Here is a 288,358-nt window from a genome sequence, read left to right on the forward strand (position 1 = left end):
TAATTACTGTTGCTTTGTAGTTAATTTTTAAAATCAGGAAATGTGAGTCCTGCTTTGTTCTTCTCTTGCAAGTTTGTTTTGGCTATTCTAAGTCCCCATAAATTTCATATGAAATTTATAATCAGTTTGTCATCTTGTACAAAGAAGTCAGCTAGAATTCTGATAAAAATTGTGTTGAATATGTAGTTCAGTTTGGGGAGTATTACCAATTCAACAGTGTTAAATCTTACAATTCATGAACTTGGGCCATGTTTTTCCATTTATTTCAATCTTCTTTAATTTCTTTCAACAATGTTTGTAGTCTTCAGAGTACGCTTCTTGAGTCAATTTTGGTATTTTGTATCTTTCTAGGAATTTGTTAATATCATCCAAGTTATCTAATTTATTACCTACGGTTGTTCATAGTATTGCTTTTTAACTCTTTTATTTCTGTAAAGTCAGTGGTAATATCCCCATTTTTGTACTAATTCTAGTAATTTAAGTATTCTCTGTTTTCCTCTTGTTCTAGCTATCCAAACATTTGGCAGTTTTGTAGATCTTTTTGAAGAACCAGCTTTTAGTTTTATTGATTTTTCTGTATTGTTTTTGTATTCTCTATTTCATTAGTTTCTGCCATAATCTTTATTTATTTCCTCCCTTCTGCTTGCTTTATTTTTGCTCTTTTCCAGTGCCATAAGCAGGAAGGCTAGTTTATTGATTTGTAATATTTATTATTTCCTTATATAGGCATTTAGAAATATGCATTTCCCTCTAAGCACTGCTTTAGCTGCATCTCAAAAGTTTTGTTGTGCTGTGTTTTCATTGTCTTTCATCTCAGTGTATTTTGTAATTTTTCCTTTTGATTTCATTTTTGGCCAGTTGGTTATTTATGAGAGTGTTATTTGATTTCCACATTTTTGTAATTTCCCCCCCAATACTTTTCTGCTATTGAGTTCTAATTTCATTCCATTGTGGTCAGAGAACATATTTTGTATTGTTTCCACCTTTTAGAACATATTGAGGTTTGTGGCCTCAATAAGTTCTAAAGGATATGGTCTATCCTGGAGAATGTTCTGTGTACACTTGAGAATAATGTATATTCTGTTGTTACACTGAATGTTCTATAGATGTCTACATATGTTATATATTATATAGATGTCTACATCTATATATGTTTACAGTTTTGTTCAAATTTTCTGTTTCTTTCTTTTTTTTGTCTAACTGTTCTATCCAGCATTAATAGTGGAGTATTGAAGTATTCAATTATTATTGCTGAATTGCCGTTTACTTCCTTCATTGCTATTAGTTTTGCTTTGTGTATTTTGATGTTCTGTCATTAGTTGCATACAAACACACATACTCTAATGAGGACTGTGTATCATGAACCAACATATAACATGAATCCAATTCTGTTTAAAATATTTCTTTTAAAAAAGTGTCAATGAAACACTTTTTCTTTAATTTTAAGATGTAATCAATTATAAGATTTATTAGTGAAAAGGAACATAAAATAGTAAATGTTTATGTTGATTTTATAAGTGGTAAAATTTCTTAAAATGAGTCAAAATCATGGTAATATATGTAACAAATAGAATTAATTAGACCTTTAATTAACAAGATTACACATTCTTCAGCAGTAATAGATGTTGGAGAATTTCCTTTGACTGAGTTGTGTTTGGTGGGGATGGGATTGGGACATCTTTATCAAGAAATGGTCCAAGCCCAGCTTGCCTCTCAACCCTCTTAAAATCTCATGTAAACAATGGTGGCAGGTGGTTCATTTGCTTGTTAATCTTTGGGGTTAATTGGGGATAATGAAGCAATTTGGTCTCTGCCAGTCAGAAATAGTTAGCAGCTACCTACCCCATTGTGATGAATCACCCTGGGTATATTCCAGCTTTGGCACCATCTGTCTTTTCAGACAAATGTGAATAAATATCTGAAGTCCAGGTTCTTTAAAATATGCAAGTTAGATATTTTAAAATTAAACAAAATCAACCTACTAGTAATTTCACAGCTTAAATATAGCTTATCTGTTCTATTGCATTTTAGAATCAAGGCTGGTAGGAAAATATTCCATACACAACTGTAAAACAAATAAAACAATCCCTCTATTTGAAACGGTTAACTTCTCACTTAACTTTACACCATTTTGGATGATGTTTTATTTCTGTCTGAAATGCATATGGTTTGGGCTGATTGTTTTTGGCATAAACAATCACAAAACTAAGATGGTTGCCAATGGGTAAGGGCCAAACCTCTTTGAGCCAGTCATCTTTTTTGACAGAGATTACACAGAATGACTTAGCCCTCTCAGTTAGGAGTAATTGGAGTCAAGTCATGCTTACAGAAGATTCCCTCTTTGTTTTTCGTGCTGCCTTTTAACCCAGTTTAGAAGGGACATTACTCTGCTACCAATAAATGCCAAAAATTTTTGAAAATAAGCAAAAGGCTGAACTGTGAGCTTGTACATGTGCTTAAGCACTTAACATGGTGCATGAAGTTAAGGAAATATATAATCAAATAAGCATTCAAAGAAGTGAGAGATCGTATATTTGAATGACCAAATGCATTGCTTTGCTCAAAACAAATAAATATTATTAAACGAAGGGAATTTCAATTCCTTTTACATTCTAACTCTAGTATAATTAACCAGGTATGGTGGTGTATGCCTATAGTCACCTGTATAGACAGTTTCATCACTATGATTATTTCTTTATGACTCTTGTTCTAAATTATATTCCCAAACTGTGGTACCATGGGGTGCTTGCTAATAATTCTAATAAATGGTTTCATGGTCAGATCGGTTTGAGAAATTCTGGATTTAAGAGAATTAAAGGTTTCAAAAGTTTTGTGTATAACTGGAAGATTTTTTGGGGCCTTTTATACATCTATGACAATTGTGAGTCCTGGAGTGATAGAGAGTGCAGTATTTTTCTAATCCATTTGATTACGGAACCTTTCTAGTGTTCCAAGAGAACCACTTTGGGAAACACTGCTGTGGTTTATAAATGCAAGTTAAAATGTCTCACTTAAAAAAAAAACATTATTTTAAGTTCAGGGCTACATGTGCAGGTTTGTTACGTAGGTAAACTTGTGTCATGAGGGTTTGTTGTACAGATTATTTCATCACCCAGGTATTAAGGCTAATACCCATTAGTTATTTTTCCTTATCCTCTCCCTCTTACCACCCTCCACTATCTGATAGGCCCTAGTGTGTGTTGTTCCCCTCTGCGTCTATGTGTTCTCATCATTTCGCTTCCACTTATAAGTGAGAACACATGGTATTTGGTTTTCTGTTCCTGTGTTAGGAAAATAATGGCCTCCAGCTCCATCCATATCCCTGCAAAGAACATGGTATCATTCTTTTTTATAGCTGCATAGTATTCCATGATGTATATGTACCACATTTTCTTTATCTAGTCTACAATTGATGGACACTTGGTTGACTCCATGTCTTTGCTATTGTGAATAGCGCAGTGATGAACATACATGCTGTGTCTTTATGGTAGAACAATTTATATTCCTTTGAGTATATACACAATAATTGGATTTCTGGGTCAAATGGTACTTCTGTTTTAAGTTCTTTCCAAAATCACCACACTGCTTTCACAATGGTTGAACTAATTTACATTTCTACCAGCACTTTCTAAGTATTCCCTTTTCTCTGCAACCTTGCCAGCGTCTCTTATCTTCTGACTTTTTTTTTTGTGACACCTATTCTGGCTGGTGTAAGATGGTATCTCATTGTGGTTTTGATTTGCATTTCTCTACTGATCAGTGATATTGAGCTTTTTATCATATGCTTGTTGGCCCCTTGTATGTGTTCTTTTGCGAAGTGTCCGTTCATGTCCTTTGCCCAGCTTTTAATGGGGTTGCTTGTATTTTTCTTGTAAATTTGTTTAAGTTCCTCATAGATGCTGGATATTAGACTTTTGTCAGTTGTATAGTTTGCAAATATTTTCTCCCATTCTGTAGGTTGTGTGCTTACCCTTTTGATAGTTTCTCTTGCTGTACAGAAGCTGTTTAGTTTAATTAGATTCCGTTTGGCAGTTTTTGCTTTTGTTGCAATTGCTTTTGTTGTCTTTGTCATGAAATCTTTGCTTGTGCCTATGTTCTGAATGGTATTGCCCAGGTTGTCTTCCAGGGTTTTTATAGTTTTGAGTTTTACATTTAAGTCTATATTCCATCTTGAGTTAATTTTTGTGTATGGTGTAAGGAAGGGGTCCACTTTCAGTCTTCTGCAAATGGCTAGCCAGTTCTCCCAGCACCATTTGTTGAACAGGGAATCTTTTCCTCATTGCTTGTTTTTGTCAGCATTGTGGAAGATCAGATAGCTGTAGATGTGTAGTCTTATTTCTAGGTTCCCCATTCTGTTCCATTGGTTCATGTGTCTATTCTTGTACCAATATCACTCTGTTTTGGTTACTGTTGCCCCTTAGAATACTTTGAAGCTGGGTAGCATGATGCCTCCAGCTTTGTTCTTTTTGCTTAGGATTGCCTTGGCTATTTGGGCTCTTTTTTGGTTTCATATTAATTTTAAAATAGTTTTTTCTGTTCTGTGAAGAATGTCAATGGTAGTTTAATGGGAATAGCATCGAATCTATAAATTGCTTTGGAAAGTATGGCTAATTTAACAATATTGATTATTCCTAGCCATGTGTATGGAATGTTTTTCCATTTGTATATGTCATCTCTGATTTATTTGAGCAGTGGTTTGTAGTTCTCCATGTAGGTGTCTTTCACCTTCATAGTTAGCTGCAATCCTAGGTATTTTTTTCTTTTTGTGGCAATTGTGAATGGGAGTTTGTTAGTGATTTGGCTCTCGGCTTGTCTGTTGTTGGTTTATAAGAATGCTAGTGATTTTTGCACATTGATTTTGTATCCTGAGACTTTACTGAAGTTGCTTGTCAGCTTAAGAAGCTTCTAGGCTGGGATGATGGGGTTTTCTAGATATAGGATCTTGTCATCTGCAACGAGGGATAGTTTGACTTCTTTGTTTCCTGTTTGAACGTGCTTTATTTCTCTCTCTTGCCTGAGTGCCCTGGCCAGAACTTCCAATACTATGTTGAATAGGAGTAGTGAGAGAGGGCATCCTTGTCTTGTGCCAGTTTTCAAGGGAAATGCTTCCAGCTTTTGCCCATTCAGTGTGATGTTGTGTCCCACTTTCAAGACTTACTTTTTCTTTATGTTTTTTGGATAGAAATAACATTAAATTATCTCTTATAAAGGGACACAGATTCAAACTTTTCCAGCCTCCCTCTCCTCCTCTTTCTCTGTTTGGGATATTCATAGTGAACAGTGGTTTACCAAATTGTGCTTTAGAGACTTTTGCTCTAAAGATAAGGTCTCTCTGAGGATCAGCCTCTAAACTTAGGAGAGTTCTGCAAATTGGCTGAATCCCTAGCATACGGCCATATAGACCTAAGTATTACTTGGGAATCAAGTCTCTCAGAGGGATTCCTCTCAAGACAAAAGGATAGTGGTACAAAGGCTTTCTAAGTGAGTATTTTTTGTATATTTTAAAGCCTACCCTAAACACCCAATTCTGTATTGATGCCTGGAAGAGTGCCACAATGATTGGGAAACTATGGGCTCAGCTTCAATAATCTATAGCCTTGACTAATCTCTGAACCATTAAAAAGAAAAAAAAGTTACTTGGATAAGATGGCTGTCTTTAGTTCACAATGATCATTTAATCTATTCTAGAGAAAACGGAAATAACTTCAGGAGTTGGAAGACCATGTGTTCTAAAACACTGAGGTGTAGAATTTTAGTAAACATAGGTGTATTAATTTGCTAAGGCTTCCATAAAAAAGAACCACAGACTTGGTTGCTTGAACAACAAATATTCATTTTCTTATAGTTCTGGAGGCTAGAAGTCAGTCTGAGATCAAGGTGTCACTAGGGTCGATTTCTGCTGAGGTCTCTCTCTTAGTTTATGGATGGCCATCTTCTCCCTGTTTTCCTGTCTGAGGGTCTATATCCTAATCTCTTGCAAGAACCAGTAGTCATCTCAAACTAAAGCCCAGCCTAGTGACCTCATTTAACTTTAGCTACCTCTTTAAAGACTTTATCTCCAAATACAGTCACATTCTGAGGTAATGGGGTTGAGGGATTCAGCATATACATTTGGGGGAGAGATAATTAGCTCATAACAGTGGATGACCCTTAGCCAGAAGTCTTCTGAGTTTATTCTATTAGGCCAAGCAGGAACCTTTTAGAGACAAGCAAATGTCAAAAATGTCATGACCCGTGTATAATGCCTCACTTTGCTTTTTTTTTTTTTTTTATTGATTTCTCTAGATTTTTCAAACCTGACGTTTCATTAAAAAAAGGAAACTATCATCTCTGCTATAAGGTGCTTTAAAACCAGTCAGGTCTAGGGGTTGTTTATATACATATCTTGGTGTTTCTTAACAACTTCTAGGTCACAGCATGTTTGGGAAATGGAAATACTGATCCTTCAGACTGTGGTCAGTGTACCACATGCTTATAGTTCCCCTTGGTTCTATTGTGTCTTGAGGATACACTATTAGCTGAACATATCCATAACTTTTGTTCAGAAAAACCATGGGCCAAGGAACATAGACTTAACTAGAAATGACTTACCTGAAACTGAGGAATGTGGGGGAAATCAGACCCAGGTCATGGAGTAATAGAATTTTGACCTGGAATGGACCTTAGATGCCACATTTCAGTCATTCACAAACTTCTTTAAGATTTTTTTGCCTTATCAGTGAAATTCAATATTAACAATAGATAATTATTAATTATCTCATGGTTCTCTTTATATTGACTTACTTTATAAAGCCTTTAAATGTAGCCCCATCTAAATAAAAAAAATTTTGAATTAGAATTCAAGTATGTTGGACACATCGCCTGACCCCTATAAATGTATAGATTCTTCCACACTTGCTCTCTTCCGTCATACAGCAGTGGATGGTGAGGATGCAAAGACTTTGAGGCCATAGGGGATGGTGGAGGCACTAACTGGAAAAAACCGAATGACTGCGAAGGAATGTGATATGAGCAAGAAATAAATCTTGCATTCAGCTGAGATATTGGTGCTGTTTATTACAACAGATAGCCTGTCATGACTAATCGAGTCAACTTTGCAAGACTTTAGATATTTCAACCTCTTTGAAGGCTTTCCTTGCATATAAATTGTAGAAGTGTCTTTTCATTATTTATCCCCAAATAGTTTTTGCTTACGTCAGTGTTTTTTATAAAGCCACTAAAATTATATTTTCAGTACATCTAGATTAAAAGTAATATGAAAATCAGTATATTACTTAATCTCATCAATCCTTTGCATACTATATTAAATATCCCATCTAATATTTTAATTTATTTCTGTTTTTCAGAAATTCAACACTTGCATGGGAAAAAGGCAAGTGTAGCTATATAGAGTACAAGCTGCAATTGCTCTTGACCTTGCTCTGATTAGGAATCCTAGGACTCTACCTTTGGATGAATTATCATCATTTTTAGGCACTCAGAGTAAATCGTTAGTACACAGAAAATAGAAAAGAATTATTTATCACCAAGTATTAAGGCCAAGTTGCAATGGCCATCACAGGCAAAAAGTAAAATTTAAATTTATTCATACAACCTATGTAACATAGAGGTTTAATTAACTTGAAAAACAAGGTCCCTTTTATTTTTTTTAGCAGTTTAAAAAAATGGTTATTAAATTTTATTTGCTTTATTTGGCTTGCAGTTTGACAGGGCTATTTTTGCGGGTGAGGGCATAAGGAGGTGGTTGTATTTGTTTCCAGGCTCCATTAGCAGATAAATACCAGTTATAGTCATTCTGGGGGTGGGGATAGGGTTGGCAATAGTAAATAAGAACCAATGTAAACAATCTAGGTTTTAAAGCAAATACAGTGATGGAATATTAAAGATGAAATGGAATCAATTTGTTCAATAATATTATTGAGTGCCAGTGGGGTAGCAGCCACCTCGATAGGTTGTATACTGTGACTCAAGGGTGTGGACCAGAAACTAGCACAGCCCCTCCTTTCATGGGCTCACAGACAGTGCGTAGAAACACAAACACAGAGACAATAGACAATTCACTCAATGCCTGTGTGTATTCTAGCATGTCCCGCCAAGCCTGCACAAAAGCATCCTCTCAAGACCCATAGAAAAACTTCCTTCCTGCTGTTATCCCTGCCTTTCCTTATTCTTTACCACTTCAGGATGACCTTACCCTGGGGACTTGACTTTGTTCCCAGAGCTGTATTTCACTCCTCCACTGGGCTTCGGGAACTCAGTGACTTGCTTAACAGCTGAAAATTATCTTACCAGTCTGGTGATCATAACTGGCTAATCCTGAATACTATTAGATTTGCCTTAAATAACTCCCAAATGTCAGTTATAAATGCAAAATATTTTGAAGTGCATTTTGGCAGAGGAATCTATGTAATACCTTAAGAAGTTTAATCAAATAAAAAAGGTAAAAGTTTAAGCAACCAAATAACAAAACCATACTTTTTTATAAAAAGAAAAATTTAATATTAAAATAATACCCCAAAACCCTCATAAAAGGTCCAACCAGGGTATCAGGAAGTTATAGAGATAGAAACAGAGATTGTAGCAGCGGAATTACATACATTAGATTAATTGGTCAATAATAAGCAAGTAAACTCTAGATTTAATAAACTCTTTTGAGAATATTAAATATAGAGAGGTTTTCCAATAGATGTCACCATTGGGTTATAAGTCATTCTAATTTTATAAGCCTCTAGGAAATTTAACTCCGTAACTCTCAATTGGTTCTATTAGAAGACTCTCATCGGCTGGGCGCAGTGGTTCACGCCTGTAATCCCAGCAGTTTCGGGGGCTGAGGCCGGTGGATTGCTTGAGGTCAGGAGTTCAAGGCCAACCTGACCAACATAGTGAAATCCTGTTTCTACTAAAAATACAGAAATTAGCCGGGTGTGGTGGCAGGCGCCTGTAATCCCAGCTACTCGGGAGGCTGAGGCAGGAGAATCACTTGAACCTGGGAGGCAGAGGTTGCAGTGAGCTGAGATTGTGCCATTGCACTCCAGCCTGAGCGACAGAGCAAGACTCCGTCTCAAAAAAAAAGACTCTTATCTTGGCTTCAAATAGTTTATGCTGTAATTGTTATTCTAGTATTTAGTATTTTCAATTTTTAGTGCAAATAATTATTAATTATATTTTAAAATGATCTTCTGAGATTGCCCTGAAAAGAATATAATTTTAACATCATCAATGTATTACAAATATAACTTAAGAATAGAAAAAAACACAGAATAGAGTAGTATTCATCATTAGACACCAAGACCTATATATCTCCGCAGAAATTTGTAATATAAATTACATCAAATTTGGCCCTGAAATTAATTTTATTTTTAAATATAATTAACTTTTATGTATGCACTTGGACTACGTCTTTAAGTAATGTGAACAAATCTCAGAGTTCCTTGGGATTGGTCACTATTTGAAGAACAAAAATAAACCATTAGAGATATCCTATCCTGACTCTGTGTCTGAGGGTTGGATTTTATCATTTGAAAAAATGCTTCAGTTCTACCAAGGATTCAGTCTTATTCAGTGTAACGCATGAAATAAAAAGCAAAATTAATCACTTGCTGTCTCTACTAACTCACTAGACATGCTTAAGTGTGAGTTTTATTTGTCTTTCTTTTCAATTATTAATCAATGTCATGAGGTAGATCAATATACCAAGAGCTTCTAAATACAATATATAAGCCTTAAGGATCAATAGTGATACCATTCATATAAGGGAAAAAATTGAATTTATGGCCACACTGAAATTTAGATCACATGTTTCTACTTCTTTTATTTATTTTTTGTTTTCAGTTTTTCTGAATTCAAGGTTATATGTTTATTATACAATATATAAAAAAGAAATAATAAAATAAAAATTATTCGTAGCCCTACTACCACCCAAATGTGATCATTGCTAAGATTTTGAAATGTTTCTTTCTATATATTTTTAAATAAAATTGTAATCGTGTATGTGTGTAAATTAGGATCTTGTGGTTTAACTTTGTCTTTTTAGGCATTTTTCTGTATTATTTTACAGGTTTCATACATATATATGTAACTGGTACATACCATCTACTCTTGGTAGTTTCTTTTTTTTATTAAAATAGTTCTTCAATGATTATGTATGAAATTTCCCATTTTCATGTTTCAGAGATAGAGATAGGTCAAATCACATGAATATTTTTGTGACTCTTGGAAAATATTCTCAATTTTATTTTACAAGAAGATTGGACCAAATTAAATTCCCACCCAAATGGATGAGAGAAACTAGTTCCTCAGGTTATCTCTAGTATTGGAAATTACCTGACTTTCTTGTTGCTAATTTGGGAGGCTAAAAATATCTCATTTCAATCTGCCTATATCTGATAATTGATGATACTACTTTTAAAGGATCTTAAAAATGCTTAGAACTGGCCAATGTACAGAATGTGTTTCTATTGCTAAAATAAATTTTTAACCTTTTATTTTTAATTCTCAAAATCTAATCTATATTGTCACCATTGGGCTCACTCACAGAAGGATGTACACAGTTAAAAATTTGGGAATGGCTCAGTTTGGAAACATAGGACAAATGTTAAATTTATGGCACAAAAGTGTCTAATTGCTTTGCATAATAGAAGGTAATAAACAGAAAATTTTGTCCCTTTCATAACACTTTGTATTTCCATTCTACTAATCATTTTTAATAAATTTTGTCTATTCTTATTAATTTTGTTAAGAAGATGATGATATTCAGAAGCTACACATAAGGACACATTTGGAGTTTTTGATTAATCATAATCCAAAAGCACAACAAAATTAAATATTCTCCTTCCTGAAATAAATATTTAATTTCCTTCCTGGCATAGATACTGTTTCTGGCAGTGCTTTGGCTGTCAACAGAAAATACATTTTATTGTATTTATATAAAGGCTTTTGGACACTATAGAAATGGAATTTTCATTTGAAAATTAAAATTTTTTAAAAATTATACTTTAAGTTCTAGGGTACATGTGCACAACATGCAGGTTTGTTACATAGGTATACATGTGCCATGTTGGTTTGCTGCACCCATCATTTACATTAGGTATTTCTCCTAATGCTATCCCTCCCCCAGCCCCCCACCTGCAACAGGCCCCAGTGTGTGATGTTCCCCACCCTGTGTCCAAGTGTTTTCATTGTTCAATTCCCACCTATGAGTGAGAACATGCGATGTTTGGTTTTCTGTCCTTGTGATAGTTTGCTGAGAATGATGGTTTCCAGCTTCCTCCATGTCCCTGCAAAGGACATGAACTCATCCTTTTTTATGGCTGCATAGTATTCTGTGGTGTATAATATGTGCCACATTTTCTTAATCCAGTCTATTACTGATGGACATTGGGTTGGTCCCAAGTCTTTGCTATTGTGAATAGTGCCGCAATAAACATGTGCCATGTGTCTTTATAGTAGCATGATTTATAATCCTTTGGGTATATACCCAGTAATGGGATGGCTGGGTCAAATGGTATTTCTAGTTCTAGATCCTTGAGGAATCACCACACTGTATTCCACAATGGTTGAACTAGTTTACACTCCCACCAACAGTGTAAAAGCGTTCCTATTTCTCCATATCCTCTCCAGCATCTGTTGTTTCCTGACTTTTTAATGATTGCCATTCTAACTGGCGTGAGATGGTATCTCATTGTGGTTTTTATTTGCATTTCTCTGATGACCAGTGATGATGAGCAGAAAATTTAATTTAATGTCAAATTTCTGTTAAGGTTAAAAGAAGCAATAGCCTACAAAAATCCCATTTGTAACTTAAAGGGACCACAAGGTTGTACAGAAAAGCTTCGGCAGGATGTAGCTCAATTCAGTGGGTTATTTTATAAGAGCAAAACTGTTAAAATTTTACTCGATATTCAACCTGAACATTTTGATGTATATTGTAATTTCCAATATTAAAATGCTTCATCTATTATGTGCTTTTCTTTAATCTCTTTTGAGACAGTTACAGAATATACTAGAAAGCCTTCTATCATCTATTGTCTGTTTACTCTAAATATTCCCTGAGAATTTTAGTATTTGGGGTTTTTATCATTTGTCAATGACGTATGATACTGTGATTAGTTGATGTAAATATTCTTTGATCTTCTAATTTAGTCAAGGCTTGTCAAAATGGTAAGGAGAACTGAAGAGGCTCTTACCAGCCAAAGTGCCACTCCTCTCAGCCAGTCAGAAGGGCTTCTCTTACCTGGCCATATTTCCTCCATTAGTGTCACTGCTTTGGGTGGAACAACAAAGTAAGGATGCTAATGCCCTGGTAGGATAAATGTATTGGTTATCTGGGAATGGAGGAGAGAGCTGAGAAAGTCCTCTCCTTTCCTCCATTCAGCATTGCCAGATCATGTCTTAGGCGAACTCTCTTTTAAACAATTTAGAGTGTTTCTGGTAGCATATAAACATTTTTTACTGTTTGATTTTTTAAAATCTAAAACATTTTTGTGCAATTTTTTGTTTGCTTATTTTGATGTGGGAGAGGGCATTGAGATTGATTTTTAAATGATACAGAGCCCAAACTGGAAATTTGTTTTTGCTATTTACCAGCTATGGTATCTTTGGACAAAACATTTATTTCCATGGAGCTGTTATAATCTCCTTTGTAAAATGGAAAAAATAATGTTCACTCCACCTACTTGATAGAATTTTTGTGGTCATCAAATAATATGCTGTGAATAAAAATACTCCATAGGCTGCAATATTTTCTTTTCACGGGTGACTCTGTTGAATCTACATTGAAATAGGTTTATCAGAGTTCAAAGTAGAAAAAAAATAATTTGTTATAACTGATATTTTAAAACTTGCTTTTTTGAAGAGGGTTGCAAAATACCTTTTTGATATTTTGTGGGTTTTTCTTTACAAAAATATGTTTATTTTGAAAAATAATAGACATAAGCAAAAATTTTATTAAAAATAGTTCAAAAAATTGTTCATAGCCCTGGCATTCAGAAATAACAATAATCTGTGATTATCCACAAAATGGTACTTGGGGGAGGGGCATATGAAATCAATCCTTTCCATGATGCTGGCCTGGAAGCATGGCAGAAGGTTTTTTGAATTTCATTAAGTGACTTCTAGGATCTCTGTTTTTGAAGACAGCAAAAAATATCTACAAAATTTTATTCTAGACATTACCAATCCTTTCTTTAGTCCTTGTATTTGGTATCATTACTCTGTCCTTGTGGGAATAAGCCTTAGCTGCCTATGCTTTATAAAAGAAAATTCCAATTAATCACTATAACTGCATCCAGCTCTCCAGCTGGCTCATTGCCAACTCTCTGCCACTTAGCTGAGGCTGAATTAGACTAATAGTTTTGTGCACTGAACAGTGAGACTTTCAGCTTCTTATGATGATTCATGTGTTACAGCTGCAGTCCACGCTCGTTAACAATATCTGACTTTTCACTGAACTACAGAGCTTCCTTTCCTCACAGTTTATCTTTTGATAAGATTTTAACTTTCTGTTTTCTGGATGGGGATTTGAAAGTTAATAAAATTCATAGACTTCAAGAAGTCATTATTCAGAATAGATTCGATTGCTAGAAAATTAATTATTTTAAATTTTTACCAATATTCACATTTACGAAATATATACTTCCTCTGAGAAAATACTTTTTCATGTTTTCAGATAAATTATTTGTACCTAAATTTTTTTTATTTGGAATTAAAACTTCCCAAATGTGTCCTATTCTGAAAGTTTTGTTGTAAATAAGCCATAGTTTACTTTTATGATTTTAGGAGTATTTATGAGTATTATTTCATCTTGCATTTACCCAGTAGGCTCTGTTATGTGAGCACGTTATGAGAGGAAATGACAATTTGTTCAAATCAAAAGGTTAAGAAACTAAATATATATTCTTATCAATATCCCTGAAGTATTTTATTTTAAAATGTTCAAAAGTAAAAAGAATAAGCTTATATTATCAAAACATAATACATTAATTAAAATTATGGTGTATCAAATATACCATCAAACAAAAGTTTTTAATATTTATCTGGTATAAATATATTAAAACAGACTTAAATTTATAACAAAAAGAAATATAGTTAAACATAGAAGAAATAATAAATGCATTGTATTAGCTTTAAAGAAATATATCGTGTTTGCGTAAATATTTTCAAAAATCATGTCCATATTTTTTAACAAACAATTTTGACTTCAATCAATAGTGTACTTCCCTTGGTCCTAGTGGTTTTGGATGTGGTTCTTGAGTATAGTCTTCTCTAATATGGCGGATAAATCAATCTGACCTTCTTTTCAACATTCACAATTCAATGAGGAGAGTATAGTTTTTCCAGTCTGCAGTTGACTTCTTTATTCATTTGTTAAGATTATGGTTAGTCTTTGTGGTGGATCCTGTGGCTTGGTTCCCTTAAACATGTATTCCAACCTCTTTCTTCTGGGACATCTAGTACTGTAATGCTTGGAGATTAAAAAGAAAAAGTAAAGCATTTCTCAGATGTCCTTGTGGCTAAGATTTCAATTGTGATTTGGGGTCCTCCAATCTGGTACTTTGATGGTCAACTTGAATTTTGAACTAAGTTAATTAGAATAGAGACCATAATTCTGCTTTTCAGGTGGTGACACAGGCAGCATAGACCTGAGCCACCAATTTCCTGATTTTCAGCAACTTTCTTCATTGGTAGGTGCAATGTCCCTGGGTGGTAGCAGTAGTGAGACAATTTCTGGGGCTCAACACTTCTTAGATATTCTGCCTGAAGCTTAATCTGCCTTACTTTTCAGATCATCCGACAGTTTTTAAGCCGCAGGAATAGCTAGTGATATGTTCTATTCTATATTACAGGTTTCTGTGGTCTTAAATGAAACTCTAATCAATAAAGAACCTACCTCAATTATAAATTATTCAAGGGCATTTTGATTACCCATTCCTGATGAAGGAACCCATAGATTTTCCATAATAGTTTGATTTGTCATTTAATCCATGATTTAAGTGAACATTAATAGCAAATAAAACAGCTTTTTGAATAGATTCTGAGAGAGAGAAATATTGAGAATACAAGCGGAAATGTGTTTTATCTTCTAATACTCTTTTTATAGAGAATGATAACTTTAGTGATATAATCAAGGTAAATGTACACATTAATATAATCATACATCTGTATGTACTATTTGAGTAGTTAGTGATACCAAAATTCAAAAGTAATACGTTTGAGAAAGGTATGATAGTGAATTTACATTACTCTCTCATTGCCTTCATCTGGCTGGTATATAATTTATGACAATGTTCAGGCACCAATTCCTTAATAATACCTTCTCTTCATCTCCCATGCATGGTTCTGTAACCACTAAAAATATACACATGCACACACACACACAAATACACACACACACACACACACACACTGTTTCTATTTACCACTTCCATACTAGTTGTATTAGTACTTTGGTCAAAATATGTGACAATTGTTTAGTCTATTTTCTGTTCTTGATTATGAGGTTGATGAGAGTGGTAACAAGTGTGTTTTTATTAACCTTTGAATTGGTAGTATCTGGAATATTTTAAATGCTTTAAAATGCATTGGTTAACCGAAAAATGAGAAGTAGGAGAAAGGAGAATGAGAAGACAGCATAGTGAAATATACAGACTACTGGAGGAGAGGTCTGGACACCCATCACTGCAGTTATCTGCAAATCTACCTACTACAAAGCAAACTTCCCTTTCTGTCAGTGACTTAAAACAACAATTGATTATTTTTCAGAATTCTGTGGGTTGACAGGCCATTCTGTTTCCTGTATTGTTGGTTAGGTCTCTGGGGGAGCTGGAAGATCCACAATGGCTTCACTCACATGGTTGAGAGTTGGTGCTGGCTTTTATCTGAGTAAAAGATAATGGTAGACATTGAAGTTCTCTTAAGGCTCTGCCTTGGAGTTATACAATCTCAATTCCATTGCACTTTATCGATCAAACATTGCCTTCTGATCAGCCCAGATTCAAGGGGAAGGCAAAAAAAGTATCACTTCTTGAAGGTCTAATAGCAAAGTAACATTGCAAAAGAGTGATGGAAGATACTGTTCTGGCCGTCTTTGAAAACATTCTCTTCTATACATACCCCTACATTTTTTCTGTCTCTCTTTAGAAGTGAAACAATCTTCCCAGGTCTGTAGATCTGTTTCCTCATCTTTATAATAATAGTACTTGACTTAGTATATTCAATTTTAGCTGTAGGATTATATGAGATAGCAGTGTTTCTGTTCAAAAGGTTAATATTGAAATTTGAGCCAGTTTTGATCATGTCTTATTTCAACTAGAAATTTATCAGACTTTTCTTCTCTGGGCTTCTGTGAGCTTCAAGTTGCATTGTAGACTACTCAAAGTGTCTTCATCAGATCACCAGTATTAATATATCATGGGAGCTTTTTTTTTCCTTTTTTTTTTTTTTTTTTTTTAACAAATACAAATTAACGGGCTTCACTCCAAAACTACTGAATCAGAATCTGTGGCTATAACGTCCAGGAACCTCGATTTCAACCTCCTGTCTAAAAACTTCTGACATCTGTTAAAGATTGGGAAGCACTGGTATAGAATACATTAGAGGAAGTAAAACAGCAAGCAGCAATGTACAGCAATGCAAACCTGCCTACTGGCCAAAAGTCGAGGATGGTAATACAATTAAATATTCCAAATTCTAATCTTGGCCAATCACACTGGAATTCTATCATTACATATGCATTCATTGTATTTAAATCTGAGAATCCAGTGTTAAAAAACAACCCCATAAGGAGAAAAAAGACAATAGGCCGTTAAAATTACAGCAGAGATGAGTTTAGTTTATTGTCTTTTTTCAAACCACTTAGCAAAACCCAAAGAAACTGAATACCACACAATAAAATCTTATTTTGAATAAAACGCCTGCTATGAAGGAAAGATTGATCCGTGTTATTTCCAGTATCCCTGAGAAAGAAGAAAGACCCATAATGGGGGTCTCTGGGAATGAGAAAAAAAGGTACTGGGTCATCATGGAGGCCCGAGAGGGGCTGAGTGGGGTAAAATATCAAATAGGTAAAGAGATGAACAAAGCAAAAATGGAGACACACCAAAGATAGAAGCTGCTCTGTCTTCACGTGGCTCTGGGCCAGACATAATGCTTGTTACCATGACGATAGATTACAAAGTTGCACATGAACAATAGAAAAGATGAAGAGAGGAAGAGATGAGAGAGGAAAAGAAAGAGAGTGTGAAGGACGGAATACGAAAAGGATGTTTAGAGCTGATTGCAATAGGTCAGAGATGAGAAGACAAAAGCAAATTGTCCTTCAAGAAACAGGACCTTCTGTCTCTAGCACTCTCTTGCAATGGTCTAAAAATAATGTGGAGGCAGGAAAAAGAGAGACTGAAAACTGAAAAATACGCATACTTCTTTCTTGAGGTATCAGTTACTAGTCCACCTCACTCCCAGCTGCAAGGAAGGCTGGGAAACATCCCTTGGGAGCTGTGTGCCCACGAAGAAAAAGAAAGGTAATTGAATTAATATGCAGCTGTCCCTAACACACAGATGCAAATAACATATGGTTAAAAATGAATTTTCTGAAGTCTACTCTCTGAGAGCAAAGACGAACAAATTTAGTAAAACTGTAGTTTATAAAAGATTGTGAATTTATCTTTAGTCGCTTTGATATAAAATACATTCATTGGCTTTCTTAGAAGCTTGCTCAATTTCAGCTTTAGTAGCTTGCTTTTCCAAGTGGAATGTTAACTGTTATTGACATGTAGGTCCATGGCTTATAAGATGTTATTTTTCCTATCATAGAAATCTAGGTAATCTTAAAAAGAGAATGCTGATGGAAGCAAAAATTATTTAACAAAATATAATTTAAGTTTGGATATAATTAAAGTTTTGAAACATGATTCTAGAAGACTGGGGAAGATTACATAGCACTTCTATGCAGATATCTAACATATTACTGAATCTTTAAGAGAATGGTGAGATCCTTAATTCAAGTGCCACCTCAGATAATTATTAGTTATTTTAACCTGGTACTCAGTATTCTGGGACTTACTTTTTATATCTGTGAGATATATCTCAACAGAAGGAGTTGAGAATTTGGAATAATTAATCCCTAGAGTCTTTTCTAACTCTAAAGGTGTAAAAGGCATAGCAAGAATAAAAGAAGGCATTAAATGTCTCATGGTCCTCCATTTAGTAGAAACTTCCTTTCTCTTAGGTTGGACTAAATCAAAACCATTTCAAATACATTGGTATCTGTAGGCTTTCCTTTGTGAGAAAGGAAACAGAGGTGTTGGAAGCATTATGAGATAACCCATTTATGCCTTGTGTTCCATTATTGGAATGCTAAGCTTGTGGGAATTATTTATATCCTACTGCTCAAGGTCATCATCAAGGTCTGATTTCTCACACACACACACACACACACAAATTTGCAACCTCCAGAATAAATGGGCTAATATGCATATCTATAAAGCTTTTAGCATAGTCCCTGATACAAAAAGAGCTCAGTAAGTTAGCTAAGTTTAGCCATTAGAAAGTCATTTCAGAACACTTCACAGCCCTCAAAATTCAAAACATTGTTTCTTATTATGCTGTTTCCTAAAAATCCCTCCAGATCACTTACCATTTGGACTACAACTTTACATATAAATATGTACCAAAGAGATAGGTTACCAGAAAAGGAAGAGAGACATCGTATGTTTAGGAAGGGAGTAAAGGATAAGCAAGGTTTTCCCATCACCCTCCTTGTTGCTTACCCTTTTCTCCCTTCCTTCTTTATCTTCTTCTTTTTGCAAATCCATGGCTATTAATTAAACCAAGGTAGTCTGCTTTCAGAGTCCAGGTTCCTAACCATTCTTCTTTGATGACTCTTTTTAGTATCTTCCAGAGTGCCTTGCACATAGGTACTCTGCAAATTTTGCCTGATGCTAAAATGCTATTTATAAGTTTTTGGGGGGCCTGGTTTTAAAACTTTTTGCAGGATTCAAGATATAGAAAGTTTAGAGATATGGCCCAGAAGAAAGGCTTAAGATGTTTCCAGTCATCCTTATCAGTATCGTAAGCAATTTTGGTACATGTGCATTGTCTGATTCCTTGAAACCAGTATTTGTTTGTTTTGATTACTGAGCAGAGCTATTGTTGAAGCTTACCTCTTATTCACCTCTATAGCCTATCAATGACCAAATCTTGACTTTTCCTTCCCAAGTAGATGGTCCAGTTCTCTCCATCTCCTGGCATTACTCTCACTCACTCCAATCCAATCCATTTTCCTCACAACAGCCAGAGTGATCAACTGAAAAGTACAAATAGATTTTGGCTGTACTGTGAAGGGTCAGTCATGATCCCAGCAGGAAACAGACTTCGGCTTAAAAAGTTCAAATATAGAGATTATAATAAAAGAATCACTTTACAGTGTGGTTGCAGTTAAGAGGACCAATAGGAGACACTGAGGAACATAAAGACAGAAGTGAAAGTTATTTGCTACTATCCTCAGGGGGAAAGGAGAAGGGGAAGAAGTTTTATTACTAGAGATCATTGAGAGCTATCCCAAGGAGGAGGGAGCACACAGCAGGAGTGGTAATTGTGGAGAGACAAACCACCGCCAGTGATACTGCCATGAAACAGGGAGGAAGTGGAGCGGAAGTACCTTGAGTTTTTGAGTTTCATCTCTCCTCCACTCTCCAATCTGTCAGTGCCTCCTGTTGGCACCTAATTGGAAACAGGAGACCAAGGAGATTGGGTAATTCACTCTGCAGGGGTCATCATGAATAACAGAGCTGAGCAGACAACATGAAGAATAGCCAGTACATCTTCAAGATCAAATCCTCAATCTGACCTGCAGGACCCTGCAGGATTTGACACTTTCCTCCCTAATCCAACCTATCCTTGGTCCCTCTGTTCCATTTCACTGAGCTTCAACCACATTTGGATTTTTCATTTTCTGGAAGGTATTGTGCTTGCTCCCAGCTCAGTGCTTTCACACAAGCTATTCTCTCTGTCTGATAAGTTCTTGTCCAGTTTTTGCCTCAATAAATTTTAAGGATTCCTTAGAATTCAGCTCAAAAGACATTGCCTCAAGGAAGTCTTACCTGACTCCTAGACTAGGTCAGATACTCATGTAAGATATTTAATTACATCTTGCTCTTCTCCTTTGTAGCACCTATTATAATTAAATATCTACTTCTTAATCAATTATGATGAGACTCTGTATTCTTGGCTATAAACATAGAGATTTTGCGTATCTTGTCACTGATTTCCATATTTTGCATATAAACATTGAAATTCAATAAACATTGTTTGGATGAACGAATGCATGAATACTTTTCCATAGTTTATGAAAAATGCAAAACTGTTGTGTATACCTTTTTAACTTACTATCAAAACTACATGTAAAATAGCATGGGAGAAAAATAATTTTGAACTGTTTTTCTCGTGTGGTATATATTTCCGTAGTGTTCTATGTATACAGGAGATTTTTAGCAAAAGATGTGACTTGTATTTAACATCTTACTCATTTCCTGGCTGTTACAAGGATAGATTGAATGATTACTTCTTGTAAAGTCACGGTATAGCATTATGCTTGCCAGGTGGGTATTTTCAAGGGCAGGGCTGTGATTAAATGTACTTTAGTTGTTCTTATTGTGACTTTCTGAATTCTTCATCATTGTGTTATGTACCTCCAGATCTAGTAGGTAGCAGAGGGCCTTTGGGGAAAAAAAGCCATTCCGATTCATCCCTTACCACCAAATATCCCCATGCCTTACCTACTCCAGAAGAATATTTGTACCTACAAATCAGATGAAGAAAGGGAGGGCTTCAAGTCTCATCCACTCCATGGCTTCCACTTCCAACACGCACACACATGCACACACACACACACTTACACCCCACACACGCTAATGATTTCTCAGTCTTTTTTCCCAGTCGTTTTTTCCCAGCCTTCTCTTTGGCTCCAGATCCACATTCCAAGTGACTTTTTCCATCCTCTCCTAAAATCACACCTGTTAAACTTCTCATATTTTTAACAGATCACCACCTATCTAGTTTCCCAAACCAAAAATGTTCGTTTCAAACTTAAATTCTCTCTCATTCTATATCTAACCAGCCATCATATCTTTTCAACTCTTAACTCCAAAATATTTCATTAACCTCACTTCAACATTTTCTCCTCATTTTTATTCCATTGGGTCAGGTCTGAAAACCCCAGTAATGCAATTTTCTGTGGTGTTTCTCTCCCTTTTTTTTTAAATCTTCAAAACTATGTGTTTTCTGGGCCACCTACGAAGATAAGATTTATATCACTTTATTGCTCAATAATATTGATTGTACCTTAAGCTTCTCTTTGTTCACTCTTTAGTTTTGTATAATAAGTTCTTTAAAGTATGAACTATCTGAACTCTTTCTAATACTCTATTTATCCAAACATATTACCCGCTATCTCATATCTTACCCCAAAACCCTATGTTTTAGGTTTTAGATGTTATCAATTATCCCTTGCTTCCTGTGACCTTGTTTCATGATGGAAGATCTAAGAAGTCCTTTGAAAACTTGCATTTCTGTCCTTATCTGCAAGGCCATTTAATGACTCATTCTTCGCATAGGCCAGACCCCATCTTACCCCATTCACCATTTGGCCTTTCAAGAAATAGTGTTAGGGAGAACTGCACTGAAAATACTTGTACTTTGATGTACTTCATTTCCAAGGGGATTTGTTCAATCATTTTTTCAATATCGTCTTGGCCTTTATTGAATACCTACTATATGCCAGACACTGAATGTAGAGATGCAGTCCTCTTCATAAAAGTACATAGTCTAGTAGAAGGAATGGATACATTAAAAAATATAGGAATTAATTATATCCTACATTCAGTCTAAGTGTATTTGTAGTTGTGAATGTCTAGCAAATGGGTAGGGCTGGCTTCTCATAAGAAAGTGAAAATGTAGACCACTTCTCATTTTTCAGCCACTTTTAAACTATTAAGTAAGGGAAATAATATTTCAGGAGTTTCTTTTGGTTAAACCCCTTACATTTTCAAAACACTTAAAAAAATTTTATATATCATGTTCATAAATAGTTTGTGAAGTTCTCAAAACAAGTCCAAAATTATAAGTGAGATCTAATGAATATGAGTTTTACAGCTTTTATTTTTCCCCTTGGTGTTTCATGCCATAAGTGCTACTGAACAATTAAAATGTTGACCAAAACAAAAGGATAAGAAGCAACAGATTTTTTCACTGGGCCACAAATAGAGGAATCTCTCCTTTATTGCTGAGACAGACTTACAAACAGTGTATATAATTAGCTATTTTGCACATTCAAGTGTGTATGCATCAGATGTTCTACTATGTTTATAAAAATACCTAGTTCAATTATGTTTTTAAAAGCTTGATTAATTCTCTTGGGGTTTATGTCTAAAAATACTGCCCAGTTCTGTCTACAACCATTTGCTTGTTATAACACAGACTAATTTTTATACTATTATTACAACTTGGACTGGCAGCTTGGGGCTAAATGTGCCCATACATATTTGTTTTCTACTAATCTTTTTTAAAATTTATTTTTTGAGATACTTTTATCAGCCAGAGCCATGATTTCAGTATGGCTCAATTAAAATCTAAATGTGCATTCTAGTTAAAAGTTGCTTATAATTTTTTGGTGTTCAGTTTGTGATTTCAAATTTACTCTTAATGGATAATCAATCCAAGGGCTGGAAGAGACTTTATAGGGTCACTTGGTTCCCCTATTGCCTGAGACATGTAAAAGCCTGATTTATCTAAGTTGACACTCTCATTTAAATTTCCCTGCAGGTAAAAAAGGCCACAGCCTTGTCTAGGTGAACTACTTAATTACTGTTATAGTCGATATGGTGTTCTTTCTTAGGTATATTCAAACTACATTAGCCCTATTGTTGCAAATTAAGCCAAATTCCTTTTCAATTTTTGGCAGATATTCACTGGGCACTACCTTTCATCAAACTGCAGGCATTTATATAGTGGTCTTCTATTTGCAAGATTAAAAAAAAGAAGGAAAACAAACAAAACCAAAACTTCAGTACCTTTTCTTACAGAATCCATTATTTTTATTTATTTTCTTGGTGCCCTTTTCATTTCTCCATAATTTAAGATGCTAAAAGAGACCAGGTGTGGTGGCTCACACCTGTAATCCCAGCATTTTGGGAAGCCAAGGTGGGCAGATCACTTGAGGTCAGGAGTTAGAGACCAGCCTGGCCAACATGGTGAAACCCTGTCTCTACTAAAAATACAAAAATTAGCTGGGCATGTGCCACCAGGCGTAACCCCAGCTACTCGGGAGGCTGAGGCAGGAGGATCACTTGAACCTGGGAGGCAGAGTTTGCAGTGAGCCAAGATTGCACCACTGCACTCCAGCCCAGGCGGCAGGGTAAGATCCTGTCTCAAAAAAAAAAAAAAAAAAGGAGATGCTAAAAGAAAATCTGAAGATGTTCCTCTTAAACAAGTCCAAGAAGTATGGATTTCTTCCTTTTAGTTCATTTGGCAAAAATTTATGGAGCACTCATTCTATTTCAAACATGTATGTTGGATGGTAAAGAAGCAATGCTGAGCAGCAGAGAGCCTCTGTCTTTTAGGAGCTGATCATACCGACAGGGCAGCAGGGAAGGATGCAGCCAATATAGAGGGTCAAGAATACTAAGTCGTTAGGGGGAACATGCAGAAAAGAGGAGCCAATGATAGCCTTAGGCCAAATCAGTGAAGCACCACCAATGGGGACTGTGTGCCATATGTGAAGAGTTTTGTGTATTCCTTGTGCAGTATAAAAATGGCTCAAAACAGATGAGAACTAAAACTTTAGTTAAACGTGTACTTGAAACACACAAACAAAACTTGGATTTGTGCTGTTAACATCATCCATAAGCAGCCTGCTGATCCAGAGAAATATTTTTCCTTTTTATGATTCCTTGCCCAACTCGTCTTCAACCTTTTGGAGACAAAAATATATACCAGGTCTTATGCCAGTAAAAATGCAAATATAGTAACTAAAATAAATTTTTTTAGGAAGTATAAGCATAACTTTGGAGAAATAATATATTTTTCCAATATTACTCTCATCAAAAGGAGATGAATGCATTTTTCCCCATGACTCTTTGCCTGTAGATATTTACATAGACACAGCATTCGTATGTACTGTTGATAGTACTGCCAAACAATACCATGTGTTCAACTTTTCACTTTGTAATATAATTAAAAATTTTGTTTCTATTTGTTTTACTGAGCTGAAAACCAAATTTCTAGCCATTGTTAATATATAAATTGTTATTGTGCTGTATGTCCTTTAGTTATAGAAGGGTGATAAGTCTTGATTTTCCTAGCATCAATCCAACTTTCATCTGTCATTCTGGCATAATTATTAATAGCTCCTAGTTTCGTGCTCAGAAGTATACCAGATTGGTTGATAAATTGCACGAATGGTCAACATATGGTAAATGTTAGACCCACTACTCTAATGAGAGGATAAGAAACAAGTTAGCATGAAGCATTAATATGAGAGCATTTAAAGCTATCTTTGAGGCCGGGAACCATGGCTCACACCTGTAATACCAGCACTTTGCGGGGCCAAGGCTGGCAGATCACTTGAGGCCAGCAGTTTGAGACCAGCCTGGCCAATATGGTGAAACCTTGTCTCTACTAAAAATACAAAAATTAGCCAGTCGTGGTGGTAGGTCTTGTAATCCCGTTACTCAGGAGGCTGAGGCAGGAGAATCGCTTGAACCCAGGAGGTAAAGGTTGCAGTGAGCTGAGATGGCACCACTGCACTCCAGCCTGGGCAACAGAGTGAGATTCTGTCTCAAAAAAAAAAAAAAAATCTTTGAAAGTTAGTGAAAATCACCCATCTATTCCTTTTTCCTGAATAGATCTGATATTTGCCCTGGCTTGGGACTTATGCCGCATTATATTTAAGTGATTTAGGTGAGGTGAAGGTGTTGTTGGAGTCTGGGCTCCTACAAACAAACCATATAAAATAATCTATAAACAGATCATCTTGATTTGGCTTCATTTTGAAAACAGAATAATGTAGAATGACAAAAAAAAAGATAATTATTTATGAAAATTTATCCTTTTATGCTGGTCATTTATTGTATTTCTTTTTACATTTCCATAAACATTTTATTTTATTTTTAAAAAACTTTTGCCAAGTGCAGTGGCTCACACCTGTAATCCCAGCACTTTGGGAGGCCAAGGTGGGCAGATCACGAGGTCAGAAGATTGAGACCATCCTGGCTAACATGGTGAAACCCCATCTCTACTAAAAAAAAAATACAAAAAATTAGCCAGGTGTGGTGGCAGGCGCCTGTAGTCCCAGCTACTCAGGAGGCTGAGGCAGGAGAATGGCGTGAACTGGGAGGCAGAGCTTGCAGTGAGCAGAGATCATGCCTGGGTGACAGAGCGAGACTCCGTCTCAAAAAAAAAAAAAAAAAAGCTTTTATTTTAGGTTCAGGTATATGTGCAGGTTTGTTATGGGAGGTTTAATGTACAGATATTTTGTCACTCGGGTAATAAGCCTAGTACCCAATATTTCTTCTGATCCTCTTCCTCATCTCACCCTCCACCCTCAAGTAGATCCCAGTTTCGGTTGTTCCCCCCATGTGTCCATGTGTTCTCATAATTTACCTTCCACTTATAACTTTTAATAATAGCAATTCTGGGCTATTATTGAGAAACAAAGTATAAGCCTAACTTTGGAGGCATATATTATGTCTCTAAATATTATGTTTCCAAAAATATATTATTTTTCTAATATTCTCATCAAAAGGAGATAAATGCATTTTCCCCATGATTTATATTGCTTTGGCTATACCCAAAGGAGTACACCAGGGGAATATAAGTCATTCTATCATAAAGGCACACAAGTATATTCATTACAGTCATTCTGGGCTATCATTAAAAAGTCCAAAAATAATAGATGCTAGCCAGGTTGTGGAGAAATGGGAACGCTTATATATTCTTGGCAGAAGTGTAAATTAGTTCAGCCATTATGGAAGGCAGTGTGGTGATTCTTCAAAGACCTAAAGACAGGAATACCATTCGACTCAGCAATCCCATTACTGGATATGTACTTAAAGGAATAGAAATCATTCTGTCATAAAGACACGTGCACATGTATGCTCAATGCAGCACTATTCACAATAGCAAAGACATAGAATCAACCTAAATGCTATCTGTGGAAGAATGGATAAAGAAAATATGGTACATGTACATTATGGAATACTATGCAGCCATGAAAAAGAATAAGATCATGTCTTTTTCAGGGACATGGATGCAGCTTTATGGGGTCACTATCCCCATAGTGATAAGCCATTATCCTTAGCAAACTAATGCAGGAACAGAAAACCAAATACCACATGTTCTCACTTATAAGTGCGAGCTAAATGCTGAGAACACATGGACACATGGAGGGAAACAATGTACTGGGGCCCATTGGAGGGTGGAGGGTAGGAGGAGGAAGAGGATCAGCAAAAAAAAAAAAAACTGATGGAAACCAAGTTTAATACCTGGGTGATGGAATAATCTGTATAATAAACCCCATGACACAAGTTTACCCATGTAACAAACCTACACATGTACCCCTGAACTTAAATAGAAATTTAAAAAAATTATAGCCATTCTGACTGGTGTGAGAGGATATCTCACTGTGGTTTTAATTTGCATTTCTCTAATGATCAGTGATATTGAACTTTTTTAATGTACTTTTTGGCCACATGTATGTCTTCTTTTGAAAAGTGTCTGTTTATGTCCTTTGCCCACTTTTTTATGTTTTTTTCTTATAAATTTGTTTAAGCTCCTTGTAATGTTGGATATTAAACATTCTCAGATGCATAGTTTGCAATTATTTTCTCTTATTCTGTAGGTTGTCTGTTTACTCTGTTGATAGTTTCTTTGGCTGTGCAGAAGCTCTTTAGTTTAATTAGATCCCATTTGTCAATTTTTGCTTTTGTTGCATGGCTTTTGGTGTCTTTATCATGAAATCTTTGCCAGTTCCTATGTCCAGAATGGTATTGCCTAGGTTGTCTTCCAGGGTTTATATAGTTTTAGGTTTTACATTTAAGTCTTTAATCTATCCTGAGCTGATTATTTTATACAGCATAAGGAAGGGGCCCAGTTTCAATCTTCTGCATAAGGCTAGCCAGTTATTTCGGTACCATTTATTGAATAAGGAGTCCTTTCCTCATTGTTTGTTTTTGTAAGCTTTGTCAAAGATGAGATAGTTGTAGGTATGTGTCCTTATTTCTGGGCTCTCTATTCTGTTCCATTGGTCTATGTGTCTATTGTTGTACCAGTGCCATGCTGTTTTGGTTACTATAGCCATGTATTATAGTTTGAAGTTGGGTAGCATGATACCTCCAGCTTTGTTCTTTTTGATTAGGTTTGGCTATTTAGGGGGTTTTTTTGTTCCATATGAATTTTAAAATAGTTTTTCTAGTTGTATGAAAAATGTCATTGGTAGCTTGATAGGAATACCAATGAATCTATAAATTTCTTTGGGCAGTATGGCCATTTTAACAGTATAGATTCTTCCTATATATGAGCATGGAATATTTTTCCATTTGTTTGTGTCATCTCTGATTTCTTTGAACAATGTTTTGTAATTCTCATTGTGGAGATCTTTTACACCCTTTGTTAGCTGTATTCTCAGGAATTTTATTCTTTTTGTGGCCATTGTAAACAGGAGTTTGTTCCTGACTTGGCTCTCTGCTTGGGTGTTTTAGTGTATAGAAATGCCAGTGGGTTTTTTTTCACATTAATTTTATATCCTGAATTTTTACCGAAATTGTTTAGCAAATTGTTTACTGAAGGAGCTTTTGGGCTGAGACTATAGGATTTTCTAGATATAAAATCATGTCAGGGGTAGTTCAACTTTCTTCCTTAATTTCCTTCTCTTGACTGATTGCTCTGGGTAGGACTTCCAATACTATGTTGAATAGGAAAGGTGAGAAAGGGTATCCTTGTCTTATTTCAGTTTTCAAAGAGAATGCTTCCAGCTTTTGCCCATTCAGCATGATGTTAGGTATGGGTTTGTCACAGATGGCTCTTATTATTTTGAGGTATGTTTCTTCAATACCTAGTTTTTTGATATTTTTTTCAACATAAAGGGTTGTTGAATTTTGTCAAAGGCCTTTAATGTATCTATTGAAATGATCCTGTGGTTGTTGTATTTGGTTCTGTTTATGTCATGAATCATGTTTATTGTTTCACATATGTTCAACCAACCTTGCATCCCAGGGATAAAGCCTAGTTGATCATGGTGGATTAGCTTTTTTATGTGCTGCTGGATTTGGTTTGCTAGTATTTTTGCATCTATGTTCATCAAGGATATTAGCCTGAAGCTTTCTTTTTCTGTTGTGTCACTGATAGCTTTTGGTAGGCCTCATAGAATGAGTTAGGGAGGAGTTCCTCCTTCTCAATGTTTTGGAATAGTTTCAGTAGGAATGGTACCAGCTCTTCTTTGTAAATCTGGTAGAGTTCGGCTGTGAATCTCTCTGGTCTAGGGCTTTTTATGTTTGGTAGGCTATTACTAATTTAATTTTGGAACTCATTTTTGGTCTGCTCAGGGATTTTGTTTCTTCCTGGTTCAGTCTTGGGAGGGTGTATTTGTGTAGGAATTTATCCATTTCTTCTAGATTTTCTAGTTTCTGTGTGTAGAGGTGTTCATAATAGTCTCTGATGGTTATTTGTATTTCTGTGGAGTCAGTGGTAATATCTCCTTTGTCGTTTCTGATTGTGTGTATTTCTATCTCTCTTTTCTCATTTATTAGTTTGATTAGTGGTATATCTATCTTATACTTTTTTTTCAAAAAAATCAGCTTCTGGCTTCATTGATTCTTTCAATAGTTTTTCATATCTCAATCACCTTCAGTTCAGCTCTGATTGTGGTTATTTCTTGTCTTCTGTTGGCTTTGGGATATGTTTGCTCTTACCTCTCTAGTTCTTTCAGTTGTGATGTTAGGTTGTTAAATTGAGATCTTTCTAACTTTTTGATGTGGATGTTTAGTGCTATGAATTTCCCTCTTAATACTGCCTTAGCCATGTCCCAGAGATTCTGGTAGGTTGTATCTTTGTTCTCATTAGGTTCAAAGAACTTCATTTGTGCCCTAATCTCATTATTTACTCAAAAGTCATTCAGGAGTAGGGTTATTTTTAAATTTCCATGTAATTGTATGATTTTGAGCAATTTTCTTTAGTTGTAAATTCCATTTTTATTGTGCTGTGGTCTGAGAGAGTGGTTGGTAAGGTTTTGGTTCTTTTGCATTTGCTGAGGATTGTTTTATGTCTGATTGTGTGGTTGATTTTAGAGTGCCATTTGCAGATGAGAAGAATGTATATTTTGTTGTTTTGGGGTTGAGAGTTCTGTAGATGTCTCTCAGATCCATTTGGTCTAGTGTTGAGTTCAGCTCCTGAATATCTTCGTTAATTTTTGGACTCTGTGATCTGTCTAATATTGTCAGTGTGGTGTTGAAGTACCCCACTATAGTTGGATGAGAGTCTAAGTCTCTTTGAAGGTCTAAGAACTTGCTTTATGAATCTGAGTGCCCCTGTGTTGGGTGCATATATATTTAGGATAGTTAGGTCTTCTTGTTGAATTGAACCCTTTACCATTAGGTAATAAATACCCTTCTTTGTCTTTTTTGACCTTTGTTGGTTTAAAGTCTGTTTTGTTTGAGATTAGGATTCCAATGTCTGTTTTTTTTCTGTTTTCCATTTACTTGGTAGATATTTCTCTATCCCTTTATTTTGGACCCATGGGTATAATTGCGTTAGAGATGAGTCTCTTGAAGACAACATACCATTGGGTTTTGCTTCTTTATCAAGGTGTCACTCTGCTCTTTAATTGGAGCATTTAGCCCATTTATATTCAAGGTTAATATTGACATGTGTGGATTTAATGCTGTCATATTAGCTGTTTATTATGCTGACTGGTCTGTGTAGTTGCTTTATAGTGTCACTGATCTGTGTGCTTAAGTTTGTGTTTGCAGTAGCTGATAACAATCTTCCCCTCCTCCTCCCATATTTAGTACTTCTTTCAGGAGCTCTAGTAAGGCATATCTGGTGGTAATGATTTCTGTCAGTTCTTACTTGTCTTTAAAGTATCTTATTTCTCCTTTGCTTATGAAGATTGGTTTGGCCAGATATGAAATTCTTGGTTGAAATTTCTTTTCTTTAAGAATGCTGAATATTGGCCTCTAATCTTTTCTGGCTTGTAGGGTTTCTGATGAGAGTTCTGCTATTAGTCTGATGGGCTTCCCTTTGTAAGTGACCTGTCCTTTCTCTAGCTGCCTTTAACATTTTTTCTTTCATTTCAACCTTGGGGAATCTGATAATTATATGTCTTGGGGATGATCTTCTTTTGAAGTCTTTTGTGAGATTCCCTGAATTTCCTGAATTTGCATGTTGTCCTTTCTAGCTCTGTTGGGGAAATTCTCATGGATGATATCCTGAAGTATGTTTTCTAAGTTGTTTCCATTCCTCTTATCTCTTTCAGGAACACCAATGAGTCATACATTCAGTTTATTTACATAATCCCATATTTCTTGGAGGTTTTGTTTTTTCCCTTTCATTATATTTTCTTTATTCTTGTCTGGCTGTCTTCCTTCAGAAAGTCTGTCTTCAAGCTCTGAAATTCTTTCCTCAGGTTGGTCTATTCTGCTGTTAATACTTATGATTGCATTATAAAACTTTTGTAGTGTGTTTCTCAGCTCTATCAGGTTGGTTGTGTTCTTTTCTGTGGAGCTATTTTGTCTGTCAGCTCCTGTATTGTTTTATTGTGATTTCTAATTCTTTAGATTGGGTTTCAATGTTCTCCTGAATCTTTATGATCTTTATTTCTATCCATATTCTGAAATTTTATTTCTGCTATTTTAGTCATCTCAGTTCAGGTCATAACTCTTGTTGGAAAGGTAGTATGGTCATTTGGAGGAAAGAAGGCACTCTGTTTTTTTGAGTTGTCAGAGTTCTAACAGTGTTTTTTCCTCATCTTTGTGGGCTGGTGGTCCTTAAATCTTTGAAGTTGTTGTTCTTTGTATGGGATTTCTATTTCTTTTATCCTATTTGATGACCTTCGGGGTTTGATTGTGGTATGAGGTGGGTTCAGTCAACTGCCTTCATTACTAGAAGACTTTAGGCGACCAAGGCTCAGCTAACGACTCCTGGACTGCATGCTCTAACTCTGGTGGACTACTATTGGGACCTGGCTTTGTTCTCTGGCTCCTCAAGGTTAGGGACCTTCTGCACTGGATGGGCTGAGGTGCTCCCAGACTTCTGGTCACAACACTTCGATGGGTGGTGCCAGTCAAAGCACTTCATAGGGCAGTGGCAGCAGGATCTGTCCTCATTCACATGTGTCAGCAGCAGTGGCAGCATGACGAGATGTATGATCATCAACTGTGGCAGGGTACTAGTGGGTGCCATGTGCCTGCCTTTGTGCAGGTGTTCACAGTAGCGGCAGAACCAGCACAGCTTGTTAGGGCAGGGGCCCACTTATTGGCAACTATATGTGCAGTCACACTGGTGGTGGCATTGGCAAGGGGGCAGGACACTGGAGGGGCAGGTCTCTGTGCACAGTCTGTGGATGTTCGGGGCAGGGGAGGGTCTGCTGCTCTCTGTGCCTAGTTTCACTCAAGTGGTAATGTTGGCACAGGAGTGAGGTGCTGGCAGGGACAGGATTGGTGAGCTCCATGGCTCCCTGGGCTCCAATGACAATGGCAGAGCAGCAGGGAGCGTTAGGGTGGGGTGCACTGATGTTGGCAGCAGTGGCATGGCAGGATACAGGCACACATGTGAGCTGGCGGGGAAGGAAGGGGAAGGTCTGCCCGCACATATAGATGCTGGCAAAGCATATTGGGCAGGTGGCCTGGGGAAGTGCCTGCAAGCAATGTGGCACAGAGGAGGCTGCAGTGTAGGGAGGGCATGGGCAGGCTGGTGCATGTCAGTGGGGGTCACTCTGCTGCAGCACTCTGATAATCAGGTGTGGTCCACTAATGCAGGAGCTAAGATGCACACCCTCAAAGGTACCTGGGGGTTGCACTGCAAGTAGGTGTGGCCAGACTGGGGCCCTAGGAGAAGCCAGCAGACCAAGGAGTGCTCAGGTCAGACTAGCACCATCTCATGGGCAAGACCTCCCTGCAGAGTCCAGGTCCTACAGTTCCCCTAGGGCTAAAGTCTCGCATGGGAGCAAGTCAAGCCTAGGGCAATGGGCATCTCTGGCCATGCTCTACTACAGATGTTTCTGCATCAAACCCTCTGGGCTCTGCACTGGCTGGAGTTGTGCCCCTACCATTTCTCTAAGCAGCTTTCCCTGCCAACTCAAGTGTCCATGGTGGTCAAGGGGTCTCCTCCTGCCAAGATTCCAGAGGGCTGTGGTGAGAGTTGATTGCTGCTTGCCTGTCCTCCTCCGCAGGAGTCATTGTGGGTTAGGAATGAGTTCCCGTGCACAGTATCCCTGTGCAGGGTTCCCAGCTTCCTTCCCCTTCAGCCCAGCTTCTGTGCCTTCCCTCCATTTGCTCTCAATGCCTTCCCTATGAAGGTCTGCTAGGAGTGCGCCAGTCTTCCCAATGTTCCAGTCCCTTGGTGGGAGACATTCCTCCTGGCTGCATCTAGTTGGCCATCTTGAAGCAGGAATCTAGTTATTTATTTCCATTTCTATATGCTCAGTGCTATACATTTCTGGATTGTCTACAGATAACTATGTCCTCTGTCAAAGTGTCAGTGCACGAACCTCTAATGTAGTCAAATAATTGTACTGTATCAACATTTTAAACACAAAAATCTTGTAAATATGAATACAGCTTTCATTCTTGAAGTTACTATCATATCTGGACAAGGCCAAAATTACTTTTGTTTTAGGTGTACATTGAGTTTTAATTGATTTATTTATATCTTTATGCAATGCACATTGGCTTATCTTAATGGCAGAAATTAGAAAGGTCAACTGGAGATGAGTTGGAATTGGTAAGGTCATTTGAGTTGGGCTGAGGAAGGGATAGTACCACATGTCTTATGTTGGAGAAGTAGCCTTATTGGAGGACCTCTTGTGAAAAATCCTGTGTTGTAGTTGCTAGGGCTGCCATAACAAAGGACAATAGACTGGGGCTTAAACAACAGGAATTTATTTTCTCACAGTTTTGGAGGCTGGAAGTCCAAGATCAAATTGTTGGCAGTGTTGTTTCTTCTGAGACTTCTTTCATTTGCTGGCAGATGGCCATCTTCACTGTGTCCTCACATGGTCTTTCTTCTGTGTGTGTGCACTCCAGGGTGTCTGTGTGTTAAATTTTCTCTTCTTATAAGGACACTAGTCAGATTGAATTAGGGCCCACATTAACAGCATCATTATAATTTAATCACATTTACAAAGCCTCTACCTCCAAGTATAGTCACATACTGAAAGATCAGGCCTTTAACATACACATTTTGGGGAAACACAATTCAGACCATAACACCCGGAAAGTAGAAATTTCATTTGCAAGAATGAGTGACACCAAATCCTTTAGCACCAAAACTGAAAGGCAGTGATGAGATAGGGTCTGAGCTACTCCAGGAAATCTCTGGGAAATTGTTTTACAGTTCAGATGGCATATATTATTGAAAAGAAAATATATTTAATTGCTTATGCTCAGAGAAGGCCTAAAGGATTATGTTATCTGAATATAGGAATAGTTCATGTTTCAATTATTTATATTTGATATGCTTTATACCTTCCCAATATACATTATTGAAATAATAAAGTAAAGGGCTAAGACTCAGAACAAATGAGTTGAAACCCCTATAAACTATTAATTATTCTGTGATCCTGAAGAAATTGAACTTACATTTTTAAATGTTAACTTATTCATTTAAAAATGATTACTGATTTTGAAGGCATGCTCCTTCTCCCACCCCTCACCCACTCCAGTAAGAAAGAATTAGGTTAATTGAATGTGTCCAATGGTTGAGTCACCTAGAAAAATGTGGAGAGAGATCTTGAGATTCAGAGACCATTATAGCAGGAGTTAACGTTACAGATAATCTTTCTAAAAATCTTCAGTTTTCCATGTGAAGAATGCTAAATCCAGGAAAACATAGCTTTATTAGAATTTAAGCTCTGGAGTCAGACCAATCTTTTTGAATCAGCCTTGACCACTTTCTATCAATATGACTTTGGGTAAATTCCTTAACCTCTCTAAGCCTTGGCTTTTTCAACTATCAGATGAGGGGACTAACAGTATCTTCCTCGTGGGGTTGCTGTGAGTTTCACATGGAATAATAATTGTAAAGCATTTAGCACTGTACCTGGCCCAAGTTAAGTGTTTACTAAATGATAGTTCTAGTAATAATTTAGTATACTATTGCCCAGGACCATGGAAATGGTATCTTTTGAAACTCTAAGATTTCTCAGTTTTAAAGGTATATATTTTGAATTTAGAAAGAAAATAATTTCTGCTTTAAAAAACTTTGTAAGTACGATTTGCTACCAACCATGCCTTCCTCTTATGCCTTCCACCAACGTTAAGCACAATTTTCTTTAGGGCAGTGAACACTGCTTTAGTTCTCAATCCTGCTTCAGCATAAGCAGGCAGTTCTGTAGCAGTTACCATTGCCCAGATTTAGAAATAAAAATTGACCTTTGATAATTTATTCAATGTAGTTATTTAACAAATTTACCACTTGAGAGTCTTGATATTTAGAACATTTTTCAGGTTCAGTAATAAGTTTAAAGCACACTAAATGAACTCCCTTTCAACTATTTCATTGGAATCATATTGTGTTTAGAACTTAAGAACTGGTAAGAAATTCCACGAAATTATCTGAGAAGTCTTCAATGTACAGATTATTTAAAAATAAATTTCATATAATGAAACTAAGAATAGGCAATTATATATGTATCAGTATAAACCAATCACACAAAAGCTTAATAAAAAGTATCATTTAGGACTGTGTTTCTCAATGTGGTGAGATAGGGTTGGGAAAAGAAGGGTGGGGAGGCCTCAGAATCTAGGGGCATAGGTGTTAAAGCATGAAAACACTGAAGTTTATTCCTCTTTGCTTTGACTTGCTTTCAATCATGGTATTTAATGTATAATCAAGTAATTCAAGAGATATTTGTTTATCAAGTGAGGGCATTGGTTATAAAGGAGTGAGAAAACCTGGTTTGGGTCAAGGGAAATTGTCATAAGTTAAGGTAGTAAAGTGAAAAAGGCTTTGTTGTTAGGCAAGCATGAAACCAAATTCTGTCTCTACGATTATCCTATGACCTTTAGAAAGGCAATTGTCAATGAGTTTCTCAGTGATAAGATGGGCAAAATATCAGTTGTCCTTCAGATAGAATTGCTGTAAGAATTAAATGTGTTAATTTACTTTAGTGCCTAGCACATAGTTGGTGTTTCTTAAATAATGAGTATTATTAAAATAGATTCTAAAATATTGATTGATTATTTGATCAGATTTGGAGTATTTAGTTTACTCAGCTGCATGCTTTTACTTTAAGAAATAAAGAAGCATTATGATCATTATCCAAATTCATTCATTCAACAAATACTAATTGAGCACTGACAAACTGCCAGGCTGTTGGGCAAAGCACCGGGAAATCCACACTAAATTAAACAAACAAAAGCTCCTGCGCTTGGGGCTGATCTTCTGCTTCACATAATGTTCATTCAAAAAAGTGAGTAAAAGTTTTTTCCCTGAAAAGAGTTTTTATTTTATTTATTTCAAGTTTTGAATTATGATTACTTATTCAAAATGTGCTCGATATGTTGCAATAAGAGGATTAGTAACTAAAACAACCAGGGTGAGTTTCTATCAAAATATGAATCCTCTCTAATGTCTCCTGACAGTAATAAGACAAAAAGTGGCATTAACATGTACATTTTACCTTCAGTGTAATCCTGAGTAGAATTGATATTCCTGGGAAGAAAAGTCTAACATACACATTGTATTTTTATTTTATATATTAGAAATAATATATAGATTTTCTTTGTGTTTTATGGCCACAAATATATATTTCATGATTCTCTATAACATTAGGTATCTTAGCTAATGCTGCTGTGTAATCTGGTCCAAGGGAGAGGTAGGCATTCATGCATCTTTTGTTTCAATAAACTGAAGGAATAAAGATAGATCTAAAAGTAGCCACCTTTCCCACCTGCCTGTTATTCATTTGCTGCAAGCTGACTTATCAGGTGAGTTAGATGTAAGTCTGCTATGTCATCAATTTCAGGGGACACATTCAAATTTTTGTGTATTAAAAGCAGTACTTTAATATTCAAAAAATCTGGTTATTTTGTAACTTTAATAGGGATAGGAGTTTAAAATCATGTCACAAGTTTTGGGATATTTTCTTTGAAGGTTTCTGTCTTAGTCTGAAATCTTTTATTTCTTGTTGTCTCCTAATAAACTTCCAGAGTATATGAATATGACAGTGTATTAGAAAATCACACACAATAATGAAAGAGGCTTTGTCCTATGTATGTGAAGATGATGTCATTAAATGTTAATGCCAAAGGATATTTTTGCAGACATTAAAATGCAATAGAGATAGCATCCCAAAACCAGGTGCAATTAATTAAGAACAGATTTGGTGATGAAGTCTTCTTGGAAGATGGCCATGGCCAGGCCATTAATCCTCACTAGTTGTACCCCATCCTAGAAGAGACAACTCCAAATTTATATAGAGGTGGTTGTATTAGTTTGTTCTCACACTACTGTAAAGCAATACCTGAGACTGGTTAATTTATTTAAAAAAAAGAGGTTTAATTGGTTCCTGGTTCTGCAGGCTGTACAGGAAGTATAGCATCTTTTGCTTCTGCGGAAGCCTCAGGATACTTACAATCATGGTGAGAAACAAAGGGAAAACAGGCACATTTTACTTGGCTGGAGCAGAAGAAGAGAGAGATGGGGAAGGTGCCACAGACTTTTAAAAAAACAAATCTCATGATAATTCACTTACTCTACAGTCCTAAGTGGGATGGTGTTAAACCATGAGAAACTGCCCCCATGATTCCATCACTTCCCACCAGGCCCCACGTCCAACATTGGGGATTACAATTCCACATGAGATTTGGGTGGGGACACAGATCCAACCCGTATTCTTCTTCTCCTGGCCCCTCCCAAATCTCATGTCCTTCTCACATTTCAAAATACAATCATGCCTTCCCAGCAGTCCCCAAAAGTCTTAACTCATTTCAAGCATTAACTGAAAAGTCCAAAGTCCAAAGTCTCATCTGAGACTAGGCTAGCCTCCTCCACCTGTAAAATAAAAAACAAGTTAGTTATTCCTAAGATACAATGGGGATACAGGCATTAGGTGAATACTCCCATTCCAAAAGGGAGAAATTGGCGAAAAGAAAGGGGCTACAGGCCCCCAGTAGGGCTGGATTTCAGACTTGCACAGGACGTGTAGATATGTATGTCTATCTCCAATCCAAGGTATATAAGGTTTATTTGTATGTAAAGTATATTTTTTATATGCGTATTTATAAATATATATACACACACACTTTATACCTTTTTCATCTTTTTACTTTCTATGTGTCTTTACATATAATTTTCCTGTAGTAATATATACATATTACTTATATATTATATTATACTATGTATAATTTTCCTGTAGTTATATATATGTATAAAAATACTTTGACATATAATAAAAGTCAAATACTTGGAGATAATAGGATTCACAAAGTTTGGAATAAGGATGTCATTTCTAAAGAAATTGCTTTTTCAGTTTAACAAACCTCTATTTAAGGGATATTCTGACTTAAACATGTAGTTCTAAAATATCATCTAAGTAAAAGTATCTTAGAGACCTTGTAAAACAAAAGTAAATTTAACATCACTTACTTATTAGATCAATACATATTCAGCATCAACATTGTAGTAAGCATTGCTTTAGATTCTAGGGATACAGCAGGAAACAAAACAGATGAAAATTGTTGTAATTGCTTTATAGTTTTATTCCATTGTTGTCTGAAAATAATCTTGATATAATTTTGGTTTTTAAAAATTTGCTGGGACTTGTTTTGTGGTCTAATATATGGTCCATCCTGGATAATGTTCTATGTGCTGACGAGAAGAATGTTTATTCTGCGGCTATTGGATAAAATGTTCTGTAAATGTGTTAGGTCCATATGGTTTAAAGTATAGTTTAAATTCAATATTTCTTTGTTAATTTTCTGTCTAAATAATCTTCCTACTGCTGCGAGTAGGGTGTTGAAGTCCCCAACTAGTAGTGTATTGGAGTCTATTTCTTCCTTTAGATCTAATATTTGCTTTATATATCTGGGTGCATCAAAGTTGGGTGCATATATATTTTGAATTATTATATCCTCTTGCTGAACTAATTGCTTTATCTTTATATGTATCCGCATATTATTTATATAATGATAAAGGGATTAATTCAGCAAGAGGATGTAACAATTCTTTGTCTCTATTTATTGTGTTTTACTTAAAGTTTCTTTTATCTGACATAAATATAGCTACTCCTGCTCACTTTTGGCTTGCATTTGCATGGAATATCCTTTTCTATCTCTTTACTTTCAGTATATATGTGTCTTTACAGATAAGTTTCCTATAGGCAGCGTATAGTTGGATCATGTTTTTTAATTCATTCAACCAGCCTATATTTTTTAAGTGGAAAGTTTAATTCATTCACATTGAAGATTGTTATTGATATGTGAGAGCTTATTACTGTATTTTTATTAATTAATTCCTAATTGTTTTGTATATTCTTTGTTCCTTTCTTTGTCTCTTATGTTTGTCATTGCGGTTTGATGGTTTCTGTAGTCTTGACATTTGTGTCCTCTTATTTATGTGTTTTCTCTACCATTGGTTTTCATAGTTTTGTGTGTTTTGTTCATGGTAGGTATCATCCTTTTGCATCTAAGTGTAGCATTCCCTTAGGCTTTGAAAGTGGGACTGGTCTAGTGGTGATAAATTCCTTCAGCTTTTGCTTGTCTGGGAAAGACTTTATTTTTCCTTCATTTATAGATAATAAGTATTCTTGGCTGATTTTTTTTGTCTTTCAGTTCTTTGAATATATCATCGTATTCTCTCCTGGCCTGAAAGGTTTCTGCTGAAAAATTTGCTTAGTCTGATGAGAGTTCCCTTACAAGTGACTAGATGCTTTTCTCTTACTGTTTTTAGAATTATCTCTTTGTCTTTGACTTTTGACAATTTGGCTATAATGTGCCTTAAAGAAGACCTTTGGTTTATATTTATTTCAGGATCTCTGAGCTTCGTGTATCTGGATGTTTAAATTTCTTGCTAAACTTGGGATTTTTTTCAGCAATTATTTTATTAGTGGACTTTTAATGTTTTTTATATTCTCTTCCCCTTCTTAAATTCCCAACATTTGAATATTTGGTTGCTTTATGGTTTCCCAAATGTCACACAGGCTTTCTTCTTTATTTTAAATTCTTTTTTTGTTTGTTTCTGACTGGGTTATTTCAAACGACCTGTCTTCAAATTTAGAAATTGTTTCTTCTGGCCAGGTGCGGTGGCTCACACCTGTAATCCCAGCACTTTGGGAGGCCAAGGTGAGTGGATCACGAGATCAAGAGATCAAGACCATCTGGGCCAACATGGTAAAACCCTGTCTCTAATAAAAATACAAAAAAATTAGCTGGGTGTGGTGGCATACGCCTGTAGTCCCAGCTACTTGGGAGGCTGAGGCAGGAGAATTGCTTGAACTGGGGAGGTGGATGTTGCAGTGAGCTGAGATCATGCCACTGCACTCCAGCCTGGCAACAGAGCAAGACTCCATCTCAAAAAAAAAAGAAAAAAAAATCTTTCTTCTGCTTGGTATGTTTTTGGAGCTCTCAGTTGTATTTTTTCTTTCATTTATTGAATTCTTTAATTCCAGGATTTCTATTTGGTTCTCTTATGATATCTGTTCCTTGTTAAACTTCTTCTGTAGATCATGAAGTGTTTTTCTTATTTATTTGCATTATCTGTATTCTCTAGTATTCCATCAAATTTCTTTAATAGAATTATTTTTAATTATTTATAAGGCCATTCATAGATTTTCTTTTTGTTGGGACCAGTTACTGGAGAATTGTGTTTCTTTGGAAACATGTTGTTTCCTTGCTTTATCATGTTTCTTGTTCCTTACATTGATATCTGCATATCTGGTGTAACTGTTGCTTCTTCTAATGTTATGTATTGGCTTTCATAGGAAAAGACATTTTCCTATAGATGTATCTATAGTGGCTGGGTAGGGTACTTTGGCTTTGATTCTGGATGAGTGCAGCAGTGTAGTCTCTGTATGATTTCTTTAGTGTAATCAGTGTCAGTGGTGTCTGTGACTTAGTGGCTTAGACTTTAGTTGTTAGTGGAGGCTGTGGCAAGGCTTCACTGGGGACAAGGACATCAGGCATGATTTTTCTCAGGTCCTTGGGAGATGTTTGCAGGCATGGTGATTAAGGGTCTAGGCAGGCAGATCCTGTTGGCCTCCGGGTGACTTGCTTGGGTGGCAATGGTGGCTGGACTGAGTGGGTGAATGGGTGGGTTCTTGGGCCCCTGTTGACATCACTGGTGGCAATAGTAATGGCGTTCCAGTCCTCAGGCCCCTGAGTGGCATGTAGGGGGTGCTAGCAGTGGCAATGGTTGGCTTGGTGGTTCAGTTCTCAGGCCCCCTGATAGTGCACACAGGTACTTGTGGCAGTGGAAATGGGTGGGGCTGGTCTTTCCTCAGATCCCTGGATGGCACACATGTTCAAAAGTGGCAGTGGGGGTGGGGTGGACCTATCGTTAGGCCCCCTGGTGGCATGCACAGGCCAGCCAGAGCAGGTTGAGTGAATCAATCCTTGGGACCCCAGACCATGCACGTGGGCACCAGTGGCACTGAGTGACACAGGCTTGTTCTTAGGCCCAGTGCCTGAGCAGGCCAGTCCCAGGCCCTCTGAAGGTACATACAGGAGTGCAACAGCCTTGCTGCTGGAGGAAGTGAGGCTGTTGTCAGCGGTAATCTCCTTCGGCAGTTAGTTCTTAGGCTGCAAGCAGAGTAAGCTTTGGCTTCTTTTGTCCTGGGGGCAGCTTTCCTAGTGTGCTGCACTGCCTGTTCCCCAGGGTATAGGACACTGCCTTGGTTAGAGTCCTTGAGACACAGCCACATTGCTGGGTGCATCTGGTGGTGCAATGCTACAGTGCTCTGAATGGATGTTGGGGGATGGAAGTGGAGCTTCAGGAATGTGGAGATTCAGGGGCTGTTGGGCTCCAGAGGCAGATATAGCTGGTGGGGACTAGGCTCTCAAAAGGGACCTGTGCTGCAGCTGCTTGGGTCTCAGGGGGTGTGTGGGACTCAGCACAAACCCCTTCTCTGGAATAATGTCACTATGTAGACTCCAGACATCTCCTGTACTAGTATCAGGGTCCATAAGGGCAAAGAAACTCTCTTGTGGCTAGGATTGCAGGGGTCCATAGTGAGAATATGAACAACTGGGGATATCTTAGTTGTCTTTTCCCTACAATAGAGAGTTTCTCCTAGCTTTGAACCAATCCCAGCCAGGCTGGCTGTTTCGCTTTCCTCTCTTTCTATGCCTCAGTTGTTCCCTGTCACTTTCCTGCTGAATTCTAGTGTTCTCTCTTAGAAGCTCTATTTGATGTATGGTTATCTACTTACCATTTTGGTCCTTCTTGTGGTTAATCAGTCATATGGAATTCCACCCTCTGCCCTTCATTTTAAAGTTTGTTACTATGTGTATAAACATTAAAAATTGCAATTTGTCTTTTTCAAATTCAATTTTTTTTTAGTTTTTTAGTGACCATCTTTATCTTTTCTTTTTTTTTCTTTTTTTTTTTTTTTTTTTTTCTGAGACAGAGTCTCCCCCTGCTGCCCAGGCTGGGGTGCAGTGGCGCGATCTCGGCTCACTGCCAGCTCCACCTCCTGCGTTCACGCCATTCTCCTGCCTCAGCCTCCCGAGTAGCTGGGACTACAGGCACCCGCCACGATGCCTGGCTAATTTTTTTGTATTTTTAGTAGAGACGGGGTTTCACCATGTTAGCCAGGATGGTCTCAATCTCCTGACCTCGTAATCCACCTGCCTCAGCCTTCCAAAGTGCTGGGATTACAGGTGTGAGCTACCACGCCCGGCTGACCATCTTTATCTTTAATATTTTTTTGCCTTTATGTTTATTTTGTCCGGTTTTAATATAGGTATTCCAGCATTCTTCGGTTTAGTATTTATCTGATATATCTTTTTCACTCTTTTCACATTTTCTTTCATTTCTTTATGATAATTGGACTCTTACAAACAAAACTTAACAGGGTTTTAAAAATATTGAATTTAATATTACAAAATTTATTTTAAATGAAGAATTATTTTAAATGTATAATGATCACTAATATATCTTATTGGTTCTATTATTTTATTATGTATTTCCTATTTGTCTAAGCTTTTCTGTTTCTCCTTAACTCTTTTCTTACTAGTTTATTGCTGTTTTTTCATTTTAATTATGAGTTTTTTTTAACCCATACAGAAATTTTATGTTTGTTTGGTTAAATTTATTGATTTTTGGAATTGCATTTGGATTTTGAATTTATAGTTGCCATTTTTCATTCTCATGACTAGTGTGTTTCAACATTTCTGAGAAATTCTTAGCCTTTATCTATTATAATTTTGCTTCATCTCAATTTCCTTTATTATTTCTTTTGGAGCCCTGACTAGACATGTCATCTTAACCTATTTTTAATTTCATAGGTTTTTTATTTTTTCTGGGCTACATTTTGGACAATTTGCTTGAATCAGTTTACTAATTTCTATCCTAGATTTTTATTTGTGTCTGCCAGTCATCTTGGCATTTAAATCCAATTCTTTAAATTTTATTCTCTACCAGAGATTTGACAGACAACAGAGATGCTGTAAATTCAGACTGTAAATCTCTATGAGGGCAATTTTGTGGTTATGAATTCTCCCTTTTCTCTCCATCCCCACCCCATCTTCCTCTATGACAAGGCTTGAGACGGGCAAATTTCCTTGCTATCTCCTCCTAGGTATCAGGTTTTGCTTCTTCATCTTTTACTGCTGGCAGAAAATCCTATTAGATTTCCCACTTTTCTGAGTAAGTGCTAAGCATTATCACCTGTTTCCTGGATATTGTGCAGTCACTGGAGGAAACTCAGGTGTTCAGGGTTGGGCAGAAACCCTCAGAGGTGACTTTGGCACTGGCTTATCTCCTAAGTTTTCTGTGGAGCAATGGGGAAGTCCCACAAATCCTTTTGTTTGTTTTTAACTGAGTGATACACTTAAAATTTAAACTATTCATATGTATTTATTCAGCACTTTAGTTGATTTTATCTAGAGAGTAGTTTAAGGTTTCTGGTGGTGTTAGAAAAGAAAGTTTTGACCTAATTTCTTATATCTGTAATTTCACTTCCTCTGCAAAGTCATTATTCCTTAGTGAGTTGTATGTTTTTAGTGGGTGGCTCTGTTGTCAACTGATATTACCATATCCTTTTGGCTATGAGTCAGCTAGCTGGGGATTAAAAGAGAATTATTTTTCCATCTGCTTGTCATCTAGGTTTTAAAGTAGATAATTTCATCTCCTGACAAAAAAAAATCTGTTTCTGTATTTTATAAGCAGAGTGTCAGCCATGTTGACATTCTGTTTCCTTTTTTGTTTATATTTATCATTTATGTTTATATTTATAACATTATATTTTATCATTTTATGTTTCATTTATATTTCTATTTATGGTTTGTTTTAAGCATTGTAAATATTTTGACAGGGAAGGTTGTCGGATCTCCTTCAATATCAGATCTGGCTTCCTGTCTACTGTTGTTTTTCTGATTGTCATTGTGTGAATACCAAGAATTGTTTTGGGGTCTTTGACACAACATAAAAATTTAGCAAATATATAGTTACCAGCCTATAGTGCTTCACCAAATCTGAATGTTGCCTTCAACAGAAGACTGTCTGTTTCTTGTTTAGGTTGATAACTCTCTTTACTGGTGCTGAATGTTGTCAACCTTGGGCAATCCAGTTGATTCAACCTTGCTTCTTCATGCAAATTTCACTTTTGCATGAGTTTCTTTACCTAATTAAGTTACAATTTTTGCCTTGATATTCTATCTTCTAAATAATTTTTTCCAAATTTGGGGGACCAAGTTTCAGAGATGAGAGAGCACTGGATCTGGCCACTATGTGAAAGAGAGATTCTGTCTGAAACCATCCCCATCCACACAGAGGCACAGATCGGATTCACTCTGATCAGTTTCTGAGATTCTGCTACTCAGTTTTTGTAGCCATATTGGTTATTATCATGGATATGTGGTAAAATCATGGAGGATGACAATGGTATTGTGTTTTGTTTTTCATTCCATTCCTTTTCTTTTCTTTTGCCTAGTTATCTTAAAACCCAAAAGACCTAGCACTTAGAAGGTCTTCAATTAAGTTTGGATTCAAGCCGCATCTCCAGTGTTGCTTCCTCTTCTTATACTGTCTGTGGGATAATTTATCCTAAATACTATTGTCTAGAGTATATACAAGTTACCTATAGTCAGCGCTTTAGGGAGAACTTTTAGTAGATGAATTCCTTATTCAAAATGAATGCTCTAGGCTTAGTTAACTAATAATGTATCATTATTAGTGAAATTGAAATGAGTGATATTTAGGTTATGATTGCTTGGAATGGTGATTCAGGATCCAACACTTTGGCCTGAATGAATACACAGGAGAAGATACCCAGTAACCAGGCTGTATGTATCAATGGAGTGGAACTTCAGGTCTGCACTCTAGTGGACCTGCAGACCCCCTGGCCTCAGAGGATCAGGATCAGACTATAGATGCTGACTTTGAGTCCCCTCTGAAGTGGGCGTTCCATACATAGGGCTGCTGGCTATGTCTTAGGTCAGAGAGAGGGACTCTGCCGCTCCAGAAAGTTCACACCTACTCTTTAGTAATACGTGTCTGCATCTGACAGAAGGTGGTCTGAAATTTGTTTTACTGCAATCTGTTTTACTGCATTTGACTTCTTGGAAGTGAGGTACAGGGCTGGAGATTATAGACCCTCTCCCACCTCTGACTATTAGAGGTTTCCAGTGTAGGACTTTATGTTTTTTAAACAGCCAGACTGACTGGTTTGCAATGCTTTAGTTTTATAGTTATGTGCTTTCCTGTCTGCTTTTCTAGGTATCCGAAATGGTCTAGGAGCCAGACTCTGGAGTACACTCTGCTGTTGGGGTATCAGGGTCTTGCTTTGACACAGCGTATTGTAAAAAAGTGAGGAGAGTCTTTTGAATTCTGTAAGTGATAATGATAATTCTTTTTTAGCAAGAAAGAATTGAAAAACAAAACAAAAGAAAACATGCATTAAACTTCCTCATTTTTCTAGGTTGTATTTCTTTTGGGTGTATCTTTCCTGGGTATTCAGTCCTTTTTTTTTGACCTATCAGTACTATTTTCAGACCAAGAGATTATTAATATAAGTTCTTATTCAAGTACAAAATGGTAACACATTTGTTTGGGGTTTTATAAAACAAAAAGCCCAGTATTTACAACTTATATGTGATTCATTGTTCTTTAGGAATTAGCTAAATGTGGATAATATTATAGCCTGTGCAGCAACTGTGTGTGTTTCATCCATAAGTCACCATATAATTAATTTTTCTACGGCGGCACCCTCTTCAATTGTCGCATATTCTTTTCCTGAAATCTTGCTGGGCTTTGTAGCACATATGTTTAAAAACCTCTTTGTTCTGAAAAAAGCCACCCATTGAGTAGGAGTGTGAATTCAAATGTTAAGGTCACCATGGAATCCCACAGTTATTCAGTTCAGTGAGATCTGTGTGACATCACACTTTTGTTTAGTATCTTAGGGGAAAAAAAAGAGGCTAATACTTGGTGCCTCCAAGTGCTAAATGAACCTTTGTTTTCTTCTAAATTCTCTCTCCCTGACCACCAACCAAGGCAAAGGAGCATTTCCCAGCATATTAAACTTATGCTATATAAGAACAGAGCTGATTAGTTCTTCTGTGGAGTGTAAACCACCGACTTTTCACCATGGATTGGTCTCTTTCTCACACATTTTTCTCTCCTTCAATGCGCTTTTTCTAGAACATATTCACTCATTAACATTCTGCCCAGCACCCCCAAATTTTTGTCCTTCTTACATGCAAAATATATTCATTCCACCTCAATGGCACCAAAAGTCCTGCTTATTTCAGTATTAACTCTAAAGTGTAAAGTCCAAAGGCTCATTGATATGGGTGAGACTTGAGGTACAATTCATCCTGAGGCAAAATTATTCCCCGCTTCTGAACCATGAAACAAGAGAGGTTATATGCTTCCAAAATACAATGGTGGGACAGGCATAGGATAGACATTCCCATTCTAAAGAGAAAAATTAGGAAAGAAGGAAGGGGTGATAGGTCCCAAGCAAGTCCAAAACTTGGCAAGGCAAATTCCAGTAAATCTTATGATTGAAGAATAATCCTATTTGGTTAGATCCCCTACCTTCTGGACCCACTGGGGCCATGAACCTGCCATTTGGACCCATGGGTTAGATATTGCACCCCTGAGGCTTTGCTGAACAAGTACAGGGCTCCGGCAGGGTAATATTCCCCTTAATGCTCTGAAAAAAGCCTATCTGACCTGTTGAAATGAAGGTAGTGGCCCTGATGATCTCTGAATTGCTTTTGGGGTCATTTTTCCCTTTTCTTGATGAATAGGGCACATTTCTAGCCAAATAGTTCTGTTGTTCCATCTTGTCAAATTTAAGAAGTCCAACAGCCTTCCTTCCTTTCATTCTGTCTTTTTCGCTTTAGTTTAAACTGGCAATGTTTTTGCTGGTATAGCCCCATCTCTGTTTTTGGTTTCTGTTGAAATGACTGGTAAAGTCCATTGGTCTCACCCCCAATTTCTTTATCAAATAGTTGTTCAACCATATCTTTAATTTTCTCTTCAGAACAAGCTTTCTGACCTTTTGCAATATGGATAGGTTAAGAAATTTTCAAACCTCCAAGTTCTGATTCCTTTCTGCTTAGCAATTCCTTTTTCAATTCATCTCTGTCTTCTTGCATTGTTCTATAAGGAGTCAGGAGGTACTAAGCTGCCTCTTCAATACTTTGCTTATAAATTACCTCAGATAAATATCTAATTTTATTGCTCACAAAGGCCACCTTCCACAAAGCATTAGAACACAGATCAGCCAACTTCTTTGATACTTTATAATAAAGATAGCCTTTCCTCCAGTTTCCTCATTTCTTTTTGAGACTTCACCAGAATCACCCTTAATATTCATATTTCAAGCATGTACCTCAGAAGTCTTCTATCCTCTGTTACCCATCTCGAAAACCACTTCCAGATGTTTAGGTAATTTTTTCTAAGCAGGACCCCATGCCTAGTACCAAAATCTGTATTAGTCAGAGTTCTCCAGAGAAACAGAACTAATAGAATTTATATCTATATCTATGTATCTATATTTATATTTATATCTATATCTGTCTCAGATATAAAGAGATTTATTATCAGTAATTGGTTCACATAATTTTAGAGACAGAGAAGCCCCAAGATCTGTAGCCAGCAAGTTTTAAGTCCAGGAATTCCAATATACAGTTTCAGTCCAAGTCTGAAGGCCTGATAACCAGGAGAGCCAATGGTATAAATTCCAGTACAATAATCAGCAGCTTCAAGACACAAGAAGAACGAATGTTTCCGTTGAAGTCTAAAGGCACCACCTACATTGAGGAGGGCAATCTGCAGTATTCAGAACAGATTCAAATGCTAATCTCATGCAGCAACACCTTCACCAACTCACCCATAATAATGAATGATCAAGTGTCTAGCACCTGTGCTCAGTCAAGTTTACACATAAGACTAACCATCACAGCACTCTTATAAAAAAGTCACTTGAGATGTGAGCGGATTGTTTATGTTCTCTCTATTCTACTTCATTTGCTCATGTGACTAATATCTTATATTTTTGTTTTACTATCATTACTATAAATTTCAGTGACTACCTATTCTTTATCTCAGAAAAAAAGGGTGAAAGTTTACTTAAAAACTCAAAAATATCAAGTAAATAAACATTCTGAAAAATTCTAGTAGCTTGCTTAATTTCAAAGTAGATTTTCCTAATAACATTGCAATATGTTTTTTTTTTGAGTTCTCAGAAGTGCCTATTACTACACAATAAGTTCTGCCTTATTTTACCAGATACATTCTTAGATTAATTTATTCAAGTTTCATAACTGTATAACTGTGTCCTAGCACAATGTCCACTTTGACCTCATAACTTTTGTGCTGGTTTTGTCCTAATTATTAAACACAGCCCATTATAGGCTTTTAAAATTAGATCTACCTAAAGTTTTAAGGATTTCTTTAGATAGTATTTTCATATTTCTCAGTGTTTAAATTCTAGTTTACCTGTAACTTGTAAGCAATCATTGTTTTCCCCCAACCATCTAGAACAGAACTATTTGTACTCAAAATACATACAAGCCAAGTTGTACAATAGCTGTGTGTGTAATAGCATGAATCCCTTTGTCTTCTAACTATCTGATATCTGATAATTCATGGTCACAGAAATACTAAAATAGAAAAGGTAGAATGATCATGGGAGTAAAGAAAAGAGGGTAAAAGGCACTCTTCTGAAATAAACGTCTGATTCTAAGAAATAGGGTACAAATTTGTAGCATATATATTCGAGTTTTTTTTTGTTTTTTGCAATTCCTTAAAGTATAAAATCTTTCCATGTCATACATTGCACTAGTAAAGTAGAAACAAAACATCAGGTGGAACCAGTGAAATGCTGGTTTCACTATAAAAGCAAAATATCTTTTCAAAAAGTATATATTTTATAATTATAGCTATATTTAAAGTTATCAAATGTACGCACAACTAAACCTGTGTGTTAAGTGGACCCCAATCACAACACTGATTATTCAAACCTCTGTGTCTTTGTTCATGTTCTCTGCTGAAAGTTTGAAGACAAAATTAGAAACTTAACTGAGCATGGCAGAAACAGCACAGGTTTGGGAAGTTGCCCAGACTAGAGTTCAAATCCTTGCCCTGATATTTACTAGATTTGGTAACAGCAACAAGTTACCTAATCTCTTTAAGCCTTCGTTTCCTTACCTGCTTGAAATCTTGTAACAAATAAATGATTTTCTATAAATAAATAAATGAAAGCCTTCACCAAATGGTGAGAATGAAAAATAGATAGTATGGCTTATACAAAACCTAAACTATATTTATGCCAAAGGTGTGCCGCCGGGCGGGTGCAATGATTATCCTTGTATCCACAGAGTTTGTATGGTAGTCAAGCTCCTTTAAAAGTTCATTTTCTTGGTTTTTAAGCTCATAGTAAATTAGACTTTTTTAAAAATCTGCTTTAATGATATGGAGGCAAATGCAATTTACCTAGAATTCTAGTCTCTTGCTAAATGTCCCTTCCTCAATATGAAGTGGGGTATATCTTAATTATATCCTAGTCTTTCAAGTGCTTGTCCAGATGAGAAAATTTGAAGATCATTTGGACCTGGATGTATTGCAGAGCTGAAAAGTTTGGAGCCAACTCTGAAGAATTCACCGTATTCACTATGGAGGTGAGGTCTTTTGACTGTCTCTTTGTGGCCCAAACAGATTTTGAGCTCAAGAGGCTTTCAGGGCATTTGCTTGATGACATGCTTTAATTACTTTTTTTTTTTTTTTTTAAGTGGGGAGTGGAGTTTTAGAAAGAGACAATCATACCTGAAGGAATTCTCTATTGTGATCCAAATAAATCATGGGAGATTTCTAAGTTTTGAATGTAAGTCAAAAGCACTAAAATATAAAATAATAATACCAAATAAAACTGTAGCTTGCACAATCTATCAGTTGTTTTCCGCTAATGGCAGAACCTAGCTAGGAGAATTTCATTAGGGTATGTTTTATAAGTGGTGCTTCTATTTTTATTTAACATAGTTTCATGAATAAGTGTATGGGGACAAAAGAGATGAATTTACATATTCAGTTGATTTTCAAGGAAAACAAAAATAATTATTCCTTTTAAATTTTCTTTATCAACTAAAATTGCATGAAAATATCAGTGATTCCAAATGATAGCAATTTAAGATTCTTGAAAATAAGCTATGGGATACACACAAACTTCTGGTATATATCTATTATATAGCAAATAATTTTCAAAATAGAGTTGGATTCTTGAAATTTTCTCATTTCACTTTGAAAAAAAGATATGATAAGAAATCATTTATTCATTTAGAGAAGGGCACATACTCTGGGTTGTTTTTCTGGTGATGCTGATAGATTTCTGCTGATCCATGCACACCCTTTTTGGTAGAAAACAAAGTATGTATATCCATATCTAAAAATATAATCAAATCTTTATTCATCCTTTATCTTCTCAGAGCACAGTGTTTCAACGTCTTCCAAGGAAATTACAAGAAGAATAAGGAATAATGTAAATGGTTGGCCATTCGATGCTTCTCTAGATACCAATAGTTTCATTATACTAGCTTAAGCACTTTAAAAAGAGAAAATCAAAGTAAAGTCTTATTTTCCACTCACTGCTTTTTTGGGGAGACAATTGTCATTTCTTAAGTATTTTTGCATTTCATGCTGAAGAGGAGATCTGATAAATCACTTATTCCCTTACAGAAGGGCACGTCCTCTGGGTGGTTTTTCCAGTCATGCGCATAGATTTCTACTGATCCATGTACCCTTTTGCCCTGTTCCCATTATGAAACAATGGCTTTTATTTGTTATGTGACTGACCAGGGATGGGGTACATTCTGCAACTACAGAACAAAATGAAGTCATTGGCCTAAACATGGACTAAACCTTTAACCCTGACCTCATTAGTAGTTTGACTAATGTGGGAAACTACCAGAAGCTTACATTTAGAATTCTCCCAAATCACATGATATGGCAGATAACATGATTTAAACATCATCATGATTAAAATGACTGTTTGTGAAATAAAACATTGGAAAACAGTCTATTATTAATTCAGTATTGATGACTTTCTACCTTTTGAAGTCCATAAATTATTTAATTAACTATTCTATTAACAACAGCAGCAGCAACAACTATAGCTAACATTTATTGAGGGTTTTTATTTGCAAGTTTTATTGGCTAAATTATGTCTCTTCTGCCAATTAATATATTGAAGTCTAAACCCCAGTAACTCAGAATGTGACTGTAATTGGAGATAGAGACCTTAAAGAGGCAAAGTTAAATGAAATCATTAGGGTGGGCTCTAATTAAATATGACTGATATCGTTATGAGAAAAGGAGGTTAAGACACAGATACACATGCACACAGGGAAGACGATGTGAGGACACCAGGAGAAGATGGCCATCTATAAGCCAGGGAGAGAAACCTCAGAAGGAACCAGAACCGTTAACACCCTGATCTCGGATTCTAGCTTCCAGAACTGAAAACATAAATTTCTGTTTTTTAAGCCACCCGGTCTGTGATATTTTATTATGGCAGCTCTAGCAAACTAATCCAGCCAGGCATGTGCCAATTGTCTTACATTCATTATCTTCCTTGCTTTTCATAATAACCTATGGAATGCATACTATCATAATCTCACCTTTGTAAATGAGGAATCATAGGTGTAGACAATTTTTAAGGGCTAGTGAATGAGAAGGCCAGAGTGAGAACCACTGCAGAGAGAAGTCAGCATCCACAGACTTAGCCATGCTGACATACCGCCCCACTGCTGCCTTCTCTCATGTACTAAAAAAATGACCCCACACCGTTAGGGAGGGACAGTTACTGTTCTAGTTCTCATTTTGCAGATGAAGAATTTGAGACTCAGAGGTGTCTAGTTTAAAATCACTCTGCTTTCAGGTAGCTGAGCCAGAATCCCAAGTGTTTGACCTCATAGTCATGCATGTTAACCGTCCAACTGTCCTGCTTTTGCATCTTTTTGTATGGAGGAAAGGAACTATCTCTTAATTTAGTTTTGGAGTTTTCGATCCTGGAATCATGCTTGAATAAAATTGAAACTTTGTTCTGCCTATTTTAATGCAGAATTTGAAATTTTGAAAAGTGTATTCATTATTACTTAGAACTATGGGGAAGTAAAAAAACTCAAAGGAAATCACAAACAGCAAAGTCACTTCCTTTTGATAAAAGTAAGAGTTTATGGCATTGACCAGTAATTTTATATTTTACTAATACAAAAGGATAAAACAAGTTTATGGTAGAACATAATGATTTTACTTGAGCTATTTGGTTAATTTGTCTTCTGCCTGTTTAGGCTCCTATTTCTTATGTCCACATAAAGGCAAAAACATTTTCTTTTAACTTACTCAATAGATGCTGTATGAAAATGACTGAATAAAGTAGGATTAGGAAAGCAACCAGAAAGCAATTTTAATTTAGCTGAAGAAACATGAAATGGGGAGTAATACTCAAATAACCTAAAAGCAATTCTGTTAGATCATTAGGTGGCCCATTTAAACTCATCACATTTATGCAGCATATCCTTAAAAGTATCATCTTTTTAAACCATTTGGTCATAATGTAAAGCCCATTATCATAAACCACAGCAATTCATGAAAATTCCAAAGCAGATGTAGAAAGATAAATATGGATGGAAATATTTCCAGTTATCTGAAATTCGCTTTTCTAGTAAATTCCATTTGTCAGAACTTATCTGCAAAGCACAAGGCTTGTAAATACCGGCCTTATTCTTCAAAAAGAAATTTCACAGTGTTTACATGTTAAAATTTTTGTGCTCATAGAACAGGTACACCAAGTCCTTGGCCAGAGCACATTTCCTCCTAGCACATCTAACACAATTATTTATTGCTTTCTTCAGCTCACCACTCATTAAAAGCAACAAATTAATAGAGAAGGCTTGTGCTGTAACTAAAAGCAAATATATTGCTAGCAACAAACAGAACTTCCACATAGGAGGAGATAGAAGTAAATCTTAAAGTATAATTTAATGTCAAACAGTAGGGATGTAGCAGTCTAGAAAGCAGTGGCTTTTGTAGACAAATAGTTCCATATATAAAATCTCCATCTACCACCCATTTATTAGCTATGTAATCCTTGGCAAGTTGTTTAAAATCTCAGAGTGTCTGTTTCATTGTTTGTAAAATGAAAATAATACAATATAACTGGTCAAATCGTTGTAGGAATTAAATGAAATTATTGTGCAAATGGCCTGGTCAATTTTTGTTTCATTCTCAGGCCCCAAATTCTCCATGAACACTCATAACTAATTGGACCCTTAAGTACTTTGGGCTCATAATAATAATTGATTCTGGATCATTATGAAAAATATTTAAGCTATGTCCAACATACTCTACTTAAGAATTTATGCCAATATATAATTCATGTTAGAAAAACATCAGAATGATTATTAAGTCATCCCTGAATGGGTTACCCAGTTCATTTTTATTTTTATTATTTTGCTCTTGGCCCCACCATCTGGGGACCTGTGCTCCACAGTGACTTCCTTCCAGGACCTATTACAGAGCAGCCCATGTCTTAAATGTTGCCAAGCCACCATCACTAGGGAAATGAAAGCTCTGGAAAGTCTACACCAGCAATTAAGTGCTCTAGCCCTGAAGTGACACATCACTTCTACTCATGAATACACCATGGTCACATGGCCTCATCCAACCACAGGGGTCAGGAGGTCCAATCCTACCATAAGCCTAATATGTGGAAGACTGGAACTATTTGGGGAACAGCCCTAGTGACTTACCTCAAAAGAGACTGATGTATAAGCCAAGTAGCCAATGTACTTATTTATAAGGAGAAAATTCAGGATGGATCAGACTGGACACTAACATTCACTTATTAAAAAATTGTTTCCTTTACCATCTAATTAAAGTAGGGAATATTTATTACTAGGGACTGCTGGAGTTGGCTTTTCAGGGAACACTCTTACTGGTGTCAGAGCTCAGAAGTTGGAAAGTTGCTTGGTAGGTGCAGGATCAGATCACAGGGAATTGGATAATTTAGGGGAATGGTTCATCCATATTTTGGTAAAGGTTAGTGAACTTTGCCCCACAACAGACAACAATTTGGAGTGTAATTCCAGATTCAAAGTCTCTCTTTTGCAGTTGTGGTGAATAATTATTGGCAAATTTTATATCCCAACTTCTGTTTTACCCTCTTCAACCTGCCTCATCTTTGTTAGACAGATTTCCCTCAAGTTCATTAATGCCTTTAATGAGGCCCAATTCAAGCCCTGATATTTCTGCTTTCATATTTTTGTTTGTTGGTTGTTTTGTTTTGGCCAAGGTATATTTTTTTGAAAAGTGGCTTCTGTATATATCTGATCTAATTCTTCATGGTTTGGTTTTATTGGCATTTTTCAAGAATTGGGAGGTGCCCCTATATGAGACAAATAGAAATATTAAATAGGTTTTTTTTATCACAGCAAATATATCACACCAAAACAGGTTTTTTTTTTTTTTTTTTTAATCCAGCATGGATTTGCTCTCTAGATCGTGGGTACTGGAAGTAATTGGTTGAAGAGGATTCTTGGGTCTGATTTGGGTTCTGATCCAGGATCAGCAGGGAAGAAAGATAAGGTTTAGCAATAAGGCCAGGGGTTCAGGAGGTGATGATGACTGCTCATGAGCCTCATCTTTGCTATGTCAGGGCTAAAGCAATAATGGGGACACATTAGTAGTGTGCAGATCACATTTGCAGATAATGGTGGTATTCTGGTGATAAAGTCTCTGCTTTAATGGAAAGGATTAATATTAATCACCAAAATTGTCAGTCCAGGAGTGGGAGAGGTAGTATTATTTTAGAGCAGAAGGGGCCTTATTGGCATCACTAGTATTATTCTAAACATTGTTATGTTCATGACTGTGATCAATAAAGGCCGAAAGAGCTGATTAAATGCATTTTCTTTAGAAAAACAAATCATATTTAACTTACCACGTTTAACCATATGCTTGTCGAAAAATGTAGAAAGTATATTCTTTGTTTTATAACTCCAGAGACAAAATCAGAGCCAAAAAGGAACTTGAGTACTTACAAGGTCAATACAAGTTGGTATGTTTCCAAAAGAGTTTTCAACATTAGTGTACAAGAAAAAAGTTTCAACATTTCATTGAGCAAAAATATACAAAGTGCTCTCTTGGGATCTGATTGTCCTTGACTAGTAAAAAGAATTCCAGGGTAGGATCATCTGCACTCATCTTTTCTGCTAACACAAGGTCTTAAGGTTTGGGATATAACATAGAACCATCAGTGGAAATGCATTACTTTTGGCCGGCCAGCTGGTACACCTTATGTAGGGCAAGCCTATACATCTGTGCTGGAAATGTCATGGAGTAGGTGCTCAGCATGCTTGGCTCACTCTCTGCTAAAATATCATGATAGAGGATTACAATAAAAGTTATCGTGTGGAAAGAACTAAGACCATATCAATACTATTTCATATATTTCTGAAAAAGTTATCAATAGTACAAGAAGAAAGCTTCAACACTTCACTGTCAAAAATATACATACTGTTAGGGATTCAATCATCTTTGGCTAGGGAAAAAAAAATCCGGAGAAGAATTATTTGTTTGCTCTGGGAGTCTCTGGTTTTCAACATTTCCAGAGTTGACTTAATGTGAGTCTGAGTGGATGCATTTCACGTCCATTACCCTGCCATGCCCTATGCTCTGGTAAATTGAGTAGGAAAACCAACCTCTCAGATCTTTTTTGCAATTGCTTATCTCCATGGGTTTATAGCAAATCACATTCTCAGTAGTTAGCATTTATGAATTGGTCTGCTTTGATTTCTGATGAGGCTGTCTGAGAAGAAGCCTAAAATTTTAGCTAAATGACAAAGTCTCAGGGTGTGTTATCTTCCCAGCTCTCTTCATTCATAATGCCTGCATCCATTGTGCTCTTGAGTCTGGAATTATCCTGGTGTGTAGTGATCTTCACTGAATCCTACTCCAATGTTGATACTTCCCAAATATAGATTTGGGAATATTCATGTAACTAAAATTTGCTAAACATCTACTTTGCGTTAGGCTCTGCCTGGAGTGTAACACAGAAATTAAAAGAAAGAGACACAGCGGATAACAGTTTGTTGGAAATGGGGAAGAAGGGGCAGCCATATAGGAAAACAATCATAATAAAACAATTTATTTAGCTACGTTCAGATTTCTGAGGAAACTTGGAAGTAAAGGGATGTTGCACAATCCTTCAATGAAGAGATCATGGGACTGCTGGATGTTGAAGATGGACAGGAGTTTGTTAGACAGAAAAGGTAAGAAGAATATTCCAGCATTTGCAAAGATGCAAATTATGTCAAAGAGCCTGGAGGGCTCAGGGAAGGCACAGTAGGTTGGGGAAGCAACTGCACATCGGAAGCAAGACTTGTCGGTTGGAAATGAGGATAGTTGAGAAGGAACAAGGGCAGAATAGGGAGATTCAAATCATGTCATGAAGGCTCTGAAGTCTGTGGTGAAGGTTTGGGACTTTATTGACAGCAAGGGGGCCACTGAAGTCCTGAAGCAGATAAATACTATGATCTGCCCTCTTCTTCAGAAACAATCCTTAGATTTATATGGAGGGTGGATGTAAGATGGGGAGAAACCTGAGCAAGGAGATGGGTTAGGAGGATATTTGAGTATCTTGTGAAAGTTGATGGAATTCTGGATTGTCTGCTCGAATATTGAATTGGCAGGGCCTGGTGAATAAGGAAGAGGAAGATGCATTCTTACATTCATTCAATAATTATTTGTAAAGCTCCTCTTCTGTGCCAGGCACTGTTTTAGATGCTGATGCTGGAAATATTGAGGCAAAAAGATAAAGTCCTTTCTCTTAACAAAGCTTGCATTCTACTGAGGAAAGGAAGAGAGAGAGAGAGAGAAAGAAAAGAAGAAGAAAGGAAGAAAGAAAAGGAAGGAAGGAAGGAAAATAAGGAAAGAGAAAGAAGAGAAAGGAAAGAGGGAGGAAGGAAGGAAGGAAAAGAAAGGAAAGAAAGAAAGAAAAAAAAGAGAAAGAAGGAAAGAAAGAGAAAGAAAGAAAGTACACTATGTGCATAGTCATATCATGTTATGTGATGGTAAGTGCTATGAAGAAAAATACAGCACATGACTTCCGAGCTTAAAGCTTCTGCTTTTGGCCCATGAAACACTGCTTGTGAGGGCCATGGTAGAAAACCAGTCTAGCAAGATAAGAGGATAAGAGGAAGAGGAGATATTGAACACCCTAGCCACTAGCTGGCATTCTCTGCCAAAGTAAAGAACATTCTAGCTGAATCTTCTTTCTCAGAAGAAATTAGAAGAACTGCCCAACCAACCCACAGAGCCATAAGAAATCATAGATCTTTGTTTCTTTCAGCCACTACATTTTGAGGAGTATTATTAGTCAGGAATAGATCTTAGAAAGAATGAAGAATAAGAGAGAGTTGTCATTCAAGAATGATTTCTGATCTCTGGTGTAAGTGATGCCTTCACATAAAAGATGCAGAACATGAGGAAGAGGAAATTCAGAATGCCCCAAGCTGGATGGGCTTGGGACACTCCAGACTGGGGCAAAGTTTAATTCTTTGAGATTAACCATGAAAGGCCAGATTTAAGAGCTTTTTTTTCCTATAAAAACTTGAAAAAGTATAGGCATCAGTGAGAAAAGCTCATTAATTTGAATGCATTTTTACTAAATTACTGTTTAATAAAAATGCATTCAGATTAACCATTAATTACTTTATATGTAATTAACTAACAATTTATTAATAAATGATTATTAATAAATATTAAGTAATAATAAATATTTAATAGCACTTAATATTTAATAATATTGTTAATTGATTACATATAAATATTAAGTATACTAAATAATTATTTAATATTGATTACTAGCAATCAATATGTAGCTATAATTGTTTATTTTTTGTTTTGTGTTGTTTTGTTTGTTCTGTAGGGAAGGAGCAGGGGAGTGACGGGAGCAAGAGGGTCCCAGAAACCAGTGGGAATGGATGGAAAGGCTGATACCAATGGAGAAGGGATGGAAACAGTGTAGCCAGTGGAGGCTGGGGAAACAACAGACTTTGCCTTTGTTAACTTTTAGGAATTTGTATAAAAGGCAGCACACTGCACAACAACGTCCTATCTTCCAATTGGCTTCGCATGATTGATAAGTAATTTTTTAAAAATATCATATTTTTATTAAGTAGTCTTTATTCTTAGCATCTATTACTCCTACACTTACTGACATTCTTTCTTTAAGGTGAGAAGAACCTGTATGGTTTTCTGGGTTACAGTTATCACAGACTGGGTCATAAACAAATGAAAACAAAAAAGTTTTGCTAAATAGTCTTAATTTTTGTTTCTTTTTCTAGAAATTTTAAGCTAGTAGTTTAATATTACTTGTAACATGGTTATAGTCATTCATGTTAGATACCAATAAGGATATTTCATTCTTTTTGGCAAAAAATTACAGAAATGGCTTATGAAAGATTAATAGATCATCCTAATGAGCTCCTATTAGCCTGGATGTTGCTGCCCCATGCTCTTGATACCCATGTTCCACCAATCTCCGTGAGATTCAGTGAAAAGAGAAGGTCACTTATACATGATGCACTTCTATCCGAATAGAAGATTTTAGTTTCAAGAAGGGAAAAAGTAAACTTGGCGTATTCATCTATTCTGTGCAAAATATACCTTACTAGGTCTGGATATTGACTTCAATGTTCAAAGTGTGCAGGTCACTACTTTAGTTTGACCATATGTCCTAAGAAACAAAATTCATGATGAATTCAAAGCTTTCATGCAGCCTCCTTCCTTCAAGCTAAGTTTATATGGAAAGTCCTCCAAAGACAGAATAATGATTTTTTAAAAAGGAAGGAAATAATGAAATAATTAAATGAAATCTACTGATTTGATTTTCAAATAGGAGAGAGGAAATGATATGACTTCAATTTTCTTTTAATTGCCTTTAACATATACCTTTAAATAATGGACCACTCAGTTGAGAAACTGTCAGTCTTTTTAGGAGAGTGACTTTGACACGTGTTGAATAAACACAGGAATGTGTACTTCCATCTTTCTCCCAAAAGGCAAATAAAATATCTTAGTGTAAAGAAGAAGCTGCAGGCTGGGTGCAGTGGCTCATGCCTGTAATCCCAGCACTTTGGGAGGCCGAGGCGGGCAGATCAAGAGGTCAGGAGATCAAGACCATCCTGGCCAACATGGTGAAACCCCATCTCTACTAAACATATAAAAATTAGCTGAGTGTGGTGGCACACACTGTAGTCCCAGCTACGCAGGAGGCTGAGGCAGGAGAATCACTTGAACCCGGGAGGCAGAGGTTGCAGTGAGCCGAGATTGCGCCATGGCACTCCAGCCTGGCAACAGAGCAAAACTCCATCTCAAAAAAAAAAAAAAAAGAAAAGAAAAGAAAAAAGAAGAAGCTGCATTACTTATTACAAATGGACATAGAAGTGTCCTCATTAGAACCTCATCAGAATCGGCCTTAGTTTGTTTATATCCATGTAAGTCTTCCTTACTAAATCATAAGCCCTTTAAAGCAGAGAGTACATTTTCCTCATCTTTATATGCTTGACATTACCCAGTGCAAGGCCATATACATGGAACAAGATCAGTAAATGCCAGCTGAAGTAGCACATTTTGCTCCTCTGGCCTTAGTTATAGCACTTGTAATAGTTGCTAGTATCGTATTAAATATGAGGATTGCTGCTTAGTGTCTAGCCCCCAATGGACTGAGAGCTTTGTTAGGGCACAGATGGTACTTGTCTTGTTCACTGCTTTATTCCCAGGAACAAGCACAGTGCTGGAGTGTGGTGTTTGCCCAGGAACTATTTCCAGCACAATTGAAAGCACAAATGAATAAAGAAACACAGCTTCAGTATACCATCCATCTCTTGGAACAGGAAGGTCACAGAGATGCTTCTCTCTGCATGAATAGTAAATCTCATCCTACAATCTTTCTTTTGCAGTGACAATATTGACTATCATATTATTCTGTTTGTAATCTGACATCTGAGTCTTAGAAAAGTTTGAGGGTCCTACTGCCCCTGGACCTTTCAAGAATGTGAAGTAGGTTGCTTAATGAAATACAGGACACTCAGATAAACAATGAATAATGTACACTATAAAGTATAATTATGTCATATTTAAATAAAAAGTTATTCTTTATCTGACATTCACATTTCAGTGAGCATCCTGCATTTTTATTTGTGAAAGCTGGCAACCTTAAAGTAATTTTCTGTGCAAGACTAAGAAGACTGTCCGCCCAGCAAAGTTATTTCCCAGTTCAGGATCCTGTCCTAGATTTCCTCTCCACATGGGATATGTTCGATGCAAAATCTGGACCAAGAGAATTTGACCTTCCCAGAGCTTCCAAGTCCCCTTCCTATAGGCTCCTCTTCTTGTAGGAGCCATGCAGAGACCTCACTTACCTCGCGTTTCCTTCATGGCTATATGTGGTCTCAGAAAAATTATATCATAAAGTCATTCCTACTGAGATATAAATGGCTGTTAAGATTAATATATTACTTCTATCAGGTAAATTTATGCTGTAAATGGAAACCGTCAAAATAAATAATAGATAATACTAACTGTGGAATTTGAGAATTTCTCTGAATTGTTATTGGAGGTGGTTTTAGGTAAAAATTGCTGTTGTGTTGTTCTCTTGAAATTAAGTATTTGGTGTTTGACTGCTATATCCTTTCATTTGTGTACATGTAAATCTGGGGTTTGGGCCCCAGAATCTTGGAGGATAGTTAAGAGAAAGGGTTACTCTAAGTGCTCAAGGCTTTTTATCCCATGACCAGAGAGGAAAAACAGAACTCTGTCTAGCTTGATATTAAAAACAATTATGGAGTACCTTTACTTTGCTAGTGTTCTTTTTGCTAAGTATTCTCATATGTCGTTCTTGGAAAAATTCTGTGGGGTGGATCATATTATGTCCAGATTTTAGATGAATCAATTGAAGTTGAGAGAATTTAAGTGACTTGCCCCAAGCCAGAAGGATTGTAAATGGCAGAGCTGTGATTCAAACCAGGGTTTTTTTTGACTTTGAGGTGATCTTTTTGTCACACCATGGTGGCCACTTATCCCACAGCCTACTTCTTGGGAATCCCCAGGTTCTCCCTTGAAGCTATAGATGTGGGCCTAGGGTGTGGCTGTTGGGTAGTAAATGCCCCATGGTTAAATGTCTTTTGTTTGCAAAGTTTTGAGAAAAAAGAGTAATGCCAGATTACTTTAGTAGTCAAGGACAGGAACATGATTCAGAATCATATGCTGTTTGGAAACTAAATTTGGTTGCAAGTTTTTCTTTTCAAGAAGTAAATTTCTCTTTATCCATGAGTAAAGTCATGGTGGATGAAAGGGATCCTGACATCACCACTGAGATTCATTTCCAAGGTTGTGTTAAGGGGCACTTAAAGGGGAAGTGAAGCAAACTTGTGATGTAAGGGAAGTTCGTCTTTGATGCCCTCTCACTTACCCTTTAAAGCAACCTCTTTCTCCTTCCTCATCTTAGCACTGTCAGGCCTGGTTAACAATCTAGAAGGAATCTGAAAAATTATTCTACTCTTGGGCTAACTTATGAATACTCAAAATGGCACATATCCCGGGGATGTGATAATTTTAATAGAGAATACATTAAAAAGGAATAAAGAGTTGAATTTCTAAATGGTACCATCCTGGATATTAGGGTGGATCAATGAGGAGGGTCTTTTTGGATAGGAAACTACTGCAACCACACTTACTAGGCAGTACCCAGAGGAGAGTGAATGTGCAGTAGAATTAGATATTTTATATTCAGAGTTGGTTCGTATTATTTAATTAGTAAGTTAAAGTCAGTACTCCATGACTTAGAGGTTGTAGAAATATGGTTAAAATAAGCAAATTTTAAAATATCAACTTAAATGCTCTATAGGATTGATAAACATTGGAATCAACATTTGGCCTGTTAAAAAGAAAGCAAGACATAATAGTCCCATTTGTAAAGTAGGAATTCAGGGATTGTGGTTTAGGAGTGTGTGTGTGTGTGTGTGTGTGTGTGTGTGTGTTTTGAGTCAGGGTCTCGCTCTGTCACCTAGGCTGGAGTGCAGTGGCGTGATCATGGCTCACTGTAGCCTCAACCTCCTGGCCTCAGGCAATCCTCCCACATCAACCTCCTTGGTAGATGGAACCACAGGTATGCACCACCATGCCTGGCTATTTTTTAAAATTTTTTTGTAGAGATGGGGGTCACTCTATGTTGCTCATGCTGATCTTGAACTCCTGGGCTCCGGCAATTCTCCTGCCTTTGCCTCCCAAAATGTTGGAATTACAGGTGTGAACTACTGTGCCTGGCCAGTGTCCTTCATCTTTATGAAATACACCACTAAGAAAAAAACAAAAAATGAATAGAATTTGCTGCAGAAATAATTAATAGGGAATTTTAATACTGGATTTATTGACGGAAAATTGTCTGGCAATACTGAGATTTGCTACTAAGGAATATCTCTTAGACTAGAATATGCTGTGATGTAGTAGAAACAGCCAAGTTTTAGAGTCAAACAGACCTGGCTCTTTTTATGACATTGTATCAATTACTTAATATCTTTAATCCTTAACTTCCTCCTTTGTAAAATGGCAAGAATGATACATAACTGAGTTATTCTAAGAATATTCTAATATCTAAATGAGATATTAGTTTAAAAATGCCTAGTAAATGAATACATAAGGAGGAGCAGAATTACAGGGAAGGGTATAGGGAATAAGGAGTTTGGTATTAGTCACATTAAGTTTAAGATGCTTATTAAAGTTTCCTAGAAAGTCAAGAGGTGATGAATAGATAAATTTAAGATCACTTAAAGGATGAGAGAAGTCTCTTGCGACTCAGCCTTTGGGCCTTCCGCATTTGGAAGCTGGGAAGATAAGGAGAAATCTTCAAAGGAGATCAGGAAGAAATGGACAGCAGAGAAGAAGAATCCGTGAAAGTTTTATGCTAGAAACCAATGGGGAAAAAGTGTTTCAAAAAGCAGGGTGAGAGCAACTATATCAAATGTTGCAAGTCAGAGGAAATGAGGACTACAAATTATTTGATTAGGCAACCTGGAAATCATTGGTGGCCTTGACAAGTTATTTCATGGAGGGGTAGAAACAAACAGGCTCCTTCTTAACCCTTGCAGGATCGAGGACAAGGTCTTGGAGGTCCTTGCATCAGATATCTAAATTTTTATAATTACGAATCAAGATAGAAAATAGCAGACATCATGTGAGCACTACACAATAAGCATAAGAAACAGGCCAAGAAAATAGCAGAAATATTGGTCCTGATGTAGTCTAGCCACGGAACCAATGCCAGTAGTCCTTGTCTCCCACCAAGCTTGACAAGAGAATAGAAAGACCAGTTCTCATTCTGTCATCATAACACTGGGAAACATGCCAGAGCCTGGCAATCTCCTGAAGGTGCTGTGTGGTTCCTCTCCTAGGAGCACATGGATTGAGAGTAGTGGGATAATACACAGGCTGCTGGGCTTTGGGGATGCCAGGCGCTTGCAGGGGTTGTTTGGGAACAGAGCTCCCTTAAGGTCCATAAAATGGAGGAAGTCATGAGACTAGTGAGGGGCCACGCTGGAGTGCAGCCTCACCCTCAGAGAGAAAGGGGATCCCCAATCTCAGATAGTTTGTTGTCTGGAGTGAGCTCCCAGTCGTCTGGGGGCAACCTTGATCCTGCACTATAAGGTGTTCTGTAATTTGCAGCTGAACGAATTCTAACAGATTCACAGGCATTCAATAAATATTCATTAAATGTCTGCATGAATATGAAACATTACCATGAGGCCGAGTGCAATGGCTCAGCATTTTGGGAGGTCAAGGCGGGCAGATCACTGGAGGCCAGGAGTTCAAGACCAGCCTGGGCAACATGGCGAAACCCCCTCTTTACTAAAAAGTACAAAAACTAGCTGGGCATGGTGGCACACACCTGTTATCCCAGCTAATTAGGAGTTTGAGGCAGGAGAATCACTTGAGCCCAGGTGGCAGAGGTTGCAGTGATCCAAGATTGCATCACTGCACTCCTGCCGGGGTGACAGAGTGAGACTCTGTCTCAAAAACAAAAAAAAGAAATATTGCCATGACATAATATGCAGCTGTTAATAATGGTGACTAACAACGGGAAACACATGGAATCCACTTAGGTGCCTATCAACAGTGGACTGGATGAAGAAAATGTGGTGCATATATACCATGGAATACTATGCAGCCATAAAAAAGAATGAAATCATGCCCTTTGCAGCAACATGGATGCAGCTGGAAGCCATTATTCCAAGTGAATTAACATGGGAACAGGAAACTGAATACTGTATGTTCTCACCTATAAGTGGAGCTAAACATTGGGTACTCATGGACATAAAGATGGCGACAGTAGGCACTGGGGCCTACTAGAGAGGGTAGGGAGGGAGGGAAGAAAGGGTTGAAAAACAAATTACTGGGTACTAGGGTTAGTACCTAGGTGACAGGATCAATTGTACTCCAAACCTCAGCATCACACAATGTACCCAGGTAACAAACCTGCACATGAACACCTGATCTAAAAATTGAAATTAATAATAGTAATAATAGTGAATCAGAGCTATAAAAATGATGTGGTATGAGTTAATACATATATGCCTGTTTAAATGCATGTATGTATATATGTATGTACATACATACATATGTACATAGAGAAATATCTGAAAGATAGTTTACAAATTAAAAACTGAAATTATATCTGGGGTTTATGATTTTTCAGATGACTTTTACTTTCTCGTTTATCTTTTTTGGTTTGATTTTTCAAATGATCATATATTATTTTTATGACCAGTAAAAAAATAGAAGTTTTAAGAAAGAAAACAAATGGCATGTAGATATTTTTACATATTATATATAATATAATTAATTATATAAATATATAACATATATAAATATGTTATATATAAATATATATTTATATAAAATAATATATTATGTATAAATATATATTTATATAAAATAATTAATATATTATATAAATATATATTTATATAAAATAATATATATTACATTCCACATATGAACATTGAAGTAATAGGTTTTTCTCTACATTTATTTATTTATTTATTTTGAGACAGAGTCTTGCTCTGTCGCTCAGGCTGGAGTGCAATGGTGTGATCTCTGCTCGCTGCAACCTCCACCTCCTGGGTTCAAGTGATTCTCCTGCCTCAGCCTCCTGAGTAGCTGGGATTACAGGTACACACCACCATGCCCGGCTAATTTTTGTATTTTTAGTAGAGACGAGATTTCACCATGTTGGTCAGGCTGGTCTTGTACTCCTGACCTCATGATCCTCCCGCCTCAGCCTCCCAAAGTGCTGGGATTACAGGTGTGAGCCACTGCACCTGACCTTTCTCTACATTTCCATGGGAGAATTTCAGAAGCACATATTTAAAATTTTATGTCCTTAACCAAACCTGAACTGTTGGTTTTATCAAAAGGCTATGTTTCTCAATCTTTTTTTCATTGTTGCTACCATAGACGTTTTTTCCCTAATTGCCATTCCTCTTCACCCCTGCCACAAAATTTTAATATTATATCTGTTTGTGTATTTTGGCCCTTTTGAGGATCACAGACTATTCTAATATCTAAGATATTTTTGTCCCCCAAGAGCTATTTTTTCCCTCTTCAGAGATGATATTGACCCTGTTGAGAACATATAACATCAGCCATGAACATTTTAGTGTCTTGCCATTAATAAGTGTGCTCAATAAAGGTGAATGTACCTCCTTTTTATCCTCCATACCTGTATTCATCCCTGTCCTTCCATTAGAATACTTTGCTTCTAGCAAACACTTGAATGTTTATTGAATAGTAAAATATTAGTTTATTCTTACTCTAAAAAACAGAGAGGTTCTGTTCCTCGTTACCACTAGCTCACTCCAAACTTCAACTTCTCCAGCCTGCAGAAAACACTTCTGCCTTTAAGTTCCCGAACAGTTATTCTAAGGCCCCTTTCTAAATTCCTGCTCAACTTTCATGTTATTTTGCGTTCTCCCTACCAGAGTTTATTTTACTAAGTGCTACAGAAAGTACTTGCTCCACAAATCCATGGAGGGTTGTGCTTGCGAGGGCCGTTTCCAATAATGGCTTTTGACTTTGTTGCTCTCTGCATCTTGCTGCCTCCTAAACCCCTTCATGCTGCTGCCCCTCCTGTCCCCAGACCTTAAGGCCAATGCTCAGCTGACATTGAGTTGTAGGTTTTTTTTGTTTTTTGTTTTTTGTTTTTGAGATGGAGTTTTCCCTCTTGTTGCCCAGGCTGGAGTGCAATGGCACGATCTCGGCTCATTGCAACCTCTGCCTCCTGGGTTCAAGCGATTCTACTGTCTCAGCGTCCCGAGTAGCTGGGATTACAGGCATATGCCGCCACGCCTGACTAATTTTTTGAAGTTTTCGTAGAGATGGGGTTTCTCCATGTTGGTCAGGCTGGTCTCGAACTCTCGACCTCAGGTGATCTGCCCGCCTCAGTCTCCCAGTGAGTTGTAGTTTTAACATAGCTTTCTCATGGCTGAAGCCACCTCAGGAATTAAAATGCAGATAAGGAGAACTTAACACTGTTTCAGTGGTCACTGTTGTAGGTCAGGCTTCTTCTGAGAGTGGCTGTGGCCCTCCTGAGGCCCTGCATGTTTCTGGGGAGCTGCTGCTTGTTGCTAAAGCAGAGTCTCCTTCAGATTTTCTCCTCTTTTCCCTCCTCTTTGGGTCACATCAGGGCCCCACACTTTTCTTCCTAATCCAAAGCAAGGAAGACATCAACACAGATGGTCAAACAAACAAATTAGAGTAAACAACTCTGTGATTGCTTTTGGGCCATGAGGCCTCAAATGAAGGCTGCTTTTTGTATCATGGTACAGATGGACTGAGGATTCAGTCTGAAACATCTGCATTAGATATTTCATTGCTACCAAGCATTGCTGAGAACAAATCTCCCTCTGCATTTCTTCTGTCCTTTGTTCATTGAACAAATATTATGGTGTTGACTATATGCCAGATACTACCAAATCCTTGGGATGCAGTGGTAAATAACAGAGACACATCCCTGTCCTCACAGAACTTACATTCTTACAGTTGATTTGTTCCTTCCAGACAAATTAGAGAGTTTGTCCCAAGAACCAAGACCAGTTTTTACTCAAAAATGCAGATATTATTTACCACCCTTTTCATAACAGCTTCTCAGCTGCACTGTTTAGGTCAAGACAACATCTCTGGCAATGGAAAATGGTGCCTTGCTATATCAGAAATGAAGACTGCTTGTCGGATAAATCTTTGCATTGTTTTAGTAATAACTTAATCTAAGCGAAGAGATTTTCCCAATCTAAGGTCACAACACAGACGGTATCAGGACTACTTGGAAGCTTAAACACACACATACACACACACACACACACACACCCCCCACATTCAACAACCCCCCACAACATGCGCATAACAGCATGCACACAAATACTCACCACCTATGCACATCACACACACACAGCACCAAGTATGCACACACACGACCAGGTTGTACAACCAAAGTTCACAGCAGGTGTTAGGGTGGGGGAAGTAGGGAATCTGTTCTTTACAAAAAATGATGGGAAATTTTAACCATCTACCAGATTTGAAAATTAATCCAGTAGAAAGATAAATTAGGGATCTGGAGGACTTGGGAATAGGGATGGTGACCGTGCTCTTCATGATAGTCTACAGGACACAGGAACAAATGCCCCCCTGAAATACCATCTCTTTGTACTTGTACTGCTGTCCTCACTCTGGCCTATGGTTCAGATAGAATTACCATTACTTTTCCAAGTACACAACCTTTCTTTTCCAGACCATGCACACATGGGCCATGATAAAAGTATGTACCCTTCTTTCACTGAAGGGCCAGAAAAAGCTTTCGTACAATGCAGCATAGGAATTCCAGAAGCTTTGATTATATATAAGTTGCATATTCATAGATTTTCTAGATTTTAACTCTCATAGACCTCTCCTTTAAATCTCTGTTTTGTATTTGTCTCCCATCTTTGGGAAAGGTCAGCTATGGCCACAAAAAGAAAATACTTCACCCCTTGATACTTTCTTTTTGTCAAGCAAATTCCAGGTATTTAGAATTTGTCTGGATTCTGACTAGGCTTGCTTGTTAATTAGGTCCAAGGTCCAGTCCCAGAAGCAGAAGAGATGGTTGGATTCAGACTCCCATTCAATCTCCAGCAAGAGCCTAAAAAGGAAGGACACATTGCCAAAACCCGGGCTTTATTTTTTGCCCCAAAGACAATATATTAAAAAGTGTAGAACTCTTGTATACATGCCTTGAATAGAATTCCTGGCCCCCAGAATAACCCTGGCATGGCTGGGCTGTGTATCATCTGATTCCTTTCTGGGCCTGGCTTATTTTAGAAATCACCTCATTATCTGTGCATGGCTCTATCTTAACCACCCTAATGATGGCACAGTTGCACTTAAGTTACTTTTCTACTTTTCTAATTTAAAATGTTGTAATTATAAAATATTTCAGCATTCAGAAAATGAAATAACAGATGCCGGTTTTCTACTAATGGTTAGAATTGAAAGATCTAACCATTCTTTCAGTTTGCACTCTGTTTTTAATGAAAAAATTATCGATATATAAAGAAATCTCTATCCCCAACCCTTTCTATTCCTTTTGTCCCTGGAATACCACCATCCCAAATGTGTTGTGCATACATAGTTTATTTTCACTATGCGTGCCATGTATCCATAAACATCACATAAATTTGTTTTGTGTTTTAAAGTTTATATAAATAATAATAAACCAAAGTTAAATTTAACTAGATCTTCATGAATTATGATGGACATATTTTTAAACATCATGTTAAATTAAAAATAAAAATATCTCCTTATTAGAAGCAGGGAAAAATGATCTTGATTTTTTGCCATCATATAGAGTACCGAACATCTGGTTAAATGGGACTAGATTATATTAATGATGCCCATTCTAAAAAAATAGATGAAGATCCACAGAAGATCAGATTGGTTTGTGCATTTTTTAAAAATTGAATGTCGTGGGGGTTGGGGAAATCTATACTCAAGACACAATATACAAAAGAAATGCACTTTTTCCTTGCTGTCAAAGGACTGATGACATGGTTAAGGCATGATTAATGCTGTGAACAACTGGGGAAACTGCCTCATAAGTTAGCAAATGTGGATTCAAATTTGGGAAATCCAATATGCACATTTGGAAAAACCCATCATCATATAGCAGTGTACAGTTGCTTCATGATCTTATTAAGTTGCAAAACACGATGGAGAATAGATTAGCACATACAGTCTCTGGGAAATTTTTATTCTATTACAGCTAGACATGTGAACATTTTGATAATATAATATGTCAACAAAATGATGTTGCAATAATGTGGAAATACCTGTATGGGGAATAAGAAAGATATGGTCAGTGGTTTGAGTTGGTTCTATTTCCTCTTTATTGTTTTCTCTGATTTTAAAATTTGTGTATATTTCTTATACAAAGTATAGAAGTTACAGAAAATCATGATGAAGAGAATCAATTGCTCACAATTCCTTATTCTAAAATAACCATTAGCATTTTTTAAATGGACATATTATAAACATTCTCCTATATAATTATTCTTCTACAACCTCATTTTCTTTCATAGTTTTAAAATTATAAAATACATGATTATTAGGCTGAACGTGTTGGCTCACAACTGTAATCCCAGCACTTTGGGAGGCCAAGGTGGGAGGATCACTTCAGGTCAGGAATTTGAGACCAGCCTGGGCAACATAGTGAGACCCCATCTCTACGAAAAAAAAGAAATAGCTGAGTGTGCTGGCACCCGCCTGTAGTCCCAGCTACTTAGGAGGCTGAGGCCGGAGGATCACTCAAGCCCAGGAGTTCAAGGTTGTAATGAGCTGTGATTGCACCACTGCACTCCAGCCTGAGCAACAGAGTAAGACCCTGTCTCTTATATATATAAATATATGTATATGGATATTTAGGTATATGATTATTACAAAAAATCAAGAAACACACATACATACATGAATTTAAAAATCTCACGTTTCCTACTACCACTTCCCATGCAAATTTCACTCCACTGTTTCAAACACTATTTGATATATATTCTTCCACATGTTTTCTGTGCAAACACTTAAAACAATGGTTATCCTATTTTACTCTTCTTTTTCTTTTTTCACAGTAATTGTGGTAGACTGTTACATTGATGATCCCCAAAAAACCATGCCTCCTGGAATGTGCACCCTTGTACAGTCTTCTCCCAAATTGTGTCTGGGTTTGGCCATCTGTCTGTCTTGCTTTGGCCAGTGAAACACTAGTAAGCTTGATGCTAGCAGGGGCTTGATAGGAATTGTTCTCTTGGTTCATTCCCTCTTGAAACCCACTATCATGCTGTAAGGAAGTTGTTCTAGCCTTCTGAATGAGGGGAATCTGTATGGAAAGGAACTGAAGTTGTTCTAGGTGGCAGCCAGCTGAGAGATGTGTTAGTGAGTCTTCCTGGATGTTCCAGCCCCATTTCAGCTGCCAGCTGAATGCAGCACTATGAGTGACCCCAGACAACAGCACAAGGAACAGAAGACCACCTCTAGTCTTTCCATGGCATGTGAAACATAATAAGAAATTGCTTTACACTTGAGTGGTTAGCTATATAGCAATCAATAACTAAAACAATATTATTGGTTCATTTGTATCCTCCTCATTCTTCTTAATTTCCACTCAGTGTTCAATTACATGAATATATACAACCTTTTATTTAACTAGTTCCTACCTGATGGACATTTTGCTTGTTTGGACCAACAGCCTTGCAATGAACATCAAAATTAACACTAAGACAAATATTTTAATATATAAATGTTCATGTATACCTCTGGATATGTTCTTAAAGTAAATTTTTAGGTATCTCTGAGTCAGAGAGTAAGCAATTTTTAGAGCTATTGGCAGATACTGCCACATTGCCCTCAAGAAGAGGAAAGATATCTTTATTTTTCGGTATGGACACACTGAAGATAAGAAGAGCTACATTTAATTACTGGTAATCAGCTTGGACTCTGGCCTGATTACCTTAGCAAATTACTTGGGTTGAGGAGGTGGAACGTAATTGTAGAGAAAAAGGCAAGCAAACTTTAAAAAACGTCTGCTGGAATGATGATTCACTTGGAACCAAACATTGTTAGAGTAGAAATTTATGTTTGGTAGTATCTGTTTTAAAAAATGGGAAGAGAGAGGGATTGTGAACTTGTACAACTCGTTTTTTAATGTCTAGTTAAGTTGAAGGTGCATATATCCTTTGATCCAGAAATTTCACTTCTAAGTGTAGCTCAGAGAAATTCTTATGTGTAGAAATAGATGAGGACATTTAGAGCAGTATTTCTTGTAATGGCAAAGCAATCCTGTTTGTAAATAGGAAAATGGGTATATATTGATACAATAGAATAATGTAGTGGAAATGTTATTATAAATCCTGATATCAAAAAAAAAAAAAAAGAAGTCAGGTGCAGTGGCTCACGCCTGTAATCTCAGCACTTTGGGAGGCCAAGGTGGTTGGATCACCTGAGGTCAGGAGTTCAAGATCAACCTGGCCAACATGACGAAACCCCGTCTCTACTAAAAATACAGAAAATTAGCTGGGCATGTTGGCTCATGTCTGTAATCCCAGCTATTCAGGAGGCTTAGGCAGGAGGAGAATCGCTTGAACATGGGAGGCAGAGGTTGCAATGAGCTGAGATCGCAACATTGCACTCCAGCCTGGGCAACAGAGTGAGGCTCCGTCTCAAAAAAAAAAAGAAAAAAAAAAGAAAAAAAGGAAAAGCAAAAAATAGGTTGTCAGAAATACCATTTGACCCAGCAATCCTATTACTGGGTATATACCCAAAGGATTATAAATCATTCTACTATAGAGACACATGCACATGTATGTTTATTGCAGCACTATTTACAATAGCAAAGACTTGGAACCAACCCAAATGCTCATCAATGATAGACTGGATAATGAAAATGTGGCACATATACACCATGGAATACTATGTAGCCATAAAAAAGAATGAGTTCATGTCCTTTGCAGGGACATGGATGAAGCTGGAAACCATCATTCTCAGCAAACTAATACAGGAACAGAAAACCACACACTGCATGTTCTCACTCATAAGTGGAAGTTGAACAATGAGAACACATGGACACAGAGGGGAACATCACACACCGGGGCCTGTCGTGGGGTGGGGGATAGGGGAGGGATAGCATTAGGAGGAATACCTAATGTAGATGACGGGTTGATGAGTGCAGCAAACCACCATGACACGTGCGTACCTATGTAACAAACCTGCACGTCCTGCACATGTATCCCAGAACTTAATAAAAAAAAAAATAGGTTGCATAAGAATTTATACTATATGAACCCATTTGCATTTAGTTTTGGAAACATGAAAAAACTATGGTATATGTTGTTTAAGAATGTATACAGATGCAGTAAAAGTATAAAAATGCATGGAAATAAGCATGAAATTTATAGTAATAGTTATTCTGTGAGAGAGTGAGTGGGCTGTGATCAAAGATCAGTTCTCAGAGACTTCCCAAATTTTTGCAAGGTGGTATTTCTTAAGTTGGGAAGTGAGTCCCTGGCTATTTGTTGTTTTTTAATACATATTTTATATCTTAAATATTCCATATATACATTTCTGTGGTGTAATATTTCTTGGTGCTGAGAAGGGGAAAATAAAGGTGGTGACTGAGGAATCCCCTGCCATGTGGAAAATCAGTTCTTTGGTATTTGGTTCCTACTGACTGGATGTGGAATCCCCAGTATTTTGGAAATATTTGGAAGATCAAGAAAGTTTTCCAGAGGATAGGGCCCTTTCTCACTTCCTTTAAAGTTTTTCCTAATGTCTTTGTATCATGACAATGCATTTATGCCTCAGTTGGAAAGATAATCCATGGTTTGTGTCTCTACCAGTTGAAGTGTCAATCCTTCACTTTCTTATGTCAAGAAATGAAAGAAGGCAGTATGGTTGAATGGATAGAACATGAAGCCAGACTATCTTAAAATCAAATCTTTGCTTCTTTTCCAGTAAGCTGTATCAACTTGGACAATGAGTAATTTACTCAATTTTTCTGATTTGTTGTGAAAGTCAAATGAGATACCCTATATAAAGTGCCTGAGACGTAAGGGCAAAGTCATATTCTGTTTTGTATCATAATCTATAATTTCTCCATCATTTTAATGATATCTGTAAGGATAGAATTGAGTGATTATATTTAAAAGCCAGATTGAAAGTCACACATTGAAACTAAACCAAGGATTTGTAGAATATTTGTTTTTTCCTGGCTAAACATTAAAATAGTGTGCTGAAGATATCATGCCACTCTTTGATCTTACTGTTGAGTGAGCTGTTACTTCTCAAGGCTAGAGACTTTTCCCTCATATATAATTGCCCAGTAGAGAGTTCTTCATTTATATTGGAACAAAAATGAGTACGTCTTGGTATGTGTGCCTGCTATTTGCAAATTAGTGGTTATGATGACAATTTTAACTACCATAATGATAGCATTTCAATCCATCAAAATTTTAGACTTTAAGTGGTCTCCAGAGACCATTTCTAAGCCTATTGCTGCTCCTATTCCTTGGCCCATCTCCATAGTTTGTCAGGACCTACTCCGGGGAGGGTGATCCCTAGGGCCTGCTTCACAAAGAGACGTGACTGATTCATTGCCAGGAACATCCTTTTCTTGCCTTCCCTCTCCTAACTGCGGGGCCCATAGAGACTCCTTTCTCAACTCATCACACTCGCTGTCAGTCCTCTTCCTCAACTAGTGATGGTCTTAAGACTTTAGGAAAGAGGCCGGGCACGGTGGCTCATGCCTGTAATCCCAGCACTTTGGGAGGCTGAGGCGGGCAGATCATGAAGTCAGGAGATCGAGCCATCCTGGCTAACCTGGTGAAACTCTGTCCCTACTAAAAATACAAAAAATTAGCTGGGCGTGGTGGTGGGTGCCTGTAGTCCCAGCTACTTGGGAGGCTGAGGCAGGAGAATGGCGTGAACCCAGGAGGCAGAGCTTGCAGTGAGCCGAGATGGCACCACTGCACTCCAGCCTGGGCGACACAGCAAGACTCCGTCTCAAAAAAAAAAAAAAAAAACTCTTTAGGAAAGAAAGTGTACTCCTCTTTGGAGGAATTTAGACTCTCCTAACCTCACCTGAGTTTCCTCAGCTTCTGCACCACAGTTTGGCCCTTGTGTCTCACCTTTCACTGCTACTGTTCTGCTTTTATCCTCATTCCAAACTAGTTTGATTTGAATTAATTGCCTCTTAATGGAAGTACTAAATAAATAGAAATTTAATGGAGCCAAAGAACTTCTTTTGTCTTGGAAAATTTGAATGGTAATTGGGTTGCATTAATTGGCTTTATACATTTGCTGGGCACTTACTCCAACTGAACTGTTGAGGCACTGAAGCATTAAAGCAAACTGAGATAAGGCAGGGAACGGAAGAGACAGTGTCAATAAACAAGACACCAATCAGTTAAACAAAATTCCATTAATTTAATTTTCTTTCCAAAAATTCTGGAAGGCTAATCCTATTTGGCTTATAAACAAAGGAAATATATGCTAACATCTCATAGCACACACTTTTTTCCATTTCCATGTCCTCTGATTAGAGTATCATTTTGATGTAGGTTTTTATTCTTGATTGTTGTTCTTTACATTTCATTTGATTAGCCAATGCTATGTCTTCCATTACTGTAAAAATTTCAGAGGAGGAAACTAATTATTTGATGAAATGAAAACAAAATGGAAAGAAAGAATGACATAGGTGGCCCATTCAACAAAGCAATGACTAAAAGTTCCACATACTTAACACACAAAAAAATTGGTTCCACATACATGCATTTTTTAAAAAATGAAGATAACTGCTTTATGCACATTAGTGAAAATACTTGTTAAATATATCTTGAGTAAATGCATGTTTTTCACAAAGTAAACTTCAATTAAGTGTTTTCTTGATAACTTGAAGGAATATTTATGAATTAAAGTTTCTCTTTGGATGTTCCTGTATGGATGCCCATATACTAAATACACTAAGATGGTTATGGTTTTAGAACTCAGATATACTTTTCATAGATCTTCTCAATTTTCTCAGCTTTCTGCATGTAACCCTGACTATATACATGCTGCCCACCTTTAAAATCCTTGTCCAATATTTATAAATGTTTCACAATTTGCAGAGACTAAAATCAGACATATAATATGTCTTATTTTTACATGAGCCTGGTATGTTGAAAGGATTCAATAAATGTTAACTGCTGAGAAAGTTGTTTATAATTATTAATAGATCTAGAGTAAAAGTTATTAGGTTAATCTTGAGTGATCTTGTACAGGAAAATATATACATTTTATCATTTTATGTGTGGGTGTTTTTGGTACCTGTTTTCCTGCTGCTTGTTTTTCTTATTGCTTACTTATTTAGTTAGTAGATGGGTGAAGGACAGGGGACATGTTTTCACAGAGAAGCATAAATTTTCCAGAGTTTGTTTTCCTAAATTATATAGGCCTCTATGACAATACTAGTTAGTAGTCCGCCCTTGCAAAACTCATTGCTATAGTGATCCACTATTAATGAGAAAAGTGTCTAGGTCAGATTAAGCAGGCTTGGGATAAATTAGATGTTGTTTCATGTGGTTTAAAGAAAAAGGACAAACTCATTGCCGACTAATGAGAGACTTATAGTTCAGGAATTAGATTTACATAATTTTATGTTTTAGGTTGTTTTTAATTGAAATTCTATTTAATTTAACATTGTATGGGGTAGAAGGTATTTAGCAGAAAATGAGAAACAGTCAAAATATCCAGCAGTAAGGAATGAGTAAATAATTTATGATACATACATATGATAGGATATTATGTAGCCATTAAAATCAGTATTAAATGAACATTTACTAAATGTAAAATGCTCGTAATGAAATAAAAAGTAAAGAAAGTAGGATAAATATTGTATAAGAACTTGTATATCAATTTAGGAAAATAACAGGTATATGCAAAGGAAAACAAAACAAAATAGTAGACAATACTTGATAGTGGTATTACTGGAAATTTTAGTGGTTTCTTTGTTCTCATTTGCATTTCCAAAATTCTCTAATATATATCTATTATATCTAATACATTTATATCTACTAATATTGTATATGAATCTAATATATATAATGTATGAGATATATACATCTATTATCATGGGGTTACTTAAAAAAATAGACAGCTATTATTCACATACTACTACTAATACTACGCCTACTATTACCACTTATAGAGAATTATTACTCTTCTTAGTACTTTGCACATGTTAACACACTCAACTCACTCAACAACCTGATGGAGACAGTCTTCCATGGGCCCCTTGCACTCTTACTCATCTTGCTGAGTATGCCATGAATACAAAGCTTTCAGCACTCTTTACCCAGGACACTTTTCAGGCTTATATTTGCAGTGATAACCTTAGGAGATGAGCTAATGTCTCCCTCTGGGACAAAGAGTAGGCTTGCTTACAGGCTGCTATAAAGCAACAATTTCCCCTGGCCCTGTATTCCTCTGCTGTAACACAACACGCTGGGTGCCGGCATCCATCTAAGCAGACCTATGGTACTACCAGGATTCAGGGAACTGACTCAGCCAAGCTGATACTCTGCCTACTGTGTTTGGTATGAGTAATATTTTGTCTCTGATCCTGGAGTCATATGTCTTTCGTCAGTATTAATGAAACTGTGGCAAGTTAATTTGTTAGTTTTCAAGTGGGGTAAAACTTAAGACCCTCACAGTTTTTGACAAAATTCCATTTCATATTCTATGGATAAGGAAAGAGAGACACAGAGATGTTAAATAACTGCTTGAAGTTACATAGCTAGTGAGTGGTGGAGTCTGTTGTGAACCTGGCAGGCAGTCTCTGGTGTCCAGGCTCTTATTACTCTAAGTACCTTAAGTAGTTCTGCCACTTGTAGCTGCTAAAACTAGGTACCTTGTGAGGTCAAAGGACTACCAGCTGCATCATGTGGTCAACAACTCTGCAAAATAGGGCTGAGGGCTTCTAGGAGTTGCCATATGATGATGCTTCTGCCATCTGCAAACACATGAGTGTGGCAAATTGTCACTGTGAGAGCCTGGGAAAACAAGTCCCTCTATTCCTAGAAGATGAACTAAATGTAAAAAAAAAAAAAAGGGGGGGTGAAAAAAAGCAGAACTATTCTCTTATCATTAGGCTTTGCATCATGCTATTGCATGCTTGCTATTTTGTAATATTTCCGTTTCCTCCTTAAAGAAAAAGAACACATTGTGTTTGGAAGTCCTGACTTGTCCACAAGCTGTGTTGGGATGGCAATCATCTTGGCTATGGAGATGGGGCTCCTTATCACTTCAAAGCAGTCACCAGGTTCAGTGTTCAGAGCTTGACCCTAAATGAATCTCTAGTTGGGCCTGGATTCAGGACTGCTATAGTATACAGCTCCTGAGGGTGCCATCCACATGCACACAGCATCAATGTTCTCTCCTAGAGTTGTATGATGTGCTATTTAGACCTTAGATACAGTTCACAGAGAGTGACATCACTAGCAATGGGCTTAAAGCAGTGCAGGTGATATCTAATTTTTAGTTAATGCCATCTTGAGTTTGAAATAAATGGATTTTGTTGGAAAGCACTTCTGAGTGAGGTTTTCTGTCAGATTTCTTTCACCCTGCCCCTGATTTTCGGAAAAAAAATCTCAGACAACACAAGCTATCTGTATCAAAATATTACAGGTTTATCCTGGTTCAGCAGGTCTGGAAAGGGATCTGAAATGCCACATTATTAACAAATCCATTGCCACTCTTCCATGGAACGTATATTGAATAACAAGATTAGCATTTCACATACTTCTCTGATGATAAGAGTCACCTGGGCCTCAAACGTTTAAAAATACTCTCAGCTCCCGCCGGGCACGGTGGCTCACGCCTGTAATCCCAGCACTTTGGGAGGCCGAGGCGGGCGTATCACAAGGTCAGGAGATTGAGACCGTCCTGGCTAACACGGTGAAACCCCATCTCTACTAAAAATACAAATAATTAGCCGGGCGAGGTGGCGGGCGCCTGTAGTCCAGATACTCAGGAGGCTGAGGCAGGAGAATGGCGGAACCCGGGAGGCAGAGCTTGCAGTGAGCAGAGATCGCACCACTGCACTCCAGCCTAGGTGACAGAGCGAGACTCCGTCTCAAAAAAACAAAACAAAACAAAACAAAACTCTCAACTCCCATCCCTAAAGCTCCTAATTATGTGGGCTGGGGATGGCCTGTGCTTTTCAAAGCAAATAACCCAGGTGATTCTTTTCATCAGGAAATTTTGGATATGCTGTTATAGACCAAATCTAGCTCTGATTTACTATTGGCAGTAGGACTTCAACATTAAACAAGCAAAAACCACAAAGAGATGCTTATAACTAGGGATGAAACTCATGTGACTGGGGCTTAAGAGACTGTTAGTTTCATGAAGGCAGGGAAAAAAGTTGTTTTGTTCATTGTGATATCGGAGGGACTTAGTGCAGTGTCTGACAAAGTGAGTACTGCTATCGTATTTTCCAGTTTCCTTTCTCTAGGATCCCCACACTCTAGCCCTGTATTAGTCAGAACTCGTGTGATTTCAAATGACAAAAACTCCTCTTATGCCAGCTTAAGCCAAACCAGGGAATTTTTTTTGGAGGGGGAGGGTGGTTAGCAAAACAGAACAGTATAGGGTTGATCTGATTCTAGGCATAGTTGGATTCAGATGTTCAAACAATATTAATCAATATTGTTTCCTTCTTTTCTTCCTCCTTGCCTCCCCTGTCTTTCCCATTTCTTCCCCTTTTCTCTCTCCCTTTCTCTCGATCTCTTTCTTCCTCTCTCTTTGCTTGCTTTCTGTTTCTTTTCCTTTTCCTTTTCCTTTTCTTTTCTCTCTCTTTCTTTCCCTCTTTCTTTCTTTTCTTCCCTTTTATCTATTTTTTCTTGTTTTTCACCTTTGATTTCCTCTGTATTTTCAGTAGGCTTTCTCTACATGGGAAAAAATGTCCAGGGGCATCTCCAGGTCTACATGGTACTTGAATCTTAAATCTCAATGGAAAAGAGAGTCTCTTTTCTGACAGTGCCAACAAAATTCTGGAGCAGAACCTACATGACCTCTTCCTATGTGTGTATATGTTTGTAGAAGGGAGTACTTTGATTACTTAAGCCTGGGATTAATTCTATCCAAATCATATGGATTGAGGAAGATTGAATGGAAAGGGAGGGGGACAGGTCATTCAAAGCTGGGGAGATGATATTGTGCAGACAAACATATGTCCAACATAGGCTCAAATCTTCATTTCCAGCCTCATTGTTTGGCCTGTTACTCGATGAAGTGATGACCTGCCCTGAGAGAGTTGCTGATCTGTGACTATTTTACATCTTCCCAATTCTATCCCTTCCCAATGTATTCTTTTGGTTTAAGGCTTGTCCCTCCACCCCTGCCAACCCCTGCCAATTCTTTGTAATCATTCGTATTATTGGTTTGTTCAAATGATCTTTCTGAAGACCTCTTTTTAATAGATTGTGGCAAAAAGCCCACATAACATAAAAATTTGCCATCTTAAGCATTTTGAAGTGTATAGTTCAGTAGTGTTAAGTATATTCACACTACTGTGCAACCAAGCTCCAAAACATTTTTGTCTTTCAAAATGGAAACTCATTAAACAGATCTCCAATTACCCCTCCCAACATTCCCTGCCAATCATCATTCCACTTTCTATTTTTATGAATTTAACTACTCTAGATATATAAGTGGAATCACACAGGATTTGGGGTTTTATGATGGTTTATTTCACTTAGCATATGTTTTCCAGGTGCATCCATGTTGTAGCATGTGGCAGAATGTCCTTCCTTTTTACAGTAGAATAATATTCCATTGTGTGTGTTTTCCACCCTTTGTTTATCCATTCAGCTGTTGATGGATGCGTGGGTTGTTTCCACGTCTTGGCTAGTTGAATAGTTTTGTTATGAAATAGGTGTTCATGAATTCTTCTTTAATTCCTCCTCCTTCTTCTGTCTCCTCCAAGGAATTAACTTCTCTCGCTTTTGTGAGAATGCTAGCTTTTCTCATGCCATCATCTCACTCCACCCATGACACTCTGCACTCCATGGCATGCTTTTAAGGTGAGGCATGTATGGGATATGAGCACCATTTGTTTGACATTTGACATATGCATTCACATTTGTTCTATGGATGGCCAACTAGTTGTAAGATACTAGAAAATAATACTACCAAAACTACATAAAAACTAGTGTCCATTTTTTTCTAGTTTATTGTTATACACTAATTTTCTTTAGAAAAAAAGAAATGAGCAATAGAAAATTATGAAGTGAGTAGTTAAACCAGATGATCTAAGGAAGACAAATGTTTAGGACCATCTGTCACAAATACTTCTCCATGTTGCATTTAAAGCAGAACATCTGATGTGTGAAATTGTGTGTGTGTGTGTTTAAAATGCTTTAAAAATTATGTTTTTTTCACATTAATTGCCATAACTAAATTTCTGAAGAAAAAAAATCATGATTTATTTATAACATTTATAGCTAACAAAGTGATTTCTAGAAGTATATTGCCAGAGAATTACAAACTCCATGCTGAAAAAGGCATAACCAACTGCATGGGGATGAATGGTTTTGCACAGTCTTACTCCAAATGAGTCTAGTTGAAAGTTTTGGCAGCCATCTGAAACTGCAAACAGGGGTAAATTCTTAAAATGTAGTTGTCTTTCCTGTTTTCAGCTGCTGATTTCAGTTTTGACATTGCTCCATTATTAAGTTTTACAAAAAGAGAGAAGCCAAAATCATATTACTTGAATTAGAGGTTAGATATTTTTGGTTTATAAAATATGTACAACGCCAGCATGCAACCTTCTGTTATAAGCATGTTAAGTATTTTTATTTTGTAACAGGATGATTCGATTAAAAGGGAAAGGATTAGTGATATGTAGAAAACTAATCCCACATCTGCTTCAATAGTTCAGGACTAAATCACGCAACATAAAATACAAGCCTTAGATAACCTAAAAGACATTCAACATTGAGGAAAGTCTTCTGTATGGTGCTATTTCACCTTTCCAACCAGGTTACTACTTTTTAGCCATAGATAATTTTCATTTGATCTTACTCTCAAAATCCATAAGGAGAATTTGTGTGTTTCTTATAAACATCGGATTATGTATAAAAGTAGATTAGTCCTACAAAGTACGAACTATTTTCTCTCAGTTAAAAAATCTGTTAAATCTGGTCTAATGTAAAGCCCCTTAGTCTAAATATCAAAAGACAATCTCTTTTCTTCTAAAACCTTCATACACCATGTGATACTTAGAATTAAGAAGCAATTTTATGGCAAATTTCCATATCTCTTGGATAAATGAAGAATTCAACTGTGGCAAACTGAGGACAATATTTGTTTCAGTTTCGTATTTTCCTGTTTCAACATGGAAGTGTAAGTTTATATCAAAACTGAAATTAAAATTCATGTTGCCTGTGTCAGCAACCTGGGACACAGAACAAAGCTTCAGATGTGTCCTCATCAGAAAGGGGTGTCTCTCTATGGAGCATGCGTTTAACATCTGCCAGAGAAAAAGAGTGTTTATGGACAATCGTTCTTGACATAAGGATTAAAATAACTTGCCTTGAGGGTAAGCTCCATGAGAACAGGGGCTTTTATAACATGCCAGGTGCTTTACCCCAAGAAACTGGAACAGTATCTGTTCACAAAGTATCTGAACACAAAGAAATATTGAATAAATGAATACATTCAGATACCCTATATTGCTCCTTGCATAGATCTCACTCTCAGGAGAACCATGACCCAGTCCTCTTGGTTTTAGTTCCTAAGTGACTCCCAGATCTATCCACAGCTCTGCATATTCACCACTACCAGTTGCAATAGCCTCTGTACTTGGTCTTGTCTCCACTCTAGTCCTCTCTATGGTAGGCAGACATCAAAGATGCCTATGTCCTAATCTCCAGAAGCTGTGAATATGTTAGATTATATGGCAAAGGGTAAATTAAAGTTGCAGATGGGATTAAGGTTGCTAATGAAGTGACCTTGAGATAGGGGAGATTATTCTGGATTATCTAGGTGGGTCCACTGTAATTTCAATTGTCTGATGTAAAAGAGGGAAGTAGAAGAGTTAGTGTTAGAGTGATATGATACAAGAAAGACTTGATTGGCCATTATTGGCTTTGAAGATGGAAGGGGACGATGAGCTAAGGAATGTGGGTAGCCTGTGGAAGCTGGAAAAGATAAGAAAATAAATTATATCCTAGAGCCTCCGGAAAGGAATGCACCTCTGTCAGCAACTGTTTCTAGCTCAGTGAGATCTGTCATGAACTTCTGAACACCAGAACTTTAAGATAATAAATTAATTTATGTGATTTAAGCCACTAAGTTTGTGTTAATTTGTTACAGCAGCCATAGAACAGTAATGTATCCTTCAAATGAATGTCATCAGCAATACTTTCCCATCCAGAACTTCCCTGTAAAACACTTGAATGATTTTGCTGTTCCTTTTAAAGTGAAGACCATATTGCTTGATAGGATCTATCTACAAGACTCTGCCTGGACTGCCCTTCCACAGCTCTACAGTCACATCTTCCAAGCTCACCTTCAATGCTTGTCTACACTCCAGCCACACCAGCCTTCATAATATCCTATGGTTCCTTCTAACACAGGGTCTGTTGCCCCTTTTCTTTTCAATTGGTTAGCTCCTGCTCTTCTTGCAACCCGCAGGTGAAAAATGATTTTTTCAAGGAGGGATCTCTGACTTTTATAACAAACAGTTTCTGATTCAAACCTGTGATAACACTGGATAATGAGCCTCTCTTGTAAACAATTATCAAAGGTGTGATTTCACATTTGTTCATGTGGTTGTTTGATTAAAATCTGCAACCTTTATGTAATTGCCCAGTGGGTTCTTCTTGCTTGCTGCACAGATAAAACCAATTCACTGAGACAGTGATATCGCAGTAGAGAAAGAGTTTAATAAACATAGAGGTAGCCAAGGAGAAGGTCAAGAGTTTATTACTCAAATCAGCCTTCCCTGGAAATTAGAGGCTAGGGATTTTATGGTTATAATTTGGAGGGCAAGGAATTAGGAAATGGGTGCTACTGATTGGTTGGGGATGAAATTATAGGTGTGTGGAAAACAGTCCTCATGCATTGAGTCTACCTCTGGGTGGTGGTCACAGGACCAGTTGTCTTGAGTCATGGGTCTGGGTGGAGTCAGTCAGTGGCCAGAATGCAAAAGTCTGAAAAACACCTCAAAAGACCAATTTTTGTGAGGTTATGTATAGGAGCAATTGGGGAAGTCACCAATCTTGTGACCTCTGGCTACATGACTCCCAAACAGCAAGGAATTATAGAAAAGGAAACTGGGGGACAATGACTGGTTGTTGTTTAACTATGCCTACATTTTAGCAGAATTCAGGCCTCTCTCATAATCCTAATCTCATGGGCTTTCATTAATTAGTTTTACAAAGGAGGAAAGGAGGGGGTTAGTTTTAGGGAGGGACTATTATCATCCTTGCTTCAAAGTTAAACTATAAACTAAATTCCTCCCGTGGTTAGCTTGGCTTCTGCTCAGGAATTAGGGAAGGGAGCTTGCCTGTGAGACTAGAAGCAAGATGGAGTCAGCCAAGCTAGACTTCTCTCACTTTTGTGAAGGTGGTCTCATGCTTAGCATGATTCCTGGCATGCAGCAGACATTCAATAAATATTTGTTGAATAACGGAATGAATGAATGTAGCTGGATCTCCAGAAGATTGAATCCCAGAGTTGTTTTGGTTTAATCCCTTACAGAATCACCCTCAGGGAGAGAGGAATTTTAATGTTATTCTCTGATCAAAGGATACGCTAGAAAATAGCTCTACGAAATCTGTTAACTGTGTTTCCTGTGGGATTTTTGGTGAGAATTTTTCCATCATGTTACTCAGTTTTCTGTTTTGAAATAACTTTGCTTTCCCAGAGAGAGTAATCTGTTTTCTTTCTTTTGTAGTGGACAATTAGGATAGCAGCGCAAATCCATAACTTTCAGGACCAAAGCACATATAACCCAGCTGCTGGAAGAATTGAGAGCTGATGACTTGTAGCTAAGGCCTCCTCCTATCCATGCCTCCATTGCCCTCTCATCAAGAGAGCCACCTGGCTCAATGTGACTCACTGCACTCCAGGAACAGCTTGCAACCAATGATGGCACAATCTGGGCAGTGGGGTGAGGGGCATAAAGGTTTTTGTTATTCCAATGGGAACAACTCTGCAGAGCCATCCCTACTTTAGTGCTACCCACCAGGGAGTCTTTATTTGCTGGCTTCACAGCCCAGCTCCTCTCTCGACCCATCTGGTTTTCCTCGCTCTCCTATAGGTGCTGTTCCCCAGAGCACTTACCAGGAAATCCCAACAATACAAATCTCTGTCTAAAAATCTCTTTCCTAGAGAACAGACTTATAACCTTCTCTTTCTCCAAAATGATAATTGAGTGATTATATCCTCCTTTTATTTTTCCTGGAATATAAGAAACGCAGCTAAAGAAGCTCAGATAGTTCCCTTGACCCCCTTCATGGGTGGGAAATGGAGTGGTTCATTTCACTCAGCCCAATCGCTGGCCACTCTTTGTGGGAGGGAGCATGTGGATGAGTGAGTGTGGGAACTGGAGTGAATGAACACTGAAACACTGAAACACTGGTCAGTCCTCTATGGAGGGAGCAGACTCTGTGTGGGCCCTGCCGCAGCGTCCAAGTGTTTTACAACCAATGCTCCTTCAGCTCTGCCGTCTGGGGATGGCCAAGTGCCAACCAGCTCAGTGGAGGGTCAGGAAAGCAGCCCCTGCCCTCTTGGCACCCGAGTTCTTGTCTGGTGTCCAGGAAGAATCAGGTCACATGAACTGTTTGAAAGCTGATGAATGTGGCCAGGCGCGGTGGCTCATGCCTGTAATCTCAGCACTTTGGGAGGCCGAGGTGGGTGGATCATGAGGTCAGGAGTTCAAGACCAGCCTGGCCAAGGTACAAAAATTAGCTGGGCACAGTGGCAGGTGCCTGTAATCCTAGCTACTCAGGAGGCTGAGGCAGGAAAATCGCTTGAACCTGGGGGGCGGAGGTTGCAGTGAGCCAAGATCGAGCTACTGCACTCCAGCCTGGGGGACAGAGTAAGACTCCGTCTAAAAAAAAAAAAAAAAAAAAAAAGTTGATGAATGTGGAACACTTTATTGAGTGGTGGATGGCTCTCGGCAGAAAGTAAGGTTGGAAAGGGAATGGGAAGGTGATCTTTCCTTGAAGCCTGGGCCCTCTCTGATGCTGCACCATCTGAAGTTAGCCATGTCTATCCATAGTCTCTGATGCTTAATTGCTTCTCTGCTCACTGCTCAGCCACTTGTATCCTCGACGCTCAGCCACTTGAGTTGCTGTGCCTGCTGAAGTCTTTTATGGACACAGGATGGGGTGGGGCAGGCTAAAACGGCAATATTTGGGCAGGAAAAACAGGGTCAGCTGTTTTCACTTAGGGCTGTGGTTCCAGGCTTGAGTGGGGTTTAGCTAGGAGCCCAGACTTTCTGTATCATTTCCCTTCTCTGAAGAGGCACATCTAACTGCCCTTAGAATATGGACAATGACAAGTCTCAGCTACTTCCTGCGGAAAGGGGGCATTATTTGGGGAAAACGACAGCCAGATTCCTCCCAGAGGTCTACCCAAGGATCCCCAGCAAAAGAAAGCCATCGTCTGAGGCTCCAGCTGCCTGCCTCTTTGGAGTTTGATGGCCTCCAGGCAAGAGAAAGAAACAAGTTTTACAAGGTGAAGTGTGCATGGGTCAGGTCAAATATGTGTATTATGCAGGGAAAGAATTGAGTGCCAAAGATTACAGAAATAAGAAGCAAAACATAATAATCATTCTGAAAACAATATTGTGCCTCGTGGTATAGAACAGAACAAAGGTGGGAACAGCAAGTGTAGGCAAGACTATAAAGAGGATATCCATGGAAAGTTTATTATTAACACTTATCTTTTGAGATTTTTAGCTTGAGGTCCCCGATCTCTTCACATTGGTACTTTGGGTGCTCTTCTGGGTTGACGGGTAACCCCGTCAGCTTCTCAGGCCTTTATTTGGGTATAATGAATCCAAGAATCTACTTTAGTGACCTTTACTGCCATAGGAGTAGAAAGTACAGTGTAAGGTCCCTCCCAGTCTATGCCAGAGAGGGAGAAAAGGAAAAAGTGTTTTTACCAGTAACAGGTGCCCTGGGTTGAACAGAGGTGGCCCTAGTTCATGGGGCTGGGCCTCCGACAGTTGTTTCAATTCCTGTTGGAAATGAGCCAAAGAGGTTATAATGTTTAATTAAGTCAGAGTTCTCTTGGTCTAGCAAGAGATCATTGGTGAGAAACGGCCGTCCATACATCATCTCAAAGGGACTCAAACCTAGCTTTGAAAGGGTGGTGAAGATAGCTTGTTGCCCATTCTGAAAGACAGGGAATTGGGGGGGTCCTTCAATTCCCTTCCTTCTTTCAGCAATAACCCAGGGTATGAGGGAGAGAGAAGGCAGGCATCCCCTTTCTCTTCTGTCTTTGTATCCCCAAGTCCCAGCAACCTTGGCGGGTGCCACACGTGCGTGCCAATGTGGCTTGCACCCATGAAGCAGGGAGGGCCTAGAGAATAGGAATTATCCACACTCACCTATGCCTCTACCTCCCCAACTATTGACAACCTTCGAGTCCCTGGGCCTCATTTATGCCTTGGAGCATGACCTCCTTCCATGAAGCAGGGGTTTAATCGGCAAGAATTAGTCCCGCCCACTTACACTGTGCCTTTTGCCTGGCTTTGGAGCCCTCAGATCTGGTTTTCCTTTCTAGGGCTTCAATCTGAAGCTTGGAATCTAGTTTGAGACAAAAAGTTATTTCAGGGGCTGCGTGGATTCATTTAGATTTAAGTCCCAGATGGGTCTTGCCAAATTTGCAGTTCTCAGCCAGCAGGGGCGCTCCTCTGTTACCTCCCAATCATAAGCAGAGTGCTGAGGTAGGAAGGGGATCCTCTCACTTGGAAAAGAAAAAAAAAAAGAAAAAGAAAAAGAAGAAGAAAAAAAAAAAACAGCTTAAAGTGCATAAGGAAGGAGACCTGGGGAAAGACCTTGCTCTATGGAAATGGGTTCCTTTAATCACTATATCCCTCACCTGATAAGGACCCCTCAGCCATGGGAGGAAAGGCTTCGCTGGCGCCGGTGTGCTAACATATCTGCAGTTTAACATTGTTAAAGAAGAGATAGGAGCAATTTGAAGCCGTGAAAGAAGAAAAGATAGAAGGATACCACAGCAAAGTCTGGGGGTCTTGGCCGATGCCTGTTAGGGTGGTCGGGGACTGAGTTCAGTCTTGGGACCTTCCAACAACACTGAGGAGTAGCCTCAGCCAGATTCCTTCGGTTCCTCAGCACCTTATTCTGGTCCTAGTCAACAGCTAGACCTCTGTGAAGGGAAACAGAGCCACAGAACCAACATTCCTTTCACCCAAAAGAGAGACGTTTCCATATGAACTCACTTGTCTGACATAACCTGGGTGAGCCAGCAGATGAGACGGGTTAGTTCCCTTGACCCCTTTGCGGGCAGCAACTGGAGTGGCTTATTACACTCAGCCTGTCGCTGGCCACTCCTTGCAGGAGGGAGTGTGTGAGTGAGCGAGTGTAGGAACCAGAGTGAACAAACGCTGGAGCTGGCTGGTCACTCCTCTCTGGAGGGAGCAGGCTCTATGCGGGCACTGCAGCAGCAGCATCCAAACGTCTTACAACCAATGCTCTTTCAGCTCTGCCATCCAGGGACAGCTAAGTGCCAACCAGCTCAGTAGAGGGTCAAGGGGGCAGCCCCTGCCCTCTAGACACCTGGGCTCTTGTCCAGCATCCAGGAAGAATCAGTCACACTCACTGTTGAAAGGTGATGAATGTGGAAGACATTATTGAGTGGTGGGTGGCTCTCAGTGGAAAGGGAGGCTGGAAAGGGGATGGGAAGGTAATCTTTCCCTGAAGCCTGGCCATCACTGGCCAGGCCCCTCTCCGAAGACACACTGTCTGAGGTTAGCCATGCCTATCTGTAGTCTCCAACACTCAGTTGCTTCTCTGCTTGCCGCTCAGCCACTTGTATTACTCTGCCAGCTGAAGTCTTTTATGAGCACAGGATAGTGGCAGGTTAGGCCAAAAAGGCAATATTTGGGCGGAAAAACAGGATTAGCTGTTTTCACTTAGGGCTGCAGTTCCAGGCTTAAGGGTGAGGTTTGGCTGGAAGCCCAGCCCTTCTGTATCAATAGCCCCCTTTTGTTTTTCCTGGAAGATAAGAAACCCAGCTAAAGAAGCTCAGATGGCTCATATGATCTACTTATTCACACATGCGGCCTAGGCTGTCTATTGGCATACCTGTTTGTCCAGATGCTCTTTTTATTTATATTGTACCATTATTTTATTGGTACCTCAAGTCTGAGGAAGAAGGCAGGATTTCAATGAAGGCAAACAAACCAAATAAATAGGAGTATAATCTGTTCAGAACACCAAAAAACCCACTAAGCCCCAGAGATTTGGGTTTACTTTGGGCATGTAGAAATTCCTTGCACTAAAGGGAGGTAGATGTGCCCTGATACTGGACATCCTGATTGTTCTTTCTCCAGTGGCCTGCCATTAGGGTATGCTTATGACTGCTTGAAGTAAAACCCAGACAGAAAAAGCGTGTGAGTGTATTTGTCTTTTTCTTTAAATTTACCTCTTGCCTAACAAGCAAGTTGGGAGGAAAAAAAAGCTAGCTATAAAATGGGAAACTCAAAAGGCAGATGGTCCATGGCTGAGTCAATCTTCCACATCTTCTCCCTCTTAGACAGTTGCCTGTAAATAACCCTCATCGTGATTTCGATTTTGCACCAATTCAAGCCGTGTATCTCGTGAGAAATGAAGCAGAATGCTGTGTTGCTCTTATAAAGTGGGTATGACTCTGTCAGTTCCTCATTTTTCAAACCCTTGTAACCAAAATTACCAGACACAAAAATAGCGTGAGGATTAGATAGAAACATTTCTTGATACTGTTCAGTTCATTTACATAAATCTCATAGGTTCACCATTTTTAACAAGGAGAAAACAAAACTTTTCGTACTGTGTTGTGGCTGGAGTAGGGGAATTATTGGGTATGCTAATATACCCAATAGACTGCTTCTTAATCCCCTATCAAAGACATTTGTATTTTTTGATCTTGTTTCCTCATTTGAAACTTAATTTCATAAAGTAAAATCAGAAACATGAACTTTCTTGATAATGGTGAGGGAAATTCTGAGATCTTTTTTCCCCCCTTACAATGCAGGTCTTCCTTGAGAGTACTAAATCCTTTGATAAGAGAACAGTTTACATAGCCTAAGGCACATTTAATCTGGTGCGTTACTCATTAACAGCAAACTATTTGCTGCCAGAAGTCCTCATATGATATTCAGTGTAGACCTCAGAGACCATGATAACCAGCACACTTACCTGGGTAATGTCTGAGTATCCTAGCAGAGAAAAGAGTTGGAGTGATTCTATAGATTGTTTCTCCATAAAATAGAACTGATCTAATAATTTAAGTTAGCAAAGAGAGCTAAATCATAAGAAAAACTTTGCTTTTTAAATCAGTTTACTCTGATAATGATCCTAAGAAATGTGGGTTCTTTTAGAAGTAAAATATTTAAAAACAAACAAACAAACTTGGGAGATTAAGATAATTACTTAGCAAAGTTAAGATGTTGTTCTGGAATGTGGCTTGCAGAAATGAATCCTGATGCAAGAACATCACCCCAGCCCCTAGGAAGGTAACAGGAAAAAGTGCTAATAAAAGTTTTGACCCAATTATATTTTTTAAAAGCCCTGTCTCATTCTCCCAGTTTGCCTATAAAATCACTAAGTAGAGAATGGAAAGCAAAAAATAAAAGATTAAAAAAACTTAGAAGAATGTTATTAGGACATGGTATAATTGCCTGCATTGCATTAGGACTGCAGTGGGTTCTGACAGTAGCGTGGTCAAACATCACCGGTTAAGGGCATAGTCCCCTACGACTGCCCTCATCACAGACACCAGCTGAAAGTTCGGGGGACCCTAGGTCATCCTCACTTCTGACCATCTGGCTCCAAATTCAGGGGTTCTCATTACCCCTTCCAGTGTGATAATTTGCTAGAATGACTCACAGAACTTAGGAAACTATTATGCTTATGATTATAGTTCTATTATAGCAAAAGACATACCAATCAGAAGCAGCCAATAGGAAAGATGCATAGGGCAAGGTCTGAGATGGTCCTAAATACAAAGCCTCAGTTGTCCTGTACACAAGGAGTCAGCTCGTGTTACCTTCCAGCACATCAATGTGTAACAATTCTTATCACCAACCAGGAAAGTTCATCCAAATTTTGGTGTCCAGAGTTTCCCCTGGGATTTCATTATGCAAGCTTGATTGATTGAATCATTGGCCATGTGGTTGAACTCAATCTCTAACCCCGCTCTCCTTCCCAGAGGACCTACTGGTATCACCTAGCTTAAAACCTCAACTCTCTAATCATGTAGTTGGTCTTTCTTTACGTCTGGCTTGACCATCACTGTGAATCATTGAGTTAGCATAAGATATCAAGAACCTACCAGGAGTTACCTCATTAGTATAAGCACAGGTGTGGTCCCAGAGGCCCACCGTGAATATCAAAGACACTCCTAACACTCTGGCAGTTTTAAGGGTTTAGAAGATAACTTCCAGTAACCACAGAGAAAAGCCAGCCAAATTCTTCATTTGACAAAAGGAAACCAAAATATAGGAGAGTTGCCTCATAAATAAAAGAACATAGAAGTTTGACATAACATTTAAGTTTTTAGAGTATTTGTGTAATTATGAATACCTAAATAATTCTGGGGCACAAATTCTGTCTGTGCTTAATGAGCAAACTTCAAGGTGAAAGTACGGATGGCATTCATTGCTCCAAATAGTAGCAAATTACATTTTGAAGAGCGTTTTTATTTCTGAGAGTTTCAAGTATCCAACATCCATTTTAATTAAACAAAGAGTGGCTTGAATTACCAGGACAGCAGAAAATTATGGAAGGTGTTAGATGGCTTCATGTGATAGAGAATATGACCATTTTTTTTGGTAAAATGTAAAAAAAAAAAAAAAATGTTTTATTTTGATTCAAAATATACCTCACTGTATAAATTAATCTAATTTTTTTAAAGTAAATCAACATTTATTTTGACTTATTTTGTGTTAATCACCATCTTGCACAAGAAATATGGTCCATTGAAGGATACTTAAAAACTAATATGTTCTAATCTATGATTAAGACAGTGATATTAATTCAGAGTTTTATATTTAAATGTTTACAATTAAATGTTTGTATAATGCTAATTTTATTTCTTTTTTTCTAACAACCTACTTTACAATATATGGAATTTTAAGGCCTGGCTGCTGAATAAGCGAATCACAGATATTGTTCACGTGGATCCAATTATGAAATAAGTACTTCTAGCTTTATATTTTAGGATTTTTCATTTTCTGCCTAAACATTTCCAAAACATTAGGTGGTGGTAATCTTATTTCATTTTCCAAAAAGATAATCACAAAAGGTATTCCTGAATTACTTTGTAAAGTCTTAGCTCTTTGAGCCCGAAAGCAAGCTTTTAAGCTTTAGTCTTAAGCAGTACCTAAGTCTAAAGGTAATCATTTTCTCAGGCATTTTTAGATTTCAGAAAGGTACTTCCATTTGGAAAACCCCCAAAACAATTTTTCCTCAAAGATATTCAGTAAGACGATTTGCAGAAGGGCATATTGATTAAAGAAAAAAAGTACTGACATGAGAATTAAATGTGGCTGGAAAAGTCACTTAAACGAAAAGCATGTAAGGGTTTCTTCCGCTTCTTTTCTTTCCTTCCTCCCTTCCTCTCTTTTCCTCTCCTCCTCCTTTCCTCTTTTGCTTATTTTCAACCATATGATGCTTAGCAAGAGAGAAGTTTTGAGTTTGCAAATAGTAGACATTTCTCCTACTTGTTATTTATAGATATTTAAAATGTTGTTATTCTTCTAACTAAAGTCATCTCCTTGTTCTGTTAAGTTTTAGCACCTTTTGGAAAAAAAAACATTCAAAAATCTTAGATCACTAGAGTGAAAAGTAATAAAGCTTTTTATTTTTGTTTGTGTTAAGTTCCAGAAGCAGGAAAATGCTTCATTATTTGGTTGGGTAATAATGAAATCCAGAATATTCTACTATTCATATTCCAAGCATGCAGCCCTGGGCAATTCAGGAAATGTGCGGGTATTGAGCCAAGCTCCTTGTAAAAGCATTTCTCATTTGGTTCTTGTCATCAAATGAAGTGGAAGCAGTAGCCAGATCAAGACCTGGGAAAGGGCCAGGGTGATGAGTGGAAAGGTCACTTGAGATCAGGGCCTTCCCTAATAATCATTGCAAAAGAAAGGACACTCTGGTATTTCTCCAGATATTATTAGCAACTTTGCTCATATCTGACCTCCACAGGCCTAGAAACAATTCTCAGCTTTTTCTTTCTCCCACTACATTCTCTGCTTTCTCAGTTAAAACATCATCTTAATTAAATATCCTCCTAGAAAGAATGTGATTAGTGAATTCACACTAGTAAGTTACAGTGACTGAGAAAAGCCAACTATCTCCTTATCCTCCCAAAGGATATTACCCCTCAGAGATGACACTTTGGTTCAAAGGAATAAAGGTTTAATAATAAAATTTTAAAAAGGCAAAAGAGATGATGGCCATTTTGGAGATGATTTGATTATAACCTAGCCAGCATGAGAAAATAATAGAAAAAGATTAGAACTAAAGGAAATAGGTGAGATATAATAAGAGATTTATAACAATCAGTAACTTCCTTAGATATAATTTATATCTAGCTAAAATAATGATGAGAGAGGGTGGGGATTTTTTTTTATTGAATAGAAAAAAGGAAAGTTTATAACACATCCAGGAATAATCTTCCAAAGCATGTACATGGCCTGTGAATAAAGCTGCAATAATATATTGAGAGGTATAAAAGAAGAGTTAAATATGCAGAGTTATATAAGATAAACTTGTACAGGAAAACTACTTTTGTTTTTAAAAAAGTCAATTCTTGCTAAATTAATTTTTTAAATCCTAACATAACTACCAATAGGACATTTTTTAAGAGGTGATTAAAATAGTGAATGCATGTAAGGTGCTTAGACTAATGCCTGGCACTTAATCATTTGTATTTCTCCTTTTGTGAATTGTTCATGTCCTTTCTTGATTTCCCTATGATGTGTTTATCCCTTTAAATTAATTTCCCCAAGGTCACATAGCTAGAAAATAAAAAAAAATCATTCTAATCTTTTCCTCATCTATCAAAGGAAGATAATAATCATATCTACTCCTAAGGTTATTTGGAGTATTAAATGAGATTATGTAGGCAAAATGCTTTACAGAATGCTTGGAACATTGTAACAATTCAATGTCATTTAATTTAAAGTATCGTTGTATTTACCACTGGTTTATAACTGTTATAAATAGTGACTGCATAGTATTATTATTTTTTTAAAGGGACAAACGTGTCATACAGAAATCAAGAAAGGGCATGAACAATTCACAAAAAAAGAAATTCAAATGATTGTCAGGCATTTATTCTAAGCACCTTACATGCATTCATTGTTTTAACCCTTACAATAACTCTATAAGGTAGGCACTACTATTATTTTCATTTTTATGAGATGAGGAAATGGATGCACAGAGAGGCTAAGACACCTGTGTATAATCACACAGTTAGTAGCATAATATTTATTTCTCAAGCTGTTTCAGTGAATATAAAAATATAATTTGAAAATTCATTTGCATATCAAAAAACCTTTTAACCTATTTTAATAATTACTTTATTATCAATAATAAAATATTAAAATGTATTTTGATGGAAATTGATTGAATTATTTCCTCTCATGCTCACCAAACTTAAGAAAAGTGTAAAAACTAAATTTTTTTGAGTGACTTGAGTCATTCTATTTTATCTAATTTCTTCTACTAAACAAACTACAAACATTTCGTGCTTGTGGAGAAGGGATCTGGGTGACTGGGGATAGGATTAGGAGGAACACTTTCAGAAACTTAAATCTTTTCAATAATGGTCTAAAATACCAAAATTACTAGTGATAAAAATAGTATTAAATGAACAAGCTTTGGAATCAGGATTATGAGTTTATTTCATAAATTACAATCAACTTTTAATTTACACAAAAAAGAAGAAAATTCCTCTGTAAAGTTCAGTTCCACTATTTAGATTAGGAGGACATTCCATTGATATGACTTTTATCCCACTCTTAATTTTCATGACTAAATCATCTATGACATAAAATATTATAAAACCAGCTACAGGTAATATGCCATTCTTTTTCCCAACAGAAGAAAACACTTAAAAATATTAAATATGTAAGAATCCTTTGCCTTTCACAGCTTCCCCTTGTTGGGTACGTGTTTCCTTCTGATAAACTACATGTTCCCAATCAAGTGACACTGATTAAATTATGATGCAAAAAATGTTGTTCTCTTTGTCATATTCCTTTATTAGAGAGCTAACAACTAATTTAATTCCATTAATAGTTAGGGTTTGGTAATGATAAACAAAAAATAAGTAAATAAGAAAACTAAAACAAAATAATAAAATGGAAAACCAGCAACCTAAAGTCAGTAAAAGAATAGGAAATTATATGTAGAAAATTCAACTACTCGGGCTGGGCACTGTGGCTCATACCTGTAATCCCAGCACTTTGGGAGGCCGAGGCTGGCGGATCACTTGAGGTCAAGAGTTCGAGACCAGCCTGGCCAACATGGTGAAACCCTGCTGCTGCCAAAATTACAAAAATTAGCCTGGTGTGGTGGTGGGCACCTGTAGTTCTAGCTACTTGGGTGGCTGAGGCAGGAGGATCACTTGAACATGGGAGGCAGAGGTTGCAGTGAGCCAAGATTGTGCCACTGCACTCCAGCCTGTGCAACAGAGTGAGACTCCATCTCAAAAAAAAGAAAAGAAAAGAAAATTAGCCTACTCAGTTAAAAAGTCTCAAGTATGGGGAGGCACTTCGTAGTTTAGACTTAGATGACACTAAGAGGTTCTAAGTGTGAGGAGCTCAACAGTAGTATCTGGAGCCTGCTGGGATCCTTACTTACCTGTGGCAGTTCTTCTCCAGGCAGAACAGCAAGGCTGAGAGTCTACACTGGAGATGGAGAAGCAGGATGTTTTAAGGTAATGACCTTGATGCAATGGTAACCTTCCAGTATACAACCAGGAGAACTATCCCAGAGGTCACAGAATAGAAAGATTCAGAGACTAAACTGAAACTGTAAAAGTTTGTGGTTAATTGAATCAATGTAAAACAGTGAGATGCAAGAAAAAAGATATGGTGTAGGTGAAGACACCAGAGAGGGTAGAAGGTTGAAAGAACCATGCTATGTGAATTCTGCATCACACAATGTTTCTAGGTCTTATCTCTGTCTCCACCTAATCAGCTCTCTCTATTGTCTGCATGATTACAAGGACCAGGGTTGATTGTGAGCAAGGGACTCAGCAGATGGACAGTGCCTGGAGTCAACACTTGCACTGTAGAAGAGACACAGGGGCAAGTCGGCTTGGTCTCAGCAGTAGCTTCCACATTAACTTACTGAGCAGCTGTGGATTCTATCTGCACATCTCAGGCAGAGGATACCTGGCCAGAATGTGTGTCACCAGTGAGTTGAGGCAATTTAAACTCTCATGCCTATTCAGTGTCCCATGAATATTATATGTGGCCTGTCTCTTAACTCATCAACATTTAACAGACCATGAATTTTTGCTGCCTTTGGTCTTTCCATCCTCACCTTTGTTTAACACACTGATGTGCTTCTTTCTTTCCCTATGTCTGACATAGTTCACAGGTCAGTAACTTGCTATCTCTGCTTAATACCTAATATAAGCTTCTGTGTCTCACAAGCTCCTTTTATACTTACATTTATATTGAGTATTTCTTAAGAGTTGTATCAATTCTATTTGGTTTTCTTGTCTTTTACAAAAGAATTGAATATTGTTAAATAACACAGCAGACACCCCTTACAAGGAGGAGGGTATGAGCAGAGAAGGAGAGCTTGGGGATGTGCAGAGGGTGGACTTCTGTGCGTTTGTGGAAATCAGTTCCACAATGTGGAATTGCCCTCTGGGAGCTGACAGGGAATGGGCAAGGTATTCCTCTTCCCTCTGGGTCCTTCCTATATTCCCTCTCAGTCCTAACATTCTGGACTGTCTCTATTGGTTTTCATGGATGATTTATAGCCAGGCACTGAAGAATACTCTCTACATAGCTGTATACTTTAAAAACAGTCCTTTCATAAACTGTATTATGCTGTTCATTCCTGTACCATTACATGTTTCCCTAGAACTAATAAATTATTTACTTTGCATCCACAAGGCTTAACTAGAAAAACATACCAAAAATCAGAGTGTCCAAGTATTGAAGAAAGGGAAATACAGACTTTCCCAGGCAGATGACTCCTAAATTGTTCAAGGTAGAATTTAGACACAGTATTTTGATTGTGAGTGGGACATAAAACTGGAATTCATCAAGTATCCTAGCCTGTAATTCCTACGACAACTCATTTGTATTTTCTGTTCATGCCATACATTTGATTCTGACCATTCAGCCCTGTAAATTCCAGCTGAACTTTAGCTAAGTTCTAATATAAGAGAGAAAAATCCCCACTATTACTTACAGTATAAGACTTTCTTCTTTGTTTTTCATCTTGGATCATGGAAATCACCAAAGTTTTACTGTTGTGTCTTAAGATTCTGATCCGAGGGGGTGGGTAAGTGCTAATCCAATATATTTGGTAATTTCTATTTTACCAGGCAGTTACTCTGTAGTATGTCTGCCACACTAAGACAAATACATTTTAAAAATAAATATTTTGCAATTTGAATTTTCTTATCCAGGTAACTTAATAATCATCTGAAGACTGTTATTAAGGTCAAAAGCTGAAGATGTCCAGATGCATAAGTAACAAAATACTTCCATGAAAACAGATGCCAGTTTCATCACAGGAAATCCTGACTGCCAAAAGCTGCACTGTTCTGAGTTACAAACTGTTTTAATCCCAAAAGTTGGTTTTAACCAAGGTGTATTTTATTCTTAATTTTTAATGGGAATCAGTTTTCTATATTTTAGATAAATTTTTCTATTTAGAGAAATTATGAGGAAGATTATGAGGAAATATTCAAAGTTTTTAAAAATTAAAGTATTTTTATGAATATTTGATAATGAAACTGGTTGTGTAAAGTGATGCAAAATAGTGCTAAATTGATGTTAATGTGTTTTTGTGAGCATATATTTTAGAATTTGTATACTGAATAGCACTTTTCCTTGAGTGAAAGGAAGCTGAGTGTTTCTGGGGTGGGAAATTACAAAGGAGTGAAGATTTCAATGCAAAGAATAAGTATATACAAGATAATATATATAGTTAAATTCAGAAACGTCAAATAGGTTTTATTTTTATATCCCATATAGTAAAAAAGCTTAGCAAAGTGGCTCATACAAGGTGCCAAGGTGCTACTGTGCATTTGTTGAATAAATAAATGTAACATTTTACCTTATTATTTTATCCATATTTTTGCAAAGAATTTTGAGTGAAACAAGAGGTTCTCTTTTTCTCTGCTGTAACACACAAGGCAAAAAAGGATCACAGTCTTCCATAGTTGTTCCAAGAACATTAAGGGAGGGAGGAGGATTATCTGTGATTATACATTACTGGAATCTCCCCAGGACTAAAGCAATTCCCTGTGTTGTTGTCCTGGGAGAAAAATACCAACTGTGATCCTCAAATATCATTCTACCCTGCCGCCTAAGTACTCTCCCCCACTGACTTTTGTCCTCACTCCAGGCCTCCGTTACCCTTACAGTTTCTCCCACTTCTTGACATGGCTAATGAAAAATGGATTGGAAGAGTGTTCATGTCCAAATGATTGGCCCGTGGAGACAGTGTTTAAGTAATTAGAGATAGCTTCATGGAGGAGGTGGAATTAAAGAGATGGGGATTTGATAGGTGAAAGAAAAAGAGCATTGCATGTCAAAGGTTAAGCAGCATAGTGAGAAACCACAGCTTAGGGGTTGTGATTGCACCTCCTGCAAAATATGGATGCATAGGTAGACTGAGGTTATACCATGGAGGGTTTTTAAAGGAGTTGGGTTGGATCAGAATTCAAAATAATCAATAAATATAAAGCACCATGTCAACAAGCTAAAAAAAGGACAAAAGCCATATGATCATGTCAATAGAGGTAGTAAAGGCATTTGACAAGATTTAGCATCCATTATGAAACAACTCTCAGCAAATTAAAAACAGAAGATAATTTCCCCAACTTGATAACAAAGGGAATATATAAAAAGCCTGGAGCTGGTAACTTAATAGTGAAAGTCTGAATAATTTCATCTTACAGTTGAAGACAATGCAAAGATGAAAGATGTCTGCTTTCATCATTCCTATTCAACATTGTACTGGAGGTCCTAGCCCCAGATGATGGCTAGGACAGATGATTTATACAATCATCCAAAACTCTACAAAAAAACTACTAAAATTAATCAGTGAGTTTAGTGAGGTCACAGGATAAAAGGTCCATGCATGAAAATCGTAATTCACTATAGTGACAATAAAAAATAAAAATTAATAAAACAGTACCATTAAAATAGCACTAAAATATCAAATACTTAGAGATAATTCTAACAAAGTATGTGTAAGATATGTACGTTGAAAGCTATGTAAAATTAGTAATAGGTTCAGGGAGTACATGTGCAGGTTTGTTACGTGGACAAATTATGTGTTGTTGGAATTTGGTATACAAATAATTTTGTCACTCAGGTAATGAGCATAGTACCTAATAGGTAGTTTTTTAAATCCCCATCCTCCTCCCACCCTCCACTCTCAAGTAGGCCCTGGTGTCTATTGTTCCTCTTTTTGTATCCATATATACTCAATGTTTAGCTCCCACTTACATAAGTGAGAACACGTGGTACTTGGTTTTCTGTTCCTGTGTTAATTTGCTTAGGATAATGGTCTTCAGCTGCACCCATGTTGCTGCAAAGGACAGGACTTCATTCTCTTTTTATGGCTGCATAGTATTTCATGGTGTATATGTACCACATTCTCTTTATCCAGTCCACCGTTGATGGGCATCTAGGCTGATTCCATGTCTTTGTTATTGTGAATAGTGCCGTGATGAACATATATGTGCATGTGTTATTATGGTAGAATGATTTATATTCCTTTGGATATATATACCCAGGAATAGGATTGCTGTGAGGAGGGTGAGGATCAAAATGGTAGTTTTTTCAGTGCTTTGAGAAATCTCCAAACTGTTTTCCACAATGGCTGAACTAATTTACTGTCCCACCAGCAGTGTATAATGGTTCCTTTTTCTCCACAATCTTGCTAGCATCTATTATTTTTTGACATTTAGTAAAAAAGTTTAGTCATCTATAAGCCATCCTGACTGGTGTGACACTGTATTTCATTGTGGTTTTGATTTGCATTTCTCTAATGATTTGTGATGTTGAGCATTTTTTTCATGTGCTTGTTGGCCACGTGTGTGTGTTCTTTTAAGAAGTGTCTGTTCATGTCCTTTGCCCATCTTTTAATGGGGTTGTTTGTTTTCTGCTTATTGATTTAAGTTCCTTATAGATTTTAGATATTAGACCGTTGTCAGGTGCACAGTTTACAAATATTTTCTCTCATTCTGTAGGTTGTCTATTTGCTCTGTTGATAGTTTGAGGGTGTATTTGTTTCTGTTCAGAAGTTCTTCAGTTTAACTAGGTCCTATTTGTCAGTTTTTGTTGCAATTGCTTTTTCCTAGGTTTCCTTCTAGAGTTTTTATAGTTTTAGTTTATACATTTAAGTCTAATCCATCTTGAGTTGATTTTTGTGTCAGGGAGAGGTCCAGTTTCAATCTTCTGCATATGACTAGCCAGTTACTCCAGCATCATTTATTGAATAGGGAGTCCTTTCCTCATTGCTTGTTATTGTCAACCTTGTCAAAGATGAGATGGTTGTAGGTGTGTGGCTCAGCAGGCTTTTAAAATAGAAACTGAAAAAAAGTATTTAAAAATGTATATGGAAAAGCATATTACCTAGAATAGCAAAAGAAATTTTGAAAAAGCAAAACAAAGTTAGATGATTCATATTACCTGATTTCAAGATTTACCATAAAACTGGAGTAATAAAGCCAATGAATTTTTGTAGAAGGGTAGACATATAGAACAATGGAATAGAAGAGAGCCTAGATATAAAAACATGCACATGTAGTTAATTGATTTTTGACAAAGGCATCAAAGTTATTTCATGAAGAAAGAATACTCTTCCTAAGAAATGATGCTGAAACAATTACACATTTGAAAAAGGAATTCAAACCATATTAAAAAACAACTCAAAATGGATCATATGTCTCAATGTAAAACCTAAATTTATAAAACCTAAATTTATAAAACTTCTGGAGAAAAATGTAGGAAAATAGCTGATGACCTTTTACTCTGCAAAGATTTCTTAAATATGACACCAAAAGCATGAGCCAAGAGAAGAAAAAATAGACAAATTGGATTTCATCAAAATATAATACTTCTCTAGAAAGATGTGATTAAGAAAATTTTTTAAAATGTCAAAAACCGGGAGAAAATATTTATAAAAACTTATCTTATGAAGGACTTAAATCCAAAATACACAAATGACTCTTTTATCTGAAGTAACAAAAAAAAAGCCTAATTTAAAATTCAGACAGAAGGTTTGAACAGATATTTTTCCAAAGAGAAGATATGAATGCTGTGTTATCTATTATTGCATAACAATTTACTACAAGGCTTGGTGTCATAAAATTACGATAAACATTTTTTATCTCACAGTTTTTGCAGCTCAGTAAAAGAGGAGCAGCTTTGCTGGTTGTTCTGATTTTCATTGATGTTGTAGTCAACATGTTGGCCAGGGCAGGAAGTCATTTGAACCTTAACTGGGGCTTGAGGATCTGCTTTCAAAATGGCTCACTTGCAGCTGTGTGCTGGCTATTGTCAGGAGGCCTGTGTGCTTTGTCGCATGGATCTCTCTATAGAGTTTTTGAACATGCTCATAACATGGCAGCTGGCTTCCAACAAGGTGGGTGAGTCAAGGAGGAAGCACCAATGGCTTTTATGACTGACCTCAGAAGTCACACACCATCATTCCTGCGTATTGTTTGTTACAAAGCCTACTAAATTTAGGAAAAAACTACATAGGACTGTGAATATCAGTATCTAGGGATCATTTGAGGGTTATTTTGGAGACCGGCTGCTGCAGATAACAAAACAGCACGTAAAAGAAGCTCAGCACCTTTAGTCATTAAGGAAGTACAAATTAAAACCACAAAGATTCAGTAGTACGCACCTACTAGGATGGTGTATTAATCCATTCTCTTGCTGCTGTAAAGGACGCCCAAGACTGGGTAATATATAAAGGAAAGAGGTTTAATTGACTCGCAGTTCTGCATGGCTGGGGAGGCCTCAGGAAACTTACAGTCATGGTGGAAGGGGAAGCAAACACATCCTTCATATGATGGCACGAAGGAGAAGTGCTGAGCAAGACGGGGAAAATCCCCTTATAAAACCACAAGATCTCATGAGAACTTACCATCATGAGAACAGCCGCATGGGGTAAGCACCCCTATGATTCAATTACCCCCCATGTGGTCCTTCCTATGACACATGGAGATTATGGGAATTACAATTCAAGATAAGATTTGGGTGGGGACACAATCAAACCATATCAGATGGCTGTTTAAAACCTGACTCTACAAATGCCTATCAAAGATGCTGAGCAACTGGAACACTCATACATTACAGCTGGGAACATGAAATGGCACAGGCACTTTACAGAACAATTTGGTGGTTTCTGATAAAGTTACCATACACTTACCATTCAACCTAATAATCCTACTCCTAGGTATTTAAATGACGGAAATATAAACACATGTCTGCACAAAGAGCTATCTGAGAATGCTTATGGAGCCTTTACTCATCATCACCAAATATTGGAAAACTGCAAATGGTCATCAACCAGTGAGTGGATAATCAAATCGCAGCACATCCATCAAGTGGAATCTTACAACTCAACAATAAAAATAACTACTTGTACATGCAAACATGGTTGAGTCAATAGCATTATGAAAAACGAAAGAAGCCATACACAAAAGAATACATATGATATAATTCCATTTATGTGACATTCTGAATAGAGAAACTATAGGGATAGAAATCAGATCAGGGGTTGCCAGGAGCTGAGAGTAGGGAAAGAGGATTGATTACAAAGGGGTATTGGAATATTGATGGAAATATTCTGTATCTTGATTGTGGTAGTGGTTTCACAACTATATAGGCACATTTGTCAATATCTATCTAACTATACTCCTAAAAAGTGAATTTTTCTATAGAGTAAATTATACTACAGTAAATCTGACTTCAAAAAAGGAAATGTAATTTATTTATTTATTTGAGAAGGAGTTTCCACTCTTGTTGCCCAGGCTGGAGTGCAATGGCACAATCTCGGCTCACCACAACATCTGCCTCCCGGGTTCAAGCGATCTTCCTGCCTCAGCTTCCCAAGTAGCTGGGATTACAGGCATGCACCACCATGCCTGGCTAATTTTCTATTTTTAGTAGAGATGGGGTTTCTCCATGTTTGTTAGGCTGGTCTCAAACTCCCGACCTCAGGTGGTACACCCGCCTTGGCCTCCCAAAGTGCTGGGATTACAGGCATGAGCCACGGTGCCCAGCCAGGAAATGTAATTTAAATATTATGCTAGCTTCCATATTTTAATGTTTCTATGAAAAGATTAGGTTTGGGTTAATATTAAGAAAAAGGCTATTTTTCTAAGGGGAATTAAAGTAAGAAAGCTCTTGGCTATTTAAGAGAAATCAGTGATATCATGGAAAGGGAGGTATGTTACGGTTCTTCAGAGAAACAGAACAAACAAGATGTGTATTTCCAGAGAAAGAGATCTATTTTAGGGAATTAGCTATGCGATTCTCGAGTCTTGGCAAGTCCAAATTTTGATGGAGGCAGCTGGCAGGCTGGAAACCCAGGAGAGTTGCAGTTTGAGTCCAAAGGCAGTCTGCTGGCAAAATAAGAACAGCCGAGGCAAATGAAGTCCAAAGGTAGTCGCTGGAGAATTCCCTGTTGCTCTGCAGGCTCAGCTTTTTGTTCTCCTCAGGCCTTCAACTTATTAGATGAGGCCTACTCACAGCATGGGGGGCACTCTGATTTGCTCAAAGTCCACAATTCAAACATAAATCTCATCCAAAAAACACCCTCACTAAAACATCCAAAATAATGCTTGACCACATATTTGGGTGCTGTGGCCCAGTCAAGTTGACACACAAAATTAAGCATCACAGGATGGAATTGGTTGACTGGAAGGGGCATAAACAACCTTCTAAATTGACAGATACGTTAAGATATAGTGGTGGTGGTTATGTGGATGTGTACATTTGTCAAAACTCCTCAAGCTGTAAACTTAAGATTGGTGTGTTATATGTTATGTGAATTCAATATAATGAAAAAATATTCAAAACTGGTCCTGGGCAGCTATGTCATCACTGATAAGATATCTCATACAATGTGTTTGTATGTGTGTGTTTGTGAGTGTGTGTGTGTGTGTGTGTGTTAAGGGTGGGAGATAAGTGATGGAGAGTTTCCCTCCTGTAACATTTTTCTCAATTTGCCTCTTCCTTATTCTTGAACCACCCACGCCGATTGTGAAACTCATTGACACATTCACCCATCAACATATTTAAGACCGCATTTACTTTCTCTTCAATTCTTTGGAAGCGTGTGCGTTTCTTCTTTTATTCTGCACTTTTTTTTTTCAAGTGATTGCTGACTAATTAGACCATTATCTCCCCATTACCAGAATAGATATAATATGTATGCTTATTCTTACTAAATGACTAGGAATCTAGGAAGAACCTTAAATTGCATATTCATCCATTATTGATAAGAAAAATTGAAAAGATGGCATATATAGCTGGTATTCTAGTCATTCAATTTTGACTCAATGAGTTTTACATAATCTTTGTTCCCAAATAGAGTTAATGTCATCAGAGGACGAGGAAATGAAACTTCAAAACTTAGTAATTGATCTTTTTTACAGTTTATTAAGGTCAAAAGGAAAACATGGTGATTGTTTTAAACACTGGAAAGCATTCTGTATTTCTATTTTTTTGAAAATAGAAGTTCTTAATCAAACAAAAGGAATCCTAGGAAATTGCTAAGTGAGAAGTAAACAATAGAGTTGGCCTTCCAGATGCTGGTGTTCCACATCAGCAGCTCCAACCAATGGCAGATTGAAAATATTTTTTAAAAACAATTAAAAATAACAATACAACAAAAAAGCACAAATAAAAAGCAATACAGTATAACAAATATGTACATAGCATTACAGTGTCTTAGGCATTATAAATAATCTAGAGATGATTTACAGTATACAGGAGGATGTGCGTAGTTTATATGCAAATACTACACCATTTTATATAAGGGGCCTTAGCATCTTTGTATTTTGGTTTCCTCAGGGGTCCTGGTACCCGTCTCCCACAGATACCAAGAGACAATTGTATTTGAAAAATTAATCTGTAGATTAAGGTAATCCACTGATTTTTTTTTTTTTTTTTTTTTTTTGAGACGGAGTCTTGCTCTTGTCACCTAGGCTGGAGTGCAATGGTGTGATCTCAGCTCACTGCAATCTCCGCCTCCTGGGTTCAAGCGATTCTCCTACCTCAGCCTCCTGAGTAGCTGAGATTACAGGCTCCTGCCACCACGCCCGGCTAATTTTTTGTATTTTTAATAGAGACGGGGTTTCACCATGTTGGCCAGGCTGGTCTCGAACTCCTGACCTCAAGTGATCCACCTGCCTCGGTCTCCCAAAGTGCTGGGATTACAGGCGTGAGCTATTGTGCCCAGCCAGTAATCTACTTTTTTCTAAAAAAAAAAGGTAATCTACTTTATGCAAAGTAATCTCATAAATTTCAACTGTATCAAAATATAAATTCTAATTTTAAGAAAACATGTTAAACAGCTTAATTGAAAATATTTTATAAAATTTTTTGGTTCTTTTCATATTCTGTGGTCAGGGGAGAGGGAGTTGTTAGTTATATCCAAAATCATTCCTGAAAAGAGTCTGATATTATTGTTTTGCTATTTGAAAGGAAAGAAAATGGTACTTACATATTCTGTTTCAAATTAAACTCTAACCTGTGGAGTGAGAATAGACACTTAATTAGAGTTAGGATGGGCATACCAAAACTAGTACTAGACATTTATTCCCTTTAGTTTTCCTGGGAGGAGATAGGACCCAGGCCACAGTCTGATGTGTTATTAGCATTAATCTACGATGAAGACTTTCTGGCACAGGCCAAGCATCAGACTTCTCTGTCTCTTAAAAGTAAGGAACACATTTCAAAGCTCCTCATGGTTCCATTGAAACCCCACCAAGCAGAAGGTTAGATGGAACATCTTCAGACTGTCCCCAAAGAGAAGTGGGGTGGAGGCTCACAGCAGAGAGGTCTCAAAAAATTTTTAAATGATCTTCGTCTCCTCTTGTCTCTTCCCTCTTTGTATCCTCCATGGCTTGAGGGGTCCAGAGTTCTATAGCAGGTTCTCAATACCATTTCCTTTGAAAATCTGAAATTGTGGGAGGGAGGGCACACCTCACCTTGGTATCTTAGTATAACAATTAGTAGGTGCCCTAGTTGAAAGTGATGTAGGTAGAGGCCCATTCTAGCATCCCATGCCCTTGTTGCCCACCTGATTACTGGATCTGGCAGGGATTAAAAGTAAATTTTCATGACAAATTTCTACCCTGCTAAGCTTTCTCAGGCCTATTAAATGCCCCATCAAAAATACATAAGAAATTGTGTTTTCTTGGAAAAAGAAAACTTTTTGGGAAACTGTAGACAAAATATTTATTCCTTGCTAACTAATATTCTAAACAGAGACCAAGCAAGTTAACAAATGAATATGGTACTGAAATAAATAAACAAAGGAGGAATTTTAATTTCCAGCTAGTATTATTCTATTATCCCTGGTAAAACCTAATAATCTTCAGAAAGAATAGAAAACACCTACTGCTTAATCTCTGTGGCTTATTAATGAACAGTTCTTAGAAGAGCACTGTGATCATAGTCCGTAAATCTTTTCTCAGTCACATTCTTTGAGGTGAGGTCCTGGAGCTAACTTTATAGCACCCTCTTACTAGTAGGCCCACCTAGACTGCTGTCTGAAATGAGAGCTAGTTACTCTCTGTAGGTAAAATAGTAAACATTTGTAAAAGAAGATGGAACCCTTCATCAAAACAATTTATTCCTAAATTATGCTTTGGCCTATTTCCACTTAGTATGTTACTAGAAAAATGGAACAGATACAGACATCATAGCTCACAGAAGCCTAACATAATAGGTGCCTAGATACTTACAGTCTAGTTGGAGTATCATGGAAAATTATGTTAGACAAAATTAAATTTTCTGGATTTAGACTTCCATTAATCCAAGTCCCCTCTGTCTCCTCCCCACAATTATCGACTGATGATCTGTCATCTTTTGTCCTGGCTTTATTTTTCCAATAATGAGACACATATATTTTTCCCCTGATGTTTCACTTATTCTTTGGGTCTGACTGACCCTTACACATATGTCTCTATGTTTTGTTTCCCTTTTGCTAGTCATTGGCACTCAAAGGGTCATTTTCCCTTTTCCAAGCTCTCATTAAAGCAGACATACTACCAGAATAAGAGCAAAATTAGTGAAATAGAGACAATTTGGATGCGTGCTTGTAGAAATATATATATATAATATATATAAGATATCTAATATGTATTAGATATCTTATATATTATATATACAATATATATCTTGTATATATTATATATTATAAATCTTATATATTATATATATAATATATATCTTGTATATATTATATATTATATATCTTATATGTAATATATAATATATATTATATAATATATATTATATATTACATATAAGATATATAATATATATAATAGATATATAAGATATATATTATATATAATATATATAAGATATATATTATATATTATATATATAATAGATATATAAGATATATTTTATATATATATATATATATAATTTTTTTTCCTGAGACAGAATCTCACTGTGTCACTCAGGCTGAAGTACAGCAGAGTGATCATAGCCCACTGAAGCTTTGATTCCCTAGGCTCAAGTGATCCTCCTGCCTCAGCCTCCCGAGTGGCTGTGATTACAGGCATTTGACGCTAGGCCTGGCTAATTAAAAGAATTTTTTTTTTTTTTTTTTTTGTAAGAGACAGTCTTGCTATGTTTCCTAGAACGTTTTCTTCCCCTCAAGATCAGATAAAGTTTTGTCTGGGGTGAGCATAATCTGTACCTTTTTGGTCATCTGATGTAGTTTTCACTCTTTGGAGGTGGTTCTCAGGCATCAGTGGGCATTAGGGTCACTTAGAGAGCATGTTAAAACAGATTGCTGGTTTCTAATAAGCTTCCGGGGGGGAGAAAAAAGCACATTGCTGGGCCACAGTCCCAGAGTTTGTGATTCAGAAGGTCTTGATGGAGACCAAAAATCTGCATTTCTAGATGATGCATTTCTAGATGATGCATTCTAGATGATGCTGATGCTCTTGGTCTGGGAACTACCCTTTGAAACTGTGAATTTATAGATTATCTTGTATTTAATGGGAAAAATGTTAATGGTAAATTAAGATTTTTTAAGTGAATAATTATCTCTCTTGACTTTAATGATGGTAGAATGAATTTTGTAATCATGACAAAGTAAAACAGCAAGAGCATGCCAAAGCCCAATAAAGAAGGAGTTTCCCTCTCACCAGTCTAGTCTGAAAATTTTTTTCAGATCTTAAGGTAACTTGTTAGAAGAAGTCAAACAGCACTGGGCCCTGAGTATGAAATAATGCACCAGCCCACATCAGTGCTAAAGGATTGCCGTGTTGAAAGACAAGGTATCACTTGTTTTTCTTGTGCAGACCACAACTGCTTCTAATTATGATGAAAAAGTTCATATATAAATAATTACATCGAAAGTGATATTGATTATCTTTCAATTAGGTTTATTTTGATAATATTTGAAAGCGTGACCATTGACATGGTTTAAAATTTCCTAGCTTTGTCTGGTCCAATATTTTGATAAAGTTAGAATTTAGTCTAAAAGACATGGATTGGCAAGACCAATGTGATTTGTGAGACCAGACTGGGAGTTTTATCCAGTTTGGATAGAAGCCTGTAGTGTCTTTTGGAGTTGGTGCTTCAACTGACTCCTTTATCACCTACATCTAGCCAGTCCCCAAGTTCTTTCAAATCTTCCTTTTAGCAATAGCTCATATTTCCTGCCTTTCTACTTTACTTCTTCATGAAAAGCCTTTATGCTCATTTCACTGACCTTTTTCTTTTTCTTTTTTTCTTCATTTTTAAATTTTATTTATTTATTTATTTATTTGGAGACAGCGTCTCACTCTGTCGCCAGGCTGGAGTGCGGTGGTGCTATTTTGGCTCACTGCAACCTCCACCTCCTGGGTTCAAGTGATTCTTCTGCCTCAGCCTCCCAAGTAGCTGGGACTACAGGTGTACACCACCAGGCCCAGCTAGTTTTTGTATTGTTAGTAGAGACAGAGTTTTGCCATTTTGCCCAGACTGGTCTCGAACTACTGAGCTCAAGTGATGATCCACCCACAAAGTGCTGGGATTACAGGAGTGAGCTACTCTGCCTGGCCTTGCTGACTTTTCTTTGTCACAATTTGAAATGTCTTCCTACTGTACATCAGATGCATCCAAACCTTCCCAACATAACAACATAAACATTTCTTTCTAACCTGGCTCCTTCTCCTCTCCATTACAAATATACAAGTCTCCCCCAGTCAAAAATAATTTAACTAGTCCTTCCTTGTTGAATATTGTTTGATATTTTGTATCATATCCGCTCATTCTTTTCTCAGTGAATATAAGGGCTCTCAGTGAATATGATCGTGGCACATTTATGGGACAATATTCACCTATTAAAACAGCTATAAATCTTGACATAGATAAATGTTTGATATGTTTTTGGAAAAAAAAATCTCTTTATACCGGACTATAGATAGTATATTTCTTTCTTAGTCACCAATATATTTATATATATATTTGTTATATATATATTTGTTTTATATGTATTTAATATATATGTAATTACATATATTGTTACATATATTATATATGTACTTTTTTCCTGAAAAATATATGGCAATGACCAACTCTGGGTGGTTGGATTAGAGTAATATTTTTTTAAATTTTAATTTCTAGGTATTTTTAACCTAGATATTACAGTAAATATGCATATCTGTATAATGCATATAAATACATTTTATAGTAAATATGCATATCTGTATAATGCATATAAATACATTTTATAGTAAATATGCATTATCTGTATAATAGCAGTTATAAAATGCATAGAAAAATAAAATGGAAATATGCCTACATATAAAAGTGATTGCCACTAGGAGGTTGGGTTTCAATTTTTTTTCTTTTGAATACTTTACTTCAAATTATTTTACTCTAGTATTAAATTGTATTTAAATTTAGTATAACATTTAATAGCATTGAATATTTAATAGTGTTAACTACTATTTACATTTAGTATTTGAGTATAAAAATTAATGCTTAAAATTATATTTAGTTTATGTAATTATATGTCAACCATGTTTAACTCCAATAATACCACTTTTCTGTGCAAAACCTTTACAGTTTGCTCTTCCCCAGTAACCAAAGCTCAAAATTCTTAGCCTGGGAATCAAGTTCTCCATAACTTAGGACCTGTAGGTTACTGCCTTTTGTTATCTAATGCTGTATCTCAATACAATTTCAATGTTCTTGGATGGAGTCCACACTCTTTCCTGCGTTTGATTATACTTTATCTTTTGTAGAATCTCCCGGTTTACCTCCCCTTTCTTCATGTCCATACTCACCTTTGTTGTAAGGCAAGGCCAAATGCTGTCTTCCATGGGCTTTCTCTTATTCTCCTGGCTCTCCTAACTCGAATCTGAGTACATTTCACATTTTGTCATCTTAAAGGATGTTGTTTCCCTGTGTAGTATTTGTACACATACATCAGCTCCTCAACTTTATTTGTTGCATATGTTTTATGGGGTGTGGGGACAAAGGTTAACTTCTGATTGTTGAACTAGTAAAATCTGTGCTCACAATACATATGATAAGTTACTTATGGAAAGTAAAGCAGATCTGGGTATGAATCCTGCAGTAAGTGCAGCCACTTTCTGGCTGCATGCTTTCATACAAGATCCTTAACCTTTCTGTGACTTATTTTCCCTATTTGAAAAATTAAGGAAAATGGTACTTTTCACTCCTGAGGATTCAGTGAGACAATTACATAAAGAAAACTTCATTGGTTACGGTAGAGATTATCTGCTATAATATCAAATGCGATGGTTTAGGTAAGATTGTTTTCCTACCAGAGATGTCTTGAGGTGAACAGTCAATGGCTAAAGGGGAAGCTCTAACAATTTCAGCACAAGGCTTCCTTTGCCAGGACTGCTGCTCTAGTTGTTCCAGACAACATAAAGGAAGAGGAAGTGAGCCCCAGGGCTGCACATATCACTTCCTCCTCCATCCCACTGGCCAACATTAAGTTATGTAGCTGCATTCAGCTACAAAGGAGTCTGGGGGTCTCAACTGTGTGCTCTGCTGCCACTCAGGAGTTAGGTTCTATTACTAAAGAAGAAAGGAAGAAATGGGTCAAATAACACTCATTAAAAAAATCAGGATTCTAAGCTTGGAAGACTGCAGTCAAACACAATTGAGATGAGTTCTCAAAACTAAAGGCCTTGTGAAACCTGCCGGTAAGTGTCCATCTGGTCTCTTTAGCACAGACCTTCTATCGAAAAGTACTGTATTAGTTTTCACACTGCTGATAAAGCCATATCCAAGACTGGGCAATTTACAAAAATAAAGAGGTTTATTGGATTTACAAGTTCCACATGACTGGGGAGACCTCACAATCATGGCAGAAGGTGAAAGACACACCTCACATGGTGGCAGACGAGAAAAGAGTTTGTGCAGGGAAACTCCCCTTTTTCAAACCTTCAAATTTCGTGAGACTTATTCACTATCACAAGAACAGCACTGGAAAGATCTGCCCCCATGATTCAATTACCTCCCACTGGGTCCCTCCCACAACATGTCGGAATTCAAGATGAGATTTGGGTGGAGACACAGCCAAACCATACCAGATGCATTACACTTTATCTTTTCCTTCAAACTATTAAAAGCTCCTTAAGAACAGGTAATCTGTCTAAATGTCTTATTTCATTTTTAATATATCTATCTGTTGGGAACAGGCCGCAAAATCTGGCCATAAACTGGCCCCAAAACTGGCCATAAACAAAATTTCTGCAGCACTGTGACATGCTCGTGATGGCCTTGATGCCCATGCTGGAAGGTTGTCAGTTAACCAGAATGAGGGCAAGGAACACCTGGCCCACCCAGGGTGGAAAACTGCTTAAAGGCTTTCTTAAACCACAAACAATAGCACGAGTGATCTGTGCCTTAAGGACATGTTCATGCTGCAGATAACTAGCCAGACCCATCCCTTTATTTCTGCCCATCCCTTTATTTCCCGTAAGGAATGCTTTTAGTAAATCTTATGACTGGCTTGCTGTCAATCAATATGTGGGTAAATCTCTGTTTGGGGCTGTCAGCTCTAAAGGCTGTGAGACCCCTGATTTCCCACTCCACACTCTGTATTTCTGTGTGAGTGTCTTTAATTCCTCTGGCACCACTGGGTTAGGGTCTCCACGACTGAGCTGATCTCAGCATCTACCACATTCTACTTTATTCTCTTCTTTAGGGTAAGGAAAATCATAGTATATGGGTATTCAATAAAATTCAATTAATTTAAGTCTGACTCTTGAGAATGTGCAATTGAAGGTTATGAATACGTCACACTTAAGGTGGTGGTAGAAGTCTCTGGCACGTAGAAAATGCCTGTTTTAACTTTTAGCTATTTTTTTCAGGTTTTTGTCGTTAGAATATTTCTTCTGTTTCTACTGCAAATAACTATCAAAAAGGAAAAGAACTAGGATGGCCTCCCCTGTTTATCATTGGCCCTACAATTTTCTAGGAGTAGTATCTTTTTGGAATTATGTAATGTCCTCTGCTAATGACAGTGTATAGATGCTATTACATTTCCTTGTGGGACAAAGTACTGTTGTCTGGAAGCTTTGAGAGTAATGTAACACACAGTAAATAAGGAAGTGTTTTTGTGTATTCTTAGATTTTTACAATTTTATTTTAAAACAGAATTTCATATCGATTAACACCTACTACTAAACAGAATGATGCATTAATTAAATGCCTTGTCCTAACTGTTATAAGCTCTGTTAGAAAAATAAACATCTCACAACAAACTACAGTGTCAGCTCTTTAATAAATACATAAAACAGAAGTTAGTAGTCAGAGTTATATGAACAGGTTCATAGTATATTATGTGAAAGTATCATATTCTCCAATATTCTGTATCATTTAAGACAATTTAAGTTACGTATAATTCAAAGCCAGAAATAATAAGAAATATGTTCAGTGATAATTTGCTTCTTTCTTAGAGCAATTTTATATTCAAATATTTAATTTAAAAATATATTCTATATTAAATTTATTTTTACAAACGCAGTATTCGTTAGGTGAAACAAAATAAGTTTTTATGTTACTGATAAGTTTAATACATTTCTAATTTTTTTCAGAAGTTCAAGAAACAATAATGAAGTAGCTAATAAATGTAAAATAGTTTAAAAGCTATGTTAAATATACACAAAATGAATTTCTATATTAATATGTGCAAATGTATATTTTCTTATAATTTAGAATTAAAGTATTTTATACTCAATATTCTTAATAAAATTTATGTACCATACTTGTCATTGTGTAGACTTATCAAAATTTCACATTTATCTGTAGGAAAATGTAAAGTTGGTAAAGATTCTTTACACAAATCACACATTTTCCATCCTTGACAATTGCAGTGTTTTTTTTAAATATTGTTGTATTAGACAATTTTAACTGAAGTAGGTTGTAGAGGCTAGAAACCTGATTAATAGAGCAGTGTTAGACAATTCTAACTGAAGTAGGTTGCAGAGGCTAGAAGAAACCTGATTAACAGAGTTAGCTTACAAAGATAAATTTTATGCAGAAAAGTATTCCAGGTACATAAAAGAGTAGTGTTATTACTCTCAGGTTTACATTAACAGCTGCCCAGATAGCTGAACAATGATTTCATATAATTCAAATAATTTAAATATGCAGTTTTATAACAGTCGTTACATAAGCTTGAAGTTAAAGTGATCAGAGCCAAGGGGGAAAAACCCACAAATGATAAAGCAGAATAAAAAGTAAGAGGACTCTAGAAGAAAGTTGTTTTTCACAGCACTGATTGGTTTTATCATATTTTTCTCCTGCCATTGATACAAGACATGTAAGATGCTGCAAAACCTAACTATGACAGTTCCATGTAATATTTTTCCAGTTAATTTTGTTTAAAAGTGAGATGATAATATAAAAGAATCTCATATAAAAGAATAAAAATATTAAAAATTTGTTAATGAAACGTAGACATACCTACCCATTCTTGTTGGTTAAGTTAGGGTTGGCTGAAATCATTCGCACTCACGTAAAGTATAAATGGGGACCTGAAAGAGCTTTTGTAAACTCAAGATATGCGGGATCTGAGCTGATAATCAGTTAGGCTCCATGTTGAGTTGTGCGTGACTCAATTGTCCTGAAATTTTGCCTTCATATGTTATCATAAATGGGCTCTCAAATCTTTATAAGAAAACAAAATTTGCCTAGATGCATAAACATTTAGGTAAATTTGGATTAGTGTAATATTTATTCAAGCATAATTTTAAACACTGCATCTGAAGTGCCAACAGTTGCAAGAAATTCACAATTTCAGAGATGTTAAATTGAAAAAGTGATGTCTTGGAATCAATGAAATATAAATATGGATATGTATAATCAGTTATACATAAAAATTTGCTATAGAGGATTATAGAAGGAAAATTATCTGAAAGAATGTTAGCTATATCTCAGCGGTCTGCATTGCATAAAATGGAGTTCTTAAGGTCCATATAAATAAGGATAATTGTAAATTAAATATTGAGTCAACATAACAGAATGCAATATGCACATGATTGAGCTCCCATGTAACTGTATTTCACTTGATACTTTTATGAAAATGTATATATTCCAAATCCTTCAAAATGAAAAGAAGCTCAAACAGTTGTGAAAATTTAGAATTCTTAGATTTTAATGGGTGTGTCTTTGTTCAGGGGCAAAGACTCGAATGAGCTTTAAGATCAATTAAAGATGCCTGGAAATGAAGAACTTCATTATACCATTAAATTCAGTTATTTTTCACTATTAGACTTATTAAGCTTGAAGCTTTAGGAAATCTCTTGGGACGAGTGAGTGGGAAAAAACAGGAGTAAGAAAAGAAAGAAAAAGCCTTTGAGTCTAATCTACTCTACCAGGTTCCAGGAAGAATATAATTCTACAGAGAAAATTCTTCATAGTCTATCATAATATATTTCAGTGTCTGATGGCTGACTGTTGTCTTACATAAGGATATCTTCAATGGATATTAAATAAATATTAAAAATATATTTCAGATTCATTCTTTGAAGGATTGCATCTCATGCATCCACAAATTTTAATGTTGAGTTTTGGAAAGTTGCCTCCAGAAACATCTACTGTGTTTAATCTTAGATTTTTTTTTTGTTATTTTAGTAAACCAAAGATAAACTGAACATTTAAGACATAATCAGATTTTTAGTGAATTTTTAAGTCTTCCAGAAAAGTCTATGACTTAATAAATATTAGCAAGTTTCCAAAAATATAACAAATGTTTATAAATACATGTGCACTGCAGTGCAACGGTGTCCCCAGAGAAATAAAATGCATAACAAAGCAAATGTTATGTTGTAGTGTATGTATGGCACATTTATAAATCATTACATACTTTAGGGCACAAAAATGCTGCAGTACTAAAAGTGTTGTTCAAGTTCTCACTTCTGTTAACAATTTAAAATTTCATTAATTGTGTTTAATATCAATGAATCTCAAAAGGCTCCTGTGGCCATATTAGTTGAAAATAGACTCTATTTACATACATTATTTAACCTAAGAGTACCCTGTGTTCCCTTACCATTTAATTAATTCTAACTAGTCAAATATTAATTCTCATCTCACAAATCATTACACAGGAAGATATCAATTATTCAAGTAAAATATAAGCCCTACAATCTTTAAAAATTAGCTTTTTAAGTAAAAACAAAAAAGATAAGCACAAGACTTTGCAAGCATAACCACAATCATTGTCTAACATTGAGTTGCCTATAAGGAAGTTTGTCCCTTCCTATGGTAACAGCCTTGGTCCACTATAAAGTTAGTGCAAACAAGTGAGGGTGTAAAAAAATATAAACCCTTGATTTTTAAGGATTTCATTTTGTTATACTCTTTTTGGATAATTCATTCCAAACAGAAATTTGTTTATTGTTCATAAACATCATAATGTTCATTTCAAAAATTGTCATCATCTTAATGGATATCTTACACTTTTTTCTTTTGGAGGGTTGTCAGGCATCCATCCATTTTCCTTTTTAAGAAGAATGTTATGTGTATTAGGCTACTAAATCCAATTTTTACATTATTTTTAGTGATCAAAGGTTTCTTATACAAGTGACTCACAGTACTGAATTATGTCAATCTCTCATTTGAGGAAGGAAATGCAGTTCCAGTTAGCATTGAAATTGCTTGGCTGTAGAGGACATCTAACAGAGCTGCTGTGTTTATTGGCTCCAGAACAACTTATTATAGGTTTTTCAGTTCTCTTTAGGGTAGAATATGAGATGGGGTTAGTCTTCATCAAAATGCAGTATCTAGTACTTTAACTCAAGTGCTGGAAGACAGCAAATCTTGGAAGTTAATTATAAAAAGATATTTCAAATAGATTCCTTTGTTGTCATGGGCAAAACTGTATATCCACACAGGACTGTTAGACTGCTAGCCAATAAAATCAGACTAAGTCCCTAGGGATAAGATAAGTGTAAAGAAATTTCCATTGGGGAAGACAGGGCTCATGGCCCGTGTATCAAGGTCTCAAGCTGAGCACTGGAGAACTCCAGGGAACACTGTCATACAAGCTATGGTGCGAAGGAATTCCCCTGTAGGTATGCCATGCTTCAGTCTCTTAAGAAGCTGATCAGCATGAAAGACTGGAAGCTGATTATGGACAATTCAGTTTGAATTATTCTTTTCTATTTTGCTTTGAACTTTCCTCATACACTTAAGACATGAGTAAATCACATTGAAAAACATTTGCCAATTGAATATTTTAAAGATTCAAGAGGTAGCATGATATTGTGCAATGAACACTGGCCTGGCAATGAGAAGATAGAAACTCCTTTCCAATGTGGCCACTTTATCACTTGAGTGTTTTTTGAGAAATTGTTTAAGTTTTCTGAGGCTCAGTTCCCTAACTCACTAAAAAGGAGAATTAGCAGCCTGGCATGGTGGCTCATGCCTGTAATCCCAACACTCTGGGAGGCCGAGGAGGGTAGATCACCTGAGGTCAGGAGTTTGAGATCAACCTGTCCAACATGGCAAAACCCCGTCTCTACTAAAAATACAAAAGTTAGCTGGGCATGGTGGTGGATGCCTGTAATCCCAGCTACTCAGGAGGCTGAGGCAGGAGAACTGCTTGAACCCGGGAGGCAGAGGTTGCAGTGAGCCCTGATTGCACCATAACACTCCAGCCTGGGTGACAAGAGTGAAACTCCATCTCAAAAAAAAAAAAAAAAAAATAGCTTATTTCTAAGATATCATCAATTCTCCAATTTTGTACTTTTATGAATTCTGGCAAGAAGGGTTGGAGTGATTCTGGGAAAGAAAATCCTTAGGCTGCCTTGAAGGGAGAAGATAATATAGCTTTTCATTTAAAAAACGCTGATATCTACTTGCAATCAAAATCTAAGAAAACATTCAAAATGTGGTACTTTGCTTGAGGCAGAATTTCTAAATATCTTGTGAATTAATGATAAGATAAATGAAATGGCCAAACAATCCCTTCAGTTTACCAGGTAAGAAGATACAAAACTCCACACCTGTGCACAATGAAGCTATTCAGGTTTTGATGATACTTTACAGTGTCCCCTATTAACATTCAGCTTTTAAAACTAGTATTCTGATAAAGTGACATTGTATTATTAGTTTTTTATGGCAGTAGTAACTTAGCACTTAATTAATCCAGTCATCTGTGACATATATAAACTTATCCTGTAAAAAAGAAAACAAAACATAAAGGCAAAGAGGAGAGAATGCTGGAATTAGTATCCATCTTGCAAAAATAAGCAAACCATAAACACACATGCATAAAACTACACACTTTAAAAAGCAATATAATCTTTTAAGATTAAGGTTTTATCTGTTCACCTCTTGAAAGAGTGAAACACGAATCATTTATTCATCTAGCTGTTCTTGTCTATTCAACCACCAACTGTTGAAGTGTTTGGCAACCTTAGAATATACTTGCCAGATTATTTTTTTCCTCACATGTCCAGTGCAGGGATTACTGTACCCTTGTAGTGACACAATGCTAAACTCTCTCACAGCATTGTTCTCTCTGGGAAGCGTAGGGATAACAGGTACCTGTAAAGTGTAATCAGTGCTCTTCAGAGGATCTACATTCTATGCTGATCTAAATAAGTTATATATTACAGTAAAGTGCTACAATGACACTAGTCTCAAACAGTAGTAAGACACATTTTTCTCTGAAAAAGTCAGCAGCTATGTGAGTCACATCATGATGAGGATGCTTGTCAGTCTTCGTTCGAGTGTACAACCAGCAATTGGCATGGCCGTGAGCAATTTGTCTCCTCCTGTGACTTTTAAAATTATAATCTTTAGGAGCAATTATTAAAAATTCCAGTTTCCCATTAAGTGTTTAAAAATCTTTTTTTAGAAGTTGCACCTGAAAGTTTCATGAGCATTTAATTTGCTGATATCCATTTTTATTTCTTCAGGCTTCTCACGTCGGTAGGTTACTGCTCTTGTGCAAACACTTTGCAGAATCAACTTATCCTTAATAGAGAAAAAATATTATTATTAACTAAGGGCCTAAATATTGTAACTAGGCAATAACATACTGTTAGCAATTCTTTTTTAGAATTCACTGACCTTTTTTGAGGCTGACACTCTGTAATCTGATGAGGACTTAATTTTGTTACTATTCCATTGTAGTATCACCTGTCTAATGATAAGGACTTTAAGCAACCCAATCAAGAATGTAACTATGAAAATGATGAAAAATATTCTCAAGTAGCTTGGGCTGGAGAAACATTCTGTAATGAAGCAAACAAATAAATGGATTAAAAATTGGAATAAGTATATCCCAAGAGTCTATCAAGTAAATAATGTTCACACCTCAATTAATAGTGCCAAAGATATTTGCAAATCTACATTTTCAAATCAGGGGATTGAAATTACCTTTGATTCAAAACAAAAAGCGCTCTAATTTTTCTTGCACGTTTACTATGAAAATATTTTCAATAGAAAACCCTCCTTTGGAAAATAGCCATGATTAAGGTATTCAATCATATTATTCCTTTGCAGCTTGATTCTTTAATTGTATTAACTGGAATATGTCCATGTCCCATAACCAAGCATAATTTTATCCAAGACAGAGGACTAGTTTTTGTGGTGTGTACTATTGATCACTAAATGGAAAATAGGATTTTAAAAAATTATTGAGCAGTTCTGGGCCTTAGGATATGTTTCTCTTGTTATGCTTGGTCTTCATTTGTTCCATGCCAGTAATGGAAAATAAAGTAAACATCTGCAGAAGCTAAAATCAAAACTACTCTAATAGGTGAATAAATATTTCTTCAGAAATTGCAGTGTAAATTTTCATTCTTATTATACATGGCTTCTCCAGGAAATAGGAGTGTCCAATTTGGGACAACATGAAAATATCATTCTTCATTTTCATTAATTTACTTTTTACTTGTCTGTTAACTACACCTATTCCATTTGCCTCTAAAAATGCACTGTATATTTTAAGAACAAATAATACTTAGGACAAATAATTAGTAGCTGGAAAAAGAAATGTTGTGTTAAGAGGAGGGACATGCTAGATCTCATTTTAGCACCAGATCTTTGGCACACCCTCATTGCCAAAGATCTGGTGCTTGAAAGTCTACAGGCTCTGTTGTTGCCAGAGGCATTACCCTAATCTAAGAGGAAGATGGTTGCACAATAGGCAAGTATTCCATGGAACTCACCAGCTGCCCCAGATTCATAAAATTACTTTGTGGTTAAAGAGGTATGTGTTACCCCCCCACCATTCTCCAGAGTTTGGGGAACTCATCCAAAGTTCCAAGGTCTCCCTGAGAGGGCCACTAGGGAGGTGACCTGCCAAGGCTTAGCATAGTGGACGACCCAACCAATCCTGGGTGATTTGGGTCTGAATTTCCAGTGAGGACTAAGTATGTTTTTGAATAAGGCCAAGCTCAGTGATAAGGGAAAGGGTTCCTCTCAAGTGAGAAGACTTAATTAAGCCTATTTTTTTTTTTTTTTTTCGTGATAAGGTACTTTGAAAGAAAGGTCAAAGGCTATCCCAGTGCTACAACTGGAATGGAAACACCAAATGCCAGTGCAGGTCTCTGTTGCTACAGGTCTCACAGAGAGAGAATCCAAAATATTCTGCTCAAAGATGGTGTCTTTTGAGGCTTCCACAGTGACTTCGGGCTTATAACATACATGCCTTTTGTCTGACAGACTGTCATTTCCTCTGATTGATTTAGGACTACTCAGTCAGCTAAGGCAGATCATCAGAGGGGGCACGTGGCTTGATCCCACTTACTGGCTTCTCGCCTGGTGGGAGCTCAGCCAGAGAGACTGAAAGAACAGCCTTTAAGTGCGACTGAGTGGATAGATAATAGAGGTGCCTAACAAATGCCCTTTCCCTCTCCTTGCACAATAGTTGTGAAGGGGAGGGGTGGCCCCTAGCTACTGACACATTTTAGAAATATTTCTAATGGGTTAGAACAGAGGGCATTTTCAGAGCTCAAATCTGCATGCATATTTAAATGCTATGAGTGGTCAAACATTCATGCCTAGCCCATGCTTCCCTTAGTTTAGGTCAGGCCGGGGCTTTTCCTAAGGAGCTTTAAGAGAATACTTTTTGTAACAACACTTAAGTCAAAGTAGTGTTTACTTAACATAATAAATGACATGTTGATAGTAAGGCCCTATTTATTAGAAAGGCACTTGGCTTTCTGGAGTGATTGCTGCAGCTCCAGCTGGCAGCACATGGGGCTCTTTTCAGAGCCAAGTTCATTATGGGATAAGATCAGTGTGGATGTGAGGGAAAAAGGAAACAAAACTCTGGAGAAAGTTTACTCTTTTGTGCAGTCTCTCTAAGAGCCGGAATTTTTCTTACAGGTTGGAGAGACTTGAAATAATAGTTGCAATAGGAATGTTTAATAAAGATATAATTTCAAGGTTAGTTGCTAATGCACGTGGAGTTCCACACCTTACCCCTTTGCAAAGTAAGGTTCTGGGTTCTAAATAACTTTTGTTTTGTTTTGCTTTTGTTTTTTTAAACAGCTTTATTAAGTATCATTGATATACAAAAACTGCACATATTAATGTACACAATATAATGAGTTTGCGATTCAGTTTTTTAAATCTCCCAGAGATGGTACCCTGTAACCACTGAGTATGCTTGCTATGGTGTGGCTGAGTGGTTAGTTTTCCCCTCTCCTCCACACAGCTGAATTCCCATGCAATGTACTTCCATGGAAAGGCATCCAAATACATTGGCTGTCAAGGCCTCAGTGAACCAGAAATATGAGTTCCCCATGTAAACTCATTTCACTAAGAGATAAAATCTGCGGAGCCATAATTTTCCTTCATAATCCAAACTTGCTTCTAGTTCTGAACTTCCTCATGTCTAATCAATATTTGCTTTCATGTTTCAGGTGAAGCCAAAAAATTCTAAGTAATGATGATCTGCTTTTACAAAATATGTAACTTCTAAAGGGCCATTCCTTCCTAGTACTTCTCACTTTGATAAAAATATAGCTTAAGGATGAATGATTATAAATGTGACATAATGAAAAGGGTATGGAACTTTTGGTTTGAAGATCTTGATCTAAGACATGTATCTTAACATTACTAGTTAAGAGATAGTAGCCCTCATACAAAATTTCCCTGAGCCTCAGTTTCCCCATCTATAACATGGAGATTATACCAATCTCAAAGAGTTGTATGACATTAAATGAGCCAGTGAACATGAAGGAAGTATCTAAGGTAGAAGATGACACAAAAACACACATTTTTTATTGTTATAAAGAATAAAGCAATGTTTCATAATTTGAAAATAAAGCCCTCAGTCCTCTTTTTTTTTTTTTTTTTTTAAATGGGGTTTCTCTCTTGTTGCCCAGGCTGCAGTGCAACAGCATGATCTCAGCTCATTGCAACCTCCGCCTCCCAGATTCAAGCGATTCTCCTGCCTATGCTCCTGAGTAGCTGGGATTACAGGTGCCCGCCACTGTGCCTGGCTAATTTTGTATTTTTAGTAGAGACGGGGTTTCACCACGTTGGCCAGGTTGGTCTCGAACTCCTGACCTCAGGTGGTCTACCTGCCTTGGCCTCCCAAAGTGCTGGGATTACAGGTGTGAGCCACCACACCTGGACCAGTCCTTTCTTTAGCATGGTTAATTATGGGTCTTTTGGGGGAACATCATCCTCTACAGACACTCTTCTGTGCTTTGATTATTAAGCTTTGGCCTACCTGAAGTTTGGTCGACATAATGCTGTTGTTCCATGAGAGCACATGAGGTTTTGCACTGATCAAGTATAGCCTGAGACAAATTGTGAGGGTGAAGGCATTGCATACAATTCCTGCAAGGGGAAACAGAAGTGAAAATATTTATTCTTTTAAAAGGTGGTAGACTATAATATTTTCCGCAAGAAAAAAAAAGACAAAGTAACAATGCAGAAACAATTCAAATTTTGATTATGTTCATTAGAACTAGCTCCATCATTACATCGAAGGATTGCATTTCCAAATGATTTAAATAAAGTACCATGCATAATTCTAAAAAACTTACTTGAGCTACTAATCTGAGAAAGTCAATGGTTTAAAATGTTGAATAAAACAAACTGGAAGTTACAGTGTTTAGATTAGAAGTCTTTGTGCAGATCCCAAATTGTTACTGAAAAATTTATTGGCACAAAACAGTAATGTCACCTTCATTTAACATATCACCTTTCATTTATATATCACTTATTTCTAGGGTGCGTCACAGACACCATTGTTCTTTATCATTAAAATATTAAAAATAAGGCCGGGCACAGTGGCTCACGCCTGTAATCCCAGCACTTTGGAGGCCGAGGTAGGTGGATCACGAGGTCAGGCGATCGAGACCATCCTGGCTAACATGGTGAAACCCCATCTCTACTAAAAATATATATAAAAAAAAAAAATTAGCTGGGCGTGGTGGCGGGTGCCTGTAGTCCCAGCTACTCGGGAGGCTGAGGCAAGAGAATGGCGTGAACCCGGGAGGCGGAGCTTGCAGTGAGCTAAGATCGTGCCACTGCACTCCAGCCGGGTGACAGAGCGAGACTCTGTCACACACTCACAAAAAAAATTAAATACAAAACATAGCAGTAACAGCTAACATTTATTCTATGATTGCCATGCATCAAGGACAAAGGTGAGTTTTTTTATATGAATCATTTGATTCTTTCACAGATATACAGCAAGGTATTATTACTATCCTCACTTTTGATATTAGGAAGCCGAGGCACAGAAAATTATAACAAGTTGTTCTAGATCACACTATTACTAAATAGTAAGCTGGGTAGCAGGCAACCTCTAATTTCAAAAAAAGCTAAGGTAGTGAGTGTCCAGATTTACTCTGATGCTTCCACAGCTATCCAGGGGTCAAAGATTTGAATACAAGTCTTCTAATTCACAGCATTTCTCATTTAATTCTTTTTTAGCATGGTGGTCGCAATGTATCCGGCAACGTTTAAGATTAAGGAAGTCAGAACAAAAAAGGACAAAAGTAGCTATTCTTTGTGTATGTTTGGAGTCAGAGAAATCATACCAATTTTCCTTGCAGGCCGTATAACAGGTGGGGCAGTGTTCACAGAAGCGGCCGATGCTCCTGGGATCGGTGCACTCACACCTTCCACACACACACGTGCCTCTTCCACTGCACACTTGGCCCTTTGAATTGACACAGTGCTGGGCTGCTGCTGAAGGGCACTGGCACCGATCTCCTTCCCAGCCACTGAAGCATTGGCATCTGCCTGCTTCACACTCTCCATGCCCTGTGAGGAAGACACCGCAGGACCTATGTTATCTGGATCACTGACTTTGTAAAGAGTTTTCAACCATGGATTCCTGTATCATCTCCATGGAAACGCACTGACAGTCCAATGAATGGAAACAACATCACTTTTTCGTTGGTCTGACACAAACAGTGCTGGATTTAGGAGGATCTGTTTTCAAAGCTGTTCTACTGTAGATAATCTTCCCATGCTAATGCACTCTGCTAACAAGCACGAAGGGAACCCCTGCTTCAGTGGCTGCCAGACTACTTGAATGTCATTGCATATTCAGTTTTACATTAAAAACACACATATCAAGAAACTGCGAAGGCTGAAGTAATGTTAACTGCCTGACTTGAAATTAGAAAAAATACAAGTATTTGATATGGCTTCCATCCCCTATTCTCTCAGTCTTCTGATGTTGCTGAAGGCCTAGGATAACTTTGCAGGACGGTGATGCAAACCTTTCTAGTGCTTCAGTACTGCTAGTGCCATGTTTAAAGATCAGGTCTCTTGAGAAGTTGAACAATTGCTTTCACATCCTCAGTGCATTATTTAGTAAGTTAGCAGAGCAGATCCTCCTCTATACTGTGAGCTGTTCTTAGATGGTAAATGAAAAAAAGGAGGAAAGATGGTGTGTGTGGTGGGGGAACATTATGCATGTGAGGTGAAGAAAACACAGTTACACATAGTTAATGGATTTTAGACAGTAAAAGTATCCAAAACTTAATAGGCCAATGTGCACTAGAAATCGTCAAAAGGGGGTACATTTCACATGATTATATAGGAATTCTGAAGCTTATCTAGCCACAAATCAACCTTCCTCTTTTCTCCCTCTCTCCCTTCCTTCCTCCTTTCCTTTCTCCTTCCTTCCCCTCCTTCCTTCCTTTTATCTCTCTCTCTTCCTTTCCTTTCTTAGCTCCCTCTCTCTCTTCTTTTATTGCTGAGCACCTCACAGGGTAATTGTTCCACAGATTCTACTGTAGGACAAGCTCAATTTGCTAAGTGTAAAACTAATGAGGTCCAGGCCAGACAAATGTCGGCCAAGCCCTCTGTGCTGTGCAGACTTATGCTGAATCCTCGCCAGCAGGCCTGTGAACATGTGTTTTTATTCCCAAAGGAGACTAGTGGAGAAAGTACATGTCAGTTACGGTCTGCACTTACACAGAAACAATTCAAAGCAGATTCTCACTGCTTGTGGGTCAGTAGTATCATACTCGTATAGAAAAGCTAGTACATTCGATATTTCACTGCAAACAGAGACTGGGACAAATACTCAAATGTATTTGAAACCCTCTTGAGAGATTGACAGCTGTGGGACGTGACTTCAGAAAATTCTTTCTCTTCACTGTAAAATAATATTTTTCCTCCCTGTAAAATACAGTAGACAACTGCTGGTTCATTCTAAAGTCATCCATAATCCATCCTACCCATGATGTCAGTTACAGTTGAATAAATGTTTGTATATTAAAATATTCTATGTATGTTATAGAATAAAAAGACAATTTTCCATTGCACATTTAGGTGATACAGGCCAAATTTTCAGCTTAGACTACATTATAACATTTATTTTTTATAGGTTTGTTACATCCCATGTGCTTATGATGACATGTTTCCATTCATCAATAATTTAACAAATATTTATTTACTAAAATGCAAATACTAAAAAGATGTTTTTCTCAATGAGTAAATTTAGCATATTGTCACAGGAAAATTATCACAGAACTCAGATGACAGGTAGTTTATTTAATTCATTTAAAAACAGTATTTTGTTTTAGTTTGCTAATGTTGATTAGATTTTCTGGAATCTAACCTGTAGGTGGCAGTAAATTGAATGGCCCAAGAGTAATCTTGGTATTTTTATTTTAATTTATTTCATGTTTAAAATTTGGTCTGTGTGTGGCCTCAGGGACGAATCTTTTAGATTACTTAGTAAGGCAGTATTTTCTTGAAGAATGCTGTCCTTTGGCAGTTTTGTTGCTGGTGGTGGCCCAAAATAAACTGGAGAGGCTTAAATTACTGCCAGCTTAGAATACCATTTATAATAATGCATTAAGGATTTTCATATGAATGAAAAGTATACTCTTATAGCTCACTCCCCATCATCCTGACAGAAATAAAATCCTCTGAGCAAGCTGGAGGGAGTGACCATTTACCAGAATGAATCAGATCCTTCTAGAAGAATACTCTGATTCTTCTAGAAAATGTGTCAGATATCATCAGCATTTCCTTTTCTGGTGTATTTCTTTCCAAGATCAAGGAAAGCATGAGAATAACAATTAATTTTAGGTTTTTATTTTGAAGCATTTCCTGTATAAGATAGGTTAAAATAGAAATGTCAAAATCACGTACTATAAATCTGTTGCCATGCCCTAATTTCATGGACTTTGAAACTTTGAATAACAAATTCAGATTCAGTTTTGCTAATTTATAAACATGTGATTTAAAGATACTTTAACATCTATGCTGGTGTAATAGTGACAAATAAAAGCTGCCTGTATATATTTATACTCACCAGCACACAGATTTCCATGGTGATATGGACAAGAAAAATCATCCTTTTCACAGTATTTTCCATACACTTTTCCAAGCTTAATTTTGTGACATGAACATTTGCCACAAACACAAACTCCTCGACCACTGCAAACAGGTTGATCCTTGTGTGACTTGCAACTCTCAGAAGAAAACTGATCTTCATCAAAATGACATTTATTCTCATCACACTGGAAACACTTGGAATCTAGAAAAGTTTCATCTACACACTTTCCTTTAGGTCCTCTGTTGTCCTCACACTGACAGCTGCAGTTTCTGTGTATATGAATTTTAGCGGTTTCATTAAAACCAATAGGTTTGATTATTGCATAGTTTTTTCCTCCTGTGAGATCACATTTTTTCATTGTAACTGTTACATTGAAAAGAACCTAAATTTAGGAGGAAAAAGGAAATATATTTACATACCTTAATTATTTTTATTACCAATATTATATCTGTTAATAGCTGAATTGATAAGAAACCATCTTAGAGAAATTAACAATATTTGTAAAATAAACACATGTAATCTCTTTCATATATATGCAACATCTCTTTTTAATGTCATTTATTTTCCAATGAATGAACTTGAGAGTTAAAGAATATAATGACTACGAATCCCTATATTGCACCATTAAATAGACTTGAGTGCAAGCCTATTTGAAGCATCTACCCCATCACTGATGATTAATTTCTTAGCAAACATGAGACAGAATAGGCCATTTTCTAAATTCAGCCATTAAAATGTGGGGTATTGAATATTTGACACTAGAGATAGATCACATAAACCAAAGTAAAGGGCTTCTGCTCTACTGGTTTAAAACCCTGAGATGAGGCCTGGCGCAGTGGCTCACACCTATAATCCTAGCACTTTGGGAGACTGAGGCGGTTGGATCACTTGAGGTCAGGAGCTCAAGATCAGCCTGGCCAACATGGTGAAACCCTATCTCTACTAAAAATTCAAAAATTAGCTGAGCATGGTGGCGCGCACCTGTAGTCTCAGCTACCTGGGAGGGAGGCTGAGGCAGGAGAATTGCTTGAACCCGGAAGACAGAGGTTGCAGTGAGCCGAGATTGCACCACTGCACTACAGCTTGAGTGACACAGCGACACTCTATCTCAAAAATAAATAAATAAATAAAAATCAAAACCCTGAGATAAGATGTTCAAATGAACAATTTTAATTTTGTTCCTATTTTCTAGGAGACCAAGTAAAGTTTTGGAGTTAAATTTTAGCTTATACAGGGTTTCAGTGGAGGAAAACCTGTGGCTTTCTCTGATGTTACTCAAAAGAAAAATGTTTAGGACTCTCATTTTCAAATCTTAAGACCTCAACACAGGTTATCTATTTGTCTCCGTGGAAGAAGATAGCCCAGAACTAAGGAGCTGTGCTGGCAGGAATTGGTCAAATGTTTTCTTTTTCTCTATTTCTTCTTTTTGCACAACACAATTGATTTAATATGTCTATTTATATTTGTTGGCTCACCTTACCATCTTTAGGTTCTTTGGTAAGTAAGAAGGTATATTTCTTTCACATTGGATTGAGATCCATTACAATTTAAAATTAATTTGTGCTGAGCTTTTTGGTTGGAATATATATCTATGATATAATAATATAAAGTATCTAAATTTGGCTTATATATACATGAAACATTAGAATTTGTTCCATAATATTAAAATCAATACAGTTGGTGTTATGCTTAAAATGCCTCTGTCTTTGAGAATACTGAAGCTTAACAGATACGTAAGTTAATGTAGCCACTGCCATCTCTAACAGTAGATCATACTCCAGGGTTTCTATAATTAAGAGGTCATATGACTATTCCTGAGAGTTAAACTATTTATACTACTCAATTGAAAATGAAGGAAAGATGGCATGTAAGCAAATGAAAAGAAAAAAAACAATGTGAAAGGTAAGAAAAACCATTCTTCCAAAATGAGATTTTGAAGGAAATAACTGTTTCTAAGACAGTAACCGTTTTCTCATAAAGTAACTTAGTGCTATATTTGCTAGTAAAAAGTTTTCTCTGTAGTTTTAACGAAAAGCCGAAGTGTATTTTGCAAACTGGTATATGATATCCTTTGAACAAAATCCACGGAGTGATCATAGAAGAAACCACAGAATTAGAAACTTGCAATAATTAATTTAAAATACACAGCTCTAAAATTCCTAAGATAGAAAAACATATTCTAACTAAAGAGAAGATTCTCTTTTATTCATTTTTAGAATCTTCCATCACTTTCAATAACTTTTTCTTTTTTTCTATAGCATGACATTACATAATTAATCATCATAGCACTTTAGAGGAAAAGGGGTTGGAAATCTTCTAGTCCAAGTCATTCATTTAAAAATGAGACAATGCCTCATGACGTAAATGATTCACTCAAAATCACTTCACCCAACAAAGAAAGACTCCCTTAAAGAGTATGTTTCTTTGTGTTACTCTCTCTGTTGTGCCAGTCCTTGGAGAATCTCTATCTCCTCTGGTGCTGTTTCCTGATACTGTTACAATCTGGATCTCTCTCCTTTACATCCCATTTTTTTTTTTTTTTTGGTAAATGATGACTCTTCCCATTTTGTATCGTTCTTAATAAATTTCCTTACCTCCTTCTAGATAATTTAGATAATTATGAGTGTATTGGGGCAATCACAAAGTGAAAGATTTTGAAATTCTTAGCCTTTATCAACTGCTCTATCATTCCCATTCTTTTCTGTGGTATGTGACTTTCAATTTTACATTTACTTTGAGAATTTGTGAATATGAAATCAAAAAGGCATTATCATTATTATAAGTATAGACACTACTTATTTGAGAATATATGATTTCCTAATTTATACCGGTCATGACACCTAAGTTTAAAGTTACTATTGATACATAATTGTTTAATATTACACACACACGCACACACATATACATATTAAAACCTGAGAGTTGGAGAGAACAGTCAACTGAGCTAAAACAAGTAGGAACTTTGAGGAGAGACAATGGAAGTTTCCTTGAAGTATAAATAAGATTCTTAGAGTCAGTAGTAAGTAAAATTTTTCAGAATGGTTTGCTTTTTCTGTAAGAAAGTATGCGAAACAACTTAGTTTATTTTAAAAGTGAAAAATGCACACCCACATACTTCATCATTGCTCGTCACATTTCTGCATCCTTCCATGCCTGGCTTTCTGGACCCATCTGGACAGATGGCGGTAATGTTCAAATAGATGCCTTGTACCTGGTTTTCCACCTGAACTTTCACTTCTGAAATGAGCTTCTGCAGAGACATTATTTTTAAATTACATATGAGAGTAGTTTCAAATGTAAGCAACAAAGCAGAGTCAAGCTTATTAAATCATTATAGATTTAATTTTAACTAGATCAAAGAGTCTGTTTCTATAAAAGGATGAATAAAAACAGTGTTTCCACATAATGACCCAATTATATTTGAAATACATAAGAAATACTGAAGGATTAGATTATCTGCATTCAAATTGTTCTATTTTTTTTTTACATATTTCCATGACTGCATTTTGAGCCCTTCAAAGATATTTATCAGTCTGTTAACAAAACAGTCATTTTTAATCCAGTAATAACTATATTTTATGATAAAGTGTAATTAAACATTGAGAACACATATATCATCACAAAGGGTAAATCTTGACACCTTAAAATGTGGAAAATGCTTCTGTCATAAAAAGCTGCTAAAGAAATATTTTTGTTTCAAACAATTGAGACTATCATGATAGCTAAAATGACTTATTGACACGGAATTGACAAGTACATTTTAGAGAGGCCATTTCTACACTGAAGGAGCAAGAATTACCTGACAGATATGGTTCTATATGGTTCTATAAGGCTCTCCAAGAATGGCCTAGAATTTTTCCCAAGTCCTTGGGACTTGTTTGTGTCAATCAAGCTTGCTGCAATCCTTAATACCAAAATAGGGCCTCTTACTGGGCAGAAAACCATTCATTCATTTATTCACCCATGTATACACTCATTCAATAAATATCTATTTAATGCCTATTGTGTGGCAGGCACACACTAATTTCTTTCATTACAATCTTCAAATTCCAAAGGATCTAGCTACCTTTAATGTATACTTCAGATCTGTGTGCATTTTATTCCGTATAACTAAGAGTCTACCACATGCAAAAATCCTTCACTTGTTAAAAAAAACAAACAAAAAAAAAGGAAAAATGAAGTATGTGCCTAAAGAAAGAGAGCGAGCAGCGGGTTATGAAAAGAAAAATAATTTCCAGTGGCCTCTAGTTCTTTACTTGAGTGATTTCTCTTCTTCAATGGTATAATCAACAAAGAAACATGTGCTTACTGACAAATAATTGATCATGGAATTCTGGCAGCATATTTTTAGAACAAGAGATTTTCCTCTAATTTCTCAAAGTAAATATTATTTACAGTAGGTAAGACTATGTCTTCCAGAGAGCTCATACACACTGCAACAATTAATTGTATAATTTTGGTAAATCAATATAAACTTCCAGTGGTATACAAGGATGTTCATATGTGGCAACCGGCAGATCAGAAGGAAATGCCTAACACAATGAGCATCCTCAGTTTACCCTTCTAAAATTCTGCTTCTCTTAAGATCTTAGTTGGCCTGGTGTGGTGGCTCACGCCTGTATTCCCAGCTCTTTGGGAGGCTGAGGTGGGTGGATTGCTTGAGGTCAGCAGTTCCAGACCAGCGTGGCTAACATGGTGAAACCCTGCGTCTACTAAAAAGACAAAAATTAGCCGGGTGTGGGTGATACGCCTGTAATCCCAGCTACTCTGGAGCTTGAGGCAGGACAATCACTTGAACCTGGGAGGTGGAGGTTGCAGTGAGTCAAGATCTCGCCACTGCACTCCAGCCTGGGCAAGAAAGAGTAAAACTCCATCTAAAAAAAAAAAAAAAAAGAAAAGAAAAAGATCTTAGCTAGTTAGGCCAATGTTTTTCAAGCCTGATGTGAAGACAAATCCTTAAAATTTTGCCCAGTTTGGGGATTCAGAAATCCAACCCCAGACATAATCTTGAGCTTCCCTTTTAGTATCTAATAGGTATAGAGGCAGATTCTATATAACTCTTCAATGGATTGTGAATTGATTCTGTTGGACTGTGAAGACAAAATGAAAGTTTAGAAGATTTTTGATAATATAAACATATATAAAATAATAACAGAATTTCAACTTAAGGAGAGTAGTTAGCCCCAGTAAGTTTTTGTTGGATTTAATATTATTTTTCCGCTGTTTACGGTTGATCAGAACTACAGTGGGCTAAGGCATTGCATACCTATGCTAGGCAAAATAACCAAATGTTGCTGTCTCCTTTGCCACTGGGGCAGTCTGACACACAGGTAAAAATCTGTAAATTTATATACTTTGTTTGAAGTAATAAATGGGTTCATACTAAAGAATTTAGAGTGGTTTCTTACAGCATAAGCTCTTGTATTATTTTGATTATTCTTGGGAACAGACTACTGATGAGAATGAATAGTAGACACATTTGATTTTCTGTAATAAGTCCCTCTTCAGTCTCACTGTTCTTCTTTTTTGTAACAGTGAGAAAGATGTAATTTAAGATACTCTTCCTTATTTTACTCAACGTACTTTTCAGACATAGAAAACTATCCTCAGTGAAAACAAGCAAGATTTAGTTTCCTTTTAGAAGATGAAAGTTTAAACAAGTTCTTCATTTTTTTTTTTTTTTTTTTTTTGAGACGGAGTCTCGCTGCCCTGTCGCCCAGGCTGGAGTGCAGTGGCGCAGTCTCGGCTCACTGCAAGCTCCGCCTTCTGGGTTCACGCCATTCTCCTGCCTCAGCCTCCCGAGTAGCTGGGACTACAGGTGCCCGCCACCATGCCCTGCTAATTTTTTTTTTTAGTAGAGACGGGGTTTCACCGTGTTAGCCAGGATGGTCTCGATCACCTGACCTCATGATCCACGTGCCTCGGCCTCCCAAAGTGCTGGGATTACAGGCATGAGCCACTGTGCCCGGCCTAAGTTCTTCATTTTATATCTTGTGTCTACTTCCTGCCTTTCTGTTTTGTGCCCAAGCTAAAGGAAGGTGCTGTCTGGAGAAAATGAGAAGAGAAACCAGAGGTTTTTCCACAATGCTTTGGCTACAATTTAACTATTAAACTCTACGTGTCAGGAAGGGAGTCAGAGAATTTGGGAAAGTGAGACTTTATAGTTGGCCCATAAATTCAAGGTAGCATAAAGCATATCTTTTGACACAATGTAAAACAATGAAAAACAGGTGGTATCGCACAGGAGGAAGCACCTGAGGCTTGAAGTAAAGGAATACCTGAATTCTGATCCCACTTTCTTCTGCTTATTAGTTGAACAACCTTTGATGAGTTTGTTTCACTTTCTTGAGTCTTGGTTTCTACTAATATACAATGTGGGTACTAACCACCTGCCTTATAGGTCAGGTGTGAGGACTAAATGAGGTCATGTATGGAAAATGAGTGGATCTTAGTGGTAAAAAAGTAGCAGTCACTATTATCACAACATCTTAACAGAGGTTGTTCTATTCAGAAATGACCCAGATTGAAAGAACAGATGTTTCTTTAAATTCTTTGCATTGAGGCATTCACTCTTCATAGGACTGATGACAGCATACAACCATCAACTCAAGAAAACAGAATATCTACTAAGGTGATTCTTTTAATCAAACTCTTTTGATAAAAATGCTAAAATAATTGTTGAACAATCAAGTGGTTGATCACAGAGACCCCAACCGAGTCCTCTTAATAATTGCTATATCCCAGATAGTTCAACTTCCCTGGCAGATTATCGCCTTACGTAACTGTGGACTTCTACTTTATCATTATGGCATAGGAAATGATGCAATTTCATGGTAATAATGTACATTCTATAGCTATGACTTGATGATTCACTAAGCATTGGCTGTAGAAGGAAATTTAGATAGCCTCTAGCCCAATCTCTGTTGATTGTCAATGAGAAAAGTGAGGCACAGAAAGCAGAAATGACTTTCCCAAAGCAAAAAGTTAGTTAGTGGTAGGGCCAGGGATGAACTTCAGATTCCTAATTCCTAATCTAATATACTTTCTACTCCTCCTCTCGAGATGACATGGCACTACCTTGTACCTTGCCACAGAAATCGAGGTAAAAATTTTATTTAAAAAATTGTATCTAATATATACATACCTGATAGGCTTCCACTACCAAATTATTGAGGTTTGCAGCCTTTGATTCTATTTCACCAGCAATGGTGCCCGGCAAGAGGGGTAGAAGATCCTATAAAACATATCAGTAGCATTTAAACAATGACAATAGTGTGTAATGGGTTAGCAACCAACAAATAGTAAATATTTTTGTAGTTATCAGTTGAGGGTGAACCATTAAATGAATGAAAACCTATAAGACACAAGAAAAATATAAGCAACCTAGTAGAGCAGCCAGAACCTATACCCATGTAGTGGTTGTGTGTGTCTGTATGTGTGCATGACTGTGTGTGCATCCAGAATCACTGTACATGATGACCTAAAAATCCAATCGAAATGCAGATGAGCATCTCCCAAGTATCTTCCATGGAATGTAAAGCTCAAGAGATTTTAAACATACAAAAGGTTTTGAGGGCAAATAAGCTTGGGAAGTTCTGCATATGGTTTCTTCTACTTAGAAACATAAAATGCACATTTGCAAATTAAAAGGTTCAGAGTAGGCCTGCAATTTGGAAATGATTTAACACTATTTAATGCAGCATTTCCCAAAACTTCTTTAGTTAGGAAAAATCATAGTCACAAGTGGAAACTTCATGGGGTACATGTTCTTGATGGATGCTGCTTATTATGGAGAAGACTGTAGGTATTTTTAGGGGGAATGAGCAAAGGCTTTAAAGGTCTACACGAATTGAAGATGAAGCAAAAATAGAAAAAAGCCAATCTGACCAAAGGGCACATATTTATAGGAAATCAGATGGTAAAAAGTTTTGAAATCCATTTATTCTTGCATTTTATTCTATTCAAAAATATCCTTAAGTTCCTGCTGGATGCCAGCCATTACTTAGACACTAACAATTTGGTATCTCAAGTCATAAGGAAAAATTTATCACTTATAGATTTTAAAAATTCATTTATTAGACTTTTATTGAGCTCCTACTTTATACACTTTGGAGATGCCAAATCACTAAGTCACATAGTTTCCACCCTTAAGGATCTCACAAGCATATAAATGACAATTTCTTCACTAAAAACTGTACATGTGAACACGTGAAAAAATAGAGATGTGCACAGACCCTAATGAGAGGGATACCTGGCCAGCACTTGAGAGCTGGGGAAGATTGCCAAGGACTATTTCCTGGAGAAGATGACTTATAAGCCATGTCTTAAAGTATGAGTAAGAGTTAATAAAGTAATGAGGGAGAAGGGCTTCCAGACATGAGAAGCGAGGGTGGCCAGCAAGAACAAAGGCACAGAGGAAAGAAACAGCCTGGCTGAATGCTTGTGCACAGGAGGATTAGAAGCATGGCTGGAGGGATAAGAAGCATCTCTGCAAGGCAAGGAACAGTGAGGCAATGAGGCCAGAAAGGCAAGCAGAGACCACATAGCCTCATGTGCCACCTTAGAGATTTGGTCCTCTAATTCAGAGGGCACCGCTGAAACCTTTTACTCAAGGGAGTACTGTGGTCACACTTGTGATTTCAATAGATCATCCTGGCAGCCAGATGGAGGATGGATTATCAGCCGTGAGGTTGTTAGAACCCAGGTGAAAGGTGACTGATAAAAAAGATCTCTAGGCAGTCAAAGAAGGTGACTACCAGGGCATGCATGGGGCTCACACCGGAGCTTCCTAGGCTTTGGAGCCAGTTGATTCTGACTTTGTGCATAATTTAATTAATAATAAACCTGGTTTTATGGTTTATCAGTTAATGGCAAATTTTTAAAGGAATAGGAAGAAACTGCTAGAGCCAATAATGCTGCCAAGAAATAATGTTAGAGAAACAGCAAAGAGGAAGCAAAAGCCGTAAAAAGCTGCATGGTATTTCAAAGTAAACTATTAAGCTTAGAGGTTAAGAGCAGAGGATTTGGGTTGTTAGAAACCCTTGGGCAAGTATTTAACCTCCCAAAATATGATTCCTCATCTTTAAAATGGGCATATTAAGATGACTGCCCTCATTTTTATGAGTTGCTAAGAGGATTAGATTAATAAATGTTTACAAACTCAATGCCTGACAATAGTTAAATACCCAATAAGTGGAAGCTGTTACGATTGCTAATAAAGTGGTTTGGGCCATTTAATTTTGGCCAGAGTCCTACTTCTGCAGATGTTAGTTTGTTGTTACCTTAAAAAGTGGTTCCATGGAATATACATTTGGGAAAACAAGGAATTAAATAAAGTTTCACTAAGTCAGACACGGAAAGAAAAATAGCACATGTTCTCACCCATAAGTGGGAGCTAAATAATGTGTATACATGATGTGGAATGACAGATAATGGAGACTTGGAAGGGTGAGGGCCTGGGAGTGGGGTGGATGATGAGAAATCACTTAATGGGTACAATGTGTGCTATTCGAGTGATAGATACCCTGAAAGCCCTGACCTCACTGCTACACAATCTACACATGTAACGAACTTGCACTTGTACTCTATACATTTACCCTAAATAAATAAATAAAGCTTCACCATAGATTTCTAAAGGAAGAAGTGTTATGATTAAAGTAGTGCTTTCAGATGATAAGGTAGGTAGGTAATAGGGAAACTGGCAGGGGGAACACCAGCTTGTGGCAAATGGAAATGTGTTCAAGTATTTATTGAAGCCAAAAAAATGTAATTTCTCTGCAGTTTTGAAAAATAAGTAGAGGGCATTGGGGACTGGCCACTGAGGGGAAATGTATAATTAGGGAGTAGATGGGAGAAGCAAAGATAGCAAAGGAGATGAAGGAGACCAAGTGAACAGAGATACACAATGAAAATTAGGGTGTCATAGCTTCATGAAAATGAGAATGAGAGAGTTTCTAGGAAGAAAGAGCCTTAAAGATTGTGAAAAGAAAGCTATAGCAGGGTTGCAGAGGAACAGTTCTATGCTGGGGGGTCCATGGCACCTCCAGTGTGACACAGTTGCTGTCTATTTTGCTTGAGGGTCTCACCTGGCCCAAAGGACTCCAGACACCACCAAGATTATTCTTATGTGTGAAGGCTTTGACTGGCTCAGACACTTCGATGGCCCCTTTTGGTCCATTATTGAATGACCTAGACCAAAGCTAGGTGTGTCAGTGCTATTTAGAATTAAGCTGATATTCTCCAACTTTAACCTATTATGAGGATATGCTCATGTACCCGAATAAGAAGAAGCACTCTAGACATGCAAGATGCAAAGATGGATTGTGAACTACTTTTTGCCTGATAAGCCTTCTCCACTATTGTTCACATTTGAGACCACCCTAAGCATCAGGCTGGACTCAAGTGTATCCAATACAATTCTCAGTTCTCAGATTTGGTTCTAGATGTTACAAACCTAAATAGAATTTATACTTAAATGCTAAGTTAAGACATTGTAAAGGATACTTTAGTAATACAATATAGAATTTATATTGTACAAAGTATAATAATTCCAGAACCCTTATCTGTGGTTCTAAAGAAATGTCTTAATTTCAATTACCAATAAAAAAATTTAATTTTCACATTTTCAGAGTTAACATACCTTATACCAATGAAATTGTTTTCCTTGAACTGCAAAGATGACATTAATGTTGTTGTCTATTAATTTCTCTGAAAGTTGGCCTAGTGAGGGATGTTCCTGTAATGAATAATAAAATAAATGAGGGAATGAAATTTCATAGCTCCATCCTATTCAAACATCTAGTATGAAGAAAATTGTATGACTTACATAAAAATGTACCTGGGAAGGACTATGGTTTTATTAGAGACATTTAAATTTTTGAAAACATAACATCAATATCCATGTATTAAAATATTTTATAGACAAAAGTCCCATAAAAACCTGTAACTTAAAAAGATGAAGAGAGCTGAATTCAACGTAACTAACAGTGAACAGCATCTCTTTAGATTAACATTGGACTCCAAGTGATGTAACTGACAGATAATTTAATATTCAGAAATAGAGACACGTTAGTGGCAATCACATTCTAAGGTGAAACTCAGTAACAAGTATTGAACTGCAAATATATATGCATGTATATGTATATGCCTATAAACATATATATACACATACACAAACATCCACATATACTATATATACACATTTGATATATAACATGATATAGTTATATTACATATATATATAACATGATATAGTAACTCTCTTTAGAAGCAGAAAACGCTCTGCTCAAGTCCTAGGTTTGTCACCTTACAACAAAAGTTCTCAGTTCCATCCTCTGTAATATGTGAATGATACCTGCCTTCCATGATTGCTGGCAAGATTAAAAAGATAATAATAGTATGTGAACTATTTAGTGCATTCTCTTGCATGCAGTAAGTGATCAAAACTAACAGCAATTCTGATTCTTATTTCAACTGCTTATACAAGGTATAGACTACAGATTTCTCAACTTATTATCATTATGCTCAATATTTTTGTTGTATGATATATTTTATACCTGCTTTACTTTGATAAATAAAATTTATGTTGTGCCAACTGGGGCACTCTTTGTGGTAATGAGAAAGTTAGAGAAGAGTAGGAAAATTGAAATAAAATTTAGTTTAGAGAACATGAGAAATCTGATGATTACATAAATTGCTATCTAGAGTTATATAGTTAGATATACTATTTGTAATATTTTTTCTATAAATACTCTTCTAGAAATTAAAATGATTGTCTCGAACAACAAGTTCATAGCTGGATATTTGTCAGAGAGATGATGTTAAAGTTCACTGGTAGTAGTCTCTCCTCATTCACTGGTGCCTAATGGCATAAGCCAAAGATTAGTATGTAACTGAGTCCAATTAGTATCATAACATTTAAGTTCAAATTACTCCATAGTTTTTGCTTCCCACTGCACTCTCCAATGTTAACTGTATTTTCTTCAAGGAAAAATCCTGTTAAACCATCTTGGTAAACATTTCTGTATTGTGACAACTATGTGAACTTGGTAAAAGGGCTAAACTAACTAGTTTCACTTATAACGTAAGTTCTAAGTAACAAATAACACTTTATTTCTCTATCATCTATAATTGTGATAGAAACAAATCAAATTTTCATGAGTTGCCTTTACACGTGATATGAAACCAACTAACGAAGAAGCTTAAAAAGTATTAACACGTGGGTCTGCATAAGAAAAGTTTTTCTCAGAGCAATTCTTAAGAATATAATTTTAAAGCAATGGAAAAAAACAAACTCCAAAAACACAAATTCTGCCAGCTAAATTCTTATTACTTGTTCCTAATAAAAGGCATAATCTTAAAATAGATTGATGACAGTTTGCATAATGCTAGTGAATAAAGAGAACAAGCAGAGGCAAGGGAAATCTAGCTGTATTGGAAATATTTTTTAATGATAACAACTACTTTTCAAGTATTTTTGCTTTGACAAGATAGTCACAGCTTGCCAAGCATTCACCCTTCTTAATTTTTAGAAACATTTGTATTTTAAGGAAAATTTAATACATGTTTTCAACCAGCTTTTACTTAACTGACATAAAATCAATATTTAAATGGCACTCTAAAATGTAAGCAGCTTTTGAAGACTTCTTAATCTCTTCCCCTTTCCAAAAACAGGAAGTCACTTTGACCAAATGTACACAAAACTTAAATCTAGAAAGTTCTAGTTTGGTCAGAAGCTTATTAAGAAGATCAGTTGTGGTCATTAGAGAAATGCAAATCAAAACCACAGTGAGATACCATATCACACCAGTTAGAATGGCGATCATTAAAAACTCAGGAAAAAACAGATACTGGAGAGGATTTGGAAAAACAGGAAGGCTTTTACACTGTTGGTGGGAGTGTAAATTAGTTCAACCATTGTGGAAGACAGTGTGGTGATTCCTCAAGGATCTAGAACCAGAAATACCATTTGACCCAGCAATCCCATTACTGGGTATATACCCAAAGGATTATAAATCATTCTACTATAAAGACACATGCATTTCAATACTGTTCACAACAGCAAAGACTTGGAACCAACCCAAATGCCCATCAATGATAGACTGGATAAAGAAAATGTGGCACATATACACCACGTAATACTATGAAGTCATAAAAAAGGGCGAGTTCTTGTCCTTTGCAGGGACATGGATAAAGCTGGAAACCATCATTCTCAGCAAACTAACACGGGAAAACAGAAAAACAAACACCGCATGTTCTCACTCATAAGTGGGAGATGAACAATGAGAAGACATGGACACAGGGAGGGGAACATCACACACCAGGGACTGTCGGGAGTTGGGGGGCTAGAGGAGGGATAACATTAGGAGAAATACCTAATGTAGATGGGTTGATGGGTGCAGCAAACCACCATGGCACGTGTATACATAGGTAACAAACCTGCACATTCTGCATATGTATCCCAGAACTTAAAGTATAATAAAAAAAAGAAAAAAAAAAGATTAGTTGAATTTTCAAGCCTAGAAAACAGATTTTTTGAGCCCTAGAGAGAAATCTCTTTTAAAAGAAAATTCCAAGTACCTCAAGGCAGATATTTTAAAATTACAAATGTATAACAGATGTTTAAATAAACCACTGTCGTCAGAAGACCTGTGGATTAATGACCATTGCCTAAGCCCCTTCCCCTTTCCTTCATGAAGCAGCCTATCTTCAAAAAAGTATTTTATCTTTTATGTCTTTTATTTCACTAGCAGGAGACACGCTCCCTCTCAGCCAACTCTCCTGTTCTGGTGACATCACTGCTCCTGAACTCCAACTCCCTCTCTGTCTAACCCATTACATATTGTTTCTGTAAACTCTGAAAATAATTAATAGAGATAACAAGCACTTCAGGGGTAAAAGGGAGAAGGAAAGCAATATGCCAAGACAGCTGCTAAGTAATTAAGGCTGTGGGAAGTAACTTATAAATGTCAGAAGGAAAGAAGAAGTAAGAAAGATTCATTGGGGGCAATTTTGGGTAAAGAGATAGCAGTGTACAGATGTATGGTAGAATTTTAATAATGTGTATATCTAGGTGGATAAAAAAAGCATTTAAGATTCTCTTGATACGAGTGAGATCCATAATATAAATTTTTATAATAGAATATACAATTTGTAGTGTGGAATATTGTAATAAGATATAAAAACCAAACAACTTAAATAAAAACCTTTTACCTGCATGATTTTTTAGAGGAAAGAGGCAAATAGCATAGAAGTAATCAGATAGCAGAGATTTATTTAGAGATGAAACTTTCAATGATGTATCAGTCAACATCTGTCCTGATAGTTAATTTTTTATCTACACAGTTGTACCATGATAACTGCATAGACCAGGGTTTCTCAAGAGTAGTGCTATTGACAGTTTGGGCTGGATATATTTTTTATTTGACAAAGGGGCTGTCCTGTGCATTGCAGGATGTTTAACAGCACCCTGGTCTCAACACAACAGGTGCCAGTAGCACCGTCTTTCCAGAGTTATGACAGTCAAAATGTCTCGGGACATGAAATTGTCCTCTGGAGGGTAAAATCACTCCAGCTGAGAACCACACCACCAGCAGGGGCTCTGAAAACAGATCATCTGGGTTTCAATTTCTGGCTCTGCGATTACTAGCTATGTGACACTCGGCAGCTGTCTGAACCTTTCTGGGATTCAGTTTCCATAGTATAAAGCAGGTATAAACACTAGTATCTACCAATCAGATGGTAGAGATTAAATAGGTTAACTTCGTAAAGGCTTCACTTACCATTCTGTAATTATTAAGACCAATGATGAGTAGCGGTTCATGTCAAACAGCTTAAAGTCTACTATGGGCACTGCTATATAAGGGTGTGTGACTCCAGACAAGATGCTGATCCCTTTAGCACCTTTTTCCCTCCTCATTTATAAAGTAGAAGTAAAGCAATATCTACATTTCACTGGAATGTTGAATGCTGTTAACTGAACATAAAGAGACAAACACCATAGGTCTGCTCAAGAAAAGACAGTTTTTAACAAATGACTGCTTAATAAGAGAGATTTGGAGGCCTTTCCTAAAGGCAAGATACGCTCTTGGATGTGCTTTCCTTGACCTATGTCACTTGCTTATCTTTCTTACCTGGCCCTGCAGATGTTTGAGTTTGTGGCTCCTGGCAAATATGACATCAGTTGTAATCACAATACTCTCATTTACTGAAGAAGGGTATGCATTGATTTTTGTAAGTTTTTCAATAATAATGGCAACAAAAAGCTTTCTGCTTAAGTATGACTTATCTACAACATCTAATTTAATGAGAATATTCCATTCTATAAAAATTTTTATCAAAGTTGAATTTTATTGTGTCACTTTTGCAAACCATAATTTTACCCCATTTGAAAGGCATTACACAAGCAGAGCCAGGCTACTTTGAGTCTAGCACAGGTGATTTCTACATGCAATTTTGCTTTCAATTAAAACAATTCCAACTAAATATTGTTTGCAGAGATCCTTTCCAGGCCACTTTTTTTGAGAATATGAGAAGCATTCAAATTAGTTCTCCTATATAATTACTATTAAAATGTTCTCAGGCCGGGTGCAGTGGCTCATGCCTGCAATCCCAACACTTTGGGAGGCCAAGGCAGGTGGATCATGAGGTCAGGAGATTGAGACCAGCCTGGCTAACACAGTGAAACCCCGTCTCAACTAAAAAATACAAAAAAAAAAAAAAAAAATTAGCCAGGTGTGGTGGCACGCGCCTGTAGTCCCAGCTACTCAGCAGGCTGAGGTGGGAGAATCGCTTGAACCTGGGAGGCGGAGGTTGCAGTGAGCCAAGATCGTGCCACTGTACTCCAGCCTGGGCGACACAGTGAGATTCTGTCTCAAAAAAAAAAAAAAAATGTTCTCATAGTGTTTACAATTTGAAGCAGATCATTCAGCAAGCTGAAATCAAGTACTTTATAGTCTTTCGATGAACCAAAAGATGGAACAATCATTTTTAAAAGCTGCACATGGACTTAAAACTTTCTAGTTGTATTCCATACCTGGCACAAAATAAGTGTTCAATGAATTTGCATTTTTATTAGTATGCGTCTGAGACAAACAAGCTGAGAAGCAGAAAAAGATTTAACATTTTCTGAAGTAGAAAAGGCCATGTCTCCATCGGGAAACAGCAAACAAAATTAACAGATCTCTTTATTAAAAGATCACAATTATCTCCTCACATGGAATTCTGTCTGATCTCAACATTAGTTATAAATGTTTTCCAGACTTTGAAAATGTCAGAAATATCCCTTTCAGAAGGAATAAATGTAATAGCGTTATGAACGTTTGTTAACTCAGGTAGCAAAGTTATGGATTACATTAGCAAAGTAGCTTCTTAAGCTCTCTTTATTCATCTGCAGTCCTGGAAAAATTAAGTATCATTCCAAGTAGTTAAGATTCATAGTAAAAAGAAAGCTTCCTAAATGGCATACTTAAAAGTCAAGTACATGTTAAAGTTGCATGAGGAGAGGCACAGTGTTGACTATTTTTGCCAGTGAGAAAGCAAAACTGTTCAGTAATGCCTAATAGGCCTTCTGCAATTCTGCCTCCATACTATAAGATGCTGATCTACTCAGCAGCTAGTCTACCCAAATGAGCCTGCAGGAAAAGGAATGAACTATGAAGCCAGCAGTAAGGGGATTCTGAGGAGGTATATGATAGGAGGGATAAAGAATCACTGGCCATAATGTGATGAGGCATATAAAAGGCTGCACAGAAAAACACCAAGCTTAAACCAGTAAATACTAGTGAATATATGGTATGCACTAGTACATACAATAGGAATGTGGTAGGATCTTGCCAATTTGAATCTCGCTATTTAAAACTGTGAGTCACATCAACATCTGAAAATCCCATTGATAAGGTTCATTGGATGACCTCCACATACTTGTTCCTTGGTCTTCTTTCATTGTTACTGAAGCCCTTCATGCTATTCTTGGCCTCCACCAAGGGGTGGGTGAACAGTTTCTGGGAGGGCTCTGACTAAGGGTGGAAATAACCCTGGAGAAGCTGGGTGGGGAGACAGGGTGAAATTCCAAACCCTCAGTATTAATAATCTACTACATCATTAATAAGTTTTGTATTAACATCTGCCATTTTAGAAAGAATGTCACATTTCAAATTGTCATTATTACTGGATAAATTATAAAACTATACTATTGCTAAAGTTTTTTTATTCTGGCACTTGATCTTGATGAAAAAGCAGTGGAAAATGTAATTTATTCAATAGTGTAACATCATTTGCCAGCAACCATATACAAATATCACAATGTGTAAATATAAATTATTTTATATTATATGTTGTTTTATAACTTATGCAAGTCAAATCATGTGGTTATACTTTCATAAGACTGCAACCAGAAAGACAAGAAATGACAACAAGAACATTATTTTTCTTTTTCTTCTGCGTTTCAGTCGACAGACTGTGGCAAAGTAAAGAATGCAGATTTTAATATAAGATTGAGACAGACTAGGGCCAGCTCTGCAATTTATTAATGTTTTAGCTGTTTATCCTCAGGCAACTTACTTAGCTTTTCTGACCCTCAGTCCTGCTGTTTGTAAAAGGAGGCTAATTATGACTACCTTATAGAGTTGTTGTAAAGATAAATTTGATGCTGTATGCAGAGTGATTGCTACAGTGCTTTCAGTTGAATACATACTCAATAAAATGGCAGTTGTTATTAGTCTAGGGTTCACATTGACCTTCAGGAAATAGCTATATGTATAAGCAACAGAACTCTCTCCCATGTAATTTAGACATAAAACGGGTTTTTAAAATCAGTTATTTCCTTTTATAAATACAAAACCCAAGAATCTTGGTTCAGATTCTTGAATCAAGAAGCTCAGATACCATTCAACATTATTGGCATCGGCTGCTGGAGATAAAGCCAAGAAGCAAAGTGTTTGATTACTTGTCTTAAACAAAATTTAAAATTCCTCCATAATGGCCAAATAGGGGAGGATAGAGGTCATTTTAAAATGCACAAATAAATATGCCTAGAGTCAAAGTCAAGGTAGCTTTCAATACAGAAGGCTCCAAAGCAGTAGCACATCTTGAATATATAAATTCATGGCCAAGGGATCAATCAAAATGCTTCAGCTTCTTTTACCTAATATGTAGGCAGTGACCCTACAAATGAAGGGAATGAGAATTTTGAGGAAGATAATCCCTTAAAACAAAGACCTGGGGTAAATAAAATAAAAGTATCCTTCTAAGGTGTTAACAAACACATTATTCCTTGGATTACTCAATATACTACAGCAGTGACATGTGGAAGGGTCATTCCTTTAAATACTGGGAACAATGACCAAGAAGGTAAAAGAAGGTCTTGATGTGGTCATCCAATTTCCTGATGTCATAAGAATCCAAGCCCTATCTAAAATTCCACTGGACTTATAACTTATTTCCATAAGGTTCTGTAACATGGTATATGTCTAAAATTATGACAGCATTTCTTTGCCTAGGAAATCCTCCCTAGATGAGCAATAGTATCCTTTTAAATACAATTATGGAGAGATGACTTCAGTGACTTGGCAAAACTTCAAAAGAATAATACAATTTGAGAATAATGTCATTGTTATTTTCTTCTTAAAAAAATAAAAACCTTCTCTTTGTCTCACAATAGAATAATTCTTCCTGTACCCTCTCCTACTCCCCAATAAATAAATTAGAACTCTACCATCTATCAAAAGAGGTTAAATAGAAGGAAGGATAGATAAGAAATGACTAAGTAGAAGTAGGTGGGTCTGTCAAAGTGAAATAAGGCTGAGTAGAAGAGAATTATGGAAAGACACTATTGGAATAACTCCAATTCTTTAATTTTTGAATTCAATCTCTAGTTACCTTTTGAAATCTTTATAGTTTGATACTACTTTCAAGAAACTAAAATGACCAAGGGTTGAACTTGTTTCATATGGTAATACAATTGCCGCTCTAGAATTTCAACAGATCTGGTAGAGTATTGCAGATGAACTGGTGATCTATTTAAAATTTACCCATGGGAACCACACACATTTCAGCATAATTTTCATGCTTCTGACACTGTGATTCCCAAACTGTGTGTGAGGTGCTTGGTGCACTGCAGCACACTCCCAAGGGTGGCAGGAAATAATTTAAATCTTCAAGAGAAATACAGTGACATTCAGCATGTATCAGGTACCAATGAAGAACTAGTTGGAGGGAGTTCATAGTTTTAAGATTACATTTGGTTCTATTCTTTTAAATGACATTAATCTTTGCCAAGCTGGTCAACTTGAAAATCAACATGGAAGAAGAAATCAGGGTAGTGATGACCAATCTGATTTCAGGATTTGAAAATTTCATAAGTTACTTACTAAAACTGAAACATGTATCTCTACACTTGATACATTTGTATTATTTTTAAGGAGATACTAAGTTGTTAAGACATAAATAGTTGAGTTATTTGGACTTAATCACTTAAAAAACAGAACTATTAGGTATTTCTTTTGACCCATGGGTGTCATGGAATAAAATCACTGAGAGACTAGGGTCTCATGAACCGAGAAAGTTGGAGAGGTTCTGTTTTAACATATGCAAGAATATATAAATAAGTGTCAACATTAGAAGTAAATGATCCTTTGGACTGTTGATTCTTCACAACTAGAATTAGATAATGCCAGGGAAGATATGGTTCTAGGTGATTATATTAAATATATGATTCAGAGCTTATACTAACCCTCAGGAAGCAAGCCAGATAGTCACTGATTTAAAAAGAGATCTTAAATAGACAAGACCTTAAATAGATAAGAGGTAAAGTACAAAATAGAGAAAGCCTGCTTTGTTTGACTCTCTTTCTCTCTTGCCTTTTTTCCCTGGTTTCTATTTAGTTTCTACCTATTGTACTGTGAGGTTTCCTCCTTAAAATGTTTGTAGATATCAACCCCGTAGAACTGGTCTATTCGTATAAAGCAAAGGTATACTTTTTTCCCCTGTCCTAGAATTACATAAAAAGTAAAATCTTGTATCATTTTTATTTTCAAAAATTATACGGTGCTTTGTCATTCATCAAAGAGTCAGCTACTAGAAATTGTCAAACTGTTTTATTCATATATTTTATTGATCAGTATTTATAGATTGCACTGTTCCATAAATTCTCATGGCTTCTCCTTGTTCTGTATCTTTCTTTTTTAGGTAATTTCCTGGTACAAAAATAGTTGAGTTGCCAATTTAAAATTGCACTTTAACCAGAAGAGTCATATCTACTAAGGGGTTACTGCTACATTACCATGGTTGTCGATTTGACGTAGACATTGTTTTTCAGATGGCAGTTGCCGTCATTGGGCACCACTATGCCTGCCAATTTGCTATCAAGAGCAAGATGAGATGTCTGATCTGTCATCACCAGCAGCAATCTTTTAGCCTCTTTTCGCCATCCAATATGACTCTTAAAAATAAACATATAATTAGACTTTGTACAATAACACAGATCTGTACTGTGGTTTTTACCTCAAGTAAACATTATGTTTGAGTTGACGAACAGTAAGTCAGGCTAGAACGATGTGCATGGGTACAACGCTGCTGCATAAATAGCTTTAACTTTTATTTGTAAATCCTCTATTTTCCCACAGCCATGTGACCACACTAGTTCCTGGCTAGAGATTTCTAGTGTTCCAGTGGAGGAAGAATAATATAGATTAAAAAGTAAGAGAGGCCAGGCACGGTGGCTCATGCCTGTAATCCCAGCACTTTGGGAGGCCGAGGCGGGCGGATCACGAGGTCAGGAGATCGAGACCATCCTGGCTAACACGGTGAAACCCTCTCTCTACTAAAAATACAAAAAAATAGCCGGGTGTGGTGGCGGACGCCTGTAGTCCCAGCTACTCGGGAGGCTGAGGCAGGAGAATGGCGTGAACCCGGGAGGCGGAGCTTGCAGTGAGCCGAGATTGCGCCACTGCACTCCAGCCTGGGTGACAGAGCGAGACTCCATCTCAAAAAAAAAAAAAAGGTAGGAGAACAAGCTGAAGTGAGGAGGGCAACAGTCTACTTCTAGTTCCTCCTTGGAGTGTGGCGCATGAGAAAAGCAGCCCTTTGGGAAAGAATTTTCACGTGCATAACCTATTCTTTCCCTTTTGTCTTTTCCTATTTAAATCCTTCCCCGAATTTAGCCCCTCTGTCCCGAACACATACCGAAATGAATCACCTTGGTGAGGAGTAAGAGATAGTAAGATATGTTTTCTTCTATACTACGTTTTCACTCCACAAATCGAAGAGAAAATAAAAATTCTAAATTCTTTGAAAGTTTTGCATCTTAGCAAACACTCGATGATGTGAAACGTCTTACTTCACAGACAGCTGCCTGAAGCATGGCGTCAAAACCTCCTTCCGGTGTATCTATGTTTCCAGAGATCTTCTGTCTATGAACTGCTTTCTCAAACTCAGTGATGTTCTCTGTCAAAGACAGCACATGGATGTATCCATGGGGAGGCATGCAGTCTAAATTGTAGTCACTGTGTGGGAAAAGAAGAAGTGTAAAGTTTATTTTGCTCTTCTTAAGCATTCTGGAATACTTAACAGTAAAATTGTACAGTTGTGTGAAAAGGGAGTACTTCTTTTGTGCCAGGGAAATTTTATACGACAAAAATCTATGCTTATAAAATTAGAGATAAATTCAATACTGATGACAATTTCTTTGCAAGTAGGAAATAAGACTATAAGCATTTGGTATTCAAAAAAATAAAGATGATTAAACGTGTTTGTTAATATAGGACAGTTAAGGGCTTTCAATATTTAATCTGCACTGTGAATTTTTGAGGTGAATATAAGAATGTGCAGTGATATCTTATCATTGAACAGCTGAGAAACACTTCTGGAAAATGCTTTTGAGGAATTTAGTTGAAATATATTACTTTTTTAAAATACTGCACTAATTTTTAAAATGATGCTTGGTGGAATTATTGATGAACAATCAATATTCATTAAAATTATTTTGAGAATCCATGATACCCAGAAAGTAAGAATGATTCCTCTGGTACATTCACCTCAAGAAGGCTTATGAAACTCCATTAATGGATGCATCAATCCTATTCTGGAACAACAGATGACAGAGCTGTTTTGGTAAATTGGAATGTGTATTGTAAAGTAATCTAAGCAATTTGTAGAAGCAAGAAAGATAAAGTCTTTTATGAAAAAAGATCCATACAGATTTATTTTTCTGAAAATTCCACAGGCTAATGGCAATATTGTGTGAGACACTTGTATTTTTAAGGTTAATTCTTTCATAGTGGGACATACGTTATTTAGAATCAGAATTCTAAAATGATAAGAAAAAAGGCTCTTTCTAAGCAGTCAAATTCTCATCTTTTGACCCACTTTCTTTGTGAGAGCTGAGATTTCTTTGTAGTCACATCATAGACAACATCATTATCCCCAGTCACAGTACAGTAATGGAGAGATAGATGACGTGTTGGCACAAACTCTTTAAAATGTGTCAAATCATAATTCAGCAATTTTGGAGCAATCAAAAAATAAAAACACAGAATTTCCAAAGAGGTATTTATGTACATGGCAGCCTAACTATTGAAGCTTCATTCAAAGTTACTAACATTAGGTAGGGTTTATTGTTTGTTTTTGGTTTTGGTTTTTTTTGGTGATAAACCGGCTAAATATTTAAAGAAATATAAAATAAAAAGCCCAATCTGCAGGTCATCTCAGAAGTTTTCAGATATGAAGAAACCTCCCCACCTCACCAAATATTTTTCTTCTTATTTTATAAGACAAAAATATAAAATTTGGTAAGTTCTTTACATTAAAAACAAAGTGAGATTTTATAAGCAAAAAATTAATTTAGCATATCCACATCAAACCCTAGATACCTGCATTGATTATGAATCCTTTCGGGGTGGATGCTAATGTATGGTGAAACTGTTTTATCAACGTATGAGCCAAATCCAAGACGAAAGTCACGGGAGAAAAATGCCATTTTTCTAGATAAATCGTTTCCAACGGAATTTAATTTTTCTATATTATTGTGCATTGATGCTGAGACATCAACAAGATAATAAAGATCCACAGGATATTTCTTCAGAGGATGAACTTTCAGCATAAAATTAGCTTCAGCTCCTAGTTCAACAGAAGAAAAACATCATGTAGTCTTCATTTTAAACTTTTCAGGATAAGCTCTTAATAAATTAGTCACATTCTAGCACCTAGCACAATCATCACAAATTTGCACATAAATTTTGGAATATGCTAGTACAATTATAATAATTATAGTATAATTATTATTCTAGTATAATTGTAAGGCAATTTGAAAACCATACCAATTTATTGGTCTCCAAATCCTACAGTTCATTTCCCACAATTCTATAGGCTGAATAGGGATAAGAACAAATGGGCCAGCTCCATATAAATGTAACAGGATATTGTACCATTATATGAACCTCCATTGCCTTAGTAGCTAGAAAAACACAGTGCAAACCAGAAAGCAGCATTCGATCTCAAGACAGTGAGGGAGCTGTACTTGTGGAATGACTTGAGGAAAACTGGGAAGGTATCTTTAAAAAAAGATGATCTCCTATTGGATAAAGGCATAAATTTATTCCTTTGGGTTAAAGTGTATTTACACAGGAGATGAGAAAACTCTGGTACTGTGTAGTACAACAAGCTATTCAAAATAATTAGTACCTCGTCACTAGTTAGTTGGTAAGATTCCTCCCATCAGTTAGCCAAGTGAAGGAATGAGACAGTGGGCTAAAAGAATGGTGCCCTGTAGTGCCACATGGAGGACCTGGGGAAGGTAGGGGTCAGCATTTGTCCAACGCACAGTAGGTGTTCAATGAACACATGCTGAGGAGGGGTCCCATGAGCGAGGCACCCTCCTTGGGCAAAACAACTGATGAGGAGAGGGGGCTGCCACAAGGACGAATGTCGGTAGTCCCCGCAGGGAACTACAATTTTATTTACTTCTCTGTCATATTACTATTTGATACAAGGACTTGGGTTGTCCCCCATAACCCTCTATAGAGTTGGTACCTCTACTTTTAATTTCAAATATATGGTGAAAAGGCATCTATTTAAAGGTAAGCAATTTATAATTTGTAAATTTTACTTTTTTAAACTATTAAGCAAATGCTTTGTAAGTCATTATTTTTCCATAAGAATACTCTGAATGGAAAACATTTTTAAAATAAACATTCATTTGTATACATAATTTACTTATTTAAAGAACCTTCTAATTTATCAAATTATATTTTGGTGTTAGTATAAAACAGCAATATTTTCTTTTCAATTATTTCACAAATCAGATGTTTTTCAGCCAAATTACCTACTGTATTCAAAATAATAAGGTTTTGCTGGTATATAATAATAATTATGGAGAAAGGGACTACTCATTCCTAATTTGCTTTTTCTGTGCAGGCAACCCCTTTAGTGTAATGCTCCTAGGTTTTGGCCCATATTTGAAAGGAAAAATAGGGCACACATGGCCCAGCCCAGTCCATTCTCTCATCCCTTGCCTTCAGAAGCTAGGCTGCCACCTGAGAGCATATCCTATATTCTGCTCTGCTTTTGGGCTTCTGTTGACAGAAAGAACTGTTCCTGTGGCAGTGTTCTGCAATTTGAGTGGAGAAATTAAATTCAGGGGAATGTTAGACACTGGTACACTGGGCCAGATAGATGAGAAGTAGAAATTCAACACTACTGGGAGGGCAGTTCATGTTCAGGCACTTGAACCTTGATGTGTGGATCAGAGTTTTTTTGTTTTTGTTTTTTACTCAGACAAAAAGTGTTGACTCTCTCTAGGTGAACTGCTGTTGATGAAAAGTGTTGCCATCTTGGTAGATTTAAAAAAGATTGTTTTTGTAAACCGGCCACATGGTATCATGGTATTTTTATTTTGGTGAATTGCTGCAGTTTATGGTGGCTCTGTCTAAAGATAAATGGCTGTTTTCAGAGGTATTGCTAGATGTAATAGATGGTCAGCATATTGTGCCAGGGACCCAGCAAAGGTATAGGTTGGTGACCTCAGCAAACAACCAGAGCCTGTACAGCATCAGCAAAGGCACAGTCCTTGGAGGTAAGCTATTCAGGGCCCTCCAACCAAATGCTAGCCACACAAGGGCCCTCAGCAGAAACCAGCTGCTCATAGCCTAGCAAGCAAATTCCGGTCTCACTGGCCTCAGCAAAGAAGAAAGGCTGTGAGAAAGCACTGCCAAATGGTTGGGGTGTGAGAGCGTGGGCTGCTGTGGCTTGATTTTGGATTCTGTGAATTCTGGCCGTAGCACGTATACCAGGGTCAGCTGAGGCCTTGGTAGAGAAGTTTCTAATAAAGAGGAAAAGAGACTATTTCCATACACAGGCCTTTTAGTAATTGCTGGCAAGAATAATAATCGATACTTTTACACTGCAAGACCCTTGAGCTTGCTGTGAGGGTCTAGCTTTAAGTAGTCATTTCAAGGTAAATAGACCTAGCTAGGCTGACCCCAAATAGTGCTCTGCTTGATAAGGAGGAAACCAAAGGGGTCAAGCTTGGATTACCATATCATGCCCATTAGTTTGAGATGTTCCTCATAATATGCTCTCAAGTTGGCTTTGGATTGTATAATTATAAATAAAGGAGAAAACTCTTGGGGGCAGGTGTCCTAGGCATCAGTATTCCACAGTAAGAGGACATAGAAATACCTTTTTGCGGCACTGTGTATATTGTGTCCCTAGTTAACAACCCCACTTAACCTTTGTACGTGATCTCATCATAGAGCCACTTATAAACTATTTTGGACGAGATGCCTGGGCATAATTTTGGAGGAGAAATGGAATAGGGTACAAAACATGGGCTTAGAGTGACCCTGGAAATGATTTAATTAATAAAGTGTTATGACCCATTTCAGGGTTTCCAGGAAAATCTCCACTTCCTATCAGTGGTTTCAGAGTTATTACCAAAGGAACTCTAGTTGGCATGGGGACGTGGCTATATGAAAAGGACAGCAGAAATGTCCTGATAGACCATGGATCCCTGCCCTGACAGGGACAGCACCCTCAGTTTCATCACGTGCTTAATGGCAATATCTATTGGTTTTCAACAAAGAGCCTGAAAATGTTAGGGAGGGGAAGGAAGGGAAGGGGAATGATTGCTTCTCACTTTTCCTCCTTCCTCCCAAGACAAGCCCCATGACAATAACCCCCTCCCACATTCACTCCTCCTCAAGCATAATATATGATTTTCAAAGCCGTTTTACCTAAAGAATTTTATTAATTTTGCACAAACCATGTTGAATACATTTCTATTAATACTTTACCACTATCTGGGCTATTCCAACTTCAGGTATTATTAAACAGTTATATGTAACTGAATTTGTTATATAAAGATTAAACTTAACCTGGCATGTGCTCTCCAGATATTTTTAGTTGTAAGGCACCATGGGTTAATATTTGTATTGACTATTAATAGACGATATGTCAGTGTTCCCTTTTTAATTTCACATTAAGTTAATTATAGCTGTTCTTGTCATTTTAGGGGGTTTGGGTGTTGAAGATAAAGGGTAATGATTACTTTAAATTTCTGGTATCTTTCTTTGCCAGTCTCAGAATGTAACCTAAGTAAGTTTCTACAACAGAAAACAAAATTCTGGTGATGCTTCAGTTGTTTTTTTGTTCGTGTACTTTGTTGCCATACTTCATTCTTTTCAATAGTTTTCTGTTTTTGGAATACAAGTAAATGTGAAGAATCTATTTGGGTGTGTGTTTATGTGAATATCTTTAAAATATCATTCAATTCTTCTCAATGCAGAGCTATCTAATTTTCCTTTTTTTTTTTTTTGGAATTCGAATCACATTATCTCACCAATTTTAGGTCTTTTTTCCTATATTAAACAATCAATTCTTACCACTAAACATAGGTAAGGCCAACTTTGAGGAAAATAGTTATAATTGACTATGATTTGGGACCGACCATAACATTTCCTTCTTTGTTTTTCCTTTATGCATGTAGAAATTTCTAACACAAGGTAGAATCAGGTTAATTTCGACACTATGTTCAAACTCATTACTTTTGACCCAGTAAAGGGTTTAAGAGTTAAGAATCTAGTAGTTTAGTTTTCACTTACTTCCCTTACCTATTATTCGTCAAGTTAAACATTTCAGTTGAACTCCTCTAGCATGCCAGAATACTGGGATATATTCCTATCCATCCTTGCCCTTCATGTGTTTTTGCCTGGATTATTTCCATAACCTCTTCATTTGTCTACCTCTATCATCTCGTTTTCCTGCCTTCATTATCTATACTACCGAGTCTATCCTTTTAAAATTCAAAATTACTTATTTTTTGTCAACAGCTCTCCACCAGATGGCCAATGCCCAATGGCTAAACACGTCAGATCGAAGTTCCTACATAATACTTACTCTTGTCTACATCTTTAGCTCTAGCAAAACAAATCTGCTTTAATTCCCCATATACACCCTACAAATGCATACTCCTATGCTCTGCTTGTGGTCCTTCCTCTGCCTGTGGTGGCGCAACCTCTTCTTCTTCATGTAATTACCAGTTAAAGACACCACTCAGTAATCTGCTCCTTCCTAAGCTGAGCTGAGGGCCCCGCCCCTGTGTTTCCACGGCAACTGGATCATACCACCATTTTAGTGTTTACCATATAATTATGAGACTCTAGACTGGACATCTTTATTATTATTATTTTTTTAGCAGCTAAGAGCTACTAAATAAGGTAACCTATGTAAAATATTTACCCTAGTATTGCCTATATAGTAAATGCGTATGTTAGTAATTATTACTTACTACTACTAGATTCTAAGCAACACTAGGGTAAGAACTGTTTCTTCATCTCTGAAGCCTCTGTAGTTGGCACATACATAGTCCCCCATAAATGTTTTATAACTAAACTATATTTGAAGCACATTTTGGTACAACATTTCAAAGGGCCCACATATTTACCACAGAAAGAAGCCAGTATCTAGAATTTATTTCCCAGTGTAGGCAGAGCTTCCACAGAGTTTCTCTAAGAGGAAAAGAGTATCATCTGGCTCCCAAATCTTCCTACCACCACTTATATTATCTCCAGGAAAGCTTTATCCTCATGCCTTTTGAGATTCTAAGAACTCAGACACTCATTTCCTTCCATTAATTTTAAAGGGAAGAAGTGAGTCTGTGACAGAATTAGAAAGAAGACATGGAGGAGAGTTGATGACCTACTTAGAGCTATTGCCAGTGATTGGTGTGAATACAAAGAATAAAAAGTGGTTAAAATGAGTTTTTAAACTACTCAAAGAATGATGTGAGCATCTCTGATGTACTGGGCACAACAAACATGACTGCACACTAGGAAAAGATAAGTAAAAAAATGTTCTGCATAAGATGAAATTTTAAAACCAAGAGAAAATGTGGAAAGCTGTAAGTGGAAGAATGATAAGCCAATTTCTATTCATTATACTTCAGCAGGGGAAGGAGAAGGGCCCCCAAATGGGACCAGTTTATAATGGCAAGGTACAGACTCCAGGACATTTCCTAATTTCTGTGGGAAATAAAGCGAGGAATGTGTGCCAGGGGGTGGAGAGAAAATGTGCAAGTTCTGTTTTGTTTTCTAAATTTTGAAATTAAGAAAGAGGTAAGGCATATCTGGAAAATCTTACTAAATCTACACTAAATTAGAAGATTCTTTTTGCACATTATTAAAGTGAACCAAGTTTGAAACATTTTCTTAAGTTAGTGAAATATAGGTTAAACTATCCTTATAATATACATTGTATTATTTCTGAATTAGAATTAGAGAATTCCCTTCTCTGTCCTATTTTCCTAAAGAGTTAATATCCAGTTTCCTTAGAGAACATCAACTAGGATCAATAGTCTATTTCTGTTATCATTTTCCATAAGATTCATAGGTGAAAATAAGAAAAAGTATATTTTAAGAAGTGAAAAGTAAAGAAAATGTCATTTTTTAATGTGATTTAAAACATCCAATTAAAATATAGTCCTACTAACATTTTTTAAGAAACCTAGTCAGTATATGATGTAATAAATACATTCATGAAAAATTCTTAACAGATGCTACATTGGAAGTCATAAATTTTTATCAGGGAAGAATAAAGTGATAAATCAAAATTAATATTAAGAGCTCAATGCATTTTCCACTTAGGTATGCGTTATATCAAGCCCTTGACTCTGATTCATCTCATGGTGAAAAGGACTTTCACATCATGGAGTATGTTTCTATATATCTGGGGTTGCCAACGTTTAGCTTTATGTATTATGCCCTAAGACAGATATGTCTTTGATGTCAAATTCATTTTTTAAGAACTTATTTTCAGTTTAATTTAATAAATATTTGCTATATATGGGGATTATAAACTAGTTCTGCCTCATGGAGCTCACAACTATGTTGGAAAGATGACTTACACACGTTAGACAATTATGCTAATTTGCACATAGAAATTCAAATAGTAATGGGAAATTTAATAAAATCAAGCTCCACAATGACTGACATAAAATTATTTCTCTTTTTTCACTCTCCTACTCCCCATGAGCTCTTCCCCACTGCGTTCACTTACCATCTCCTGTTGATGTCTCCTGTTTCTCTTCTATCTCCAAGCCCTATCTCTCCCCTGAGCTTCAGCCTCATATAGCTAAGTCTCTCTCTCTCAACTCAAGACGTCCCAGTTTAAATCAACACCACTTCATTCATACAGATTTCCCTACCACACTAAGTTGCTTGCCAGATCCTGGGAGTCCCACATGGCCTATCAATCACCAACTTCTGTGGATTCCACCTCTCCATTCTCTCTCAAGTTTACCTAGTTTTCTCCTGTGTCATTACCACTATCATTGCTTGTCTACAGCACTGAAACAATTTTCCAGCTTTTGAACTGTTCATTTATAGTCTCAGAAGGACCAAATCATCATTATATCTCTAAAAAAGAACAAGCTAAACTCATTGAAGTGTATAAATTATTTGTAACATACCAGTAGAAAAAATGCAACTTATAATTTTCAAACTTATGTATTTAAAAAAGAGCAAGACATTTAAAATAATATAGTTATATTTATTAGAGGCAAATAATATACAATAAACCTCTGAAAATTAGCATTCAATTAGAAAAATAGGCATATTTGTATGGAGACACAAATCACACACAAAAAAAGAGAGATGAAGATGATTAATAGCTTAGGAAAAATGTTCAAACTTTCTAGTTCTAGGAAAAAGGCAAAAGAAAACAGCTAATGGACTAAACAAATAGCAGACATTAAAAAGAATGAAAGCAGGCATGATTGACTAATGAAAGGCTAAACTGAACATCGAATTGTTTTTGTGAATAATGTAACAATCTACATTAAAAAGTAAATACATTGTCATATATTTGACCTAGCAGATCTACCGCCAGGAATGCATGCTAAATAAATATGCAGTTATATACAAAGATACATGCATAATAAGTTTCAGTGAAGATGTGTTTTAAAAAACTGCATTCAAATTTGATTGGGATTGATTGTCTTACATTTATTGATTCACTTGGACTTTGTTATACTTATAGACTATATAGATAACTGTCATTGTTATGATATTATATTCAGGAGCATAAAATTCTTCTCCATTTATTCATATTCTCTATTAGGTAGCACAATGGATCTTATACTTTTTTAAAAGTTTATTCCTAAACAGTTTACATTCTAGGTTGCTTTTATGAGATAATCACACAATTGATCATTTTTCTTCATTATATTTAATATTACAAAGGAAATTCACTGATTTTTGAATATTTTAAAAAACAACCTGCCAGAGTAAAATTTAAAAAAATTCAATAGTTAGTTTTACTTGATTTGCTTGGATTTTCCATAGCATGATAATTTTGCTTTATCTTTTCAAAACGTTTATAACTCTTATTTCATTTTTAAAAATGTAATCATATTTATGTATACTTTTGAGAAGGATTTTAACATATCCTAAGGGATTATTCTTCGATTTTGGTTTTGCCAGAAATGGGCACTAAATTTTATTGAATTATTTTTTATTATCTATTGAGATAACAATATGTTTTATCTCTTTTTGGCAAACTAACATCATAAAAATACATCAATTCCAAAAATCAGCTATCTTTGGTTTTCTAGCTTAAGCCTATTTGTTTGGTGATATTGTTCTTCTTATCACATACAGTTAATTTGATTTGCTAAAATTTTACTAAGAATTTGATAATAGGGTTATACTAACCTTGTAATAATTAAGTAGCTTCTAGGCATCCTCTAAAGTGATGTAAGAGTTTAGGCCGGGCTCGATGGCTCACTCCTGAAATCCCAGCACTTTGGGAAGCCGAGGCGGGTGGATCACCTGAGTTGAGGAGTTCGAGACTAGTCTGGCCAACATGGTGAAACCCTGTCTCTACTAAAAATACAAAACAAATTTGCCAGGCATGGTGGCAGGCTCCTGTAATCTCAGCTATTCAGGGGGCTGAGGCAGGAGAATCACTTGAACCCGGGAGGCAGAGGTTGCAGCGAGCTGAGATCACGCCACTGTATTCCAGCCTGGGTGACAGAGGGAGACTCTGTCTCAAAATAATAATAATAATAATAATAATGATAAAAGTAAATAAGTAAATAAATAAAGTGGTGTAAGAGTTTATATACCACAGAGATAATGTATTCCTTCAATATTTGAATGAACATGAAACACTTCTGCTCATGAAAGCATTTAGACCTAATGTTTTTAGGGAGTATTTCTTATTAAGGGAGGTAATTACAATTTTTATAATTATAAACATTTATAACTTTTTAAACTTCTTGTATATTAGGTTTCTTAGGGTTCTCTATCTTAAGTCAATTTTAGACATATTTTCCTAGAAAATTATCTCAAGACTTAAACAGTTTATTATAGATTTTTGTGCTTAATATTTCTTAAAGTCTTCTTTCTGAATTTTTTTCTATAATTATGGTTTACATAATTAGGTTATTTGATTTTTTGCCCTCTTTTCTTAATTAGATTTGACAACAATTTATCTATTTTATTAGACTTTACAGAGAACCAGCTGTCTGGTTCTCTGGATTTATACATCCATTTTATTCTTTTTTTCCTGTTTTGCATTTCATTAATTTTTGCTTTGTTTTTAAATTTAGGAACTCTTTTCTCATTTTTCTTATGAATTTTTTTGTTTATCTTCTTCTTATATCTTTGGATGCTTAGTTCATCTGGATTCATTTTCCTTTAATAATAAAAGCACTTAAAGTTGTGAATTTTTGTAACAACAACATCAGTAACAACCCGTATATTTTGAAGTGTTTGTTACTGCTATTATTGGCTTATAGGACTAGAGTTTCAATTTATTCTTGGAGATAGAATTATTTAGGAGAGGCTTCTCTGAAACTTGCTGTTATTTAATGTTTATCTATTATTTTGTATTGACTTAAAATTTTATTACACCATGCTTATAGATATTGGCATATAAGAACAGTTTTATTTTTAGAATTGTGTTTTCCTGCCTAAAGTGTAATTCATTTCTAAAAAATATTCCATGGACTTTTGAAAATATTATTTATGTATCAAATGCTATCGACTGAATTGTGTTCCGAAAAATTCATATGTTGGAGCCCTAACCTCCAATGTGGCAGTATTTGAACAGGGGGTCTCTGAGAGATATGATTAGGTTTAGATGAGATCATGAGGATGGAGCCGACATGATGGGATTAGTGCACTTCTAAGAAGAGATACTGGAGAGTTTTCACTCTCTCACTCTTGTGCATGTGTGTTCTCTCTCTTTATCACTTTCTCTCTGCCCTGTGTGGACATAGCAAGCCAGGATGAGACCTCTCACCAGGAACCATATCTACTAGCACCTTGATCTTGGACTTTCCATCCCCGAGAACCATGAGAAAATAAATTTCTGTTGTGTATGCCACCCAATCAATGTACTTTGTTATAGCAGCCAAACAGACTAAGAGACTGTTTATTATTTTTCTATTATATTATATAATTCCTATTTACTTCATGTGCAAATATTAAGGTGTGGGTTTTTCAATTCTTCTGTTTTGAAAATCCTGTTGAAGGAAAATGAAGAGTGAAGAGGCAGGAATTGAGAATTCTGAAAGATTTGCAGGAAAGATGATATTAACAACTTACTCTTAAATTCAGGTGTGAACTGGGAAGTATTTCCAGACTCATTTGAGTCAGAAAGCTGAAATATAATTGAATTACATGTGTGCTGAAAGGGGCGATGGCCTGGATTAAGATCCTGGAGAATCAGGTAGATTAACAATGGGAAAGGCCCTAGATTATAGTTTTGCTAGGGATATGGAAATGCATAAGAAATGGGGGATGTTAGAAGTAATCTCAGGCTCATATAGATCAGAAAAACTGGGATTACAAACCTAGTAGGATAATAGGAAAATAAAAAAAAAATCATTAAAGATGGTTGGGCAACTGTAACATTAAAATACAGCTTATATTCAGTGTGCACAAAGGAGCATAACAAAAATAAATAAATAAAATGCAGCTTATAATTTTCAAATCTCAAGAATTTAAAAAAGAGTAAGACATTTTTAAGAATGTAGTCATATTTATTAGAGGCAAATGATATAGGTTAAGCTTTATATATAAGTTGCTGAAAATTGGCATTCAATTAGAAATATAGGCATATTTGTATGGAGACACAAATTACACAAAAAAGAGAGATAAAGATGGTTATCAGCTTAGGGAAAATGTTCAAACTTTCTAGCAGTAAGAAAAAGGCAAAAGAAAACACAGGCAAGAGAGAGGCATGTGTAATTATAGGAATATGTAAGGGCAGAGTTTAGTGGATGTATTCAATTGGAATTAGGTGAACAAAAGCATATAATTTTTGTTTCACCCTGTCTCTCTTTTTCTAAAAAAGAATTTATTTACGACACTAAATAATTTTTTTGCAATGGAAGGTGGGAAGAGCTATAATCTTACCAATCTAATTACTTTCATTTTCGTATATTCCTTTCCAACTGTTGCTCACAATGTCCATACTGGGCTGTGTCATTATTTAATATGGGAAAGAGCACAGTTTTAATTGGAAACTGGGAATATGCCCAGGGCCAAGAAAGTAATGGATTTTGTTTTTCTGATAATCAGAGTCTGGAAGAAATAGCACAGTTCTGGAATGGGGAAGGGAATGTGTCAAGAATGGTTATTTAAAAATTAAAGACAGGACAGGACCACCCACAATGAAATGATGAAGGATTGGATACAATTGTGAACTGCGTTAAACTACATGCATCTAATTGAGTGGTGCGCATCTGTGTACCTTGATTTATCTTACTATATGTAGTTTTTACACCAGGATTCTGTAGCACTGAAGGAAAGTGAAAGTGAATAATGTCCAGTGGCCTACAACATAGGCCAAACTGTGAAATACACTGTGAAGGAAGGGGAAGTACAAAAGAGGTATAGGAGAAAAGGTGTATATTAATCTCAGGGGCCATCACAAAACTGCCCAAGGTAATTATGATAATCATGAATTGCAGCTTTGTGATTAAAAGTCTATTACAAAGTCTCTAAGAACTTTGTAATAAACTTTTAATTACAAGTTGGTTGTGATTAAATCACAAAAATATTGATTGCTTGACTGATTTAATTTTGGAAGATCCCTTCCAAAAAGGATCAATCAAGCTAACAAATAACTTATGGAGTGCTTACTACATGCCAGTGCTCTGCTAGGCATTGGAAAAAGAGAGTGGAATAAACATGTCCCCTTGCTCCTAGGGCTTGCAGTAGAGTAGAAAAACACAATTACATCACAACCTGATCCGATTATGTGAACAGAACACATAATTAGAATATAGTGTGGTCAGGTTTGCAGTGTCCGAAGACACACAGCTGGCTGCAGGCACTATAAAGACTAGAATTCTAATTTCTTGATTCTGAGTCCACTGTGGTTTCTACAAGAACAATACTGTCTGCCACATAATATTAAAAATGAGCAAATTAAAGTAAATTGCAATTTCAAGTTAAGAATCATTATAGATTTATTTGAAAATGACCAAACCTGGACGCAGCTGGATAGACACTTCTCCTGGTGTCACCTGGGTATTAATTTCATTTTCAGTGGGTATTATAACATGCACAGATGGGTATTCTATTGAATCAACTGAGCAGCCTTTGCTTATTAAATTGGAAACAATATCACAACGTTCACTTCTTGATCCATCTGAAATGAAATCCTGTTTAAAAGAAAGAAAATCACTGATATTTTTAGTGTATATCATCTCAATTACATCCAAAGAAAATGACATAGCAAATATTGCATTTTTGGTATTTTATATCATTTTAATTTCTTCTAATCCTTATGTTTTTACTTTTTCTACAAGAAAAACACAAGCAAAAATCCTACTCCAACTTTCTGCATCTAAAACCTATTTGAGAAGGAAAAGCTCAGACTGAAGTTTCTCTGGTTGGTTTTTTTCTGTTTCGGAGACAGAGTCTCCCTCCTGATCCAGGCTGGAGTATAGTGGCACGATCTCGGCTCACTGCAACCTCCATCTCCCAGGTTCTAAAAATTCTCTTGCCTCAGCCTCCCGAGTAGCTGGGACTACAGGCACACACCACCACGCCCAGCTAACTATTGTATCTTTTGTAGAGATGGGGTTCTACCATGTTGGCCAGGCTGGTCTCAAACTCCTGACCTTAGGTGATCTGCCTGCCTCGGCCTCCCAAAGTGCTAGAATTACAGGTGTGAGCCACTGCGCCTGACCTGGTTGGCTTTTTATTGGTTGTTATTTTCATCAATTTAATATAGTATTCTGGGGAGATATATATATATATATGAAAAGGTTTTTTTTCCTACTCACGCCTGGGTCTTTTTGACTTCCAAACATAGCAATTTGCACAGAAGTGAGAGCATTCTATCATATTCCCTTTGACAGTGAAACTTTTCCTATCATATATGCTGTGAAAGTATAATTATGCTCTGAGCCTATGCTCTGAACTCTCACTGTGCATGACACCCTGCATCAGACACAACAGGTAGGAGAGGAAGGGAATTCTTCAAGACATATCATGTATTTCATAGATGTTAGAGAGGAACATGGGGCATCAAACTAGATAATATTGATGATGCCGTTTCTATCCTAATTATTTTCCAATTACTTATGTAGTGTAGAAGGAAAGAGAAAGCAAAGTATATGGAATGGCAGATTAACATGCTACATAATAGTGCAAGCAAACTGGATACATCCTGTCTAAATTTTCTAGAGACCTTTTACTTTTGACTAGCCTTGAAAATTATTCAAGCCAGGTTTACTTTGTTACCATTTATCTATCCTAATCATGAGGAGAAAAAAAAAAAAAGAGCCTGCCTCTCCCTTGCCTCTCCTTCCAGCCTTGCTGGTTGAGGAATCATTGGCATCAGTCACATCCGCACCTAAAGGGTGAGGGATCTTCCAAAATTAAATAATACATTCTTCCTCTCAATGACGTCAAGTCAGCCTGCAGGGAGTGGACAGCTCCTGTTAATGGCATGGATAGTGGCTGAGTCCTAAAACTGGCTGCTTCCCCTGAGGTTATGTTATTAATACAAGCAATCCTCCTTGTTTCCTAACCCTGAATGAGTTGTTCCAGAACCTTGTCAAAGTTCTATATATAGTCCTAAATCCCATTTCTTAAGCCATGCCTCTGTGCCCAGTGCTTCCCACATTGCTTCATTTCATCCTCACAAGACCTTGAGGCGGGTTCAATTTGTATTTCCATTTTAGAGGTATGGAAATCTGAGGTTCAAAGTGATTAGGTAATATGTGCAAGTTTATAACATTAGAAACTGGTGGAACTAGGATTTGAATCCAACTCAGTGTTTCTTCAGAGCCTGCTCTTTCAATACATAAACTAGGCTGCACTGCGCTATATGGAATATTTGGGGACATGAGCACCCAAGTGAGTTTCTGACTGTTTTCCCTAAGATCCCATCTGAAGAATGTCACCAACAGTGACAGGTTTTCCTTCTCCCCTCCAGCAGCCACCTCCTTTCTCCTTGACTTAGCTCTTTCTATCAGACAACTGATTCCTCCGAATACTCAAAATCCCTCCTTCTATGGCAGGACTGACAGCTATTCCCAGAGCTGTGACTCTCCAGATTATTTTCTTCCAGTCAGAGGTGTGACAGGGAGAAGGGGTCCCTCTGAAACCTGATGTTCTATGGCTAACATGTTACATGTGGCTGACAACTGGGCTTCTGTACTATCTTTTGAAGGCTCTTCCAAACTACCCTCACTAAAGCATTCAGCAGTTGACAGCAAGTTGGCACAAACTTCAGGGCTCTAAGGATTTTCCTTAGTGAAGCAGTAAAAATCTAAAATGAAGTACTGGTTTGGGGTCAGGAAATAACAAGCCATGAAACATTCTTGACAGAGAAAAACCTGGAAGCAGACACCAAATTTGAGGTTATAGAGACGAGGAAAGGGAGATGCTAGAATAAAGTGAGTTCTTTCGGTCATTTGGCTCACAGGCAGTGATGGGATCGGACCCAGAAACTCTGAAGATGTCCTCTCTATGACATGCCTGGCTCCACGGGTTCTGATGAACCACTTTCTAGTTCATGAATGACATCTGGTTTTCTCACTGGTGGAGCCCAGAGTCCATTTGGGAAGCCTTTAGGCTATCAGTACGGAGACTTACTTTCAGACATGCCTACTGTTTCTTGAACCCCTGCTCTGCCTCTATTCTGACTTGCTTCCTAGAAGAAAGTGATATCCACCATCTGTGGCTACCTTTCAACTTTCTTTTTTCTCCAAGAAGTAATAAAGGAGGTTGGAAGGATAACAGTAGGCACAGTTGTTAAGTCAAAGGAGACAAAAGCTAGAGACTTATCTCCATGTCAAGCAAAAAGCCATTAAAGACCTATTTGTTTGTTCCAATTCCCAGGAGCTACATAAGTAAATGTAAAATTATTTAGGCAATCTCATACAAGAAGAAACCCCAAATTAGCAGATCGCTTCTTCAGTGCAATTTACTAGATACAGGCAGTTCTAACTCCAGATTACCAACAAAAGAAGAAAACACAAAACAACCCTAGAGCCAAGAAAGAAGGAATGCATTGTAATTGTTTTACTAAGAATTTTGTTATTAGGATTTGTTTCTCTTGGTAGAACAGAAAAACACTTATTTTGAACAACAGGATACATAACCTAATGCCTCAAGCTGAAGCAAGAATTCCACACCAAAGCCTACTGAACTATCAAAAGTTACTAGCTGTGGTTGCCAATTCTCTGTATAGAACAGATGGAAAACATAAAATGGTTTGCACTTCATTTCAAAATTACCGTAATTTTCCTAATAAAAAGGTTATGATTTATTTTATATTCAGCCAGACATGCTGTTTCCAAGCATAAAACCAAATAAAATTTTCCTTATGTTCAGCAGTATCTTTATTTTTCCTGATGCACCTTCAAGGCACAGAATATTAGGAAAATGAACTCATGCTATAGCTCAAGTCAACCATGAGAAAAAGAAAAAAAAAATGGCACACCTCTTGAACACACCATCCACATTCTGGACCCAGCGCAAGGCACCTGGCACAGGATGCTGCATTTGAAGATGCACATCTATTGTCTTCTGCAATGAAGGAGAAAACAGTTATAATTTACTCAAAATAGAAAGCGTATACAATTCTAGACTAAAATGAAACAAACAAATGAACAATTGAAACAAATGAAAAACTGAAACAAGAGGACCTTTTATTACAAAAATCTGACAACAAAGATATATAATTTATTGGAAAGAGTTGATCTGCTCAATGTAATTAATAGATACCTGGATAATTATGATTTAGTTATGAATTTGGGAGAAAGAAGAGTGACAAAAATCTGATTTTGGTCAGGTTTGGGGGTCTGGCTTCAATTCTGCTGTAATAGTAGAGGGCAAGGACCTTCCAAATTTTTTAGTAAGTTTAGTAAGTTTCACTGTATTTCATATTCTCCGAAGCACATAGGTGCTTTGCATTCTAGAGTTTTTCCTACAAAAATTATTGTTTATAGACATAAATCTCAACATATAAATTCACATTAAATCACAGTGAATGAATTTTCTGAGAAACAATCTTGATGGGCATATAAAGTAATTAACTTGGGAATTCTAATTGTGTTAATATTGATTATTTTGGCTTGAGGAATACCAGAACCAGACATACTGGCATGATTTAGTATTTTAGAATTAAAGTGGTTAAACTGAATGAGTTGTTTTAGTTAATTTAATTTCTCAGATTGGAGGACTTAAGATTTAAGATCATGACCAATTCACATTTCCATAGATTCCTGCACATGTCCATAATATTTTAATAACATAGTTGTGCCTAGAAATTATTTACCTTTATCCCTCTATCCACTAACTGCTGAAACAATTAAAATAAGCCTCATTAGTATAGGTTGAAACACAAACTATGATACAGAATGAGTCATACATCATTTTATCATGAGTTTTTAGTAGAATAATCGCATACTTCCTACAGTCTACTCTTTACCACGAGATGTTCTAAGGACACTGGAAGTCATGGTGTGATCTGTCCATCTCACTCAAAGTAAACAAAAGGGACATCCCGGATGTAGGTGGATCACAGACCAGATGAGGAGAGAGATATATAAGCAAACAGTATCACATAGTATAAGATGCACAGAGAGATTTCACCAAAGTGCTAGAAGAACAGGGAAAAGGTGCCTCTTACTCTGCTTTAGAGAGGGATGAGTAGGGGTGGAGGAAGAGGGCATATTTAAGGATTGCTCCCTAGAGGCAGTCACATTTAGTATCTCTCTTTGCTATCTCATTTTCTTTCTTCTAATCCATGTTTATCTCTTTAAAAAATGCATTACATATAGAAGAAAAGTATGTGTGTGTGTGCACACTCATGCACATGTGTGTATGTGCCAGTCACACATGGTCATGGACGTGGTAATTTTAAAGGGAATAGAGACCACAAAATCTCTAGCTAGCCCTATTCCAACTGTTTTCTCTTTTTTCCTTTCTCTCTCAACTTTCCCCAATATTCTGGAAATACAAGATAAAAGCAGTTCTGACCTGGAGGTAGAAGGGGATGAGAGGGGAAGGTAGTAGGAGAAGAGTAGAGAGGGAGGAACTGTGTTTACTCCTGTGTTTACAGTTAGAAGTGCTAACTGGGGTAGTATGGAGCACCCTTCCCTGTATCTCCCCAGACACTCAATGGAGTAAGCAGAAAACATCTTTCCCTAATACCTCTAATGTTCTATTATCTCCTCTATGTATCTCCTTCTATGCTTTGTCTTTCACTTTATATCAACTTTGTGTATACATTGTCCAAAACTCTTCACTTCACTAATCTTTCTAGACCTGGCCTGGAACTCAAAGAACTAAAGTTAACTCTAATATTTTGTGCTTCCTTTACCACCAGCTTGGCTACCCAAAGTATGAAAACTCCTTAGCCTAAAAATTTTCCATCTGTTGTAGGCTGCCAAACTGTAAAATCTGCTTACTACTAAAATGTTCAGAAAAGTGAGTGACCTTTTTAGTTTTGTTTCCAGAAAGAAAACCAATTTAGGTATAGACATTAACCACATTTGCAAACTGCTATGGTCTGAGTGTGTCCCCCCAAATTCATATGTTGAACCTTAGCCTCTAATGCAATAGTATTAAGAGCTGGGGCCTTTAGGAGGTGATTAGGTGATGAGGGCCCCACCCTTCTGAATGGGATTAAGGCTCCAAAGCTTTTAGCTCTCTTTGTCCTTCTGCACTTCCATCACGTAAGGACACAGCAAGAGGTCCCTCACAAGACACTGGATGCTGGCAACTTAATCCTGGACTCCCCAGCCTCCAGAACCGTAAGAAGGAAATTTCTATTGTTTATCAATTACCCAGTCACAGATATTTTGTTTTAGCAGTACAGATGAACTAAAACACAGACCTAATTTGACTTTTGCCAACTCGTAGCCTTGACTCAACTGAAACATGAAATTAAGTCTATTTCAGTTCAGACTTGACCAAGACTTTCACTCAACAGGTAAGACTTTTGTGTTGGCAGTTAAGACTGCAGTCTCAAAAAGTGGATAAAGAACATGAACAGACACTTCTCAAGAGAAGACATTCATGTGGCTAATAAACATATGAAAAAAAGCTCAACATCACGGATCATTAGAGAAATGCAAATCAAAACCACAAGGAGATACCATCTTCTGGTAGTCAGAATGGCAATTATTAAAAAGTCAAGAAACAACAGATGCTGTCAAGGTTGTGAAAAAAAAGGAACGTTTTTTCCAAGTGATTATATACAATAATATAATTGAAAAAACTCCAAAAAAAAAAAAAAGACTGCAGTTTCAAAAGTAGATCTACCATTTGATTCAGCAGTCCTACCACTGGGTATCTACTCAAAGGAAAAGAAGTCATCATATCAAAAAGACACCTGTGTGCACATGTTTATCACAGTACAATTCACAATGGCAAACATATGGAATCAATCTAAGTGCCCATCAGTGGAAGAGTGCACAAAGAAAATCTGGTATATATATATATATATATACACCATGGAATACCACTCTGCCATAAAAAAATAATAATGTCTTTTGCAGCAACTTGGATGGAATTGGAGGCCATTATCCTAAGCAAAGTAGCCCAGGAATGAAAAACCAAACAGTACATGTTACTTACAAGTGACAGCTAAGCTATAGGTACCCAAAGACACACAAAGTGGTTTAATGGACATTGGAGACTCAGAAGAAGGGTTTGGGAGAGGGCTGAGGGATGAAAAATTACCTATTTTGTACAATGTACACAATTTGGCTGATAGAAACAATAAGAGCCCAGACTTCATCACCATACAATTCATCCACGTAATCAAAAACCACTTGCACCCCTAACGCTACTCAAGTAAAAAAAAAAAATTAAAGGACTGTAGTCTCACGGAAGGGAAGCTGTGGAGTCTAGGACTCCAGTCTCTGTTTCTAACAATTGTCTGACTCTATTCTAAGTTAACCTAGTACCTAGTTTCAAGCTCAGATAAGGCTCCTACTTCCATAGTACACATGGCAAAAACAAATTCACAAGTGAAAATCTGTTTTCTTTGTATTCTGATTCTTTTCTTTAAAAAGTTCTAGTTCCCATCTCTAATCTCAAATTTCAGACACCTAACGATGATGACCCAGAGAGAGAGAAATGTTGGTCCTGTCAATACTTCCCAGGTTCCAGGGCTGACATTTCTCAGGGTCTACATAGCTACAGGAAAAAGTATCCCATAAATGGATCTGGAGGAGGTGGCCACATGGTTCTGCAGGACTACAGGAAGGTCATAAATTGAACTGCATGGGAAGAGTGTCAAACATTATTTCTGGAGAGTGTCATGGTTATAATTCACAGAAGACATGCCAGACACACTTTGGCATGCAGCATTTTAAGAATTTTCTTTCTAATTTAAAAATATGCAAGTAAGTAAAATACCAAATATACCAATATCAACAATTACAGGAATTCTTTTCACTGAATGTTCAAAGTATTATGAATGCTATTAGTCAGTGTGTGCTAGGAATTTCTTCTCTCTCCCCCCACCCCCACACACACACACACTCTCTCTCCTTCCCTCCCCTCCCACAACACACATACAAACACACCCTTCTGTGAAAGTAAAAAATCTTTACACTGCATATACAACAATGCATAACTGCTGTTTACAGACACGGACAGTTTGTCTTCAGCTTCTGGGTCTACCTAGTTCATTTCCCCTCCCATCCAACATTACAGGAAAACTACTTTCCAGCAATGGTTCCCTAGCAGCCCTCAGCAGTGCACTGACACCTCATTAGAGTTGTGCCTGAGTGGGTTTTCCCACTTTATGACTGCGGTTGCTGCTTGTTCGGCTATTTGCCTAGTGATGTTGCAATATGCACCTTATTCTTTATATTCGAACACTGCATTTTAATAAGGATTATTTTTTATTGATCCCAGTGGAAATTCTTAAGCCAATGGAAGAAGTATTATAATGTGCTAAAGCACAGATCCTCAGAGCCTCCTCTTGTGCTCATTTGTTTTAGTTCTCAGTGCCTCATAAAGCCCATGTTATTAAAAAAAAAATGTACTGCCTTAGTGCTGTCCACAATAGCAAAGACATGGAATCAACCTAGGTGCCCTTCAGTGGTGGGCTGGATAAAGAAAATGTGGTACATATACAACATGGAACACAACACAGCCATAAAGAAGAGCAAAATCATGTCCTTTGCAGCACAATGGATGTAGCTGGAGGCCATTATCCTAACCAAATTAACTCAGAAACAGAAAACTGAACAACACATATTACCACTTATAAGTGAGAGCTAAACATTGGGTACACGTGGACATAAACATGGGAATAGTACACACTGACAACTACTAGAGGGTAAAAGTAGGGAGGGGAGCAAGAGTTGAAAAACTGTCAGGTACTATGCTTAGAATCTGGGAGATGGGATCATTAGTACCCTAAACCTCAGCATCATGCAATATACCAGGTAACAAACCTGCACATGTACACTCTGTATCTAAAATAAAAGTTTAAAAAAATATACTGCTGGCTGGGCACAGTGGCTCATGCCTGTAATCCTAGCACTTTGGGAGGCTGAGGTGGGTGGATCACCTGAGGTCAGGAGTTCGAGACCAGCCTGACCAATATGGTGAAACCCTGTCTCTACTAAAAATACAAAAATTACCCAGGTGTAGTGGCACATGCCTGTAGTCCCAGCTACTTTCTTTGCCTTGCTATAGCTGTGTGAAAATTTTCAGGAAAGAGTAGGAAGAAAATAGAAATAAAAAGGGTTAGAAAATTGACATCCATTGTGACTCACAAAAAAAAAAAAAAAAAAGAAAAAAATGATGCTAATATTTTCATCATCTGGAAATCTGAGAAAAATTGGTTTGGGGACTAGTTCTTCAGAAGTATAACTGTACCAGCAGTTCTGGAGCCTCTGGGGCAGTTTTATGTCACATTGCTATCTCCCATCTAGAGAAAGTAACCAGGTAGGCCGGGAGCGGTGGCTCACACCTGTAGTCTCAGCACGTTGAGAGGCTGAGGTGGGCGGATCATGAGATCAGGAGATCGAGCCATCTGGGTAGCACAGTGAAACCCCATCTCTACTAAAGATACAAAAAATTAGCTGAGTGTGGTGGCACACACCTGTAGTCTCAACTACTCGGGAGGCTGAGGCAGGAGAATTGCTTGAACTTGGGAGGCGGAGGTTGCAGTGAGCCAAGATCATGCCATTGCACTCCAGCCTGAACAACAGAGCGAGACTCCGTCTCAAAACAAACAAAACAAAACACAAAACAACAACAACAAAAAAACCTGCCTTGACAGAAATCAGAAAAAGATTTAATTGCATATTGTCAATAAGTGTGTATATTCTAAGTAACTCTATTTCTGGATCTGTTAGCATGTGCTGTGTGTCTCATATTTTCTCATTGTTTTAACAACTGTAGACAACAGCTATGATAAGGTAGTATTGGTAAATAGTTACTGGGAAGAAACTTCCAGTGTTCCATAGCACAGCTACTTACTAAGCTAGTTACCTAAACTCTCCAAGTCTCCATCTCCTCCACTGTAACAAAGGGCTAACTATAACCATATCAAATTGCTAATGTGAGGATGAAGTAAGGTAAAGCATGCCAACAGAGTGCTCAGGGCATAGTAGGCATTCGATAAAGAAACTGTTGTAATGTCATTATAATTAATATTATCTATGATGGGTATATTATCTGTATACACACACACATATATATAGACACATACATACGTGTATGTTCATGTGTATATTAAGCTCTATGTTCAAAAAAACAGAGAAAGATGTTATGTGTCCTCAAACTTGTTGTAAATGTAACATGCTGTCTTTAAAATGGAAGTCCCTTGGGTCATAAAGATAAAGTTTTAAAAATACAGCTAATATATAAAAATGGCTATTAAGTAAAAAGTACTGCATTTATTTAATTAAAAAATGATTCCTAAAAGCCCATAAAGTTGAATATATACACATCCATCCAATCTATTCCAAATACAATTTTGGCATGACTACGAACTGGCTTACTGAAAATCTCTTAGAACACCTGCATTTTATTCAGATTTTGCAACATGACCATTGATTTAAGCTGAACAATGTTTAAATTATTTCCCAGAATTAAATGTTTATGACATATGTGAAATGACCTCTATAGCTATCTGTCATAAAGTATAATAAATATCCATCATCAATAGGATAGAGTACACAAAAGTCAGGAAAAAAACATATTCATGACACCCACTTAGGTATTCTTTGTTTTTGATGATGCCATTCATTCATATTATTTTGAAAATATTTAGTTGATAGAAGTGACGGGGGGAAAAATGGACCAGCAAACTCCCCAAAACTAAAAAGGACAGTAGAAGTTTCAGTGTTTAGAATGGGATCTTTCCATAAATCAAGTGATTGGATCAAGTAAAAGTTTTTAGAGACATTTCTAGTTTTTTTCTGTAGTAAAGTCAATAAAATTTCAACAATATTTAAAGGATGTTCATGGTTATCTGGCAAAAAGAACAATTACAACTGATAAAGACTGTAGTACTTGATATTTAGAATCAATTATTCTGGATTCTTCTGTTACTCCTAGACAAAATGATTTGTGAGAAATGCATTTTTTTTCCAGGCAATATCGCTTTCCTAATTGCATTTACTATATAAATTAAATTAAATTTGGATAACCGTATAAAGCTACTTCCTTAAAAAATAAAACAAGTAAACACTGTTGTAATTAATACATGTTCTGCTTTGATAACAGTCAAAATCAGATGAATTGAGCATGCTTAAGAGTAAAATTTAGAGTATAACTGGGTTTTCCTCCTTCTAGATATACATATCATAGTCGTGTAAATATACCTTAAAATACATTACTTGATTACTGAATCTCTTTTACAGAGAAATATAATATATGCTATTATTTAATATAAAAATTAAAACAAATAAATACATTGGCATTCTAATCACTTGCCATGACCTAGTTATTCCAAGTTTTGATTTGAGGTTTCCTAAAGGCCCCTACAAAAATAAAGGGAAGGAGTAGGTGCTTAGGCCTACTTCTTTGAAAATAGGCATAGCAAACAAAACAAAAGTCAGTTAAATGTTACCAGGGATTAAGTAAATGGGCGTGAGAGAAAAGGAGGAAACATAGAAAGCTCTCTGAAAAAGGTGGATCTGAGTAGGGAGCTTCTGAAGTGGTAGAGAAGATATATTACCGGGAAGTTAGTGCCTGAGATGATCCCTCAAAATAGGGGGAGCAAGGATCTATTTGTTGAAATAGACAAAGAAGCAGATGTCATTCAGATAATGATAACACATCTGTGGCAAAACTTTAGCTACTAAATACCACCAATGCTTATTTAAACTGTGCTGATATAGAATTAATTGAACAAAATTCATGAAATTGAAAATATTTGTAGTTGGCTCCTGAATTAGGCTTTCAGGAAATACTACACTCTTGTAGTATCGCCCAGCCTAGGCTGGCACATTTCTCTCCTTTGCCTCCACCATAGTGTTTAATTTGTTGAAAACTTGTGGCAAACAAGCATTCAGACCATGGAAATGAAAATAAGTATCTTTATGGGGCAAACTATTTTCTCTAAATAATTTTGCCTCTACTTTCACTTAGAAAAACCTACAATAGTATTTATGTTTAGTGAAAACCAGTTTGGATTCCTCTCTATCTTGCTTTCTCTGTTTGCTGTTCCAGTGATTAGGTTTGATAGTCTCGAACGTGTATTTGGAAGAGAAGGAGGTGGTACAATAATGTTCAATTCTTATATAGTAGCTCAGGAGGAAGTTGGGGGAATGAGGACATTACAAGAAAAAACAATTGTTTTAATTCCCCTGAGAAAGACCCTGGAGTAGAGATTGTTAGCAAGTGATTTACTGGGACGGGCAGTGAGGCATGGCAGCAAGCATATACGTTGGTGCAATGGGAATGTGGCCTCAACCTGACCCCTCCCATAGCTTTGAGCCCAAACGACAACACAAAGTTGTCCCACCTGGAAGCCTGGGGCCTGTTTTCTACCCCATATCAGACAGTCATTGGCTGCAGGCAGCCTGGTATGGGGAGGAGTGGGGTTGGAGTGGGTTGATGTTCCAGGCATCTCTGAGCAATGTGGCTCCTTTTGGTAGAGGGCAATTCCTTTGAGAACGTGACAACTGTGAGCCATAAACAGCAGAATGCAGAGCAGCTGGGAATGGGTGCACCAGCCCTATAAAAAGAGCAATGGTGGGGCACCAGCAATGTCTATACAATAATCTCCCCCAGAGGGTGATAAATGATTAGAGTACTGTCGCACAGATTGCTGTTTGCCTGCCTGTTCTTAACTAACAGAATCCTAAATTTGTTGAAGGTGGCATTGAGAGGAACTGAAATGCCACATTTCCCACCTTCTCTTGTAATGATGATGATTGCATAACTAATTATGATGATTTAAATGGAAGCAGAAGTTTCTGAATGGGGCTTCTGTGAAAGTTTTCAAAAAAGTTTTTTTGTTTTCCTTTTTATTCCCCTTATGCCCATCCTGCCTCTTTCTGCCTGGAACATGGATGTAATGTCCAGACCTGCAGCAGCCATATTCAGACTTGAGGGAACTTGTCTCATAGAAGCCGAGGCTAAACACAACAGGAGAAAAGGAGCCCAGGCCTCTCAGAATACCAAGGAGTCCCTGTATCTGCTCATTTACTCTCAGAACTGGGTCTGATGTGAAAAGAAATCTTACTCGAATCTTACTTAGTCCTGTTTTCAAAGACCCTCTTACTTGCAGATAAACACAATTCCTAACTGATGAATTTTCATCTGAGTTTTGAAAGATAAATAAGAGACTCTAACAGAATAAATGTAAATGTTTTAAAAGAAATGTCAAGCATAAAATTACTTTATGTGAAGTAGATCATCCATACTAAAGAGATGTATTTCTTCATGTTTGTTTGTTTGTTTTTCCTTGGAAAAGTAAGAATACTAGACTATCAGTTCCTGGGAGGAAAGGTGCTTAAATACATTTTCTTTATATACCCAGTATATGAGCCTCGTACATACAATCAATATACTAGAATACACTCAATAAATGTGTAATTAATAAATAATATTCGAAGTAGAGGTTAATTTGATAATTTAATTCCTGAGATTTTATAAGTCTTGACTACATATATTCTTAAGTAATCTTCATTTCCAAAACCTATTTATCACAAAAGGCAACGTAACTATGTTTACATAATGATACATAACTAAATGAATTCATCTTTATGTTTCCACAAACACAGATTACCGTTTTCTTACACTTGGTCTTCTGATATTGCGTAGTTCAGCTGAACTAGCTTATTTTTAAAGAAGTTTGAAGATATAATGAAATGATACTAAGTTAAAATAGTCTTTTTTTAATGCGCCATCCTCAGGTACAAGATCACCAAATTCACTTACTTTTCCTTATTGCACAGATCTAAACCAAATTTAAATTCATCACATGTTCCTTGTCCCTTGAAAGGTGAGTATCCCCTGACTGAGCAGAATTTTCTTGTAATGCCAGTTAGGAAACAGCACTAATATCTTTGGTTCTCAATAGGTAGGTTTTTTAAGGCTTTTATTATATATAATCTTTATGTTTCAGGGACAGATTTCAACTTCTCCTGTTACATAGTAATTTATGTGATTACAACAGGCCTTTATGCTAGCATAAAGATTTTTGGAGAGCAAAAGAAAAACAAACATGTTCAACCTTGGGCAGGTTAAGAAATGTTAGGGCAATGCAATGCATTCCATTAGTCTGCCCTGCCCTGTTTAGGGCAATCACAGCATGACTCAGAGCTTAAAGTGGGCTAGGATGGCATAAATCAAAACTCTAGGTCATGAGGGAATTTACAAGAAGAACCATTGTGAAGCCACTAATGACACCCATGGTGTTGAAATGGGCCATCACAAGAAGCCCAGTCAGATGGGATCATATTAGAACTTTTTATTATGATTCATTTATGCCCATCGTAATCAACTTTGCATTGAAAAAGCTGTGATTGCTGCACACATTGGGTGACTATATAATTTATGAACTACACTGAGACACTTTTTAACTTGAAAGGGGCACTGTTAATTGTACCCGTGCAAGACGTGTAAACTGAAACTCCTCAGGAAAGCTGAAGTCTAAGGTTACCCTAAACAAAGAGTATTCCGGTGTTGTTGAATGAGAAATCAAAACAATAAACAAGGCAATTCATGATGAATTTACAGGAAATGTGAAAGGAGAAAGAGAACACCATCAGTTAAAGATACACTCTCTCAACATAAAGGTAGACTTGAGGCTGGTTTTGAAGGATAGGCAAAATGCAGAAATCCAGTTAATAGCTGTTTGATTATCTTCAGATTATATCTTATGTACATCTTTACATGTATATTTGATGTGGAAGGAAGATGACCAAACATAAGGAATATTTGTCATTTGTGTTTGACACTGATTTTTCAGTCCATATTATTTCCTAGGCAAAGCAGTTTCTCTTGGCAGCCAAATGGTCACTCAACATACAAGAAGAGTAGTTCTTGAAGAGGAATAAATTCAGTTTTGCAGTTGCTCATTTAGCTGAATACTTCAATTTGTCTTCTGACACTCACCTGCTGGGAATTTTCAAGAATGGCAGAAACAGGAAGAAAGATGGGGGTCAAAACCATATCATCTATCTGTACAGCTTTTCCTACATTAGACTTGGAACTTGAAAAAGGGATCAAAGTATCAAGATTCAAGGAGGGCCCCCAGGGCCCCTCAGTGGCAAATTCTGGTTAAAGCTGCATTTGTCTAACGTGGAAAAGCAGTATTAGTCATGTGCTTTGTGTCTTGTTTTCACTGGAAATTTTCCATACATTCCAACTGTCCTGTTTATGAGGCACACTCCCTTTCTATAAAAGCCAAAATATTCACCGGCTTCCCAGTCTGTTCCTCTAAATAATGTTTTCAATCTAACACACTAGAGTTCCAGGGGCTCTTCCTATTTTCGTTTCCAACTCTTGGCAGGTATGGGTTTCCTTTCTCCAACTTAAAAAAAAAGCACTGTTATTCATGTCCAGACTTCAAATGCCATGGTTAAGGAGGTTAAAAAAATGCCGTAGGATAGTAGGAATGCATTTCCTAGACTGTATCTTTTAAACTTAAAGTCATATTGCAGGTGTGAACTTGATTACAGTAGCAAAGCAACACTCTACATTGTAAGAAATTTAGTGCTAAGTAAAAAACAAATACTGGCAAATTAAAACCCAATATGAATTTTAGGTCACTTAGGATTTGGTTTTCCTGTAATCACATTTCAAAATTCAAAAATATATTTAATATCTTTTGACTCTGCACTTGAAAATTAAATCTATACATTCAGTACAATAAAATTAGAGAAAATTTAAAAAATCAAGTATCTATTACACGATTGCACTGTGTTGGCCCTATGCGAAGCACTTTATATAAATGATCTACCTGAAGCTTCATAAAGCTCCCATGAGGAAAGTTCTGCTATGCCCATTTTATAGATGGAAAACTACAGCTTAGGGAGGCTAAGTCTCACCTAAAGTCACAGAGGTGGTAAATACAGAGACCAAGTTTGAACCCAGTTCTGATGACAGAACCTTTTCTTGTAAACACTGTCTTAGGTGGAATAGAGAATAACATAAAAAAGAAAATTATTCCGAAGTATGACTGAAAACCCTTGGCTAATTAGTACTATTATTAGTTCTTAAGTGATGACTCAGCAATAATCCCTAGTACCTCCAGAAAATTCTTTAATACAAGTAGTATGTCATTACTTTTCTTATCATCAGTGCTAAGGTAATCCTATTTTCCCGCTCTAAAGATAAGAATGTTAGATTCTCCCTAATAAGATTATTTTCCATCCTTGGAGTCAGAGACTCTCCTAAATACTTTGGTACCCTTTTCAAAATTCATTTTCTTTCTATGCACAGGGAAACTGAGTTTTAGCGTGAAAGCCCCAGCCTGAAAACCTCACTGAGTGCATAAAGCAGACTGGCTGGCACTTGTTCAGCAGAGGGGAGAGCTGTCCTTTTACAACCATGTTTCTCCAGGCTCTTGCCAGGGGACAGCTCTGAGCTGCATGCTAATTAGGCAGTAGCATAGGAAGTGGTGTTCGGAGTTGCTGTTTCCATTTGTGAATTTCTAGCTCTGTCTTGAAAGCCAAATCTGGAACAGGGGAGAAGGCAACTTGTTCTTGTCCTAACCCTGCCTATTCGCTGGCCTCGGCTTCATAAACTAACTGCTGAGGCTTTGCTTCCTCGTTGATGATGTAGGAAAAATGTTCCCCTCGTTGTGTGCTGTGTTCCTCCACTGAGCTGTGAAAACAGTTTGAAAAGTAGAGTGCAACTTACATGACATGATTGGTGGAGAACATTTGCTTTATAGCATGTACAGTTCTCTGAGTTTATGGGACTGTCTTAAGATACAATTTATAATAGGAAAGATTTATTTTAAAAGGCCACCAAAGGCTGGGCACAGTGGCTCACACCTGTAATCCCAGCACTTTGGGAGGCCGAGGCGGGCAGATCACCTGAGGTCAGGAGTTCAAGACCAGCCTGACCAATATGGCAAAACCCCATCTCTACTAAAAATACAAAAATTAGCCGGACATGGTGGCGGGCACCTGTAATTTCAGCTACTCAGGAGGCTGAGGCAGGAGAATCGCTTGAACCTGAGAGGTGGAGGTTGCAGTGAGCCGAGATCGTGCCATTGCACTCCAGCCTGGGCAACAAGAGTGAAACTCCATCTCAAAACAACAACAACAACAACTTCAATACAGGGAATTGTTTTTGTTTTTGTTTTTTAAAAAAGGGCCACCAAAATCCCTATACTTTCAATAAAACAGTTGCCAATAATGCAGACTGATTATTCCCTGTTTTATGTTTTGGCACTGTCAGCAAAGAGGCATGAGCAAATCTTTGGTGGGTGGAAGGGTTCTGTATGTTGACTGTAGTGGTACGTAGCTTCAGAGGTCTATACATCTGGCAAAACTCATCCACTGACATTTTAAATAAATACAGTTTATTGATGTAAATTATATTGATAAAGTTTATTTCCAGTTAGCACTGTAAATTAACTTAGATGGAATATTTGTTAGATAAAAGACAACCAGTGCACAATGAAGGAATATATTTCTTTCCTGCCAGTATATAGCAAAACATTAAACTATGATTTTTAGAAAAAAAGCCAGTGACATCTTATGTTTTTATTTTGTTGTTGTTGTTTAATACAGATTAGATAGTGGTTAATTAAAGTTGTTTATCCCTATACAGCATATACGGCATTTGATTTACATATCCTTTTATATTCAGATTAATTGATTTTAATGCTTTTTCATATGGATTGAACTTGCTTGTGAGATAAAAAATCTTTTCAAATTCAAAACTTATTTGTTATATTCTGCTTGCAATTTCTTGCCAACTCTTGGCAGCCTAAGAAATTGAATGGAGTAGGTAATGATACCAATGTAAGTTTAAGTATCTTAGTAATTAGTACTATTAGGTTGGTGCTAAAGTAATTGCGGTTTTGGCCATTACCGCAATTACTTTAGCACCAACCTAATATTATGATCAATAGTAATACTAATATGGCTTGAACTACACATCAATATTATACTTTATATCCTGTTCTCTAAAGTAAATCCTCTTCTATCCTCAATGCCAAATATTACTGTAAATATTTGTCTTTTCTAAAGTTCACTTTATTTGGAGACTCAGACAAAAAGGAACTCTGAATTATTATAAAATGTGTTAACAGTATCTTATAGGATAATCTTCCATAATACTTTAATATCTTATAATTTTCAATTAATATTTGTTCAGTTTAATATCATCGGTAGAAATTTGAAAAAAATATAGCACAGTAGAAGTGGTAAATTCAGAAAATTTTATATTGGTACTGTGTTATGAACTATAGTCCATATTGCCCTATAAAATTCTTATTCCATCTTCTCCATATTTCCCCAAATGGTCCAGCTATTTTTCTCCCTCATCAAAAGTTAGTTTTATGCAGAGTTCATCATTCCTTGGGGAAATGTTCAAACAGTGCTTTGCAAACATATTCTCCTTGTTCCCACTGGCTACTTATGAGATTCTCCCCAACTTCCATCTTGCAACACTTATCAATCTCTATTCTTTCAAAGATCACAGCTCTTATTTATATGCTCCCCCATCTTTGTTATCAGCACCAGAAATGGCTAAATTTGCAAAATATTCATCACCTTGCTCAAGGTTATTCTGTCTTACCCAAGTCACCCCCCACACCTCACTACCTCCACCATGGACAGAGCCATTAGGACTCTCTGGGGCCAGGAGCTAGCTGCAGCAGGAAATTCTCATGAGCTATAGAGGAGTCACTGGATAATGGAACAATAAAACAGTTCTTAGATATGAAAAACCAAAGAGAAGCAGAGTAAATAACAAATTCAAGGTGAGCCAGAGGATGAGACAGAAGGCAGGCTACTGATTCAACAACTCTAAAACATGGAGTTCAAAGTAAACAGGAGGTCAGGCACAAATGGGGTGATGCATCCTCAGCAACATCTGATTATCTGAGGCTGCCTTATTGGGCACTGCCAGAAGCCTATTAAGAATTGGGTTCCCTCCAAATTTCTTTCTCACCTCATCTAGTTCCTAGACCCTACTTTCATTAATTTCTTGTTGACTTTCCATCATATGTTTTCACTTTCACTGTTCTAATTCTTTCTCATCAAATCCATAAGAACTCATACCAAGTCCTCTCACTTAAGATATGACCCTAACTTTACCTTTATATTATCAAGAAAATCTAAATAATATTCCTTCTTTTCAAGTCAAAATTGTCTTTGTTCTCTTATTAGAAAAATATCTCTCCTCATTACCAAGATCGTTTCCTCTAGCTTTCTAGTTAATTGCTCACTCAAAGGCAAATAATATTTCTTAATTACTTTAGCAACTAGCACTTAGGAATGTTTAAATGTCCTGTCCTTCAACAGTGAGTGGGCACTCTATCACTTCTCTCATTCTCAAGCAACTCCCCTCGTTATGTCTTTGGCTATTTTCACATTGCTCTCTCAACTCTACAGCTTGATGACTCTATGAACTAACAAGATTCCAAGCCTCACTTCCTTGAACATGACCACCAAATTGGTACCTTCAGTTCCAAACTCTCACCCAAGCTTCTGTCTTGAACTTTCAACAGTCTGCTTGGCAACCCACTCAGATTCCTGCCACAACTTCAAAATCTTCGAGTCTCAAACATTATGTTCCTCTTCCTGACTTGAATGATCTATTCCATTAATTACATTATTTTCCCATCTATTCTGATTTAAATCTTTGTGGTCAACCTTGACTCCTCTCTCTACCACAGCCTCAACAACCTGTCAGTCACCAAGACTTTTTGCTTTTAATTTACTGTCTTTAGTATTTCTCACTCCCTCTTTCCATTCCCATGGATCCATCCTAGTTGAGGCCCTCCTTATTGATCATTTGCTTTAATGTAACAACGTTCTCAGAATCTCTTACAAACACCATTTACCACTAAAAATCACCACATACATTGTTGCCAGTTTCTTTTGCTGATACAGTGATCACATTACTACCCTACTAAACAATCAAATCAAAACAAAACAAAACGCCTGGAATTATTTCCACCACCTGAGTAGTAAAGTGTCTCAGTCCATTCAGGCTGCTATAACAAAATACCTTAGACTGGGTAATTTACAAATAACAGAATTTATTTCTCACAGTTTTGGAATCTGGCAAATCCAAGACAAAGGCAGCAACAGATGTGGTGGTATGGCGAGGGAGCCTTCCTCATAGGTGGCACCTTCTTGCTGTGTCTTCATATGGCAGAAGGGACAGACAAGTTCCCACAGGCCTTTTTCATAAGTGCACTAATACAATTCACCAGGGTCCTATCTTCATGACCTAGTCATTTCCCAAAGGCCCCACCTTTAATGCCATTACATTGATGATTAGATTTCAACACATGAATTTTGGAGAAGCAAAAACATTTAGACCATAGCATAAAGTTCTAACAAATCTACCTGCCATTAACTCCAAGGTGCTCTCTTTTGCTTTTCTCCTAATGTCCTTTGTCATGGTCAATGTACATGCCTCCTCTCTGCCTGTGGAGCCCCCTTCAGGTATAATCCTCAGGTGTTGTATACTTCTCAGGCAATCACTTTAATCATCTGGAGCCAAGAGTGTCTTAAGACACCCAGAGAAAGTCCACGTTGCTTTTGGCAAGAGACGGGGTGGAGTGAATGCCTCACTTCAGAACTAAGTCAGCCTTCCTCAGACCTTGTCTCTTCCTTCCCTAAGAATCAAGAGCAAATCTCAGAACCTCCCCTTGCCCCTCAACCACTGACAGTATCATCACCACTATCTACCTTGAGATCCCAAAGACTAATCTCACTTATCCCTGTTTATTGCACCAGTTTCTACAAGAAGCCCAAGACTCCCAGATTCACCCTTACTCCCCCAACACATTCTAATCTGTAGAAGGCTCTGCACAGCCCTGTTTTCTCCTTATCTCCTATTCCTTTACAACTCCAGAAACCCATCCCCTGTGCCCTCTGAAATTCATAGTCCATTTCCAGAAGGACTGCCCATATCCCAGTCCCTTATCTGAATGTTCCTTTTACCGTCTTGCTTGAACAGAAATGTGGCTCTCCCCTGAGAACTTGTCTTCCCCTGACCTCATGAGTAATGGCTGATGTTTCTCCCAGAATCCTAACAGCCTTGAGCTTGGAGATGCATAAGTGTCTTCCTGAGTCCTCACTGCTACTCACAGGCACTTCTCCCTCTCTCATCCCCTAATCATCCCACCCCCAGCTTTGACACTTGTAACTTACATTATGTCACCCACCATCCTGAACTGTTGCAGGCATTCACTGACATTTACCGACTACAGGCAGATGCTTTCTCATTTTTAGAAAATGTTGCCTCCTTGCTTGCTATAATTTTCTCCAACAATACTCCTATGTCAATTCCTGACAATTTTTGTATATACACACATCATCTTTGCAATACAAGATGCATCAGCTCCTTATTCTCTTCTCCTCTAATTATTTTGTCCTCCACCCTGATCTAGCTACTTTGCTTCCATGTTAAGAACTTTAGACCTTGTAATTACCAGTAACTGCAACTTCTCTACAATTCCAGTTTCACATATCACCCTGTCTGACCACCACCTCTTGTCTTACAAGCTGATTCATTCTGCCTGCGCTCCAGATAGCAACAATCTGCCACTACCAGTCCTTCAATCCTCCCACGCATTAAAAATTTCTCACATTGCTTCATAGCCTCTCATCTCTCTACCCTTTCTCCAGTTATCCACAAGGCTAACTCTCTTACTGTCTTGAGGGCTTGGCTCAAACACTGGTCTTTTTTCATGAGGCATACCCCATCTAATCTACTTGAAATGACAACTATGTCTTCCCCCAACCCTGCTCCACTTTTCCCCATAGCACTTACCACCTTTGAACATACTAGATAATTACATATAACCACGTTTTTTTTTATTTTGTCTGTCCTCCCCCAAAATATAAGACTTATGAGGACAAGAACTTTTGTCCTTCAGTTTCCTAATGTTTTCATACTTTGAATGGTACTTGCCACACACTTGTTGAAAAATATTTATTAAATAATTAGCACATCTTAGATTTTAGTTAAAATTATAGAATTTATTGGATTATAATGTGAATATCCTCCTAGAAAGTGATATATTATTGAGGCAGATGATATATTGTTCATATTTCTCTCCCTGAGGCCCTGGGACTTGGCTCAGATAGCACCTTCTCAGTGAGACCTTCCTAATTATCCTACTTAAGATCATACCCCCTTCTCCAGTATTCTTGACTACCCATCTGAGTTTCTTTCTCTCTGCAGAAGGTGCTAGATACTTAGTGCTGTCTGGTGTGCTATACGTTCTACTTCTTTAATTTGTCAAATGTCTGTCTCTCTCCATTAGAACGAAAGCTCCATGAGAGCAGATCTTTTTGTTTGGTTCCCTGCCATATCCCCGAGGTTTAGAGCAATACCATCACAGTGTAAGAGTTCAGTATGTATTCACTGAAGGAGAGGATGAATGGGTGTCTCCCCTACATTGCCCAAAACATCCTATGTGCTCTCTCTCTTTCTGTTTACTTCTGTGACATTCAGGTAACTTTCTCCCAACACTGTCCCTTCTCTTGGTCAACTCTGGAACTCAGCTCAGGGTGCGTCTCCCTGGGGAAGCTTTGTCCTGCTACTGCACTTGCTCCTGTGGCCATTCTGCACTGCTCCCTGCACACACACAAAGCACTATTGTTTCCTACAGGTTGTCCCTGAATTTCGCCATTGTGATGTCCTCACTCTATTCATTTAATAAATTAATACTGACACTTATGTTCTTCCTGTCTTTACACACATTTAAAAGTTTCTTCTAATAGCTAAGAACAATGCAACTAATTATATGTACTATTGGAGACACAGCCTGGATTTTCCTTTATGCTGATGCATTTTAAGACCATCTCGCAAAATACACTATGCCTAGAAAAGGTGGACCATATGTATTGTAAAATCTAAATAGCTGGAACCTTCAATTAATCAGGGCTCTAAATTTTAATTCCCTCCTAAAAAATGAGAAAAACTAAAACTAAGTATTAATCTTTAGAAAAGACTGCAATGTTCTATCTTGCATCAGAACACATTTGACATATTTCCTGTCTGAATCAGAAGCCTAAAGCTCTACAGCACTAATGGCCCAAACCACCCACCTCTGCCCCACAGCACTATCTCATATTGTATGCCCACACAGTTCCTCAGGCTCAGCCACCCCATCTCCTTGATACCTTACTTCCTCTCTGTCCCCATAGCAACTAGTCCAATGTGAAATGCACTGAGCAGGTGCTCAAGCAATGAATTCATTTATTGATTAAATGGTAATGGTGAAAATTTGCAAATGTGATCAAAGGATAACTGCAAGGCTTTTTTCAAATATCAAAGAAAATTTAAATGATGTACTCACCAAGCAAGGAAAGTGTACACACACATATTAAAAAGATGTTCAAAAGCAAGAGTCAGAATATAAGTGGCCATAGAATTTAATTAATTAAAACATCACCTTTCATAGGCACTCTAGGTGACCAGGATTTTCCTATAACTATTTTTTACCTGCTCACAGGTAGCTCTGTTAGTATTATCAAAAGCTACTTGATTAGAGGAAGAGAATGGGTCAATATTTAGTCAAAAGAGAAAGGACATTATCATCTGGGAGTGGAGAGCAGAAAACTCCGCTTCTTAAGGAATTTTGAGATTGTAATAATTTTGATGGCTTCTCCATCCCTGAATTTTTTTTGTAATTATTTAATACTTGCAATTAAGTCATGGCATTGTGCAGGGTTTCAGGGATGGGGCACCTGCTTGTATTTCTGTTGTAGAATAACAGCAAAACCTGACACAAGACAGAACTTAACAAGAGTGCTATGAAATGGAACAGGCAGGGTGCAGCAGGCAGCAGATAACAGGACGATGTCACCTCAGGGGGGAGTGGGAGGGCCAGAGAAAACTTCCTTAAGGAATTTCCTGGGCCGTTTTATTACATGATTGCATCTTTATTCTCTCTGTTTCCCAAATATACATTATCTGTTAAAAACCACACAGTATTGTTAGGTTACTACTCAGAGTCAGCCCAGGCAGCCGGATCAATAAAAACTGGCCAAACGGCAGCAAACCTGTTCAGAGACATGAAATTATCTGCCAATATCCAACATCCCATTTCTAAACTTTGATGTCTGAGCCCCTCTGTTTCCTACTTAGCTTTCCCTTGGACCTCAGATCTCTTTTGTCTTCTAACATTTAACCCCTTTCAGGTTCAACTCTGCCGTGTCTACTGAAGACCCGCAAGCTGCCTTTCAAAATATACAACCAATTTATATTTGAATGGGAAATACAGGAGTTACACACTCACCATGACTGAGGCAATAGGATGTCTCTTCACCTTGTCAGACCCACACTGCATATCCATTGATTATGCAGAGACAGCTAAGTTAATCTGTTTCTTTTGGCCTGGGAGGCTCTGCAGTATTTCTGAACAAATGACAACCAAACTCCAGACTTTGTGTGTCTAGGTTTCTGTGCTCTCACATGCAGTGTGAATATCTGTGGCCGTTGATTCCTTGGCTCCTGAACAACCTAAAGTGCCCAGATTCCCACCACCTTTCACTTTTGCACACCAATAATTCCGAAAAAAAAATGAATGAAAAATCTTTTGCCAAATGTGCCATGGGTATAGAAATTACTGGCAAAACCCTCTCAGATTCTGTAATTTCCAGCCAGTCTCCCAGTGTTTATGTGGCACCTCTTGAGATCTTTTGGACGGAAGAGTTTACTGTATATCTAGGCAACATCCAACAACCTGGTCTTGTGTAACCAACTCATTTAGACCATCCTGGGCCACTTACTGTACAGCATCCTCAGAGGCCTAGAAAGGTGAGTTTGCACTTTTAAGGATAATGTTTTTGGGAATCCAAATTCCTCCTTAGGAAATTCATGAGTAAGAGTGCCACTTAGGCTGGAGAGGTAAGCTCCAAAACATTGAGGTAATTCTATATTTCTTGGGACTTTCAGGGTATTTAGTTCCTAGATTGTCAATACAGAGCCCTAACAAAGATCCTCAAGTGGACTGACCAGTTAGTGGGTCCTCTGTCACTAGGGCAGCTTTATATTATACAACTTGGAGGCCAATTCTGGCGTCCTCTAGAGCTTGATGTTCTTTCATATCATGCTAGAAGCATCTAGTTTGTTCAAAGGGCCAAGAATACTCTGGTTCTGCATGTGGCCTTTTTTTTATTAAGATTAATCCCAAAGGAATTGATAATTACACAGTATAGGAGAAAATATCACATACCACCTGGGCAGTATCTGAGAAGTTTGCCCTGTGAGAAGGAGGAGTGTAACATCCAGTGATCGTTCTGACTGACCCAACATTTCTACCCCACCAATAGAAAGCAGTCAGAAGTAACACATCTTTTTTTTAGCTCAAACATATCCCTAAGAGGCAGAATTTGTCCAAAAAGCCCTGATGTCTGACTTTTCATAATGCCCAAAAGTCAATCTCTGCCCAGGCAAGTCTATAACCAGATAATCCAACCTCAGGCAAGTGAGTTCTGGCATCAGTGCTATGCTGAACCCCAAGTAGCCAACTGTCAGCCCCGGACAGCCCTAAAAGGGTGGGCGGGCCCAATCTCCAGCTGGCTATGCTGTCTTCAGTGGGCCACAGGCACATGCTCAAGAGCCCCCTTCCCTTCTCCCATGTGACCACAGTCCCATCAGATGTTACAAAGTATCATGTGGCCTTGGATACCTTCTTTACAAGGCATCAAACGTGCTATATCTTCTAAACTAAAGACTGGTAGTATGCCATTTAGTTCTCATATTTTCAGTATCAACCTAAGGTCAGGCTCTCTGATTATATACGTTGGCCCTCACTTTAGGGCCCTTGTTCTAGCTGGTAGTGACTGACATGCTCATCAAAAGGGACCTTTTTAACCAAAACTGAAGATGCCTGAAACTGTAACTCCCTTCTTGAATGTTTCTTTTCTTTTCTCAGTGTTGCCACTGTCTAGAAGAATTTTCTTGGAAATTGGGCCCCATCTGTCATTTCTAGAGCATTTTATTTTGCACTTTATGATCCACTTCTCTTCAATTCCCCATAAAAATCCAAACCAAATGCACAAAAAGACAATGGAGCAATACCTTGGGAGGTATGATTTGTACTAAGAAAGAGACCAGCCAGTCATTTTGCTGCCAACAATGCAGTTCTGCTACAATAGTGTCTTTGTTTCCAACTAGAACAGCCAGTTCTACAGCAAGTCCTGGCCACCCCAAAACTTCTTTGCATCCTTTGTTCTATTGCAGTCAATGAATACCTTGCATGACTAAGCCTACCCAGCCTGGCCTCTTTGCACCTCTCCAGCAGGCAATTAGAAAAGACATTCCCTATTTGATACTCCTTAATATAAATCCTGTCAATCCAGTCCTTGTAGAGTTTTGAATTTTCCTTTTAATTATTTTCTTTCTTTGACCTCATAATATTCTAATGATCCTTCACAGCATAGTGGTAATCCCTCATTCCATAAGGATGAAGCTTTTCACCCAGCCCCCTTCCCTACCGAGTACCTGTAACAGTTACTAAGAAATTATCCTAAATATATGGTCCTTACTAAAATCAGGAAAAAAAATGCTTTTACCTGGGAAGCTGTTTGTGGTTCAATTCCAAGGAAAGAACCCTGGTACCACATGTACACATGAAACAGCAGTACTTTTAACTGTGGCTTCATTTACTATGGGCAGATCTTGAAATATCAACCCACTTTATCCTAAAAGGAAGTTGAGTCCAAAACCATGGAAAACACCAAAACATTCCTGGCCCAAATCCACCACACATCTCACATACCTAATATGACATATTTGGTACAGTTCTTCAGAGCTGGAATATTTCTAGTTTTTCATCCTCCTGTCTTCATCACCAGCCCTTCTCTCCACTTCCAAACTTGGTCTCTTCCATGGGCTTTGACTTGAACTAGCCCTTGACAGCTACTCTGCTTTCTTACCCTGTACTATCACGAGACTGTGAATTTTTTGGCAATCCTCTAGAATAAACAAACTATACCAATATTTATCTGGAATAGCAACAGATTCTGTCCTTAACAAATGTAATGAATGCCTCTGTACATGTATCTACCAAATGTAAAGTTTTCAAAATTGGAGCATCAGCCAAGATACAAACCTGTAAAACTGAAATCACTAAAAAGAATTTCACAAATTTAAGTAGCTAATGGCTATGGGTTTAAATGGTCAAAATAAAAATTGCTGATCACTTAGAATCAAAAAAAAAAAAAAAAAAAAAAAAAAAAAAACAAATGTAACAGTATTTGTTGATTACAACAAAGCAAAACAACAATAAAACACCTGGCAGAGATAGCGCACGTCTAAAACCATTACAGAAGTAATGGTTGGCTTGTTGATGAGGTCAGCATGAAAGGCCACTTTATAAGACCCTATATGCTGTTTTATAAAATGAACTTTTATATTTTATTTTATTTTAGACAAAGTCTCGCTTTTTCTCTCCTAGACTGGAGTGCAGTGGCACAATCTCGGCTCTCTGCAACCTCCGCCTCCCGGGTTCAGACGATTCTCCTGCTTCAGCCACCCGAGTAGCTGGGATTACAGGTGTCTGCTACCATGCCAGGCTAATTTTTGTATTTTTAGTAGAGACGGGGTTTCACCATGTTGGCCAGGCTGGTCTCAAACTCCTGACCTCAGGTGATCCACCCACCTTGGCCTCCCAAAGTGCTGAGATTACAGGTGTGAGCCACCACGCCTGGCCTAAAATGAACTTTTAGTACTTTGGATAATAGCACTCAAAATAGAAGCATCTTTAAAAATCATCTTAAAAGTATATATCTGATAAGAACACTTTAACAATGCAATTTTAAGTTAATAATCTTATTTTTGTTTCCTAAACTAATATTAGTTAAGGACTTTTTTCAATAACTGCAGGAAGATATTTAAATATATCTGTTTAATATTAGTAGTTTCCTAGCAAGAATTGATCTTAGCACTTTTGTTAAAAGGTGGGTCTGTTTTAATTAAATCATAAAATCCCAATGGAAATCATTCTGACTTTCAATACACTTTTTTGGTGTGTAAATCAAATATTTACTTACTGCGAAAGAGGAAATAAGGTCGCATCAAGATTGACTTTAAGTCGAAAAATAGTCCTTTTACTCCATGAATATAGTATGGCACTGCTTTTTCTATATAGTCATTCACTTATAGATATTAAATATCAAATATATGCCAACTGAATAATTTGACCAAATTAGGTCATTCATGTCAGTAAAATGTTCTTTCCTAAGTTTCTTTTCTGAGATGGAGTCTCGCTCTGTTGCCAGGCTGGAGTGCAATGGCACGATCTCGGCTCACTGCAACCTCCATCTCATGGGTTCAAATGATTCTCTTGCCCCAGCCTCCTGAGTAGTTGGGACTATAGGTGTGCGCAACCACATCCAGCTAATTTTTGTATTTTTAGTAGAGACAGGGTTTCACCTTGTTGGCCAGGCTGGTCTCGAACTCCTGACCTCGTGATCTGCCCACCTCTGCCTCCGAAAGTGCTGGGATTACAGGTGTGAGCCACTGTGCCCAGCCTTCTAAGATATTTTTAAAAATAATAGAGGGAAATAAGTAAAACTAAATTAAGACTATGCATACATTTGACTCTCATAACATGATTTGCAAGAGAGTAAAATTTTGTATAATCTGTACACATCTCAAAGATTACCAAAAGGGATTTAGTTATTAAAATATAAAAACACTTTGACATGAGGTAGTCAAGACTACCAGACTACCTTATGCAATGGTCTCTGGTGCTTTCTTTGTCTCCCTCCCTCAATAATATTTATTTATTATTTATTTATCTATTTTTGAGATGCAATCTTGCTCTGTTGCCCAGGCTGGAGTGCCGTGGCATGATCTTGGCTCACTGCAACCTCCTGAGATCTAGCAATTCTTGTGCCTCAGCCTGTCAAGTAGCTGGGACTACAGGTGCGCACTGCCATGCCCCACTAATTTTTGTATTTTTAGTAAAGACGGGGTTTCATCATGTTGGCCAGGCTGGTCTTGAACTCCTGACATCAAGTGATCCTCCCACCTCAGCCTCCCAAAGTGATGGGATTACAGGTGTGAGCCACTGCAACCAGCCCCCAGTAATATTTAAACTAGTAGACAAGTCTGCCCCTAACTTTTTCAGGGCCAACAGCAAGAACACAAATAGCAGTGAGCATAACAGACTAAATATTTAACAGCCACAAACCAGGCAAAGAAACCCATAGGTAAAATAAGTTCTATCTTCCCTCCTTGATAAACATATATGCATAATGACCTGGAAGGCTAGGTCTGAATTTGGAATATTCACCTCCAGATTTCTAGTTAGGAACTGGGCAGTGTGTGAAGCGTTGCCTCTCTAGCCATTATCTTCCCCTCTTCTATCCCACCTCTAGATTTATTCTGCCGCACAGGTAGCCTGTTGTTTACCTGCATGGACACTTCAGCTTGCATGTCCAAGCTCTGTTTACTTCTCCTGCATCAGTGACCTTGGCCATCTTCACCTAGGATTTGGCACAGGGGTGACTCAGTTTACCCCCAGAAGGCAGGCCATAAAAGTAGCCTGAGGCTGTTTAGGCTAAGAATTCTGGAGATGATGTAGAGGGGGTGACAGACTTTACTTGAGCAAGCCCTGTGGACTCCCTGCCCATGGTTGAGGTCATGGCCTGAGGACAGCTAGAGCTGAACCTTCCAAGGTTCAAGGTAGGGACTCCTCTCACCTTTGAAAAGCAATCTATATGTCTATAATTATGATTCAGAATGCTGACTCAAACCACACAGATCGGAATTCTAGGACCATTATTTATTAGTTAAGAGATCTGGAAGAAGTTATTCAATGCCTCTTTAATTAGTTTGCTTACCTATACAATGGGAATAACAGTATATAACTAAGAGGGTTGTAAGCATTAAAGGATATATTATATTTTCAAATAATGTGTCCAGGAGGGTGCCTGGCCTAGAGTAAATAATACACAAAACTTAACTATTGACTTAACTATTGTTATTTTTTAACTCCAGAACTCAGTATAGTGCCTGCCATAAAGCTGTATGTGCTTTAAGAAAGTCTGAATGAATAGTGATTAAAGGAGTTAGAATAGCTTTGATTTTTTATTAATTTTTTAAGTATTTAGTTGAAAATGACTACAAATTCCAGTTTTTGTAATCTAAGTCAAAATCAGTTTTAAAGTTGATACCAAGGGTAAAGAATTAGGATTACTTTTTATATTTTATTATCAACAATATAAATCATTGTCACAGAAAGTTTGAAAATAAGACAGACTTTGAAAAATAAGATTAAAGAGTACTAAGTCTCAGCTTTTAATCTTTGCTAATGATTTGCCCAGAAGGTCAAGAGACTGCTTTCTGGTATGGGCTGGGAAAACAGAAACAAGTGTCCTTTATGGTGTAACCCACTTTTAAAAGAAAACTTTATTTCTCTAAGTTCAAATTCTAGTGAGGCTTAGACTGATTAGGGAGAATTTGCTTAGCTGCCCAATTTTAGATTGCTCACTATTATCCTCGAGTTATCCATGGGGTCATTTACTCCAGATACTTTGTGAAGACCTACTGTGTACCAAGCATTGGACACACAAAAATACAGGCAGCTTCTTCCGTCAAGGAGGTCACAGGTGGGTGTGTCCATAGCAAACCTGGGAGGAAGTTGTATGAGGAGCCTGAAGACAATGGGGAGATAGGGAAAAGTTCTGAGTAGAAAGGAACACGTGGACAAAGGTTTGAAATGATGAAGACTGCTTAGGAAGCTCATATTATGAAGCATAATTCAAGCTTTCTCTACGATGTTCAAATCCCATCTTTCCTACTTATTAGATAGGTGACATTGGGCAAGTTACTTATCTCCTCGGCTCCTGTTTATTTGTTTCAAAAACAGGGACCTCTCTCACAGTGTTATTATGAAGACTGGACAAGAAAATGGAGTTTGGTTTTGAATGCGTTAGGGTTTTTGCCTTTAGGCGTGTAGTGGAGACATGGTTCACACAATTTGCTGCACCTTCTGGAGGTCAGGATTAGAGATAAATATTCTGGAGGTGTCAGTGTGGAAATGGTATTTAAGACACAAGACTGGGCCGGGCGCGGTGGCTCACGCCTGTAATCCCAGCACTTTGGGAGGCCGAGGCGGGTGGATCATGAGGTCAGGAGATCAAGACCATCCTGGCTAACACGGTGAAACGCCCTCTCTACTAAAAATACAAAAAATTAGCCGAGCGTGGTGGTGGGCGCCTGTAGTCTCAGCTATTCGGGAGGCTGAGGCAGGAGAATGGTGTAAACCCAGGAGGCGGAGCTTGCAGTGGGCCGAGATCGCACGACTGCACTCCAGCCTGGGCGACAGAGCAAGACTCCGTCTCAAAAAAAAAAAACAAGACTGGATCAAAGAAGTTCTTAGGAGTGGGTCCTGAGCCACTCCTGCATTTGGAGGTTAAGAAATGAGGAAGAATCAACATCAGAGATGGAGAAGGAGCTTAAACCAAGAAAGTGTGGGTCCAAGAAGCCAACAAAACTGTTTCCCAGGAGGGCAAGGTCAAGTCACCAACAGATGATACATCAAGCAGGATGGAGATTAAGAATTAGCCATCAGATTTGGCAATGTGGAGGTTACCCTGATCTTAAGAGAGTGGACTGCAGAGGTGATAAAGAAAGCCTGCTCACAATGGATTCAAAGAGAAGGTGAGGAGAAGAATCGGAGACCAGGAGTTACGGACAACTCTTTCAAGGACTTATAGCAAAAGGAGAGAAAAAATAGGAGATAAAAACGTTTTGCCACATATATGGATATTGCTTTAAATGATACAGTAGATAGGAGAAAAACTAATCATGCAAGGGTGGGCCGATCCTTAAAACTGAAACTTTACAAGGTATACCTGCTGTGATTCCATTGGAATAAAACAATTAACATTTGTCTGGGGAAGCAGATTTACTCATGTTGTTTTTCTCTCTTCATATACATGCATATCAAAAAGCTATTACATATCCATACTTTTAAAATAAAAATATTTTTAATGGAACTATAATAGAACTATTGAAAAGTAAATGGTTGAAACTGTGTCTTTCCCATTCCTTGTGTCCTTCTCTTTTGCAATTGCTTCCCTTAAAAATTGTGAACAGTCTTGTTGCCCTAAGTTTCAGTTTTTAAAAAAATTTCATGCTTTAAGATTAGTTACAGTGTGTTCCTCCTCCAGTAGTATTTTTATTTACTGAAATATTTTAAAATGATATGCAAAATTTCTTTCAAAATATTTAGTTGGGAGAAGGGGATGAATTGGGTACCAGTAGGAGCAGAGATGAAAGAAGTTGGCTTTGAGTTGATGGTTAATGAAGCTGGGTGATGAGTACATAGTGGTCCCTTATACCATTCTCTCTAATTCTGTATGCATTTGAAAATTTCCATTATACCATGTTAAAAACTTTAAAAAATCACAGGGTTAATACCATGTTTAACCAAAAAGAATCCATTAAGTAGTGAGATTTCAGATAATTTGGTAACAAGAGAAGAAGTTATTTTGGGGCACAGGAATTTTCCAAAGCATATCAGCTACTTTGCTGTCAGTTTAGAGGGCAAACATGTATGATTTTTAATTGATCAGAAAGTGTCTCCATTGCTTCAAGATAGAATTAATTTGGGTGCTTATTATGCAAATAATTTAGAAGGCTGAATTTTTTGTTAATGATACCTTGGTTCTTTTAAATATCTGATCACTTTAGGTAAGCATAAAGAATTCTGGGAACACTTATGCTATGCAATGTTTTGAGGGGAAGTAATGATACGGTCACAAAATAATGTTAATCTAGTTGATTGTTGTTGAAAAGAATAAATAATTGATAGTTGAATAAACAGAAGGTGAAATTTCATTGCAATACATAGAAGGTGAAATTTGATTGCAATAATAGTTACTGCTTTTTTAAAAGAAACTGTGATATCTGAAATTTGTTACACTTATATTGCTATATAAAAATTTAGGTAATGAAAGTTCTTAATCTTTTAAAATAAGTAAATGTGGAAACAATGTTGCTACATTAACTCTTCAAATATTAACCACTAGATATACTTTATGTTTTTCTGGTTATTTATTAACCATTTTACAGTGCTATTATTTCTCTAGCTGTGGGTAATTTTCACCAGAGACAGTTAAAAAACAAACTGCAATAATTTTTTCTACATCAGAAATCTTTGGATTTGATTAATAACATCCCCTACTGCTGACTATATATTTGTTATTAAAAGTCCACCATATATTCGAGACCTATAAATTCTGCTTTAAAAATTAAACCCAAAGTTATGCTGGTCTTTTGCAGCTTCTGGTCTCTTTTGTATGGCTTTATTGCCCTCAACATTTTCCTGGTGTAAACTACTGAGCAAGGGAACAAGATTTCCTTTGTAACTGATACCTAAATTTCTATTCTGCTTTAAGCATCTAATTTGCACTGTAAAGACATATAATTTGAGACTTGTAGCTATATCACAAAAGTACAGCAGTTTATGCTGATCTCTAATTTTCTGAGTTATACTGGCTATAATTTACATTTTTTGCATGTTTTTAACTGCCATGCAAATCAGTATACATCAGAAACCTTTGTATATTGACAGAAACTGGGAAAAGGATGCCTTGTTCTGATTTCAGATAAGCATTCCCTTTTCAGGTCTGCAGGTGCAAGTAGGCCCATTCATAATATTTCCTTCAAATCAGTTTTAGACGCTGGGTAGAAATGCAATGCTTTTTCACAAGAGCCTGACTAATGTTTATAAGCACAGTTAATGGTTTTTAAAAATGTACTTTAAATAGTAAATTTTAGAGGCAAATAGGACTTTTTCCTTTGCCTATACATTAGGAACAAAATATACTGTGTTAACACAAATTTTGGTCATTTTACTAGTGTGTATGTGTGTTTACTAAATCTAGAAAAGCACTTTATTACTTATTGAAACAGGATGAAATTATGCTTAGCAGAAAATTTGCTGCAACAAATGCTTGTTTCTTCCATTTAAGAGATAACTGATAATGAATGCTACTTTTTCCTTTGCCTTTTCACTATTTTGAAATCAACAAACAAGCCAAAAAATAACCACAAGATAAAGAGATTTATTCTAATTTCTCCATTTCAGATAACTGAGCAAATCTCCCTGAAACAAATATTAGAAAACTGTATATGCAACAATTTACTAAAGATAGCTCGATGTTTCCATATATCTCTATATCTATATATATAAAACCTACTTATAAGGTTATGATTTGACTGTTTTAATTAGCTTCAGGCAAAAACTTGGCACTTTAAAGTATACGAGTAAATTTTAACCTACAAAACAATTACAACTATTAATTAAACTCTCCTTGAGCCCAAGAGGTCAGAGAAAGGCTCTAATATAATTTAAGGACTTGGTGACCAAACAGAGAAAAAGTGAAATTAAAAAACAAACAAAAAAAGAAAGTATGACAATAGTCACTGCATTAGCAAAAATAAATGTTGGGCCTATATCGAAAACCATTAAGAACTCATCCTAAACTCATGATTTGTCCTATTACTTAGTTGTATAATTTTCAACAATCCAATCTGGTACACCACCTTACATTTGATTTTGTTTCATAAATCAAAAGTCCTAAAACACCGTCTCATATGCTATTTGACTTGAACTTACCTTTGTGATTTAGAGAAGGCAGGTATTATTAATAAACCTCGTTTTACAGATGAGGACAATGCATTTCATAAAGGGTTAACCTCTCCACATCAAGGTAGCTCTGACATAAATGGTTTGCCTGGACAGAAAGCTGTCAATCCTGGTCCAGAGTTCTTTCTGCTTCTCTGTCTCAGAGATTGGTCTCAGTGAGGGATCAATTAGATAGTATTTTTTTTTTTTAAGCTGAAAGGATGGTGACTTAAAGCATTAATATCCCTCCAGTGTGGGTAATTCATTCAGATTGAGCACTAATGATAGTAGAAACTTGTATGCTGTCCTTTTCTGGACTCAAAAATTGAAGACTACTCCCATTATAACCAACTTATCTACAGCCTCGAGTTAAAGGCAAGTTAGTCGTTAGTGGACCCAAATGTTAGAAAGATAGGGAGAACATTCTGTACAGACGATGCCCTTAAGAATCTGACCAAGGCCCCTAAATGACTTCTGTAAACAGGACACCCTCTTTTCCAAAATTCCTTTCTATTAGGGCTTCCTCAACACCTAGGAGTAACACACAGTGTCTCCTCTGATAATTAGTCCTTGCTGTCGCTCCAGGGTAGAAATGCTTGACACCTGGCCTCTAGGCCATCTGTGCTGGAGGACGCTGCCCCGCACCCGCCCTCTTGAAGTTCTCTGATGACCGCAACTTACCTGGCCGGGATGCTCTGGCCGGGCAGCTCTTCGTGCCAGCCCAAGACCTTTGGGGAAGAGAAGAAAACAAAACAAAACAAAACAACTTACCACCTTGGCTCAGTCCAAGAACAAGTGAAAACACCCAGGCTGCCCAGAGGAACGAGGCGGGACCTCGCCGGTCGTTTTGCAGGCAGACAAATGCAGCGGTAAAAAAAGCCAGGGCCGAGCCGCACATAATGCAAAACAGCCCTCCCCGCGCCCGCCGCCTGGCTGCCTTCCGGACGCGCGCTCGCGCCTCCCGGGCGCACCTCGGGGCCCGCGGGCCGAGTATCGCTAGGACGTTTTCCGCAGGCCTAGCAGGCGGACCCCGCGGCTCGGAGCAAGCGGTGCAGGTAAGCGGGCCCGGGCACCGCTCGGCATCTCAGGGCCCCTGCGGCCCTCCCGGCTTGGCACGGCGGGTCCCGCGGTCTCCGCGAGAAGCACCTCCTTCGACGGCCAAGGGCCCCGGCGGCGACTGGAGAGAGGGCTCTGCAAGGGCTCCGCAGCCTGCTCCGGGACAAAGAAAAGAGCTTTTGTTTCTCTCCAGCCGGTGGGGCTTCTGCTGCATAAATCAGCTTAGCGAAGAGCCAAACACAATCAAACCCAAACAAAGCCCGAAGCTGGGGGGGGAAACCACCCTAATGTACATTCACTGGGTGATGCTGGATCTGTGGGAGGGGACGCCGGCGAGGTCGAGGGGAAAAAAGTCGATGGCGCATCAATCAGCGCAGTTTCTTCCACAGGTGGGCAGGGAGGCCAACTCCACTAGTTGCAGCTTTGCAGCCCCGTCTGCGGAGCAGCGGGCAAAGACAAGTCGGCAGCGTCCTGGCTGGCAAGGGAGGAAGCTCGGGATGCCGGCAACAGGGGGAGGCGGCTCTGGGAGCGCCCTAGAAGCACCCGCCGACACCCGCAGGCACAGAGCGAGGCATCGCCGCTCCCTGCCTGGCGGGGAGTAGGGCCTGCGGCTGCGAGCGCAGGAGGGGAGGTTCCGCGAGGTGCCGGAGCCCGGCTTCGCGGGGCGGGGGCTGCGTGCCCTTGTCCTTTTCGCCCCAGTGCGCGGCTCAGGCGTCCCGCAGTCCAGAGCCCGAGTTGCTGGCGCGCTCTGGGGTGCACACGGCTAGGATGCGAGAGAGGCGAGGCCGGCGATGGGCGGGAGAGGGGTGGTCCTGCTCTGGCCCCCCGGGGGGCTCCAGACCTGCGGGTAGCCGGGTGCACTCAAGGCAGAGAGTTGCTAGGAAACCTCCCCACGCTACCGGAGCGCCTCGCCTCGGCTGCCCGCAGGCGCGGCTGCAGCCCGGGCAGGAGCAGCAGTAACAGCTCGGAGCAGCGTGGGCGGGACATTGGTGAGGCATGAAGTCACCGCGGCCCACACTCGCTCTTTGTTTTGCTCACTCCAGCTCTTTTTTTCCCCCTTGGCTCTGATCGTTGCCATTCCCATCGTTCACAAGAACTCCTGAAGCGTAGCCGCGCGACAGGAATGGCACGCCTCGTTCCCTTCTCCCTCCTCCCCCGAATCCTTGCACCCCAACGGTCGCGGGGGTGGTGGGAGACTCGCTCAGCGCCAGCGGCAGCTGCGAGCAAACCCCAATCTCTCACCCCCGCGCTGCTCGCGCTTTGTTCGGAGATACTCACTGCCCCGCAGCTGCTGCATACAAAGTGGAGTCAGGGACCTCCCCTGCCCCCAACGCCCTCTACTCAGCACTTTGCTTGCAGTTAGGAGCTCGTCCTCTGCCCCACCACAAGGCTGCCCCGGTCTCCCTAGCCTTTGGAGAGTTGGACCAGTCTGCAGGGGCTGTTCCCGGAGCGACTGGCCGAGATTTCTCGCTGCTCCTTCTCTGCTCAAAACCTTAACCCTGGACTGGACAGCCCTGTTTTTCCCCAGCGTCTGGTGGTGGCTCTGGGCTTTTGCAAGTTACAGTGGGTCTTTTGATCTTAAGTGTCACCTTCCCAGTAAACGGAACAAAAAGTTACAGACAGCAGCAAAGCGGGGAGAGGGAAGCTAAGGAGAGAAAGTGGAAGGCATTTCTGCCTGCTTGCAGCTCAGAAATTTAGGTGCAAGTAGGGTGCGGGTGTTATGCTGGGCAACCGTCCGGGAAGCAGCGCGCCTCCTCGGGTCCTGTCATTACCACGCTAAGTCGAGGGAGGGAACTCAGTCCCCTGCATTGGAAACAAGGCAGTGTTTCCAGTTTAACACGGTGATGGTTCTCTTTTCCCTCTAGGGGCAGGAGCGATTCCCATTCGAGAAGTTTGACCTTTCATTTTAATACAACACCCGCCTCTTACAGGCATCAGACCCGTCCAGCCAGGTCAAGGTGAAATATGCGGGAGTTTCCCCCGCTTCTTATTTAATAGTTTCCGTCTCTTTATTTGTAGTTAAAAAAAAAAAAAAAAGTAGGAGGCGCGGTCTCTCTCTTTCTGTTGACTGAGTGAATGGAAAGTACCTGGTTAATAAACCACAACATCGAAACTCCCCCTTTCAGGTGTGGACTGCACAACGGGATGCACAGAATTAGTTAAGCAAACCAGGAACCCAGCTGGAAAATTAAACGCGCCCTGAATCTGCAAAGCAGGTCCCTTCGAGAGACCAAAGCCGCGATCCCAACCTTAGCAACATAATTCTACTAGAGGTGATGTACTCTAAATAAATAGAAATAAATCCAGCTCCGCTTTAATATTTATTTCCTTTCCTTAGTTCCAAGTTTGAACAGTTATAGTTTTGTTTTTTGGTTGTCTTCACGGAAAGGCCTAAAAATTAGTTAGGATGGGTGTGAGGACTTGAAAATTTGAACACAAAAATATCATATTCAATATCTGATTAGTGACTCTTCCATTGGGCAGCCTGTGTGTTTTCCAGGGATTATGACACAGACCTACTGAATGCAGCCACCCTTGAGACATGCAGTGCTTCAGTCAAAAAAAAAATTAAATCCCTAATTCCCATAAGGACATGTCAGTACACTTTAAAGTGTCTATCACATCACCATTCCATAATATTCTAAAACACAGCTCTTGTTGCTGGGTTGTAAGTGGCAGTTACAGTAATAAATAAAATATAAATATGCAAACAAGAAAGGATGTAACTTTATGAAATTGATGAGGTATGCACTAATGTTTGTAACTCTGTGTTTTTAGGTGTTGATATATATACTAATCCAGAACAACCATGTAGCAAGAGGAATAATATGAAGTTCAGAAGTCTGTTTTGGGAAATTTTGAAGCCCTTTAGAAAGAAAGATTTCTACATTTTGTTACATGAAATTCATGCAAATATATGTCAGGTGCCAGTACTATGGAGTTGTTGAAGAATAAGCACAATACCATTTATTATCACTTCTCAGTTGTAAAGAGGCTGTAACTCTGGTTGTCGAAATAAAATAAAATGAAATATCCTAGATGTGACACTGCCAGTTATTTACAAACAAGTTCTCTGCACATTTTGGGCTGTAAACATAAAAGTAAACTCTCTGAAAGACTGCAAATCATCTTTAGGGTTTTCTTAAAGTAAATACAACTAGTGGCCCAGGAACAAAAAGTTTGCTTGTTTCCAATAAATGTCACTGGTCACCATAACTCATCCTTTTTCCTATAAGGAAATGTACAGCGTATTTTAAAGAAATGCAGTATTGTTATCTTCGTCGTATTACCTGAAGAATTCTAATAAAGGAAAAATGTTTCAGAAGATGGTGACTTGATTAATTTGTTTTTCTATCATGTTCTGCTATCTTGCTTTGAAATTTCTGACAGCTAATTTTTCATCATTTGTGGTAATGAGAGGAAATGAAATTCACAGATAGTCTAAAAATAACATTTTAGTTATTCATTCCAGGCTTCCTATCATTAGAGTCTTTGAGCTGAGTTACTAAAAAGTCATAAAATTAGATGACTTAAATTTCTTCCCTACTCCTTTAACCTTGATTTCTCACTAAGTGAGTTTATGGTGAGAATGAATAAGCTATAGATAGGCAGCAGGAGTGAGGGAGACACTCAGGCTGTTTTTTAAGAAATGGAATCTTGCTATCTCACTATGTTGCCCAAACTGGCCTTAAACTCCTGGTTCAAGTTTGAACTCAAGCTATCCTCCCACCTCAGCCTTCTGTGTAGCTGGGATTATAGGTGTAAGGCACCACATACAGCTGTGGCTATTCACACTTTAACTAGATGTGCCCAAATTATTGATCTCAGAGTAGCACCTACAGACACATTTGAATTTTAATGTTACACCTTTTTGAAGTTGAGATCAGAGCCATTCAGTACGTTTTGGGTGGATATTCACAAGTTATCTATAAGCTTGCCTGAGACATCTCAGAAGATGATTAATGGTCAGACCAGTGAGATATATTATTGTGAGTATGACCTCTAGCTTCTTCTAATGATAAAGTACATAAATTGCTTGAAGGTATTTTTCACTGAATTGTTACATAAGACAGTGTTTCTCATACTGTAGACTGAAGACTGCATACAACACAATCTCCCATAGAGTAATTCTGAGTTCTAATTCCCTGTCTCTATTCCAGGAGATTCTGAATTAGTAGATCTTGTATGGTGCTCAGCAATCTGCATTATACCAAGGCCCTCAAATGGTTTTTATATGCTCTGAAGTTTAAGAACTTCCTAGTTTAATGGGTTAATACAGAGACTCCTTAAAGGCCTCATGAGTGTTTAATAACAGAGATCAGTGTCAGGTGCAAATTCAAAGAAAAATGAACTGCTGGAGCCAATGTCTCTTGCCAAGATAGTTTATGGATGACTCAATCTGTGAGGTATTAATGTTTTCTGAAACAAAACTTCCATGATTAAGCTTGGGAAATGCTGAATTAAAGTCAAATTAAATCCTTTACTAGAGGAATGTCCAGAAACTCAATAGAGCAGCATGCCATTAGATTCTCCAAAGGAAGAACCCTGTATGCAGAGAACATCTCACAGATTAATTTTCCTGGAAGCATGCTACAGAGCTTAGCCCCATTTTACAAATGTGGAAACTGAGACAAAGACTGGCAAAGAAACCAACCTCACTTTTTCAAGGGAATTCATGAGCAGGCAGAAATCAGAGCTCTGATTCTCTTCAATCATCTCATATTGTGATGACTTTTAGTTTCAAGTAAAGAGTCAGATTGTGGCTGTTCTAAGTAAAAAAGGAAACTATTGGCTGGGTGTGGTGGCTCACACCTGTAATCCCAGCACTTTGGGAGGCCAAGGCAGGAGAATCACCTGAGGTCAGGAGTTCGAGACCAGCCTGGCCAACATGGCAAAACCCGTCTCTACTAAAAATGTAAAATTAGCCTAGCATGGTGGCACACACATGTAGCCCCAGCTATGCGAGAGGCTGAGGCATGAGAATTGCTTAAACCCTGGAGGTGGAGGTTGCGATGAGCTGAAATTACATCACTGTACTCCAGCCTCTGTAACAGAGTGACCCGCAGTCTCAAAAAACAAAAAACAAACAAAAAAGGAAATTATTGAAAGACAATTGGGAGCTCACAGAATCACAGAATCAGCAGGAAGCTGGGAGACTACGACTAACCAAGGCCAGAAAACACAGAGGCATAAGCAGTAGCAGGAAGTGTCTAACTCTTAAGGACAACTTTGAATCCTCCCTTTGCTTTGGATCACTTGCTCAAGATTCAAAATCCTTGTTGGGAATATCTAGTTTTCAGAATTTTCATCATATGATTAGTACACTGGCTTTCTGGGTGTGGGAAAAGGAGAGAAGGGGCTCTTGTCTTCAGCTTTCTTGGTATAAAATATGGGTACTTTTGAATGAAACATTTTATCCGTGCATAGTCTAATCCTGTGCACAGACCCTGTGCATAGTGTTATCTTTTTATAGCATGCGGTAAACTAATGCTTGTTTAGCCTTTAACTCATCATCAGAAAGATGATGTCTGCCCTGGCTCACCACTTCATCACACACAACTGGAAGTCTGTGTGCTAGAAGTGCTAGGGAATGAACAAAATTCCTGGGTGCTGTCTTAACTGTGCAGCAACCAAACGGGAAGTGAGGTATAAATATCCCAGCTCCCCTGTTTCTTGTATGAAGTCACTTTAGGCCTTGTGTTCTACACTATTTTTGAACTAGTTTTTAATTTTCAATCTCTCATGGATTGATACTTAAATAACATAAAGTAAAATGAATTATTGGAAAAATGGGTATCACTAAAATGTCAAATTGCTATAAAAGTTTCTTAGTGCTTTTAATTTTTATACATTCTTTGTCCTGGGCCAGTCTCAAACAGTAGAAGGACTGGTACTGCCACATATTACATTTTGAGTAATATTTAGCACCATTTTCCAAAGTTCCCCTGTAGGAGTAAGCTATACTTGGTCACAGTGATAATTGCATTCAAATAGATCCTTCGTTGGTTGCCTTTACTTCCTTCATTTCCCTGTGACCCCCAATATTTCCTGGTGTCAGGGTCTTCTTCTGGAGAAAACTACATTAAGACAAGCAATAAATGTGACTGGAAACTAACCGCTGGTGTCCTGCATGTATGAATTTAAATTCTTTTCTTGTCTAGCTATAAGACAACCACAGTGCAAAAAGCACATGGGCTTTGGAGTCTTATGAAGTAAATTTGAATCTGCTACCCAGCAGCTATAGAATCATAGGTAACTTATTTAATTTTCTGCAGCCTCAACTCATTTATGTGATGACTATATTAAAACAACTATCAAAATTACAAATTAAAATGAAGTATCACTACACTCCTATTAGAACAGCCAAAATCCCAAACACTGGTAATATCAAATGCTGACAAGGACACAGGGCAATCCGAACCATCATCACTGCTGGTGGGAATGCCACTTTGGAAGACGGTTTGGCAGTTTCTCACAAAACTAAATGATCCGGCAATTGTGCTCCTTGGTATTTACCCAAAGGAGTTGAAAGCTATGTCTACCCCCAAAGCCTGCATATGAATATTGTACCAATTTTATTCACAATTTCCCAAACTTGGAAGTAACCAAGATGTCCTCAGTAAGTGAGTAGATAAATGAATTGTGGTACATCCAGACAATAGAATATTACTCAGGACTAAAAATAAATGAATTATCAAGCCATGGGATGACTTGAAGGAAGCTTAAATGCATATTACTAAGTGAAGGACACCAACCAAAAAGTCTAAATGCTGTTTGATTCCAACCCTGAGACATTTTGGAAAAGGCAATCTGATGGAGACAGTAAAAAGATAGTGTTTACCTGGGACTTCGAGAAGGAGAGAGAGATGAATAGGTGGAGCACAGAAGATTTGTAGGGCAATGAAGCTATTCTGTATGGTACTTCAGTGGTGGAATCATGTCATTATGCATTTGTCAAAACCCATGTAATGTACAGTACTGAGTGAACCCTAATGTAAACTATGGACTCTGGGTGATAATCGTATGCCAATGTTGATTGATCGATTGTAACAGATGTGTGATGTTGATAGTGGCTGAGCCCATGTGGCGGCAGGGAGTATATTGGAACTCTGTACTTACCCCTTAATTTTGCTGTGAACCTAAAAGTACTCTAAAAATTAAAGTCTGTAAAATACAAACACGCCACACAAAACTACCCTGTAAAATAATTGTAAAAAATCAAAAGAGGTCATGAGCGAAACATGTTAGAATTCATCATATAGTATCCCAAAGATTTTTGCAATGGTAATTAGGACTATTTTAATTTCGTAATATAAACAACCTTGAAAATACATGAATACTTATTTCAAGACTTGCATATTGTCATAAAAATAACATCAAATATCCTTGGTTTTGCTGAATACATAACTTTTCCTTTTCTGGTAACTATACTATTCTTTACCCACATGAATTGATGTAGTGAGCATGTCTTTTTATAGAAGTCTGTAATCCTAGCATTCTTTATGACAATCTAGTTTTATGTCTCCTTAATCAAACAAAATTGTTCCACAATCTTTTTAGTCTGAAGTCATCTCTGTACAGTTTGATATACAACTGCATGAAAGCTTCACTTACTTGTATGTGCCAGAGACACATACACTTAATACCACCTTTTATTTAAAATTTAACATGTTTACACTAATATGTAGCTAGGGGGGTAAATGAATATGCAATAAGTATTAAGTATTGCTTTATTGCTCAGATTTCTAAATGGACAGCAGTATAAAGGACCAACAGCTGGTTCTCTCAAATAGAGGTATCAGCAGACATTATAAAGACAACATTTCACCATTGACATAGTTCATCTGTTGAGCCACCGTGGAATGTGGACTGATTTGCACATCATTACACAGCTAAAGGCCTTTCTGAACTTCAATAACTCAGAAGGAGCCCACGACTAAAATTCTCCCTTTCAGCATTTTCTCATGATCACATAGCCTCTGGAGAGTGAAGTCACTACAAAATTTAAATTATTCTAATCAAATTCACATGGAATTTTTATACTTGGAATACTGCCATTCTCAGCCCCCTTCTCCAATTTCAAAATTACTTCATGTTTCACCTTGAAGAATGTGACCTTTTAACATAGTGAGGAAATTCTTTGCATTTTAGGCACAGGATATTCAATTTAAACATTCATTTAATAAATATGTAAATATTTATTGAACATTTACTATGTGTAAAGTGATGGGCCCTATGGAAAACACAAGCATCAATAGAACCCAATCCCTCTTTTGAAAGATACTATAATCTGATTTGGAAATAATATGTAATAATAATAAAAAAGATGACTCATTTGGTAAATTGTTAAAAGTAAGATAGCTCAGAAATAGAACCCAATATTAATAGCAATTTAATATAACGTAAATCATGCTTCAAAAATCAATGAAGACGGGATAAATAATAAATGGTGTTGGGACAATTATTAGCTACTTGGACAAAAACTTAATCTAGAAACTTCCTTTATATCAAAATATATTCATGATAAACTAAAGGACTTAGTGTAAAACTAGGACACAATATAGGTCAGTATTTTCTGGCATTGGCAATGAAAGTTCTTTCTACATGTAAAAATAATTTATCCTAAAGAAAACAAATGGACACATTTGATGATACTTTTTTAAAATCTTAGGTATTTATAAATATTGCAGAAATGGGTGAAAACACATACCATAGAATATGCTCATACAAACGTATAAGAAAACATTTAGTCTACAATAGATAAATGTGTAAAGAGGATAGAGAATACAGATGCTTAAAGAAATGGAAAAAGCCCAGCTTTACTAGTTATCAAAAAAATACTAATTTAAGAAATGAGATACTATTGGTACCCATCAAATGCTCAAAGACTTTAAAAAGCATGGTGGCTCACGCCTGTAATCCCAGTACTTTGGGAGGCTGAGGTGGTCAGATCATGAGGTCAGGAGATTGAGACCATCCTGGCTAACACGGTGAAACCCCGTCTCTACTAAAAATACAAAAAATTAGCCTGGCGTGGTGGCGGGCGCCTGTAGTCCCAGCTACTCAGGAGGCTGAGGCAGGAGAATGGGGTGAACCTGGGAGGCGGAGCTTGCAGTGAGCCGAGATTGGGCCACTGCACTCCAGCCTGGGCGAGAGTGCGAGACTCCATCTCAAAAAAAGAAAAAAAAAAAGACTTTAAAAAATGACAGTATTTAGTGCTAGCTAGGTTAAAATAGGAACTCATTTATGGTGAAATTGTAAATTGGCTCTATCTTTTTTTGTAATCAGTTGGCATTATGTAATAAAATCTTTAAAATATTTGAAATACGAATCCCGTATCTGGGAATTTAGTCCTCTAAAGGTTCAGAAATATAAGAAATTTATTTATAAAGATCTGCTTTTCAGCATGATATACAACTGCAACAAAAAATGAAAACAATATTTTTGGCCATTTGAACCCTTTTCAACCTAAAGTAGCAGGGAAGTTTATCAAGATTTTAAGTGTACCCCAGGTATCATTGTTCCCTTTTACAGATGTATGCTAGACAACCCCTATCTTTCATTAGTTTACATATTATATTAATCCCGTCTTAGTGAAGCATCTGAAATCTTTTCTATTCTCTTTACCCTCTTTACTCCTTAGTAAAACTTCATAGTTCAGGGTTTTTTTGTTTTTTTTTTTTCCGGGAGCTCTTAGCCCCTTTTCTCCACAGTAGTATAGGAGAATTTTCCTTTGGAGACAGAAATCTAAACTTTTTGTCCTCTTCTTAAACCCTTCTATGGTTCATTTAATGCCACTCTCCAACCTTTCTCCTAGGCCATGAAGAGACCTTTGGCATCAGCTATGAAACCTTGGACATTCTGGCCCCAAATCACATTCCCAGAACCCTTTTCTATGAAATCCTCTGCCCTTTCTCAACTGTGTTTACCCTAGGCTCTTCAGAAGAGAATCCTGGTTTTCTACAAGCACTTTCACTTACCTTTTCATAGGCTTCATTCTCAGCCAGACATGTTTTATCCGCCACTTTTTTTTTTTTTTTTTTCTCATTTATCCTACTTGATTGTCGAGCATCATTTCTATTGCCATTTCTGCAAGGTCTTTTCAAATTCCTCTGGGCATGATTTACAATGTCTTTCCTTTTAAGTCATTAAACATTTTCTCATTAAAAAGGTAATATGTTTCTATTATAGAAAACATTACATTTTCATGATGAATCTTATTTTGCTTTATTTTTATGTACCCGTGTTCATACTAGATTTATCTTTTTTGTTGTACTTTTTGTGATTATCTTTCTATGTTACATATTATTCCATAGTGGCTGTGGTGCCTAGTATACTTAAATATGCTGTGTGATTGCATCAGATTCTTGGCAGTGAAATATATTTAGTGTACTCAAATTGGGCAATTTGAGGAGAATTTTCTAATAACCATGGGATAGGGTGTTAGTGATAGCACAGTATCCCTGAGTTAGAAACAGTGTGCATGGGAGCAGGGCGCAGAACAGAATGCATCACTATCCTTAGGCTTCAAAAGACAAGAGAAGCATGTATTACTGAACCTTAGGGAGATTGAGTTATGTGAAGAGGGCCACGTGAAAGGCTGTTTTACCGTTTTACCTTTGTTCAAGAATGGTGGCCAGCCTGAGGCTATCTGCGGAAAGGGGACAGGGAAAATAACTACTCCTACTTCATTCTTCTTCTCATCTTCAATTTTCTATCAAGACATACCATTAGTAAAGCTCATTCCAAAGCCAGAAGGTAGTGGAGCCACAGTCAGAGTCTTAGGAAGGCTGGTCTCTTATAGCGGAGGGCAATTGGAGAGAGAAGCTGGTGGGGCAAACAGAAGACACTTGGAATACCTCAATGTTGGAGTGTGTTCTGTTTATAATTTTTGGCCATTTTATTACTAAACATATTTGCATGCATCTTTATCCAAATTTTTTAATATTTAGGATTCTTTTCTTAGGAAAAGTTCCTAAGGTAAAATTACTGGGTCAAAGGTTAGATACATTCTGAAGGCTCTTAACACTTACTGCCAAATAGCTTTGCTTTTCCAAAAGATTGTACAAATTCATCCTCCAACCAGAAAACCATGAAAGCACTTTTTCATTGTATTTTAAACCCTGGGGAATGTAACCCTCAGGAAAGCTTTCTGACAACGAGTAAGAAAGAAAGGGTGGGTGTGGTTGGGAGGAGAGTTGCTAGTCTGGAGTTAGGAGAAGACAGGGCCGGCCAAAAGACCCAAAGAAATAAGAATTAAAGGACTTGATGAGATGCTTTGTCCAGTTAAGATCCCAATACTGGGGATGGATTGTGTACTTTGAAATGGCTTTTTAAGTCAGCCTTCCAGCAGGAAACAGAAAGCAGACAAACTGAGTAGTTGAGGCCTGTAGGGGAGGTTTTAAGAAAAGGAACAACCGGTGGTGTATTCCTCTGGGACTTGTAATAGTGGGGAACCTTAACATCCCTGGCTTGGAGGAACAGTAAAAGACAATATTTCAAGGGACACACACATACACTCACACATGGGGGATGGGGGCTGTGTAAGGAGGAACTCCAAATAGGAAGAAGGGATTAAATCAATGGACCAGCAGGGGGAAAGTGGGGCAAATAAATGCCCTGACTTGCATTTCTATCCACCCTCCAAACTCCTGCCAGTGCTCCCAGATGGGCCAAACTCAATGGAAGCTAGAGGTAAAGTAGTCCTTTAATGCATTCTATACCAGCCAGGTTCCTGGGGGCACAGAGTGGGTAGAGAAGGAAACTGGATGGGCAAATGGAAACTATCCAACAGATTTAGGTTTAAAGGATATCAGATGGCCAAGGGAAAAGAGATTAGCTTTATTAAGGTACCCGTAATCTATCTTGGCAAGGTTAGCAAAAGAAATACAAAAATTGCTACTTAGTCTAAATTTTACATATTTGATTAATCATTAAGTGTTTGTATTTTTGCTAATTAAGGTCTCTTTGCTCCCAAATATACTCCTAATTTTTCACTTGGACTCTTCGGATCTTCTTGATTGACTAGAAAACGCAAGTCCCAGAATCAAATACAAAGAATGAAAGTGAAGGAAGAGAAAAAAAGGCCATTGCGTAGTTCTAAAACCCTGTTGTGGAGACTAGCAAACTGACAGTCCACGGACCAAATGTGACCAGTAGATCTTTATTTGGCTGTCATAGCATCATTCCACAGAGTGGTTTAAAAATTAATGAATTTTGTGTAAAACTTAAAAATCAGGATATTTCATAAAATCCTAGTTTCAGCATCTCTTAATCAGGATATTGGGCACAACTGGGCCTGCATTTCTTCAAGGCAATGAGCTGGAGCTGTTTATCTTCCACCTACTTAAGAAGGGGTCCAAGCTCTCCAGTTTGCTACAACCCTTACCACTCTCTGTTGTCTTCTCAAGAGTCAGTAACCATTTTTTTGTGATCATGTTACTGCTTTTCATGTACCCAGGCTGAGTTCACTGATGTATGTTACATGCCCAAGTCCTACAGGCATTTAAGTCTGTGATCCCTGCACTAGTGGCTCATGGACAAAGGGAGAAGTGCCCAGCCTCTGATTCTTTATTTCTTTAGATCAACTCAGCATTTAGCATCAATTCAGCAGGAATTATATTATTGTCAATGAAATGTGGCATAACGAAAATTTCTAACAACCTCTCTGTAATTCCTTTAGCCGAATAGTGATTGCCTGTTATCTGATCTGTGTCCTAGCTCTTATCAGTTTCCATCATACTTCTTAACTCTGTATTTTATTCAGCCTACAGGAAGAAGTTTCAAGTTATAATAGCTTCTCTCCTGTTACATTAGATTGGCTTTTATAAAACTGAAATTTTCCTATCTTTTGAGAACTCTCTTTTGCTTGATGTTCAATTGATTTTGAATGCTCCAAATATACTCTGTTGTAGCTCTATGAGACTGACATTTTCTGATTTTCAGGTGTTATTTATTGAATTACTGGTTCTCCTGAGAGAAAAACTTGCATTTCTTCTAGTTAATAAATTTCACTGAATCCTGTTATGACACCTGTTTTTAACTTACCCACTTGGGCCGAGCCTAGCAATATCTTCCTGATGCTCATTATTGCCTCAACTTTTTTTTTCTTTTTTTTTTTTTTTTTTTTTTGAGACGGAGTTTTGCTCTTGTTGCCCAGGCTGGAATGCAATGGCGCAATCTTGGCTCACTGCAACCTCTGCCTCCCGGGTTCAAGCGATTCTCCTGCCTCAGCCTCCTGAGTAGCTGGGAATACAGGCACACACCACCACACCCGGCTAATTTTGTATTTTTAGCAGAGACGGGGTTTCACCATGTTGGCCAGGCTGGTCTAGAATTCCTGACCTCAGGTGATCCACCCGCCTCGGCCTCCCAAAGTGCTGGGATTACAGGCGTGAGCCACCGTGCTGGGCCTATTGCCTCAACTTTTATCAAGAAAAGTCTGACAGTCCTAGATCTTGCCCAGTTGGTTTTTGGTCTCAAAACTAAGTAAGAATATGACTTTTCATCATGCACACTGAGGGCAGTATGAGAGAGGTGCTCAAGAAATCATGTATTTACAACTGGGCAAAATCAAGTTCTGTTGTTTATAGAAAGTGTTCAGTAAGACATTAGGCCTAGTACCTGTAAGAAACTATTAAAAGTGCTCTTTAGAATATTAGAAAGATTATAAGATAACAATATTTTGAAGAGCTTAAGGGGTCAGTTAAAATTATTTTAGATACTCTGTTTGACAGCAAACAATGTGTCTCTAGAAAAGGGAGATAAATAACAACTGGAAGCATAATTGCCATATAGCCATCCTTTAGAAGGAGACCAGAGCTCAAAACACCATTCCAAACACCTTACTCTGTCTTGGTAAAATAGTTTTAGTGATAAGTTAAGGAGTATTGGAGAAAAACTATTATATACTGGAAAAGATAATTTAGAAGTGGCCTAAGGAAATTCAGATGGAGACATCCAGAAGGCAGTTGTAAATATAGTTCTGAAACTTAAAAAGGGAAGTATGAGCTGTCATTATAGATTTGAGAGTGAAAATATGCTCATTCTTTAAGTACATCTTATGTGCCAAGGACTAGGCAAAGCATTTTCTATTCATTGTATCTTTTAGTCCTCAAAGGTAATTATGATCCCAGTACTATTATTATCACTGTTTTTTAGAGGAGGAAACTGAGTTACAAGGGTAAAATTATATGCACAAGATCGCATTGTAAATGGTGGGCTTAGGATTTAAAGCCAGGCAATGTGATTCGACAACCTATGCTCACAATTATGACTGCTTTCCAGCACACATGGGCACTTGCTCTCTACACTTAGCACTCAAAACTATTATAGATATTCAGCTTTCTCTGTTGTAGATAATGAGCATTAATATGACATTAAGGATTCTTTCTGGCTTTGGCTTTAATGGGAAAGAGTTAAAAAGTTACAATTTGATAATTATTGAGAAATTTATTAAATTGGTGTTTTCCTTCGATGACTGGATTTTGAAAACAAAAACATAGTTTTGATTTTTTTCTTTTTACCACAAATGTAATAACATGTTCAGAAAATCTCATTGTCATGATAAAATAACACATTTTACTGAGGTAATTATTATAATAACAGGCTATTTCACATTTTTTCCTCTCCACCCAAGTCATTTCGTTTTTAATGAGCCGACTTTTATCTGCTTAGCATCTGAGGCAGATGGCAGGACAGTTGCCTAACTGCCGTTTTTTTTTTTTTTTTGGTTGGGGAACGAGGTTAAGTCCTATGCAGAGAGAGAGAGAGAGATAAACCTCAGCAGAATAACTGACTATCAGTAAACTATTGTCATCATCTCGAACTATGTAAATATATAAATTATTTGATTTATCTTGACACTCCAGTAGTAAAATTCTAAGAATATTGAGTAATGTTTTTATATCCATCTTAGATAATTAATGGAAAATCTAGTAAACAGAGCTTATTTTATTGGTGAAGAGGTGCACAGCAGACTGAGCTTATTATGACAGAATTGTTTGTTTAGCATTTACTAAAAAATGATACTACTTAGTGGCTTGACAAGAATCAGTTAATTCTTAAGATTTGCTTCCATCCCAAATAAGTGCACTAGAATGAAGAAGAGTCCAGCTCAGGTCTTTTTCTTGCCAGAATATGGCAGACTAAGAGCAGAGGACTATGTGAGGCAGAGGTTTTCAGTAGGGGAACAGAGCCAACAGAATTACCCACTGGGATTTTTCAATTTTGTTTTCTAGATTTCCCCAATGTCCCCTTTGTGACCTAACCTGAAATGGGTTAGGAGTCACAGTCTCCAGGTGAGAAGTGGCCAGTGCCTCAGTTCTCATGCTTAGCTACTCATTAAAATAAACTAAGAAGCTTTTAAAAAATACTGGCATCCAGTATTTCTAAAATCAGAATCTCCAGAGTTGGGGATTGAGCAGTGATATTTGAAACAAACAAACAAACAAACAAACAAACAAACAAAAACAAGCAAACTAACAAAAAAACCCTTGCCAACTTATTCTAATTTGTAGCCATGGTTGAACACCACAAGCTCACTTGTTTTAGTCCATTTAGGCTGCTATAACAAAAATCCTTAGCCTGGATACTTTATAAACAACAGGAATTTATTTCCCATAGTTCTGAAGCCTGAAAAATGCAAGATGAACATGTCAGCTGATTCAAAGTCTGATGACAGCCTCTTTCTCAGAGATGGTGCCCTTTCACTCTGTCCTTGCATGGTGGAAGGGGAAAAAAAGTTTCCTTCAAGCCTCTTTTAAAAGAGCACTAATCCCATTCGTGGGAGCCCTCATAACCTAATCTCATCCCAAAGGCCCCACCTCTTAATATCATCACATTGTGGATTAGATTTCAACATATGAATTCTGGAGGGACACAAACATCCAGGCTGTAGCAATAGTATAGGTTGAAAATCCTGATATTCTAACCTCCCCTTCCCCGAGCACACACTATTTCTTTAATTCCTGGTTGAGAACCTTCAACCTACATGATGATGAAGACATTCGTGAAAACCAAGTACCTCACTGCTGGGGACCAGAGCTAGGTCACAGTCTCTAAACCTTGGCACCATTTAGGCTTGATAGTTCTTTGTTGCAGGGGAGGGGTCATGCTGTGGATGGTGGGATGTTTAGCCACACCTCTAGCTTCTACCCATTTAGATACCAGTTGTACCCTTCCCCCCAGTTGTGACAACTATTAAATGTCTCCAGACATTGTCAGATATTCTGTGGGAAGCAAAATCTCTCCTGATTGAGAACTGCAGACTTAGCCAATTAACTAAAGCAGGACCCAGTAAGTCAGTCTGGGCTGGGGGTGGAGCTGGCTGGATAGAATATGAAATCCTTAAATGCAAACTGGAATGCATGAAGGTTTACATGGGGCTTTACATTTTATCTGAAGAAGATGTGGAAGCATTTGGAATTTGTTCTGTTATTTATTGCTATGTAACAAACCACTATAAAATTTAGTGGCTTAGAATGGTGGCAACATAAAATTTTATTCACAAATCTGAAATTTGGCCGGGGTTGGGTGAAAGAGCTTGTCTTTTGTCTACTGGGGTGGCCCAAAAGCTGGGGGCTAGAATTATCTAAAGTCTCACTCACATAGTGGTTAAAGGCTGGCTGTCAATGGAGATTTCAACTAGATCTATGACTGAAAGACCTACATGTGGCCTTTTCATGTGGCTGCTTGGCTTTCTCACAGCATAGTGGCTGGTTTCCTAGGGCCAACATCCCAAGGGAGCCAGGAGGAAGCTGTATTGCATTTTATGAATTGGTCTTAGAAGTCACATAGTGTCACTTCTACTGTAGTCAAAAGTTCACCCAGGTCCAAGAAGAGGTAACATAAATCCCATCATTTGCTGGAGAGATGTCAATGTCACCTTATAGGAAGAGCATATAGGATGGTATGTACTGGTGCTGTCATCTTTGGAAAATACAATCTACCACAAAGTTGAAAAAGCAGATCACACAATTGCTTACCTGGGGTCCACAACAGTGCTATCCAGGATTGCTCAAAGGAACACCTGTGTCAATCAGCTGGGGTATATTCATTTGAAATGCCAATTTCTGGACCTTTCTTTCAAGGATTTTCATTTGGCAAGTCAGCCGTGGACATCTGGTGTTTGGTTTTTCAACAAGCCCTCAAAATAATTTTTAGTCATGTTCAGAATGTTTTTTCTTTATACTGATGCTTTAATCATTTACACATTTTCAGTACACATTTCCACATTTTCTTCCAGGAAACAACGTGGTGACACAGAGATAGCTTTGAGTAATGCAGCTGTTTTGAAGAGCTACTTCAAATATTGCCTTTGGATTTGTAAAATACACATATTACTTGTCAAAAGACACTTTGAAAGTAGTGTTGCTGATTGGGTTTCTGCGGACATTTGATCTGTTTTTGTTTCCATGCCATGTCAAAATGAAAAAAGAAAAGAGATAATATTATAGTCTGAGTCAAGAAATTCGAAATTATTTCTTGGGTCAAATTTTATATGCTTTTATGAGACACATAAATTCTACTTTTTGGGTCAAATTTTACCATAAAATGCTTTTATGTTACATTTGAAAACTATACTTTAGGCATCAAATGAAAAGTCAACATTTATAATTATGTAGTTGAAGTTGTATCACAAGGAAGGATTCTTTATAGAAACTTAAAAAGATAATGTATTATTAATGTGGATTCAGTTTTCAAGGGGCATTATGAAACTGGGAAATAACATGCTAGTGTAGGGGGATTTCCCTGACTTACGTGTTGCTGATTAAGCAGCTTCAATGGCCTAAACTATACTTGAGAAAGCAGAGTGTAAAAAGGCCTCTGTGCAATCAAAATACAATGCAAAAATTCATAACCTTTACTTGGAGTCTTTTTCTATAAACTTGCATGAATTTCTGATAGCAGGGTTCCCAGCTTACAGCCAAGGTAAAGCAGTGTGTTAGAATGAGTCAGAAGTTGATAACTACAGTCAGGCACAATAAGAACTATGGGAAACTGAGGCAACAAAATAAAAATGTAATGATTTCAAAGCAAAGTAGTTTTCAGTTTTTCAGAGTAGGGGAAACTCATTTTTACCTCTCACTATTTTTAGCCATACTACATACTACAGAGGTATGTTTCATATATGTTTCTTCACAATACGTTTGAGTTTTTGAGAAGCTTAACTATTTTGAATATATTCTGTTTGAGAGATCATGGAAATATTGAACAATTTTAGAAAATAATTATTTCAAAGTGGTTAAAGTAAAATAAGCTTTGATGCTTTTAATAGATACACTTCCATTATTTATAAAATTAGTTTTGTGTACTATTTCATTTGCAGAAGATACTAGATAATAAGTGTTTCTCGATGTACAAATTGGTCATTCTATTAAGATATTTTCTTTAAAATTTAAAAAACTAAATTAAAAGCTTGGGTGTGATTTAAAATCTTACATGGAAAACTATATCAGCTTTTCAAAGTTATGTCAGCACATGCTAACAAGCTGGGAAGGAACAGCAGAACCACAGGGTCATCTGATCTACCACCAAGGCCTCGCTCCAAGATGCATCACAAATGTGATCACTTGTTTTGCCTCCACTGCTACCACCTTGTCCATGTCACCATCACCATCATCTCTCCCATCTGTATTTCTGTGACAGACTTCTATCTCCCTTTTCTCTTGGCTGCCTCTAATTCCTTCTTCATGCAGCCAACAGATCAATTTACTTCCTTTTTTAACCTGCTATCATGGCTTTCCATTCTCTTTCAAATAAAACCCCAAGTCCTTACCATAGCTTTCAAGGCCTTGCATGATTTGGTTCCTGCTTACTTCTCTAATCCCATCCATGACACTCCCCTTGGCTCACTCTGCTTTAATTTCCTTGGCCCTCTGTTAGTATTTGTCCTTTGCATACACAATTTCCTCCACCTCTTCCTCTCTATTCTTGGCAGAGCTGGCTGTTTATTCTTCAGGTCCCAGTTTAAAAACTGTCTCCTAGGAGAGGCTTTTCTTGACTTACCTACCTATTGTTGGTCTGTCTCCCCAGAATTACTCTCTATTACAGTATGGTATTCAGTTCCTTTGTAGCCAGTGTCTTTATATGTTTTACCTATTTTTTTGTTCATTTTCTGTTTCCTTCACAAGATCGATGAAGGGAGAGACCAGTCTGCTTTATTGAACACTGATAATGACGGGTGCCTGGCACATAGTAGTTGCCTAGTAAATATTTTTTGAATTAATAAAATCATGAATGGTGTTCTATAAATAAATCAAGGGTAAGGACATGGACTATATATTGGAAAGTGCATGTGCTAATGCAACTTGTCTATATGTTTAACAAGAATTTGACTGATTCATAGATGCTCTATCCATATGAGCTTTGAAATGAGAAGTTTGTAGAGTTCATAACTAATTTTCCCTGTGATATCATAAATCCATTCTCCAAAGTTGACTTTGTCAGAGTCCAAGTAAGGCGTTGAAGATACTTAGCTTGATTCAATGAAGTGCTTTTTAGGAGGAGAATAAAGGGAGTGATAATAGGATACGGAGCAAGAATCATTAATTATAGTATCTCATTTACTCTCAAGCATAATGAAGAAGTTATATCTGTTAATGTTCTTGATGGAATTTGAGGAGTTTTCTATTACATTACACTCAACAGTGGTTCAGTAAACATGAGTTTAGTTAAATTTCTTTCATTATGGGCCTAGGTGTGGGGGTGATACATAACAAGAACACACTATTTCTTAAATGCATAAAAATTTTCTGACCATTTAAAAGAACCTTGTTTAAATTGTTTTTGTGTGTGTGTGTTGAATGAATTGAAAAGTAGATATAATTATATATGCTGTTAATTTAAATACATAAAGGTGAAGAAACATACTTGAAAAAGTCTTTTTACCCTGTACTTATGTAGAAACATGTGATGACAAGACAACAATTTTATTATAAAAGGAATGCATAGTAGGTCTCATGTAAAATAAAACAAGAAATAAACCTTTAGGTGGCGGCCAAGAGCTATGATTATGAATTCCTTAGCCTGTTTTTGTGAGAATTTATGCTCTTGTTTGAAAGTGGTCGTGTAAAACGGGCTATTTAAACCACAATAATTCAGTGCAAAGCAAACATAAGGACAAAATTAGGCCTAGGAAGGAACTAGATTTGAATGTTAATATCATCAAATAATTAATCAAATTTTAATTTTGATTTGATTTGACAGTTGGTGTCTTGATTATGATCAGTAGTTAGAGACCCAGTTCCGGGAAGATAATGGTATTGATATTGAGTTACAGGATTAATTATTCTTAGCACTTAAGTAATTGTTTTAATCTTCACATAAATCATCTTTAAACAAAATGGTAGCTTTTTAAGAACTCAAAGAGTGTTATAAAGATGTCAAAACTGTCCAGATGCTTATTGTGCAATTGAAAGCTCCATTCAAAGTTGACACAGGCCCCAGAAGAAAGGTCAGTTATCTAACTCACTTTTGCAACATCTGGCAGAAACTATGACTTGTTGGAGTACCAGTGTGTTCTTCTTCTCCTCTTTTACTGCTCTCTGAAATGAAAGTTTATGATGCCATGTGCCCCTTTCAGTTCTAGAAAAAAAGAAAAGGATAAAATGTTTTTTAGAAGGCATTATGATTTTGTGATGACATGCACTCGTTTCAACTCCCTGTTTGTTCTTTTCATCAGTATGCATTAGTCTACTCAAAAAGTTTTAGACATCACTATTAGATATTGTTTTACAGTAATCTTTATGTAAAAATTTTCTCATTAACCATTAATTCTGTTAGCATCTAGATTCATGATACACTTTTTGATAAGGCTTTTTGGCAACATAGACTAAATTTGGTAGTTGCTTCTAATTAGTCAGGACTTTTTTGATGAAGTGTTTCTAGTTCAATTCTTGTCACCTTAAGTAGTACACATTTAGCAATGGCTGTATACACACCCAGCATCATAGAGGAGCGAAAACAAAGTAAACGACAAACTCAGTACACAAGGAGTTGACAAGTTCTCTAGATGCAACAAGAGAACAGAAACAAATTAAAATAATTCATTAAAAACCACACATTGGTGTTGAGTAATAAAAAAGAAGAAAAGAGAAAGTGTGGGTTGATAGTAATAAAGAAAATCTCCATAGAGAAGATGAATAAACTAGTGAAGTTTCCCAATACACTAGTGGGAAAGTAAAGATTTTAATTCTTAAGAAACTCTAGTTCCGTTATTTAATGTCAATATTCCAAAATTATACTTTCACAATATAGATGCCAGAGTAGCATGAAACAGCTCCTTTTCTAAATATTTTCCACTACATTAGTCAATGAAGATGGTGACATCCTTTCTCAAAAAAAAAAGCCTACTTAGCATGTTGCTGGATTACATAGCAAGCTGCCCACAGAATTATCCAGATATTATTTCTGTCCTCTAGTAATTTACAATACAAAATTGTCTAGGAAGAAAATTAAGCTAAAAACTTAGAAGGTTGTATCTATGGAATTATGTGATAGAAATGTAATATTTTCTATGTCGCCCTGAAAGGTTTTAAAGCAATATTCCCAAGGCCAGGGATCAGGAGAGCCATCTCTAATCTTGACTCTTAGGGTATATATATGGTGATAAAATTGTGGTAAGGAGTCATTATTTCTGTGGGGGCATTTTCCTTCTCTATGAAACCAAAGAGGAGAACCAGAAGATCTCTAAGTGTCCCCTCAACCCTAAAATGTTACATTTTATACTTTTACAGAGTAAAGCAAGACTTCATTCAACATTGTCAAAGCAGAAATTTTTTTTCCATCTGATGAGCAAACTCATGGCATAGTTTCAGTGGGAATTGCAAAATGAATCCCACTATATATGAAGCCCCACACATAGGTTGAGAATGGCTCCCTAGCAGTGCTCAACCTACATGATTGTGTGTGTTGGCTCTATAATCATAGCAATAAAAAAAGAAGATACGGATAGTTTCTCTCAACTAAAATTTTGTATAATAGTGGTTAGTTTTTAAGTCAACTACACTGTCCCCCAGAAAACCTGGAGTCTTTAATCAAGGTAAAAACTTTTAAATGCAAAATCAGTAACCTAAGAAAAACTCAAAGAACTGATTTTCTTGTAGGTAAAATTTACCAAATCTGTTAAGTGGTATGAAACCAGTATATATTATGTAGTGCGTCAATATTTTTTTCATAAACTTACAAGACTGAAAACTTATAAAAAATTCTAAAATAGTAGATGAGTGTGTCTTCTTAGTACTTAATAAATGTAATATGAATTAAAATTTAACTTCAAATATGCCAAAAGCATAAAGAGTCTGCCACTATGCAAAAGGACTTAGTATACATGTATATAGCCATGAAGAATTCAGATATTAGAATTTATATCTCTTTAGTTCAAAGCAATGCATTTAAATCTTAGTGGACCATTTACTTTCATGTGCAATATACTGTTGCACACTTTTGAAAATTAGATGGAAGTCAATAAAAGAAAGGTGAACATCCAATTCCCAAAACTTAAAAAAAAATCAATTCAAAGTGTATGCCTATTTGATGATAGGAGGTTAGAGAAAACCTCCGTATTGTGAAAGCTTTCATTATTTGATTTTTCATATGTAATAAGCAGTATAAAATGATGGACATGCCTTCTGTCTCCAATACCACACAAAAGTAAGTAAGAGAAAAAACCTTTCTGTTCCATTTCCCTACAATAATTGCTTCGGAAACCACAATTAATCTTGGGATACACCATTATTCTGCTGCTTGCTAGTCGACCATACAATGTGAGAAAGTTATTTTTATCTTGAGTGGCAACAATTCAGCAGGATAGACTTGCCGATTTGAGTCCCACTCTTCACTATTTGATTGGGGTGAATGATGTCTGATGTAGACAAGTATAGGAGATGGCAGATCTCATTGATTTTATTCCCTGTGAACCTACAAATGGGACAGATATTTATTTATTTGTTTATTTTTAAAGGCAGTCTATTTAGAATGCTGTTTTCTAAGGCAACTTTTTTTTCACATTTTACTATATTAAAGAAATACTTAAAATCGCTTTAATCATAATCCTTTGCGCCAAGTCAGTGGGACTGGGATTTAAACAACTAGTGAAAAATAATACACAGAAGGAGTGAGAAAAGAATGTCATCCAGGAACAATACATTTTTTTTTTAAGTTGGAGCAAAATGACCAACTTCTAACAGAGGGGCTGCAAAGAGAAGAAGAAAAGGTGGTCAGAAAGAATATAAACTAAATGTAAATAAGAAGAATGAAAGTCAGGACAATACGAAAATGGCTAAAGATTGAAGTGGGAAGAGTGTAATGCATAAAAGTGAAGCCGGAGAAAAAAATGATGAAATGTAGGACAGGAACAGCGGCACAGAATGGAAAACAGGAGGTCAGCAAAGCACAAAGAAGGCTGAAGAACAGCAAACAAAGAAGTAGTATCAAATGGAAAGGGAGCAAGTGTCTAGATTTTAAAGTGGGGGGAGAAAACATCAACATTCGGGAGGGAGGGTGGCAGCAGAGTGAAGAGCCAGAGCCTCGGGAGGAGCCCAGTCATTTTGCTTTGTCTTCTACAAGTGGAGTTTATGCCACTTGACTGGAGCTTGCAAATGGATGTGAATTATTTTACTGGCATTCAAAGTCCTGCTGTAACGTTGTTAGGAATTTGGCATGGTAGCGTCAGCCTTAACAAAGGCTATCGACTTTCCTCACGTTAAACCAAAGCAGCTGAATTTACATCCTTTTGCAGCTTTCAAGCTTTTTTCAAATGGCATAAACTGGCAATAGCTAGGCTTGAAAAATTCTGGGCATTAAAGAAAGCAAAACAATCTGTTTTCATTAAAGATAATCTTATAATCATTTGCTCACATTCTTATTGCTTTAGTTTATAGTTTTTTAAAGAAATCAAGTTTACTTGAATTTAGATGGTTTTATGAAATTCCAAAAATTCTTGAAATATGGAAATGCAGTTTGCAACTACAAGGACCAAATTGCTAAGATAAACTATCAAATCACCATTAAAAAGGGCCCTTTGTCTAAGTAGTTACTTTTAAAATTGCTTTTGAGAAAAAAAAATAAAAAGGTCTCCTTAAAGTTGCAAATAATGACACCAAGAATGATTTGTTACATAGCAGGTCAAAGTAAATCACTAGTTTCTTAACTTTGTACTGGAACTAGAAACCCAGATATATTTTCTGTTCTTCTGTTTTCTCCTTCTCCTCCTTAATAGCCTCTGAGCAAATTATCTACTGAGTGAAGTTTTATATCTTCAAGTTCAGCTCTGGTTAGGTGTTCACTTTGTTTCTCCATGGGAACAAACACGTTACCATGGGAACTGGGTAGCACAAACTATAAACAGTACTGAAAGCTTTTAGAAAGAACCACGCTTATAGCACAATGTTAACTCTACAATGCAAGTGCTAGCTGGCCATTCCAATACCTAGCATATTATGGCATCTCAAAAAGAATAACTTGACCCTGTGCCTTATCAAATGATGAAAAAATAAATAAAACAAAAGGAAACTATACTTTTTTCTCATTAGAGAAAATGCAAAAGTTTGTTTTCATTAAAAAAGTTGAAACCCACAAAACATATTAATTGTGGTGATTATTTGCATTGACTTAAAAGATACACTTAAGTTTCTTTATATGATGAGTGCTTTTTGCACACTGACATTATCTTACATACCATATCTGCTTTGACATATGCTGGGTCTTAAGTCAGGGAAAAAGAAGTAAGAAAGAACAAAGGGGTTAGCACTAAGGGTCTAAAAGTCGGGTGAGTCACCAGCATTCCAAATCATTATATCCCAGGTTAGTGGAACTATGTTTCTGGGGCAGGAATGATTTATCAGGGGTTGGAATCTGGTGGGGAGGGTATGACAATAGGAATTGCAGGCAATGTTAGGGCTTTAGTGCTAGGCAAGAGAAGGTTAGGGCCCATTCAGTTAGAAGCAAAGCTCCAGCCAGTGTCTAGAGAACAGAGTGTGAAGTTCAAGGCCAAATACTAGTCATGAGGCAGGGCCCCTGTTCAACAAGTGATGGTTTAGCTTAGGGTGTGGAGTGGAGGATGCCTACAAGGACAGGCACACAAAAGTGAAGTTTAGGTAACAGCATTGTTGGATAGCTGCAGCTTGCTGACACCCCACAGGCGCTCTGCATACTGGGCCCTGGGATACATGGTTTACTCCAGACTCGAGTTAATGATTGTGGCTAGAGCTTTCAATATATTGCCTGGTTTCATTAACATCATCAACATTGACTCTGCGGATAGGTGATGCTGGCAGCAACTGAAAACAGAAAGGAGACCTGATTTTCTAAAGATCAACCCACAATAAGACCTCCACATTTAATGTTTAACGTTGGTACACTTGTAGATAGAAAGAAGCATTTGCAATTCATTGGCAAAGGAAGAATGCCCATGCAGGCCACACATTTGGTTCCATGTTCTGAATAGTATGCTATCATGGCAATTATTGCGTGTTACCTTTAGGTGAGAAAATGTCTGATGTGACATCAGTCTCTTTGATAAAAGCAATGAAATAAACTTCAATAAAAGAGTTAACATTTTTTAAAAAATGTTCTTAGGTGCCATCTCCTTACCTTGTATTTTTCAGAGTCCTTCAGTGGCTGTTTGGCAGAGGCTCAAAGCTATTTCAGGGAAACAATTTGAACTGAACTGTGTGGTTCATGAAGTTTGAGATCAACAGACTGGCAACTCTTCAGCTTTCAGAAATAATGTTCATGCTGTGTGTGTCTCATTGCACTTCTGGGTTATGGTTTATTTAGTTTTATGGAACAAAATAGGTTTCCATGTAAAATAGCATTTTCACCTATAAATTAGGAGCAAATAAAACAAAATTAATTTTGATGTAAAAATCTAGTCTTCCCTGTAACCCACATGTAAATTCCCCATGTTATAATTAGAGAAATGCTCTTACTAATATAAGACAAAAGATACGAAAATAAAAAGGCAATTGCCATTTTAAAAGGAAGTAGAAATTCAAAAGAGGAAGGTGTGAGGTTTAACAAAACATTAGAATTAAAAATGATACCGACAAACTAAGAAAGAAGGAAAGTAAGCTGATATTTTTATTTTATTTTTACACTATAGAATTTAATGCAATGTGTAATGTCCCTCTTATGATTTGGAAGTTGAAACAAAACTAAAGCAGTGTGTTAGAGTCTCTCCTCATGACCCTGTTCATAGCAGTTAGGTAACTTAGTTCCCCCTTTCTTTTTTTTTTTTTTGAGACGGAGTCTCCCTGTCTCCCAGGCTGGAGTGCAGTGGCGCGATCTCGGCTCACTGCAAGCTCCGCCTCCCGGGTTCACGCCATTCTCCTGCCTCAGCCTCCTGAGTAGCTGGGACTATAGGCGCCCGCCACCAAGCCCGGCTAACTTTTTTTTGTATTTTTAGTAGCGACCGGATTTCACCGTGTTCGCCAGGATGGTCTCGATCTCCTGACCTTGTGATCCGCCCGCCTCGGCCTCCCAAAGTGCTGGAATTACAGGCGTGAGCCACCGCGCCTGGCCTAGTACCCCCTTTCTAAGCACATTTAAACGTAAGTTACTTAAACATAAAGATTGCTCTTAAGAGTTATTTAAACGTAAAGATTGATCTTAAGAAAATACCACCTCAGTGGTAGATGGGTACTTATCTGACAAAATACATTTTTTTATTACTTCACTGTATTAACTTGTGAGTAAAGAGAATGTTTGCGATTTCTAATATGGGAGGCACAATACGGGGGCTGACCTCAGCACTCGGAGTACAAAACGGAACACAGCATAGTGGGTGAGAGCGATAGTTCAATGAATAATGACAATATAGTGCATTAGAAGTAGCTATGAAATGCTGCGAAAGATAAACAATGCTGGACACTAAATAAAATGGTAAGAATTAACATATATTATTACAATAGGGAAAAGAGTGCAACGTGAACTAAGCTCAACATTGACCTGTACAGGGGTGATTAGGTATTTTAATGGGAGAATGAAGGAGCAGGGAGAAGGTGAGTTGGGACTCCATAGTTTTTCAGGAAAATGAAAAATTACAAAAATCCAGAAAAGAGGTTAGTCCATGTGAAACCCATCTAGCTTTGTTCACTGGTGTTTATTGAAGTTCGGCTCCTCCCCTCCCACAGAGACTGGAAAACAGGATCCTGGTCTTCAGGTGTTGGCTGGAACAACAGGAAATTTCTTTATCAGGCTCGGACTTTAAGTGGGGGGTAGGCTCATCCTAAGTAAACAATGTTGAGCTGTTAGAAACTGTCTTAGTGTTTGTTCAACCTAGAAAGGTAAGCTTGAGTCCTAGTCAACAAGAGAACTCAGAGGAGCCTGACTAGCGTTTGGTCAAGGTGATAACCTTTGCTCATGCTAAGGAGAAAGGTGCCTGGGTGGGGTCTCTGAAAACTTCACATCAAGAACCTCTTCAGAGGCCTAATAGGTTTCTCAGTAGACACAATGGAGAATGCCTAGGGCCAAATGATACGTCCTTTAGCAGGAATAGAGTTGTAAATATGGCTTGTGGAGTGGCAGGAAATCAGATCAAAAGGGAATTGGGAGTAAGATGATAGCACGCTACTGAGTTTGAATTGTATATCATAGTCTAGTGCTTCCCAAAGTATGGGACTCATTTACAAATAACATTTTGGTTGTATGAGGATGAGGCATGAAATCATATTGTCGCATGATTTAAAATTTTTTTTAATTATCTGTTAACCCCCTCTAATTAACTTCAGGAGAAAGGCTTAGGTTGATGCTAATCTGGTTCTTAAATGGTATTTTTTTTTTTTTTTTGAGATGGAGTTTCGCTCTTGTCGCCCAGGCTGGAGTGCAGTGGTGCAATCTCAGCTCACTGCAACCTCTGCCCCCCGGGTTCAAGCGATTCTCCTGCCGCAGCCTCCCAAGCAGCTGGGATTACAGGTGCCCGCCACCACGCCTGGCTAAGTTTTTGTATTTTTAGTAGAGATGGGGTTTTGCCACGTTGGGCAGGCTGGTCTCGAGCTCCTGACCTCAGGTGATCCACTCACCTCAGCTTCCCAAATTGCTGGGATTACAGGTGTGAGCCACTGTGCCTGGCCTTAAATGGTGTTTTCCAGTCAGCCTTTCTAACAAAGAGAAAATGAATTTCTGCCAGCATTTAATGATGTAGTTTCATTTTCATTAATTAAAAAAATAGATTTCTTTTATAGAACTAATAGTCATTTTCCCTTTTAGTAAGTAATATGAAGTTTTCTTTCCAAATATATTTACTTAAGTGAAACACACTGAGTCTGTTTAAAGACAAAGATTACATGTGGTGGCAGGAGGAAGAGTTAGGATGACTCCCTTCTTTCTGGGTTGCTCCAAGAGGGGAGTGGTGGTGTCATTAACTAAGGCAGGAATTATGGAAAAAAAGCCAGAACAAAAGAAAAGAAAAGAAAAACCAAGAATAAGAAATGCCTTGCCTATTATTACTGGATGTGCAACAAAGTTTATTTGAACCAAAGTCCTATAACTTCAAGGACATACCCAACCCACCCTCACATTCTCTCTGATGCAGCCAATAAAAGCGTGCCATAAAACAACCTCATCATTTCTACAACCTGCCTTCTCACAGCCTGCCATCACCCTCAAAATGCTGGGTGTTTTTTTGTTCTGCCAGGCATTTACCCTAGGTTACATCCTTGGTTCTTATGCAGTTTGGTCTTGACCTTAAACTTAGAGCTTTCTTTGGTCTTTATTTTACTGCTTTCACTTCAGGGCACAACTGAAATGCTGTATTCAGCCAAACTTTTGGACCCTTGGGTCAAAGATCCTGGCACCCATGCTCCTCCAGTAACAGGCAGGCTTGTGTATGTACTCTCTCTCTCTCTCTCTCTCTCTCTGTGTCTCTCTTTCCCCCCATTCCCCCCCTCTCTCTGGGAGGATAATCACCCCTTTGCATAGGGGATTATTAGTGTGTCCTTGAAATATATTGCTTTTTATGTATCGTGCATTAAAATATCAGATGTCAGGAATGCAAAGATTTTTTTCTTCTTTGGTATCAGCCAGTCATTCTTTTTGGAGTAATTTGAAGCAAATCCCTCTTTTGGAGCAAGACCTTCAACTTTTGTTTTTTCTTTTTGAAGCAGATCTCTTTGCCTTTTGAATTTCTTTCTGAGGTTCATATCTGAAGCTATTCTCTGTCTTCTGAGATGATGTACCTTATCATATAAAAATATATGCTGTGGGCTGGGCGCAGTGGCTCACGCCTGTAATCTTAGCACTTTGGGAGGCCAAGGCAGGTGGATCACCTGAGGTCAGGAGTTTGAGACCAGCCTGACCAACATGGTGAAACCCCGTCTCCACTAAAAGTACAAAAAACTAGCTGGGCGTGGTGGCAGGCGCCTGTAATCCCAGGTACTCGGGAGGGTGAGGCAGGAGAATCGCTTGAACCCGGGGATCCGAGGTTGCAGTGAGCCCAGATCGCACCACTTCACTCCAGCCTGGGTGAAAGAGCGAAACTCCGTCTTAAAAAACTCCATCTTAAAAAAAAGTGTATTGGACATTAGCTCCTTGAAAATGGCTTTTTCGTGCTGAATGTTCATGGTGAGGTCAGTCTGAATTTTAGTAATTTCAATTGACCCCTTCAAATTGAGTGTTAAATTGTCTAAATTTTTAAGTACAAAATTAGTTTAGTCGTATTTTATTAATCATACCTTATTTGTAATCAAATAAATACACCATTATTTCTTTTCAACAATTTTAAAAATTTTGCGGAATTTGGAGGTATGGTGGTGTAATAGTTGCACATTTTAAAATACGTTTAAAATTTTTATATAAAACTTACATGTGTAATTAAACCCAAGAATAGCTGTTCCTTTCTGTTAATAGTCTATTTTTCACTTATGGGTTTACTTTGAATGAAATTTTGACAGAGATACTTGAGAATTGAAGATCTGAAAATGAATTATATTTATAAAAATGCACAAGTTCATTCTTCCTATATTACATATAAAAAGATATTTTTGTCATGGGATATTTTATGTTAGCTTTAAGACTTCCATTTTTTAAAAAAGATGAGTCATTTCCTCTGTCTGGGAGATGACTGTGAGTGGTAAAAGTCTGGGTACATATGTTAAGGTCACAGAACTTTGTTAGAGCACAGAATCCATGTTCAGTTTCAAATTTCGTCTTGACTTTGAAATAAAGCAATGGTGTTAGATAAAGAAATGAAGGAATGATTTGACTGAGGTAGACCTTCTGTATCCCCGGTTAGTATCTCCTGTAGAAATAGGTGATATCCTAAGCCTTGGACTTTGAAATTTTCATTCTTAGGTCTATAAGGAACCTATATTCTTACTAAGACAAACACTTCTTGCTTAACTTTTGATCAACTTGCATATGCAAGGACATGAGTTTATATTGAAGAGTGATGTCATAGCTGTAACAAAAGGGATTTAAAAAAAACTTAGGCATTTATGCCAGTCTTTTTTTTTTTTTTTTTTTTTAACAGAGTCTCACTCTGTCGCCCAGGCTGGGGTGCAGTGGTGTGATCTTGGCTCACTGTAACCTCCACCTCCCAGGTTCAAGTGATTCTCCTGCCTCAGCCTCCTGAGTAGCTGGGACTACAGGTGTGTGCCACCACACCTGGCTATTTTTTTATTTTTGGTAGAGATGAGGTTTCACCATGTTGGCCAGGCTGGTCTCGAACTCCTGACATCAGGTGATAACGCCTGCCTCGGCCTCCCAAAGTGCTGGGATTACAGGCGTGAGCCACCGCGCTTGGCCTATGCTAGTCTTTAGCTCAGAATTTTAGCAGAGTAAAAGTGGACTCTACTACCTTACTTAATAGCTGTTACTCAGTCTCTTTCAGCCTTAGGATTCACCTGTGTAAAGAGAGATAATAAAACTTTATTTATTTGTTGTGAAAACTAAATTAAAAAGCATATTAAATGTGGTAATATTTGTAAAATGCCTACGAGGTCATCTAGCATATAGTTATTGTTTGTTCCTAAGTCCCTCAACTCATTCCTTCATCTTTTCTTCCTTGGAAGACAAAGAGCATATTCTTCCCCTCAGTGTAATCCATTTCCTGATGAAAGATGATGTATTTGCTCTATGAAGATGAGTGATAGGTAATAACGGATAGTGATGGATAATGGCAAATACCAAAGAGATTATGATCTGGGCAAAATATCTCATTAAGCAAGATTGCTTTCTGCATTCACATTTATTACACACATAATAAGATACAGAAGTTTTATTTGCATAGTAGATGGAGAACAGAATTTATTTATAAAGCTCTCGATAAACTTCTTAAATGAAGTAAGTGCTTGCAGGTATAGTGTTTGCCTCACCAGGGGTTCAGTAATTGTTGTGTGTGTGCGTGCCATTCAGATGAGATTGTTCATACACATGGGAACAGAGGAGGACAAAATTAAGAGATGAGAGGGCTGAGAATGGGTACAAAGAAGAGGCCACAGGACTCGGAAGAAAGCTATTGATATAGCTTGGATGTTTTGTCCTCTCCAAGTCTCATGTTAAAATGTAATCTCCAATGTTGGAGGTGGGGCTCGTGGGGAGGTGTGTGGGTCATAGGTGTGGATCCCTCATAAATAGCTTGGTGCCCTCCTCACAATAATGAGTGAGTTCTCACTGAGTTCCCTTGAGATTTGGTTGTTTAAAAGAGCCTGGCACCTCCTCCCTTTCTCTCTTGCTCCCTCTCCTCCCACGTGGCACACTGGCTCCCCTTTGCCTTCTGGAAGTTTCCTGCGCCTCTCACGGGAATCAAATCCTGGTACTACACTTCCTGTACCGCGTGCAGAACTGTGAGCCAAATACACCTCTTTTCTTTATAACACTCTGCCTCAGGTATTCCTTTATGGCAATGCAAATGGACTAACACAGCTGTTCCAATGGATAACATTAATTTCCCACCATCACTGAAGTTACAGGACTGACAGAATGTTTGTTTTAAGTTTTTGTGGGTATCAGCAAAGTTATAGTTTCATGTCTAGATGCATGCCAGTCTAACAGATGGCACAGATCTAAGAAAGGAAGCAATGGGGGACCCCATAAGCAAACCCTCAGACATTTACAGACCTCATAGAGAGGATTTGGAGCATCCAACTCAAACTGATGGTTTGAGTGACACACATATATATCTCTGAGGGTGAAGGTCTCTGGTGACATTTGCTTTATATATATGGCCACATGGCATCATTATGTAGAGTTTATGTTCTTCCATGTATGACAGTTATCAATGTAACATCCTCACTAGAATAATTTTGAAATCGAAATCTTTAGTATTTAAATTTTTCATAGTAAATAACTTTCTCATACATTAAATAAATAAAGCAAAATGATTTAATAAAGTTCTAACCGTGAGTTATGTTATAGGTCAAATTGTATTTACCTATTGTGACAACAGTGGAGATTTCACCCTGGTCCCTTGTTACCCACATTTTAACAATATTTATTCTTTGGTATAATCATAAAAAGTCAGTTCTATATACTGACATATCTTAGCTCAAAAAGATTTTTCAAGACTCACATATATACCTGTAAAAACAAAGATATTCAAATGACTAATAAACCTGTTAAATGCAAAAAATAAATATGGGAATGGAATGAGAAAACACTGTGGCAGAAGGTGACTTTTGGAAAAAAACAATGAAATGGTTGACTTTTGATGTTGTGGCTGATGGTAATTGATTTGATATGTCATTAAAGGTATTTGACTATTGTTTAAAGAAAAGTGCATTTTATATAATATTTAAATCAGTCAAAAGAACCCTAGAGGTGTTGAATTCTTACTCTGAATCTTAACAGTTCCACATGGCAACAGCAAAATTTTTAACCTTAAGGAAAATGCAGAAAATGGTACCTTTTCATTCTCACTGCCACCAACCCAGTTCAGGCTGGGAATGTTTGCATTTCTCTGAGCACCTACAACTGTTCTGTTTGTGACATTTCTCTCCTCCAACATATTTCTACAACTCTGTGAATGATGTTTGTAAAATTGTGCACTCCATTGCTATCAGATTTAACACAAAACTCCTCATGTGGTTTACAAGGCCCTGTGCTCATCAGTCTCCTTCGTTTACCCTTACAGACATATTTGCAGTGTATCACACCTGTGCTATGGATGTGTCTCACCTTTGGGCTTTTATGTTAGCTGTCTGAACCTTTCTTCTCCATCTTGCCATCCCTTCCCTGCCTTTTTTTAGTCCCAGTTTATAAATCTCTTCCTTCAAGAAACTGCTGTAAGCCCTCAAGAGAGTTAATAATGGTTTACTTTTATTTAGCAGTATAGAGGGACTAGAGATGTCTTAATTGAGGAGGGGACATGTAAGTCTTTAAAGACTGAAAGGACAGGCTGCTGAAGCACAGAAGGGGGGTTCTGGCAGGAGAAATGACCATAAGGAGGAAGTGTGAATGGAAAGGGGAATCAAAAGAACAGATAACAGTATGACATTAGAAAGGGGCTGAGGGTGAGAATTGTTGAGAATAATGAATGTCAGACTGTGATAAATGTAGAGGTTTTAGTGCCTAGACAGGAAGTTACAACTTATATGGGCCATAGAGCATCATTAACAAAAATTTGAAATTTGCATCATATGGGGCAACATGGTGAGCCCTGTTTTGGAAAGAGGGGTGGATGTGTGTGTGTATGTGTGTGTAAAAATATATATATGTGTGTGTGTTTGTGTATATATACATACAAGTGTGTATATATGTATACAAGTATGTATATATACATATATACATGTATATATGCATACATGTATGTATGTATACATGTATGTATATATACATGTATATATGTATACATGTATGTATATATACATATATACATGTATATATAAACTATATATGTGTATGTGTATGTGTGTATATATACCCATATATGCGTGTGTGTGTGTGTGTATGTGTGTGTGTATATATATATATATATATATATATATATAAAAGAAGCTAAGAACAGTGGCTTATAGACAAGGTTTTGATTTGGGCCATGAGCTGGAACATATGGAGAGAATGGGAGAGAAAAAAAAAATCAGTTACAGAGAAAAAAAAAATCAGTTACAGTCTTAAAAGTGAGATAACAAAATAACAATATATGGCAATATAGAAGATAATCATATGAAAAGTACCGGTGACAAGCACTTGTAAGATTTTAAGCAAATGTGTATATTTTTGATGATAGCATATTCGTTCAGGTTCTGGCTGGAAACAACATTCATCTCAAATTGTTCAAATGAAGAGACGTTGATGCAGTGGTTCTCAGTCTTGGCTGTACATTGGAAATGCTTGGGGAGCTTTGAAAAACATACATGCCTGTGTTCTACCCTCGGAGGTTCTGCATTAGTTGGTCTGGTTTGTGGCCTGGCTGTTGGGATTTCTTAAAAGCTTCCCAGCTGATTCTAATATGCAGCTTGAGTTGAGAAACCAGGCTCAACCTCTGAGTTGAAAATGAAAGTACTGCTTTCAGAAGTATGGGCAGTGCTAGGAATTAAAGGATGGTAAGACACAAGAGACTAGCTACAGGGGGAAATAATACTACCCTTATGATCAAAGAACAAGAGACACTAGATTGACCTAGTGAAAGCTGGACCAGAGGAGAAGGGGCTATTTTACCTAAGCTATAGTATGAGAGTGGGGTATGCTTCTATTTCCTGACTTTCAGAGCTGAAGCAGGATGTATGAGGGTTCTCCAGAGAAATAGACCTAATAGAATATGTGTGTGCATGTGTGTGCGTATGTGTGTGCATGTGTGTGTGTGTGTTTGTGTGTGAATTTTTTAAGGAATTTGCTCATGAGATGAGGGAGGCTGGCAAGTTCAAAATCTGCAGAGTGGCCCACAGGCTGGAGACCTAGGAAGAGCTGATGCTGTAGTTCATGTCTGAAATGTGAAGGCAATTTGTTGCCAGTATTCCCTCCTGCTCTGGGGCAAGTCAGTCTTTTACTCTTCTCAGGCTTTAAACTGATTGGATGAAACCCACTTATATTATGGAGGACAATCTGTTTCACTCAAAGTTCAGCAATGTAAATGTTAAATCTCATCTGAAAACATCGTCATAGGAGCATCCAGAATAATCTTTGACCACATATCTGGGCAGTGCGGCCCAGCAAAGTTGACATATGAAATTAATTGTCACATAAGGAGGGAGAGGAGAAGAAATAGTCCAGCTTCTTTTTATTCTCTCTCCCCTTCCTTCGGCCAGCTTCCCAGAACAGAACTGAATGAAGAATGAGTACAGGATCTGAGGGGCAAATTGAAGATGTCCTGCACATACTTCTAACTCATTTATCACAGGCTTGATTATTATTTTGCAAATGCCTTTTCTATTGTTAAAATTCTCATTTGGTTAGGTTGAGCAATATTATGACAGACTCTTGAATTTATTTTTTAAAATTATGCTAAAGACCTAGTGGTTTCTAAAATGATTTTCTAATGATCTTTGCTGAGATGGTTTCTCGTTAGACTAGAATAACGTAACAATGTTTGTGTCACCAATGCAAATGCAGTTTTTACTAACCAATAAGAGCACTGCTAAAATTTATTTTCAGCTTAAAAGAAAATACTATTCTATTTAATTTTATATTAGACGGTCACCAGGAAGCCATGGTGACCATGAAGGCCTCCTGCTGTTTCTTAACTTCTAGCCCATGCCAGTTGGCTCCAGGCTTCAGGGGAATGAACAGTTGTTACAGTTAGCAACAGGCAGTATAGTAAGTATGACTAAATGTGGGGATTCTATTTTGACCACTTATCCCTCAGTGGGACCCGTGGGAATCCTATAGATGCTCATAAGAAACCCGTGGTTGATTAGTGGGATTGTGAGGAATGCTTGCTTCCATCTCTTTCCCCACAGGAGTTAGCTGAAATTCCCCAGTAGCCTCATAACACAAAGGTAGCCCCTTTCAATTCTAAGAGGGAAGAAATAGGGATTTTCCAGGGGAAAGAAGAATCCCCTGTCTCTTCTACACCATTGTTCAAAATCATAAACGAAGAGACAAAATTACTCAGGTTAGGACATGTATTTTGTACTTTACACCAGATCACATGCCCTGCCATTTCAGAAACTACATCCAGGTAGTCCATTTTTATCAGTTTTGTGCATTAGTTTCATTCTTACCGAACAGATTATGGCACTTTAAAAAGGTTCTTTAGAAAGATTTCTTTTTCATAGGTGTCTCTGGTAATATTTGCTTCTTGCTTTTCACGTTTTGCCACTTCTCCCAACTTCAAAATCTAAATTGGGAGAGAAAATACTTTGGTTAGCACAGACAATATTGCCAGACAGGGAAAATCATTTCTGCCAATGGAAATTTATGAAACTCATAGGGGAAGTACACTCCTATTATGTTTGAGATGGAGAGTCATCAAATAGAATAATCTATAGGAAAGAATATAGAAAATGAAAATTGTTAGCAATCTTCAATATCAATTCATCGGTGTATATATTAGGGCATATTTTGGTACCACTGAAAAAAGACTTAAAGTTGCATAAACGTATGGAGCAAACAGTAGGACAATGGTCTTACATAATATTTTATCTACACTTTAAAAAGTATTTTATGAAAATTCTATTCTCATTCTAGAGTCTTTGTGTTTATTACGGGTATAAGAAGCTATTGATGGCCCTTACAAAGGCTTATTTCGGCATGAGAGGATTCTGGAAAGATGGCAAAATAGAAAGCACCAGGCATCCATCTCCCCAGACAGGCATCTACAGTGGCAGAATCTGTTCGATGTAACTATTTTGGAAATCTGGAGTCTATTGAAGGTTTGCAGCTTCCAGGAGAAGACATGGATGGTAAATTATGGTTAACTTCAGTGGATGTCAGCTTTTAGCTTGACAGCAGCCACCCACCCCATACCCCCAGATTTGTGGCGGGCAGCTGTGCATGTGTTCTTGGAGCAGCTTACACAGGACTTGCAGGAGCCAAGGTGGGCAATAAGGATCCTGTCCTCCAATACTGGAGATCTGTGTTCTAATCACTGATAGCTGCTTCTGATTATGGAAGTACAAACACCAGAGATGGGCATCTGTTACTGTTGTACTTCTCTGAATTGTTGGAAGCCCTTTTTCCTCCAGATGAAGTGACCTCCAGGAGATTTAAAGGGTCAGTATCCCATTCCCCATTCATTTTTCTCTTTTTTCCCTTTCGAGAGCCAGAAAAGCTAGGATATTCAAAAGCAATTGCATGTATGTGGAAAATTAGAAAGTCACCATAATGCTAGGGACAGGTGGAGGCTCAGAAAAGACCTTGTTTACACATCAGGTTTATCCTCAGCACAGTAACAGCCTACAACAATCAAATCAAAACAAAACAAAACAAAAATCCCTAAGAAACTCTGAGGAAGGGAAATAATCTGATTTCCAGAATTACCACACTACTAGATTTAAATGTCCAGTTTAAAAAAATCATAAGACAAACTAAGAAACAGGAAAGTATGTTTCATTCAGAGGAAAACATAAGCCAACAGAACTGATGGCAGATCTACCATACAAAAACTTTTTAAAAACAGTTGTCTTAAAGATGCTCAAATAACTAAAGAAAAACCTGGAATAGCCAAGAAAGTTGATGTATGAGCAAAGTGGAAATATAAAGAGAAAGGAAATCTAAGAAGAAACTAAAAAGAAAGTCTGAAGCTAAAAAGCACAGTACAATTGTCCCCTAGTTATCTGTAGCTTTCTTTTCCAGTTTCAATTACCTTCGATCAACCATGGTCCAAAAATATTAAATGGAAAATTCCAAAAATAAAAAACTTACAAGTTTTAAATTGCATGCTGTTCTGAATATGTTGGTGAAATCTTTCACTGTCCTACTCCATTCTGCCCAGGATATAAATCATCCCTTTGTCCAGTGTATCCACAGTATACTCTACCTGCCGTGAGTCACTTAGTAGCCGTCTCTGTTATCAGATCGATCATTGTTGTATCACAATGCTTGTGTTCAGGTAACCCTTATCTTACTTAATAATGGACCCGAAGTGCAAGAGTAGTGATGCTGGCAATTCAGATGTACCAGAGAGAAACTGTAAAGTGCTTTCTTTAAGTGAAAAGGTGAAAGTTCTTGGCTTAATTAAGAAAGAAAAAAATTGTATGCTGAGGTTGCTAAGATCTGTTATAAGAATGGATCTTTTAATTATGAAGAGGAAAAAAAAATTGTACTGGGTTTGCTGTTGCACCTCAAACTGCAAAAGTTGTGGTCACATGCATTACAATCAGTTATGATGAAAAATGCATGAAATTTGTGGATGAAAGACATGAACAGAAATGTGTTCTGATTGATGACAATGGGGTTTGGTACTATCTTCAGTTCCAGGCATCCGCTGCCTGAAACATCTCTCATGGAAAATATAGGACCACTGCAACTCAGATGAAAAGTTTTCTAGAGAGATTCCAAGGAAGATTTGAGAAGTCAAAAGAAGTAATTGGTAAACATGAAGATGGGATCATTGAAATTATTGAATCTGAAGAACAGAAATTTAAAAAGTAAACAAAGTACTAAGGAACCTGTGGTATACTATCAACCAGACCAGCATACACATCTTGGATATTCTAGAAGGAAAAGAGAGAGATAAAAAGTCACAGAATATTTGAAAATTTCCTGAATTTGGTGAAGGAAATAAATACAAACATCTAAGAAGCTCCACTTGTATAAAGTACTTATCATAGTCAAAATCATAGAATAGAAAGTAAAAAGGTGGTTGCCAGGGGCTGCGGGAAGGGAGAATGGGGAGTTATTGTTTAATGGGTACGGAGTTACAGTTTTACAAGATGAAAAGAATTTTGGAGATGAATGGTGTTGATGGTTGTTGCATGACAATATCAATATAAAATTGATTCTTGAACAATATGGAGATTAGGAGTGCTGACCCAAAATATACCCCCCAACACAGCCAAAAATCCAGATGTAACTTCTGACTCTGCCAAACTTAACTACTAATATCCTGCTTTTGACCAGAAACCTAACCAATAACATAAACAGTTGATTAACACATATGTTGTATGGTGTATATATTACATACTATACTCTTACAATAAAGTAAGCTAAAGAAAAGGGAGCATTTTTAAGAAAATTATAAGGAAGAGAAAATATATTTACTATTCATTAAGTGGAAGTGGATCATAATAAAGAATTTCATCGTCAATGTCTTCATGTTGTGTAGGCTGAGGAAGAGGAGGGTGAGGAGGGGTTGGTCTTGCTGTCTCAGGAGTGGCAGAGGTGGAAGAGAATACACATATAAGTGGACTCACATAGTTCAAACCCATGTTGTTCAAGGGTTACCTGTGCTAGCAAATTTAATTCAAGAACCTCTTAAAAGTATCATTCACCATGATTAAGTGGGATTTATCCCTAGAATACAAGGATGGTTCAACATACCCAAAGCAATAAATTTGATAGACCATATTAACAAAATGAAAGACCTGAAGACATTCATACTGGATGGCCGTGAAATGGGAGGCATAGGTATTTGCTGAAGATGAGAGTGACAGTAATGATCTAGAGGACAATGTAGAGATGTAGGACAGTCTCTGAGGGCATATGAAAGGGAGTTTACCAGGAACAAACCAAATGAAAATGAAAGAATTGAATGAAATGACAAAAAAAGTTACGTATCTAAGTTACAGTCTGCTGTCAAGAGCCAATTAGAAAATGCAAGCACTTTGGCTACACCAACAAAACCTGGAAGTTAAAAAAAAGTAGTAAATATAATAACAATTTTATTTAATTTACATTAATGTTTCTATCTATAATTCTGATGCAATATGAAAAAGTCAGTAGCATATTAACTTGCCATGAAAAGAATGTGTCAGAAATGGAAAAAATGATCTTGATAATATATTGAAAACTTCCTATATTCCTGAAAAAATGAAATTATCAAACAATTTAAGAGCAAGTGCTATAATTGGACTGAGTTTGAATCCAGACCTCACAACTTGCTAGGCAAACTACTGTATCTCTCTTCCTTTCTTTTTTATCTGTAAGATCAGCGAGAAAATAGTACCATTCTCAATGGAGTTTTGTGAGGACTAGGCAGTAATGCAAAGTGGTTATTTTTTAAAACAATACTTGACATATTAAATACTGAACAAATGTTTAAGCTATTTTTTATTTCTGATACCAATTGTAAAAATCAGTGAAGACAGAAATTTTTCTTTTCTCATGGGAGGGTCATACACATATTTCTCTTGTTCCTGCTGTGCTAACTTTTGTTAGCTTAAGTAAATGTTCCTTTGACCATGCAACACTGAGTGTGGCCAACAATAAAAAGGGGTGTTTCCCTTTGGGCTAAGGGCAGGGGCTAGTTCTAGCAAAGAAAAAAGAAGAAAAGACTTTTATGAGTCCACATTTTTCAAGATAAATCACAGTACTTGCCTGAATTTCCAAGGGAAAAGGAGGTTATGATTAACATACAGTTTTATTCTACTAGAAATCAGTACTTCAATGAGTAAAGCTATGACTTTCTAAAAAAGTAGAAGAACTGAGAGTAAAAGTCATTTTTCTAACTTCCCAAATAGTGAATGAAGGTAGAAGCAAGGAAATAATGAATCAAAAGACACAACAGCGAGGTTTTATATACTGAGAAGAAGAACATACAACATGGCATGATTTAAGCCACATTTAGAAAATTCTTCAAATATTATTTTTTCTTTGATCTGATACTCGAGAAGTTAGGTTTGACTATGCTTCTTCTATGCCTCAGGTTCCTTAGAAATTTTTCTACATTGTGAGCATTGTCATTTATTTATTGATTTTTTTTTTTTTTACAATGAGCTAGTGGTATACTCATGTTAATAGGGCTCTGTGGCTGGCAGCTATGGAGATATATCAAGAGAGAAGGTGTGATACAAGACACTGTACTTGAATCATTGCATAACTCCCTCCCCATCATGGAACGGAGGAACAGATACCATGTAAGAAAGCAGTATGGTAGACCAGCAGGTATGTTAAATAAAGAATTAGAAGACTAGGCTTAGATCCAACTCTGTGACTTCACTCAAAAGTCACCCAGACTCTCAAGGCTTCAGTTTTCTCACAGTTAAAAGGTCATAACAATACCTACTGCTGGAGTTGCGAGGCTCAGATGGAGTAATGTATTGTGAAAGCACTTTGTATCTGAAAGGCTATAAAGTATTACGATAATGTTTATTAATATCCGGTTTTAAAAGAAATTTCCACTTTAAGATCTGATTCTACGAAGAAAATTTCCTTCTTGTAAAAATATCAACATCAAAATTAAATTTTCAAAAACACGTAGCAAATACTTTTCATCTTTTTTAAACAAAAACAAAAAAACCCTGGAAACATAAATGTTCACAAGTTCCTGGTGATTCTTCAATTCTTCATAGTTAAAATGTTATGGATGTAAGTTTTCAAAAATAATCAGAAAATTTCATTAAAAGTAGCAATCTGAGTATATGTGCTTACCTCTCCTGTTTCCGCAAAGGCCATTGAAATGACAAAAAAATATACAAACAAAAGAATAAAATCCCCAACTACTCTAGGACATAATACAGACAGCAATAAGGATTTCTGCAAATTAGGAAGAATTTGTATTTAATCTCAAGGAAACACAAGAACAAACACATGGATTAAATGATCCTTCGATAGACACAGAAAAGTACTGGTAAAGGAAAGTCAAAGTGATTGATTTTTCTCCAATGCATCCTAGAGAAAGTCGAATCTCATAGACATCAAGCACTGGATGGTGTTGACTTTCAGGATACTCTCAACTTTCTGAGAGAACAGCTTTATAAAAATAACAAGAATCTTCTGGGAGTAGAGAAAAAAAGAAGGGCTTCTAAAGCATGTGCTGGGGAGGATGGAAGTATTTTCACAATGCAATTAGGGTCTCAGGGGTAGGGGGAGAATTCAGTCAGCACAGTTTTTCAGCTTCTACGCTATTAAAATTTTGGACAGGACAACTCTCGGTTGCAGATGGTTGTCCTGTGCATTGTAGGATGTTTAGCAACATTTCTGGTCTGGACCCACCAGAAGCCTGAAGTTCCCTTCGCACCTCCTATCAACTGTGATAATGAAAAATGTCTCTGGAAATTGCCTGGGGTAAATATCCACCTGCCCTAACCCCACCCCATCCTACCCCAAGTTGAGAACAGTCAGCCTAGCAGAGTAGGTTGATAAAGTCTTCATCTTAGAATTAAAACATCCTTTGTTCTTTCTTGAGTACTCTTGGAGGGGGGCTGTCCCTATTTGTCTGATTGATTCTATTTATGCTCCCTGAAGAAAAACCCACTGACACAACCCTCAATTCAGATAAATATTTTTCTGTTATTTCTTCTTTATTTTCTTCATCACATTTTTCCTGTTGTCTCCATCTGGAACTCCAGTTGAATGTCAAAGGAGCATATATACATTAGCCACATAGCTGACTTTCCCATATAATCTACTCCTTTATTGTTTTGCTTTAGTCTTTAGAGAATTTATTACACTCTATCTTCTGGGTTATTTGTTCAGTCTTTATTTAGGTCCATTCTATTAGTCAACATTTATATTAAATATTTTATTTTAGTAATTTTATTTTTAGTATATAGGTATTCTAATTTCTCCCTTTCTGAGGCAGCCAGCTCTTGTTTTGTGGATATAATACTCTTTTGAATCTTAGTGTGGACATTGATTTTTAAAAGTTTTGGAGTTCTTCTTTGTTTCATGTATTATCTGTTTCCTCCAAATCTAGATGTTTAGATGTTTACTTTATATGTCTTGATCTTTGTCTTGCATGCTTTTGGTTTTTCTCAAATATTTTGTAATCCCTAGTGATCCCTTCCTAATTTTTCTCTTTACTAGAATGACTGGTAGTCAGATGCTATGAGTTTCCTCTACAGTTCTACAAGTATGTTTCTACAGTGGGCCTTTCACCTGATGGAAGGGTTATTGTGGGCACTGTGTCAGTGAGGGGAAGCTATTGCCTTACACACTTTCTCTCAGGATTGGTTGGCACAAAGTAGACAAGCAGTCTAAGGGTTCTCACATTTGGTAAAAGAAGAAAAAAATGCCATTGAGTGTAGAGAGCTTTAGTATATCTTACTGTCAAACAAAGTTGTCTTTCCTTTTAAAAATCACTTCCTCCTCATCCATTGTGGACTTTCTCAATGTTTTTCAGAATTGCCCTCTCTGACATTGATCCTTAACGCAAGTCCACTCAAAAAAGATCCCACATTTTGTTTTCAGAGTGCATTGTAAACTTTATCCTAGAGACAAACTACTATAGCTAACAGCTACAGTTGTATAATGGGGATGGAGAAAGCTATTTCTGCTCCAGTTAGCTTATAAGAATATTTTTAATTAAATCATCTTTAGTTATTTACTTTGGTTAATTAGTTAATATATAAATATATAGTAGTATAATTAGTTGTAAATTAGTGTCATAAATTGGATAATAACTCCTCAATTCATTTTTCATCTCTGTGCTCATTCAATCTGAGCTTGGAGTTTTTCTGCACCTCCACCAGGAAAAGTTCTCACCGCAATAGATTTTTTCTGCAGACCGTGAGTTTCTCTCTTTTGGTTTCTGTGTCATTCTTATCCTATCTACTTTCTATTTATGGAAATCCCTCAACATTTTTGGTCTACTGCTGATACCCTTTCCCTTGTGATTATAATTATGTAACTTCTTTTTTTCATCATTTCAAAATGACTTTGTGAGAAAGGGTATGTAATAATTGAGATCCATCGCATGCAAAACAGCCCTAAGCAGATCTCTCACTGTTCCTGAAACAATTCTCCCATTTCAACCTGTGGAACTTTATCTCTCCATCTTTCCGAGCTGTTACCATTGGCTGAAATCCTATATTGTTTTGCCAATTATTTTCCATCCTTTAAAGCCCAAGTTAAATTTAACGTCCTTTAAGAAATCAGCTCTTATAGCCACTTTTCCCCCAATTAATTATTATTTTCTCAGCTGAACTGGTAAAACACTCATTATTTCTTACTTATTTGGCATTTATCATGCTTATGTTGACTCTGAAGCTTAGTTACCTTTCCAGGTCTACATACCTATCTTCCTGAAAGAATTTCTGCCTTTTGGAAGCAAGTACCCACAAAGAGTTTTAAAACCATTATTGTTAAATAGCCAATGCCTTATTCAAGACAGGTGCTCAAAAATTATCCTAAAAATAATCTACTTTCTTTTAAAAATCCTATAATTATATTGTGTCATGTATCACAAGAGAATTTTACTGTTACTAAGTATTTTACTTGGGGACAATGTGTTTAACATTTCCACAGGGGTGGATAAAAAGGCTGGATTTCCAGTTTGGTTGATTTAGTTTTGCAGCAAACTAACTTTTAATTTTATTTTATTTATTTATTTTTATTTACTCAGTTTTATTTTTCAATATTGCTATACTGCATTTATAGAGAAAACGATTGAAACAAAATAAAACCGTTAGGTAAATTAGTGGGATTAAATATTACTGAAGAGGAAATTCACAAGTTTTCTAGTCAGTGGGACTTACCAAGACTCACGACTTATATCTGAATTTAAATTTACGTAATAAAGACAAAACTCAACTTTCTTGAAAATATGTAAGATTGTATTTTGGGGTGGATTAAATCCTGTGAGATATCATATAGAAAACATTTTGATCAGTGTCCTGGAAAACAATTCTTAAACAGTTCTGAATAACATGAGCCTTATTCCTTTTTGGTCAGAAATTAAATTGCTCCAATGTAATTAGCTAGATTTTAAGCAGGGTTTTGTTTTTCTGCTAAGAAAGCATTTGGTGTACTATATCGTTGCTACTCAAGCTATTATTTCATGTTCATGTCTCAGAAGATTTAGTGTGCACAGGAATCACAGGGGAATCATGTTAAAATGAAGTTTCTTGTTTGGTAGTTAGGAAAGGAACTTGAAATTCTGAAATTTTAATAAGCTTCCAAGCTGGGCCAGTATTGCTCGTGTCCAGGCCACACAACTGAGTAGCAAAGCTCTAGATGATACACCTATTATATTTATTCAAATATACCATGCAATTGGTACATTTTCAATTTCATAGTAAGAGACTTAATTTTTAATAGAGAATGCATTCATTAAATAGAATTGAATTAAAATTATATTCATAAACAGCTCTATATTGAAATAAATTTATATCTGAATTTTTAAAGATGCTAAAATAAAAATGTTTTAGGTTCAAATTTTTAAAAAATTAATTTTACCAATGGTTCTAGAAACACATAAAACATCTATGTATCATTGCCATAGATACACTAGTTCTGTTTTTTTTTTTTAACTTTTATTTTAGGTTCTAGGGTACATATACAGGCTTGTTGTATACGTAAGTTGTGTGTCACTGGGGTTTGGTGTACAAATTCTTTCACCACCCAGGTAATAAGCATAGTATTTGATAGGTAGATTTTTTTATCTTTACCCTCCTCCCTCCCTCCACCCTTAAGTAGGCCCTGGTGTCTGTTGCTCTCTTCTTTGTGTCCACATGTATTCAATGTTTGGCTTCCACTTATAAGTGAGAACATGTGGCATTTTATATTCTGTTTCTGTGTTAGTTCACTTAAGATAATGGCCTCCAGCTCCATCCATGTTGCTGCAAAGGACATGATCTCATTGTTTTTTGTGGTTGCGTAGTATTCTATAGTGTATATGTACCACATCTGCTTTACTCAGTCTACTGTTGATGGGCATTTAGATTGCTTCCATGTCTTTGCTGTTGTGAAGAGTGCTGAAACTTGCTTTTAAATCCCTAGCTAGTTCTATACTCTGTGTCGTGATTGGTTACAACAAATATTTTCCATGGGCAATTATAATTAAATTTGGAGAATGATGGTGATATATAAATATAAACTGCTGAAAACATAAATATGTTTTTATTTTATTTATTATAATTTTTTTTTTTTATGAGATGGAGTTTTGCTCTTGTTGCCCAGGCTGGAGTGCAATGGCACGATCTTGGCTTACTGCAACCTCCCCCTCCCAGGTTCAAGCGATTCTCCTGCGTCAGTTTCTCTAGTAGCTGGGATTACAGGTGGATGCCATGGTGCCCAGCTAATTTTTGTATTTTTAGTAGAGACGGGGTTTCACCATTTTGGTCAGGCCGGTTTCGAACTCCTGACCTCAGGTGATCTGCCTGCCTCGGCCTCCCGAAGTGCTGGGATTACAGCACGAGCCACTGTGCCTGGCTCTAATACATTGTTAAAATTGGTGAGTAAAAGATCTGTCTTAATGACAAAGCCTTAATTATGCCCTTTCTAGGTCTTATCACATACTTGGGATTCTGAGGATATTTTGAATCTACAAAGAACGTAGCGTCCATTCCAAAATGAGTAATAAGAAGAAATAAGTGTAGACTTCAAGCATCTATAACTTATTTTTCAACAGATCTCCTTTTGTTTTTGCAAACTTTTGGACGAGTCCCATTGTTATCAGGGCTTGAACTCTTTACTCCTTTCTTTCTTCTCTGGTCTGTGTTGTTTTTAAGCCCTCACCAGTGATAGATTTCTAGAAAATAGAATGTACAAAATAAACCACCAGAACCAGCAGCAGCTAAAGAAAAATAAAATGCAAATAAGGAAACAATGAAAAGTCAAAGCAAGCACCCAAATTCCAAGCCAAATTCAATCTGCAATAAGAGACACATTTAAACAAAATGTAAAAATCAATGTATATCCCTCAAACTTTGTCTATCAGGGTGAGAGATTCAGCTCTTCACTTGTTCTAGAAGAGGCACCATGACTTGAATGACCAGGGAAGGAAGACAAATACTTAATAATTATGTCAGATATTTGATTTCATCTAAGTTACACTGGAAAATCATCTATATGAAGTCACCCAACATCGTGAGAGACTATGATTCTTACCTATGTGTAATTTGTCTTTTTATCAACAGTTTGGTTGACAGTAGATGTATTGTTATTGATTGTATTCTAAAACTTTATGAATGCTCATGTGTTTTCCTTTGAATTAACACATTTATTCCTACAGATACAACTTAAGGTTAGGAAAAGCAAATATTAAGTAAACATTGGTTTTTACACAGGAGGAAACAGATTCTTATCTATTACCAGTCTGAGGTTTATATTTAACCAGTTTCATGAGAAGTGTTAACTATTATCTCCCCACCTACTGCTCTGGGTGATCACATGACTCTACCCTACTATAGTCACAGCTAAATGAATCCACAGGTTGACTAGTTGCCTATGACAGTCAATTGTGACAGACTCTGAGCAGACATTAAAGAAAAGAACAATCACATTTCTTTCTCAGAAATTTGGACTTAAGGTTTTGAGGAACATGGATTATTCAGAATTTAGAGTTAGAACTGATAGGTGGTAATATAGAGTGGGCTTGTTGCCGTAAAGGAAAGTGATGAAAAATTACATATTGAACATATTCATAGAGTAAAATAGAAAATAAGAAGAACCTATAAAGGCAGTTCTTGAAAGACCTCGGTTTCTCTACTTCTAGTCCCAGGTCAGAAAAAGCCAACTATGCTTCATTTTGTGTCTTAGGATTCCTGGGTATTTTAATATTCTCCAATAAACCTCTCTTTTAGTTTTTCTAGTTAGTTTGAGTAGAGTTTTGCTCCTTGCAAACAAAAGAGGCTTCTCAAGAGCAGTGACTTAAATTATTCACTGCCAGTTACAGCATCACTTGCTAAGGGCCCAAAGTGACAAAGACACCAATATTACTTATTCAAAGAAGCAAGCAATGTTATATAAGCCTATACCTTGATAAATACTGAAGTCAAGTTTTTCGTATTATTAATGTTGGAGAACTAGGCACTGTTTTATTAAAACAAAAATTTAACTAGAGCCAACAATAAAATCAAGCCTAGCTGTTACATAATCCACAAATGATGTCATGCCCTTTCTTGCTCTTTTATTTTCCTCCAATTTTGTCTATAATGAATAATGGGTCAATTAAGGTGCTGTGAGAATTATTCATCTTTCAGTTATATACTCTGTATAATTTATTATGCTTTAGAAAATTGTACATACTGAGACATACAAAATACGATGGGGATTTTCTAAAATCTGGAAAAGAAAAATTTTCCGCTCTCAAAACAAATACACTATAATGAGACCAGGTAAACAATTTTAGCATAAACATTTAGAAAACATGCCTATATCACCAATGAGCAAACTGTGGACAAAACCAACAGCACTTCAAATATATAAATAGTGAATTTGTTTACTAATTTAATTTCCTGTCCCTTTCTTGGAATAAATTGGATTAAATCTCTGGATTTTCCCTAAGATTCCTCCACCATGTGTTTAAACATCTTTTGCTAAAAAATTGCTGGCTATTTTTAAAAGATGTTTATTTATAAGAGTAAGATTGAACATATGCATATTAATAAGTACAAAGCAGAAACATTTGTTCCTGTTTTTTTGAAAAAAAAAAAAAAAAGAGAGAAAGAAAAGACCATATCTGTGTTTTAGCCCTAAATATACCAACCTGAGTCCTCTTGAGGACTTTATGACAAGAATGACCCTAGTTTGGGTTTTGAAACTTTAGGTGAGTGCCCCGCTCTGTTTCCTGATGTTTGTGTTGGCTTTGGGTGAGAAGAAGCTTTGGGTGAGATATTTTCCTTTATACATCTCTGGTTTTCTCATCTGCAAAATAATAACCTTATTGTCTATCAGTCTTGTGTTCTCTTTTTAGATAGTAACATAATGCTGATTACTTAAAGTATATCTATTTCTTACTTTCTGAAAAAATTAAATGGCTTACAGTTAAAGCAAAGACATATGGGGAAAAAAATCCCCAAGCACTGTAATCTAGAATAAAGGAATCAGTCAAGTAATAAAATAAAATAATAATTATATTTTAAAATGTTCTTACTGATGAAATCACAAAGTACTTCTTCATAGTCAAGGCGGAGACTGAGCTATAGTGGGCTACGTATAGTTCTCATTAATATTAGAAAATTAACCAACTAGTTTATCAGGATATATAATCCACATTTAGCTCCTTCCAGAAGCTCTAAAAATTTTTTCAAGAGAATCTTTATTTGGGGAACATAAATGGGATTATTTTTGCAATTTTAGCCGTTTAACAATTTGGCTATATATATATATATGTATTCTAACATGTTATTATATTAATGCTTCCTTATTATAAATGGGTAGAATTAATAAAGTACCAATTTGTGAAGGTGTATCTAAGGAACGGAAGACAGGAAGGAATAACCATTACTTATCAGATATTCAGTAAAATCTCATGGTGATACTATCTGGGTCTCTTCAACATAACAAAAATTAAATCTTGTCATTTCTATGAGTTAAAAGGTAGAAGCCATAAAAGGAAGTGACCTAGGGATTCCTCGATCTCTAATTTGCCCCATATCTCATTAAGGAGTAAAGAGCTTTCTAGGTTTCCCCAACATGGCAGCATTCTCAATTCTGTTCCCATCCCTGAAGGAAGCAATTAAGAAACCCATGGGGCTCCCCAAGCAGGGAATGTGAGCCAAGATCCCCAGCACAAATGGGGAGATCCAGTGGGAATTCACCCACTTCCAAGGGGGTATCCCTTCCCACCTGGGGAATACCTAGGGTGTTACTTTCCTAATTCTAAGCCAGTGGGGTATTTGCGAATATACAGTTACATGGAGTTTTCTTGATTTTGCAATGATGACTAACTGCTTAGGGTTATTTAGGTCTGGTTATGACTTCAGATGACAAAACACCTGACTGTAGAATTGACTATAGTACTTATTCTCTTGTTTTACCATATGTTTCTATAAAATACCAACATCCTAGTTTCCACTTCTTCAAACTGAGGGAGAAGGAAAGAAAGGGGTGGGGGAGAGAGGGAGGGAGGGAAGGAGAGAGAAAGAGAGAAAGAAAGGAGAAAAAAGAGAGAAGAAAAGAAAGAAGGAAATTAAAAAAGAAGAAAGGAAGGAGAAAGAATGAAGTAGAAAGAGAAGGATAAAAGGAAAGAGAAAAGAAAAGGTATGAAAAGAAAGAAAAAGACAAGGAAGGAAGGAAGGAAAGAAGGAAAGAAAGAAGGAAAGAAAAAGAAAAAGTTGAGAGATCAGTGAGTAGGAAGATGGTTGAGTAATTTGAATTTACATGTAGTTTTTAGATTTTGTCTTCTAGGCCGCTTCTGGCTTGTCAAATTATTATGAATTCTTTTGCCAAATCTACTAAATATGAATGCAAAACAGCATGTTTCTTTAATGTGTATTATTGCTGAGTTGTTTTGTGGCTTCATCATAAAAGTCTCATTTTAAAAACAACATGAAAGCAAGGGTTCTCAGCATAATTGTGAGGTTTCATCTAAAGCCAGAAATGGAAACAAGAATGAAAAACTCACCATGAAAGAAAAATGAAACCACTATATACAATATGACCTAGCCAAAAAATATGGAAATATATTTCATGATTTGTCAGCAGTTTAAGGGACATTTAGCAAGTGTATTTTTCACCCCCAAATTAGCTAAATGTCTTTTCATTTCAGGTTTCAAAATGAAACACTTTTTCACAGTTCTAGTGTAGAGTTCTTGCAACTGATAAATACTGTGTGTTTTATATTTATTTGGCAGATAAATAGATATATCCCTATGTATTCAGATAAACATAATTATTCTAACTCTAAAAATTCCCAATACTTAACTATAGTATCTTTTAAAAAGTGTTTTTTTTTTTAATTTTGGAATAAAATGTTGCAAAGAAAATACCATTGATATAAATACCATCATAAATAACTAATTGTTGCATATTTGTAAGTTTAAAATTTCTGACATTATTACTTCCCGCTTTATGCACATTTATTTAATTACCAAATAATGAATATGGCATAGTAAGTTCTTGGTATAACAACATTTGACTTTTCTTTTTGGCAATATTTTGAGTCTTTTTCTCCTTCTGTCTCTCTCTCTTTCTGAATCCAAATTGATGTCTCTAATCCTAGTCCAATACCACAGGCCTACATTCTAGTCTTGCACTTTCCGTATATGGAACTCTCACCTCCAACTGTGAGAAACCCACTCCTATTACACTCAATATATTTACTTTTTTGCTTAAGTGCAGAGTATATATAAGATAGTTTCAAAATTGCTAATTCATACAACTTAGAAAAACAAACTTGTTAACCAGAGTTCAATATTTCTTTGCAATTTTAAATGTAGAATGTATGTATAGGGAAATACTTAAAATTTTAGGTGTGTCAAAGGCTTTTAACAAATGCATACCCTTAACCCAAACCTCTCTGAAGATGTGGATAATTTTTTTAATTCTAGAAAATTATCTTACTTACATTTAAAAAACTATCCTCCATCTTTCATTAGTGCATAGAATAGCTATAAGGAAAGCATTATTAATTTTCAACTTTACTATTGTGAGATAATCTGCTAAGCAGAGAGTATGTGTATGTGTATGTGTGATATGTTTGTGAATAGAGAAAAAAGCTAGGCTGAAGGAGGAACATAAGAATTAAGTTCTCATCTATAATTATAAGATTAATTATAATGAGAAGATCGTTATATGGAAAGATTAAACTTATTTTTATAATTATAAGATAATACATTAATAGATAATTATAAGATTGTTATATGGAAATACTAAACCTGTTTTCTGATGTTTGCATCTGAAAATAGACTAAATAAATCTGCCCCTGTTTTATGAATGTATTTACATTTATATAGGCTATTTTTTTCTCTGAGGCCGTTTAAATATTTCTTCTATACTGTATAATTTTAGGACAATCTCACTTCCTTCTAGGAAAATTGATTAACCAGCACTGCTTTTTTTGGTTGTTTTTTTTTTTTTTTTTTTTTTTTTTTGCCTTCTAGGTATGAATTATTGATTCTCGAAAGGATATTAGTTGTAATTGAGAAGAGGCCATCCTTATTGTCTTATTTTGTTGGGATCATCATCATAAAAAGTAAAGAAGCAGAAGAAAAATCTTAAGGGTTAATTTTTTGATATTGCAAATGGCTTATTATTGTGAAATTAGGATAGTCAAAGTTGGCTCCATTGTTACTGAGTCCAACAAAAATGCCATGAGAGATGAAGAGATATTTAAATAAAGAAGAAAATAAAGTAGAAGAGAAAGATTGAATAGCATGAGAGAGGAGGACATAATTTTGAAATGGTGGAGAATATATGTTCATTCATTGTCTACATACACTTTATTGAAACAAATCTAAAAATATATTGAAACTGACAACGACATGAAATGTATACACCTGGATGGTGACGCAGAGCATTCTGAGTAACAGAATGTCTGCTGACAAGGATAAAGATAATAAAGAAGTATCTGGTGAGAAAGATATGAAACAACTACATCTGAATTATTTTCCATATATCACATCTGAAGAGGAATATTGAAACACACACACACACACACACACACAAACACACACACACATACACACATGCTCAGAAGGAAGTAAAATGACCAGAAAGTATTTCAGGTGGTATTAATTGAAGAGGCCAGGGCTGTTTGTTCCTGGGGAAGCTAGGCCGAAGGAGAAATGTAAGAATTAAGTTCTAATTTATTTATAAGATTAATCATAATTATAAGATTGTTATATGGAAAGATTAAACTTATTTTTATAATTCTAAGATACTACATTAATAAGTAATTATAAGATTGTTATATGGAAAGAGTAAACCTATTTTCTGATGTTTGCGGTAATCAGATAAATATATTGTCTGCATATTTGAGGCAGGTTTTGGTTCAATATAACAGATAATTTTCCAGCATCTCAGCTGTCCATAAGTATGACAAGTTACTTTATTGACAAATAGAAAATACCGCTTTACTGAAAGCTGAGGAGGAATTAAGGATATGGTAGAGAAGAGTTAGATATCATCTGAGATTCTATAGTGATGGAAAAAAATGATTAAAATTTCCAAAGAGTTTCTTAGCTTTGACATAAAAGTTTAATTTATGGAAGGAAGGATACTCATCTATTACCCTGTGTTCTAAATTTACATAAAAGCAGCACATATAATGGAAGTAAGTAAATGTCAGTAATATCAATACTTTCCAAGACACCTTCAGATCATGATATATGGAGTATGTCCTCAGCATAAACTCTTACATCTTCTACACTTCTGAAGAGAAAAGATATTTAGAACCATTAGGAAGAATGGTAATTCCTAAAATTTCATCAAAAATCCATACTTAGAATATAGCTGAGAAAACAGCAAGAGATTTATAGATAATTGCTGAAATAAAATGAGTTAATCATCTTAGTAAGTTTTAGTGTTTAATGTATTTTGTTGTATTTTTAGATGTTTTAAAATTGATAAACGATGTTTCTTTTTATGTGCTAACACTCTATTAATTATAACATTTGATTACCTTATTCTTCAAACATGCCAGATAAAGTTTACTTAACTCCTCTTTTTTTAATCTGCCAAAAAATTATCAAACAGACTAACATCTGCTTTGCATTATGGAATGACTCACACTCTCTTTCAGCCCTTCCTCTGATGCTAATACATACACACTCAAGCACTCACAGTCATCCTGCCATTGGTATGTTTTACCTGTGCTGCATTTATACATATATAGACACATGTCCATCTCTATATAACTGCTTGTATGATATGTATATGCATCTGTATGTAATACAGAGAAAGACAGAGGCACCAAGAAAAAAAAAACTGTTAGCAGTATCTCCTAAAATAATAAGACCTGACAGTTGCTGAGTACTTACTCAGTACTAGGCAATATGCCAAGCACTTTAAGTGCATTATATCATTAAGTGGTCATAATAATCTTTGAAATCCTATTGTTACCTTCATTTAAGATATCTCACAGCTAGTATTTGGTAGGATTGAAATTTACCAACCTAATACAGTCAATCAGTGTGAATGCAGCTATTCTTAACCATTGTACCGCAGGGTCCATAATGACACACAGAAACACTATCTTCTTCCTTTCCATACCTAGATATAAATTACTATCTCCATATCACAATATACCCCTAAACCTATCTCCTCCTATGTCTATTAAGAGTGGTGGTTCTTAAATGAAGACCATTTTGCCCTTGTGGGATACTTGACAGTGTCTAGAGACATTTTTAGTTGCCATAACTAAAGGGTATTATTAGCAGAGGCCACAGATGCTTCCAACATCCTTGCAATGTACAGAACAACCACCTCCCCAACACACACACAAATAAAATGTACACAGCTAATGTATCTTCCCCAATATATCCATAGTGACAAGGTTGAGAAATCCTGATCTAGAGAGACATATATTTGATGAGAAATGTAAATATTTATGCACATATACTCACATAATTTTCTCTCTTCAGGGGCCTCTTTTAGGTTATTAGAAGACCACGGCTCTTTCAACTAGGCTGTTTTAGGATTTCCCAGTAGGTTACTCTGACTCATCAAACACATTACTGTATTTCTAGTTCAGATAATGGTATTGTCACATTGTTCTTGGTATCTAAATATGTTACGTGTCCATGGTGCCTTGTCATGGCTCAGTACTCTTTAACATATATATACACACACATGCGCACACTCACACACACACATAGTTTCTTTATATATGTAAAGCTTTACCTATAATATATAAAAATTATATATTTATATATAAATATATAATGTATTATATATTTTGTATATATAATATATATTTTGTATATATATTTTGTATATATAATGTCTTATATATAAATATATATAATGTATTATATATTATAATACATTATATATAATATATATTATAATATGTTATATAATATATATTATATATTATATATTATAATATATATTACATATTATATTATATATAATATAATAATATGTAATATATAATGTATTATAATATATAATATATAATATATATTATATAATATATATTATATAATATATAATGTCTTATAATATATAATACATTATATAAATATATAAATAATATATTCTATATTATAATATATTATAATATATTCTATATTATAATATATTATATAAATATATGAATAATATATTCTATATTATAATATATTATATGAATATATAATAATATATTCTATATTATAATATATTATATAAATATATAAATATATTTGTTATATGGAAATACTAAACCTGTTTTCTGATTTTTGCATCTGCAAATAGACTAAATAAATCTACCCGTTTTATGAATGTATTTACATTTATATAGGCTTTTATTTCTCTGAGGCCATTTAAATATTTCTTCTATTATATACAATATATTGTAAGACATTTATATATTTATATAATATCATATATATAATATTTATATATTATATATTATATATTATGTTAAAATATATATCATATCTTATAAGATATTATTTAAATATATAAAATCTTATAATATATGATATATAACAGAAGAAATATTTAAATTATATATATAATTTAGATATATAATCTATATAATTTATATACATAATATATATAAATATTATATATTATATATTATTCCTATAATATATATAGAATATAATATATACTATAATATATTATATATTACTATATTATAATATATTATATATTATATTGTAATATATTATAATATAGAAATAGATATTATATAAAATATATAAGATATAAAATATAGAATTATATATATTTATATATAAATATTTTATATCATATATTTGTATATTATATGATATATAAATATGTTATATATTATATATTATATATTATATAAATATGTTATATGTTATATATTATATATTATATAAATATATTGTATATTATATATTATATAAATATATTATATATTATATGTTGTATAATATATTATATATTATATAATATATTATATGTTGTATAATATATTATATATTATATAATATACTATATATTATATAAAATATTGTATATTATATATATTATATATTATATATTATATATTATAAAATATATTGTATATTATATATTATATAACATATAATATATTATATAATATATTATATATTATATAATATATTATATGTTATATAATATATAATATATTATATAATATATTATATGTTATATAATATATAATATATTATATGTTACATATTATATAAGCATATTATATATTATATATAAGCATATTATATATTCTATATAAGCATATTATATATTATATAAGCATATTATATATTATATATTATATAAATATATTATAGATTACACAAATATATAATATATTATAGATTACACAAATATATAATATATTATAGATTACACAAATATATAATATATTATAGATTACATAAATATATAATATATTATAGATTACATAAATATAGAATATATTATATATTGCATAAATATATAATATATTATATATTACATAAACATATATTATATATTATATAAATATATATTATATATTATAAATTATATATTATGTATTATGTATTATGTATTATATATTATGTATTATGTATTAATTATATAATATATATTATATATAATATATATTATATATTATATATTATATATTATATATATTAGATATTATATATTATAAATATTTTATATATAATATATAATATATTTATATATTATACATTATATATTTATATATAAATATATTATATATTATATAAAATATAAGATATAATATAAGATATTTAATATAAAATATAAGATATTTGTTAGTTTGTCTTCCAAAAAGTAGGGTAGTTACCTATCTTTTCATAGTTCTCTTTCCAATGTTTAGATAATATTGGAAAAAGTGGTGGTGGTTGATGTATTATAAACATTTGTTGAATTAATGAATGCATGAATGAATAACGGTATTTACGCCATAGAATTTTTAATTATAAGCAGGAATAAGCCAGGTAAAGGGTGAAACAAAGAAGTCCCAAGTAGCAGAAACAGCATGGGCAAGATCCTTTTGTTAGTAGAATTGCTTAGAGATGGACAAGGGGATGAAGGGAGACCACAAGGAGACTGTTGCATTAATCTATGCAAGGGGTGATGATCACCTGTGTTAGGGTGGTGGTAAGGTTAGTGAAAAAATGTGGAGAGATTCATAAACTACATCGAAAGTAGCAACAACAGTTTTCAGTGATGCATTGGATGAGGGCAGTGAATGAGGAAATGGAAGTGTTGGGTTGACTTTCAAGTTCCTGGCCTTCACTGATAACAACATATTGTAATCACCTGGGAGATTTTACAAAGACCCCATGCCTGGGCCCCACTTCTAGCGATTTGATTCTAATTTGATAGGTTTGGATGGGGCTTAGGCCTTAATGGGGTTTTAAAACTCTCAGATGATTCTAATATGTAGCAGTCAAGATTGAGAATGACTGGTTTAGGTGGCTGTACCACTCATTGAAATATGGAAAAGAAACAGGCTTTGGGAGAAATATAAACATCATTTGGTCACACTGAGTTGTATGTATTCATGAGATATATAACTCATGATATCAGGTAGGCAGTTGGATACATAGTCTGAGCTCAGAAGAGTGGTCTTGGATGATGATGTGACTTTAGAATGATATTTTGTGTGTATGTTTTTAATTGACATATCATAGTTGTACACATTTTGGGGGTGCATATAATATTTTGATATATGTATACATGTGTAATTATCAAGTGAGGGTAACTGGGATATTAATCACCTAAAACAATTTTTTGTGTGTGTTAGGAACATTACAACTCTCTTCTTGCTATTTTGCCAATATATCACTGTTGAATATAATTTCCATACTGTGTTATTTAATACTAGAATTATTCCTTCTATCTAACTGCATTTCTGTACCCACTAACCACTTCTCTTCATCCCTGCCTCCCCCTTTCATCCCCAGACTCTGGTAACTACAATTCTGCTCTTTACCTCTACGGGATCCACTTCTTTAGCTCTCACATTTGAGTGAGAACATGCCACATTTGTCTTTCTGGGCCTGGCTTATTTCACTTAACATAATGATCTCCAGTTGTATGCGTGTTTCTGTAAGTGACAGGATTTCATATTTTTTATGGCTGGATAATATTTCATTGTGCGTATATACTATATTTGCTTTACCCATTTATCTGTTGATAGACACTTAGTTTGATTCCATATCCTGGCTATTGCGGATAGTGCTGCAATAAATATGGGAGTCCAGATCTCTCTTCTATAAGCTGATTTCCTTCTTTTTTGGATATATAACTAGTAGTGGGATTGCTGGATCATGTGGTAGTTTTATTTTTAGTTGTAGCTTTTTGATAAACCTCCATACTGTTTTCTATAATGTCTATACTACTTTACCTTCCCACCAGCAGCGTATAAGCATTCTTCCTTTCTTCGCATCCTCATTAGCATTTGTTATTTTTTGTCTTTTTGATAATAGTCATTCTAACTGGGGTGTGATGACATCTCTGGGATGGCATTTCAAGCATGGGAATTTCCCCAGCTTTGGCTAGAAAGAGGGTCATCTTATTTATAATAAACCACTGGCTCATGTTTCTTTATGAATAATACAGAAGTTTCACCACCCCATAAATTTCATCTAATTATTTCTAGTAGTTCCTAGGCATAGCCCATGCAAATTCATAAACTGTTGTCTCATTTTCTTCTACTCTGTTCCTGAGCTCTGTCCCCTCACAGGCACTTGAAAATGATACTCCACTGCTACAACTGGTGGGACTCAACATGTCCAGAGATTGGTTGTCTCTGGATGCTGGCAAGGAGATAGAGCTACACTTCATTAGCTGGAGTTCTTACCACACCAGAGACACAGAGGGATCCCTAAGACCCTCTTCCCCACTCTAGGTAATAGCTTGAATAAGCAGCCATGCCACCAGGTCCCACACTAATGCCTCCGTCCTTCACCTCCACCGCTTCTCAGTGCAGTTCAGACTGCACCCAAAGTACTTCTTGGGAGATAGGAGCCTTAAATGAATGAGATAGCTTGCTGTTACCTTCTTCCTAATCCCCCAATCCTCCAAGCACTTCCGACCTTCCTCTGAGCCAAAACCAATCATGAAGCCCCTAGTGATCAAATGTGCTCAAGGCCTGAATGAATCTCAGCAGTGCCTTGTGTGATTTTTGATAGTGCTATAGTCTATCTACTCTCTTGAAAATGTGGGAGGAGGAGACCTGAAGTTTGATTAAATGAAATCAGAGGTAACTTGGCTCTATATACAAATTTGTATGTTCTCTAGAAGAGATATTCACATCAAACATGGCAAGCAAGTTATTTGGTATACCAGAGAGATATTGCCGAACAGTAATGGAAATTACACATTAATTAAAAAAAAGTATATATCCTTTGGAAAACATTTTCAAACGCTAAGAATTGTTTCAAATTGTGATTGTTAGGGTACATTCAATGCTTCAGATATTAATAACATTGAAATAGTTGACAGAAGTTGTTGCAGCCTTAAGAGCACTCAGAGTTGTAAAATAAAGTGAAAACCAGTCCACTTTAATTGGTCACTTCATCTGTATCAATAAAGTATGAAGCAAAAATCCCTCTGACCAGTTTCAATATGAAACGTGATCTGGTCATTTGACTCTATTATCTGAGATGGTAAAAAAGCCCATTCAGTTTTACTCTGAACTACCATTTCTGAAATGGCCTCACAAGAACAGAATAATATGACGGTTCTAAAGCCAATCTAAATCATTTCATGAGGCATGAAGGAGCTACCACAAAGTCTAAGAATCTCTTTGGAAAAGCCAGCATTCACCTATGGAGGAAACGAAGAAGCATAAATTAAAAAGTGGTCATTCAAAGTTCCATATGCCTGTCATGGTGGACTTTCTAATCTGTGTTTGGCACCTTTCAGTGAAGAAAGTTCATGTTTATCTTCATTTTACATGAAATAATCTTTGGGTGTTTTCTTTGGTAAGAATACATTTAAAAACACTTTATTGAAGTATGAATGACATGTGAAAGCTGTACATATTTAATGTATAGAACTCGAGAAGTTTGGTCATAAATATATTCCCATGAAACCACCACTACATCAAGGACATAAACACACGCATCACCTCCCAAAGTTTCCTCCTGCCCCTTTAATATTATTTTTTGAAGGGGGCAGGTGGAGGAAGAACACTTTACATGAGATCCATTCTCTTGGCAAATTTTAAACATACAATATGGTATTGTTAGCTATAGGCTCTATGGTGTATAAATGATCTCCAGAACTTACTTCTCTTGCATCACTGAAACTTTGTACCCTTTGACTATCACCTCCCCACTTCTCCCGCCTCTCATCCCCTGGAAAACATTATTCTACTCTCTGCGTTTATGAGTTTGATTATTTTAGATGTCACATGTAAGTGAGATCATTATTTGTCTTTCTGTGTCTGGCTTATTTAACTTAGGGCAAGAAGAAATTTTGGATCTCAGCCCCTAGTAGGTTGAAGAGCTTCCTTCTCTTTATTTCAAATAGAAATGGAAAAGGGTCACTGAAGACATTTTGCTCGGGTTTCTCTTTTAAAAAAGCACTGCGAGGGCTCTTTCAAAACAGCTGAGAAACAGCTATAAAAATTTGAACCAGAAAAGCTGTAGTCTACAAACTCAGCACTAAGTGGGAGTTAATTGATAATAATGCCAATAGGAATCACTGTAGACATCTGAACACCGAAGCTTCTCCAGGAAGATCTGGTGGGACAATGCCAGCTGTTTCTGGCTGTTGAAATGTTTTGCCTGTGCCTCAGGTGTTTTATTAAGAGGATAGTAAGCGTAGCGACTTCAGGGAGAAGTCTTATTTTGTTCATGGCCAGGAAGGAACTAATCATCTTTCTACAAATAAAGGGGACTACAGAATCCACTATTTTTCTATCGCATGGAAAATCAAACTTTAGTGTTTGCATTAGAAAGTAACTTCTTTGAAGTTTCATCTTATCAGTAACGTGGTGGCATCAGCAAATATAAGATATTTAACGAGTCTATAATATCTGCTCTAGGAAACTTGAGACAAAGTTACGTTGTCTTCTTTACTCATTGGTCATTAATAAAAGACATCTAGGACAAGGATTGCTTAGGGTAATTTGTAGGGGAGTCCTCAATTCTATCAGATGCTAGGTGGCCGCCTACTTAGTAATCTGAAAATAAATTTATAAATGATATAACCTACTAGCACATGTAATTTTTAAAACGCTAATATGTTTCTCTAATTCTTAAAGATCCCAAAATAATTAAGTCACGTGTATTTTAAAGCAAATATGACACAAAATGTGGTAGTCAGATGCTTTCAAAACAAAAAATGTAGTCAGATGCTTTCACATAGAGAAACACTGTGGATATGACTGAAGACTGATATGAGTACACTATATTTATGACTCAAATGTCATAACAGGCATTGGCATCAATGATGTGCTTTTCTTGGAAATCTTTTCTTTTAGTCTTCATAAAGTACTGATAAAAAAGAAGTAAAATCTTCCATCAATTTACATGGTATTTACATTTCTGAAAAAAATCACTGTATACTAAGAGTTCAAAAATGCCTTGTATTTATAAGTGAAATGGATTCGGTTCTAAGCTCAGAAAATTAACAAGTATTAAATTCATGTAATGTCCAGTGGAAAAATAAAAATCAATACAGAATACAGTGCTGTTTCATACATTACAGAAAGCCTAGCATCCCTGACTCATGCCCACTAAATAAATGCTCGTAGGTCTCCCAATATTGAAGATACACAAAAATCATAGTGATAATAGCCCTCTCCTCCTATATTGAGAGCCACTGTTCAGACAGTTTGGTAGAAGAACTTGAAAGTGTCCTCATATGTTTCTTTTGCACTAGAAAAAAACAGTTTTGATGAGTCTGTGATGGTGGACAACAAAGGCCCTCGCTGCTTGATTAAGTTATGATACACATCCCTTGTTGGACAGCCCCAAAACTATGATACCAGTCATCATATATTAAACTTGAAAAGGATCTTAGAGCTTAACTTAATGCAACCTGCTCAATAAAAGATGAGGAAATTGAGACGCAGAAGATGTAGAACAGCTAGTGAGCATCTATAATGTAACTGTGTATTATTTGCTTCTCACAAAAACTAGGTGATTAAAATATTATTTCTCTATTGTGTGGAAGAGAAAAGTGAGGCTTAACTTGTAGGCAGCTTCCAGGTTTGTGTTAGGCCATAGTCCATGCCTACTGTGCTACGTCTTCCTTGGGCAAAATTTCTGAGCTGGCTAATGAGCCAAAACTTACAAGTTTTGTAGCTTTCACATCTTTAGATGTCAAGAGCTATTATGCTGCTTATTTCTCCCCTCTGAAATGTCCCCTTTATCCAATTTTCCTTTTGTTTCTCTGCTTCAAGGGTTGGCTAACTACCCCACATGGGCCAAACTCTGCCTGCTGCGTGTTTTTCTAAATAAAGTTTTAATGGAACATACTACTTATGGCTGCTTTCATGCTACAGAGCAGAGTTGAGTAGTTGCAATAGACGCCGTCCGGCCCACAAAGCCTAAAATATTTGCTATTTAACCCTTTACAGGAAAAGTTTGCTGATCCCTGTACTACATTAAAAAAATTATCCCCTTCTTTTGCTGCCAATAGAGATCATTTCCTTGTTACTTGCCTCTGCTAATGCACTGACTTAATTATTTACTGTGCTATTCTTTCTAGAATTACATCTGTAATTTCTTAGAAAGGGTATACTAGAAATAGTTAATTAATCCAAGAAATGACTCAAAAACTGAATGTTTTTTTAAAATGGAAGTGAGGAGAAAAATGAATTTGGGATAGATAAACCTCTTGTTGCTGACCAAATAGCTCTCCATATAGCTGTCATCTGTGGATACTATGAGTCTTCCAAGCCTCTTATTCTCAAAATTAAAATTAAAAAGAGATGTAAAGATTTTCCAGGATCACTTCCAGTTCATTTTAAATAAATAGATTTATGCAACATTGTCAGTTGGACACTAACAGCAAGTATTGTTTTCCTGGTAGTATAGCTATCTGTCTAGATTGAAAACAGAGACACTTAGACAAATAAATGAGAAAGTACAAATGTTGTACTTTAAATGCTAATTCACATAATATTTTTTACCTACTTCTCAGGAAAATGACATTTTCCCATGAATTAAATATATATAGTAGGATGCATTTTGGAAAAATGTCTCTTAGAAAAGAAAACCTTTAATTTAGTTTGTAGGTAGATGTGCCAGTTATCCATTTATGGCCTCTCAGCTCTAAATTCACCCTTTTCTTCCTGCTCTGTGATAACGAAATGGGCCTTGTTTAACATTGTCAGCAGAGGATATTGAAGGGACACCAGAGGATAGTTTTTGTTTTGTTTCTGATTTAAGTGTGCTCCTCTAGTTGCAAATGTGCTGCTCTAGTTGAGCTCCTGCAGAAGGCATGGCTTTTTTTCAGCAATATTCTGACATCTAGCAGCAAGTTGCATCTCCCCAGCTTCCCTCAGCACAATCCCCACCTTGGGCTGTTTCCAGCAACAAGTTCAATGGTATCCCTGGGAGGAGCTAACAAGTTGCATGGTTTTCCAGTTAAGTAACAATATACACTTTGGACTTCCACTGCTTCCAGGTGGCTTTCCCATGAGTCCAGCTGCTGCCCCAGCTGGCTTTCCAGCAGGTCAACAGCAACCTATTCAAGCAGCTTCCTGTGAAGTTCATCAGTGTCCCAAAAAACAGTCTCAGTTGGCCTAACTGACAGCTGGGGACCCTCTCTGATTTAGAACAACCTGGTGAAATTTCCCACCATCTAGTTTGCTTCAACTATACCCTCCTCAATGGGATCTGAATTCCAGCTTTCTGGAATTCCTCCACGCTGTTCTTTCTTGAGTACTCTCCCCCAGCAGCCCTTATCCCTCAGAGCTTTCTTCCTCCCACCCACTTTTACATAATTCCCTGTGACTCCAATCCCTTGTTGCTATTTCTTTATATTAAATTTTCCATGTCCAAATTATTGTGAAGTTTCTACCTTCTGACTGGAATGTAACTAATACAGCAGAGAAGTAAGAACAAACCATGTTTGTTCTTAAAACATTTTATCTGATAGGAAAATTAATCTTTTCCAAGTATAAAAAGAGCCCATGGATTGAACAGACTTTTGGATAAGACTTAAAATGAAATTGCTGAATCGTTTGCTACTTCTGCTCACGTTCCCTTTGGTGTGTGAGACCACCTCTGGGAATTATTGTTAACTGTAACAATGGGGCAGAGAAAGCACTCATAGTTCAGTTCTCTCAGTCTCCTAGAGAAAGCAAGAGCGTGAAAGGAAAACATCCAAGTTTGGTCTTCTATGTTGAATATCTTGTCTGAGTTCCGCTTATATCTCAGTCCCAAACTTGGATGTTTTCCTAAAAATGTTGATTCTCGGATCCCATTCTAGACTAACTTTTAATCAGGAGAACATTCCATGGTTACTACTCATGGAAAAGATGGTGCACCCTGCTTCCTTACATGGATATCTTGCTTTCTCTCTGTCACCTGTAAGTCCCAGGCACATTGAGTCCATAAATGCCTTCTTGGAAGAGGTTCTGAGCATCATAGTTCCATGGAAATAGCCATGCCTATGTGAGAGAAGAGCATCAGTGGTATGAAATGTGAGTAAGCAAGTGGATTCCCTGTTGAGTGTATCTTCTGTGCCTTTCAATTGTGTGTTTTGCATAAAAACTCAAAACAAAGTTGATTCACAATAACCATTCCTATAATTAAAATTTCCAAAGGAATAAAAGCAAGGATATTTGTATAATATAAAGATAAGTTTGTGGTTATTTTAATACAAAATAAACCTGAGGGAATTTTTATGAATATCCATCTTGGATTCATTCATCCAATAAACGTTGGATCCATTATTTCCAATACGTTCTTCCATTTATCTATTCAACTGTCCTCAGAAATATTTTACGTTTATTTTGTAGCTTGTTACTTTAGACTTTTTAAAGCTATGACTGTGTAACAAATTATCCCACAACTTAGTAGTTTAAAACAATACATATTTATTTTCATTATTGATTGTCTGGAATCAGTTGCAGCTTAGCTGGGCATCTCTGGTTCAGAGTATCTTATAAGGCAGCTACCAAATGTCCTTTGAGGCTGAAGTCATCTCAAGGCTCTCCTGAATTAGAATCAGCTTTCAAGTTTGCTCATAGCTCACATGCTGCTGGCTGGAGATACATCAGTTTCTTGCCACATGGGTCTCTGTATAAGGCAGCTTACAGTCTAGCAGGTGACTTCTTTCAAAGTGAGTGAAAAACGGGAACAGAACAAGAGAAGAAGAGAAAGAAAAAGCCAGAGTTGTTTGTAACCTATTATTAGAAACAAAACCCTGTCACTTTATGGTATTCTCTTTGTTAGAAGTGAGTCACTGGGTCCAGCCCACACTCAAGGAAAGGGGGTTGCACAAAGGCATGAATACTAGGAGAGGGGTATTAGAGAGGCCAGTTAGAGGCTTCCTACCACAGTGTTCCTAGGATATACAATATGGTTCCTTGCTTTTGAGTTGTTTGCTATAGAGTTCAGTAGGAAACATATGTATTTGTAAATAGTAACTTATAAGGTAGTACATGAATACACAGTCAGTGATTGCAGAGGAATTCACAGGAGGAAGAAGTCTGGGTTGAGATAGTTAGGGAAATTATGGTATAATGAGTTGAAATAGTTTGATCTGGATGCATGGATAGATTTTGGATTGTACACAGAAAAAGAGAGGGGATTCAAGATTTGAAAATATGCAGTTTCAAAAGGTGAGAGAATCTTTAGAGACTTAAAATGACTTAAGGGGTTAAAAGTTATATGTATTTACCAATGGTATTTTCTTCAGGATAAAGTTCAAACTCTTTACCATGTTACATGTAACATTCATGTTACATCTAAATCTCTTTTAGCTAGTCTCCCTCTATGGGAGGATCTAATCATGCAGTGTTCCAAATGAACCTGCTTTTCTCATCTACATGCCTTGGTAGAAATTGCTCTCTTTAAACCTCTTATTCATTATGATTTGCTAAATCTGTTTGTCATCCATATCAGCAAGCACTGCTTTCTATAATGGTACCATTGTTTAAACATTACATGGGGCTAGGTGCAGTGGCTCACACCTGTAATCCCAGTACTTTGGGAGGTCAAAGTCGGTGGATCACCTGAGGTCAGGAATTCAAGACCGGGCTAGCCAACATGGTGAAACCCATCTCTAGAAAAATAAAAAAGTTGGCCGGGCATGATGGCAGGTGCCTGTAATCCCAGCTACTTGAGAGGCTGAGGCACGAGAATTGCTTAAACCCAGGAAGCGTAGGTTGCAGTGAGCCAAGATCTTGCCATTGCACTTTAGCCTGAGTTACAAAGCGAGACTCTGTCTCAAAGCAAAACAATACAAAACAAACAAACAAACAAACACATTAAATGGGGGGCCATTAGACTGAGGTTTCTACGTAAGCAAATGAAACTTAAGCTCAGCCCATCACCAGTGGCCAATTGGACATTAGTTATCTTTCTTGTACTTCCCACCAGTAGAGTCCAAATAAGACAATTGCTCAAACTTTCACCAATCAAATGATTTGTTGGCTCTGCTTCTGCATTCACCCTGTAAAAACTTTCCCTTCAACCACCGCCAGGGGAGCCCCAAACCACTTCCTGTTTGGAGCTGCCTAATTAATCAATTACTGTTTGCTCAAATAAAGTCTTTAAAATTTTAAAGTGCCAAAGCTTATCTTTTAACACTACTGAAGAAGCAGTAAAGAGCCATGTCCCACCTCATGCAGCAAGACCTCTGTCCTGCCTGTGTTGGAGGCTCCTCCTCAGGGCTTGTCTTGTCTGCTTGTATTGTTTTGTTTCCCCCCGCCCCCACCGACCCCCGCTTTTGCTTTATTAGGTAAAGAGCTCCTCCAGGACAAGAACTGTGCTTTAATTTTAGTCTCTCTGTGACTGACACAGGGCCCAGTAGTTTAATAGGTGTTCTTTCTGTTTACTGAGGGAATATAATCCAATTAATGGGAGTGAGGGTTGAGCAGTGGAGTAGACCAAGCAGCTAAGCACAGCGACTGAGCTGAGGAGAAACCATAGGGTTGAAAATGACTGACAAAAACAAACAATTGGGAAAGGATTCCCTATTTAATAAACGGTGCTGGGAAAACTGGCTAGCCATATGCAGAAAACTGAAACTGGACTCCTTCCTTACACCTTACACAAAAATTAACTCAAGATTGATTAAAGACTTAAACATAAAACCTAAAACCATAAAAACCCTAGAAGAGGGAGGCCTAGGTGGGCAGATCACGAGTTGAGGAGTTCAAGACCAGCCTGACCAACATGGTGAAACCCTGTCTCTACTAAAAATACAAAAATTGGCTGGCTGTGGTGGCACACACCTATAATCCCAGCTACTCAGGAGGCTGAGGCAGGAGAATCACTTGAACCCAGGAAGTGGAGGTTGCAGTAAGCCAAGATTGTGCCACTGCACTCCAGCCTGGGCAACAGAGCGAGACTCCATCTCAAAACAAAAACAAAAACAAAAAAAAACCCTAAAAGAAAACCTAGGCAATACCATTCAGGACACAGGCATGGGCAAAGACTTCATGACTAAAACACCAAAAGCAATTGCAACAAAAGCCAAAATTGACAAATATGATCTAATTAAACTAAAGAGGTTCTGCACAGCAAAAGAAAACTATCATCAGAGTGAACAGGCAACCTACAGAATGGGCGAAAATTTTTGCAATCTATTCATCTGACAAAGGTCTAATATCCAGAATCTACAAGCAACTTAAACAAATTTACAAGAAAAAAACAGAAAAAACCATCAAAAAGTGGGCAAACGATATGAACAGGCACTTCTCAAAAGAAGACATTTATGTGGCCAACAAACATACGAAAAAAAGCTCATCATCAATGGTCATTAGAGAAATGCAAATCAAAATCGCAATGAGATACCATCTCACGCCAGTTAGAATGGTGATCATTAAAAAGTCTGGAAATAACAGATGCTGGAGAGGATGTGGAGAAATAGGAATGCTTTTACAATATTGGTGAGAGTGTAAATTAGTTCAACCATTGTGGAAGACAGTGTGGCAATTCTTCAAGGATCTAGAACCAGAAATACCATTTGATCCAGCAATCCCATTACTGGGTATATACCCAAAGGATTATAAATCATTCTACTATAAAGACACATGCATACATATGTTTATTGCAGCACTATTCACAATAGCAAAGACTTAGAACCAACCCAAATGCCCGTCAATGATAGACTGGATAAAGAAAATTTGGCACATATACACCATGGTATACTATGCAGCTATGAAAAAGAATGAGTTCATGTCCTTTGCAAGGACATGGATGAAGCTGGAAACCATCATTCTCAGCAAACTAATACAGGAACAGAAAACCAAACACCACGTGTTCTCACTCATAAGTGGGAGTTGAACAATGAGAACATGTGGACACAGGGAGGGGAACATCACACACCATGGCCTGTTGGGGGTAGGGGGGCAAGGGGAGGAAGAGCATTAGGAAAAATACCTAATACATGTGGGGCTTAAAACCTACATGATGGGTTGATGGGTGCAGCAAACCACCATGGCACATGTATACCTATGTAACAAACCTGCATGTTCTGCACATGTATCCCAGAACTTAAAGTATAATTTTTTAAAAAAGGAAAATGACTATTGACAGAAATGGCAAAGTCAAATAAGAAAGCAGCTCTCTCACCCTTCCTTCCATCCCTCCCACAACATTTCTTTGGTGATAATTTAGATGTGTCCCTATCTGAGGCAAATAGTTTGTTAATCTTGTCACTTTACAGGGGTATATAGAGGTATTGAGAGATGGTATGCTTTCATGAAGTATTTCCTAAAATATATGTTGTTGCTACAAACAGATACTTACTAAACAAGCAAACAAAATGTACTAGATGAAATAATACTGAGTTAAACGTTTTTGAGATTGTCTTTAATTTCAGGACTTCACAGAGTCTTTAATGTGAGCACTGTTTATCTCAAGAAGCACATTTAAGATGGAATATTATGCAAATATATTTGACTAAGAAACTTTTTTTCCAAAATATCATCTCTTGGACCCCATGGATAATTATTTGAAAAATGCTTGTTTAGTATATTTTGGCTCAGTTACATATTCCTGTAAGTTCTACTTGCTTCTAGTATGACATTTAACACCTACCTGGATTTTATTTCACTTCCAGTCTGTAAATAAAAATAATAAAACCCGACCCCTACCTACTTCTGAGAGGGTATTGTAGGATTAAATAAGATAAACAAAGCAAAACATAAAAAGCAGATATTGTCTTTGCTCCCTATTGGATCTTCAGTAGCAACATACCACAGAGCAACATTTCCTAGACACATTGTAAATCACTCAAAAACATAAAAATCAAATAGAGTTTAAAAATCTACTCAAACTACTAAAGTGTATTTAAAATGAGCTTCAGAGAGATAGGACACAGAGGTACACAATTGCATGTGAAAGGGAGGAACTGAAAGGAGAAAAGACCACCACTGAGTGCCACTTTTTGGGCCAGCTCTTTCTGCCTCTCTGTATGCTTTCAATTTTAGTTCCTTTCAAAGATTGCCTGAGGACTGAGGAGAGGGGTCACCTTGAGTAACTGTTCTACTGAATGGGGAGTGCTCCTCTCCCCAGTGCCCATTCAAATCCTGCTGAGGCACTTTCTCTAAAGAGACTGCTTTTTATTTTATTATAACCCTGTCTATTCACTAATCAACTGACTGAAGTGTCAGTTGACTTGAATAGGAGTCAACCAATACTAAATCTCAACAGGAACTAAAAGCTGAATTTAAAGATCAGCTTAGAGGTGAAAGTATAATTCTTATTTGCACTGTTTTTGGAGGTGGGGAACATGTTTCTAATTCCATTCCCCACAGGAAGATTTTGAAGCAATTTCATGAACTTACTTCAATCACACATTGAGGGCATTTTTTCATCTTTTAGAAATAGGTCCAATGGTACCTCTGCTGGTGACTGGGGTCTTTATCTCTGTACCTTTAAAGATGAAGCTAATAATGCCCACTTTGAAACGTTGCTGTGAGCACAAAATGAGATAATATAGATTAAACCAAGGGCACTTGGCAGGCATTCAATAAATGGTAGTCTTAGGTTTTTTTTAGAGCCAACAGAGTTCATCAGAGAACACACTCCAGGCCTAACTCTTGGGGTAGCTCTGAAAGTAAATTGCTCTTTAACAACAGAAAAGTGGAATCCTGATCCTTGCAGGGTTTTCCCGGTAATTCAATGTACTTCTTTCTTGACTAGTGCATTTTCTTTTTCCATAAAGAGTTAAGACTTTCATCTCGTAGATTTCCTATTCAAGTATGAGCTAAATTTTTGTTTTTATCTATGGTTTGTAGCACAACAACTCTTCTATGTGTATTTTTATTAATATATATTTATTATATGTTAATTGTTTGTTATGGTAATGACCAACTAAGGTATTACAAAGTGAAGATCTTTTAATAGATGAGGCCACGTGCCTTAGGTGAGATGAAGGTTCTTCCCTAAGTCTCAATAATGCTGCCAGTCATTTGCTAAGTGGGAGAGTCTCAGGAGGCTGGAGTCTGATTTTTTTGTCCTTGCCCTGAGGGTCAAGTATGTCCAGCAATTACACTTATGTGGTGGAAAATGTATGCCACAGGCCGGGCACGGTGGCTCATGTCTGTAATCCTAGCACTTTGGGAGGCTGAGGTGGGCAGATCACCTGAGGTCAGGAGTTTGAGACCAGCCAGCTCAAAATGGAGAAACCCCATCTCTACTAAAAAAAAAAAAAGAAAAAAAAAAAAGAAAATCAGCTGGGCATGGCGGTACATCTGTAATCCCAGCTACTCAGGAGGCTGAGGAAGGAGAATTGCTTGAACCCAGGAGGCAGAAGTTGCAGTAAGCCAACATCGAGCCCCTGCACTCCAACCTGGGTGACAGAGTGAGGTTCCATCTCAAAACAAAAAAAAAAGAAAAAAGAAAATATAGAAAATATATGTCACAAAGAAATAAATGGAAAACTATTAGGAATTACAGAGACACTAATTTTGCTGCCAGGGAAAACCGAGGTACTAATTCTGAGAAAATAAATCAATACAGCTTACCTGCAGTCATCCTCCGTTTCTAGTTCTCCAAACCACTAGGTCAATAGCATGCGTTGCTTCATGGAGAAAGTATGACACTCTTACAAACAGGGTACCATGGGCCTGAATTTGCAACTGGAATTTTCTCCGTAGTCCAAAATCAAGCACTTTTGAACACTGAAATTGCCCAGCTTAGTTGAGAAGAGCATGATTTTCTCACAACTCCCAAAACAAACATTCAGCTTGAGGAGGATCAGGCAATTTATATGGCAGAACCAACAAGTAGGGAGAAAAATATGCAATGCAAGGAAATTTCTTGGTCCATAGAAGGAGGAAAGCCCAGCTGGTCAGAGAGAGATGGAGCCTGGAAAACAGATAAATAAATGTCTCTAGGGTTTTGATTCCCCTCTTATGGCTGAATCTGAAATAATAAATAAAGAATGTTCAGGTAGGTTTGGTAATTTTAAGATCTTTGGGGCTGATGTCTTGCTTTCCTGGGCATAACTGGGAATATGGAAAGTTTCATGGGGAAATCCCATGCCTCTGAAATGCCAGCAGCATTTATCAAGCAATAGTTATCCAAGGGGGTGGGCCTGAGTGAAGTCTCAGTTTAGTGTGGTGTGGAGAAAGCAAATAAGAGAGCATACATCCCCAAGGCCATTCATAAGTGGTACGTGACCTTGTGATCAATAGAAGGACTAGTGTAGCCAGATAGACTGTAGGATGTGAGATGCTTGTGACTGGAGGCTAAGGCAAAGTTCATGGACATCAGCAATGGTAACAGGATGCACTCCAAAGACCAAGCAGGACAATCTCAACTCAGATGGATCTTCAGCAGCCATGTGGTTACACCACTGCAGAAGTAGTGAGGACAGAGGCCATTACCCAGGGACCAAGCAGGATGTGGTATATCACCTGGAGACTTGCATGTTCCACCTCCATGTCAGAGAACATGTCAGCTTCATTCTACACCCAGGTACTAAATTTGGAAGAATGGGAAGGATTTGAATGAGAGACTCATAAATACAAAATAAAAAATCTATATTCTATTTTTTGTGGGAAGAGGGGTTTCTAGAGTAGATAGAACAAGATATTAGCTGTAAAGTCAAATTGCATTTCTGATACTTGAATGTATGCTTCTTAAAATCATACCTGCCACATAGGAAAGAGACCTGTGAATTTGGTTCAGCCCTTTTAGAACAAAATTCACGTGTCTTCGGACATGAATCCCAAAATATGGAAACTTCACCATGCTTCTGCTATTTGGATTTTCTGTAAGTGATTCTCTTTGTTTTTTTCATGGAATTTTAAAATATCCTGTGTGTCAGGGTAGATGAGGCCTGAGTCTTAAAAGAGGGAGTAGCATCTTCTTACAGACAGCATATGAGCTTGGAGTGAAAAGCAAAGTGAGAAAATGCCGATGTCACACCCTGGGGAAGCACTTTAGAAACTCTTCTATCCGTGGAATCTCCTGATGCTCATATCAGCTCAATCTTGAAGGAATTTGCATGTTGCTTATTTATAGAGGTCATTCTTTAATAATCTTTGTGGCAATGGCAGAAAGTACCCTTTGGTGTCCTTCTCTGGAGCTATCCCACCATAGTCCTCTGAGTGATTGGAGAAGAGAAACCAAGAGTGATTGTCAGTGTAACTCATTGTTGGCCACAGAACTGGGTTAAACAGGAGGAGTCAGGACTTGAAATCTAGTTAAACATTCAGAGTCTGGAATACATCAGACCTGGGAGAGAAGGCATTGTGAAGCCCAGAAAGCTATGCTAAGATAAGGAAAAGCAGCCAAGTATTAGGGAAGTCCAGTCCTCAGTTGATTCAACTCTAGATGAAGGGTTTGGATAATGAGCATAGACTCTAATACTCAGCAACAGCTGTGGGAGTGTGAACCCCAATTTTGCGTCTTGTTCAGCTTTAGAAGTGGATTGAGTATAGATAGGCCTAAAAGAAAAAAATGCCAGAAATGCGGCATAGGAAGTGGTGTATGCTGTGAACATGGCAAATGACTTCTTGTCTTATTACATGGTGCAGGTCTGGAGGCATGCACGGTTCGATTCCCACCTTTCCCCTTTCACCCTCCTCATGGATGATTTCATTTGCCTCCTGCTTAAAGACAGACTTCTGTGCCAATCTTCAGGACCCATGTGATCTACTGTCTAGATAAACCTATGCAACTCTTACCTTTACTCTGGCTGTTGACTGGTTCCAGCTTTGTGCCCCAATCCTAATGCTGATTGATGGGCTTCTACCTGTTTGTCCTGCCTGAGGGCTTTTATTAATGACTCCCTGCTCTACATATCTTCTGGGGCCAGGATTCTAATATGATGTCACTGTAATTCTTCCCAGTAAGTTCAGTCTAAGTTTGTTAGCTTTGGAGGTGATGGTGGCAGTAGTTGCATTTCTGTTACTTAATGCCTCTAAACTCATAATATTTATGACATTCAAAGATTTTTATATGAAAGAACTAGAAGAACAACTCATTGTATAATTTAATTGCTATGTGTTGTTATAAGATAAAAGTAATGGTTTTTTTTTAATCCTGTAACAATAGGCTATTAAAAAATTGTTAGTAAACATATTAGGGTCACCAAATAAGTCAATGACTGAATGGCGATTAGTTCAAACTCTTTAACTTTTCACAGTTTTAAGCTATGTCTTTGTGTTTCAGAAAGACACTTTTTCTTAAAAAAAAAAAAAAAAAAAAGACTATTGTTAGTAAACATATTAGGGTCACCAAATAAGTCAATGACTGAATGGCAATTAGTTCAAACTCTTTAACTTTTCACAGTTTTAAGCCATGTCTTTGTGTTTCAGAAAGACACTTTTTCTTAAAAAAAAAAAAAAAAAAAGACTATTGGCTACTCCTAACTTTCTTTATTAACAGTGAAAAAAATTCAATAGGAAGTCACAGAACTTAGTGCTTCTTTCTCTGTGCCAATTCTGTCAGACCACACAGAAGCAAAAGCTAGATGATTTGGCAGAGCTATCAGACTTGGAGAGAGGTTTGGCAATGGAATGAGGGGAAGGAAAGATGACTGTGGTGTCACTGATACAGGCAGGAGAGAGGAGTGGTTACAGGCAGTGTTAGTGAACTGTCTACAGGCTGCACTGCGAACAGCTGAATAGGAAGTTTTACTTAGCGAGGGAAGAGAGAATTTACTAATGTAGTTGATGTTGGAATAAAATGGGAGTTGGCATTTTAGGGCACTATTGAGACCACAGAAGTGGCTTGTGGATGGAGATAGGGTAATACAGGTTAGGATGCTATTGTACGCTGTTCTAAATACTCGATGCTGCTTTTTTTTTTTTTTTTTTTTTAGGCTAAAGGCTATGTAAAGTAATGCTGTCTGCATATTTTGTCAGGATCAAGTCTCAGCTAGAAAACAAAACAAAACAAAATGTTAAAAAAACAGAATTAGATACAGAGATACCTTCTAGAGTAATGCTTGTTTATGATCCACTTATTTTTAAGACATTGGATTTCTCAATAAAAAAATTACTATGAAGAACTTTCTTATGTTGGGTGAGTTAGATACTTCAAATGCGTAATATTATTATTATTGTCACTAGAAAACAAATAAGCAAGCTTTAAAAATTTATAACCCTCTACATTCTGTGAAGTAGGAATAATAATATTAGTTAATTTTTTTGAACACTTAATAGGATGCAGACACTATGATTAGTGCTTTATGTTTATTTTCTCTTCAAAGTTTAAAATAAAATCTGAATGAGGTACTATTTTTATTACGAATTAACAGAGGAGAACAGTGAGGCATAGAGAAGCCAAGACAACTCATTCATAGTCACACATATGGTAGGTACCAGATCTGGGATTCAGAACCATGTGTGACTCTAGTATCAACTCATTTAACTAGGATGCTCACTTGATAATCTAGTCCTCTCAAAAATAAACTGTTTCACTGATGCAAAATAAAAACACAATGATAAACAACTATACACTCACTAAAATGACTAAAATTTTAAAAGAACGACAACACCAAATGTGTTTAGGATATGAAGCAACCGAAGCTCTCATACACTGCTGGTATAGTATAAAAGGATACAACCTACTTGGAGAACAGTTTGACAGTTTCATGTATAATTAGCCTACACTTATACAACCCTAAAATTCCATTACTAGTTATTTATCAAGAGAAATAAAAGTGCACTTGTACACGGAGTTCATATCAGCTTTATAATATTCAAAAACTAGAAACAATCTAAATATCCATTAACTGGTAGATAAACCATTTGTGGTAGATTCATGCAATGAAATATTACTCAGTAGAAAAAGGAATAAATTGAAACAACAAGGATAAATTTCAAAAGCAGTATGGTGAGCAGACGAAGCTAGGCAAAAAAGTGCACATAATGTGTGATTTCATTTATGTGAAGTTCTAGAATAGATAAAACTAGTCTATGGTGATAGAAAACAGATCAGTGGTCTCCTAGTGCCAAGGGAATAGGACTAACTGTGTAGGGACATGCGGGAAATTTTGAATGACATAACTCTTCTATATTTTCATTGTGGTGGTGGTTACACAGGTTTATATATTTGTCAAAACTTATTGAACAGTACACTTAAAATGGGAGCATTATATTTTATAAAAATTATACCTGAATAAGTTGATTAAAAAATATGCTGTTTCCTGTAGTTAAGTCCTTACTGCTTAGGAATTTTTAGCCTTTATTTCCTTGAACTTGCTGCCTGTTCTATTGTGTATATGTGAGTACAGATATATGTACATTAGGATGTATCGATTTATTTATGATATTGAATGTTTACCTGCTTATAGACTAGATTACTTCACAAAATTGAATTATGTGTATTTTCTGTGTTTTCTCATGTTTATTTAGTCTTCTTTTGCTGACAGAATCATAGCTATAACACCATTTATTAATCTGATTGCATGAAAAACTGTACAACCTGCCAGAATTTGGAAAATACAGTGCATAATGCCAAATATTTATATGTAAGTGAAATGAAAATTTGAATGAACCATTCATATTTATTGGCTCTCTATTAACCAAAAAGCTGTTAAACCAGTACCTGACATAAATAAAACAATGGAAAAGAAGTCCTTGATGGTAACCTTGAAGTTTTAGCTCCTGAAGTATTGTCTAATGATCTCATATAGATTGAATTGCAGTTTTTGTAAGTGTTGGTTACAGTTGAAAGTCAGTGTGCTAAAGCAGGAAGACTTTAAATGTTGAATTTAGGTGGACTGGCTTGAATTTATATCCCAGTTTCACCATTTACCTATCGAGTGGCTTTGAGCGACTGCTTCAGCTGTTTGATTGCCAAATTACTTACTTGAAACAGAGCGATAATCTCACAGGCATGAGACAATTTTTAAAAGTACACATAAAGGATGCTTAACATCTACTATCCGTGATTGTTATTATTTATTATATTACATAGAGTATAGTGTGAAGAATTCTGATCTTAAATTTAGAATCTTGGGTTTGAGTCTCTGTATTACACTCACTGGCTTGGCTTTGATTTTCCATTAATCTCCTTGTAAAATGGTTATAATAGTAACATTAGTTTATTTTGAGGATTAATTGAGACATTATGTGTGGAGTTATAATATAGAGTAATACCCAGGCAACAGTACATTTTACATTTTAGTTGATTTTAAACATACATTTTAGTTGATTTGAAATCCAATTTATTGAAACTGTCATATAAGATGATAACTCTGTTAACTAGAATATTAACAAAAGTATTCCATTTTCCAGCTGTGACTAAACATAGGTATTTGCACAAACTTAAGAATAAAGAAACACTGAGATCATAGACTGAATTTTTCTCATTTTATCCAAATCTTTGATATCTTTAAAATAGCAAAATAACTGGCCAGATAATCTGGAACTCATTTTATTATGTGTCAAATGCTTATTTGTGTCCTTTGCTAGTTCAATTTCTATGAAAGACTGGAAGGTGACAAAGAGAAAGCAATGCAACTAAGAATAATACAGCACTGATCATTTCTTTTGACAGCCCAATTGTTTCATCATAACTTGATTATTAAGCAGATGAATTCAGCAGATGTCAAAATAAACTTTAAGCTCCAGGGATTCCAGCTCTGTGAAAGCATTCAAAATGTAAATTAAAATGACATTTTTCATAATAGGGATAATGTTATGAATTAATCCTTCACTAAGAATTTTTTCTAATTAATATTTATTATCATAGATAATAGATAAACAAATATAAGAAGTAAAAGATAAATTAGCACGTAACAAATGAGCAGACCATACATCTTCTTTGAAAACAAAGAAGCAAACTTTAAGAAAATAAAGCATAATAATAAAGCCATATATTCTAAATATATGGATATAGAAATATTTAGAAATTTTCCTGTAAGGGTGTAGGTGGTACATCTTCCGAACATCTGAATAAGGAAACATTATATTACTTAGCTTATTTATTTGTAGCTGACATGTCATGGCACAAGATAAAGCAACCTCAACAGAAGGCCTGCATTTCTGTATAGGACTGTATTTTTCTACCTGCAGGTATAATTATTCTGATCTGGGAATCAATATATGGTGGTATGACAAGATGTGTTGGCACTGTCATTTTTTTTGTTAAATGTCCATGTGCTTGTGAGACATTCCAATTTTTCAGGGCCTTATTTTTCACCTTAAATTTAGAAAATACTCTATTTTTTTCTCTTATTTGGAAAATTGAATTTGTTTCATATAAAATAATACAAGTAAAACCACTGATATTTCAAATAATATAGGTTTATTCTATCAGTTGTTGTTTAATATTAAGTTAAATCTCATCCGTAATTGTTTTTTTAACTAAGTTACCAAAGCAAGAGCTTCTTTCTTTATTTCTACAACTGCCATTTCTCATTCTCTCTGAATTGGCAAAATGTTCAATCTGCAGGATTATGCAGGGTATTTCAAGCACTCTAGTTTGGTCATGAGTAAGTTATGTATTCAAATAGTCATAAACATTTAATAAGTCATAAAGAGAAATAAGTTCATCAGAGCAAAATAACTAATAAAAGAACACTAGTTAGCTAAGAATTTCCATGTGACGAGCAGACGTAAATACATTATAAGGAGGAAACTTTTTGCTTCATTAATCTATATCGTATTTTAAAAGTTTTATAACTACTTTCCACATAATATCCTTTTTGGCAATTGAGTAATTCTTTAAGAATACCTACTTGCTTAAGATTGCAGGGCTATAATATGGTAGGTTTTTATTGAAGCCAAAATATTCTGACTTTGTGTTCACTATTCTTCCTGCTATGTCAGATGAAGTCAGAATAACAGACTCAGGATTGCTTATTTCACCAATGGATGGTTCACTTTTTAAAAACAGAAAATTCATGTTCATCAAGCAATTTTATTTTTGGTTCAAATGTATTACATAGCTGATAATTTATTGCTCACGCTCATGAACATTCATACTTACCAAAACTATCTGTTCTTACGTTTGTTCCTAAAATGAGAATAGCAAATCTTTGAATGACTGTTAACATTTGAAAAATGGAGATAAATTCATAAATTAAGTTACCACAATGAAATATCTCACAAAAGTGTGAAAGGCTTAACTGCCTGTTTCTTTGTTCATTTCAATGGTCAATTTTTGTAAACAAAAATCACTTAATTATTTTCTAGGCTCAAAAAAAAAAAAGAAATTTTAACAGTATTTAAACAAAAAATGAATTTCCTGTGAATGATCCAAATATACTGCAATAGCTCTTTCTTCTAATTCCACAAGAATGTAGAATATGTACATAACAGACAGCCCTTTTATCTTTGTCCTTCAGTATCCATGTCTTTTACTTCTGCAGCATTTTGACTTCCCTTTGGGAACCTCCCCTCCTTACTATTAGTCTTGGCCCTAGGAATAGACACTCTACTTCTGGTCCATCAAACTTTTTTAGGTGCTATTAGGAAAGAAGAGTTTTTGTACTGAGCTTGTTAAAATGGAAAAAACTAAGCCTCAAGCTGCTGGAGCCATCTTGCCACTGCAGGGAGAGAGCCTGCTAGTGAATAAAACAACATAGGAAAAAGAAAAGCTAAGAAGTGGAGTGATATTTAATTCTAATATTATTTATTGACAACAGTTGTAATCAGTTTTACTTTTGGATTTCAGTAAAGTGAGCCTGTATATCCCCCCTTTCATTTCATTTTATTTCATTTCATTTTTCCTTATAAGCCTGCCTGATTTCATTTTTTGCTACTCATCACTGAAAAAGTACTGATTAATACAGCGAATGGATGGATGACAAAAATTTTAGTGCTTCAAAATCACTGCAAAGTTAACAACCCTGAATGCTTTATGAAGGTATGTTGAACCTCAAGCGTCTATCAAAGCCTTAAATATGTTGCTGTGCTATTACAGTGACTCTTCATTTCAATTATAGCCTCTTTTAACCAGATCTCTGAATGCTTATGCTAATGTGCCACACACACACACACATGAATATAGGATTATTTCTTTTGAGAACAGCAGATAAAGTAGAGAATGCCCCAATTATATGAATTAAATATCAAGTCAAATGAATGTTATTTACAGTTAAAATTATAGGACATTTTTAAATAAAAATAGGTTCAGGCCTACAGTTTGTATCAGAGTACAAAAGAAACATATTCCCCCTAAGAGCCCAAAACTCTTCTTAGAACATTTTTAAAATTTCTTTTTAAAACACCTAGACTCAGAGATTTGCTCCTGTAAAAGTGGCAGCCTTTATATTTGATGCCTAAGTCTCTCCTCCTTTCTTTTCTTCCATTCTCCCCTCATAAACATTATTTAGCAATCTACTCTGTGCTAGACACTATGCTAAGTACAGGAGTGGGCAAGTCTAGATTGAATCCCCTTCTTAAAGGTACTTTAAATTTTATCATAAAGTTATTATAGAAAAGGTAGGAAGGTATTCCAGGGTCTACTAAATTTATGGATATTTTCTTTCTCCAGGCAAGACCGTATTGTAATTGTTTTCTTCTAGACAATGAGGTAGAAAATGCAAAACATCATTTGCATTATTTTCAGGTTAAGAAATGAATCCTTAGGAAACCTCCATTTTTTTAAAATAAGATGGGAGTGTCATTCATGTTTTATCCCATAACAAATTCAATACCAAGTAACACCTCTAACACTGGCACTGGTCCTGCTATCTGCCTGAGAAATTTGTCTTCAAACATCTGAAAAGCCCGGATCCTGAGCAGTGGCATGACTCACTTGGCAACGGGGATTGATGAGAAGGGGTTGTCCAGGGTGCCCTGAAATCATGAACAGGTGGGCATACCAAGAGAGGGGAGGTGTTTTGACCTTAAAAAAAATGTTATTGTGTGTGTTTAAAGTTTACAACATGATGTTATGGGATATGTACAAATAGTAAAATGGCTACTGTAGTGAAGCAAATTAATATATCTGTCATCTCATGTACTTTTTTTGTGATAAGAGCAGCTAAAATCTACTTATTTAACAAAAATTCCAAATACAATACAATTTTATTACCTGTAGTCCTCATATTGTACATGAGATCTCTAGGTTTGTTCATCCTACCTGTGTGCTACTTTGGAGGCTTTGACTTACATCTCCCCATTTCCCCACTCTCAATCCCTGCTAAGCACTGTCTTATTCTCTATCTCTGTATATTTGACCCTTTAATTTCTCAAAAAGTGAGCTCATGCAGTATTTTTCTTTCTGTGTCTGGCTTATTTCACTTAGCATAATGTGCTCCAGGTTCACCTATGTTATGGCAAATGGCAGAATCTCCTTCTTTTTTAAAGCTAAATAATACATATGTGTATGTTATTATACTATTCTATAACATTACATCATATATATAATATATGATTTTCTTCATTCATCCATTGACAGACTCTTAGCTTGTTTCCATATGCTGGCCATTGTGAATAATGTTGCAATGAACATGGGATTATAGCTATTTTTAAGAGGTGGTGATTGCATTTCCTTTGGGCATATACCCAGAAGAGGGATTACTGAGTCATATGGTAGCTTTATTTTTAATTTCTTTAAGAACCTCCATACTGTTTTCCATAATGGCTGTATCTATCTACCTTCCCACCAACAGTATACTAGGGTTCCCTTTTCTTCACACTCTCACCAACATTCATTAACTCTCATATTCTTTGATAATAGCCATTTTAAAGGATGTGAGGTGGTATCTACTGGTGGTTTTAATTTGCATTTCCTTGATAATTAGTGATGCTGAACACCTTTTTATATATCTATTGGCCATTTCTATGTTGTCTTTGGAGAAATGTCTATTTAGGTCCTTTGCCCATATTTTAATTGGGTTGTTTTTCTGCTATTTAATTATGAGGATTTTATGCTTTTCAGATATTAACCGCTTATCATATGTGGTTTGCAAATATTTTTTTCCTGGCTAATAGATTGCCTTTTCATTGTGTTGATTGTTTTCTTTGCCCTGCAGAAGCTTGTTAGTTAATATAGTCCCATTTATTTATTTTGGCATTTGTACTCCGAGCTTTTGGTGTGATGGCCAGAAAAAAAATCATTGCCAAGGCCAACATCAAGGAGATTTTCCCCCGTGTACTCTTGTAGGAGTTTTGTAATTTCAGATCTTACATTTAGGTCTTTTATCCATTTTGAGTTGAATTTTGTGTGTAGTTAAGGGTCCAATTTTATTCTTTTGCACGTGGAAATCCATTTTTTTCAGTACTATTTATTGAAGTTACTATTCTTTCCCCATATGACCTCTTTTATTGCTCTTCTTAGGGAAGAAATTTTGGTCTTAGTGGCAATAAATCACTACCTACTTTTAACGAATTTAGAATACCAATAGGTAATTTTCTCCCTATTATTTTATGGTAACTTAAAAGGTGAACAAACAAGCATGACCATGCAAAGCAAAAAGAAACTCATTTTCTTAAGGGATTTATAGTTGTACTATATTTTTTATCCTCATTAGATATTTATACTATTTCTAGGAAGGGTCATAGTTCTTGACATACATTGTTTAAGTACAATAGATAGAGGACATGGTGGTCTATCTCATTAGTTTCCTTTGATCTAAAAAAGTCAACTTTATGTGACAGTAATAGAGTTAGATCCTTTGTAAGGGATATTCTCAAGGACTGCCCTTGAAAATGACAACCTCGTAGGCACTGATTCCATGTTCAGTAATGGTGATTCTGTCTTTTATTAGTCAGGGTTCTCCAGAGGGACAGAACCAATAAGATGCATGCATATATAAAAGGGAGTTTATTAAGGACAATTGAGAATTGGTTCACATGATTACAAAGCAAAGTGTCTAGAAGCTGGGGAAAGAGAGAAGCCGATAGTGGCTCAGTCCAAGTCTGAAAGCCTCAAAATCAGGGAAGCTGACAGTGCACCCTTCAGTCTGTGGCTGAAGGCCTGACAGCCCCCAGGAATGCCCTGGTGCAAGCCCCAGAGTCCAGAGGCTGAAGAACCTGGAGACTGATGTCCAACTGAAGGAGAAGAGGAAACAAGTGTCTGGCACAGGAAGAAAGAGGGAGCCAGAAGACTCAGTAAACAAGCTTAACCTTGCTTCTTTTGCCTGCTTTTTCTAGCTGCACTGGCAGCTTATTGGATGTGCCCACCCACATTGAGGGTAGGTCTTCCTCTCGCAGTCCACTGACTCAAATCAATCTCCTCTGGCAACACCCTCACAGACACACCCCAAAACAATACTTCACTAGCCATGTAGGCATCCCCCGATCCAGCCAAGTTGACATCTAATATTAATCATCACATATCCCTTGACTAAATCTATAACTAACTCTTACTTAATACTGGATTAAAGAGTATTTGTTGATTGCTCTGTTTACTTAAGGACTTCTTAGAATATTAAATATGCTAATATAAAATAACTGATGTTCAAGAGGGATTACATGTTGCATTTCCTAAAATTATTTGATCACTGGGTTTTTCTTCCCATGTAATTTCTTAATAGCAGTGTTGTGCTGAACAATTATTGTGAAGTTAGTTGCTATCTAGAAATGAGCATCTTCTGTGTTAAAATAAGTCAACTGTCTATTTCAACCAATAGTCTCAAGAGAATTGCTATATTTAATGTAAAAAGTAATAGAATCTATATAAAAGCAATGACTATAGCTTTGAAGTAACTATTTGTTAAAAGGATGGATAAATGAACAAAGAGTAGTAAGGCAATATCTGCATCTTTGACTATTCCCCCAACCTGTTTCTGGCTAGAATGAACACTGAGAATTGTCCAGCTGGTATTCCATTGTGAACACTGATACAGTTGTACAAACAATGAGCAGGTTCTCAGAAGTTCTAGCCTCTCTCTCAATTTCTGGCTGTTGCCTATCTTGCTCCCTGCCTCTAAAACATTATTTGCCTCACTTTTCACTTACCTAGCTCCTGTATCAGTTCAGATATCTGCTCACACATCACTTCATTAAGGAAGCCTTTTCTGACTGTTTAAATTAGGGTAGATGTTAATACTACATGCCTCCAAAATACTCTCTGCTTACATTTACTTCAGCCTTTAAGATTCTATGTTAAAACTGCCTATCCTTTGTTTGATTCTCCTACTAAGATATAAACTCCTTTGGGCAATGACGTTATCTTGTTCTGTGTGTGTGTGTGTGTGTGTGTGTGTGTGTGTCAGAGTTTTGCTGTTCTTACCTAGGCTGGAGTGCAGTGGTGCGATCTTGGCTCACTGCAACCTCCACCTCCTGGGTATAAGCGATTCTCCTGCCTCAGCCTCCCAAGTAGCTAGGATTACAGGTGCCTGCCACCATGCCCGGCTAATTTTTTTGTATTTTTAGTAGAGACCAGGTTTCACCTTTTTGGCCAGGCTGGTCTCAAACTCCTGACCTCAGGTGATCCACCCACCTTGGCCTCCCAAAGTGCTGGGATTACAGGAGTGAGCCACCGCGCCTGGCCTATCTCGTTCACTCTTGTATACCCAGTACTCAACACTGTGCCTGGCATACAGAAGGTGCTTAATAAGGTTTTGGTTGATTGTTCAAATTGTCCATTATTTACATAGATAATCCGTGGCAGATCTGGATTGAAATCCAGATCTCTTTGCATATGGGGCATTTGTTTTCTACTGCCTTGAGAAACAACCCCCTCCACACATACACTCATCTAAACACACAGTTATTAAAATCTACTCTTGAAAGTATTACATGGTTCAGATTGACAATCTTTGTTAGGGAAAGACCCACAACTAATGTAAATGATTCTAAATCCTTCCACTGAAGTGTGACAGAAGTTGGCACCACATGTGTTGTTTCTGCTGCAGTGAACTTTGGCCCAGGAATGGGCCCTGATGCATTTCTCATGTGGTGGAACAATAATAATACCTACAGTCCAGCCATGTGGAATGGATACGTCATGGGGGAACTGCACAAATATGTCCTCCTCCCATCTAGCAATATTATACACAACAATTTCCTCCTCCCATCTAGCAATATTATGCACAAATATGTCCTACTCCATAAAATATATCTAAAACATAGTGACTTGTTCACTTATGTCAGCAGCAATGAACCATTTTGCAAGTGTTTCTAATAATGAAGAGAATTAACATTTTAAATCTTTTCACTCAAGTATGTTTGAACTCGATTTTCATTATGTGTTGTAGTTTGTAGTGTATTTGTGCTACAGAACAACAGGTCTTTCATTCTCAGCTGCAATGATGAATTATGCAAGAGTTTCTAAGTGCTTTTCTTTTCCTTAATCATTTTGGTGTTCAACTTTCAGATCGTGGTAGTATTACACACTACTGCATCTGAGAGGAAGAAAGAAGAGAAGTTGACAATAGCTCCTACAGCTGTACAGAATACACTCTATACCCTCCTCAGTGAGAAAGTTTATTTGTAATTCAGATAGCACAGGCTGAACACATGATCCATTCATTGTAATTGTTCACCCCTTTTAGTGGATTTGACGTCTGAAGATCTTAATTGCCAAGTTTCTACCTTAATCAGAGGTTGTCGATCACATGGTGTTTTAAAAAGCAATTGAGTTAACATTTTAAAACTAGGAGATTTAGCCTCAAATTCCATATTTCTGTCTTCTCTTGAAAAATCCATGTATCTGGAACCAGATGCTCATGCAGCATAAAATCCCATAGTGGGGTCGCTGCTGCCTGTCCCTTTCATTTATAAGCATCTCTAGTCCCCACACCCACAGGTTTCTACCTTTTATGTTACCTCTTTGGCTCTCTTGGCATTGAGTTCTTAACATCTGGATGAAATATTTCTGTTTATATAAATAATAATAACTTTGTCAATCAATTAAATATATCTAAACAAAATCTACTCTCAAGATCAATAGTTATTGAGTTCTTTCATCTTTAAGCACTGGGAGATATTTTGTACAAATAGGATGATATTAAAACCAGAACAAGTGAGCTTTTGGCCAATATTATTTTGTGTATGACTCAGTTTAGTGCACTAAGAGTTTACTGAACATCTATGAAGCCCTGGGATACAGCCATCTGCTTTTGAGAAACTTACACTTCTTTTTCTGCCTATAATCAGTCAACTCTCTACAAACCAGTAACAGGACTGTGGATTTGGGGTAAGGGAGGCTACAATCTGTTAAATAAAACAGAATTGGAAAAATCGAACTTCTTTTTAGCCATCTATTTAGACTTGTGTTTCTTTCATAGACTTCTCTTCTTCTGCCTATCCCTCAATTAATAAAACACATTTTATTTTAGGCCTTTCATGTGCTTATCCCTTCCTTGAGTGATCTACTGCATGCTTAACCTGAACATATACGACTATGTCGCTAGCTTTCAAAGCTATATCTTCTATCTGGATCTTTGTTTTTTGTCCCACATTCTTATGCCCAACTCTTGAATACACATTTGCATTTAGATAGACTTAAGTACTTCAAATGCAGCTCAGAATTTGCACCCAAGGCTGATCTTCCTCTTTTTTCTTTCCCATGGTGAAGAATACCTTGATATATGCAAAACACCAAGTTACAACCTGGAACTAACTCTGATCTTTTTCTTCTTCTTGAGTCCAATCACTTACTCCAGAAAGATGGGAAATAGTTTTAAAGACCACTAACTTTCTGTTCCCGTGGCCAGTTTTCTATCCCACTTGAAATAGTCCCCCCAGATGTTTCACCTGGGCAATCTAGTTCAACTTGGGCTCCTCCCACCTTCCCTAAAGAGCAAGACAATAACTTCTTAAAATGTCAATCTGTTCTTACTACTCTCACTTAAAATCTTTCATGGGCTCAATGCCTAAAACAGAAATTTTATTAAAAAAATTTTTTTAATAAAGAAAATATTGAGTGGAAACCTAAATTGATAAAAGCTAAGCAGTTTTTATTTCCCAGCAGGTCCTGATGTGTCTTTACTCTTTGTATTTTGAAAACCCCGGGCCTGCAATATGAAATCCAAATTCTTCATGCAGCCAACAAGGCCCTCCCTACCTTACATGTCCCTGCCCTCACTTCCCTGTTATCCTGCTCTCCACCACACTGATCTCTCTGCCTTTCCCTAAACTGGCTACTTTTGTTCTGGGCTATGTTGCTGTTCCACATCTCTCCTGGCTGCCTGAATGTTCTTCCTCACCTAGTTCGACCGATCACATCTGGCTCATCTTTGAGATGCAACGAAACTGTCCCCTCAGAGGTATATCTCAAGGCTCCTCTTCTTCCCTACACATTGTCCCCACAACAGCATTGATTGATCCTGCTTCTGAGCTTCGTAGTGTTTTTATATGCATCTATATGTTTTGTGTATTTCTCTATTTTATATATACATCTATTTTAGGTTGTTTATGGGTTAATCTCTCCCAGTAGACTGTGAACTCTATGAAGGCAATTGCTGTATTCCGATACCTTCATCTGGTACCTTTTACAATGATTTTAGGGAATTTGCCCTTTTCTGAATATGTTACTTTTACCATTTACTCCTTTTCTTAAGATGCAAAAACACTTATAACCCATTCTGAACAGTTCTGCAGTGCCTCTTATGGTTACTTTAGTTATAATATTAATAAATGGCAGCCAAGTGATTTATCTTCATAGATTTGTATTTAAAATCTTGGAATATTTTTAGGTCATCCATTCATTTATGAAGTTATTCAATGAGCATTAATTGAGAACCTGTAGTGCACTAGGCTGAAAAGTGGAGAGAAGTGGGGATGTCCATTTCCTTGTGTTAAGGCTTGCCATCCCAGTCCATGGTGATAGCTTCCAACCTTAACAGCTTATGGATCCTTTGAAGATAAACTAAATTTTGCTTTTAATACACTAGTCCTTAGAATAGATGGCTAAGTTCAAGAAAGGAAGAATAGGCTGGGTGTGGTGGCTCACACCTGGAATCCCAGCACTTTGGGAGGCGGAGGCAGGTGGATCACCTGAGGTCAGGAATTCAAGACAAGCCTGGCCAACGTGGTGAAACCCTGTCTCTAATAAAAATACAAAAATTAGCCAGGTGTGGTGGCGGGTGCCTGGAATCCCAGATACTCGGGAGGCTGAGGCAGGAAAATCACTTGAACCCAGGAGGCAGAGGTTGCAGTGAGCCGAGATTGCGCCATTGCACTCCAGCCTGGACAACAGAGTGAGACTCCATCTCAAAAAAAATAAAAGATGAAGAATAAAGCCATGAAGCCTTCACTGTTTTGCTGTTATTTTTGAATGTGTTATCATATTGAAGTCAGTGTCAGCCCAGAAGAGATGCTGATAAGATGCAAAATTATAACCAGAATTCATTTGCTGTCTAAAAATTCCATGACATCTTCCTTTTATTAAGGTAACTATGAGGAGATTTTGGACTTTAGTATTTCATATATATTCCTTATATATATGAATAAAATAATTTTTATCCATTTTGGTGGGGTAGTTTATGTGTCTGTCAGTTATTAGACTGCAAATTAGAAAGTAATTATTTTTATTATTTCCATTAAAAAACCCTGAGCTGATGATTTCAACACAAAACAAAACAAAAACCAAAAGCCCCTCTGACAAAGATTGTTCATGCCTGCCAAATCCAAACTCACATATTCACATGTTTATACAAGAAGCATAGAAAACACTTAGCTTTTCTCAGACTGCTTTGTATTTTTAGAAAAAGGAAAGGGGAAGCTAATATTTATTGAATGTTGATTATGTGCTAGTATGGTGCCAGATGCTCTCCTTTAATCCTCACAAGAAACCTTGAAGCAAGAGGCATTACCTCCATTTTTGCCAGTGAGAAAAATAAATCTCAGGATAAAGTAATTTGTCCCAGATTTCTAACTAGAAATTGACAGAGTCTGATTTAGAACTCAGGGCTCCACTGTCCATCCATAATCTTTCTACTATGCAATACTGCCTCTGATGCAAGTGCCCAAGGTCAGTAGGGGATAATACTATCTAAGAAAATAGGCTAAAATATCCCAGCTTTTCAATGATACCACTTTAAGCCTGACCTTCTTGTTATTATTTATCCCAGTGGCACACTCTTATCTATTTACTACTATGATTCACTTTTCACTGTGCATAGTTCATTTCTAGTTCTCTCCTAAGCTTTTGAAGCCTCTTAGAATTGAGCTTCATGATGTAATATATACAATATACAGGTCTATTAACTGGAAATCACAGTTTAAAAAATTATTTTTTCCATCAGTAAAATGAATGTGGTTTTCTTATTGTATCAGAGAAAGTACGGAGTGAAGAGTTCCTTCTTTTGCCTTATTTGTCCTCAATGCAAAGTTATCCTTTAATTTTATGCTTTTTATTTATTCTATGTTTTGTGGTTATGAAGACTTTTTGAAATATCACATCCTTTTCTGTTGAAACATTATGCTAGAGCCCAATATTCTTGTATCATAGAAGGAGATTTGCCATCCAAATATGAGAATGCTGCAAGAAAGATCAGTGCTACAGCAGAATATATTTGGGCCAGGAACTAATGTGCATTTTGATAGTTTTTATTTGAATCAGGAATTTTATATTACGATTTTATTTCAGAGCATTAAAATACATGGCAATGATTTAGCAGTGGAATCCTGTGTAGAAATTTTAAAAGATGCATCTCTTACCTGATTTCCATTATTTCTCTCCAGATCATATTAAATAATGTTGGGTTTCCAAATATTCAGGAAGTACCTAAATATAATTCATTAGCACTTAATCATAAACTTACTATAATGCCACAAATCTGTCACGAGAGTAAGATGATTACAATCTTTTCTTAGGCAAACAAAAAATATGAAAATTTCAGCTTGTACTTTTCATTGAGTTTTTGGGTGAAGGAAGACCATTATTAAAACAAATTGCAGTCTGAACTGATGGAATAATGAACAGGAGGAATCAGGTTTATATTTGCATATGTTTAATTAAACACACAAGCTTTAATTAAAAAGCTTAAATTCGGCCAGGCGTGGTGGCTCACGCCTGTAATCCCAGCACTTTGGGAGGCCGAGACGGGCGGTTCACGAGGTCAAGAGATGGAGACCATCCTGGCTAACACAGTGAAACTCCGTCTCTGCTAAAAATATAAAAAAATTAGTCGGGCATGGTGGGTGCCTGTAGTCCCAGCTACTCGGGAGGCTGAGGCAGGAGAATGGCTTGAACCCAGGAGATGGAGCTTGCAGTGAGCCGAAATCGCTCCACTGCACTCCAGCCTGGGCGACAGAGCAAGACTCCATCTCAAAAAAAAAAAAAAAAAAAAAAAAAAGAGCCTAAATTCACAACCCTTTAAATTACAAATTAACAACTGAGATTTTGAAATACCTATACTATAAACAGCTTTATTATGCTCTACAGTTTCGATTAGATTCTGCTTTGAGTTCTTATCAGTTTTATTTTGTAGAACAGAGAATCATCAAAAGAGGAAACTCATTTTTTTGCAGGTAGTAATAGAATAAGAAAGTTATCCTAGTGCTTATCCTGTCCTCTTCCCCGCTCAGCACCAATAACTTCTTGGGTGTAAAGATTTGTTTAAAGATACTGACCATCTCCCCCTGCTACTAATCTCCTTCCCATCCCCTCATTGCCCCATCCCCAAAACAAACAACCTGCATCTGATAATGGGCAGCAAGCAGGTATTATTTTTTAGTAAACTAAGTCAAGACCAGCAAAGCATAGGCTTGCGTTATATTTACATGTATAATATATAAATATAAATATGTATATATTTATGTATATATATGTATAAATATATTATTACACATTATATATTATATATATTAAATATGTATATAAATATAAGTATGTATATATTTGTACATATATCACATAATATATCATCCACGTCATTTGATATATATAAAAGTCATATTGTCTTTGCCTAAACTTCATGTTTGGTGGCAGAACCAAATCTAGAACTCAGATTTCCAGGCTCATATTTATACCACACTATACTGTTGCTTATGCTGAATTCAGCTAGTGATTTTTCTAGTTTGCATTGTGCATATAAATATATATGTGTTGCCTCAGTATTTCCACAGGTTTTAAGGGAAATTCATTCATTCCACAAATATGTGTCTTAATACTCATAGCTGACTATGAGCTGGAGATATAGCTAAAAGCAAGATGGACAAATTCCTTACTTCACAAGGCTTAAATTCTAGTAAGGGATACAGGCCATCAATAAGTTGACAAATCTGTAATATAGTAATAGGTATTCAAAGCAGGGCAGGGAGATAGAATATTTTGGAAATTACTTCATGAATGCATTGTCCTGCTGTGTAACTTTTTCAAATGAAGATGGGTTTGAGACATTTTGAGAGAGTCTTTGTCCATTTAGTGTTGCTATAACAGAATACTGGAGGCTGAGTAATTCGTAAAGAAAAGAGGTCTATTTAGCTCATGGTTCTGAAGGCTGAAAAGTACAAGAAGCAAGGCACTGACACCTGCTTGGCATCTGGCGAGGGCTTTTCATGCTGAGTCATAACATGGCAGAAAACGTCAGAGGAGGTGGACATACGTGAAGAGGCAAAACCTGAGTGGTGTCCGGGCTGTTTAACAATCAACTCATGCAGAAATATTCCTGCAAGAAATAATCCAGTATTCAGAGATTGAGTCTTCCACCACCAGCTTGGTGTTGTTTCTCAAGTCATTTACTGCCGAGGAACAACACCAAGCCCTTCATGAGGGACCCACCTCCATGATCCAAACACCTCCCACTAGGCCCCGCTTCCCAACACCACCACACTGGGGATCACATTTCAACATGAGTTTTGGTGGGAACAAATTCAAACCACAGCAGGAAAGTATGAACAAAAAGTATGTTTTTATCCACAGTACTTTGGACTTCATTCAGTGTATTTGCACTCATGCGTGCACAGACACATACACACACAATGTGTTGGTAAGATTGGTATGATAATGGCTTTTTCGATGCATTGTTAAAATGCCATTTTAAATAGAGATTCATTACTTTTCATTATGAGTGTTGTCATTTTCACTCTAATTTATTTCAATCACATTGTCATCTAACATTGTTAACATATTTAAGTGTTGATGAAAAATTCTTTGAAAAGCCAGTAGATAAAGAAAAAAAATACAATAGAAAGACAGCAAAGGAGAAAACACACTGGATTCTCAGTACAACTGTAAAACTTTTTCCATTCCTGGGGAATTCTAGTGTGTTGTAGAGAAGAAGGAAGAATCTTATGCTTCCTCTCACCCTGTTCTCTCAGGAAACAATAATAATGGCATTTAGAGCTCCTGAATGGCCTTGAGGCAAGAAGAAAGTGTTTTCTTTTTCCTCCCCTACTTGTTTGAAATATCTGAGGGTTTCTCTCTACAATTAAAAAAACAAATATAAAGTCAATAATGCTAATAGCTGTAATAACCAGTAATATCAAGCTCTTACTATGTTCCAGGTAGTAGGCTAAGTACTTTACGTAAAATTATTGCATTTAATGAAAACAAAAACCCTATGACTCAAATGTTATTATGTTTATGTTATGGGTAGGAGTCTTGAAGAGGTGAAATACCTTGCTCAAGGTCACGTATGTAATCAAGAGAGTCAGGCACGGACCCTAGCAATTAGATTTAGGGTCTCGACTTTTAAACACAAGCCATCTGTATGAGACAAACTGTGGATTGCTTTCTGAGTGAAATGTGGAAAAAAATGAGCTGCAAGGTATGAAGGATGAAATGTTGGAGGCTGGTCATTGGCCATGATCCGAAGGAAAGTAGTTCAGTGTGGTAAAA

General features: G+C 36.8%; 2 protein-coding genes, 1 long non-coding RNA gene and 1 other non-coding gene across 8 annotated transcripts; 1 reads left to right on the forward strand and 3 right to left on the reverse strand.

Moving 5' to 3' along the window:
• Window positions 1-112,495: 112,495 nt before the first annotated feature.
• Window positions 112,496-197,746, reverse strand: ITGB8 (integrin subunit beta 8). Of its 3 annotated transcripts, none has more exons than XM_063726060.1 (15): window positions 197,604-197,746; window positions 195,951-195,997; window positions 164,481-164,566; window positions 161,010-161,184; window positions 148,886-149,132; window positions 147,355-147,520; window positions 146,299-146,457; window positions 136,660-136,755; window positions 133,165-133,254; window positions 129,136-129,270; window positions 125,997-126,402; window positions 123,256-123,481; window positions 121,935-122,044; window positions 118,316-118,479; window positions 112,496-118,219 (listed from the first exon to the last, which is right to left on the reverse strand). In XM_063726060.1, the coding sequence occupies exons 5-15, from the start codon at window positions 149,113-149,115 to the stop codon at window positions 118,097-118,099; spliced, it is 1,905 nt and encodes a 634-aa protein (XP_063582130.1). In that variant the 5' UTR covers window positions 149,116-149,132; window positions 161,010-161,184; window positions 164,481-164,566; window positions 195,951-195,997; window positions 197,604-197,746; the 3' UTR covers window positions 112,496-118,096. The 3 variants fall into 3 exon arrangements, with proteins under 3 accessions (XP_063582130.1, XP_063582129.1, XP_002818218.1); XM_063726059.1 differs by lacking the exon at window positions 197,604-197,746 and adding an exon at window positions 196,241-196,852; XM_002818172.3 differs by lacking the exons at window positions 195,951-195,997; window positions 197,604-197,746 and adding an exon at window positions 196,041-196,745.
• Window positions 150,781-150,851, reverse strand: LOC112134481 (small nucleolar RNA SNORD56). Its single transcript, XR_002915903.2, has one exon. It is a non-coding gene; the product is annotated as a small nucleolar RNA SNORD56 (small nucleolar RNA).
• On the forward strand, window positions 196,169-199,652 carry LOC103891154 (uncharacterized). Its single transcript, XM_054560773.1, has 4 exons — window positions 196,169-196,657; window positions 196,741-197,314; window positions 198,452-198,598; window positions 199,104-199,652. Exons 1-3 carry the CDS (start codon window positions 196,169-196,171, stop codon window positions 198,526-198,528), a joined length of 1,140 nt encoding a protein of 379 aa, XP_054416748.1. The 3' UTR covers window positions 198,529-198,598; window positions 199,104-199,652.
• A 6,879-nt stretch (window positions 199,653-206,531) lies between these two features.
• Window positions 206,532-234,204, reverse strand: LOC103891156 (uncharacterized). 3 transcript variants are annotated; one of them, XR_008527010.2, is made up of 8 exons: window positions 234,066-234,204; window positions 232,424-232,539; window positions 227,122-227,167; window positions 223,371-223,495; window positions 221,919-222,148; window positions 216,799-216,911; window positions 213,311-213,725; window positions 206,703-207,152 (listed from the first exon to the last, which is right to left on the reverse strand). It is a non-coding gene; the product is annotated as an uncharacterized LOC103891156 (long non-coding RNA). The 3 variants fall into 3 exon arrangements; XR_655404.2 differs by lacking the exon at window positions 223,371-223,495 and having other exon boundaries at window positions 206,532-207,152; XR_008527009.2 differs by lacking the exons at window positions 223,371-223,495; window positions 227,122-227,167 and having other exon boundaries at window positions 206,709-207,152.
• Between the last annotated feature and the right edge of the window lie 54,154 nt (window positions 234,205-288,358).

The sequence above is a fragment of the Pongo abelii genome, chromosome 6, assembly GCF_028885655.2.
Source record: "Pongo abelii isolate AG06213 chromosome 6, NHGRI_mPonAbe1-v2.0_pri, whole genome shotgun sequence".
NCBI classification, from domain to species: Eukaryota; Metazoa; Chordata; class Mammalia; order Primates; family Hominidae; genus Pongo; species Pongo abelii.

Excerpts from the sequence above, each read along its gene's own strand:
- LOC103891154 (XM_054560773.1), top strand. The coding sequence starts at position 196,169 with ATGCAAAACAGCCCTCCCCGCGCCCGCCGCCTGGCTGCCTTCCGGACG. Across the intron at positions 196,658-196,740 it reads ATCTGTGGGAGGGGACGCCG|TTGCAGCTTTGCAGCCCCGT; the intron begins GCGAGGTCGAGG and ends CAACTCCACTAG. Across the intron at positions 197,315-198,451 it reads GCAGCGTGGGCGGGACATTG|GTGTGGACTGCACAACGGGA; the intron begins GTGAGGCATGAA and ends TCCCCCTTTCAG.
- ITGB8 (XM_002818172.3), bottom strand. The coding sequence starts at position 196,167 with ATGTGCGGCTCGGCCCTGGCTTTTTTTACCGCTGCATTTGTCTGCCTG. Across the intron at positions 161,185-164,480 it reads GTGGATGGTGTGTTCAAGAG|GATTTCATTTCAGATGGATC; the intron begins GTGTGCCATTTT and ends TCTTTTAAACAG. Across the intron at positions 122,045-123,255 it reads ACGGCCTGCAAGGAAAATTG|GAATTGTATGCAATGCCTTC; the intron begins GTATGATTTCTC and ends TTCCCCTTGCAG.